We start from the raw sequence: 267,379 nt of genomic DNA on the forward strand, positions 1-267,379 counted from the left end.
ATCAAATAGAGTCCAGCTGTTGACTAATCTCAAGCTATATAATTCTGTCTCCTACCCTAAAAACAGCTCCATCAGTTGAAGGAGACAAGGCAGGGGTGAGGAATTGTTAAAGACAAACATTTCTGGCATTGTGATTGCATTGTCATTAAGCTGTTTGGAGCAATCAGGCCACACGGTACTTTAGTGACAGCTGGATTTCAATTCATACCTCTTCTCCCACATCTGTCAACTCTCGTGGAGCTGCTATGAAGGTCAAACACTGGAGAACTCTAAGGGCAGACTTGAGACTCCCAAATGTGACCACAGCCACAGAGAGCCCAGCCGGCCCATTGCAATGCCCTCCTATCCCTGAATGAGTAGGATGATTCTAAAGCTTCCTGTAGAGGGTTGAATGGAGCAGCCTGATGTATCAAAGCCTTGGAAGAACAGGGCAAGGAAGGCCTAGCCAGTCCTGTATGTCACTGATGGCAAGACTGATGGCAAGTGATCTGGTGCCACGTGCTCAGTAGGAGAATGATCTGCACAGCCTGGAGAAAGCAGCACAGATATGACAGCACGTCTGTTATCCACTGAACACTGGTGACAGAATGGAATGTAATCTGTGTGTTTATGTTCAGAGATTAAAGACAACAACTGGCTCCTACAGGACATGCTGTCCTGTGATGGAGAACAGAAAGGGATGCTTACGTAAAATGGCCTGGCAGCAGTGCATGGGAGGTACAAGTGGACTCATTTTCTTCTGCAGGCAGCACAGAAAGGGATTACTACTGGGGGAGGAGGGAGGCAGGAACAGGGAGAGAGCAATTAGGAGCCCAGATGTCTACGCTCAATATACAATTTCCAAGGGCTTTGGAAATGAAATAGGAAAAAAACATACTGTGCCACAAAGTCAGACATATATGCAAGGAGTCCACATTTATTCAGGACTGAGGTTGTGTTATGTCACCTTAAGCAAAACTATAATCAGGTGGATTGAGTGTCCTCAGTCTTCTGCAGCAGCTGTGAACTTGAGAGGCAGATTTTGCAGAGCTAAAACTCAGTCCCTCCCTTCCACTGGCATGCAGCTGTCTAAATGTCTTGGTCTCTCTTAAGAGATCTCAGAGTATGGGATGGGAGAACTATAAGGGGAGTGGGGGCTGGTGTGATCCCCTCATTCACGGCTTTGGCAACTACAGGCCATATAAACCTGCTGCAGAAGTCAGTGGCTGTGGAATAATTCAACCCATTCTGGAACCTAAGTGCAAAAAGGGACAAGCTTAGATTGGCCACACTATCGTCAGTCAGAATTTAAATAGTATTTTAAACAGTATTTAAGCTTAATTAGAGCTGAAAGAAGGAATGCCAAAATGCCAGAAGCTGCCTTACCTTATCCCTTGGAGGAATACAATTCCTGACACTAGCAGACTAGAAAAAAGAAATAGTTTAGAAGCCCTGATGCCTTCCAAACACCAGATGCAGTACTATCAATATCTTACCTAGACCACGATTGACTTTTAGCTCCTTTTTGTGTCTTTTAGCATGGGAGGTAACAGTCATCTCTGCTATGATGAAAAAAGAAAAGTGCTATCTGTGGGTGCCCAGAGGTTTATGAATTAAGAGTGTAAGAAACAAAACCAAGTGGCACTCTTCTTGCTGTGACTTCCCTTGTACCTTCTTGAAGCCACTTTCTGTATCTTTAAAGATGCTGGCCTACTGGTGGTAAGAAGTGAGGTGGGAGCCTGTCACAGGAAAATGTGTTAACGTTTCCTATTTTATTCACTGCCAGCTGACAGCAGGACAGAAAATCATCCCCAGCCAGTCAGCATAGGAAAGTTACTTTTTAAATGGTGTGCACTGCACAGTATATGGAGACTGAGATCAATGGAGGACAATAGAAATCTAAATTGACAGTACACTAATAATTGTTGGCATTAACTAATCAGATGGGACTTTAAAGTTCATACTGTGAACATTGATACTTTCTGTGTGATGGGAAGACAGTTTGAACTGATATTTTTTTTATTAATAAGTGTTTGAAAGGCTGTTAGAAGAAATTACTACTGTAGTAATCAGAACTCTCTGTGTGAAATCGCTTCATAGGCTTTGAATTTCATAAAGCAGGATATAGTCTGTATTGAAAATAGTATGAGCCTTTACCTGGCTATCTAATAACAACTTGAAAGTTATCTTTGCTTTAAATCATCCTTTAATTCATTCACCTATATGCTGTTTCCATGATAATCTTGGGAAGACAGGCAGAGCCACTGAAGAAATTGTGGGAGTTATCTGCAGAGGGATTTCTGCCATCCTTCACTGATGGACAATAACTCTGCCATACTGCCTAGTCTCTCCACAGATTTTACCAGGCAGTGATGGACTTCTCTGCCAGGATAGAGCCACCCATACAGACTATCCTGGGTCTCTGCTGAGGGGAACAGGAACAAAGGACGCCAGCCCGGTGTGTTTCTGATAAAACTGCTAGATGCCACGGGCTTATATCCTTGCAGCCCTGAGGGACCCTGCGTCAACACTGCAGTGGGTGCAGTTATATTTGTTTAAGCAAATGTTGTCATGTTCCTCTTCTCACTAACAAAAGTGAAACCATATCAGATTTAATGGCATCTTTAGACTACAGTGCACATTGGGTGAGACATTTCCCTGTGTTTGCACAGGTGTTCAATGCATCAACTAGGTTGTATGGAAAAGCCCTGCTGGTTCTTACAAATACAAACATGTTGTTTCATAAAGATGAGAATGTTCTTAGAATCACAGAATCATTTATGTTGGTAAAGACCCTTAAGATCATCAAGTCCAGCCATTAACCTAACAGTATCATGTCTGTTTTTTGAGCATATGTTGGTTGTGTGATTAGTGCACGTAATTTAGCATCAGGTGGCTATACACAAAGGTTTCTAGCTCTTGCTTGGACTGGGGAAAAATGTTATTTGCATTTCCCAGAGTGGAACTGAGACTAATACTATAGCTTGTACTGATGTTCAACAATGCTGTGTTAGCTACTGCATGTGAAATCCAAGCCAACCTTCTTTTTGCCAAAGAATTGTATTTATGACATAATGCAACTACAATACTATGCAGGAAGGAGTCTGGAAATGAGCGTTTGACACTCAGTCCATATCAGAATAGATCTTCAGCCAAAAACACCCCAGCTGTTAACACTTTCTGACACTCCTTCCCAGCAACCTGCTACAGGGGTGAACAGATTCACCCTCACTTCAAATCAAATCCTTCTGTTTTCTTCTTGTGTTCCACACTTTCCTTTCTGCTTTTACCTTATGATCAATACAGTCTAAGCTTAGGGAGTATTATCAGAGCCATGATTGCAACCCCCAACATTATAATCCATAGGGTTTCTGGGAGCATTAGAACATCCAGGATAAATTAATTCAGTGTAAGTAAAAGCTTTGAAGCTAGGAGCATCACCAGGCTTTTGAAGCTTAAGCCCTGTTTAGATTACTTGATTAAAGTAGGTCCAAAGCTTCACCAATCAATATATTTTGCTTAGGAGCAATGTTGATACAGAGGCATATTTAATTGGATCTGTAGTACCCCACCCAGAAGATGGTCCTTTAGAGTAAGACTAGATAACGTGCATGGCAGGGAGACAGGCAAAATCATTGCCATGTTTTTGTGTGTGCCTGTGGAGACTGCTTGCAGCAGTTGTACAGAATAGCCTATATAAAGGAAAAGGGAGCAAAGGGAGCAGGGGAATGACCAGAAAAGTTTAGGTTTGGAAAAGAAGTAACTGAATCGTCTATTAGTTTAAAATTGTAAAAAATGACCAAGTATAAATAGATGTACCTACAGATGTGCATTACTGAAGGGACAGTCCTGCTCTTCAGCCAATTTAAGTTTTGCCACCAGCTTTAGTGGAACCAGGACTGATGGTCTGGTTACCTGGATGGCACCACCTCTGACAAGATTACCAACATCGTACCGATGGGCCAATGTTGACAAAAAGACAATTACTTGTACTAAAATTAAGAAAACTTTAGCCTAACCATTAGATCATAGTTAAGAAATGCCAAAAATGCAATCAACTCATTTTTTTTCTCACCTGAAAATATGAATATGCAACAGGTACAACAGTTAATGAGGGAGAGCACAGGTTTAGTTTTGCTCCCCTTGTTTTCTGGCTTTACCTCCAGAGTTAGTTATACCTGTTTGGTTATTCACATATAAAATTTCCTTCAAGTGAGGGGCAGGGCAGGGCAAAGCCGAATCAAAGAACATCCACAAAAGTGCTTTGCTTTCTTCAGCAAAGGGAATAATTGTTTTATGTCAGTAGAGTACAGACAAAGTTAGTTGCACTGTTGGCAGAATTGTAGGCAGCCCTCTGGTTAGGGGCAGCTGAAACCTTGGTTACACAGGGGACAGTATGGGATCTTGCCCGCTCTCAGCTGCACAGCAGTTCTGCACCATGCAGACAGGAGGTGACCTCCAGCAGTGAGCTGTCCTGGTAAAAAAGAAGCTGTGAATGCATGAGGTACACCTTCAGGGCTGTGGGAAATGCAAAACCATGGCTTCGATACCAGCAGTGGTGATTAGAAACGATGCGGTTGTTTGTAGCCTAATGGAAAACATAATCCATTTAGACTTCTGATTGGACTTGATTAGACATTTTAGACAACTCTTTTGCAGTCCCAATTTAAATGAATTAGTTATATTTTCTAGCCTTTTGAACAGATTAGATGAACAAATTGTGTGCTAGCTTCATGGTCTGATAAGACTGGTAAACAGATGAAAGCAGTTTGATAAGACTCACTGGTAAGGAGGTGCAAACAAAACACCCTGGCCCAGATGAAAAAGTTGTCAGGGCAGGACCGTCCCAGCTGATTATCCCTCCCCTTGGCAGCCCCTTTGCCTCCCCACTTGCACAACAGCTCCAGGCTCTGTCCAGCTCTCCACTTAGGCATGGGCTGAGCCTTCACCCCAGAATCCCAGCCCTGGCTCCCATAAAAATTTTCTGTCTTGGCAACACACCACTCGCCTTTGGCAACCCCTTTGCAGCCTGAGTTGTACCAGGGCTCTAGGCTTTTCCCCCCTCCTAACCATAAACTTAACTTTTTAGGAGTGGACTAAGGCTCCTCTGACAAACTCTGGCCATGCTCCAGTGAAAAAACTTCTGAAGGGCTAATCCTTCTGGCAACCCACTCCCTCCTTTGCAAGCCACTTTCTAACTGCTCATTTTGTCTCAAAATCTGTATTTTACATTAACATGTCTTCTTTCTAAAATGAATATGTTTGTCTTTATTTTTATTTGCATCAGACAGTTGTCATCATAGCGAGCTCTCATGCATTTTAGTGGCATTTACAGTCTGCATGAATAAACAACTGGAGGCACTTGAAAGGATACAATCTTTGCCTGCCTTTGAGCAAATGATCTTTTCTTCCGCCCTTGAACACTGATACAGAAATTATTATAATTCTACCTTGCAAACACAGCCACGTACAAGTTTTTTGCTTGGCTGTTTCAAGACAAATTGCTAAAAAAATAAAAAAAAAAGATTCTCTCAACTCTTGGAAGTAATTAATCCATTATTTTGGCCCCTGTTACTTAAGCCTAAAACAGGCCACCCAATGTGGCTTTGAAGCCCAGCTACTCACTTGGCCGTGTCTAGTCCTTACTTCTTCAGCAGTGACTTGTCCTACAGACCAGGGTCTCTATCTGATCCCTCCAGTTGCTGTAATCACCAGTGTTGATGGAGCTGATATTACCAGTTTGATGGAGGTGGCTGATTTGCTTCCTGTTAGATACATTGTCATAAGCTATTAATTTTACTGCAGTCTCATTTGAAGGGAGTGGTAAAGCAGCAGGGCAAGCAAACACCTACTGTCTGCACTAAATGCCCAAGCAATTAGGCTTCTTGTTCACGGAATTTAAGAAGTGCCTTTTTTTTGACATTTGTTTACGCTCCAGCTTACTAAAGCAAATACAGTGCAGGTGTAAGGTAAGACCTGTGTAAGAGCTCAGACTCTGGGTTAAGTCAGAGAGCTGTCTTTGCAATTAGCTGTAAAAACAGAGGTAAGAAGAAATGGCGAAAGGTACTCAGTACCCGGATTTTGTGTTTGAGGCAGCCAGCTTGCCACCATCTAGGATATGGTTCAGTTGCCTGAAACGAAACAAAACAGGTCAGTGAGGAAGCAGAAAGGAGGATGGAGACGTGACTTCTCAGCAGAGAGATGTATCCTGATGAGGTACTGGGGAATCAGTTGATGATTCTCTTCCAAGTCATTCAACAAGTGAAATAATTTTAAGGTTCTCACTCACGTCAGCATTCAGCAGCCTCCACCCAGCCCACTGGAGGTAACAGTGTTCACCTAACTGAGGTTCAGGAAAGCCCTCCAGGCATTTTTTAATTATCATGTAACTTTGGTACCTGGGTGAGGAAGTCACACAGGGCAGCTGGGCCCCAGATAGCCAGGAGCAGCCACAGTGCTGGGGCAGTGACAGTGGCGGCTCAGAACAGGCAGCCACAATGCTTTGGAGCAGGCAAAATGCTTTAAAAAGTTGTGAGGATGATGTCCCTTTGAAACACAAGGGCTAGGAGAGACAGAGCCACATCGACTTCCTACGTCAGATGCTTAGCACTTGCTTCTGACAGGGCTTCTCTTGGATGCCTCAGGCAGCACCAGGATCCTCCCATGCTATCACCTTCTCCACCTTGGCAGCCAGTGGGACCTTCCCCTTCCCCCCTACCTTGCTTGCAAAGCTCAGCAGTTCAAAATGGCTGACAATGCTGTTTGCAGCCCTTTAGACACTATTCCCCAAATCCATTTTTCCTTTGCATGGTGGATCACCAGCTAGATCCTGCTGCAGGCACAGCTCCTCCCCACGGCTGTGCCAGGAGGAGAGCAGGCAGTGCCCACCAGGAACAGGAGTCAGGTCTTTCCTGGTGGATGATCTGCTTCTCACAATACTGTCACAGGCAAAGCTAGTTGCATTTGATTACACCCCAGGTAGCGTGGCTTCTGTAACTGAGATGGTGAATGAACTAGGTTGGAATAAGCAAGTGTATTAATTAGTATGCTGGTAGCAGAATAAAGCTATTTTTAAATCACTGAGCAGCACTACTCTTCACTATGATTGCAGAGATTATGTAAGATGATGATTAAAATCAGGTCCCTGCATCACAGACCAACCCGTGTTTTAGGGATGCAAAAACAAAGCTGCAAAGGAATGACCCTGTATTATTTTAAAGGCTGTTTGCCTGTCCTAATTAAGGGCAAAGCAGCCATGTCATCAACCTCTTTGTTGTCATTCTAACTCATCCCACTTTTTCTACTGTATTTTCCAATAAGCCATTTGTTTTTTAAGACTGGGTGTGTACATATGGAAATGTCGGCTCAGGAGGAATCTGCTGCGTCATCCCACAATGTGCAGCTGAGTTACAGAGTGTCCCTAACGAACAGCTTCTGACGCCAAAGGTGCATCTAGCAAGTGTTTCCTCCCTGTTTGTTGACGTACTAACATTCATTTTAAAAAGCAGGAGAAGAAAAATGTCGGGGCTATCTTTGTATTTTGTGTATTGCCTAATTGAAAACAGGTGAGGAGAAGTTGTGTCTCAGCAGCAGGAGGATACTGTATTTCAGGACTGAGCTACCAAAAAGGGCGCTGCTGTTTTCAATGACAGTTATTTGGGAAAAGCCTTTAGAAATTGACTGTCATTAAAGAGCTGGAGAGCACATCACTTATGATGATAAGCAGAGATTTTAAAATTTTGTGTTTACAGTCTCCTGCACTGTGATGCTCAGATTGCTATACGTACACAGTCATTATTTGATTTCTTACACCACGGTGAATAGCAGCACTGCTGATCAAATATAAAGTGGCAACCAATCCTAACACAAATAGAAATATAAACAAAACCTGCAGATTTATAGGCAATCAAAATTATGTCACGCAGTGTAAGATTAAAAGCAGGGGGTGTGTTTGTTATTAATTCTGACAGATGTTTGCTGCAGAGTGTTTTTCACAGAGTTTCTCACCATTGTTAGTCATCTGTATTTTACAATGAAGTTTAAAAACTCTTTAATTATCTTATTTACATTGAATGTGCCCAGTCAAAGCATCACACTGTGTTAAAGCTGAAGATTTATTCTTTTATAATATCTCTTCAAGAAGGAGACATCACAGAAACCATTGTTATTTCATTTCCTGGCATAATACAGGATCTGGAGTACATAGAACAAAGCCTTTTGTTGTTATTTACATTATCTTCTTTCTTTCTAGACAACTTCACGAGACAGCATGCACACAAGTGGAAGGGTCAGATGCAGCCGCTTTACAGGTGAGCCTGCAGTGACAGATGTTGCTGGGTAAAGAAAGGGATTTATTGTGGAGGCCTCACAGACTTGGGCGGTTTGTGCGTATCCATTTTGTGCAAGGTGCTCGTTAGGTGCCTGCCCCTGCAAGCAGGCTGGGTGAGCCCAGGCACCCATTTTCCCTTGAGGGCCAGACCAGGCAAGGTCTGTCTTGCTCACTTGTTTGGGTCCTGGAAGCGTGGCCCCTCCGGCCACACAGCGGCTGAGCCTCTGCAAGGAGACGCATGGCTGCCCGGCAGTCTCAGTGGGAAGCTCCCTGCCTGCACTGCCTGGGCTCTTTGGACTTTGGTAGCCAAAACTTGGAATGTAAAACCACATAGTCCTATACACGCCCCGTGTTACATGCTTACCCAACCATACACACAACCACTACATCTATTTCTACAGGGTGAGGAGGGGCAGGAGCCCTACTACCATGCTTTACCTGGGGACTAAGGGCAGGCTGCTGCTGTTCCCTGGCCCTGTGTGGCCCCGAAGGGCTCCATCCCGATGGAAGCCATGGCACCTGCCCCCGGTGTGCAGACCCTGAGCGGGCTGAACACCACTGCCACCGTGGCTGAGGCGCTGAGGGACTGGGGCTGCGGGGGGCAGGAGGGGCCAGGCTTTGGCATGGGGGCAGCTGTGCCATCTGTGTGGGAGCTGGCTAGGAGCCACCCTGAGCCGGTCACTGCTGGTTCCAGCCAACTGAGAGCTGAGGTCACCAACAGGGAAGAACCTGCTGGGTGCCACCACTGCAGGCAGGCAGAGGAACAGGGCGCACTCCTCTTCAGGTAAAGCTAATCAAGGAGCCAGCAAATGGAGGTAGGCTGGAGAGCCACTTGAGGTCAAAAGGGGTCTGCGCAGCCCTGAGGGACTACTGTAGCCCATGGGCCACCCACGCCAGGGCAGGAATGCCCTGAACCGACTGCAGCCTGTAGGCAACGCATGCTGGAGCAGGGACACCCCTGAGGAAAGAGCAGGAGAAGAACCAAGTATGCCCAAGGTGGCAGGACAACCAGCAAAAGCCAGAGCAGCAGGAAGAGCCGGTACATAAATCACTTCAACAGCTCTCTCACTTCAACAGCTCTTGCTGCCCGATGGCTTGCCAGAGGCTTTTTGACAAAGTGAGTATAACCCATGGTGGAAATAAGGCCAGTGAGGCTGCAGAGGAGGTAGGACAGGTGTTTATGTAAGTGGCTGATGGTGTCCTTTCTAAATATCCACACGAGCCACCAGAAGTCTTTCTAATGGGCAATGAAGTAAAACTTGCAACTTGAGACCATTTTGCCCATAACAGGAAAACTGCAAGGCTGCACAGAAAGCCTGTGGCACAACTGGAATTCACCATCTCTCAAACAGCATGGCTCATCTAAATGGTTTAAGGCCGTCATGTAATGCCCTATGCTGAAACAAGCCCAAGATCAGTGTCTTGGCAAGATTGCTGGCTTGCATATAAAGGCTAAAACATTTTCTGCAGAGGCGGTGGGTCTCCCTGGTCCTCTACACATCGCTACAGATCCATCCGCAGTCTGTGCTGTGTGATACTTGCTTAACCTGCAGCTGATGGGAGGGGGGATCCATTAGAGGAAGACGGTCCGGAGCACAGTTAAGTGTTTTTTCCTTCTCACCGGTGTCCTCTCCTTGGCCAAGTTTTTTTTCTGTCTCCTCTTTGTTCCCTTGCAGCGGCAGCCCTCGCTGAGGATAGGTTACAGGCTGAAACTTTTCCAAGCGACACATTGAAGCATTAATTGCCTGGTGAGATGTTGGGGCTGGGCATTTTTATGCTCTTTTGTGTGTATCTTGGACATTTGTTTCTTCTGCTCCCCGCCCCCCAGGACCTGTTTACATCCATCTTGCCCCTCAGATGCCTTCTGCAGTAGTCTCCAATACCAACCACTCAGGATGGCGTCAAAACAAGTGAGGGGGACACTTACAGCTCCAGGTCAGCTGGAGTTCCAGCTTCAGGAGCCACATTCTCATTACACAGCCAAGAAACTGTTCTCCCCTGCTTCAGCAGCATCTCAGACCAGCTGTGGGAAAGATTTTAGTTTGACAGAAGAACAGGGGGACTTTTTTTTCTTAATTCTTTTAAAAGTTTAACACAGGCCTGTTCATAGAACACTTTTAAACCACAGTGTTTGGGAAATGATTTTATGTACAAGATTTTACTATTTGGTTTAATTTTGATTGGAGAAAGCTGAAAGGCAACTACAATTTTTTTATACAATCTATTATTCACCCTCTGAAGAGATGAGTTTTGCACTGTTTTCTTCAACTCTAGACTTGGGTTGGACTGCTGCATTTACACAGAGAGGCACCAAACAGGCTGCCTTTAGCACCAGTGAACAAAGAGTATTACTGATTCCTGCAACAGCTGAAGATTGACCAGGGGAGGCTCTAAGTATCTGAAGAGCAGGACACCTTCTAGGTGGTTACAGATTGAGTCAGTCGAGGCAACTAGCTTTGAAGCTCAGCTCTACAGGATTTCCTCCTGCAAAACAGTCCCTTCATGCTGCCAGGCAAAGGAGTAATGTGGCTAAAGAATCAGAGTCCTGGTGCTGCAGAAACCAGACTAAAGCCTGGGGAGGGTTGATGTAAAGATTAGGAAGCAGTTTTTCAGGATGTTATATATATATATATTGTTAGACATGTCTTATTACTGAATCGTTCCTGATTGTTGCCAATTTTTAACAAAAGATGCAATTCCCAGTGAAATCACTGTTTCCAGACTGCAAAACAGAAGAGAAAGGAAGATTGGGCCCTACCTTAACACCAGTTTAGTATGCCTAGCTATTTGCACATGACAGCAAATTAACATGAGCTAGTATCTACTGCAGTGAAGATACAGGTAACATCCCACAGGGGCTAGAACTATTTAATAAAGAAGGAATTAATTTGTAAAAAAAAAGAAAAATCATTGTTCCTCCTTAACATCTGGGCGTATTTTGAAGCCAATATTCACACAACTACAATAGTTCAATTGATGCAACTCAGTAATTTTTATTGCAACTGGAAGACAATACATCACAGAAACTTTATGGTAGGTTTTGGGAAGGTGTTATTTACAATAATAATTGATGAAATAGTTTGTCTTTGGCAATATGATTACACATCAAGAAAATGTAAAATGCAAGTATGCCTCTAAATCAACATTTTCATATTTCCTAAAGATCAGCTGATTGCACTTGCCTTCGGACTGCTCATTTAGGTAAACACAAATACAACTTAACATCACTGTTCATTCCTCATCACAGTTCTTATTTTAATATTGATGAAATTGGCAGTTTCAGACGCCAAGTACAGGAAAAAAATTGGCTTATCACTGTACTAAATTAACTTATTGGCCAGTTAAGGTCCTGTGACCCTTAAGCATCGATACTAAATCTCTTGGTCTTTTGATTGCTTTATCACTTTTTTTCTGTAAAACAAAATATTTCAGAAATTACAGATCAGAGTATAAAAAAAATGTACAAGTCCATAATGCTTTTCATACACACAGAAATCATTCCCCCCAACATTTTACATCAATGGCAGTTTTAAGTAGTGAGTGTGAATGATGCAGGCATGGAACTGGTTATCAAATACAGGTATGACTTTCAATTATTGTCCCACACACATACTCAGGAAATGTACAATGCTCTAGTAACTTAAAAATGTACTCAAGTTCAATGTCATCTGAATGAGAAAACAAGAGTCTTGGGATTTCAGGCCAGAGTAAACAAATGAAAAAGATTCCCATTTCTAGACTATCAGCCATCCCAGAATCCAGCACATAATTTCAGCATCCAGTAAAATCCCTCCTAGCACTGAGGGCCAACACAACTTGCCATTTATCCCTTAGACCCTCAGATGATGAGTTCCTGTAACTGCTGGCCTGATCCAAAGCCCAGGGAAATCCCCTGAAAGAAAAGAAGTGAAACAAAACCCTCTTCCACTGACTGTGAAAGGATGTTATATCAGGTTGATTTCCCCCTCTTTGCAAAAGGAAATGTGATACAGTAGAAAAACCACTATATAGCTTCAGATAAATATACCTTGTTTCAACGCTAAAACAAAACAAAACCCAAACTCCCCAAACCAGGAAAGGCTACTTATTAGAACAACTCAAAAGTGACCTTTAAATCATTTCTGGTTTTAAATGTACACCTGCAAAATACAGCACCATAGACACATTAGGTTGAGACTTTTTTTTTTGGTCAGTGAAGCTAGTACTTGTTTGCTGAACTGTGGAAGAATTCTAAGTTCATGTACTTGATCAAAGATAAAGCAACCCAGCTGACAAGTCTCTGCTTAATTCAAGAATAACCAGTACTAAAAATAAAAATGCAAAAATAAGAACCCCTAATAAACCACCATCAATTAATACTTTCTAAATAAAAGGGGATTAACAGATGAATTCACAAATGTATGCAGATTTATACAGAACACTGAATGTTGTGTGTAAATCCTTCTAAACTCCAGCTCAAAACAGAAACACACAAAATGTATAGTTTGACTTACACATCCCATTTCAAAGGAGAAGAGACATCATTACAACTTGGTAACTGTGCTAATTGCAATATAAACCAAACAGAAATTCAAAGTTTGGCTGATAACTAAGAAGAGGGTTACCACTTAGGTTATATAGCAAAGTGTTGATGTATATTACATAGAGTAGTATAAATAATAAAAAAGTATTATTTAAATTAGATCACAGTGCTGCATTATGTGCATAACAGTGTTTGATATATTACTGGAGGGCTGTGAAGAACACTACTAAAACTTAACTGGTCAGACGGTCAACACTGATATTCTGTTACAATCAGGAGAATGTATGGTTCAAATGCTCTTTTGGTGGCAAAGTCAAGAAAACATTTCAAAATATTTCCCATAAAATATGCCAATGAGTTATTCAGGCAGTAGTGACATACCTGAAGGAGCTGGGCTTGCATTCTCCACCAGTGAAGTAAACTGCATTGCATCTGAAATTGGAAATGTATTCTCTCGATAGTTTTATTCTGATCCTGGAGCACGGTAATGTTTTCAAAAATGCCTAGGGCCAGATTCAAGGAAAAATGGTAATAGTGAAATAGTAAAGATTTCCATGAGCACTTGGGTGTCTGTAGCTCCACTGACTGCAAAGGAGATCAGACACCTTCAGATTCTAGAAAACCTCAGATTGTGCCTAGCTACATCTTTAGATGATTTTGGAGCCAAAATCTCAGTGAAAATCAATCACAGCTACCGAGAAACTGGGACAAAGCGTTGTTTTGGTGATTTTATCCCTGGTGCCATTTGGCGTACAATTAGGATTTTGTTCTCTGCTAAAGCAGTGAAGAATGCAGCCCCCAGCATTTCTCTGTAACTTTTCCAAAGGCAGACAGTAATTCAGCTGAACGCTGGGAGCCTATGAGCCTCCTTTGAGATTCCCTTCTCCCCTCTAAGAGAGGACCAGAATATGGACCTCGAGTGCCAGAGAGAAAAGAACACAGTCACAGGACAGCTCCCTAGTCCTCCACAGCACCCCTCCTCACTCCCACATCAGGCTCTTCAGCTGTGAAACCCTGTGAGCTTGGTAGAACTACTGCTGGTTTTGCCAGGAGAAGATCAGAATCAGACTGCTTTCGGAAACAGTTATGGAGTGATACTTTAAAGCTGTTCAAGACCTGTGTTTGAATTTTTAAATGCAGGCCTAATCTGCCTCAAAATGCAGCAGGACATCCAATTGCTCGCAGAATGCAAGCACAACCATCGGATTTCACCTCCCTGCAGATGCTGGTGAAATCTGCTTGTGGCATTAGTTAGAGCCTGCATGAGCTTCCCACTGCAAAAGGCATATTCCAAAGGAACCCAACATGAAGTCCAGCAACCCTCACAACTTACGCCTATATGAAACTCACCACTGCATGCTTGCTGACCTACAGGGATTCCCCTAGCCGCCACCAGTCTTGGAGAAACACTAATTTGGCAATACTGATAGAGTGAGGAAAGTGGAAAGTCAGAGATTTGACAACTTCTCACCCCAAAATGGCTTAGTAAGGAGAGCGAACAAGCAAAACCAAACTACCTCATGTCTGGCAAGTGAGAAAGCTTGTAATACAGTGCAATTACCACTCCATTTTGACATCACTCAGTCAAAGTAGAGACATCTGGATTGGAAAGCTGACATATTTTTTGGAAAACAGATCGGTCTGAATTCTTATTAAAAAAGACAACTTCTCATACAGAGTAGAACCAGTTCTGATAAAGCTGCCATTGTCAGCCAGGCACAAAAATGGCTTAAAAGGTGACTCCTAAATATTTTATACAAATCCAAATCATGTACTTCTCATCAATAGTCAGAGCAAGGGTCGATAAGGACAAGTTGTTTTTAAACTCCACAATCTGTTGATGGCATTAGCCTTCAGCCAAACTACTAGTTCCTGAATGTAACTTTGTGAACTCCCACTCAATAATACCACCTCAGCAGATCAGACTAGGAGCAACAAATTTTATATAAAAATAGATGCTTGCCAACATTTTAGGTTTACCAGCAAGTATATAAAGGAGTTGTTGAAGTCTTAGATTATATATGTATCTCTATATATCTGTGTGCATGTGTAAAAAGATAACCTGTCTAATTAGATATTTATGCAAAATGACTGTTTTCTAAGGTGAGTAATACTACTGGTAATTACATATTTAGCCACCAAGAGTCCACATTAATGAATGGTACTTGTTGAACAGATACCGATCTCATTTGCACTGACGCACTACAACCAGTGAAGCTGCTCTGGAATCAGCATTGCAATATGTGGACAGAACCTGGCCACCAGTACAACACTGCATCGCTTTCTCTGAAGGACAGAGTTGGCTGAGCCACACTTTCAGTGTATTTTCTGCCACTCATTTGATTTTCCACGTTGCCTTTTGATAAATATTAAACCGCTCCCGAGCTGGTACAACTACTCATTAATGAGCAAAGCTGTGGCATTTTGTAGCATTTTGTATTTCAAATTATGCTCCTCAAAGTCCAGAAAAAGATGAAAGGACCAAGTTTGCTTGTGAAGGGGTTGTGTGGTTCACTGTCTGTGGACTCTGGCTGTAGGGAGCGTGGACCTGGGAAGAAGCCAATTATCACAGTCCAGTGACACAAGGGAAAAGTATGGCTCATTCATCTCTGTGCTACCTGGCCAAGGGACTGGTCCTTCCTGTTTTCCCCATCTTTATCTTAAGGGCTACAGGAAGCCCACAGAAGTTAGTATCTATGTACTCCCAACTTAACTAATCTTGGGAAACAACCCTGCAGGCCCTCAGCAAAGCGAGGGGAGCACAGGGCTGTGCCTTGCTCTCTCCTTCCTTATCTGCATAGCTGGCAGTTGTGCTGGGCTCCAGCAGCTGTCAGGCAGCTCCTGGATCCCAGGACATGCTGGGTGAGATAGGAGGAGAGGCACCATTTTCCTGCGCTGCCTCTAGTGTGGCCCTGGTCTTCACATGACAAAAAGCTTGTGGAGCACAGGAACCAGGTCCAGACCAGCCCGCTCTTCAGTCCTTCCACTTCCTAACCAAACACTCACCAGGGGCATCTCCAAATGCGATTTTTAGTTCACTGAGCGGAAAGTAAAACCCTTCTCTAACTCACTCTTCATAAACTAGATCCGTCTTGGTGAAACTGCTGCCTGTAACAGTTGTAAATATGAAACTGTATTATTTTTAGAAACAGACCATTTTGTTCTGTTCAGTGGTTGGTTCCTGGGATTTTCTTCTTGTCTCTAGTACATTCTAAGTGTAGAATTTTTTATGCCAAATTCATGAATCCAAGTGAGAGAGACTGTCTTCATTTACTTCACAGCTTCCCTCTGCTGTAGGGATCTCCAATATAATAGTTGTCATTACCAGGAGAGTAGCACTATACCGGAATCACACTCTCTGTAACACTGGTTTTTCTCTGTATACCTCAGTAAGGCTCTTTACTAACTTAATTTTCTCATGGCAAATTAGCAAAGCTATTTTCTTGTCTACTTATTCCTGAATGAAATCAGAGAGTTTTCCTTAATTAACCTCCCATTATTCTCTTGATTCTGTCATACACACTCACTACTAAATTTGCCCTCAGATTATTGCGTCATGTTACACATGTACAGACGAAGAAAGGACACACTTTTACTTTTTTTTTTTTTTAACAGAAGTAGGGAGAGGGGGGCTGAATGTGCAGACAAGGCAGTATAATTCAACCATCCAAGCCCTACCAGAGCATGAAGATTTTATTTTTTAATATTGCAGAGTAAGTTCCCCAACAGTCAGTGTTTGTCCCTGAAGAAGGTTAAACCTTAAACACCTGCTTCAAAAAAACCCCAACAACAACAGAAAAAAGAATCAAAACAAAAACAAAACAAAAAAAATAAAACCCAAAAAAACAAACTCTAAGCCTAAGGGCTTAAAAATTAGAGGCATAGCCTTTTTCTCTATTTTCTATATTTATATGAAAATAATTCATGCTTCATGCTAAATACATTATTTACCTTACAAGAACTTTGTCATCTTTGAATAAAAAAAATTGTTTGCTTTTTGTATCCCCCCCCCCGCCCCTCCCAAAAGGAATCCATGCAATGTGGATCAAATTTCTTCTGCTGGCTACACTGGTTGAATCTGGAAATCTGTTGTCATTTTTGCACAGACGAATCCTGACTGACAGTAACTGCACACTCATTTCTGAGGGCAGTGTAGGAGCTCATTTGTTGAACTTCCGAATTTTACTGTTCACCAATATGCTTTCCTTTTATTTTTCAATACAGAGTACTACTAATGGCAGGTTTTGTAGCTTTGTTTCCCCATTTAGATCAAGGATTTGATCCACAGAAAAAGATTCTGATGTATTTCCTTCCTTAATATCTACTGTAATTTCTTAGACTTGATTGCTTTTCACTCAGGCAGTTTAGAAGACATAGCTTGTTTTTCCCTATTACTATTATTTTTTGCACGCAGTGCCAATCTTCAGGCTTATGGCTTTTTGAACATTCTTTTAATTTACTATAGAAGACAGAATTCAACGATTTACGATGTTACTAACAGTGACACCCCCGCCACCACCACATTTCTTCACATAATTTCACTGAAACCCATTGCATACATAGTTCAAATTTCCCCAAACTTAGTTACCAGTCTTCACATTTTGAGCCACATATAGTACGTGAAGCACTAAAAGTGCATTATGGTTTGCGCAGTTGCCACCAGTGGCTGTCCAAAGACTTCTATGGCACAACATATCGAAGTGCCACTAGATGGTTCTTGGTTTGGTGTTGAGAAGTGCGTGCCTCCTCTTTCCCCCAAATCTCTTTATTCACATTCACTTCTAACCCAACCATAAGGCCATTAAAAATTCTTAAGGGCCAGGCCTGAATGATTACTAAATTATGCACAGCTCTTCTAGTATAAGAGGGATTTCCAAGTGCCCAATTTTACTCCCATCACATTAATGTTGATGTCACTGCATATTCAACCATGCATTTTTGACAAGCCGGAGAAAGCAATGGCGATTTTGGCTTTTATTTTTGTTAACTTTTTGTCTTCAGGTATTGAAAAGCTTTTGTAAATTAGCTGAGTGTCAGTATGAGTTCTATGGCTTCAATCTCCTTTAAAAATAAAAATCTTAAGGGTCCAAAAAAAAAAAAAAAAAAAAGAAAAAAGAAAAACAAACAAACCAAAAACAAATAGAAAGAAAAACAAAAAAGGAAAAAAATTGCTGATATTGCCACAAATCATTAGAATTCACCTGACGTGCTGAAACAAAACTTTGTAAGTTCAAACAAATCATTGATTTGTTCTAATTTTTTGTGGTTTCCTTTTGCTCTTTCTGCCCCTTTGCCGTCCGATTGGTGATGTTGTTCAAACAGGATCGAATTCCTGCTAAATGCAGAAGTGATCCTGCTGCTTCTTTCATCTCCTCATCGTCACTCTCAGGGGGCTTTTCTGTACGTCTCTTTTTAAGAGGCAGTGTGTCACTTGGTACTTTTTTCGCCTTCATTAAATGTTGCCTTTTCTTGTGCTGGGATGCATACCCACTGTCAGCTAAAGAATCCTTGGTCTCCTTTCGATTTTGCTTTTTGTCCTCCTCTTCTGTTTCACTATGGCTCTCGTGGCTCTGGAAGCTAACTTCACTTCCTTCACTGCTGTCTTGGCTACCTTTAGTTGCAAATTCATACTGGTCATCAGCAGAGGAAGAGGAAACGGAGTCACTAGCAGGTGATGTGCTCCTGTGGTTGGAAGATTTGGCACTGCTGTAGTTGTGATCCTCCTTTGGGTCACCACTAACAACTGGAGAGCCACAGGACTGTTCACTTTCTGTCCGCATCCGGCAGTTTGTTATTCCATTCCTGTAAAAACAAATCGAAGCAGTCTTAGAAGCCACAGAGATGTGATCCTGCTTCAGCGCGAAAGATGATAAAACCAACTGACAGATAATCTAAAATCATGACTATCAAAGTAATGTCCATGCAAGCTGATTTCAAAGCCCGACTCAAATTGCTTGTGGATTGGACTCTACACATGAAACAAGCCAAAAGACACATTAACAGCACAAGAGGCAGGAGCAAGTAGGGGATGGTTACAAATAAATCATGTCTGAACAGTCCTGATTTGCATTTCAACTAATAGTTTACACTTGAAAAAAAAACAAACCCAAAACCAAACCACATTATTTTACCTACTGGATATTAAATAAACTCTGATGAGTTGCATAAATATCCTCTTTCCTTTTCCACATAAAACGACCAAAAACATGGGGAAGAGACACTAGCTTTCTGGAATACTACTTTGCCTCTTCTGAAAGACTCTTTTCCAGCTCTAGCAGTCCAAGGGCAGGAGGAGATGCCTCACCTGGAAGTAGCACAGCTTCCATTTAGGACTCTTGACAACAGAAGGAGCAGCCAAATATAAAACCTAGGTCCAGTCACATTTCTGATTGTGATCAGTTTATGACTAATCCTAAGAGCTATACAATCTTAAGCCACTAGCTGCCAACAAAACGTGTTTAAAAACGTGTTTAAAAACAAATAGTAGAAAAAAAATAATCTGTTTTTGTGCTAGAATTAATTTTTCCCTTTGGTTTTATGGCACTTGGTGCTGTGGAAACTACTGCAGCACAATATATTTAAAAACTAACAGTGCCCCTTTCTGCATTGAGAAGTGTTAGAGCATTGCCACTGACGTACAATACAGAATACAATGCCTGCAAGAAGAGGGGACTGAGCCTGTGCAGTGCCTAACTCCCGCTAAAAAAGAGAGGAGGATGATCATCCAGTAAAGGTATCATCACTGCCACACACCACTTCACCAGCCTCGAACCCCTCTATCAGTTAAAAGACCCAAACAACAAACAAGCAAGACTGTTTAAACTATCACATGACAAAATGCTGTAAAATCTACTCTTGCCGTCTTCATGCTATCACTAGAGTGTTTTTGCACACTCAGGGCAGTGCTGGATTAAAACCTCTTCTTAAATGCACACACTGAACATAGATATTTCTTAAGAGGAATGGCACAGTGGCAAGTCCACAGTATTACTGCTCTTCTACTTAAAAAATGAGAAAGTGCTTTAGGTTTTAGGGCATGGACCTCACATCTGGCATCTTTATAGAATAAACAGCTGAATATTATCCATTTCTGAAAAGTAAGGCTGAAAGGTGGAAAAAATAAAGGTGGTACATTAATTCCACAGTTCTTATTCATCTAAACGTTCTTGTCTGTAGAGCCTGCTGAAATAAGAAACAGGCTTTTGTGAACCAGGGACAGGGCAATGCTAAAAGGTAGCAAATTCACCAGTCATTCCAAATGTTCTTATTTACAGTATTTTCAAAAAATATATATATAATAAAAGGCCAGTTATTAGCAAAGAAAGCCTCTTGCCAACCTCTTTTGCTCAACAAAATTATTTTCCCCTAGATTTTTGAGTAGCTTTATGATCCATAAATTATATACAGAACCCAGAAGGAATACACAAAGCTTCTTCAATTATTAATAACTAAATGCAATGTCATTCATGATTGTGCAGCAAGCCAGCTGCATTTACTCTGTGATGGTTTACCACTGCAGGGGTTGTCATTATAGGATGCTAAATGCTTAAAAGAAGAAATCATCCATACTAAACTAGTTGTAAGGTGAATTTATAACCAACTCCTTAAGATCAGTCATTACAAGGAAGCATGTAATGCATTTTAAGTGACAGATTCTTCATTTTTAGGGTAAATTTACATTTAAAGATGTTAAAAATTATCATAAATTAGCATAAAATTAAAGTTACTTGATTTTACTGTGCAGCTAATAGTCAAAGCAATGTGGCTCAATAAAAATCACATGCTACTAATTTTCCATTAAAAATAGCAATAAGTTGTTGCTCCAAGGAAACAAATACAGGACAGAATAGGTGAGAACTCAAATGGAATTCCTGCTGACTAGGTTATTGGTGAACAAGGCTTCTAACAGATGGGATTTAAATCAAGATGCCCATTCTCATATGATTGGATCTACTCCTATTAGTTTGTACTGAGAGACTATCCGTAACAGGAAAGCTACAGTTCCACGGAGAAGAGCAACCATGTGTCAAAAAGACATCCCTGATCTGCCCTGCTCTTGAGTGTTTAGTGTTTGCTTTTACATAAAGGGGCTACAATTTGGATTCAAAAGCTCTGCCTGTGGGACTTACTCCAGATCCCAATCCTTTCAAAGCAGCATAAAAATAGAACAGGCCTGGGGATTACAGACACAATGTCCCATGGGAAGGTGTACTACTATGGGGTTAGCATCCCACAGGGAGTGACTGCAAAACAAAACTGAAGTCCACAGAAAAGTGCAAAAAAGAAATCACTTTAAAAAAATGGGAGGAAAGGGAATACCAAAACACTTCAGAAGAAAGGCATCTATGGTGGAACTGGTCAGGAAATGGATAGCATTTGCATCTCAGAAAAATCTTTGGTTTTCACTTACATTTTGAAAGATTTCCAACCAGTTCTGCTTGGGGAAATAAAGAAGGAAGAGAAAGAAGGTCAAGGAGAGAATTAGCAAAGGACATTTGCAGAAATGAAAAAGTTATACAAGCAGAGTGTTTAGGATATTCACAAAGTCAAATACCCTGAAAGTAAATTAATCTGGTATGTACCTTGATATGCAACAGCTCAAACATAAGATATGAAGAATTACTTATAATTGATATTAGTAGATTTTTAAGAATGGAATAAACAAATACCTAAACCATTCACGTTCCACACGCACTTCCGAGGCATTTTAAAGCTTTATATTGCTCTTATACAGTCACTCACTAAGAAACGAATCTGTGATCTACTTAGTTCACTCTAGATCATCAGCAGACCGAACTCCCCTGGGTTTCAGGGGACAGGTTTTGGCCAGCTGAAATCTATTTTTGCCTGTAGGTCTGGTTGTAACTCTAACTTTGTTACTGAAACAATAATAGATTTTTAAAACAAGCACTTGCTCTGATGTCTGGATTATTTTTAAATTACAGAGGGGAAGAAAAGCTATTTAAGAATTCTGTGCTTGCTATAACAATGAGCGGAAATTAACTTCAAGTAATACCTTATTTTTTCATTCAGAGCTTTATTTCAATATTTTCACATTTTAAAGCAGTGGTTTGCCCTTTCAGGTTAAGTCCATGGGACAGTCTCTAGACCTTTTCATCCTACTGACATGGACGATTTTATTTGCTTGAGGTATCTTAACCAGAGTTATACAGATAAAAGTACCACACAGAGATTCTTGTTAAAACATTTCAGCTGTAGCACCATGACACAACAACCCTCAAGTACTGCAGAGGTTAAGTCTGGACTTTTGAAAGCCCAACTCCATTCCCACTGTTAATGGATAGAGGTCTGCTACTCATGTTGTTAGGAGCCAGATAGGACTCACAGCAGCTGGATCTCAAATCAGTAAGGAAATGATGTCCTTTGCACAGTGTTAGCTCCTCTGCCTTTCACAGGGATCTTCCTCAGGATGAGAAAAAGTAAGTCTCAGTCATTTTACTAAAGGCAGAGATGATCTTCCTTAAATTTCTCTACTAGCTTTAAAAGAAGATAGTTAATCACATTTTGTTTGCAAAATGGCAAAAAGTTTTGCTGAAAAATACTTACTGTATTCTACACCAGACATGAATATATTCCTTTGATTAACAAAGCAAACCTATATGGAATTTAAATATCACCTTAATCTATCTCTGATCCTTCTGGATGACAGCTATTGTATACTCATACGTGACAGTTTTGGTATGTAATTGGAAACAGCCAGTTAAAAGATAGAAAGCAAGCAGTACAGGTAAGCTCGGTTTGTGGATTTTGACAGGTTCCAGGTTTGCTAAAAAAAAAAAACCAAACAAAAAACCAAAACCAAAACCAAAAAACCCCCCCACACTTTTTTACTATACAGGTAACATAATTTCAAAGGGAAATCCAGGACAGTCAGAACTTTTAGCTACAGGTAGTTGAACTGTTACTTAAAACCACTACATACCAGCAGACAGGAGGATGAGCAAGCAAATGAAAAGTGGTGCTCACTTGCTGTATGATGAGATTTTATCAGGGGTTATTGAGTTAAAAGGCAACAACAAGTTGGTCACACTATTGACAGAAGCTCTTACAAAGGTACTTCACAGCAGTAATTGTATGCAAAGGACCACAGTAAATGGGAGCCACAGACTGCCAGCAGAAAGAGCACTCTGTCAGTATCAACAGCAGGTCTGAAGTTAAGACAAACGCAGCCCTCTGCATTTTGCAAAAAACAATAATCAAGTCAGCCAGTATTTCTGTCCTTTAGTTACTAAAGGATTCCTTCAGCTCCCAAGGATAACTCATCCTGCCTGTTACAGGTGGGAAGGGGAATGCAATGCACAAAGGTGACTTGGGGGTTGTTAAGCTGATCATGCCAGTAATAAGCAAGAACGTTAAGAATATACAGTAAAGAATTTATAAAAGGAAAAACTATCAGTTCCTTTACCTAAGCAAAAATAATCATTCATAGATAACAATTTTACTTATGCTTTGGCATCTGTGCTTCACATGTTACTTATGTTTGGTTTATTTAATCACTGCTTGAATAGCTGCTTCAAGGGAGGTGAAAGTAAGCAAAAATAAAGCCAGCATAAGAAATAGCCACCACAATGAAATCTAGGCCTGAGAAATAATTTAGTAATTGCCCTATAAATTTATAGTGAAAATACTTATAAATAACAATCTTCCATCTTTAAATAAAGTTAGGCACAAAACTCATTCTTGTCACACCCCAAAGATCAGGAGCTGCACAAGGAACTGTAGCATTAATAGCAGAAAAGATATTTTAAAATTGGCTCATGATGAAGTAGGTGAGGTTTGTTAGTGTTGCTTTTTTGTTTTTTAAATGGTTTAATTTTTTTCCCCAAAAGAAAGAAGAGCAGTAGCTCTGCCAGTGCAGATGCACTTGCTTTCCCTAGGAAGAGGGAACATTTTTGCCTTGGAAACTTGAATGGAAATTTTTTTTACTTAGGAAATTCCTTGTGTTTGCAATTTACACATAACTGTGAAATTCCTTGAGAAGCTACAAATGTTTGCTGAGAAAGAAGAATTGGAAAAAAAACCCAGAGGGAAAAAAACAGAGTAATTTCCCATTAGTTTTTATTTTTAACCTGCAATAATTTAAAAACCCAACGTATTTCTAATAAACACTACCAAAAGTAATTTAACCTATTACCTAGGCATAAGTGGCATATAAAAAAGTTCTGCCAAAGTTTTCAATTAGCCTGAAACAATAGCTTGGATTAATCCTGGGGAAGTGTGAGCTAAAAAAGGCAGTTAAGCAATGAAGTCTGTGCTATCCTCCATCCTGACATTTCTGACGCATTGACAGGGAATGGCAAATCCAGCCAAAAAGCCTCTTTCCTGGGACTGGCTCCGTTTAGCTCTTCCCAAATCCTAAAGGTTTTACTCACTCCTTAAGGTTTCCCACCAAGGTGGCTGTGAACTCTCCTTCCCTCTTTTTCACCTTCATTTCATGTGCATTTGCTGGCTAGCATTATGGGATGGGCTTTTCATTTGGCCTTCCCATCAGAACAGACTACTGAACAGGCCATTAATCCCCGCTGGCCAGGACTAACAGCACCTTAAACTGGTCAAAAAAATAGGGAGGCATGGGCTGCACCGTACAAAACGCACTGAACACCAGAGCCTGGTAACCCCGGGATTCACTGGGAGCCCATCCAAACGCTGCTCAGCGGCCACTGTAGTGGTGAATATCTGAGGCAGAGGAAAATAAAAAAGGCCTTAATACATAAAAATTACCACAGGTATTTTGTAAAACATCTTTTGCAGAATAACCTGGACCAAATTACAAGGCCTATGTCACAGAGCTGGTGAGATTGTCTGTGCACTGAAATTCAGTCAGCCTCACCTCAGTGGATCTGCCTGTATCAGGCAGACAAGCCTTGGGCTCAGCAGGTCCGCTGCAGCGCGTGGTTCCTGGACATAGACAGAAACCACTCATACGCTATGGATAACAAGAAAATCACAGGCACCATGGAGGAGGTTGCCTACTAAATGTTCTGAAAGCATAGTTACAACAGCTCTAATATTATATCAGCTTCCAAGTCTGTGCTCTTCCAAAGGGTTGCTGTAACTACTAACAACTTACTCATGTGGAAGGTGATTATATACAGTAGAGCTTCTTGCACCTTGCCAAGATGCACATTCGCAGATGCACTGGCCGCTTTGATAAAGACTATGCCTACTAAAGTGGACACAGAAATCCTCCTAAGTAAACATTTAGAAGGTATTTTCCAATGAATGTACAAACAAGAGCTCACCTTCAAAGCACAACCAACTCCTTGCTGCATGCAAGGTACCACTGGCTTTGCTTGCTTTCATTTAATGCCTTTGTAAGTCAGTATTTTCTCTTCTACATATCCAGACTATCATGGCATTTGCTTTTGGATTCTCTCAGGGAACTGTATGGGGATATGGTCTGCCAAAAATATGTATGATGGATCTCATGTTAGAGACATGCTACACGCTGTGCAGCTTTGAAGCATTATTTTCCCCTGCTGTTTTCGGGTGGGTCTTAAGACTTGTCAGCCACAACATGGAAAATATGGATGGTAAACAAGCTAAAAGTGGTGTGAATAAAGTAAATAAAAAGCTACTGTCAAAACACATCCAATTATGCTCTGCTGTGGAGATTTAACACCAGAGGTTGACTTTCAAAGTAAAAATAGTGTGGGATGCCTTTTCCATTTGTAGATTAGTTTGAAATGAAAGGCCTATTTGTGCAATTTAAGCCAAATGCACTACAATACAATGATGTTCTCCTCAATTGCTATCCTTTATTCATGGAAAGTGGTGGATTCATCATGTTTGTTAAATACTTTTCAATAGGGTTTTTTAATTCAAACTACTTAATTCAATTGTACTTTATTTTACATATAAATAATATATGTAATTATGTAAGAACAGCAACACATTGATACCTTGTGCAGGAACAAAATACACTAATACATTCAGTCACACTGTTGAAGTATAGTACAGTAAACTTTCCAGCTGATGGGAGCTAACGCATCAGAAATCACAGATTTCAGCACCTTTGTCCAGTGCTATGGTTTTGGCCTCCTTTCTGAATAACAGATTAATTGAAACACTCCACCTAATTACAAGTGCAAATTTAACCCAAGATCAAACTTTTTGTTACTCTGTTTTGACACTAATGGCAGTCCACACAACAGGACTGCAAGTTATCCCCAAGCAGTCTGTGGGACCACAAAACCAGACTATTAATATACTGAGGATATAAACTTGAAATGAAATCCAAGAGCTTAGACAGCAAGGAAGCACCAACAGAAGACCAGCACCTTACAGAAGAACCTGTAACTCCTACATGTGGTAACTAAAGAAAACCCGTTAAGAAACGTTATTTATTATGCAAGGATCCACTACCAAGAAAATACTAGAAGTCAGTCCCCTACATGAATGATGAAACCCACCGTTTTTTGGTGGTTTTAGGCCTTTCTTTTAGAGCACCAAAGGAACTCTTCTCAAGAAAATACACATTTGAGTAAACACTTGTTGGAAAGCTGTCTGGCTTCTCAATATATAGGCAGAGGCACATAATTTCTGCATGTAACTGTACCACCTCCTGGGGCTGCCCAGCAGACCTCCCTACTGGTAAAAACTGCTAGGGGAACTCAACCTCCCTACACCTGAACAGGCCTAAAAACACCACCTGCCACCCTGACCGGAGCATCTCCCTCTATGCAGGAATGACAGCTCCCTGTGAGCAGTACTCCTACTCTTAACTGCAAAAGGTGGCGGCTGCATGGACGCTGTGGTAAATTCCCCCTACTACACATGGTAAGCAGAAGTTACTCTGATGAGATGCCATGAAAGGTCCACACCACAGGTCCTGTTTAGCCTTGTATATCTGAGTAGAGGGGTAAGAACTGAGAATCAAGAGCAGAATCTTTGACAGCCTTGAGAGGACCAGATGATGTTCTAAGAGGCATTGTGCACCCAGACCGACCTTCCTGAAGAAATTCTGAATCTTATTATCCCTGAAAGAAACAAGACAAAACTGCCTGCTGAACTTGCTGTTGCAGAGGCCCCTACCTTCCCAAAAGCTTTCAAAGCCCCTTCTCCGCCTCCTCCCCCTTTTCAAAAATTAGAAGAGGGGATATTACAGAAGCCCTTAAATATAAGCAGACATCATGCAGCCCAGGAATGTATTCATAGCAAGCTATTTCTAATACTGCCTAAGGCTGGAAAAGAGAACAAAAAGAATTAGAAATGTCTGCATTAACTAATTATAAATGCTTTTCTTTCAGACAGAGCAAAAAAGAACATAAGCAAGGGAGGTGTAAAATCCCCTAATTTCCCAAATCTACATTAGCAGGATGCTAGTAAAGATCCTGTTCTACCTGCTGGGAAAAAACATGAGAAGTAGTCCTCCAAAAACGCATAAAATTTAACTATATACAGCCTTACAGCACAGCAATTTGAGGATGCCTACACAGAAGGAAGTTTTCAAGTGGCCTGGAAGGAAAAACAGTTCTATCTCCTCCTTGAGATTATGAAACAGGGTCTAAGCCAGGAGATGCAGATAAACTCAAGAGAGAATATTCAGTCATCCATATAGCTTGGATACCTCATAAAAATTATATATAATTAATGAACCAGTAGTCCCACAGCTCTGCAATCCCCACTGGAGCAGAATACAAGTCATGGCTAAAGCCAGCGGCAAAGCTACTGAGGATGGCTGACCTCCACTGCTAGCAAGGCCAGGCTGTGGCAAAGTAAGATGGAGAGGAACTCTGCAGACTTCTGGAGGATGACCCTCAGGGTTTCATCCCTTCAGCAGAGCAAATGTGAAAAACAGCTGAAACAGCTGCCCATCAAAAAAACTACTAATTTTATTCCAATTAGTGTCTTTCCCCCTATGCATTTTAAGCATCAAGAGTATATGAAATGTCATAGGTTCTCTATTGGATGGAAATACTGTATCCGAAGGGCTAGGCACTGATTTTGAAAAGGGATAAAAAATCAAAAAGCAAATGGGAAAAAAATAACCAAGTAAATAGTAACAGAATAAGTAGCTATAAAGAGACTTTATTTCACTGCCTTACAGCCCAGAGGGTGTGATTAGAACAGCCCAGCAAAGCTCGGTCAGCACTAATTACTACACCCCACCCAGAATGCCCAACTGCCTGAGCTGAAGCTTTTGCAGATACTGAGAGTTCTGAAAGAGAAGGGCACTGACAGCACATTCGACCAAATTAATCTCTGTTGCGACTGACTGGAAAGAGCTACAGCTAAGGCAAACTATTCTTCCGCCAAAAAACCATCACTGCCTTAAACAGAGCAAACCATTGAACCACAGTTCTTACTGCCATCACTAGATGTCTCTTACTGCCCTGCCTTCTGAAAAAGTTGAGTATCTTCAAATAACATTTTACCCTTGAATGTTTTGGTTGAACCTTGAAATAGAAACTGTAGTGAAAGAAACTGCCTCACAAAGACCCAGGTTAATAACAAAATGACAACTATATTTTTAGCTATCTTTTAGAATTTGCTTTAATCTTATTGACAATCTTCTCACTAGTATTTTATCCAGGAAAAGGTCTTTATGAAGAGGGAGGGAGAGAAAAAAGCACTTGCACTTAGAAAAACAGGTCCCTGTAGGAGGTTCTCACGATACAGTGTCTCCAGTTTGCTAGTGAAAATAAAACCCCTGCTTTTTACAAACCAGTGTGCAACAGACAGCTATACCATGACTATCTTGCAATGAATGATAACCCAAGAATTTTAGGTAGCAGTTTTATTTCAGAATACTTCAGAAGTATAAGCAAGCAGCAAAGTATCTGTTGAGTCGAGCTTCCATACACTTTTACATTCTCTGCAAAACACTGATCTATTTCATAAAAGATCCCGCAATGAGCCACTCTTACCTTACTGCAACAGCCATGCTTCCTATAGGGCTGATTGGCAATGGCCTGGCTCCAGGAAATATCCCTCTACTCAGAACTCGAGCTCCATTTTGTATCACTCCCGGAGGAACTAAAAAAAACCAAACCCAAAACCAGAACATTTTTGGCTTTGAAAGGATAAGTTAGAAAAATGTAGGAGCAAAATGTGGAACATAAGCTTTTCAATTAATTGAGAAAATATTAGAGAAGCTTGTGTAGTACACTGCTTACCTTTAACATCTCAGCCTCAACCCTTGTGAATGCCATGCTATTTCCAATGCTATTTTCATGACAAAAAATTTCAGAGCAACCAACGACAACATGGCCTGTAGAAGCCACTGCCTGACCCAGTTACTGCAGATCATTCCTTGAACAACCACATGGCTTTTGTTTTGTCATTGATGTTCTGCTAGGAATGCATGTGCTTATTAGAGTTAAAACCAGCTATAAGCATAGATGTAAGTTTCATCTACAGTAAGAAAAAATGACCCTTTACAGATAAACAGAATATAAGCACTTCACTGGAAGAACACAGGTCATAGCTTCTTATCATCCCAGCTTACTTTCTGAGCAACAATCTCTTGGCCTCTGTCTCCTGCAAAATAAAATATTAACTACAAATGTGGGTTTACCAGGACGGGAAAGAGGCGAGGCTAAAAAGGCATTAGCTCCATACCACTAATTAGCCCCTCTCTCTTGCCATCAATGGCCTCTGTCACCCAGCCTGACAACAGTCACGTGCTCAAGCACACAGCTGGGTCATGGCCAAGCCCCCCCCCCCCCCCCCCCAACCAACACGCGGCGCATGGATGCCACTGACACCGAACTGCGTCAGCACCAGCCACTGCAGATGGGAGATTTCACTGGGGCCTTTTAAATTGGCTATGCATCAAGAACTACAGCTCTGGCCAACAAGATTTCAACCTACAACCAAGTACTTCTTTTTTCTCTAGGCATGTTTCTGTGCACTGCTCAGCCTATGGCAGCCACCCCCCAGCTGAAGGAATAGCAGAAGCAGCACTTCCAAGGCGCCACCAAAGGAAGTGTCTGTCCTTAGCAGATCCTCGGCATTTTCCTCCTCCACTGTGGGATGCAGGACTGCTGACCACAGCTCTTATCCTAGGCACTTACCAGTGACTTCTGTGTAATGCCATTTGTTTGCACAGGTTTTATGTCCCTTCAGGTTGGAACAGTTACCTCCAACAGCCTCAAGTGGACCTTGCTGCTTTAATGTCCACAGCTAGCCAGTTCGTTCGCTTTTTCTTGATTTTAAGTCATCATTCATACCATAACTTCCCCTGATGGGGAATGTCCACAAGGAGAATGATGATCATTACTCTGGATGTATTATTCTTAAACATACAGATGTTATGTAAATACGTATAAGATAAATGTAAACCATATCACCTTATGAACACCTACAGACTTTCATTTTTTAAACAAATTATGGGGAGCCTAGAAAAAACATTCAGCCTAAGAATCAACACATACACTTCACATGCCCAACTTCAAATGCTCACACCTAAAAATACTAGTGTATTCTGAGGCAGAGAAATATAGGCTCCAAAGTACATTATTACTAAGATGCTGAGGTACATTTCAACTTCCTGTCAAAACCAAGCCAGATCCACACCTCCCTCCCTGTTATCCTGATACTCACCTTGCTTCACTCCGGACCACGCAGATTAGTTCTGGGGAAATAATCTTCTTTCTCCTGCCAGTGAGAGCACATCCCCCCTGAATCAAATCCTGCCACTGCTTTATACCCACCCTTGCTTTTGAGCCCCTCTGAAGAATAGGTCATTTATATTTAGGTGCTTAAGTACAGCCTCAAATGGCTAAAATTACAGAACCTACTCTATAACAACTAGGGTCAGCTTTCAATGACCAAAATAATTTAAAAATTGCGTATTGCTATTTATACTTCCCTACTTTGTGCACTTTTTCCTCTAGTGCCAGCTTATGAGAAATCAATCAAATCTGCTTCACTCAGGGGACATTATCAGGCTTTCAATGCTCCAATGTTTGGGTTTGTAGATACTGCAGAGGAATGTTATCTTGCTATAAACTCCAAGATCTGAACTTCTTACTGTATTTGTCTCAAGAGCATGACCTTAAGATGGCCAAAATATCAGTGTCTTGAAAAGAAAAGCAGTCTGCTCAAGGATATTGTTAATCTAAAATGCACAGAACACAGGAAAATTTGAAGCAACAGCTAAGCCTGCTAAATAACAAAATATTGATAAAAATCCTTGATTTCCAATAGACGTGTTTTTTCCAACAGGCTTACAAGAGGGACAGATTTTGTACTGCACTGCACAGTACAGTACCTTTACATTTACAAAGTCCTGTTAAACGAAATGAACGAGTTTTGACCAAGGAAAATCCAGGAATTTTCACTTTAGTCTGATACAAACCCTAGCATTTTATATGGAAATATTTATGCATACACACAGAGCCACATGTCAGTTAGCTACGGATGTTGCCTAAATATATGCATATAAAACTTCAAAGCAAACACAATGAAAGTTCTACTGCAAAAAGAGAGCAACAGGCTCCCTGACATCCAAACTCTTCTTTCCATGGTTACCTAATTATCCTGGTCTGTTGGCAGAGTTAGCTGATGCTCATCTTACCCTTTCTCCTCTCCTCTCTTTCTGCCTTATTGACAACTCCCATTGCTGCTTTGAAAAATCCTGTTCGCTTCCCTGTAACTCTTCTAAAAATACTGTCTCACGTCTTTCCTCCTTTACCTTCTCCAAGCTTCCTTTTATCCTGCACTCCTGTATATAAAATACACTGCCAAGTCTCATAGCTTAGACTTTTTATACATTGACATTCCCACTTGAACCCACCCTTCATCTTCCTTGACTCTGCAGGTTCATAAGTCATGGTGTGCTACTCAGGGAACACTGTCTTCAAAAGCTTCACATTCCACCCCTCTCTCCCTGCCCCTGCTCTTCCCTTCAGGAATTAGTAACTGTTTAGAAAACAAAAACAACAGAAAAAGTGGAAGTTTGCTGCCTTCTGAAAATACCCTCTAAGAGAGAACTTGGTACCCACTCCTGCCTATGAAATTCGCTTCCATTATGTTTGGTCTGTTCAGCATGCCACCAGTCATTTCAAGGCTTCAATAGGAATATTCGTGCCAGAAGCTGCCTTAACTATGATTCTTGTGATTCTTACTTTTCTCTGAAGTTCATCACAACTCTGTATATTGAAATCACCACCCAGAATTCAATAACTATTCCAGCTTGCAACAGCACTGTTATTGCTGCTGATCTTTATTTTTGTTTCCCCAAACTCTCTGAATTATGATGCAGCATTACCGTGGCATCTCTAGTTAAGTTATGCAGACAGAAACCCAGAAAGGTTGTATTCAAGAGATCAACTGAAGGAGGACACTAGATGATTCTTTCCTTTCAGTGAACATCTGGAACCACAATGAAACACCCCCTGCCCCCCAACTTGCTGGTAAATTAGCTTCTGTAGCATTCTAAACCTAAAATAAAAAGCAGGATCAAATTAATTATTCAATGGTAGAAGGTATTAATTTCTAGTTATTCACTTAACTAGTGTGCCACTGTAAGACCGACCTCTATTGCTCATGCATCTCCAGAGCATTTAAAGCATCAATACCCATCCTTTCCAAAATGACAGTAATTGTTTTTAAAAAAATAATAATCTATGTATATAAACTGCTAACACATTGTCCCTGGTACCCCAGACACTTTCCCTGCCCTTCTGCAGGCTGTATGAAGATGGCTATTTATTATCCAAGGTATTACTTGCACATGTTGGTATTTTTGAAGGGTTGTGAATTATTTACCGGAAAATACGTGGTGCTTTTATTCCACAGATACTTTTATGCCTTACAAGCTTTAATTATGTTTCAAAACCATACTTTGAGGTGAGGTATTTATATTTTAGATTGAAGATTCAAGGTGTGGAGGTAAGATAATTTACTATAAGCCATATCATCGATCAGTGCCAGTCTCGACTAACACCTTACAGTCCAGACTCCTCTTTTGTAATACTTCTTTAACCAATGGTAGAGGCAGGTCACATGGTTCCCAATTCCTAGGCAGAAGTGTGAAATGTAATTTACACCTTTCCTGTGCAAGTGCCAAGCGATGTTTATGTCTGAGAGACTCTGCTCAAGAAAACAATGCAAAAAGATCTGTGCATCTCTTTGATACAGGTCTCCTCTTCCACAAAATGTTCCTAGTGAAACACAAAGAGTCTGAAACAACAAAAATCATCATTCACCTTTCAGCTTTCATCGCTGCATTCTGCTTGCGGGAAGCTTAAACCTAGGCAATAGTTCTACCAGAGTACAGTTAAACAGCGGACAGAGAATCTGCTCCTAATTTGCTGCAGGAACAAGCAAATGATTTTTGCCTGTTATGCTGCTCTGGTAGAATACCACAACCTGAGTAGGATCTGCTGGCATGTCAAGTCTTCACCAGCTAGCTGTGGAGAGAAGTGATGCATCCAATATAAAATATCAAAACTGCACCTCTCAAATTCTCCAAGGGGGAAAATAACCTGTCTCTTGTAGCCACTTTCACATTACAGTTTAACAGACAATGAAGTGAATGCCATGTAGAACATACCATAATCTGAATCCATCAAAACACTACATTCAGATAGTCTTAAAAAGATCCAGCAGAAGTCCTCGAAAATCCAGTTCTTTTGTAGCCCATACTCAGCCTCTGGAGGTGGAAAATTAAGTCGAAGGCTACATGATCACTCCACTGCCAGTGCACAGCTGTTTTAATTCAGAGCATTGTCTTGTGTGCACATCAGCCGAGTAGAATATCCCAAACTATGGACTTCATTCATCACTTCACTCGACAGATTGCATCCAGAATCTCTCACTTGCAAGTGTGTGTGCATGTGAAGCAAACCTCCCGCATCCAGCTGAGCTAACAACCTCTTCCCAAGACTTTCACAACAATTAAACCCATATTAGACTGGGTCCTTCCCTAAGGATTTGCCTAACACACAGTTTGGCAAAGCTGACATGGAAAAGGAGGAAATACTTAATGGGTAGTCAGACACACTGACACCCCAACAGTTCACTAAACAAGGAAACCAACTTCGTGGTTTAATGTTGGCATATAGAAGTTAAATGGAATTATCAGTGCTGAGAGTAATTTGTTGTAAGTCGAGGAAATTAAAAAGAAAGGGGTAACAAACATACATGTTCTTTATGTCATCTGGGAAACAAGCATATGCTTCATTAAGCTGTCTAGCTCAAGGTCCCCAATATTTAGACTAGTACAGAAGACTGAATAGTATTTATTCAAAATGAACTTTGAAAAAATTACAGTATGAAGGTATCCTGTAGGGACAGACTGGTTCTCTGCCTCTTGCATCTTTATGTGGCACATGCATTTATCCCAGGGTTCTCTTCCTCGACCTGTCCCTTGTAGCACAGAAGAAATCAATATAGACAAGAGGTACTGAATTTCTGCTAATATCTATCAGATTCAGCTTTTTTCTGCCAATCCCTCTTCCAGGATGGTGTTTAGCAGAACACTTCATCTCAGGCCACAAGAACTGAAAACAGGAAAATAATGTATAATTGATGGGACATCAGAAGTTGCCAAAAGCAAATGTTATCTGCCAAATCTGTAACTTTATTCACTCCAGCTCTCTTATCCCAGGCATAAATTTGATGCCATCTGCCTAACTTCTTCTGTTTTATTGCTCAAGGACAATTTTAGAGCTTTTAAGTTCCATAGTCTGTAGTGCTAGGAAACTGCAAATCAAAGCTGCATCCAACAAGCTGTTGACTCCTAACAAAAATCTGAGGTGGAGGGAGAGAACTATATCCTGATAATCCTATCGCACTCACACCTTGTCTAAGGACTTTTAATAAAAATAATTCAATCTTCCGAGATATTTTTTGTCGAAATAGGAAAACACAGCTAGAAATTCTTCATTTTGGTGATGCTGGAACTGCCCAACAGCAAACTAAGCCATGCTGCTAAATCAAAATACAAAACATTTTACTGTCAATGATTATAATTTTCTGATATAAAAAGTTAGGCTGGAGCTGTCTAATAAGTTACAGTAACTTGTCCACAAGAACATTACAGTTTTAAAGTTTCAACTACAATAAAAACATCCCAAGAAAACAGCATGTTCTATTTGATCCTATTTGGAGAATTTTTGTCTGTTATTAAGGCAATGTTATACAAATCTTTTGTCTTGATTCTGTAAATATCTTCCATGTGGAATGGAATCCACTTGCATTAGCTTAAAAAGAAAACTTGATCGGGCTACAATTTTAGAAGTATAGAGGTACAGTATTAGTAAGTCTCTTTAGGGAATTTACCTCTCCCACCAAATTTAAAATACATGTATCTATTCTGAGTTTTATATGCTTTGAGACAAAGTTTAATAAAATTTCCAAACCAGAGAGACACTGATGGCACCCTTGGAAAGCCTGCTTTTTAAGAAGCACCCAGCAAACCTCCATGCTCATATCTTCACAAACATCTTTATCACAGCGCTTCTGTCTCCTGCAAAGACCCACCCACAAAACCAGTGTTTCCAAGTCTCCTGAAGGCCACCACTTTCCATCTAACCCGGGTGAGTAGTGGTGAGCAGTACTGAAAACAGAAGATAGATGTTCAGAGCTGAGAGGATTCTCGGTTTCCTGGTTTCTACCCAAACCCCTTCTGCAAGCACTATTTATAGCTGTTTGCAGTATTATGCTTCAGCTTGAGCAATGTTCTTACATTTATCTGTGTGCAATTCCCATACTATATAGCAACGGGCAAAGGACTACTCATGAATTGGCAGCTATGTCCAATATCACTGAGTGAAGAGCTTCTTGAGTTAGATCAAGATTTCCAGTGTAATCTCTCTGACCACAGCACTGTTTCCCTGGCAGTAACAGCAACGCACTACGCACACTCGCTTCTTACTGGCCTTCCTGAAGAGCAAATGGTTCCGAGTTGGGAATGACCTCTCCAGTTAAGACGGTATTGCTACTGAAAATGCTTACAGCGACTTGAATGTCAGGAAGTCCAAAGACACTGCAAACCCACCAAAACCAACCTCCATTTTATTCACAGCAAAACACAATGGTTTGGCAAGGCTAAATGGCATGCCCAGGACACTGGAGTGACAGCTAGTAACAATTACTTTCAAGATATTGGAAAGAACTGAAGTACTGAAAATCTTAATGATTGTATGAAACTAACCCATGGGCTTCACTGAGATAATAGGAATGACTTGTAAATGGAGCTTTACCATTTGTTCACCGTCTCCTTTTCCTTTGTCCTCTCTGTGAATTAAGATTCCCATCAGGGAAAACAGGCCCAGAAATTTGATGCAACTTGCCCAAGATGGCCCAGCAAGTACCCTTTGAACCCTGCAGGTCAAAATACAGTTTTCAAGTAATGTATTTTGGAATTAATATTCATGTACTGGCTACTAATAAAATCCAAAGTATTTGTAACTTGTGATAGCTGCTACTGAAGAAAGCAGGGGTTTCAGTTGCTGTTTCTTTTTAAACATAATCAAATCATACAAAAATTGATGAAATACAAGGACTTTCATAAACTGAAGCAAATAAAGTATTGGAACTATATTCCTACACGCCCTTTCTTGGCATATCACAGTATCTTTCATGCTTTATTATTGGTGCCAGGTAGACTGTATGTTTCAGTAGTCTCACACCAAGCTGGCTACTTTGAAATTCTGCCTTTAGTTACAATCTAGAAATATCTGGTCTGTGAAAATACTACAAAGTGTTAATATTTTAGAAATTGATTTTGTATGTCAAAATCGCAACTATAATTGCATTATTTCCAACCTTTAGTGACACTGCGAGCAATCAATTTTGTATGCTTATGAAGTAAAAACCCCACAAACACAAAATAAACCTAATAACAGAGGTTTACTCTTTTTTTTTTTTTTTTTTTGTGTGTCATGAAAACTAAATCATGGTGTGATTAGGGTAAATAGTAAGCAATGTTTCTGCCAGCTCAGACACCATTTTAAGATTTCACATAAAAGCAAAAGCTGATTTTAGAATTCACGTGTGGTTGTTAGCAGTGTTTCACTCGTGTATGGAATTTTAAAGGGTCATTTAAAACCGTAAAGCTAATTAATTAATCTGTTACAAAGGAGGAATAGCTTACTCTGGATTTTTCTAACACCACTGAGATGGGATTCCTTTCTGAAAGACTATATTGAAAGAATAAATTTTAAGATGACTTTGAATGATGGCTGTATTTTAAAGATGCTTTTAGCACCCACATTGCCTAAACAAGCATGGATTTTTATCTTGCTCGAAAGGTAGCTTTTATTCCAAGACGATGCCTTCAAAGTCAAAAGCCAACACATGTAACCGTCCACACAAACATGAATCCAGACCGTCATATGAATCTACTTTGTAGGTACCCATGTTTCACAATGATGGTTAAATGTTTGTAGGACAGGCAAAGGCCTTAATGGACCGGGGTTTTAAACTTTCTGATTTGTCAAGTTGTTATACCGTGAAATGACACCTGGGTTCTGCCTCCATCGGACCATCTTTGTTGTGGAAGTAACTGGCACATTGGGAGTCAGACTCTCAGACCAAAAGGATGTTTTCACCCTTTAACACGCATTAACACCTGTGGCCAAACTGTATACTATGTCCCTCCCTCTTCAAATCTTGTCTTCAAAAGATGAGGAATTTTGCAGTCCTGATAGCTTGAGCACATGTATGACATCACAGTCTGATATGACAAACAGAACTCTAAATCTTCAAGGGGTCAAACAGTACCAGCATGCTCGCCGCCCTGATCATTCGCAGTCCACGACAGTCACTGACTGCCACAAACACAGAGAACAAACTGTAAGATTCTAGATGATGCTCAGCATTGCAATGAGATTTTTGCAGCCCAATTGCCTTTTATTTGAGAACTAATTTAAAATGTGAATTTTCATGCAAGTGTTTCTTAATGTGCAGCAGTAATTAATTTGCTCTAAGTTGTCTAAGACGTTGTTAATGCAGTATGTAAGTGAGACCCAACTGCAATTAAGAGGACAGGCTGATTTACTTCCTCAGGTATCCATTTACACACACACAAAAACATTTCTCCTTTGTAATTTAGAGGACCTCTGAAGTTACAATAAAAACTTCTGCCCTTTCCTCCTGGCACCAGCCAATTCTACCCAATGTTTGGAAGGATTCATGAACTTCTGAGCAGACCCTGCATTTCAGTTTAAAGGCACACTGGAAAGCCTCGTTACTTACAGACATCAAGGAGGGAGCCATGTGAGCGAGGAGCCATCTTTCTGCTTTCATCTCCTTCTCACTTATGACCTCCTGATGCAACAGCCCATTGGGAAAGTGACATGAGGGCAGAGATATGCCAAACACATAGAAAGCTAGAATTTTCTTCCTCAGAGCGACCTCTACAAACTAATACAGCTATGATCTCTATGAAATGATAGCGCCCAACTCCACTTCCGTGCAAACACCTGCAATGCTGACAAACACACACATGCGATGAAATTCTACAGTATGTTTAGTATATGCAGCTTACTATGGATCTCTTCCCTTTCTTGTCTGTAGTCTTCTCCTGCTCTCCCGTTCCTCCAGGAGTTCAGATTAATTCTGTTTTCCCTGTCCTCTTTTGTGCACATACTGCTTTATGTCTCCTCTCTCTCACATAGCCTTTTACCCCTTCATTCCCATCCTACCCCAACTTTTTTTTCCTCTTTTCTCTGCCCCACAAATCTGACTTCTTCACATTTCTGAACCTTTGAAAATCTCCCATTTTATTCTTCCCAGTAAGCCCAACATCACCTCCTCTCCTCAATAAAATCTTTCCCTTTTCCTACTTACACATAACAGGGATTGCTCACCATTTTACTGCGCACAGTCCATGAGGGCTGTTTAGGAGGACAAGGACCACCCTTCCCTCTTTCCAGAATGGACAGTGTCTCGGTACATCGCGCTCCTCCCCAAGAGGAGCTTCTCAAGAGGTATTTCTCTGGCAGGGTCACAAAGCAGGCTGACAATAGCTTTCCTCGGCTGCACAGGAAATGCTTTGATGTTAACTGAGTCTCTTCCCCAGGCAGAGTATCGAAGTGCAAATCAAGACTTCCCTTGGAATTTGGATTTGGTTGCCCAAGCTAGAACAATAGCAGTGATGCTAGACAGGCTGCATAATGGCTTCTATTTTAACTTCTGCTTTCATTTTTCAGAGCTGCCTGTCACTTGGCATTACTACCGTGCTTGCTGACCAGGGATATGTTTGTTTTCTTGTACTCCCTGCTTTTGTGCAGCTGTGTTCCTCTATGGATTCCTCTAATATCTTGACTGCAAGCTCTGTGGGGCAGGACGATTCCTGCACTGTTTGCACAACTTAGTACAGTGGGGGCCAGAGCCCCTTCAGTGGTCTGTTAATACACAGCATCACACCGCCAGGTCTGGTCACAGCACAAGGAGGACAGTACTGGCAGGAAATGAGACCTTTCCTTGCTCCCTGGGGCCGGCCCACTGCCTTGTATCAGACACAGCAAAAAAGCAAAGCAGGCAGGCTGTGTGCAAGGAAGGAGCTGAAACAGTGCCCAAGTGAATGAAAAGCATCCAGATGGCTGTGGTAACTCATACGATGGGAGTAAAATCAAAACAAAACGAAAACAAAACCATATGCCATGTACCCTTCGTTCTCTTGCTCTCCCTGCCTTTCTCCTGGCTGTTGCCCCAGGTCTTTCTATCAGTATGGATAATAGAAATTACTCATTTATGTTTATGTCATGAATAACAATAACCCCTCTTTCACATTAGAGATCACGGATTACTATTATTCATGTAACAAAGAATGTAATATGAACCACAAAATTATACTCATGTAAGGGTCAAGGAAGTGTAAGGGTCTACAAGGGAAGTTATATTTCTTCATTAAATCCTTCTTTTTATCTGGTACGCTGTATACTTATAAAAAAGAATATTATCTTTACATGTCTATGTTGCTATATGCTATAGAAATATCTACTCACAACCTGCTTGTATCTCAGGGGGAGTATTCAAAAGCATCATGGCAGTGGCAGCATCAATGTCAGGATCTGGAAAAATCAACCAATAAATACATTATTTACAACTGGGCTAATCTTCTTGCCCCCGTTGCTAAACTATAGGTTCAACCAAATCTCTGCAGTGAAAATGTTTAAGAGTTCATTATTCAGAGGGCTTGTTGATCACACATTGAATTTACCCCCAGACTTGCACATGGTCCCATTGCTACTATTAAGGAGAGTGCAATGATGAATGTCACTAAACCACAGTCATGTGTGCATGATACCTTTGCTGTTAGCCTCATGAATTTGCTGTTTAATTCTGTGGAGAGCATTTAGATTTCATTACAAAGGATCTGTGAAAGCAGGTGCAACATCACAATTTGGAAGCAACACACAGGGATGAGCTGACAGTAGAGTGCGAAAGCGTAAGGAACACCTACACCTGAGCAAGTACAGAAGATGACACTTGGTCATTTTGATTTGTCGATGAAGATTTCAGCAACGTTTGAGAAAGTGTTGGAAGCCAAACTGCTACAGTTAAGGGGGGGATGGGAAGAAACCAGCATTTCATTGAAGCACCAACTTATTTGCATCCTCACCCATTGTCACTTTAACATAAGCAAAAAATCATCGTCTGGCCGCTGTTATTAAATTGGTTTCTGAATCCATCATGAACAATCAGATGACAGATGGTAAGTTACAGAGACAGAACAAAATATGATCCTTTTATAACTATATTCACTTGCTTCACACAGCAGCTCGGCTGCTATGGAAATGTAGGTAGCTATGACAACAGTAAACAACCCCACAACGGACACTGAATAAGCTGAAAAGAACATCTGCCCCAGCAAAGCGTCCCAGCTGCCCTGGGGCACAACTTGCTAATCGTGCAGTGATGCTGTGTGACAGAGAAAGCCGCCTATGCCATGTCCAGATAAATGAAGTGTGCAATTGAAGCAGACATAAAAATGCACACCCTGGCCGACTGCTGCCTCTGCGCTGCTAAACTGAATGACTAATGAGTATGCATTTGTTGTTTGGGTTGGTTTTTTTTCAGCTTGTCAGTATTTATACTAAATTACATACCAAAAAATTCAATTTACTACTAATAGCTTCATGGCACTTTATTTTGGCTATTATGTCAGAAAATTACTTCTCACTGTTAACCGTACCTTTATACATTTCAAATCTATTTATAGTTATGTGACATGGTATAAAGCCCTGCAATTTATTAACAATGCAAATGATGTAGAGAGGATTTCACTATCTGCTCAGCAAAACAGAAATTCACTTGACCAGTTAAGGATAAAAAAGGGATTTTTATTAGTTTAAGTATGTACTACTTTTCTGTGAATAGCTGGAAACACACTTCTAATGGCTGCTCTATTATTTAATTGCTGAAACAGTAAGCAAAGCAACAGTGTAGTGGGTGTAAAGCTTAAGTTGAAGCAGCAGCACACTAAATTAGTATAAAAGGTGCCCACATACTAGAAAGCAGGTGCCTGTCTGTCTGCTGGACAGGTCAGCATATCCTTTTCCAAGAGCCACCAGAAGACTACTGAGAAAAGCAGCTTTACCAATTTATATTAATCTTCCAAGTCTGAAGATACATCAAAAGCAGTATTCCTGCTGCAAGCATCTATGCTGAAAGTGCCATTTCCAAACAGCTTCACTCCTGACCACGTGCTGTGTTGCAGGACTGGGTCCGCAGACCAGACAGCCCACACGGCAAGAGTTTCCCCTTAGTTAAACTCAAGAAGCATAATCTATCTAACATTAAAAAGCAAGACAAAAAGCAAAGAAGCCTGAGAAATAAAGCCAAACCAAATCAGAATTTGTCCATCTCCTTCATACCATAAAATCAGAAGATTGTTAGAACTTGAATTTACTGTGTAACTCATACAGCCAACTTCAGCATTTATCAGCTGTTCCTAAATTTTGTTTTCTTGTTTTACTTTAGATAGGTCCCACCATTGGGTAATATTGTAGCACAATGATAATTTTGCTGCAAGAATAAAAGGACACAACCATAAAAAACACTTTTCCTGCTGACTGCGGGTTTTGTTCGTGTAACAAACTTTGTGCTTCGAGATAAAATTGATGCAAGTAGTTTTACCTTGAAAGGTGCATTCTCAGCCTTTGGACCACTAATGGTACAACCATGTTTCTTTAATGACTTCACGACACAAACACGGGCTGCTTACAACACATGACTGCATCCACAGCAGCTGTTTTCCAAAGCACAACCATGATTCAAGCCCATCCACACCTGCTGTGGTGTCTAGCTTGGTTTCTGTTGGTATATTCTTGAAAAAAACAAGAGCGCTATTCCATAATGCCTTGGCAGAGGTAAGAGGACTTAGGGACACGCACCCAGGGTGGCGTCAGTAGGATCCAGGACAATGTGCTTTCAGTTGTTCTTCCGCAGAGAGAAAAGGAAAAGCAGGGACTGGTTGCAGAAGGAAGACAAGAGCCGAGGGCCAGAAGTCAGAGACCACGCAAAGAGGTCCAGAAGCAATGCCTGAGGCAAATTGAAAAGCCAGTTCATTCTTGCGCAGCATTCATGCTCACAATTTGGAGGTGTTCTCCTGAGAAAGATGTCAAGAAGAAGAGCTGGAAAGTAGTCATGAGGAAGAGCACTGAAGGCAGGTGAACGAATGGTGCCTTTGTTTGGACTGGCATTTCCTGCTTAGACCCTGGTACCCACCAGTGCCCCCACGCTGATGGCCCCTGCCCCACAGCTGGCATCCTTCTGAAGTCTCTTCCATGCGGATCCTCTCACTTGTAGCCGTAAGGGCTGGCCTTGCATGGCAGCCCCACCAGGCTGGTAACTGGATCCTCTCCCTTCAACCTGCCTGTCTGCATTTTTGAAGCTGTGGATTTCATAACTGAGATCTCTGCCCTACCTCAAGTGTGTGATGAACACAAAGACTCCTGAAGTTATTAACAGTAGGTGGTTAGTGAGTAATGATTGCAGGAACATCTTTCCCTAGGAAACACGGTTAAAAATAACTACATACAAAATTTCGGAATTTAGAAAATCAAGTATTTAAATGAATGCATTCAGATTTCTTTTTGCTAATTAAAGTGGTGAACTGACTGCATACACAAACTGTGTGTTCATTTTTCGCTAGCGGAAAGCAGAAGATGCCCAGCTTTCCCAGTGAAAGAGGAAAGTAAGGATCAACAAGGAAAAGGAAGGCTTGCGGGTGTTATACAAAGAAGGAAGAGTATATCAAAATCTGAAACGGGCAACATTGGAGAGTGACGAAAGCGATAAAAGTTTCCAGCAGCCACAGCTCTCCCTAACAAACAGCTGCTGTCTATACACTCAGTGCTTTACGCTACTCTGAAGTTTCAGCGCTTGGTCCCTCATCCTCCAAGTGTCCTTCATAGGGTATCAGAAAGGACCTGGAAGAAACCTCAAGCACCTACATGAATTCACCACGCAGTTCAAAGCCATCAAAGGGCAGGAACTCCACCACAGCTGCAGTACCTCCCCTTGCAGTGGGAGCCTACTGTTATTTTTGCCAGCACTGCTTTCGAAGTCAAAACTTCTTTTGACAAAGATAACACCAAGGAAGGGTAAGTCCCAAACCTCATGGCAGGCCTGTTTGCTGCACTTCAGATTCAAGCCCCTATTCAGCAAAGTGTTCAAAAGTGAACACCAAATCGGTAAACAGCAGCCAGTTCTTTCACTGAGGAACTAACCCACAATTTATCAGTTTGTGGAATTAGGATCTAGTGCATATTCTCAAGATGTGTTTAAGCTGAACTTCACTCTGCACATTACCCATATAGATCTGAATCTGTCCTGCGAAGTGGTGAAATAGCAGGCATGAAACATTTTGACATGAGATTACATACAAACATTCAGCAATGCAGAGGATAACCCCTGGGTAGCAGACTGTTAATTCTAGAATTGACAAAAAGTAATTAAAAACAAACCTGAGAAAGCTGTATGTGACAGCTGTCCTTTTATTATTTTGTGATCTCTGATCTGAGTTAATTTCATAAAAAAGGAAGTGTTTTACAATAGTTTGTATTATTTTGATATTTTTGTTTCTATTTTTGATCTGATTTCACTGAATGCTTCAAATCCATCCCCTTCCAACGAAATCGTAATCAAAATTTGGATAACACAGTCCCTCTGGATTTTGCTAGAGGGTATTTAATTTTACAGCCATACTATACAGTTTTAAAGAAAATGGCAGTTGAAGCAGTTCATAGCATCCATAGCCTGAATTTTCTAGCACAGATGCCTAGAGAGAGGCACCTAAGATGCATATTTAGGTACTACTAAAATGTTACTGCCAACTGATGTAAAAAATATAGTCAGTAAATAAACCGCACCATCTGTACACTACAACCATTGCCATGTTACCTCATCAGGAAGGAATTTATAAGATCTTCTTTTAATTTAAAGTTACTACATCTAAAACAGAACTATTTTTGTAAAGAATTTCACTTCATCATTCAGTATGCTAGTTTTCATCCCCTTCTACTTCTGCCTCAGCATCCTCCACTGCTTTTTTCCATTCAAATGCTCTGCTCTAGCTGGAATACGTAAAACACTGCCACAGTACTCAGAAGACAGAAGTCCAGTTTATTCCTTTTCCACAAGATCAGTCGTCTTATGCCCTGCCTCGATTCCTAGCACAGCCCACTCCTACACATCTTTTGTGAGTTGTTTCTTCAATATTTTCAGTTTTCAGCAGCAGGAAGATGTTGCAAAAGCAACAGTGTCTTCCGCCTTTTATCTTTGGGCTTACTAAACTGCAACAGAGCAAACAGCAGCTTGCCCCTATTTAACTTGTCTGTTAATAGATGTGCTTCTTCCCTTCCCACATCATGATGGTTAACCTTGGTATGAGTCAGGTTAGGTCAGATACAGAGCATAATTAATAGAGTGAAGGCTTTTCCACCCCCTTTTTTCCCCCCCTGTATTTAATTTATTTTGCCTGATGACAGAATAAGAACATAGCTGTTAAAATAAAACTGCAACGTGCAAGATAGAAAGAAATACCTGAAGAGAACTGTAAGTACTGTAACTCTGTCAAACTCCTTGGTGTAGGATGCCACTGAGTCCTCTTCTGAAATATTTAAATAAGGTTGAGAAGAGCTCTTAAAATAAACAGAATAGTTGTGGAAGCGTATGGTAAGCCAATAGGATTCAGAACCAAGATCTTGGGAAGAAACAAGAAATTGTATTCATACTTCAACAACAGTGCACGAAAGACCAAGAGTGAGAATTTTGGAAGCGACATAATAGAGGCCAGGAGGAAGCAATTTCACTAACAATACAAAACTGGTCTGGCAGTGACAGTGGTTCTCCCACTCCTTTGAAAGGATCTAATATGAGACACAGAAGAAGAAAGGTACGGGTCTAAATGAACCAATAGTTTTTCCTGTTTTGTAAATTCATTTCCAGCATTGCCAAGTAAGCTACGGCACAAATTATTCTGAGAGGTCTAATTTTAAAAAACATAGAACATTTGTAAAAGAAACCTTCTTCCTGCTCCTCTATTTTGTTAAATTTGTACCATCATGAAGCTACATACAATCTCCATTCTCTAATGATACCATTTTATCAGCTGAAAAACTGCATGAACAGTTATGAAATACATTCTTGTTAGAAGTATTAGCTTTAATAAAAAGAACAGTAGGAGAAAGAGTTACAGAAGGTCTTGCACATGCACAAACTGAAAGAGGTTCATCTATCATTTGGAAAGCTGTATGAAACCAAAACATGTCATCCTAACTTTTCATCTCAGTAGTAAAGATTAAGATCAATTAACTGTTGAAAGACTCACACCACCAATACATATTTTACCGGTGCAAGATAAAAATCTTCTAAGAGACAGCTGACTAAAGAGAGATGAGATATACGTCTTACATGTAAAAATGGCATATTATAATACACTCTCTCCCAAGAACAGGGCAGAGACCCTTGCTTTGGTTTTGTTCATGTTTGAAATATTTTTCATTCTGGTGTACATTACTGGCAAGCTCAATTTTCAGTGCTGAAGGATGTGAAAATAAAATTTACCCATCACACAAGTAACAGTAAAGTCTTTCTTGAGTCCATCCAGCCTGTGCAGCTTGTAATACTGAACAGAAAACAGCATCACCTGGAGAAAGCACTAGCCAGTGAGCCTAGCGCAGAAGAGAAACAATGTGCTGTTCCATCATGTACTTACCTAATCTGTGATCAGGAATTTCAACCATCTTCTTAACTGACTGCTGCAGCCTCAGCTTCTACAGTGGAAGATGGGATTATGAGGGCTGTAATTCCTTGCAGCCTTACACGTTGCACACACATTTTTTTGACCAAAGGATAAACACACACACAAACACACATGCTCTTTGTCCCCAGTTATGCAGATGTGTGTTATCTCTAACTGGAACATTAAGGTCATCATTGCTCAAGCCTTCATAATGTCCCTGCTGCTAACAATAGGTTTTTCTTCCAGCAAAGCAGGAGGATGGCTGGCAGGAGGAAGCCCTCTACAAAACTCTGACAATTTAAGACCAAATAAGCCATACCTCATTGTCCCACACGAGTGTTTGTTGTAAGTACTCATTTCCTTCTCATGCTATTTCAAAACACATTCATGTCCACCAGACCTTGAGAACCGAGTATATCTTTCAGTCCAGCAAGCACAAGACATGCCAACTGAAAAAGAACAGATGTATCTCGCATAGGCCAAGTGACCCTTGGGAAAACCCTCCATTCTCTCCACCACTGGTTCTGCAGGAAAAGGTGGCTCTTGGGTACTTTCACTGCAAGATGAGTCTTCAGGAGGGCTTCACCCAAACATCCCAGTTAGTGGAACCACCATGGCACAAGCCACAGCATGAACACCGCAAGGGAAGGCCAGGGGAGGCAAACATAAATTCCATAATGGTTTCAGGATCCAGAGAGCAAAAGGGAAAATGCCAGCTAAATATGAAAACACCACCGAGGAAGGTATTTCAGGGATTTGAAAGAAAAAATTGCTACTAATGGTGAAGAAAAGAGGTGAGGCATGTGACACCATCAGTGAAAAGACTGTATATCATCTAACTAGGGAGCCAGATGCAGTCTAAAACCAAAAACAAGAGCAGAAAAGGTGAACAAAAAACCCAGCAGCGAAAATAGCTGTGTGCTAATAACGCAGGCAGACTGACATAATAAAAGAGGCACTCAAGGCACTAGTGTTATTATAGGAAAAATCACAAACAGGGTGGAACAGCAATTATTATTGAAACAGGTGTCAAAAGGTCTGTGCTTTTTAAGGAAAAGAAATATGGGTTTTATATGGTAAGATGCTGTCATGCAATAATGGAACAGCAGACTCTGGAAATAGAAGAGAACAGAAAATGTTTGGAAATGTTACAGAAAGATGGTCAAAGACGACTTCTAAGAGGAAGACGCTGGGTCTGCTCTTGACTTCCTGCACCAGACAGGGATCGACATAGAGCTCTTCATCATTAAAGAAATGGGAATTACTTTAACGTGGGAGTCTAACTTCATAGTACAGACTGGAGAACAAATGCTATTAGCCATGGTAAGGCCAGGCAGTTATTCCTGGATGTGACAGCTAACAAGTTTTTTATCCACATTGCTGAATGAACAAGAATAGATTCTTTTCTGCTCTTTATCTTAAGTAATGAGGATTACTTTGGAAGAGAGGAGCACAAAGCGATTCAGTAGGAACGATAACAGCAAGTCTAATTTTGTTTAAGATCTATTATTTCCAAAGAGCAAGTTTTGATGAACTAAGTGGTTCCTGTGGAACCTCTGGGAAACAGACTGGGCTGAGGAGCTCTAGACCTCAGCCTGGAGGAGTCTGCAGTTTCTGCAAGTCACTGCACAAAGAGCCTGCTCCAACTTGTATCCTGAGAAAAGTAGGAACGACTCATTCTTTGAAAAAACCCCAAAAAAAGCTAAAAACCCAAGCTGGACAACCGAACCAACACAGAAACAGACTTTAAGAAAAATAGTAACGCCATCATTACAATGAGGTGACCACGGGGGAAAAGCAAGGAAGAACTATTAACTTTAAAAACAGTTTCAGTACAGCAACATCAGCTGGACAAGACTAGTAACCAGAACACTTCTAGGCAATGGAGAAATGGTATTTTGGGAAAACTCTGCTAACAGGAGCTGGAACCAAATAAAAAGTTTGAATGTGGAGTTTTTGTAAGTATTTACACATTGTTACTGCTCTCAGTGTGACCCAGAGAAAAGGACTCTCCAGAAGCTGCCTCCCAGACTGCTCCTCTAGGGCAGGTAAGCCCTCTGCAAAACTCTGTGACAGAGAGGGAAAGAGCACAAAAACAGTCATGAAGAAACTCTGCCAGTGGAAACTTATTTGCATGGAGGCTCACCTGCATAAACCTGCAGAAGCACCGGTCTGACACTCCAGGACCAGACCTCATACGACGTCATGACAAAACTGACCTGCAAAAAGCTTATAGTCAGTGCTATGGATGCGCAGGACCCATGCCTACCAGCTTCCTGTGGGTGATGTGCTCCGAGCAGGATGCCTGAAGCCCAGTGGCTGTCTGCACTTGGAGAAAAGCAGCACAGAGCCGGAGCCTCATATCTGACAGTCAGTGCAGTCCAGAGGGTTGATGTAAGCCCAGAGCTGTCATACACAGCCAGCCTGAGCTCTGTGGCAGCAGCCTTAAGCATAAGCAAGACTCCTGGTATAATGAAAAGGAGTTGGACAGAGGCCAATCCAGGAGCACCTGGCCCATGGCACTATGAAGGAAAGCCAGCGAGCAAGCCACATGAGACCTGGCTTGCAAGTGGTCTCACCTCTCCCACTGCACTCCCACGCCTGCATATAAACCTTCTGTTCAGACTCTTGCCTTCTCTCTTCTGCTCTTCTCTGCAGGACAGCAGAGCAGGTCCAGGCAGGAAGGTGCAGAAAGGTGCCAGCAGGCAGAGCCTCATATATGGGTGACTGGGAGAACCAGAGGGGAAGGATGGTGGCCCACAGCTTAGGGAGGTCTGCGCACAGGGTCTTCTCTGTGAACCTAAGGGGCTGTGACAACTGGCTGCGAGCCTAGCAGTTCCCACCCTGGTGTATGCTGTGCAGCCCTGGGTTCCAAGGCATGGATGCAGGCAGGACAGCTAGAATTGCCCCCAGAAGTAAGGTTAGAAAACCAGTGTAAGCATAGCCCGCTAGCAGGTACACAGGCAGGCGGGCAGGCATGCACTCTGCCAGGGTTACACTCCCTACCACACGGCCATGACTGCCAGCCCATGCTTGCCCTCCAGTTCTAGGTTACGTGTCTTTCCCCAGAGGGACAGTGGATAAACAAAAGTGTGTTATTGCTAATTCTTGAGTAAAGTCACACCTCAGAAAACAGAACACTTTTTGTTTGTAGAGTTAAGACCAACACATACACCAAGACAGGTGCATTATAAATGAAGAAAAGTCAAAGTCTGTACCATTTACTTCCCTTCTTCCTAAGACTGAGACCAACTTACAGTCACTAGTATGAATCAATCAATAAACAACTAAATCAAATTAATAGTTTTGAAAACCTATTATTAAACATATTGGGAAACCCTGCTGGGGCACCCGTTCCTCCCCTGCCAATCTTTTGCAACTGTATCCCCATTAAGGACAAACAGGACCTAGACACAAACTGACCCCAACAAATGGAAGCAGACTAAAGCCTGTTTTCCATCAGAGCACTGACAATTGTTATTTTGCATTGCTGCAAGCCAGCCCCAGCCTGTACATGGCGATGCTAAAGACTCGCCTGGGTCTGTGGATGACGGCTGAGCACTCTCCACAGGGAGTGATGTTCAACATGGCTGGAACAAGCTGTTCTCCTGCTTCTCAGAAGGAAATCAATGGAAGAAGACAGCCCCAGCAACACTGCCATCATCTGACAAAACCAGTTCCATTTTTCCTGCAATATTCTTTCTAAACTTCTTTAATTTTCAAATAAAGGAAATGACAAAGAGACAGGAATCTAGTGTTTAGAGCCTTTTAACTTCTTTTGCTGGAGAGCCTCCCAAGTGGGCTGAGAGATGAGATGCAGGCCAATGGTAAGGCAGTGTAAGAAGTAACATAATTTTTGAAGGATTATTGTAATGAAATATGAAAACAAAGATAGCCTTTGAAGATCTTGACAATCCCACTGCAGATGTCTACAGGATAACCAATGGAGTAACACAATTACTTTCTAATTAGAACAATGATATTCTGAGACCATATTGGCCTTTTTTAGTGAAAGCTCCTGCTGAAAGCAGCAGAGAACATAAGCTGCGTGAACACTGAAAAGTCTTTAAGAGTGAAATTAGTCAGCCTTAGGTTAGGTTGGGGCTTTAACTTAGCTTAAATAGCATACATAACAATAGGATTTATTTAAAACAATTGCAATACTGTTTAGACTAAACATTACATCCTAGTTATTGGGTGTGTGTGTTTCTTTCTTCAATACTTCATAAAAGAGATTTTGTAGAAAATATGTTGTAAACCTGGGGGGGGGGGGAAAACCTATCAAACTTGCTTTCACTTAAATTCTTCTTGAATTTGGTTGCATATGCATCTCAGATCTTCCAGTAAACACTGTGCTAATGCAAAGATTTAGTACTGTCTCTGCTATTATAGTAGCAAACATGTAAGTAAAATACTGGCTTCACTGGAATTTTTTACTTAAACATTTCAAAAACAGAGAAAGTATGAAATGCCATGAACTGAAATGTGGTGAAGGAATAATTCACTTGAGTCTTTAGAAAGTGAGTACTAAGGCAGGACTTTCCAGCTAAACTGTGTTTAAAGGCCCCTTGGATGCTTCTAATGCCAAACTGCCATCATGCAGCTCCTTTCTACCCAAAACAGTTGAAACAACCTTTTACTATTATCTGTTACATTTTAATTAAAAAAAAAAAAACCCAAGAATGGGAGACAGCATTCCACTTATGCCAAACTCTGATTCACTACAAATGACCCTGTAGCAAACTCCTTGGACTCTGAATCCCCACTAGTTGACAGGCAACATCAGAGGAGTAAGGAACGCGCAGAATACAACCAGAATTCCTTTGCAAACTCAGATCCTCAGCTGAAAGGCGTAAACTGCATTTACTTCACAAAACAGAGTGGATAAGCTAAGGGGCTGTTGCCCTGTTCTCTTTATGCAGTGAACAGGGACCCAAACTGACCACTTGCACAGGCTGTGCCTAAACGAAGTCATTGGACATTTAAAACAAGAAAAAAGAAATAAAGCTTTATCCAGATCGTAGTGAGAGCTGTGGCTGCAATCCAGGAAAGCACTTCCGTGTATACAAGCCAGAGAATGAGTAGTGCCTGTGGAAGAGGATCACAGACCAGCATCCTGCAGGGCTCAGCCCCAGACTGGAACAGCTGGACAGCTTAAATATAGCTCAGGACAGTTTTGTAAAAAATCAGTGCTTTCATTAACAAGACTCACAAGTGTGTTTTGCACCGTTCTTGTGGGCACACAGCAAGGCCAGAGGGGAAACCACATCTTCAATGGTGCTAGGTCTCATTTCCCCTGCAGCTCCCCAGCATTGCTCCCCACCCCAGGCAGCCTCGTCCCTGCCAGGGAGGAATGGCCATCGCTCCAGCCAAGCAGGTGCCAGGACAAAAGCTGCCACGAAGAAAGAGAGGGCTTACTTGTAGTATTGAGTCTTTTTGTCAAATTTGTGTTTAAAATCAAATAAGAAAAAACCTGCCCCACGTTTCTTTTTGTACTTCAAAATTTCAACAATGTCTAGTGAGAGCTGGTTTACTGATTTTAAGCACAAGTTTCTGTAACCCTTGTCAGTGCAGCACACAGACATCTTTCTGGCCTTTTAGAGAGTTCTGCTTCATGTACGTACAGCAAACAGCACATACTAACTCTGCCAGCGCAAATTCAATTTACTAGTATGATCTGTGCGTCAGATCTGCGTGTCTGTGAAAGCAAAGCACGGGCTGTCTGGGGAAACAAATCTTAATAATGTTTGGTAATCAGATCGATTACAGCAAAACAGAGAGAAGACATTTGTCTTGCCCCCCCCTCCCCCCCCCAACCCCAACCCCTCCCCATCTCTGCTCTCTGCGCACTGATCTGTAACGATTGCCTGCCCTCTCATGGGAGAGTCAAACGGACTGCACAGAGGCTCTCCCAGCCCATCTCGCCACCCCTTCAGGGCCAGAAAATGAAGAGTTTCTAAGCACCCCGGTGTCTGTTGAAGCTTCTTCTTGCCACTCTGAAGCTCCCTGCTTCTCCCTTTCTCCAGCAGGGGGTAGAAAAATCTCAAAGTATAAGGGTGCCGGACCTCCAGAAAAGCAACGTGAAAAAAGCTCCTACTTATTTTTCTTTTTAATGCCATCATTTATAGGCAAACAGCTGTCTTGCATGCAGTCAGGAATAAAACTGAAAACCTTATAGAGACCCCTTCCCCTCCCCTAACACATACCTGATGCCCCAATTTAGAAACAATTATCCATAAATCTGGTGCAACAAACATGCTAATAGCATGTATTATAGTCTTTGTAGAGCCTTTGTTATAAAAGCCACAAATGTGCTTCCACTGGGAAAACACCAATGAAAATATTTCTACTTTATGCAAAATTGTCAATAAAATTCCAGTAAAGTTGGAGACCTGGTAGTTACAGGACCCCTTAGTGCAGAAAACCAAGAGTTAGACTGTACAATGATAATACAGTTAGGGAAAACAGCGTAAAGCCTTGAAATGGCTAGAGGTATGTTGTATCACTTGTTTCAAGGAGACTAACAGTGGTAATTATGCCTGATTAAAAATCAATGTTGCTAGACTTGATGTTGGCTGGGAAGGGCCTGGAATTCATAAATCCCCACACTCTTAATGCTGGGAAAGCACTGAGCTACATCTTCCTTTATCAGGGATGAACGTAAGCAGCTCTCTTCCTTACAGTTTCAAGGCAAAGTATCTGCAAACATGTTTGAGGCTGGTTCTCATGTCACTACTGGGTATTTTAACAGAAGCGTGAGGACGTATTTGCAACGTTAGAGAGAGCTTATTTACAAAGTTAGTTTTAGAAGTGTGAAGACTTCCTTTCTATTCTGCATGTCAGCCAGCAACATTGAATCTGATCTGGCCCTCAATCATGATAATGCAGCACAGCTTGCTTAGGCTTTTTACTGATGGGACTGCTTTGAGATTGCTAGAAAGGATGCTGATGAGTATTAACTATGATGTCTGTCATTTTGTATCTCTGGGTAATCCTACAGCTCTATCATTATGATAGCAGAGTGCCTCTCAAGAATTTAAATACAGAAATTCTTTATTTTCTTTTAAAACTTTTAGATTAAATGGTTTGACTAAGGGTGTATGTGTACATCAAAGAAAGAGACATGCACATGCGTACAAAGCACTGGAGAAAAAGCACAAAAGGTAGAAAAATGAATTTTGTGGCAAAGCCTGTGATAACACTCTGAGTGTGTATCCTACATGAACTCCACCTTCCATGGTCCTCAAAGCTCAGGCTACATTGCAGTATCATTACTGAAGGAGGTCACAGCTTTTTCAGGGGGCAAAACTGGAGGAAACCTCTTAGAAAGCTTTGACTAATTGGACAATTTTGTCAGCTTTCCAACCTGGGAACTAAACAGCTACATTCATAAGAGCCTCTATAACACTTAGCAGAAAAACTTCTTTTAAATCAGCTGAAGGATTCTGTCAGAGTAGCAAATTCATTCTTACTGGGAAGTCATGTAAGGGTATATATCCCACCCAGACCAACAGAGAGGGTCTACGTCCACTGTTACAAATGGATGGAGAAGATACTTCCCGCTGGCCTAGGAAAACAGTCATCCAATAGCTCTGGAAAACTGAAAAGCCCCCAGAGCAGAGGCAGAAGCAAAAGTGTGCCACAGAAAGGACATTTTCTAGTGTTATCCCATCTTCTCCACCACCACACTTTTGTCATTTGCTTACAGGAATCTGGATTTGCTAAACAGACCAAAGCCCTGGCTGGAAAGAGCTGCAGGCTTGCCTCCCATGTTGGCTGATGCCATGTCTCCATAAGGTGAGATGCACAACTCTTACATCACCACAGTGCCACCAGCTGACCAAATCTAGAGAAAGCTTCTCACTGACCCCACACAGATGTTTAGTCTTCTCCAGATTTGCTTCTTGGCAAGTGTTCTTATCAAACCAACCCTTACCTCCCTTTCTGAATGCATCTAGGGAAGAGGAGCTGACTACAATCACCTCTGAGTTCCACATGCTGGCAAAAGAATTTTCCTTTCAGATAGCCTAAGCGTACCCACAGCTATTGCCATTAGTGGCTCACCCCTCTTTACCCCACAGAATGCAACTAAACCCACATTTCTAGTCAAAACCTTTTTTAAACATCACTTCCCTCCAGTTTTCCTTTCTTTCTATTTTCCCGTTCCTCTTTGGCATGTGTCAGTCCTTCCAGGAGGCTCTTCCCCTTTTTCCACATGGATAAGCACGTAGTACCGGCTGCTGTGGTTCCAGAGCTCCTCACTGCCAGACACAAACACGGACATGCCCTGCCCAAGACCCCAGTGAGGCCGGGCCAGGGCTGGGGCCCCGCGTTTCAGCAGGGTCAGAAACACAACCCCTCCGGGGCAGACAGCCCTAGCTGAACATGGAAATACAATGTGTTAATAAGTAGGTCAGACTGTTCCTATAAAAGCAACGGGTTTAACGCTGACCGTGCCTGCCAGCAGGAGAGCGACTGCAGTTTAGCCCTCTTTCCCACATTCAGCCTCTTCAAAGCCGCCCCCCCCCCGCCATCGCCCCCCCGGGCGCAGGGCAGGGCTGGTGGGGTGCCCGCAGCCCCGTACCTCGGCCCGCAGCACCTCCGCCTCCGCAGGGCTGCGGTCAGGAGCCACCGCTGAAACCCTGCACCAGAAAGCAAATTCCAAGAAAACAAACACTATCACTAGGCAATTGAAATGCAGTTGGTAGCAACAAACAAACCATCTGCAAGAAGGATCTAGGGCTCTGTTCTTGCCAACAGGTTCAACAGGTTTTGAATATGAAGTCACGAGGAGCTTTATTAGTTCCTGAAAGGAAAACACTGCAAAGATTTTGTCACCTGGGGTTTCACTGCTATCCCTACTTTAGTTCAGCTCCCCCACCCTTCCCTTTTGCAAGGAAGTATTTTGGCCCTCTTTAAAATAGCCAAGAAAAACATTTCTCTCCTTTCCAACCTTAAACGTCCATTTAAGCATCGCAGCATGCTGTGGGCACCAGGGGCAGGGCTGCATGCTGACACGGGTGGAAGGAGAGGCGGGGGCGCTGGGGACAGCGCCCTGCCTGCAGGGGAGCGGGAACACTTTTCACTTTGCTTGAGTTTTCAAAATGAAGCGGACGGTGGAGGGAAAGGTGGTGCCAAGGCAGCACGCTGGGCCTTCGCGCAGCAGCAGCACACCTGGGCTGCCAGCTCACCCGGCCCTCCACCAGCCACTGACACGGTCCTGCGTGACCCCACCATAAAAACCTGGGGGGCTGAACCTTACTCGCGTGGCTTCTTCACCTTCTCACAACCCATACAGAAAACTCTTCTTAACAGAAGGATCACTGCTTGCAAAGGACACCAGTATTTCAATAAAGGCTCCGAAATACTCGTCATTTTCTTCAGACGTAACAGCGGTCACTGGTGTTTACTAAATGCAGTGTAAAAGGCAAGACTTCATTCAAACATTTATTCTCTCAATGAAGCAGTTCACTACGGTGCCTCTGCAAATGGATCTCCATAAATCAGCCCAACACGGCACTGCGTGGACTGCAAGATCACATCACAACACAACGCCCAAGTACCATCTGCCCCTCCTACCAGCTGGTCTTGAAAACCTTTGGCTTTTGTAAACAACTGCTGGTCCATTTCATTTTGAGATGCTGCACAAGGTAGCAGAACACACTTACAAGCTGACTATAATCAAAAGCTTTATAGTCTGCTAAACTTGTTTTAAATAATGCATAAATACAAAAGAAGACACACAGTACTCTTCATCAATTTTCATGCAAACTCAGTTCTCTGTTGCATTTTCTGTTTATAGCTGCACGGCTTTAAACCACAGAATAAATAGTATTATTTTCCATTCCCTTTTAGCTCTAGTCCAGAAACACACACTACATTTAATTACTGTTTTGGTAGAGTCCACCTACGCAGATGGGCTGTGCTTGCGTGAATCAGCTGGTGTGTCTCTGGATTCAGAGCACAGAAGAGGTTAAAAAAACCGAGGGCACTTATGTCAGCCCCTCCTTCCTCTTCCCTGCATTTCATCACACTGAAAGGGTTTAGAAGTAAAAAATTCCTTCCACATCATATAATCCTGGCATCTGCTGCGCAGCAAATCAAGCTCACTCATTTTGCTGTGTTATTCCCAAAAGTAACTGTACAGATTTGGGTCTAGAACTCCATTTTCCACTCCTTGAAGTTTCCGAATACCTGTTTTTCCTATTTAGGCACATCAGAAAAAGCAGTAAACACAGCTAATAAATACAAAGCAATCTTCTCTGTCTAAGTGCAATTCTGATCGCATTACTTAAGAAATATAATTTCCTAGGGCTTTTTACTACCTTACTTTATGCTACACATGATATGGTATCAATCTACCAACTTCCTTCTGCTGCCCTTTTCTTCAGCAGCCCGCAGCTCACCCATGACATGATGTAGTTCAAATACGAAGCCATTACCAAGATTAAGCCACAGAAGGAATCCAGTGTAGAGACTGAGTAGGTCGCTGTGGTCATGTTTATTATTTAATAACAGTGGGAATAATTCATATCACAGCAACAGTTCTCTACCACTCCATTTATCAATTTCCAAGAAAAGTACATCAGACCTCCAAGGCAGTGACAGGAGACCAAAGGCTCAATCCATCTGGACTTTCTCTGTTAAGCCCTGGGCCCATATTCAATGACAGACTCTAGAGTAAGATATATGACAACAGTCCTTCTTCACCTATACCTGCCTGTGTCAGCAAAACCCTGGGAGCAGCACAGCCTCAAATTCACATCCTATTTCCATGCAGACACTGTGGTTTCAGGGAATCTGTTTAGAAGGATGAAACACATGAAGTCTAATTTTTCTCCTTTGCACGGGCTGCTGTATTCACTCTGCAAGCTTTTTGAGGCAAAGATGGTCTCTTACTACATGTGTCTCGGCTGACAATAATAATTGCTGTAGCTGTCCTGAAGTCTACAATTTCTCAGATATCTTTAATGTGATCTAATAAGAAACCTGATGTCCTCATTCACACCTTTCTCAGACACATCTTTGCAAAACAGAGCAGTGTCTCAGTCAATAAGCTTACATGATCACTGATTTTCTCCTTTAACATGCTTTCCTTCACATCCTTGCTATTTGTTAATGTGATTTTCAATACATATTGAATATGCAAGGGAACAGAAACCAGAAGAGTCATGATGAGATGACAGTAACACTTAAAAAACTTTATCCCAAGAATCCCCTCATTCCTACACATCTCACAGATGAGGCTTTTTACTTTCAGCTTGCTTTTTCCTACATGCCTTTATCCTGCAGCCTCAACAACTGATGAACTACTAACTGTGTTTCCAAATCCTTACAACAGGGCCAAGGTTTTTGCCTTTTTGTTTGGCTAATCTTTACACATCTATTTGCCTTGCTGTCATGACAACTAAACAGCACATAAGTGATTTGGGTTCATTCAATAGATTCCAAATTGGTAGCCTGCCTATTTTGTTTGCTTTAGGGCAAAAGGAGGAAGCAAACAGCAGCTTTGTAAGTGAAGTCGCCTATATTCTTCTCTCAATTATGGCTGTGAAAAGATATAGAAATGCAAAGTACTCTTTACAAACAGAGTCACTTCATGCTGATCCAACTTGTTTCAATTCACTTTAATTTGATTCTGCCTCTAGAAGTGGTTTCACTTTGGCACCTACTATGGTTTATGACGTTTATACAGATTGTTTTCAACTCAGCAGGACAAACTAATGTTAGTAAGTTCCATTTAGTTTTAAGTATTCGTTTAAATGTGGGATGGGAGCTCACAACCAACAAACCCTGAGGCTACAACCAGCTCTCTGGGTGCCCAATGCTGTCTTCTCATTTGTATCATCTGACCAATTCCCAGTGCTGACATTGTTTAATACTTTTAAGTCTTTTCCATTAACGTGGAAAAGAAAAAAGCTACTTTAAAAGGTCTAAAAAAATGCCACAAAAGCATTTTTTAATAATTGCTTGCCAAGGATGTACTGCTGCATAATAATTTTACAGAGTAGCTGCAGCCGGCAATCAGGTCTGGCATATGGTAGTTCAGCTGCAGTTTGAAGTAGGTGCTGCTTTGAAGCACAACTTTACTGCTCATGACTTTATGGCAGTAATTTGAAGAGTTCTTACCCAATGTTAAAAAAAAAAGAAAAAAAATAACAAAAAGAACTCACTGGAATCAATATATTCTTTAATAAATTAAATGAATTTTGAAACTTTTGAAGTCCATTCAGCTTCTTCCCAGCCCGTCCCTGGCAGCTAAACAAGTACAACACACATCACGGCAAGAGGCCAGAGTAATATCACAGCTACAAATCCCCTTTCTTTAAAAGTCTACCCAATTGCATGAATGAGATTCAGCATTTCTTACATGTGTTTTATAAACCAATCAATTCCTGCATCTTCACTGAAATGGAACTGTCTCTTCTAGAAAACTGCAAGGAGCAAAGTCCAAGAGCAAGGGACACAGAGAGGCTTGGCTCACTTGGCTCCTCCGGCAGAGTAGGGGGATCTCCCCTTCCAGCTGCTCCATAAGCACCGCAGGCATTGGCAGAGAACCGAATTTAGCAACATCCTACTGGGACGTAAAATCCCATAGCAACTAACACAGAACTACCACAAAGTCCCTAATGGTGCCTTACTACTCCAGTCCTTATTTAGTATGTGCTTGAAAACAGTCATGGCACCTATATAATTAAAAATTAAAAGTAATTTGGATCATTGTTGTGGGGGGGGGAGGAGGGAGGAATGGAAGAGAGGGAGACGAGGAACAACAGATTTCCTACCTGGTAACACCACCTGAAGATACATGAGAAAAGAACCAAAGAGATGCTGCCTCAGAGGCCCAAGAAATTCTGGGCAACTGGTCAGGCAAATACAAAAGCCTACAACCAATACAACACTCACGGACCTGCATGGCGGTGGAAGTTTGTTCCTTTAAGTTGAAGGCAGAAAGTCAACCAAAAAGACATGAACAGACCTCCACAAAGTTGACCCAACTCTAGTTTCTGGTGTTGATTACAGCCCTGTAGAGACACATGCATCCGCCACCCACCCCCTTCCCATGTGAAGATTGTCACATTACACAAACACTACAAATGATTAAAAATTACATGAAATTTTACAAAATTACATGGTATGCCTCTGCTTCTGTTGCCAACCCCGAAGTGTTTAGCACACTGTTATGCTATCAAGTTTTGTACTCTGTGCCAGTCACTCCCCAAGGTGTTTATGTGAAGCACTCAGGCAAAATGAACGGAACATCTGTATTCTATTTGCTAATGAGCAATCATCATTTCTACAATTCTCCAGCCAGGGATTTTGCTGTTTGGAATACTAATGCCATTTTAAAAAAATTAAAGGGGGGGTTGGGAAAAAAAAGAAAAAAAGACATTCTGCTCATTAGTACTACAGTTACTAAAATACTTTTGCACTATTTACAGTGCAACCAGGCTTCTATTTCCAACGCTTTCCAGTATTTTTACAAAATTAGAGCTTTCAGAAATAAAAACTTTGATGATATATACTTAATGTATTTTCAGAATTAGCATCAGTTGCAATGCAGCTCTTTAATTACATTTTACCCACACAGAAGCAAGGATTTAAAATAAACTATTATAAAAACTTCTCAAACACACCCTATTGAAGATTCCTTTCACTGCTTGCTTTTTTATATTGTAGCAGCACCCACAGCAGGCTAGATAAGGTAAAAAAAGAGTTATAAAAATACAGGCCATAGTCTAAAAACTTAATTATATGAAATTCCCATGTGTGCACAGAGAGTGAGGTAACAAAACAGCTCTGAAGCTCAGGTCGTGTTTTGTCTGTAGACAGAAACAGCTGTCAGTTTCCCTTCTAACCAATGGATATTTGCATCATGTGAGGACCAGGATTGTTCTCTGATGGGAACGCCACACCGTGGAAACAGCAGCATGCAAGGGAGTACTCTCGACTGCTTCACCTCACTGCAGCACACGGGCATTTCAGATCTGAACCTCCCTTATCATCCTGTGCATCAGAAATGATTCTGCTGAAGTCAGTGAAGAACAACAAATGAGATCAGAATGGGATATTAAAGTTGACAAACTCAATTAAAGTGACTTATGTAAGAATTGTCTTTATACTTGCTCATGGTGCACTGAAATGTAACTTGCCAAGCAAGAGAGAGATGACTAAATACAGGATGTGATTGATCTAGCTAAGTCAGTCCAATGTGGTACTCGTGCTCTCATGTTCGATCAGATGAGGGGAAAGCATCCCTGCTAGGCAGAAGGAACACAGTACACCAGAAATGTGTTTTTCTACATGACAGCAGAGATGCATTTCAATATGCAGTGATACCCTTTCAGTCTGAAAACAAACACCCTCATCCTTTGATCCATAATCAAATCAGATAGGGTCAGTGCATTTCAGTGACTGATGAGATACTCAGAGGTGGCTCCGCTCCCCAACAGGACAAGATGTCTCTGCTGCTTTAGGCATTTCCCAGCAAAGACATTGTGATGGAGCGTTTCAGTCCTTGGCTGGGGAGGCTTTCTATTGCCATGGCAACCTGCAGCCATCCACACACCAGGAAGGACCACATCCGTCACCCTGGCAGGACAGGAAACGCTGTGGCATACTTAAAAGCCACCTTCCTTAAAGACAAAACAACACAGAAGAGAGCAAGAGACCCTGCCTCTCACGGATGGCTGGATGAAATAATCTGCTCATCACAAACCTCTCCCTCACCCCACACGCTCAGCTGCAGACTGTGCTTTAAATCACTGAGGGAGGCGTTTCTGTTTGATTCAAATACCCAGCTGGCCTCATTTTGGGTAGCCAGACAGGAGGCAGCCTTTGGTTTTTCAGCGTTTACCTCTCCTTTTAAGCAGTCACCAACCAACTTGGTGAATACCGGTCTCTCCTCCTCCACACAGCAAAGCCAGACCCAGCCTGTGTGGAGGAGCTGTGCGCCTCAGAAAGCGGAAGGCTCCCAAAGCCCCCTCCATCTCAGCCAAGTATGAGACAGACCAAACCCAAGGCTAGATAATATGCAGGATCAAATAATTATTTCTTGTGCCGTGATAAGGTAACTTACACTCACGTCCTTTTGCCCTCAGAGTGCAGGTCGCTCTGCCCAAGCCAAGGGAAAACACACTACCTATTTGGTTAAAGCTTTCTACATCTGTTTAAGGAAACAACATAATCCTATTTTAATACATAGCTGACCACAAACGGTAATTCACTCTTGCTTCCCCAGAACTAATTATATACATGTCACCAAAGTGTCATACATCTCTCTGTTTCCACCTAGAGAACACATATTTCACTGCTGCAGTCTAACACATTATATACTGAACAGTAGTCTCCATGCAACAGTTTAGGGTGGGAAAAAACCCATAGTCCTTCAAGTGATGTGTGTACTTTTATAAACTTACCTAGAAATAACACTGAGCTATAGCGGTTATTATTTAACAACACATCCAGTGGGGAAAAATAAACCACACACCTTATACAAATATCGATAAACCCCTTTCTTCTTACTGTGTTAGCAGCAGCCTACATCCACACCAACAGCAAATATAAAGGAACACCGTGTACTTGCACTGGAACAGCCAGCGTGCCTTTACTGTGAAAGTAAAGCATGAAACCAGGTTTAAAGGCAAACAAAGTTAAAATGAGCCATGCTAAAACCAAAACTACAGTTCACTTGAAGGTACAGGATTTGTGACCTTGCAGTTTGAGCAAAGCTGCAAAATTAGTTATCTACAGAGGGACCGGAGATTCTTTTAAAGCAAAACACCAGAGTCAGCACCCGAAAGACCTTGAAAAAACTCAGAAACTATTGAAGGAAACTGTTAAACTCACCACATATAAATGCCTGCAATAAACAAAATAGCAGGGAAACACCCAACTGAAAGACCAAAAGAGAAAACACTTTATGCAAACACAGAGTGCCCTTCATTTGCACATCGGGATTCCCCTTCTCACTGTGAATAAAATGGATACTCAGAGGCAAAATTAGCTGTTTTCATCATGCTATGTCTACGTAATTTTGCTAGAATATACTAGCAAAGAAATAAGCCAATTCTGTTTCAAACTGCGTTTGAATCACAAACACAGTTGTGTTTCCTCAACTGCAAAACCAGAAAAAACAAAACCAGCACTGGAAGTTGAATGGCTCACACTTATTAAAAAGCAATGAATTAGAACTGAACAAAAAAGTCAAAACAAACATGAAAAACTACAGACAGGCCTTTGCTTCCTCTCAAATCTCCAAGTATTCTCTCCCACCCCAGTATGACAGCATGCTGTATTGGGCCATGTACTGAAGACACACTACAAACAGAACAGGCTGCAATGCTGAACCAACATCAAGAAACCACCTCTTAAAACTAAATTTTAAATAAAGCACTTTCATGAAAATTGAAAAATATAAGGACACCAAGAAAATCTGATGGAATTCAGTATGTCACAAATAAATCTGATAAAAATTTCAGTTTCTCTTTTTAAGTCAAAGAGCCAGATCTAGAGGATGTTCTCACAGTAAGTCCACTAATGAGGAAGTTTGATGTTTCGAGCATAAAAAAATAGTATATTCAAATTTTAAGTGTGGGAATAAAGTCACCTACCTTCAAAGTACTTGTGACCAGGAGAAGGCAAGGGAGTTGAATCTTACTTTCTTCTTACACATTAATGAAGTAATGGCCACTCTCATCATTAGCAAACCAGTTTAAGCAGTGCAAGATTGTAATTAGGAGAGAAAATTCATATGCTAGTTCCAAAAGGAGAGACATACAAAGAGCATCAAGCAGCAGGACGGCAGGAAACATCTGATAACCGAATATGTGCACACAACATAAAATGGAGACATTTGCTTATTGACAGTTGCAAAGTAGGCTGAACATTTTATTTACTGTTATCTCATTTTCAGTATTACACAGATCATTTGAAAGAGGGCAACAGGGATGTAAGTTTAACAAGCATGAAGCACATCCATGTGCATATGTTTATGCTAACAACCACAGGGAACTTCGGCTCTTTACCTTCTGCCTTTTCCCTGCGCGGGGCTACGACAGCAGAACAACTTCAGTGCGTGCCAAGCATGCAGCACACGATCTCTCCTCCCAGCGTCTTTAGGCAGCTGCTGAACCAGGCTGACTGCTGGCAGCCAGGGCCATTCCCTCTTTGGCAGCCATGCTGCCCACCCTAGGCAGAGTTCGCAGCTCTCTGGCTTCTTCCCTCCCCACCTTTTGAAGTGGAAGTTCAGCTCTTTTTCCCAGTCAAACCTTGGCTCCCAGTACAGAGAACTGGCAGAAAACACTTCAGGCAGCAGAAGACAGAGCCATGCACTCCGTGTTCTATGGTTAAACTTTTCTGATTGGGATAATGCACTGGTAGGACATCTACTGCCATGGATATAAAGGCTTGAAATAAGAAGTCCCCAAAATGTTCGGCCCTCCCACGCTGTCTGGATCCCTTTTAAGATGGAGCATTAATACGTTGTGTTTAAGTTCAAAACAGGGAAAGAAACGGATTTTAAATGATAAGGGCTGTGATAGAGACATACTGACAAAATCAGAAGGCCAAGTCAACACGAGTGCCGTGGAAGCGATGGAGCATCATCTCTTACCACTTCCTGTAAGACAGCACTGCATGACCGCCCAGACCCCAGGCAGACAGACACAGACACCCCAGCCCGCCCAGGCCGGCCTCTCCCCAGGCAGCTCTGCACCACGCAAGCCTCCTCCCTGAGTGCACGTGCAAGACAGCGTTGTTTCCAAATGGCTACTCACTGAAACGATTCTCACTCCACAATTAGTGCCCACGTGAGATGGAAAATCAGACTTACAGCTCTTGCCCAGTTCCAGCCTTTCTTTACTGAGTCCAGGACAACAATTTTATAACACACTGCAGTATACCATACAGCTGTGTCAAAATGGCTTAACACTGATCGCCTGTGACAGGAGGCATTTGTACTAAGAGATTTCTGAAAGCAGTACAGTATTTCTTTGTATGAAGTAGCTGAGAAATAATACTCTCAACCCCCCCAACGTTCTTTTCCTTTGTGCACTGCCAAGCAAAACGGCCCCAAAAACATGCTCTCTTTATTCTTTAACTGACGGAAATTACATTAGAGAGAAGCCCAGCACAAAGGAAGTTTTGGCAAGGAATGTGCCTTTTATGTTATGTTCCATTAAACACTCAAAGATGTATCAACTGATATTAACAAAAAGATGTTCTTCCTACATCTATACACAGTGGCTGCTGCAATGCTGACTTGATCTGCACTTCAAACTGGCAATATAAACCAACACATTTTTAAACATATTTGATACAAGCAATTTTTTAAGAAACAAAGACTTGAAAAAAGACCCACCAAGACCTATTCCTCTATGCCTGATTTTAAACCGATTATAGCAAAGAAATCCCAACTTACAATGTGTTTCTGAGTGTTACTGAAAATATAACTGGCCTACACTATAAGTAACCGCTTATATATGTATATGGAGTCTTTGCTCCTTAAGTAAAAACCACCATAACCAATGGCACAGGCAATTTTTGTAACGCCCTTTCTGCGCATTAAGAGTCAGATTTATTTCCTCTGCTCATCTGGTGCTTTGCCACTGGCAGCACTGATTTTCTGCTCTCCTCAGTGACCACTGGAACTTGAAATCCAGAAAGCCTTTTGATTTCAAAGTTGTGCTCCATCTCTTCAGCAATAGTGGTTTGGATTTTTATTGGGAGATGGCAAAGAGCCAACAATCCACACAAACACAGGCACGGTGTGCAGCACTGTGCCAGAAGAAACAGTCCTTCACGGTAAAAACCTTTCCATCACAGGTGCGATCTAATCTATAGCTACGGAGTTTTACTTATTACTGATATTATCACTGTGCTCTCAAATGCTCTAACAGGGGCAATTCTTCCCCAAAAGGCAAGTCTGATCTGCACAGCTACGAAGCTGATCAATAATAACACCACCAAGAAATTTTCCGGTTCTAGTAAGGATAAATAATATTCTAACACACTTGCCAATTCCAACTTTTTACTCGGGTATCATCGGCATATACTGGTGGGGTCCCCCCAGGGTGGTGCTCACCCACTGCTGCATGTCCCAGTGCAGCAGGATCCTGCCTCACCACCAGCTGGGGACATGTCTGTGTCACCTTCGGATGAAACCAAGGGCGAGCATAGCGTAGCATGGCCGGGGCATGATCCTTGGCATGCACTGTCTTGCACTCCTGAGGATCCGGATCACAACCAGGTCTCAGCAGGTACCCAGGCTCAGCAGGAGACTGCCGCTTCAGCGTAACACAGAGAGTCACCACGTGCCGATCTGTATTTGGTGGTGCCTCTGAAGATATACTCTAGTTAGTAAATGTGAATGTGCCAGCAAAATGCTTTTTGGTGGCACACAGTGTTCTTGCAAGGAGAATTTACCTGTAAAACCACATTAACAAACTCTCACCAGCAGAAAATTCACCCAAGCCTAGTACTTGGGAGGTACAGCCGCAGTTCTGCATTTCTTGTAGAAAAAAACCTAGCACAACCCATCAAGTAAGCAAAAGTTCTCCGAGTTATTTCCAAATAAGTACTTTTAAATAGAGTAATTGCAGTAATGCTTTAAAAAGTTACTTATTTTTCAAAATATTGCTGTTTTGCATATTACATCATTTCTACTGCACTTGCAAGAATTAGAAGCTTAAAGATCTGGAAAGTCTTTAAAGAAATTAAGTTTTCAAAGCAGCACAGAAACTTAATTTTCTTTATTTCTTTTGGCAAATTTAATCAGTAACTTAACTTATGCTCTCTAACTTTGGTAAATCACTCTTCTCTGAACACAGGACAGGATTAAAACTGGTCAACATTTGGGAAGAGTTTTAAGTTACAGACAAAACAAACATTTAATACAGAAAATGAAGTAATGACTCATCACCCATTGCATCTCCCTTCATTTACTTCACAAATTCTATTATTTCAGGTTCTGTCATTTCTGGAAGGAAGGGAAATGCTTGCTTGAAAGATCCAACTAAACAGAAGTCATGGGGGGCTGTTCTCCTTCTCCTATACGTGTTGCCCCCAGTAACATGACTGGTCAGACATACCCGCATGGATGACAGAACTGCATATAAAGACAGTATTTTAAGTTGATTAGTAGTCAAGAGGCCCCTTAGATAACATGATAGTACTGCTGCAAAGCTCTTCAGAGTTTTAGTCTGTTTACTTTCGAACACATGCCCCAGCTGTAAATCATACAACTACCACAGTGCTGCGTGAAGGTCCATGAGTCACCAGGAGGAAAAGCTAGAGGGACAGAAATCTCGCTTCTTTAATGTCTTCCAAACCCACAATAAAACTGGAACTTTTTATAATTAAAGTTACATTCAATAAATGATGTTTATGTAAATAAACATTTGACAATACTGTGGGCAAAGGAAAGCCACTGGGAAAGTCAAAGCTGCCAGCCAAAGGCTTGTGTACGTATGTTGTGTTGCCACAGCTTACCTTGTGCAAAAGCCCAGCAGAAATTCAGACGATGCATAAGTTGCTTCCCTACTGCATCTCTTGAACATTAAACTGTTACAGCAAGATCATTTCACTGTGAATTGCTTGCCTCCTCCCCCATTTATCACTCAGTACACCTCTTTAAGTTAATTGCTTTTTAAACATTGCTCTGCTCACACTTAAAATTCAGATTCAGCCTATACCATTTACTTCCCAATATAACTTGATGTTCAGAGTAAAACATGTAATTACTGTAGAAAAAGTTATACAAATATCATTAAAAATAAGGTGACCCCCCCCCTCCATTAGTTTTACAATATACATGCCCTAATTAACCTTCAAGTCACCAATTATGCTAATATTTTGAACAAGCTCTTTTTTTGCCTGTTCTGCCTACAGCTACATGAAAGGGACTTGTCTGCACTAACTTCCACAACAAATTCTCAGCCTTTATGGGAAAGTTTTCTTTAAATTTCCTTCACTGAGAAGATGCACAATCCAAAATCCTTTGGTGAAAGTTCCTGTAACTCAACAGACTTCCAGGGGCCGAAGAGCTGGTTCTTCCTGTGACATAGCTGAACATCACTGCTGGTGTTTCTGTCACCTGCAGATTAGCCCACCAGTGATCACACCACACTGCGTGTAGCGGACATGCAGGTTGGTACTAGGGGTCAACACGTGGGCAACAAAGAAGTGGCTTTAGTACTACTATTAATAAACTGTGTACATGAAAGCTTTTACTCTGCTCTATTAGCTGATATACCACTCCCTGATGCTCCCTTACAAAAGAAGAAAAACAATCAAAACCTGTATTTAGACAAGGCAACACTGGAACACTTTCTCTGCATCAGCACTAGTGAACATGCACAGTGCAATTCTTGTGCAAACTTTTTTTCTTTATTAATGTGTCTGTGTGAAATCAGGACTTCCCAAAATAATAACGAAATCAACCCTGTCAATAGAGGGGGCACGTTCAGGGGAAGATCTGATTTTCCACCTAAGAAGAAACAGTAGACGTTTTCCCAGGACAATTTGCTGTGAACACTGCCTTATACCACAGGCTCCAGGTAAGGGGAACCTGTTCACTTTTATTCCACTAATGGCCACAGGAGAAAATGAGTGCAAGAATCATCATCAAACCTGGAGCATCGTTATATTGAATCTGTGGCCCTCTCAGGAAACGCACATTTTTATTCATACCTCCGGAAAAGCAGCAGTTCAGTTCTTCACTGTAAAGATGGGGTTAATTATTCTTGGGAAATGAAAGATTTTCAGGAAGAACTGAAGTTGTGAGATGTTCTGGTTTTCGTTCAACAGGGTAATACTGACTTTCTTCCTTTTTAATTGACCTCCCAGTACTGCTTTGGGTCACTGATGATTTTTAAAGTCTTTATCTAGCAGCTCAGGTACTAACTCTTCCTTCTCTACACTTGTGTCTGTTTCCACAATCTCCCTTCTGGGACAGGACATCCATGCCTTAGAAAGCATAAACATGAAAAGCCTATTCTTCTTTCTTCATTTAGTCAGTGGCTGCTGCAGAAATGGAGGCAATTCCAAAGTTCAAACGTCTTGAGAGCACGAGCCTACTTCTGACTTCAGAGCAACAGCTTCAAAGTTGAAGTGGCTGCCACAGTAGATTCAGATTCAGATGCAGAATCGATAGGTAGTCCCAAACTTTAAGTAGTTGGCACTTTATTTGAAGCTTTTGATTGTAGGTCTTGCTAGCTACTAATGGATCCCTCCACCAGCGACGGCAGAGCTCCTGAGCAAATTCAATCATAAATAACCTACACAAGCATCTTTTTATAACGCTGGTACAATGACATGTGCCTTCCTCTACAATTACATGATTTAATTGGAAGTGGTAGAAGAGAAAGGGGAAAAAAAGGAAAAGCACATCTAGGAAACTAGGATCAAAACCAGCTAGAATGGATCAACAATTTGTTCCTGCTGCTTGTTCTGAGCAAACTGGTCAGTGTCTCATGGAATGGGCACATACCAGCACCCCAAAATAAACAATGAGGCTGCGCTATAACACTGACAATAATATGCATACAGTGTTAATGTAGCAAAATGCTCTGTCAGGGAAGAGAAACTTAGGCTTGCAACAGATGCTGCAATTAAAATGAAAAGAGCTGCAAAGCTACTCTTCATTTCACTCCAGAAGTAAACTGTTTAACTGTAATTAATGATCAGTTTATTAAATAAGCATCAGGCTTTTACATCATAATTCTCCTAAAATCCTCAGCTGTTATATAATGCGTAAGACTGAATTTACACAGACTACTATGATTCCGAAACATCAGTGCTCATCAGGGGCCCAGCAGGATAGAGTTCACCATTCCTTTTAAAGTCAAACACAATGTGATTTTACTTGCTCTTCAAGATTAGTTCAGTGTTTGCACTTTTCTGTGTCAGGCCAGTTTTAAAGACTCACTTTCAGAAGTCCCTGGAACGTACTGCATTTATCACAGCAACAAAGCCACAGGAAAGGTCTTTTTGTTGTTTTTGTTTTTTAAACCTGTTGCCTCCCCGCCCCCCGCCCCCCCTTTGTAAAAGTAGAGTACTTTCTGGCATTCTTTTCACTGTCATTTTTAACGGACCAACACTCCAACAAAGACAATCCATTTCATCGTGTTTACGGAGTCCTTATTGTGAGGAGCGACTGTAGATCTGTCAGTGAAATGCTGAAGTTACTATTATTTGCCAATAAAACTTGCTGTAATATGGTGCAATAGAAATAGTTAATCCTAACTAGTCTGTGAAACACGGTAAAAACAAGCATGTTCTTGGTGGCGACATCGTTATGCTTTCTAGGGTACTACCAGACATTTCAGCTTCAGTACTAACAGAGAAAAAAACCTCCGAGTTAACACTTCAAGCCCCCTAATCCACAGCGGAGCGAAGAAACACAGGTTTTACAGTTCTTTCCACAAACTCTGGAGAACACAAGCAAATACCAGATACCAAAATACCACCCTGTCAGCTTTGAGAGCACCGTTATGCTCTGCTACCCATCAATGCAGAGAATGATTAAATCTTGATTCCTGGTGCCAAAGACTTCCGATAAAGAAGTAAACGATTCGCTTCCAGCCATGATAGCACTTAGCAAAGGAAGCATGGGAACCAACAGTAAAGTTGCTTGGCTACTCAACTTTATTGTGAATTGCTTGGAAGTAAGATCTCTTTCTACGATGATGTCAAAAAATCCATTATGTGGAGGCACTAGCAGGTATTTATTTATCTGAGGTTAGTAGCATGGCTTTATAAAGAAGCAAGAAATACTTAGTTTGGATGACAAATCATTCCACACACATTATTAATCCTCCCAGCGGTAAATATTTCATGTTTCAAGAGCCAATTAGAAAGGTCAGCATTTATCTTTTTGTCTGTTTCTAGCCTTAATAACTTTTGCACTGTGCTTGTAGATTAATCATTGAAAGGAAAGATACAGAGGTTTGTAAATAGGAAAAATAACCTAGGCATAGTAACAGAGGGTTCAGACTGGACAAAAATTATCTCTACCTGTTCTGGTTTTGATGGACTATAGCCTACCTTAATCCAAAATCTAATTATTTGGATTAGATTAGGACAGTGGATTTTCCTGAAATGCCTAGGCAAACCACATGCAGTTTCTTATTTGGGGCACAGGGTTGCATTTCATTTCCAAATCCCTTTTAATTCCACATGGGCATTTATAACTTCTTTTCCCATGACAGGAAATATTTGTCCCCCTGCAAAAGTTTTTAAAAAACAAAATCCATGTCTCTAAACCCAGCAGTTTTGTTAAACTGTTACTTGGCTTTGATTATTATTAATTTGCTACACCTGAGGTCATTGCAAGTACTAAGAATCCAAGAAATTTTACATTTTTTCAAGTGAGAAATATTTTGTAGTGGGACTGGTTTGTTGTTTCTTTTTGAGGTGGTATGTGCCTATGTTCCGTAAAAAAGGCAAAGTAACAATTAACAGCAGTACCCACCCTCTGCCAGCGCATGAGATCATTCCACCCAAGATACGGAACGTGGGGTGTTACGCAAAGCAAGGATGCACACAAATCAGTCACGAATGTACAATGAAACAGCAAAGAAAGCAAAACTGGCAAGTAACAAAAAAGCATGTCTCACGTAAACATTTTCTGATTACTAAATGAGAACCTTGTTTCTATACTTACAAGAAACACACAATCAGACCCACCTATAACAGGTTTAACTCATCCAAACTGGTTCCTGAATAAATTTGTTCAAGTAGTCTTCATGAAAAAGAATCATTCAGAAATAAGTAAAACTTCTTAACTGCTGTCAATTTTCTTTTAAAACTGACGACTCCTCTCCGTATCCTTGAACCAGATGCCTCCATTCCACACTGTTAATCTCTACTGATTTGACAAAAGTGGTTTTATTACTTCCCTGACAGAATGAGGATACCAAAATACATTATTAAGAACAAAATAAAACAGTGCCCCCAAAACTATTAACATACACAAAACCCCACTACTTAAAGAGGGCACAGAATTTGGACTGTTTGGTTCAGTGCAGTTCTTAGAGGCTACGCTGAGCAGGCACATACAGCTCACAATTTACTTCCAAAACATCCCCTTAGGAAAAGGTCATCCAAAAGACTTCCTAAATGCTCATTTGTACACTATGTGTTTTAATTAATGTACAGAATAGGAATCACCATTCAGATAAGATAATGCTCCTCAGACACACCACCCTTGCATTCTGAAACTCCGCCAGGTTTCCCAGCCCCTCATCCGCTCACATTTCCAGCAATCCTCAAGCCCTGTTTAGAATTCATTCCGCCGCAGTTGGGAGAGTTTCTCCAAGGCAGTCTTTTCAATTCCAAAGTGCATGAACTGCTTAACTTGAGTGCTCTGCGATTTGAGTACTTTTAATAGCAAAAATACTGCAGGAAATGACAGACCTCATACTTGCTTATGTGACTGCTCCAGCAGCTGTACGGACACAGCGAGCTGCAGGCAGATGTGCCGCCCCAGCTGCCAGTACTGACACCTGAGCAGAGACATCTCAGAAATCCTAAGTCTCCCAGCCAAAATTTCAGACAGTTCACGCGTGAAAGTTCAGGAACCCGAAGCACAAGGTGTCACTGGGGTTTGTCATGTGGAAGCTAGCCCAGATCTTACACAGCAGCCATGCCTTCAGCGAAGAGTCGTACAGATTATTTGAGATAAAAAGATACTATCTCTGGTCGAGGAAGTACTAATGGGATTTACAACCACTTCACACAGATAATCTGTTATTCCCCAGTTACTTACCCCACTCCTTGGTCTTGATGTGCACTTTCTCACTTGGCCAAGTACAGAAGGCCTTTCATCCCCTCTACCACCTGCCTATTTCTGATTTTCTGTCAAGCAGTCTCACAGTAGATGTCCATCACCGACAAAGAAAACCTACGGCAAATTTCCCACCAAACTGAGAGACCACGCAATTATTCATTCAGGCCTCCAAAACTCTGTGTCCAAAACATACACACAGATACTTCACAATTCTAGACTATAATGGGAATCTCTCTCAAGGTGCATTTTAAAAAAGTATGTAGGAATCAAGGAAGGATCAGGGATCCTGTGGCTCCTGCCACACCTGATGGGCACAGGTTTGCCCTGGAGAAGTTGCTCAAACTCTCCATTTAAGCCAGGGGTACTGGTGCTCGCCCAAACACAGTAAAAAGGATGTTGTGTCATTTAATTAGATAATGCTTTGAAGTATTTTGCAGGTAAGAAGTACTGTGTGTGGCAACTGCTCAGTTATTATCACAATCCAAGTAATTTATCATTATTGAAAATACTTCATAATTTTTGAGGACAAAACCAATAATGTCTTTACACTTGTTACATTTAGACAGTGGATATCCCAGGGCAAAGGTCTGTAATTTTGATTTTCTGCAAAGTGCCATGCCACCTACAGAAAAGTACTGCCTGACTATACTTCTATTAGAGTGACCAGACTATGAAGTCCAAAAAAATGCAAATGGTTTTCCTTGATGACAGAAACTGACTCAGAGTTTCAATTTCAGTGAAGGGAATAATAAATAATGACACCAGCAAGGGAAACAAACTCCCAACTAAACAACTAAGTAACAGAATAATCTTTTTTGTTAAATGGATACCTCAGTCTCTATTTGAGTAGATTCAAACTTTGAGAATGGGTGCTCAAGGTTTCCTTTTTTATTGTTTTTTTGAGCACCTCAGATAATACAATAAACTCATACAGAACTGGCATGCAGCATGCAACATGCAAAAGCATGGCAGAACCGGTAGTCCAGACTTTCTTACATACATAAGTAACTAACTTAAATGAAAGTCATGAAGGTGGCAGAACCAAAAAAACCCAAACCCAACTCCACCCACCAAAAGGTGAAGACTTAAAAGCTAGGAAATGCTACATTTTGGTAGATTTGCAGTAGCTCCCCCAAATTTCAGTTTCCACAGTTAATGCACTGAATAAAGCAGGAGATTAATGGGGTGGGGGGTAGGGTGGGTGGGAAAGATTAAGCAATTACTTAATAAGAGGATCTGTATCCTTAAGTATACATAACAGGAGAGATGAATTAAAGCTGGATGGAAAGATATGCTTCCCCCCCCCCCGCCCCAGCCTATACACTGCTTGTAGTAGACGAATCACTACCAACAGCTAACTAACATAACTGACAGTCAGCTTTGTCAGTAGAATACATTATGGCAGAACAGTAGCCTGATGGGGTTCAGCAACTCTAGAAGAAATACGACTTGTGAAACCACCACCACAAAGCAGTGCAGCGAAAGCCAAGATGAATCTTTGTGTTGGTATAACAAGAACAGCATGTCAAAATCTTCCCAAACTTCAGCATTTGTCCTGAATTCGTAAGAATTAGCTAAATCATGAGTCATTTAGGAAACTTGGTACTTGCTGTAGAACTGTTCCTTGCCAGCTGAGGGAATCCAAGCAGAGAAAAACGTACATCTGAATTCTTAGATGGGTGAGTCAGATGCATCTTCAATACTAACCATTGTTTACTCTAATTAGTCCTCATCACCTGGTTTCTCCTTCCACATGTCTCAATGCTGCTTTTCAAATTAGTTGCTGCTCACATGAACTGTGGGATGAAACTGAGAGACTGCTTTCTTTTTTGGAGACCATCTTGTTCTGACCTTTGCGGGGGCCTCCTGGCACGGGCCGGATCACCACCTTCCCCAAGTAGGGCTGACTGCAGCTCCCCATAGCAGTCCATCTCCTGGCCAAAGGCAACCACCACTTTCCAACCAGTGAGGACAATGGGAAACTCTCATTTATTATTTTGGATGCAGTTTGCATACCTGGAGCTACTTATCAGTAGCTTTTTTTGCTTCTGAATGACCAAATGTGCCTGCAGGGCAGAACATCTAACAGGCTTCAGCTTGTTAGTTTCCTATGTAAATTCAAAGGCTTCAGCTTGTTAGCTTCCTATGTAAATTCAACAGCATTTCACTTCCTGATTTTTGGTTAATAATTACTGAAGAAACAACCTAAATGAAGAATCCAGGAAAGCTGAAGTGCCGAAGAAGATACCTGTAGTGAGACAATGCCTCAAGTGTGTTGGGTGCTGCACTTGAACAGCAGCACAGGTGGGCTGTTTCAACAAGCACAGACATACAAGCAGAGGCTCACAATGCTAATTACAGTTGCCATGCAGAGATCCACACAATTCATGTCCTTTGATACAAATATTCCAGTTTTCTTCAAATTATTTATGAAGTAATGTATGTAAAATAACCTGAAATGCGTGCAAAGCGTGGCAGAGGGCTTACGCATTTAAAGACATAGTTGCTTATATGAGTTGAGTTCAAAATGAAACCATGGCTAGTTGGTTTCAAATCAGAATTTTCCAAGGCAGCATGAACTGCTGAAGCTCGCAGCTCCTCTCCTCTCTTGGGACCCTTGGCGAGCCACTGCAACACTTGGGTGGGCCCCAAACTGCAGGTTACGGGCTGTGCCAAGAGCAGTTTTAAGATTCTTTGTTTATGTCTTGGGTCTACAAAGCTGTCCCTCCTCCTGTCAGGCTTACAGAGCACACTCCCCTAGGATGTTATCTGGAAAAGAATTTCAGCTTATAGAACAGGTTTACCAGCTGAATAAAACATCTAGAGGAACTGTAAACTTTAGGATCTGCTTTCACACAACAGATCTGTTCTAAGGTACATTTTTCCCTTATTATTATTTTAAACTAATCTTCAGTGGAAAAGAGTATTATTCCACTCAAAGTACCGCCCAATATCTCTATTTGTTCAGATAAACTCAAAAAAACCCAAGAGATGCTTTTAGTTAGACTGGTAGTTCACTATGATCGTCTTAAGCTATTTTACTCAGTCTGTGGATTGCTAAACAGCTGTTCAGTGATCCTGTGTACCAGGAAATCTCATTCTGGACCTTCACATTTCATTCTCTTGCTCTTGCAAAGTAAGTATTTAAGATTTGTTGTTGCAGTTAATCACAGAGAAAGTAAAATATCAGTGAAAAAATCAGCAATGTTTTATAATTTTTGTTCACTGTCCTCCCAAGACTGGAAACTAAGGGCTACCTTGAAGAGTTTAATGTGTCACTCCTGAAGAAAAATATCTACATGTAGACAGAGGGAGCATCTCTAAAGATAGCAGTCAAATCATGAAATGTTTACAAAATAAATCATGATGCCACTGACCTATATTTATGCATTTGCAAGTCTGGCAAGAGACTAACTGCTGATCCTAGCAACAAAATTTCAGAAGGATTCATTTCAGAATTTTTCCAGTAAATTTGGATCCTGTTCTTAAGAAGTAATCAGAGCTCTGCCAGCCCCATCGTGACTGAACAGAAAAGCCAGGGAGTCGTGACCTTGCAGTACTGTGTGTTTGCTAGGTTCTGTCCCCATCCAGTTCTGCCCTGTCTCATTTCTGCCTCCAAGCATTAAGCTGTCCGACAGATGGTATTGGGAAATTAAGGGTTTGCTGAGTATTTTGAGTATCAATTTGAGCAGACTGTACCAAGCTGCTTCTCTTGCCTTTCTGTATGAAACTGGACTCTTGAGCACTCATACTGTACACAGGTTGCTTCATCAGTGATTAACGCCATCCAAAGCACCAAGAACAAGCGTCAGTGCTGTACTCTTGTACTGGTTGTATCAAACCCTTACTCAGACACTAGTTTACATGTAGTTTCAGGCTTCATCTTCTTATAACTACTACATGGGCTTCATTTGGACAGGAAGGGTAGAAATAGCTGTATTTGTGCAAGATACCCATTGTGTGTAACCCATTTAAAGCAGCAGCCAAGTCACAGGAACAGTAAAAAGAACTATCTGGAAAAGCAAAGCCAAACAGAACATCTCAGAGACTTGACAACAACCCAATAAAATAAATAAATAAAATTTCTCTGATTTCTTAATCAATCATGCACCTTTGCCACAATTTGCCATTTTATGCTTTTAAGCCACTAACTCATTGATACAAGTTTGAAAATGTAGACTTAGTTATTCTTTTGGATTACCAGTGTGAGCAAGGCCCGTTGATGTATTATTAAAATAATAAAAAAAATCTCCTCTCTCACCAGCCACTATTAGCAAAATTAGCAAGAGACAGATCCAGAAGCATACCTTTACCTCTCTAGACATCATACAACAAATAAGGTGCCTTCTACCCAAGACACATATAGAAACGTGTCTTTGGTAATAGAGTGAGTTCTTATTGACAAATTAAACTGAAGAAAAAATCTCAACCAAACAACCAACACCCACCCACGCCCCCCAACTTTACAATACACCTTATCTTTTTTAAGATAGCTCGAAATTATCTTAAGCACTATCAATGTCAACTGCAGTGATCAAAACTGAAACTGCTTGAAGGGGAGAGGGGAGGAAAAAACATTACGGGAACAACTTCAGATTTGCTTCAAAGGACCAAAAGGGAAGACTGACAGAAACACAAAATACCAGAGAGAAGAAATACTGAGAAAACACTGGGGGGAAAGGGAGAGATATAACACACAGTGGTGGGAAGGACAGTATTTGTCACAAAAAAAATAGAAAACCAGTATTTTGCTGTATTGCTATCTCAAGCTTAGCATTTGGATGTCACAGAAAACATTTCCAACCGAGAATGAAAAGTATTGTACAAGTTTATCAGAAAACATTACAACATATTTACAAATAGTTCTTCCTCCATAGATATGTTTCAGAGTTTATGAGAACAGGGTGGATGCACCAAATCTCTAGCAAAAAAGGGACAGTCTTCTACTTAACTGTGTATTTCTTCATACGTGTTCAATATATGAGATAACCACAAGTATTTATATTTAAATGCATTTAATTAAACATACACATGGACACAGACGTATTTGTACACACACAGCTGATCAGATGACCTGACCTTAACTATTTTATTTTTTCATCTCCAGGAGAAACAACTTATTGTTCTTGTTTCTCAGAAGGAACAACTTAAACTAAGTGCTGAAACTCAACATGTGGATCATAAAAAGCTGCACATCCTACTTTATTATTTAAAAAACCCCAATGTATGTATTCACACAAAATATGTAAGCTACATTTAAAAGCTGCAAAGCAAGGATGTACTGTAGAAATATGAAAATGAAAGATCTGCACAAAGTGTTTGTAGTATCTTCATTCAAACTGTGCATATATGTAAAAATCAAGACTGCAGTTTCCCATCGCTGTATGAACAATTTTAATTTCAGTTTCACCTTGTCCTTCTAGTGTGTACTAGAGAGCAGTAATGACGGGCTAGACATAGAAATAAATATTGTCAGAGAGAAAGAGAATTTATTACCTTTATTGTATGCAATTGCAAGCACTGTGAGACTTTGACCTATGAAGAGAAAGAAAACTAAGAGAAAGAACACATAAGATGAAGCCAAGAATCTTATAATGGTATTTCCAAATCGACGGAATTTGTCCTAAAATAATTTAAAGCATAGTTGTGTTTTCTTTGCTAATTTGTGGTTGGTATTAAATGCATTAAAGAGAGGATAAATTCCTTTACCAGCCTAAGTGTCTTACAGACTTTCCCCAAAGATTACCTTTGTAAGAAAATGAGTGTTTATCCCATTCTGCTGATTAGAGAGAACTCTTGTAAAAGTTCATCACTCAGGATCCAGATGCAAATTATCTTTCCTTTACAAATGGGGAGGGATGCGAGGAAGAAACACTGTACTACAGTAGATTCATGTTCACTCTACTGCCTGGGCAGGTGTACTTCAATTAGCTTGAAACAAGTAGTGTAAAGTACTACTTACCCCAAAAGGAGCCCTAGCTTTGGTTTTGGGGTTTTTGAACACACTGTACTCCTACTGGTGAAGAAAAAATCCTCCCTCCTTCCCTTTTGAAGTCCCAATTCAGTTTCAAGTCTGTTATAAATTGCAGGAAATCAAGCGATGCGTACAGTTTTGTTTTAAGAACAAACTTGGCCATCCCACTGCATACTCTCAAATGTACAACTGAAGAATTTCTAGTGGTAAGATTTATTCCAATATCTGAAACAAATGGACTTTTTTTTCACATTTACCTTCAATAACACACAGCAGTGAAATCTGCAAGCCACTAACCACCACCCTTCGAATTTAAGATAGCCTCTACTTTTCTCAACTGTTCAAATACAATTAAGCTCTCTTAGTAATACGCCATTTCCATTAATTTGCTGTTTCTTCTAGATGCTTAAGAAATGCCTTTTATGTAACCAAGAACGCGCAGCACAGATGTCTGCTCTGACCAGTGGGGAGAAATTCTTAGCATGTTAGAGAGGAAAAATTATTGACAGTGTTAACCATGAACAACATCAACACAGAGAGCGAACAAATCCCACAAGACATCAACATTGCTTGGACTTGAACACCATTGGTGTTTTCCCCCAGGGACCCAAAAACAGGTAACTGCCCATCACATGAGCAAGCCATAGCAAAAGAGCATTTTAAGAATTCCCAGAGCTTCTGTTTTAATTCTTTCAGTATAGGTCTGCCTCAAGAAACCTGACGTAGTCAAGGAACAGCCCAACTTGACAACAGCTTTCCCTTGCTCATAGCGATCTGCATCCCCAAAACTGCTCATAGCAACACAACTGCAGTATTATTCTTATTTTAGTAACCTCCATGTAAAGCACATGTAAAGCACAGCCTCTGTCGTAGCTGTGTTCTCAAACAGACTTTAGAATTATGAAAGCCAAGATTACTTCTAATACCAGCCACCTTCACGTTTTAGGAATGCCAAACATTCACATGCTCTCAGCACGGAGCATATGCTCCAGCTCATCAGCCTGGAGACTTTGATGGCAATAATCACAAAAATTTCACAGTTACAGAAAATAAATCTTTGCATCCTGTACCATTTTCAAGTTACCATATAAATTTTACTGCTAGTTTCTAACCATGACTTGTTCAGAGAACTGCTGTTATAAAATGGGATCTAACTGGTGGTATGCTACATCGCTGTCATAAGCCAGCCTAGCCAGAGGTGGCCTGGCCCCAAATTCCACCTACGGAAGAGGTTTGACACTGACTGCTGCCAGACTTGTCTCTGTATCTGCCAGTGATCATGTCCAGGACTTCCCAGCTACGTGACAGCTCCTTACGAGATGCTCTCACCATGCCATCCAGGCATTCTCTGGGCACAGGCAAACAACCCCCATGCTCTGAGCAGACCATAGCTCTTGGTGGGGAAAGGAAAACATTGGTGGAATCCTGGATGTATGGCAGTCCTGGTAGAGGAGAAAGCTGCTGAACAAGAACTTGGCATTCCTCTTTCTGTATCTCATCTACACCTTGTTCACTCAACTGAAACCCAAGGGTGGCACAGTCAGTTTCCCATTTGTATGTCAGTCCCATATGTGTGTTTGTGGGGGAGGAGGGACATGTCTCTGGACAAAAGCACCTGTGCTGCTGCCTACAGAAAGGCCAGTCACAGAAAAAATGAGATCGACTGACAATTCGAAGGAAACAGATTCCAGTGTTCAAATTGCAAAGTCACAGCCACATCACCTGCAGATCAACATGAAAAGAAGCGAAGAATTTACTGGAAGCCATTTAGTATCATCATTTGTAGATTAACTCAGCACTGAACTCTGTTTGGGCAAGTACCATCGAACTCCTCACCTCCTCCATCCTTTGGGTAGCCTCCCTGTTCTTTTCCTACGCTACACTAGGTATTGAGGCAGCCAGGCCAGTGCTGCGGGACTTCTCTCTTCGGTGTGTATTGCAAAGTGCTGTTTTACTGCCACTGCTCACACAGCAGTCGACACTGAAGGTAAACCGGGCGAGTGCACACAGATCTACCCTCTCCTCTGCCCAAAGTTAGTGGTCAGACTTGCCTTGCAGCACCCACCCACACTTTCCAGTTGTCAAGGAAAGTAGACAAAGCCAGTAAACTTCCATCTTACTATACTACTTATTCAGAAGTAATAATTTCAAAAGTCACTATGCGGGACTGTTGCAAAATAAGCAAAGCTGTCTGTAAAGATAGCAAAGAGACCTATGCAGACCTAAAACATACATTACTGAGTTTAAACACAGTAGGAATTTAACTAATCTTCGTGTACTCTGCAACGTCACCTACCATCAGCGAGACCTGTCTGCCACGGTTTGGTCTTCTTCCTTCTCAACTTCAGAGGCCAAAGTAGCTCAGATGTTTTGGTCACAGGGAAGACAAAGAGCCAGTGGTCACATTTCCTTACTAAGGGCTCTAACATCAATGTTACAGGACCACGCTTCAGGCATTTAACAAATCACCACTTCTGCCATTCTCTTTACACACTCAACTACAAAAAGAGGAATAAAAAGACTAGATACATACTGAACAGCTAATCCATAGCACCCTATATACAAATGTCTGACACAGAACAAACAGCTTAAAATGTCACAGGAAAGTGACCGTGCCTGTATATATCACTGCAAAATGCTGTCTCTCACTGAGATTTTTTTTATTGAATGCATGGTGTTAAGGCCATTTAAAAACCCTCTCGCAAACACAAGACCTTACCAGCACCCTCAGGACCCTAGCAGCCCCACTAGGGCTTTACCCACTTTCCCAAACAAAGAAGAGCTTGGCTGTGCAAATGACTCCCTTAGGGACACACTGCACAACCCCTCTGACTTACTTTTACTTCTTCAATACTACTACTGTAAATACACTGAATGCTAGTAATAAATAAATTATTCAAATATTCGGTCTCTATGGAAGCACCACATGAATTATCTTCCTGAAAAGAAACTCATGAAGACATTGTCAGGTACCCTTCATGAGGGAATAAAAGAAGAAGAAGGAGGAGGAGGAAGAGCATAAGAAAAAGCTCACTTAGATAGTAACATCATGTGAATAAGAAGTGATTTATTGTAACAAGGAGAGATTGTAGATTTGCTGTTAAATTAACACATCGACCAACACCAAAGTCACCAGCAAACACAGAGCATGACTGTCAACACAGTTTCAAAGAGGGTAGAATGGGAACTCTGAGGAGCCAAATTTGAAGAGAAAACATGGTGAAATCTAAAGGTTTCATGACCTTCAGATGAAAGTAACTGAATTGGAACTAAACTGGACACTCAAAACACCAGATCTCCAAACAAAACAGTCATTTACAGAGTTAAACAGTTAATCTCCAAATGGATCTCAAAGTAAGGAGCTTAATTGAAGCTTCAATGGGAAAATAACACCCTGAAACAAAAACTGAAACACAATTCCCTGCAAAAGCTAACAAACAGTACTGTTGCTTATCAGTTAGGTTCCCCTTGTTTAGGGTTCTCCCATTAGTGGAGCATCAGAATACGATACAGAAACAGTAATTTGTAGATTGACAGCTCTGGGCAGCAAGAAGCACTATTATCCTCATTTCATTCAGCAGAAACCCAAGGAATTATAACCCTCAAAGAAAAAAAAAAGGTGTTTAGAGTCTTGGCCAACTTGAGACACCTCAATATGCATTAACAAACAAACACTCAGTTGGATTTGGGCATAAGGATCTTGCCCAAGGTTGTGCTATAGATCACAGCACCCAAGTCTACCAACCCTAAGGCTGGACTGTCTTGCATTCCTTTCGGCCTTTCTTCTTATGGTCATCATTGCATTTAAGTATTATTTAATATTAAATTATCTATAATACATATGGTACCTTGCTATGTTGGTTTTTCTTTGCACCTCTAGGTAGTAGAAGAAAACAGACATTTCTCTCCAAGTTTGGTCTTCTTTTGAGTTGTAAGACACGCAATTCTGAAAATTAAATGCATGTGGGATTTACTGAATCCTCTTGTCTTTCAGCTCTCCCCTGCTCCTCCTCTCCTCACCCCCGTTACCACCAGCAGGTACGAATACCTTGTGGTCCAGGATGGGCTGCACCTCTCACCCACATGCCCAGGGCTTGCACCTGTCCTGCTTGAGCAGTGGAAAGAGCAGGTGAATGGAATCTCCACCAGCAGAAAGCAGCCCACTGTGCCTGCAGCAGCCCTTAGGTATTTGTTGGCAGGTGCTGACAAACGCATCCCAATTTTTCACATTATTAGAGAGAAAATGTGTATGGATGCATGCACGCAGTTGTCTTCTCTTTGTGAATTTGTTGTCAACTTCCATCTTGAAGGTAACGATAACAATTCCTCCCAGAGCTCTCTAGAGAAAAGACCGAGTAGCTGGTATGGGCAATACTTGTCCAAATAAACCAGTCCCTGCCGTCGTTATATTTTTATCCTAATGTCACTACTAACATAAAAACAAAGGCTGGATGTCTTTATTTACAAAAGCAATTGATTGTAACTTAGCCTCTGCAAGGAAAACCATCAACAGTTGCCCACTTTCTGCTGTCTCTCCCCTGGCTTATTTCCACCTCAGCAAATGATTCTATTAATAGCTAACACTTGGAAACGCGAAGTCCCAAATCTGCTCTCTCATTTCTTAGAACTACTCAATGGACAATGGATTAAATGGCCTGTTTGGTAATTTCAAGGATTCTCAAGCTTATTAGAGAAGAAAAAGATCTCTGTACAAAAGTGTGCATGTGTTCATAAATGAGCTGGTTCCCCATCTTTTTATGGGCTTCTCAAGTCTGGTCTGTCCACATTTAGTACAAAATACACTTTCTGAATTAGGGATGCAGTTTTCTTGTTCCCTCAAATAAATCGCCATTCTCATCCAAGAGTAAAGTGATCCATGTGCTTTGCCCATTTCCTTAAAGTCTCATGTTATGGTCAGGTATCAGATGTCTGCATACTAAAACGTAACAGCCACCCCTTAGATTGAGGGCATCAAGGGTCAATGCAGCAGCAGTGCCCCGAGTATCCATTTGCACTCTGCAACAAACTGCGGAGTCACTGTCTCATGCTGGTTTTGGTGACAACTGACCCTGTGAAGACAGTGTCTTCCAACTCTTTCCTGCTAGAGCTCCTCACTAGTGGTGCCAGCTACAGCCATGACAGCTGGACCAAGGCAGATGGTCTTCCATGGGCTGCTGGAAGCATCAGTCGGAGATGAAAGTGTCTCATACAGTGCTTTCTCAGAGAAGAAGAGGCCAAGCCATCCCCATGTAAACATCCTATCACTTGCTGTGTTCTGGAGTATGAGGATGCCTGTTCCCTGCAGCCCAGTAGAGAGAGAACAAAGCAGCTTGTGCGGTACGTGGAAGACAGTCCCTCTTTTCTCAGGCTCCCTCAGCCAAGAGGGACTGGAGTCCACACGTTACTTCACTCTTCCCCTCCTGTGTTGTGCAAATGGGTAGAACGTTTTGCCAATCTTTTTTTCCATCCTAATTAAAAAAGAACCACAGCTTCAAAGTAAAACAAAGCCGTCTGAATTCAGTTCACCGACTGCTGCAATCCTGTTCACAGGTGTGAATCCAGGTCTGTAGGATCTCCAGCACATGATCTATCTTTGATTTAACTTTTACAGGCAGCAGATTTAAACTGTACTGATCATCAAAGGAGGAAGTTGAGGACCTTGCTCACACAAAAAAGCAGACAGCACAGCAAGGATCATGGCTGTACCTCCAGTTGGTCAGGAAGTGCTGGAAGCAGCAATCCAAGGCGGACCATCTAGTCACAGTGATGAGGGCTGTCTTTATTTTCAGCTCCAACAGCAATAGGGGCTGGATGACCCAGGCTCACTTTCCTTCCCTGGGTGATAAGCACTCACTGTGCTACCACAAGGGCCTGCTTCTGCCAGGCTTTGACCAGAAACTCAGGAAGCTTACCCAAGAACTGCGTTAAGCCTGGTAGATGTATACTTGCTGTAAACCAGAGGGGAGGCATTGCTTTATGTCAGCCGCTGCCCAGTCATGGGGCTCTTGCATCTTCTGGGGCAACTCTGGCAGCTCTTACTCTTGTTTCAATCCCCACCGCAGTAGTGACAGCAGATGCAGATCATGGTTTTCACGGCACAGCGACTGTTTCTGTGCCAGCTGTAATTATACCCACAAGCACCTTCTATGTACACCTCCTTGCAACTCAGGACAGACCAAATTTCATGTGAAAAGACATAGTAATATGTCGCATTTAGTTCATTAAAGTGTGAGGGCAAATAAGACAAAAGAGAGAGCGGTAAGTTCGGTATTCTTTCTTCCTTAAATGAGAGTTGTATCTTTTAGGAACAAACCAAATGCCTCCACAGTCCAGTTACATCTTACAGGTGGCACTCAGCAACTGGAATTTACATGACTGCTGCTAAAAGTTAATTTGGAGATCTATTTTTAGTTTATTCAGGGAGAATGTTAGATATATTGAGAGCAAAATAGTTTTAATATTACGATTGATCTGTGAGGAACTGCACCGTCAAGTCTGCAACATGAGCTTGATATCAAAGACCAGAGCAGAGGCAACGAAACTGACCTTACCTGAACATAATGTATTAGTTTCAACTTCTTCAAGTTAACATCATTATGTCCCCCACTTATCTCACCTAGCATGCGTTCCTGCAGAGTTCAGAATACATCTAGACCTTTGCAACTGTAAAGACTTTTCCCTGCCATACATCTTAGTAAATAAAAATGGATGTGTTAGGGCAGCTGAGAACAGAAAAAAACACGGGAACAAAGGCTCCCCATAGAGCTGGTTTAAAAAAATTAAGCTGCAACTGGAAACAAAAACACAGTATGTACAATAACAACCTGCAAAAACTGACAGTAGTAGTAGTAAAGCAGTAAGAGCAAAAACCTGTTTTATCTGGGAATCCTGAAAGCTAGAATGCAGCAATCTCCATAGACGTACAAGTAAGTTTTGAGAGAAAGCATCAGTCTGGTAAGGCTGAAGGTCCTACCTATATTAAGCTCTGCATGCGACTTCATGAGAAGACCAAAGAGCACAAGGGTATAAGGAGCAATCCTCAATGAGCAGACTGAGCTCAAAATTTCAAAAAGCACCTGAGCAGGTGACTTACCTAACACAAAAAATATGTATTTTTTTTTTTATCAGAGAGTTAATGCTAGGAACAGTAGCACCATGATCCTCAAAAAAGAAACTGAGGTAGCCATCTTGTACCTAATAAAATGATATGCAAAAAGAAAACAACATATATATTTATTTTTTGTTCAAAATTCTTCAACAAAGTACAGCCAGAAAGGAACAAAGAATTAATCCTGCTCATGTAAAAGACATTAAGGACACAGAACTAGCTAAAATGAGTTTTAGCTTCCTTTTCTCTTCCTTTGCTATTCTGAGGTACACAGACAACTGGTTTCTCAGTCGCTTTCTCTGGAGAGATATGTTAAATGCTTTATAACGGTTAAGATTACTTTGCCAAGCAGTTCAGGTACAAAACAAATGGAAATCAGGAGAGTCTACAAGTCTTTCTTGGCTAAAAGAAGTACTACTTACATTGCGGAATTTTTTTCTCTTCATTCTCCAGACCACAAAAAGCGCATTTTCCTTAATAACTCCAAAGAAATGAGGCATGACAAGTGCACATGAATAACACATTTACTAAAATTCCAGAATTATTCTGTATTATTGTCTATAACACACACTGAACATTCTTTTCAAATGAAGTACAACATTTATCAAGTAATAACAGTTTTAAATCTCTTTGTTACCTAAACTTTTGCCAATCAAAAGGCACTACTATAACTTGAAACCAATAATTGAGTCAATTTTTCATTCTCCTGTTTGCATTAAGCTGGATATAAGCACTGGAAAAAAAAAACAACTTTAGATGGTCATGTAAGGTAGGACTTGACAAGCCTCTCCCACCCCTCATCTCACACCTCCCTGCACCTGCTACCATTCCTCTACACAGGTCTTCTCAAAAAACACAGTCAGAAGCAGCAAAGAGGTGGATGCACTATTTCCACGCAAACTGCTGAAGCCTGTATGTGAAACAACTCATTGTAGGGAAAAATTAAGGAAGGCAAAGATGGCAGAAAGAAGACATAAAGGCCTGGCTGAGTTATTTTCTTGCTTAAAATTAAAACCAGGAAATGTTAAAAGATTACTTCAATGAGGTTTTTCTTCACACTTCTCACCCTTCCAACCTCAGTATCATGCATATTAAAGTTCAAATTTGCTGTGTTTTCCACTTTAAATGACAACACAGAATGGCAACTCAGTTAAAGGTCTGTTAGGCTTTGTAAGTTGCTTGAAAAGACAGTCACCTCTCTCTTTGTCTCTTATTTCTTTAATATGCTGAAATGTTTTGAACTTTTAAGTTTTCTCCTTCCAATTTTGAAGGGAGACCAGAGGGCAAAGGATAAAAGGGTGGCGAACACCATACTCTTCTTTATTGGAGAAGGCTTTAAGCAATAGTTCGTATTAATTCCTGGATATCTTGTATCCTAAGAAGAGGCAAAAAAATTGTGCCATACAGACTTGACAGAGTAGCTCACATTCTATGAACTCAAATTACAAAGACTGTATGTGCAGGCAGACATTTAAAACTGGGACTGTTGAACTGAAAACAAACCAAGCACATCCATTCACAATAGTTTCTTTTTTTTTTCAAAACCAAAAAACCCAACCAAACAAAAAAAAAATCTAGTTCTTTCCATTATGAAGGACTGCAAACATACCAGATCTATTAAGACGAAAGCCAAAAGCTGCCAAATTCCACAATTTATTTCTTAACACTAGGAGATGGTATAATCTGAATGCTTTAATGTATTTAAAATTTGAACAAATTTCAGCACAGATGTAACAGAAAGATCCAAATTCTTAGATATGTGCAAGGAATCAGTTGAAAAATATTCTGAGGTAAACTACAGATGTTGGATTAATTTGGTGTGTGGAAGGTAAGCAAAACTGACTGCCAATTATTAGCTTGTAAGCTTAGTTGTGAGTAAGGCTCCATCCTAGGTAATTTAGATAAATATTCTGGAGAACATTATACAGCATCTTCTGCCAGAAAGAAGGCCAGAAAACTCTTGGCACCATAAGAATGAACACAAAACAGAGACACTTCATGGACATATACCTGCAAAGACCACAAAACCATCCAAAATGGTGTAAGTTACTTTTGTACCATAAACAAATGCATGCAGTCTGGGGAAAGACCCTTCTGTGTTCCCAAGACGCTTCCATTACGAGTGATGATAGTTCTGCATACTCAATGGTAGAAATATAAACACTCTTAGCAGGGAGTAATGATTTTAAAGTCTGGTAAGATAGACTGAAAATCTTCACCTACCAAAACTGCAGTCATATAGCTTCTGTTTATATTGTCCACCCAATGGAAATAAGATATTTAGCATTCCTCTATGAATATAAGCATTACTAAACATGGTAGGTTTATTGAGACAAATGCTCTGCCGCTGTTTTCCCCACTACAGCACTGTACCTACCTTTGGGTACATTTTGCTATCAGCACAATTAGGGAGTAAAAGAAAGGATCTCTCTCAAGGAACAACTTTGTTTCATCCATAGAGCTAAAAGCACTGTTTCTGGAACATTTCTTTACGGGCATTCTTTAACCACACAAAGGGGGGTGGGGGAGGAGACGCCCTTTGCCATATTTTATAGTAATCAAATTAATATCTGAAGAAAGAAAAAACCCAGCAACTTTCGTAGACTACACTCACTGTATGTAGTAAATCATCATTTTCAAGGCACCAAATGCACAATAAAGGAGACAGGTTAAAGGAAACAAAAAACATTCGGTTACTTCCTGCCCAGTTAATATTACAAAAGCTGTGCAATTTGCAAGAGGTACTTGTTAAGTAGAACAGTTATTCCAAGGTGTGGTATCCATCACCTACCTTGTAGAAGGGCTCCATTTCTCTTGAAAAAGGTGCTTCCTGGCCAAATGGGTGGACCTGATGTGCTAAAGGTAATAAGAAATAAGCGTAAGAAAAATCCCATTTATATTAAACAATTATAAGTTACTATTTGCATGAATTCTGTTTTGCTTTCAACGCTGATGTAACATCACGGCATTTTTGCCTTCAAGCAAGGGTCTAAAATTTCACATTAGAAATTGGTTAATTTGAGTCAAGATTCATATTCTCTAAACAAGAAAAAACCTCCTCAGGAAAGCACACACCACGCTTTCTTAGAGGAAGAGAGGAAAAAAAAAAAGCAACCTGGAATGAATAATAAAAAACCCACCCAAATCAAACACATTTACTGAACTCTCAGTACGGCAAAATATACACCTTTTCCCAAAGCCATCTGCTAAAACCTCAAATTCTTTATGGCTTTTATTCAGCCATGACAATGTGCCACCCCAGCTAACGCATCCACCTGGAAAAGCCTTAGCCAGGCACGGAGCGGTGCCTGTGCCTCAGCCACCCTGCCCACCGAACCCCCTCGCACGCCGGTCGCCTCACTGTGTCTGAAAACACACAGCTCAGCGAGCTGCCCGCAAGCACCGGCATTAGCGAAGCTTGGCCTTTGCCATGCACGTGTGCTCGGTGACTGTAGCAGCTCCTGCGAGTCCCCCAGCGGGGTTGGTGGCCATGGCAGACCCTTGGGTGCCTGGCATGTGCGAGTGCCCACCTGAACTGGAGCCCTCTCCTGACCTCGGGCCACCGCCAGGCCCCGCTCTGTCTTTGCCTCCTGCTCCCATGGTGGCTGCCCGACAGTAATGGCCTCCAAGAGGCGTCTCCTCTGACTGGCACAGCTGAAGGTGGAGAACGGATTCAAACGCGGGAAAAGGGAAGAGGAACAAGAGGGAACATCGCTGTGATCCTCCAAACCTTGTTTCCTTTGTTGCCTCAGCACAGCCCCACGGTGCTGCAGGCAACAGGATGGCAGAGCACCCGCTCCAACAGCCAGAGCAGAGGGGAGGCTGTGAGGGAGCGCCTCATGGCTGCCCGTGCCCCTCCTCAGTGGAGCACCACTGCGCCGACACCCCTCCAGAACAGCTCTCCTTCCTACAGCAGCCACGCCTGTTAACAGAAGGACCAAACTTCTCAGAAATAAAAGGTAACCTGGCTCTTTTCTTAACAGTGCAGGTGACTGTTGGCCAGGTGTGCCCCGGCTGGGGGGGGGCATCCTCAGTGGGGCAGGTACCACCTGCAGGAGTTCACTGATGTCATCCCAGGGCTCAGGCACAGCAAGTATTCTAGAAGCACAGTACCTAGCAGAAATCACTATGCTATCGATATATAAATAATCGCTATGCCCAAATTTGAGCACAAATTAAAAATAAGAGACTAAATATCTTTCAGTAAGACTGTTGTAAGGCACTGCCTATTTAAGGTAACCCACCTTCCACTTCAGAGGCAAATTGTGAACTAAGCCCAACATGCCACTTCTGTTCAAAGTTACTTTTGTCTCCTCTTGAGTTGAGTACTGCTACACAAAATGCAATGAAATGGAAAACAGATGTTTGTCTATTACACTGACAACATAGGCAAAGTTCTGATAAAACGCCATATATAAAGAACACTGCTTTCACAATTATTCTGCAGACTCTTGTGCTAACATATAAAAACTTCACTGTGTTAAAATACAGACTGTAAAAGGATCCAAAGCAATTACATGAATAATAAAAGCCTTCAATACTCCTGAACAACAACAACCAAAAAAAAAAAAAAAAAGAGAGAGAGAAAAAAGGCGGGGGGGTGGGGAAGGAGCATGGAGACCTAGAGCAAAGCAACCAAAAAGAAGTTAAGTAGGTCTACATTCGTAAGTGTTGGAGTGCTCTGGGGCATGCACTCATCTGAATACAGATGCTCACTTCATGGGTTTGATGTAACCAATTGTTTGCATTCCTTATAGTAAGCGCCAGCTCTTCAAGTGTAGCTCCTCAACTCACATGAAGGTCAAGAGCTGTTGAGGGCATTCATGCTCCTGTAGGACAGGCTCACAGTTTTATACTGTATCAGAGTCCACGATAATCTCTGGGACGGGACCCATCACACCACAAGTAGAAAGCCATACCGTAGTCTTCATACTGTACAAATTTGCCACAGAAATCAGAAATCACAGTATGGTAACTATATGCCATTCAAAAGCCCAAGAAAAAGAAGGTGAAATTTTGCAATGAAGCCATAGAAAAACTTTACTCCCAGGCTACCGTATGCCTGTACATGGGTAGAAGAGGGTTAAAGAAAGGAGAGGGAAAAGTGTATATATTTGAATAGACAAAATGTCTCCAATAGAGAAACAAAGCCATACTGATTTATCTTATTTTCCAGCTTGAAAAAAAGCCCAAGGCCCTCATAAAAAAACTCCATCTGATTCAGCACAAACCCACATGAACTGAGAAAATTAACTGTGCCTTCCCAGGGAAGGAAGCTAAAGAATTCAAGCATGTAAATTATGTACCACAGTGACCGGTCAAGCCTTTCAAACAACAAACTTCTGTGTTTTCAGGGCTTTGCTGAAGTTAAGCTGTGCCTGATCTGTGTTGGATAAATTCTCTTTCTGTTCACAAACTTTGGCACGTGAAGTCTCAGAGGGTATTAATTATTAAAACATACTTCAAGTTGAGAAATGACAGAGTTAAACTCTCCCTTTAAAGTGTTCAAAAGCTGCTTCCTCCCTGTTCCAGATTAAGAAACCATTTGGAGAAGTTAATTCTTCTAAAGACAATCTACAACAAAAAAACAATTAGTCCATCCCAGGTGTTTTTTCCAACTAATTGTTTCTTCAGTGTAGTCCGTAAGCTACCAGAGAAAAGTGGCTGGTTCTCCTATAGAAGTACAGCATATTTTGTATTTAGAAAAAATAGAAACTCAAAACCTGGTTTTAGAATTTTCTTTTGTAATCAATACATGCTGTAAGATTACTATTTACGCAATTAGCATTATTGATGGAGCTTTCCCCAAAACTTATGAACTAAACACACTCACTAAAGTAATATTTGATTTCTAATAAATCCCCACACAGCTACTAGAAGAAAAGCAGTAACCAGTTTGAACTGTTACATCAGTGCGAAGAAACCTGTGGCCCAATACATTTGTAGTATGCACAGGTCTAGACTGACTTAACTTCCAGATGAGATGAGCACAGGGCACTTGGAGGGTGGGTGGGGGAGAGGCAGACTTGAATCGATTATAAAGATTTTAAACAAGTATCTTTAAAGAACATGAATTAGTATAGTTTATGGATAAGATGACAAGTGAAACGCCAACAGTTACCTGTCAAGGACTGTTGGTTTGATTTGCAGGAAACACTACCGTTTCAAACATACCTGCAGCCAAAAGGATATCCAGGCTGCAACAGGATTTGTAGCAAATGCATAAAACAGGATCCAGGAGCGTGAGTCCACATCCATCCAGTGCATCATCCACCTCTCTGTAGCACAGCCATTGTCACTACAGCATCTGTGCATCACCGCAGGGAACAAATGAAGTACTCGCATGCTTGCTGAAAACGAGTAGCTGAGATAACTAACAACTAGCAGTGTTGTAACCTGTGAGCATCTGCTTGTGTTGAAATGAGATACCTGGAACTAGGAGCTACCCCTGATCAAACCCAGCCTTTCCTGGGGATTCGCTATCAATTTTTAATGACAGGTGGGACTTGATTTCCGCTCAAGGCAAGGAATGAACTGTTTTTCCTCTGATGACACAACCAGTAGGAAACTTTGTTGTGTCGCAGGGCCCCAAGCATGGGATTTTTCTGAGGGAAGGCTTTTCCATAGGAAAATGTTGCTTTGCTGAAATCTGAACCATTCCATGGGAATGTGTTGATTTGGACACCATCAGGCCGACATGAAGGCTGGCTGGCCAGCCAGCAAGGGTTCGTGGCAGCCGGCCAGCCCGACCAGGAGCTCTCAGGGCGTACAGAAGCAATAACGTGTGCGAGCTCCCCCTGATTAATTATTTCTACCAAAATGTATGCCATGCATTTATAAAAATCTTTAAAAGGTGCACAGGCTTCAAGAGACTTAAAAAAGGAAATATAAATCCTTTGTCTTCTGGAATTCACATTAGAGCAAGATGACTGCGGTTCTTAAAGCCAAGCACTAAAAAAAGCCAGGGTATGAATTCTCTCTCTCAGTTGCAGTATTTCACAACTATGCCAAAAACTCTCACAGGCCTCTTTGTCAGAGAGGCCTGATTAATAGATTTAAAAAACCCAAACAACTAAAAATTCAAAACAAATTCAATTGTGTGGGACTACACGCCACAATTAAGGGATGATGAAAACACAGAAGAAAGGCAGTAAATACAGGCCAATGACTTGAGTTACCAAATCCATCTGGAGGGTGATGGTAAATCAGGAGGACAGAGGAAAGGGGGGAAAACAAACAAACAAGCCAACAACCCCTCCAAACGCACGCCTCTCAGGCTGAGAGCTATTAGGCTGAAGAAAGAAGGCTCAGCGGGGAGGCAAGGAATATGCTACGCAGACACCTTGGCCCACCATGGCTAAGAGGTGGCGGGCTCAGCTGCTGGGGCATAGCTAGTGCTAAAGCACACTCTAGCTCTGAGGAAAGGCTCGGAGAACAGGGCGGGACAGCTCAGTAGCGGGTAGAAGGGTGAACAGTATCAGCTGAGCCACACAATATACTCAATACAGAACCTGTAGGCAGCAAACAGCTGCCAGACCACAAACAGGCTGCAGTGACACAGTGGATCCCCTCTCCAGCCCTTACCAGTGGCAAAAATGATGGGCACAGATGATTGATTCAAGGGCCGCTACATCCAGCTCAGCCTATGGATTTTGTGAAAAGGTGTGGCAGGAAGAAATACAACTCCTCCTCTCCTGACAGGGGCAGTAAGTTCCCAGTAATGCAGAACAAGTGGATGGGAGAACACCCAATTCACTGCAATCATCACCCTCTTCCGCAGGGTTGACAGCAGTTACCAGGACAGCAATATAGCTGCAAAACTTCTGGGAGTGAAAGCTGCAGCTTGCCAGATGAAGGGAACGAAGGCATCGCTGTACCCGCACTGTAAGTACTCCATTACCAACCATCCACAGAGTAAAAGACTTCACTGCAAGTCTCACCTACACCTCTAACAAATAGTGAAGGAAATGTCAAGAAGGATACCAAACCTAGAAACAACAAACTATTTTGTCAAAAAGTAACCAACAGAGCACCTTGCTGGTATAGAAAACCCACCTCTGAAAGTTTCTGAAAAGCACTAAACCACAATTATTCTTATGTTCAATTTGTTCAGATAATAGCTGTAGGTGCCATTACCTGACTGCAGCCAATGAAACCCTGCATCTAGTGGCAGCAGGGAACAATGCTCTGGACAGGTATTTTCAGCTCCCAATGCAAGCTGGACTCAGACTGCTACCATAAGGTATAAAAATTGATGTCCAACTACGCTGGAAGACAGCAGTTTTTACCATTCCTTAAGAAGTAAATTTTGGATGGGGTTGTAACTGAGAAGAAAGCTTAAGAAGTATACTTTTGTGGTAATACAGCACCCCTTGATGCTGCAAGATGAATGGTACTTTGTCACAGCGGTCACCCTGTGTAAGGCATGAGAAATATTCATGACTACGGCAACAAACAGCCTTCTTGGCTCCCATGCTGCACAAACACGGTCTGCACCGTGGCTGTCAGATGGCATGAGAGGTCACTCAGTCCAAACCACACTGCCATGACCTTGCAGAGTGAACACAGGACAGACAGCATCTCATTCTCGTTGAGGACTCCTCTAATACTTGTCAGCTCTTCACTGCTTGTACCGGAGGGCTCAGATCCTTCTACTGCCCTATCAGCTCCGTTTTCTACACTCAACTTTAATGCCATTACTGGATGGGGCTAACAAGACTACTGCACGGCAAAGAGGGGTTAATGCTCTACACCTGGGTGCATAACCATAGATACATTAAAGAATATATCACTCCCATTATAAATTTTGAGCAATACAGCAGCATTTAGGTACTGCTGCACCTCTAATACACATGTTCTTTTAACAAGGAAAAAAGAATTTACAATCCCTGCCAGCAGCTTGCTGGCAGTTAATATCACAATTAGCAATCACCTAGCAACAGGCAAGCAAGCTTCCTCTCCAATCAAAGGGAAAAAACCTCTACTAACCTGGGCTAATGACAATACATTAAAAAAATAAAATAAATCTGGAAGGTACGTGTTAAGGTATTTCCTGATTTTAATGAAAATTGATTACTTTAGAGATTTAAAATATATGAACCCTTTACTCCATCTTCTCGAATTTTCTGTAACTGACAAAACATTATTCTTAAAGAGATCTATGAATTCACAATACTAATTTTTAATTTATGAAGCCTGATCTAATATTCTGGTAATGCTTCTCTTTCCTCTACAATTCCCTTTTTTATTGTCTCTCAGTATCTCTCACTTACTGTGACATGTGGAATCAAGACTTTAAGCTCCTAGATGGAGTCTTTCCTGGTTTCTCTAGGGTGCCTAACATTTTCGAGTGAACAATAAAATTTTGATCTCTTGCGCACTCTAAATGAGTTTTCTATATGACATGACTGCCAGAGGGATTACATCTAAATTTTTATTAAAGACAAAAGAAAAGTTGCTCGGGAAAGCTATTCATGAACTAAATGCCTGAAAATAAAATTTAATGCTACTTTTTGAAGGATGAAGTGGGAAGTTGGCCAAATCTTTACATTCTTCAAATAGCCAAAGCCATTCTCCTGCCAATACCTCCACTTAAAAAAGTAATTAAGCATGAAAACAGATAGCGGGAGGGAAAGAGAAAAAAATTATGATAAAAAAAGTTTGTTAAATTTCCGGAATGAGGGATAAAAAGGGTAATTCCTGATTTCAAGAAAAACATGGAGCCCATCAGTGACTGCTGCTGACGTGATATATGAAGCCTTCTTGTCCCCTTGGTAAGACTCTGCAGCCTTCAGCCAGAATTTTAGTCTTAGCCAAGACCTGAACATATATTTATGGACAACAACAGAGGATTTCTTCGTTAAATAAATCAAAACATGATTTCTAGAGAGTTGTGTTTTAAGAGAGATGGCTATTTAAGGTATGCCAATCATAGTACAAACTGCAATTTCTCAGCAACCCATGTTTAAATATTTTAACACATTTATTGTGAACACACTATAATTCCAGGCTAAATACTGTAACAGGAAAAAGTTCACATATATTTTAAAATTCCTGGTGAGACAACTGTCCCACATTACTTTTAATTAAAACAGATTTGTCTCCACTGGGAATTGGGATATGCCAGCTATCAGCCTCCAGTTCTAATACTGCCTCTACCACTGAATCACACAGTGACTTCAGGCAAGTCATTTCATTTTTTCTGTCTCAGTTTTCTTTTTCTTCTTTTGTGTTAAAAACAGGAGTAAGTTCTTACCGACACAGTCTTCATATCTCTGGGAGGAATAAAGAATTGTTAAGTAACAACACAATAGGTGAGAGAATACTGTTTTGAAGTGCATGTAGTTAAAGAAGGAACAACACAGCCCACTTCTAGAGTATGGGTTGTTATTTGTAGCTTTCCTAATTTTTAAGGAAGGAAAAACACTGCAGATTACTTCACATGCTGTAGTGCTGTGTTCCTCTATTTCACAACTGCAATTAAGTGGTTCCCAGATTATCTATCACTGGATGAAAAACTGGTGATCGTCAGGCTGGGGAAACTTCACAGTTACCTAAACTTGCTCATGTGCTACCGAGCATGTCTGTGCCAGCTCATGCAGGCACCACAGGTTAGTCCCCTGAAGCCCAGATGAATAGAAGATCCTGTTTACGGACAGCCACTGGCCCCTGAGACCACAGGGGACTATGGCCTCTTTTGCACTGCAGCAGCACTGAACGCTGACCTGGCCACTGGAGGAAAGTTTGATTCACTTCTATTCCACAAAATCAGAAATGGAGCACTTCAGTTTTCTGATAAAAGCCTTCATTTGCTGCAAAACAAGTGACAGAGAAGAAGAGCTTCACTTCTGTTTTGTTTTTTTCTTGATCAGAATTGCACTGGAAGGAAAAAAAGTCTTTAATCTCAGATTACAGAAAACAAATTAGTCCTACCAATTGCCTATATCTAGGCTCACCTTCATTTTCCACTTGATATAAAAAGATTGCTCTAATAGTTAATGCTACAGCACAGACAAAGCTCTAGATAACTTCCATGCCTACCACCTGAGGAACTGACCTGCAGTGAAACCATAGAGCTGCCACTCAGGCACAACACTGTAAAGCTCTACTAAATGAAGTATTTCTCTAAAATTGAAACATTAAATTTTTAAAAAGCCCAAGGTCACCTCACTGACTTCTGTTATTCTAGTCCTGAATTCTTGATTTATTATTTTTGCAGAACTTCAAACAGCTTTGCTGGTAGACCTGCCTGGATTTAACAAATACCTTCTACACGAGGCTCCCACTCACATTTCTAACCACAACTTAACCATAGCCTGTCAGTCAATTGGACTTGAGATTAGTGATACACACATCTCTGCTAGAACAGCTTGTCACCTATTAGTGAGAATATGCCACTTGTTAATTTTAAAGACACCAAAGTACCTTAAACATGCACAAAGTTACAAATGTGCAAACACAAAAGGGCATATCTGATCTCCAACAAAACAGACATAGTTGGTAAAAAGGAAGGAGAGGTTTTTAAGTCTCCCACAAATGCTTCATGTTGCTCGCTGAAATTCTTGTTTATCCGGTATGGTGCGATTCCTCCTTTTACCAATTTAAGCATTAAGGAAACTCAAAACTAAGCATGACCTGCAGGATGCTGCCAGTATTAACTCCTCCTCCACCACTCGCTCGAAGCCAAGGCAGCTGAAATTTTCCATACTTGGTCTCTCTCATTAATCTTGAATGAATGTAGTTCAGATGATTCAGAACTAATCTGGCTTCTGGAATTACAGCAGCAGAGGACAAAACGAATGTTTAACCTCTCCCTTGGAACATTTAACCTCTCCCAGATGCTGAGGATAGTTTTCCCTGGGAAGTATCATGTGCATACAGCCTCTGCAGCACTGCTGCAGAGGAGGGTGCAGAGATTTGCAGTCACTGGGCCATACACCAAAGTGTTTTATGTGTGTGTCAGAAAGTTACATAAAAGCAGAAAACATGACGATACTAGTAACAAAACAGAAGTAAGTACTCACAGATTTGGAAAGCTGCAATTACATTTTCCTATAATCTCAATTCTACCTCTTCATGCATATCTAGTAGACAAGTCCTACATTCAATGGTCATACATTTATCTCGCAAAAGATCAGTGCCTGAGGATCATACTGCACAGCACGCTAGGTGCTCAAAGACAAATGGTAGTTTGTGGGTGCTTCTATCACCAACACAGAAGTTTAATGCATAAATAACGTTTTTAGAAAAAAAAACTGCTAAGGCATAGAAAATTTAGTATTAAAATTTGTGAGTTTTCACTCATTCACATTCCTGCAATTACTCAGTCTGAAGCACTCATAGCTGTATTTTAGGGATGTGGGAGGAAGAGACCAACACACACATGAAACTACAGCACCTAACACTGGGCTGTTTCACCTTGCAGTCTGGGTCTAGAGATGTAACAAAGAGGGAAGAGAATACAGTATTTTTTGCATTCAAAGGCATTGTAGAGACATCACTTAGATCAATCCTCCCACCCACAGAGCTACAGAGATACCAATTCCATTCACAGAAAGGAAAACATACCGAGATAATAACACACCTCCAAAAGACCCAGCAAACCCTGGCAGACCAGGACCAGCCCCCAGATGCCCCACCTCTCAGCTCCAAGCCCCTGCTGACAACCCATACCATCATGTTAGGGCTCCTCATCACTAACATTATTTGCACCTACAATGGTTTAGTATCTCTCCTAAATGGATCCAAATCGGCTCAAGTTGGATACAGAGGAAATTAAAAGCAGAATTATAATATGCCCTCCACTGTTCAGAAAATTTAAAGCAAATGGTACAAGTTTGACTAAATTCTATCCTATCAGTTGGGAAAAGATGGGAATTTTCCATTTATTCGAGAAAAGTCTTCAAGTCAACAAAGCTTCAAATTCAAGGGGCTGAGCAGATGAGACTTCACAGATACTTACACTGCAGAAGTCTCTTCCTTCTTTATAGCCCCTGCCAAAATGAAGCAGCCCCACTGAACCATGGTTGGGAACTGTACATTATCTGTACTTCTCTCGTCATCCAGAACAAGACACTCCTAGTTATTCTCACAGTAGCGATATCCACAGCACCCAACTCCCAGTATCTGCTACTTAACATTTTCAAAGCAGAGCTATGAAATAATGAGTTTCACACATTCTGCAAATCTAACTGTAGACTAATACTCAGAGGACTTCATTTTGACTAATTTTAAAATTATCTTTAGCCACTTTCATCTTAGTAGAAAAATAAACCTCCCACCTGTAATGGGAAATAAAATTCAGTGTGCATCTTTATCCCTAATCCTTACCTCTCTGAACAGCTGCTCAGCCTGTTGAGAATACTAACATTGTACTTAATAACATTCTAATAATTCTCTCAAGTTACAGTATTACCTGCATGAATGAAGGAACTCATTAAAGCTGACCTTCGCATAATTTATAGCAAGAAGTCACCCTCCTACCTTTAAGCCAGTGACTCCTCCCATGTCTGTTGAAGTTGTAGCTCTACTAAGAAGGAGACTAGTCTTCCAGAAACTGTCTTACAGCATTGTTATTTCACAAATCTTGGCTTCCCTCTTGAAATTAATGATATGGTCTAACCTTCCTTCTGTTTGCTGCTTCCCCTCAGCTGTTTGTGCGAAAACTGGGATGCAACTCAGCAAGACAGGGCTTAAACACTCCACTCTTCCGTTTGGGATTGGCAGCAGAAAGCAGAGGTTTAGAAATAACAGCTGTATGAAGAAAGGTGAAGGTGGGCAGGCAATTGCTTTGTGATGAGACACTAGTCTCTACATCTCTGCTTTATCCACTGTGACTTCATGTGGGGATGGTTGAAAAAAATCATTATGCACATGAAAAGAGTCACAAAAACTTGCAAATATCCACATTTACTGTTTCCACGTGGTGTATCTGAACAGCAGTTTGGTAGCAACCTTGTGCCAAAACATAGAAGCCTAGGGAGAGCGTCTAGGCCATTCACTCTCTTGATGAAGTTCAAGAAAGTTAAAGAATAAAACCAAGTATGACAGTTCAGCAATCCCCTGTGCCCCTCACTGAACAACACTGGTTTAACAGCCTGTGTTAAGACCGCAAGCTCTCTCCTCAACAAACCAAGAAGTTCTGGGAGGTCCAACTGCTGGTGGGCAACCCCCAAAACTGAGGTATTTCACTACAAGGGGCACAAACTTTGCAGGCACCAAAAGGAACTACTAAGGATGGGCACGGTTATCTATCAGATACTGTGTAATTCTCCTTCCAGTTGAAATCGGTATCCGTCATGCGGTTGCAAAAAATTATCATTAACTAGCAAAAGTATGTTGATGAGTGTATGTGCAGTCTCTCTCTCTGTAATTAATCCCTGGAGTAAAGCTGTTCCTTGGATCACCTCAAATATAGAAAATCAATGACTTAGATTACAGGAAACAATTAATTATGGTTCACTGGTGTTTAGAAAGAGACACTGAACCCTGACACCCTCAGATTATCATTTGAGCCTCTAAAGCAGCAAATCACAGAAAGTAACAAACTATGCTTTTCAAATATCAGATGACCTCAAGCTTGCTCATTCTAATGAAATGATACTCATCAGTTATAAAATGAATGGGACATAACCTTTTAAACATTAAAGAGGCAATTAATTTATAGCGCATCCGTTTACTACAACCAATTAAGCAGAAATATTTTCTTCATGTGTTAATGTAACTTCTGACAAATCATGGGGGAAAAAATGGAACAAACGACTTTGCCAAACCTATTAATTCTCATGTTGGCAGTTTCATTGATAGTCAAGTCTCTTTTTTCCATGTCACAAACAGTGCATTACCAAATTTTTCCAGTCAACACACAAAGGACTGAAAGTAAATACACATAAACTGGAAAGCACCAAGCCCAGCCATTTGCAGCACTGAACCATCCAGATAGCTGCCTCTACTAGGTGCAGCAAATACCACCTGCACTTCTCAGTTGGACTGGAACATGCTCAACCAACAACTCCTTAGAAATCCCTGCACTCAAGTTTTAGATCATAGAGAAACATGACTTGAAGTAAAGAAGGACTTGGATGCCATCAGCAGAAACTGTTGTCATCTCATTGCACTCTACCCTTTCCAAACCATTTTTCTGTTGTCATTGCTAACCCCCTGCTTAAACTGTCTCCTCCTCCACATTAGCTCCTCTGCTGAATCCCTTCTGGAATTTATTATTGTCTTTATTCTATTTCAGAAAGTTTCTGGCTATTTTGTAGAACCTTTAGCATTTCAGCATGGGACAGCTTCACAACTAAAGGATGAAAGCATGTGTTTCTTCACCAATATGTGTGAAAACTGCTGATGGATTTGTCTCTCAGCCTCTCTTTCCCTCTTTTCTTAGAGGGATTCTAGAATTGGTTATGAAGGCTATAAAGCAGCAAGTCAGATTCACTAGATTATATATGTATGAGAGCAGTGTAACGGAATAAAAAACAAAAGGGACAAAAATTTAGCATTTAACGTGTGCCTTGGATGGGAATTAAAACACTTGTTTATGAACAAGTTCAAAGAGAACAACTCAACTTCAAGAACAGTATGCAAAATATCCTATTTTAATGGTTTTGTCTAGAGAAAAAGGGTTCCCTCCATTAAAAAAGAGGTTTTTCTCAAACAGTATATTCCCCATACAATCCAATCTTGCCCATTATTCAGGCTACACTAGCCTGAGTGGCAAGATGATGCCTGCTAACCTCGCAGTGCCACAACGGGAGACAGCTTTAAGCATTTGCCTATGAAAGCAGGTTTAATAAGGGCTAGTGTGAAATGCAGTTGCAAGGGAAATCAAGACTGTGGCAGAACTCACTACTCTATGCCAAGAAACTCCCCTAAACCTGTGGCCATAGTGAACTGAAAGCAAGTCTTTCAAGACTACCTACACAGGGTTTCACATTAAGAAATTTCACTGAAAAATAGAAGACAGACAGACAGACAGAAAAAGCTGGTAACAGATATATTCCCGATCCCTCCACAACTTTTGAGTCTAAGCCACCCCAAGAGAAACCATTTCCCTCTTGGGAAGGGCAGAAAAAGAGTCACCATTTCACGCAGCCTTGCATGAATAGACTAAAGCAAAACATTTCCTACTAAATCCACTATGTTTGTAATTCTCTTCAGTAATTCCCCGCTTGTAATTCTTCTTCTGAAAGGAGAAGAGGGTGAAGACCTCTATTTCTGCTGCCTCCAAGCAAGCTCCAGTGTTCAGCCCCTGACACACCTGTTACATGAGCGCACACTGTGGTCTATTCAATATGGCAGCAAGGCTTAGTGCCCGCTTCCCTCCCAGAGGAAAAGGACAACGTCCACCACTATGGCACTGATAGGAGATGGTGCTTTTAACTGAAGTAGGAACTGCCTGATTTGCATCTCTGAACAGGCCAACAAACAAAAACCAGCACTGAACCTCATCTGTAGGATGGGTGGTGAAAGGGTGACTCTGGTGCCAGTCTCGTAGTAACCACCAGGAAAAAAAGTTTCACCAAAGAAGAAAAGGGCGTTCAGTCTGCCTCCTTTCCTTGGCTCCCCTTTTAAAGAATACAAATAAGCTTCCTGACAAACAACAGGTCTTTTGATGAGGCAATAGCTTTCCTCTGTGTTTTTGTTTGTTTGATGAAAACACTTTGATTTCGCAGGAAGCACCAACAAATGCAACTGGGGATCAACTTAGTTAAAGAACCTTAAAAAGCAACAGGACACACATCTACTTCAGCCACTAAACTGGATTGTCTCACTGGCTTGAGCAAAACTGCTGAATTATTTCCCTAACAAAAGAAAGGCGCTTTTAGGTCCTATAATCTCATTTCAAATCCTTTTACCCACTCCCTACTCTTTTTGGCCTTGAAATTGCAATCCTCTTTCAGGACTAATCTCAGGACTAATTGGTGCCAGCACTCCAGTTTCTCTCCTAGTTTCTTCCCCCTCCCTCTCACATTGTTCAGTTGCTGAAAAGGATGGCAGGCCAGGGTTCAGTGCCCCTATAATGAGTCTGTTCCTACAGAGTAACTGTTAATAATTAGCAGGAAGCATTTTGTCTTTAAATTGCACAGCATGAGCAGCAAGATTTTGCAGAGGCAAAGAATTGAATCACTGTTCCTCAAGGAGCTCCACAAGTTTGTGGGCGATCCACAGGCCGGAGGGCAGGGTATGCAGGGCGCCGTGCCCGGGCCGAGCCCCGCCAGCCAGGCATGCAGGGCGGCACAGGCAGCGTTGGCGCTTCCCAAGCTCCAGCAGCAGCATGAAGGAGAAGGGAAGCGAGGGAGCACCCTGCACACCTCCGCTCCGGTGCTGCGGCAATGCCACCACTGAGGGACACGTCGACGTGACAGGACCGAGTTGGTGTGGTGAAAGGACAGCCTTTGTTTAAGAAACATTCAAGAATACGACTCCCTGAAGAATAAAGAGCAAAGAGGAGATTTAAGAAAGCCTGCTACTTTTCAGCTAATGACTGTATTCGCAGGTAGTGCCAAAAAGGAACAATGACTTCTCTTACCAAGGGACTATCAGTGTTGACCATTTCCCAGCCAGACTTGGAAGCAAAGTTAGCTTTTCTGTAATTGGAAACTTCTATCTAGCAAGTCCATTAAAACAAAACCACAAAAAAAGCTGTTTCCAATGGATGTTCATTTCCAGCAAACCTAAAGCTAACCTTGAGTTTTGATTCAGGCAAAATAAGCTGAAAGTTTTCAAAGCTGGTAAGACTGCATCACCAAGAGTCCACATAAAGTTTTGACACTTAGATACTGCACAGTGTCTTCTAATGTCTTGAAGCTGAAGGACAACAACACAAGAAACTCCATATAATGAGATATACATCGCTTCCGTTGTACTCCCAAGGAGCACTCTGGAGCTTAATACAACTGTGACTACATCCATACCCTCATTCGCTACTGCACACCTTCAGGCACCTGCCAGCCATTATGCTATGAAGAGTATGTCAGCATTAAAACAGGAAAAAGATAAAGCTTGCCTCACTCTCCTGACAGATCAGCTCTTCTTGTGGACCATCAATAAGAGATGGGCTGTCAGGTGCGAGGCTGCTGCAAAAGCCACCACACAAGACACAATATCTGACTACGTTTAAGGAATGTACTGCTAGCATGAAGAGGCAACACCAAAGGTTTCTGTGTAAAAAGACATACTCTCTGGCATGCTCAGCCAGCATCTGGCTGTCACTGGAGAAAAAAAGGCATGCTCTGTTAATTCCAGTACCCACCAGAAATGGTGTGGGTACACAACAGTCACATGGTAAAAACTTGTCATTTATCTCCAGTCACAGAAATCGATAGCAGGTTTGAACACAGAGCTGAGATTACTGATGATTTTTCTTTGTTTGCAACATAGCTTGAGATCAGATGGTGTCTTGGTGGCTTTTGAATTAAGATGTGTAATAAGTATGCTTAGCTCTGTGCCTATTACCACTCTCTGAATGTTAGGTTCCCCCACCATGCTGAAGCTACCCATAGCATGACACCTTACTGAGGAAACAGTGTTACAGAAGATCAGCTGAAACAAGTGCATTTAAATTCTCCATCTCTTGAAAATGCAGTTTGCAAACCTTGTGCTCAGGGATCCATCACTTATTTCTGTTTGCCTTTGCATCAGAAATTTCAGACAGAGGACTCTCCTCAGGTCATCCAATTCAGCTTTCTGCCAACAGAAAACTCTTTCCTACAGTCAATTTTCTAGGATTTTATTGAGTCTGCTTTTCAGCACTCTACCAGATGGATTTCAGACCATTTCCTTTAAGAGATTAATACAGTCTAATAAGTTCATTATTTGCACCTGGCCAGTGACCAAGGAAAGATAAGCCAGAGCCTGTGTACTTGTTTCCTCCTCACATGCTATTAAAATGGCAAGTTTTCCATCCAAATGTCAAAGCCTCTTCACAATAGCAATACAACAGAGCCAGAGAGACATCCTCGTGAAAATCAAGCACCTGCGTTCACAGAGGAATACTGTGAACTTGTTTATAGCATCAAAGCAACCTCCCTTTTCTACCTTGCAGTTTGAAATCAGAAGACAGCAAGTAAAGATCAGTTCGTGTTGCCAGTCCCGTCTCCCCAGGTCAGAGTCCCTGGATAGTGTTTGCCTACTTCAGTGTGATCCCAACTCCCGTACCGGCACAGGCTGCTCTACCACTACTGCATTACAGCATAAGCTGAGCGATGCACAGACTGCCGAACTGTGCCACGCGAATTACCCTCTCTCACCAAGCTTGTGAAGACTAAAATCATGAAGTTCAGGTGCAGCACCTCTTTCCCCAACAGCTGCTTTACCTGGCACAGGAAAACTTTCCTATATTGTGTAAGTGACTTGAGAATACAGGTGTGCAAGTCAAGAAACCTTTAAGGCAGGTTTGCAGCACTCACCTGTCAGAACACACCTGAGTCAACACTAAGCGTGATAATGCCTCCAGGCTCTTCTGTGCAGAAACTCAGCTTTGGGAGCCAGATGTAGCATAATTTTACCAGCAGAGCACTGTGCCATCTAACTAGCCTCAGTGAGATTACGGTTCAATGATGTGTTTTCTCTGGTAGGAATGCTTTAAGAAAGCCCTCATCCCTCCCTGACAAGCCCCAATCCCTTAAAAAAAATGAACAAATCACCAGGATCTCATTTACAGTGCAACTATACAGTGTCTTCACCAGCACAACTGAGAAGAAGTTTGCTATTGTACAAGGGCAGCAAGAACATCTTAAAATGACTTTGCGAAGGACAACCAAAGAAAATACACACACACAAAGATGCAACCCAAAAAATAAAACTAAACCAAACCCGCAAACCAACCCTCTGCTGAGCAATCAGAAGATCCTGCTTCCAAGGTCCTCAGGCAGCTGTTTGAGAACTAGTCTGGAGACTGCTGCATACCACTGTCACATGTGGCATGGTTAAAGCTCAAGTATGCTTTTGTTGTCTTAGACTAGCCAAAAGGCAAACTCAGTGGCAAATCCACACAGCCTGTGAAAAGCTTCCTCTGTTACTCTGTGGGGTTTTAACTGATCAGACAGCAACTGTTAGTGGGGTTTTTAACTGTACTGACTGAGTACCACCCAGGGAGTGCTAGCCACTCTTCCCAGGGGCATCTCATACCCACTGTAGTGAATTGAGGATGGCAAATGGGCAAAGAAATAGGCAAAAGAGAACCTGGGCAGGTTTTTTTTGATAGTGCCACTCAACATAAACTCTTAAAGATCTTGCTCTGTATCATTACAAAATACAGAGCTCATCAATACAGCCTTCCCTGTATTCAAAGCAGGATTTTGATGGTAATAACCCCAGGGAAACAGAAGGTGACCAGCTCTAGCACTTCCAGCACAAATTTCCATTCTCTTTTTCCATCAAATCTGAGTAAGTCTATTTCTACATCTGAAGGCAAAAGCAGCAAAATACACTTAATATCCAAAAGATCTACATCACTTCAGCAATATAGCTGATTACAGCTCTTAAACTATCATGGAATAAATGTGTTCGTACAAAATCTTCCTGTTACATTATGTTATACTTGCAAGTTGCAAAATAAAAGCTGGCTACTCCAGAAGCTTTGTTTGTTATTAATTCCCTTAAGTTTAGAAAATTATTTCATTCTAATTAATTGTTTTATTTATTTTTTAATCTCATGAGAAAAATTGTCGTCTTCATCTTTCATATGCAAAACAGCTAACGAGAGAACAGTTTTTAATATAGAGAAGGAGCTCCAATTAATAGAGTTCATATATACTTTAGGAGCTGTTACAAATTTTGTCATTGATCCGAAGCTGCCTGAAAGTAAGTCTTTTCAGGAAAGTTATATAATTAACAGTAAGTAGTTCTGATTTTGTTTACAAAATTCAGTTTTGTTTATATTTTTTTCTCCATCTGCTAATCTGGATTAAACAAAAATTAATGAAACCTAAATGATGCCAAACTTGCTAAATCTGCATCTCTTTTTCATATACTTTTACTGGAACCTGCATCCTGCACTGCCATCAGTTACGAATTCCCAACGCTGCATGGATATTTTAAAGCATCACTACATTTTTAGTAACGCAATCTTCAATATCTGCCTTACTATGCAAGTAATTTTTATTTTACATATTCTGTTTTAAAAAAATACCACTACCACCACACTCACACAAGATTAAACCCCAGAATTATATACACTGCTGAACACTGAAGTGAAAGTGTCAAAAAGAGAGTCTGTTCTGAGCATCTTAGTTTTTCAGAGTAACCTTAGGAAGTTTCCCATCAAGCCTGTAACCACTGTTTCAACAGAATTTCTTGTGGAAGGATATATCATGGAATCCTGATAAAAATAGTTACAGAGAAAAGCAGTGAGAGGCGTAGAGCTCTGCAATATTTATATTATCCAGACAGACAACATAGAGAACGCATCAGTGAGGTTAAAAACTACAGCACAGAGAACAACTGGCAACAGCAGTCAGGTATAAGGGGCCATAAGCAACAAATGCAAAAAAATGTCAGCTGTATGAAGCTGGACACCAACTACTACTGCTGAAAAGGGCAGAATAATAAACTACAGTTATTCCACTTTCACAAATAAAGTCCATGTAGTACTGATTCTAATACCAAAAATCTGTCATACAAGCTAATGAAAAGAAAATTTAACAAGTGCACACATGCTGCAGCAAGCCAAGAAAGCAATACATTTACATTTGTATTAGCAAGACTCATTGGCTGTGCAATCTTTGATGCTTTAAGATTTAAGAGCAATGAAAAATTACTGTACATAACTGAAGCATACACATGAGCCCACAGAGCGAGTTGTGGCAATTAACAGGAGGAGATTGCCAACAAAGCAGAAATGCGTCAGGATGAAAAGAAAGATCTTTTATGAAACTCTGATTCACACTCATATCTGAGCTGGCCAATCTCTTCAGTCATTCCCCTTTCACAAAGGGAAAAACTATCTTAAAACACAGAGATGGAAAATACGTTCCTTTGTAAACAGATGCATAGGTCTATGTGACAACCCAATCAACTTCACCCCGAGTGGCAGAGCCAGGCTGCACCTTACCAACACTCCTCTTCTGGTATCTGCAAGTTATTCATCAACAAAATGAACTTCTCTAATGTGTTTGTTAGTCAATCTGCTTACACAAACCCACTTCAGACTAGCTGTCTCAAGCAATTCTCCTATCACTGTTGCTGTATTTACTCTTGTAATGAAAACAGGTCACCTGCACTAAAACAGTACATTTTGTTTCTAGATGCAAAAGAGAGTAGCTTCTCTGGCAGCCATACTACCTTTTGACATAAAATGTACATGCATAGACATATACCTATGTGCTGAAACCCCCCAAAATTTGCACATTTATCACTAAAACCACATGAAGTCATAGGCAAAAAAGCCTCAGGCGCAAAACAGGGAATCTTATTGAAAGTATAACAACATGAAAGCCACCAAACTGGATGAAACCAGCAGCCTGTTTGGTCCAGGGTTTCCATGACCCATCTCTGGTATTGGAAGCTTCACAGAGAGTGGAGAAGCAGCTTAGCACAGTAAATCTGTGCAGTATTGGAGAGACCTATGTAAACCTAAAAATCCCACAAAGTCTAGTACCCTCTTCCAGGTATATCTGTATTGGCTCTGGTCATGATAGTTAAAACAACACTCCACCTTTTGGGGGACTACTGCTTAATTCTTAGCCTCAGCATTTTTCTGTGGTAGCAAGTTCCACTAATTTACACCCTACATAAGCCTCCCACCCCACTTTTTCTAACCAGGGCTGGGGGGAAGAGCAGCAAATGCTACATTTTACAAACAGTGTCAGTGTCATCCTTTAGAAACAGAACAAATGGCACTGCCAAGGACCCACACACACACACACTCCCTTTGGGACCACCTAGAACAGAAAAGATGCCCAAACAAGAGTCTCCTGAAATCTATCTAGTACACGGCCCCTTAATTCTCATTTATATTTAGATGTACCAAAATTGCTTGACAGTTTTTCTTTAAAGAATTGTGGGGTTCCCAAAATAAAGTTAAAACATCTGTGGAAAAAATACAGTATTACAGCTATTCAAATACAACCTTCAGAGTTTCAGTGTGGCTTTACTGAAAAAGAACAAGAAACGCAAGTGCTGAGCACTTCTGTTTCTCAAGGGGAAAGGGGAAGAACCATTTTAGCAGGCCACTGTAGCATAAAACACAGTGGACAAGCAAAGAGCTGTAGCTCTCGCCTCCTGTCTTTTTACTTTGGGACAAACAGGTAAATACGTAAGGAAGACAGCCTCTCTTCCCAACCATGCAGGACTTTGCTGAGGATGGAAACTTCTCTACTAAGGAGCCCCCCACCTCCTCCAAAAAACAGGCCTTATGTAAGTAGCTCATTCTGATGAAACAAGCAGCTTGATTTTCCAAGTCAAAATTCAGAACTCATGTAAAAAAGTTTCAGGATGAAAAAAGACTATGCTTTTTGTTCCAAAACTTCAGAATGAGGTATTTTAATACCATTTAAGCCCTTTCAGTTTTTATTCCTCTCAGTCATGGAAGTTCCTGTGAAAGGAAACAACTCTAGCCGAAGTTTTATTCATACAAAACCCAGTTCCATCCAAAAATAGGAGAAATATCACTTTTACATAGTCATATTATACAATCAGAGGACGGATTCACACACATTAAAAACTGTATACAACAGAAACCCAGGTATCATGGTGATGAAGGGAGTTATAAAAGCCAGAAAGAGCACGTTCAGTCATCATAACCTGCATGTGGCAACTCCAGCCCTGAGCTGAAGGTTTTATGACCTCTGAAGGGAAGTCGTAACTGCCAATGATAAGAGAAAAACTCATGATTTGAGCATTCAAATATTAACAAACAAATTGATACCAAAACTTACTTTCTTCAAACAAATTAAAATAGCCTGTCTTCTCCAGAAAGCATATCAAACTATATATATATATAGATAATATCAGCATACAGGACACTATATATACACATATCCATACACTGGGATACCATACATAACCATATAGAAAAAGTGTACTGGCTAATAAAGAATCAAAAAGACTAACCTGTTCGAATTTGTTTTGAGGTTTTTATCTGAGAATAAATATTTACCCTTTACTTCAAGATTTAGGGCCAGTGGCACTGCAGTATGGCAGTGGAAACGCTCTAAAAGTTTAGGGCACTTGTGCTTTTTTTAAAAAAAAGAAACAACATTTGCAGAAAGCATGATTGATACTTCAAGAAATACTGGTCACATACACAAGCAGGGATTACGCAGACACCTAACACAGGTATGAAATGCAACTGCACTTTTAACTGTATGTATAAAGTAACCGGAAACACTACTGTGACAAGCCTGGCTTAGCACACAGGTGCGTGCCCCCCTACGGCTGGGAGATAAGGAAATCAAGAGAGGATTTTGCTCAGGACAAAAAGACCAGCTGGTCTGTAAGGTCTGAAGCTCAACTGACCTTCCCTTGAAGCTCAACTGACCTTCCCTTGAAGCTCAAGATCTCCCAACCTGCTGCGCCAGCTGCCTCAGAACCCAGGCTGCAGGTCCACCATCTAGTTCAGTTTTTTACCTCTGATGGGTAACCCAAGGCCAGATAGGCCACCTTTATCACCTGGACCCCACATTGTTAGGATCTTCCATAGTCACACTGTGAGCAGCAATGAAATGGGACTCTCATGTTCTGCTTCTCCCTAACATTGTGCAGAGAAAGCAGAAATTAATTCACACTGCCCATGCTCAACTCCCAGGATGTTTCTATATGGACAACCAGTGGTTTTATGGTGCAGTTGTCACTTTCAGTTATGACCTGGGGAGAAGTCAAGTCACTTGCAGCCAGTTCCTCCAGCTCTTGGCTCAAGTGGACTGTCCCCAGATGATGAGGAGCTGCCAAACCAGTCTGCTTGGCCTCTTCCCTTAGCCAAGGCCACTGAACCTCTGTGCAGAACTGACATTCTTGGAAGGGCATTACATATGGAACAAACTGGTTACACAAATACTGGGAGTTTCACATAAACTGCAACAGCTCCCTCACACCTTAAACAAGTTCTCTATTCCCCAGTATACATTCAAACTTTACATAAAAGGATGAAAGGTCCATTTCTTTTTGTTTAAGACAGAACTGCAATTCTTGTAAATAGTCAATGTAACTTGGTTTGAGTGTAAACAAATATTAAATAAATAATGAAGAATTGAGCTGCAAAATGCCTTAAAATCATAAAAGCCATCCCCTCCCTAGTTTGAAAGATTCTGAAATTATCGTAACTTTCTCACAGAAACTTTATTAATATAACATTAGAAACTGTGTTAAGGATGTCAGTCTTACAACAGAACTGCAAATAAGGTGACTTTCCCTGTAAATCTTTCTTACTACAGGCACCAAAGGAAAGAAGTTCTGTAACTAATAGAACAGTGAAGAAAATATAAAATAAAAAAAATAATAAAAAAGAATAATTAAAATTCAATTTAAAAATTTAACTTGAGTTCTGGAAATGAAAAAAAACTTTTCTGAGTCCAACAGCAGTAAGATGTAACACATTATCATACTATTTGTGGCTTCTCGCGCTTCATGAGTCTGTTTTCAAATGCAAAGTCAGATGATCTCCACTGCTGTAATACTGTATGATCAACAAACATGATGCTCATGTGCCACTGTTGATCACACAAGCACTTGTTCCCAAGTCCTAATTTTCAACTACTAAAATTTTGGTGAACTGTTACTGAATTGCATTGTGCAGGCTTCCCCACCCATGTAACTGCTGCAGTTGTAATCATGATGCAATGGCTATCAATGGGATGAAGGGCGAGAGATGGACTGAACACTGGAGGTTCCAACTGATGGAGATGGACTGAACACTGAGGGAGATGAGAGGTGGACTGAATACTGGTAACCAAAGTAAAGGTGCATCCCATGCTCTCTGCTTTCTGCTCATACACTGCACAGCACACACCCTAACTGCACAAGAACACACTTGGGGACAGCAGAGAAGAGGGATGGGGAGCTGCAAAAAACAATCTCAGAAGCACAGCACCCACATGCTTTCAAGTTTCTGCAGTCAGCAATTCACAGCTCTGTCAATGAGGCCACTAACAGTTTTCATAGGGAAATACCTTGGTCTACAGATGGATTTACAAACTAACAAAAATTTCAAAACTCATCCCCTAGACTTTCCTTTTCCCATGAACTGAAATGGAAATATTTATGGTACCATTCCAAGCTATCTTTGGAAGAAGGCTATATTTATCTACAGAAGGCACAGGGCGGGGGAGCTAAAAAGTCAAGCAACTGGGAAAACTGTTCAACGAACAGGACTATGAATAATAACCACGCAAAGCAAGGAGCTGGTGTTTTCCTGGAATCTAGAGAAACACAACAGGCTAAGGAAGCTGCTTTACCAGAAGTCTGCAAACACACAGCCAACACAAAAACTCAACCTAATCTTTACGTATTTGGCAAATAGGAAACGAGACATTTCTACTGTTTTGGGGGTATGGATGAAAAAGAACTGAAAACATCTAAGCTGAGAAGGCTCAGAAGCATTTATCTAAATTTGAGCAGAATGAAGACATGATTAAAGGGTTATTTGTATTTCCACAAGCCGTTCCTACTGAGCAAAATAGCACTGCAGAAAGGATGCATGAAACTGTTGCATGGAAGAGGGTGGACTTGGACTTTCTGTCCAGGATCTGCTGCCACCTTTCCCAATTTATCTCACTCCCCTCTGTCTCCCTCATATGGTAACACACAAGAAAATTCCTTTTAAAAGGTAAGAGCTGATATGTTTTGTTTTCTGAAACTATGTTTAATGGGATACTTCCCACATCACAGAAATCTACTGGCTAGAGAGCAGACACAGATGTTAGAAAACAAGTCTTGGACTCGCAAATCCTCAAATATTTATGCACTGATAGCATTACAGATATCCACTCAAGCAGAAGTTCTTTATTCTTTGCTATTCCTACCTGGCATCAAGTGGAACCGATGTTCTCCAACTTGCCAGAAACAAAAACTAAGCAGCATAATCCCACAGTATAGATACCCTTCAAATCAAAACATATTATGGCGTCAGAGAGCAGGCACAATTTGGAAGAACTTGTGTTCTCTGTGATCCCTGAGCTACAAAAACAATGAAACAAAATTCCCCAAAGAGAAGAAAACTCATTCTGTCTCTATCCAGGAAGCAAACTATCTAGATCGATCTTGATAAAGGGGTTGTAACATGCACAGAAATTAGAATGCTCTGTGGCCAGCTTCATTTCCTATTGAAAGCAAAACCATAATAATGAATTAAATCTGTGTTTCCAGACTGCAAAGGACAACCAATTAATTTCTTTTCTAAGTCCCTTCTTGCAAGGACATACCCTGCAGTGTCTTTCAGTGCTTTGAAGTTTTCAGTGAATGGGAAAAGGTTGTTTCACCAAATGGCCACAGAAGATGTTTTCTAATTGCAAGTTATAAAGTATACGGATAAAAGACATGCTTATACATTGTCCAAAACGATAACTGACAACATACCGACTTTGATGCAGGTTTAGCTTCAATAAACAACTGCAAAAGAGTGAAGCTTGTGACAGGAAAGCCCAAACCCGCAAATATTTGAAGCAGTTTTTCCAGTAATAGCAGTTTCCTAAGCAGCTGATCTACAACAGCCATCCTCAGCAGGGAATGCTTGTCTGTTTCACATCCATGTAACAGCTTCAAAGTTCCCCATCCTGAGCGGACTATACGCAAACTGCCTCCTAACAGTGCAGGGCAGCAGCTGCCCATGGGGTTTTAGCTGCAGCAGGAGGTGGGGGTGCAGCGAGGCCCCACACAGGGAGCTCCTGCCCCACGGCTGCCCCTCGCCCTCCCCACCGCACGGTGGGAGGACTTGTACTGGGGAAATGCAAGCAGGAAGCAAGGACTAGGAGTGGCAAGACTACATTTTCAGTCTTAAAATAGGTAAATGCATTATTTTTCCTTGAAATCCAAATCTAAGTGTGCCCAGGCCACCTCTCCTGCCATCTACTACAGGGCTTGCAGTGATGGATGGTCCTGGCAGCAAAAGCTTTTCCCCCCTGAAAACCAAGTTTCATGAATTTTTCGTTGTGTCTGTATTAATAAATTTCAAAAGTTAGATGGGGATCATAATCATGAAGTCCCCTTTTCGAATCCTACCTCGGGATAAAGAATAAGGAAAACTAGTTTTATCAGAAACAGGTATAAAAAGACAAGATCCTGGAGAAGTGATGAACGTTTAAGGAGTTTGTAGCATTTTTACGGAAGCCAGCAGCAGGAAATGTTAAGAGACACTAAATTTGATGAAACAGAAGCCACTCCAAATTTTTCAAATCCCAGGCTGGCAAAGTTTCATAAAACATTTGGTTAGTCACGTGCCTGCAGTCCCTCTGTGATCCACTGGCCTTCCTCTGTACCACTCGCTTCAACAAGGAAAGGAAAACCAGATCATGAAGCCAACACACATTTAAATGAAACACTGTTCTGGAAAGTGACTCTACAGAAGATGTAGAGGGCTTTTTTTTGCTGACTTCTTGCAGGGCCACCTTCATGCAGCAGCCTCTGAGGCTGCAGCATCAGCCGGGAGCCTGGCAGCGCAGCGGGGCAGCTCTGCAGCACCCACTCTGCCAACACCACCACGTACACCGGCTGCAGATTGACTCCTCTCACCAACAACCAAAATCATGGGGCAGTTAGTTTTTGCTACACATTTTCCTGTCCATTTCAGCCCAGCAAGGCTCAAGCCTTCTCTGCAGAGGGCAGCCTGGCTGAAACAGTGACACCCATCAGAGGAGGCATTTTTCTGATAAAAGTGCTCTGGTGTGCACAGGTGGAATCTGTCTAAAGCCAAGCACAAATCCAGCTCAGGACTAACTGGGGTCTCAATCCTTCCTGAAGCAGAACATACCAACCAAACTCACCCGAGGAGCTATGGAAAGGAGCAAACCAACAACGAACCCAACAAAGCCTTTATGAACAGGCAGGCTGGGGCAATGCAAGAAGGAAACCACTCTTCAGTTTCTATCTTGGGCACATTTGCAGTTTCGTTATTTATATGGCAACTTCAGACATGTGTCAACACTCACCACTGGTTTAACAAATTACAATTAGCAAAAGACACTGGGAAAATGAAAAGCAGTGCACTAATGCTCCGCAAGTCAAGGGATCTAGCCGATACTCCTAGGTGGTGACCCAAATCTTCAAATATTTTTTTAGCCATCTCTGAAACTAATAATTTCTGTTCTTTTAGATTACATTTAGATTACATTACAATTTAGATTACATAATCTTCAGCAGTAGGAGGAGAAATACAGTTGAGAACTAGTCCCATATAATACAGAGAAAAGAAAAAAAAACATTTCAAGATCTCCTCGAAGTGCTACTACAGTACAGTTCAGTTAAGAGTCAGAAAACTGGAAATAAAACATATAGATGAAATATCAGGGCACAGACTTACACAGTTACTTCACCAAGTTTGTGTCTATCAATATATTTCAATGTTGCTATTGCCAACTTAATTGTAAATATTTTAAAATAAACATATTAGCCTAAAGCACCTATTTTTCCACACCAAGTTTTTTTCTTTGTAACACTGTGTATCAGTGTTAGTTTACCCTTGAAATTCAATCAGAAAAATCAGATAATAATCCAAGGGTGGGTTTTTTTGTTTGGCATAAATATTGTTTTTAAAAAATACATATCCAATCCAATTAAAATTAAATGGTTCACATTGCTATATTGCTGCTCTTCTTAGAGCTTACACATAATCTTCACCCTGAATTGCAATAGCAATTCGGACAACTGTAGTCTGAAGTTCCTTCTCCTATGCAAACACTGCAAGATTGCTTCTCTCCCCTGAAACTATGGTCTTTATACATAGAGCCCAACGTAATCCACACTTCCTTGAGTCATACATCTGATCTCAAATGATACTGGTGTAATGGGGTCAGCCATCCAATTGTGTGGGTTCACATCATAAAAATCCTTCATAAAGGTCTTCCCTGTTATGTTCATGCAGGATGTTCTAGTGTAGTTGTAAAACTAAATAATCTCATGTAATTAACTCTGCTCAGAAAATGACAATTTGTCTGTTCAGTGATCATCTTGCTTGGGATATTTTTACCATACTTTCCTCCACTCTGTGCTCAATTCACCCCTAAGCTGCTTATGCAGATACCAAACAGAACATGTGATTCATATGTGTATCCTGGTTCTTTTAAAACATCTGATAAAGACAAGCAATAGGTCAACTTGCCCCTGTGGAATCACACCAACTGATCCTTATAAACCTTGTAATTCCTCCAATTAATCCTGTTCCTAGAGGCAGGAGTAATATTGGTGAATTATCTGGTTCCAGACCTATTTCCTTAATATCAGGTGACACAGTTTCTCTTAGTTGTGAGCTTCAGTTATGTAAGACGGATGGACAGCAAAACCTCTGCCACCCAAGGATTTTTTCTAAACGTATTATCTTCACCACCAGAAAAATTTCCCTTGGAATTTGTTACTATGACGATGTATTGCTTTGGAGATCCGAGGATGGTGGAGTGGATTTATGTTTTCTACCCGTTACTGAATGCTTTATCATGTGTACAAGGACATTGCTTACATATGGGATTATTGTTTTTCAATGTTCACCTCCTTGTGAATATATCAGAAATATACTTGAAAAACTTATTTTGCCATGTAACTGCCAATACACAATTAAATTAATTCAACAGTCACTGATGGCCTAGACCAGTCTCATGTTGATGTCTCACCACTCATTAGTATATGAATAAATAAATATTTCAGAAGGCTATGGGAAGATTAAATTTTATTTGACAGTGGGACCACTGAAAGATAATCAGCTAAATATAACAGTGAGACCACAATTTCTTCATACAAAACCAGCCTCCTTTGGGCCTCTATTTACCAGGCATTTGCTCCTGCAGCCAGCCAAACTCTTTCTTTTATGATGCCATTATTACAAGGAAGACTCGAAAGCGCTTGGCAGCACAAGCAATATAGAAGCAGCTCTGACATCCCACTGTTTCCAAGGAGAGGAAGTTTCCCTTTCAGTTTTGGGACTCATTTGCGCATGTTTCAGTAGCATCCCTCCCTCTTCCTCGCTCAGAAGACAGCTTTGCCATTTGCCCAGCTACATCTGGGCACCAGTGAAAGCAGGGAGTCTTTCAAAATGCTTTCTTAAATCCCATGCTGTTTGGCATGCACCACTATACCTCTCCTCTCCCACATGCAAAACCAAGCCGTAAGGTTCTGACCACCCACCCCATGAGAAGAGGGCAGCACAACTTCTGCCCATCTGTGGCTCTGCAGGCATCCTCTGCCACATGCAGCGAGGACAGGAGAGCAGTGGGCATATGGCTGTGCAGGATATACAGCAGCTGCCCTGGGGCAGGCTCCCCGACACCCAGGCACCCAGCTGGGGCATCTCTACGGGCTTGTCCCTGCAAGGACCACTTGTGCCGGTGCTGCTGCATTGCCTCCTTCAGCCTAACCTGGAAAAGCTATCTGTGAGCTCCTGCTGGCAACATCTGCCAGCAAAGTGCACAGCAGTTCTGGCAGACCTGACCCATTAAGACAACAGTCACTTCGAGCATCAAAAAACCCCCGAACATCAGAGATCCTCCTGCTTTCAACTGTGTGTGTTTGCTGTATTTTTTTGCTTGCAAGGATTAGAAGGGATCAAAGTCCCTCCATTACCACGTCGGATGTGCATTACACTGTTACCTGATACGAGAATCTCTGAATAAATCTGTATGGGCATAATTAAAATATTCTTAAAAAGGCAACAGATATTATATATAAAGCAAGGCTCTGGAAACAAGCCTTGTTCAAACACACAAATTACAATTTTAATACCATTATTCTATTTATCTGTCCTTCTGCAAAGCACAGTAGTGGTAGGATCGCTGAGAGCAGGGGAAGAGTGAAGGTGAAAAAATCCCTTCTAAAGGTGGTACTATGAAAAATATCTTTCTGGACTCCACACGAAACACAAGCCAGAGGGGCCCTCGCTGCTGGTGCTGCGCTCCTCCGGGAAATCCCAAACTGCTGCCACCTCCCACCGCCGGCCCGACCCAAGAGCCAGCCAGCCGCTCATTTCAAACCAGGGGAACAAAAAAGCCCCAACCCAACGCCTGCACCTCTCCCGATCCCCGCGGGACACAAAACCCGGTACAGGATCCCCGTTTTCAAAAAAGTTTCGGAGCGGCTGCCCGCGGAGGATTACCCGTTACCACGGCAACGGCGCGGCTGAGCCCCAGGGCCGGTCCTCTCGCCAGGCAGCGCCGCAGCCCCGTGATGCGGCGGCACCTGCCTGGGCTACGCGTTGCCAGGGAGACGCCCGCGTTGCTATGGCGACCATCACACGCTCATCGGGCGGCATGGGCGGGCAGCGGCTTCCCCCGCGCCAGCCCCCTTCCCCGTACCCCGGCCCCTCCCGGCGCCGCGCCCCGCAGCAGCCCTCCCCACTAATGTTGAAACGGCTACGGGAAAAGAACAATCAAACCAACCCAAACCCAAACCCCGTGCGAGCCACCACAGTCACTTTCTTAAGTCCTGGTGATGCTGCCGACCGCTGCTGCGGCTGGTTCAAGACACCGTCCTGATCTTTTGGGGTGAGGTGGTACAGAGCTGGCCACGACCAGCACTTCTGACCCAGCCCATTTGGAAGAACTGATGAAAACAATCTCCAAATTAGCAGCAAAGAGAAAGCAGTTTTGTCAAAACCCAGTGATCTCTTCCCCAGTTGACAGATGGCAGTCGTAGATTATCTCTCTTCCTTCACTAACCTTAGTCATAAGCAACGGCCAGATCAAAACCAAATGCAAAACAAATGAAAAAAACCCCACCACATGCTTATTTCACTGAAGCATGACCGAAAAATGGCTCTTGCCCTCTCCCAAACCCCTCCGGGATAACTTCAAGTGCAGGCACTCGCAAAGGGAGGTGTAACTACAACAAGGGCTGTTTAAGTCACCTGGGCACAGGGCTGCTGTGGAAACCTGAGGGTTGCACAGACAACACAGGCCCCATAGCTTGCCTGGGGGAAAAAAACCCAAGCCCATCTCCTCTGAGCAAGGGTACTGTGCTTTCACCTATTGCAAAGGGTGATAAGCGGGCACTTCAGAGCTCTCCATTTGCTTATATGCATCTTAATTTCAGGCATTTTTTTGCCAAAGGCACTGTGGCTCACATGGGAGGACTGCGAGCTCCTCTCGGGGGACTTGCTGCAGCCGCGCAGGGGGACAGACAGGTAAGGCATCCCGGACAACTGCTGCGCAATGCCAGGCTGCCGCCAGCACTCCCGGGCTTTCTTGACTAGCACACTTCCAAACTGCATCACTTAATTACATTTAACGTCTTACCCAAGATTCATATGCAACACCAGATGAAAACATTTAGAGTTGTAAAATGCATCTAGTTCTTACCTTTGATATGCCTGAGGAGATGTGGGAGGTGTATTGAACACATGCGAATATGGGTGATAGGGTGTCTTTTTCAAAGCCTGAATAAGATTTTGTCTATATTCTGGGTCTATACACCACAAGGACCCCTTTCCAATACTCTGCAAAGAAAAAAGAATTAAAAAAAAATCAAATATTTGTTCTAATGGCATAGCCTTATTTATTTAGCAGTATTTGTCAGGAAAAGCAGTGGGTCTGGGTTTTTTGTCTGACAGAAGTGAATATAGTTTGCTTGCCAAAGATTATTGCTCCATTAATAACATATTGCCACTGTACGATTTGAATCACACTTCTGGGGGGGTGGGTGTGTGTGGAGTAAGAATGAGTGTTTGGTTGCTCCCTTCCCCCTGCCCCCTCTTTTTTCTAGTTAATATGATTTAATAATATCTGGCAATTTCCCCATCACCCCCTATTGGAAAAATAAGAAGTTACAATTACTGTTAAATGGAAACTTTTTTTCAAAGTAGATGCTTTTTGAAAGTGATTTTCTTTTCCTTTTGCTGTTTTACTGACAAGAAACAGGGCTAGGAAGGAGGGGTTTAAACACCCTAGCAACTGTTTTAAAAATAAAAGGACTTCATCCTTCAACTCATATGACATCAGTTCCATTATACTACAAGAGGAAATTAATCATCTTTTCTCCCCTAAAGAGAAAAAAAAATACCCCCAAATCAAACAAAAAAAAATCTACAGTATAATCAGAATTTAAACTGTTTAAGGGTGTTGTGAAATTGTGATCAGTTAAAACAACAGTTACTGTAATTACCCTTTCTGGACACATGGAGCAACTTAATCTGTAATGTGAAGACTACACTGAAACTCAGTATTTATTCTGCAGTTACAAACAGTGCAATTTCAATTCTTGCCTCAATCCCATCAGAGGTCAGGATGCAGATATTTTAAATTGTTTCGTGCGAGTTCTCAAACAAACAGAAAAACAACTTTCCCTCGGCTCTACTATGAAAGCATATGAAATGGTAACTTGGGAGCAGCCTTGGTCTTGAGCATACATAAAAACAAATACCAATCCTGACTGTTGACTGAACTCCACTAGCAGGCTTTCAAGGCATTAAGGTTAAGACTTTTGGCAAATGTTGATACTCCATGGAGCAGGCGGGGAAGGCTGTGCTACTGCCTCTAGCTGCTTTTCAACCCAGGACCATCCCTCTTCTCAACTTCAACTTCTGTCAGCGAAGCAAGGCTCTCTGTTTCGCGTGTTGAAGAACACACACAGACACGCAAAAAATCACACCAGAAGTGGGATCTTATTTTCTAAAGACACAAGGAAGACCATAATCAGATGTTGTTTCCTTTCAAAATCTTATCATCTTTGTGGAGCCCAACCAACTCCTAAGTGCTTCTCTACCTCGTGGACGACTTTAGGATACACGGTGCAATGTGCAACGTGCTTACAGACCTTCCTTCCAAGCTTACAGACAGCATATCTGCACTAAATTATTCCCTCAAGAAAACAGAAAAATGAAAAAGAAAAATCTCCTCCAATGTCACTGAATGGCTGTGCGGGAGCATGTAGCAAGTTCACAGCACTGCATGAGACCTGGCTTGAAAGAAAAGGAGAGGGGTTGGCACAACCCACAGTAGCCACAACTGCTTTCTTTCAGAAACAAGCACATCTGCAGGAGGGGATGAAGAAGCAACCATCTTCTGCATGCTGCTCTGGTGGAACCAGGAACATGGGGTCAAGCTTCTTCTACAAGATAGCAGGGTTCAAGCCCATCTCTCCCCTTGCTTCCCCAAAGGCACCCTAGCAGAAAGGCCACTTAACAGCCTAAGGAAAGACATCTTCCAGCTCTCAAGGTGAAGTAAGGCCTTTGCGTGGCCAAAAAGCTCAAGATTAATGGGGCTAGAGAGAGAGAGAGAGAGAGAGAGCAAGCAAGACTCTTGGCTTTCATCTCAGCAAAGCACGACAGCAGATGACCGAAAGATGTACCACTGGTGCCAGTGGCAGAAGCTGTGCGCCACACACCTCAAAACAGTTTGCAAAAAAGAGGTTGTTATGTTTAGCCCTCTCTTAAATATGGGACAACGAGCCAGAGACTTCACATGTTAAGCCTAGTAAGTAACTTTTTAGGCAAAGGACAGAATTGAACACAGAATCCAAACCTCTCAAATTCCACTTTCATGCTCCACTCAAGAGCCAGAGCAAGAAGAACATGAAGCTTCATTTTAAGCAAGCAACATGCAAAACTAGGAATGTTTTTAGGAGAAAACTTTTGCTGGATTCCTTACTCCTTACAGCACAGGATAAGAGTAAAATAAAAAAGCTACACTTAAATACCATCTACCGTATTTGTACCTACTGGAACAGAATATATTGTTTCCAAACTTCTCTGCTTTTTCATTTACTTCCAAAACAGACTTTTTATCTACATGGAAGAGATTACTCCCCCAAAACCCATCAGAATTAGTTCAAGTTAAGGGCCTTACAAGATGAAGTCACTACTGACGAGTAACTTCAAAAATCTTCATTACTGTTAAGCTAAATTTATTTGGCTTGTCCATATTCTTGCAAAAGCCAAAAATAATCTCACTGAAAACCAGAAACTCTCACACAAGAAGTATTGAGAATTATACTCCTTGTTAAAAGAAACACTAGGAAGGCAGATTTGCTGTATTTTCAGTCCAACTCAGCTGACTTCTAATTTAGCAGCAAACCCCCCCCTGCAATTTAAGGCAAAGCTCTCTAAAGTTCCTTTTTTTAAGATAGTTACTTTTGTTTTTCCACAATCACACAAGAGAGCAGAAATAAAAAGAAAACTGAATGTCATCTGGTTCAAAGTCCTTCTTGACTGTCAGAGGTGTGAAAAGCTTTGTTAACTGTCTATTTAGGTGTGTCATTAGTCTTCCCATATACAGAGCAATCACAGGAAAGGAAATCACTGGAACTCTGACCCATCAGTTAGTAATTAAGTTCCATCTTATGACACTTGGCATGCTGCTTGCTAACTCCTCCAAGTCAAAAGTCAATAGTGGCTCCAATCAAAAAAAAGCAAGGAAGGGGGGAAAAAATGCCTGGATTGCATTTGACTCCCAGGCAACAAGTGACCGAGGAGTGGGTAACAGCCCCCTGATCATCTCAGCATTGCAGTGCTTTCAGACCCCCAAATATGCCACCTGCTCCCAAGGCCAGGCACAGCCACCTCCTCCTCTCTCGTCAATTACAGGTTACTTACTAATTAATTCTGCAGTCACATTTAAGGTTATTAAAAACAAGAAGAGTTACTATGAGTCTCCTTCACCTTGTCCAAGAGTAAATGATAGTTGTAGGTAAGCTGTTCTCTCTGATGGGGAGAGAAAGCAACACATAGAAGTTACCATGTAAAAGTTTATGACTGAATATTTTCCTGTTAAAAAACCTGCTGATTATCTTTTCTATTATTAAATTGTTATGCCCTTTTCCGTCAACATTGTATGTAGATTGTATCAGGTTATTGTGTACTAAATCCCAACTTATTAATTCATTTGCTCTTTCTCATGTCTCATACAAAATTGACTCCCCCCCAACAATTAAAACCAGTGCATTGCCATGAAAGGTACATAATACACTCTGTGTCCAATTGATTTTTCTCTCAATGGAATGCACATGAAGTTTTAAAATCCTACTTTACACAACCTGTTAGGATCCAAACAAAACCGTTTGGTCATCTTTTAGTAGAATTGAACAAAAGTTTCAAATTTAAAAATAATTAAAATGCTGCTAGTCAGCTTTTTCAGTTGTTATCGTTGCATTTCCACTATTAAAACTCCTCATTATAAAGATTTTGTTTCCATGTACCTCACAACTAACTGCCTGGCCTTACATATCACCTACCATCTGCTCAAAGCTCAATAAAAAAAATTGCGTGTTGAGCTCTTTCCAAGACCAATGCCCGTGAAAAAACACATGCCCTGTCTATATAAAAATTCCAGAAAATGTTTATTTGAGGAATTTTGTTCCTTGTTTATTTTAGCACAGACTTGAAATGTGTCAGGAACGCAGCTTTTTTCCAGGGTTGTTCTTTTCATTGCCATACAGTCTTCCCAAAATAAAGTGTTGCAAAAAGAGCCAACACAGGAACCACAAAACATACGGGCTCAGAGGGATGCTGGCAATTTCAAATTGTACCTTCTGAAGCTTCAGTCACACGTTCACTTTGAATCTGCATTGGACTGCACTGAAACCAGGAGAGGCAGCTTCAGGCACCCACATCTCTTATAGCAGCACCACCACCAAGAGGGTCCCAAAGGGAACAGATCCCTAAGGGAACATCCCCCAAAAGGGATGTAGTGGATGGAGGGGTGTGAGCTGCTGCTTCCCTGGTCTTCGCTGCACTGTTCTCCTCCCTGCCCTCCTGCATGTACCCGGCCCTTCTTCCACAAGCCCATTTCAGTCCTTTTCCTTGAAGAAAACTATTTTGCCGGTACAATTTTATGTCATTTGAACTCATCAAGCTGGTTCACGTGGTCTGATGAGCACCCACTGCTGCTGTAAAGCGGGGAATGGATGCAGGGAGCCAGGGAGGGGAATGGGAGCTCTCTCCTTCCGCAGCAGGGGACTCTGGCTGCACACAAAGCAGCTCGAAAGAGGAATGGGAAAACCACTGTGACACAGAGCAGGGGTACATGGAAGAGCTGGGGTGAGCAGCACCGAGGCTGGCAGCCACGACCCCAAAGGAAAGACCAGGAGAGCCAGGCACCAGAGACACCGAGATGCTGGGTACCGACACAGGGGTAGGCTCTGAGGCTGGGAGGAGAGGAAACAAAAGAAGAGAACCCTGAGTGTGTGAGTGACCCCACAGCTCTGTACAGCCACCCAGGCTACACCAGCGAGCTGAGAATCGTTAAACTCTTTAAGGACCTTGCTATGTCAAACAAAAAAACCCAAATCAAAACCAAGCCAGCAGCTCCCCACTGAGTAGATCTGTTCTTTTTCTTCTCGACTACCAAACCAGGAAGGGATGAGTGGTCATGGCTAGACTCTCCTGAAGCAATATGCATTAGGTATATAGCAACTACCCAGGCTGAAGTGGTGTAGATGTACACCAACTGAGAAATATGCCGCGCTGATTACAGAGGTTTTCAGGAACTGTAAAAGCAAACAGAAAAAGCAGAAATGTCCTATTACTTGAAAAAAGGGCATTTCCAACTATCATCTACAGACCCAACCTATCAAATCTTCAAATCACACCACTGAGACTTATCAGTCCCTGCCTAGCTCAGTGTAAGTTGTTGCAGTCGAATACCACTAAGGACACCTTCTACAGTGATGAGGAACTTTTCGGTGTCAAGTATCCACCATTACTGATCTAAGCATTTGCTCTCATGGATGAAACCTACTACTGTTACAGCAACTGACCTCTTTACAAGTAATAGTGGAGAGATTACTGAGTATCAAAGGTTGTTACTCTAAAGAAGTATTTATCCTGAACTCACTGTGCCAGTTACCCTGCAACAGCGGGCTTGAGGCAAACCCTTCACACCGATTTGCCACCAAGCTTCTACAGGTGTCCAAGTATGCCATGTAAGCACAGAATTGTTTCTACAGGATCAAGAATTGGATGATACAGATACCCATGATGTCACCACAAAACTTAAAACAACCATTTGAGTAAGTACAGCCAGAACAGAATCTGAAAAAGTAATTGTATTAGACCAGAAATAGATTTCTGCATATAAAGTACAAGAACGAACAACATTTCTCAATTTCTATGCCTGCACCACATCTAATGTGGCAGCACAATGTCATCAGCCTCCTCTTCACAGACGCTGTGTTTCTGGAACCATTGCTGACTGCTGACACCTGCACCTGAAACCTCTGGGGGTTGCGAGAGCGTGCCCAGGGCTGTCAAGCAGCAAGGACCCATACAAGCTCCCAAGAGTACAGGCACAATGGAAATGTCTACCCACGCAAAGAGCACGCTATTTCACACACCACCCGCCACCGCAATCACCCAAAATGCAGAGCGATTCTGGAAATCTTGACTCCTGGTTGGTTCCCAGGGACAGCGAACTAACAACAAGAATTCTTCCTAAACACAAATTCCCCTCTTCTCCCCATATGAAAAAAAAAAAATCTGTTTCATAAGTGAGGCATTACTGTGAGTAGATGGACAGGCAGGACAAAGGGAAGTAAAATACTTTCCGAGTGGCACCTCGCGACACCCTGCCTTCAGCTCTGAAACGCACCAAGAGGACCGCAATTATCACTCCAAAATCCACCTTGAGACAATTACTTGCTTAAATAACTTTTCTGCACTATGCAGAGACACCTGCCAGGTCACTTAAAAAACATCCCAAAATACAGCATAGTTCACACATCCCTCTACCAAATATGCCATTACTCTTGGAGGTTTGCAAATGCTGTGCAGGCGCTATGGGAAACCAGGGGTTCACAATTACAAAACTCACTGAGACTAAAAAAATGCAAGTCTACTGCGATCAGTGATGCAACCAGCACTGCAACAGCACGGGCAGAAAGGTTTTTCAATATCTGAAGAGAACGTGTGCAACCAGGAACACTACTCAAAGGCATGTTCTGTGCTCTTCACTTGCAGACAGTGATGCCAGAAAGTGTGTTTTACTTTTTCAGTTGAGCCACCCATCCCTCACCTTAGTACTGAGTTCCTCTAGGTGAGGGGTTGGATTAAATGACCTCCAGAGGTCCCTCCCAACCCTGACCATGCTGTGAAAGGCATCACTGCTAAAACAGGACCAACTCAGAGCTGTAATTTACATGACACAGAATTAGCATCTTAGTATCAAAACTGGGGAAAGATACTACATAACAATTTTTAAACTATTCAGCTGGCAAACACTGTGGAAGTTTTAAGATTAAGATGCCAAAGTTTGTCTGTTGGTTTGTTTAAAACTGTTGGTTATCTTTACTCATCAGTATTTCAGTTTATCAAGACAGACATAATGTTGCTTGCTCTGCTCACCTACATTGGTTCTCCAGTTCTGAAATAGTTTTTATGAGTGGTCACAGATAATAGGAAAGCCTTATCCTGTTTAACAGCCATGTACCTTGCATGCAGATGAGGCTGGTGGGTTCTCTAGTTACTCTTCTTAAGGGAATGAAGTAATTCACAGAAAGACACAAACAAACCATTTGAATGATCTAAGGTCAGCTGGTTTAAAAAAAAATAAAAGAAAGAAATACAACTACTAAGGAATTCTTAAAGAAAGAAAAACAAAGCCACTGCCAATGGCTGCTATTATTACAAAACACATTCCTTAGATCTACTGTAATCTCACAAAAAAATTACAAATAACTATTCATGCAGTTTAAGGGTAGATTTCCTTTATTCTCTTCCAATGTTTCTAGCACAGACCAGGGAAATTCTATATGGCCAGTTCTAAAGAACTGCACTATAGACCTTAACAGCAATTTTAATGACAGTAACAACTGTATGGTGAGCTTTATGTTTCAGAAACCTTCACACAAAATCCCCCTTACCAATGAACTCAAAAGAGTGAGGAACTTCCCCTGCACTTCCAAGGAAAATTTGGCAATGTTATGTGACAGCTTAACACCAAGAGAAAACTAAAGTAGCATTTGCACGCAGCATAACAAAACCTCACACCCACTTCTCCCGCATGTTTTCAACTCTTTTTTCCAGTAAACTAGCAGTCACAGCTCTGCTCAAGCACAAAGCTGAAAAAGAGCTCTGACTAGCTAAAACACAGTTACATGGCCATAAATATACGCTCATTTAATGCATGAAATTAATGATTTGCTGGGAAGGTTTGCTGGAGTATAATGTTCAATGCACGTAAACCAGTTGCATCAAGAAATCACTGGCTTTTCTCAAGGAAACAAAAGGTTGGGGCTTTTTAAGTCTTATTTTGCTCCAAGTAAAAACATCCATTAGTTCAAATCTCACAAGTCCAAGCCTCTGCTTTCATGCACATCTCTCAGTATTTTAGCTCACTTCTTCAATGAGCTACCCCAGACACCAACACAGCCATCAACCTTTTAAACCCCTGGCTTGCCTTTAGAAAAGTGGCCTTGATTCTGCCCCAAGTGGTGCAGGGGCATTAACCATCTCCAATGCTTCTTACGCCCTTCCAGTTACAAAATGGGCACTGCCTTTCTGACTGGAGAGGTTGGGTAGGTAAGCAACTTCACCGAGAACGAGAAGCATGATTATAGTGGAAAAGGACAACTTAGCCTCAAAATGAAATAAACAATAAACAAAAACAAACAAAACAAAAAACCCACAAACCAAGTGAGAAGCCAAGCATGCAAATAAACAATGCTACAGGAATAAAAAGGCCAGACCAGCACCGTGAACTAACAGCTGGATAAAAGGAAAGGCTGTGGTATTCCATAGTCAAAAATCCCAACAAAACAATCCTACAAAACTACTTCACAGGCAAGATGCAGTGCAAGATTCTGCAACACAAGAAAGGGCTACCAAAATGCACACTGTCCAGTGGCCTTCCAGTGTTAAAGGTGTTCACGTCTCACCAATACAAGACACATTACTGTAAGTTTTCTTTTTACCTTTGGACTTGTATGTGCTATCAGAGCGAAGGGCCCCGCTCCCTTCAACGGTGCCTTTAGTGGCTGGCCCACACACAAACCTCCACAGAGTGCCCTACAAGTAGAGCCACAGGCACAGGTCCTATGGCCTTGTCCACCTGCCACAAGTACCACAAAGAAACAGCGGGTAACATCCCACAGCAATGGCTGCGAGACAGGACTAGGAGTAGCTACATTCAGGTTTTAAGACAAATGAAGGCATTTGTGGGCTTTTAAGCAAATTTTTACCCCAGTACTCCCCCTCACGAGTACAGAGAAGTCAGAAATGTCTTCCTAGTGCATGACTTAGACATTCAACAAGTCTGAGATGCTGCCAAAGACTACCAACCCAAGGCATGTCTCCAGAGTGCAGGCTCCTGATCCCACAATGGGCACTTCAACACCACGTCTAGAACAACTCTCTGTCATTGGTTCCACCATAGTGACCCACTGCCAGATAACACCACAGGCACTGCTGGTCTACGGCTCCTCCAGCACACCAGCACCAGTGTGTCCATTAGAACAGGTAAGCTCACACAACATTCCTGCCAACAGCGGGCAGTGGATCTGTCGCACCACATTAGCTTCCCACTGATTCTATAAAATGATTCCTCCAACAGGCTCAGGAGGTGTTGCATTATGACACCCAATTCCAAGAATCATATTTAGCCTGTAAAATATCTCCTTGAGTTTATATGCAAACCACCCTATAAAGCTATTAGGCTGCCACATGGAAATCCTGCAAGCAACTGAAGAAAGCTGTGTCATTAAACAGTAAACATTAAACAATGCCTGGCTCCTATATAAAGTAGTAGTATGTTATGTCATGCTAGCACCTAGCAACGCCAGACACTCCCCAAAGCCTCCCCAGGCTAGGCAAAGTCCAGGCACTGAAGAAGACAGGCTGTGACACTGTTAGAGATGAACAAGTACAAGATCAAACAGACACAGGGAGACTAGGCTGTGGGAAGACAGGACAGCCCAGAAGACAAGCCTGTCAGCATGACGGGCTGTCACATGGCATACTTGAGGGAGATCAGGTAGCAAGTAGCATTAATTATGCTGTTTCAGTCTACAGAATTTCTGTATATACATGGAAAGTGTAATTACCCCTACTCTGTTGAAAAGAAAATTGGGGAGACACAGAAACAAAAGAATAAAAAAAGAAGTTAAGTGTTCAAGGTCACCTATAAAATCAAAGGCAAAAGAAAAAAGGAAAAAAAAAAAATCCCTCAGACTCCAGACCAACTGCCCATTCAGTGGCACTTGCTAATTTCACGTCAGAGCAACACTCATTTAAATACCTGCTGGTCATCTGATACTCCTCACATTACCTAGATTATACAACTGGAATGCCTTTTCTTACAAATACATAGTTATGTTGTATATGAAAACCTAGCAACAATTTTAAACCACAACCCTTCACACAGCAGGTATTAAAAAAAACATTCAACACCTGCATCTGTGCTAAAGGTTTGCAGGCCATTTTTTGTCTAACAGTACATTAATGATGAAATAAGCCAGTGAGTGAATTTCCAGGAGAAGGGGTTAACAGCTAGTAGAGACAGGTGGGAGGGAGCAGTTTGCACTAAATCCATTAGCAGTGACAAATAAAAATAGAAATAAGGAAGACCTGACAAAAGCTAATGGATTTGCACCATTTACCCCATAACTGTTTACTTAATGTAGGGTTTTTCCTTGCTTAGTATTTAATATCAGTTTGCACAATGAATTCAGAGGGAAAAACAGGCACTTTGATAAATGGTTTGAGAGGGTGGCTGGATGTGGGGTTTCCAAGCGTCCCTGAGCTTCTAGGGAAACAAAGCTGTGCTCCATCCTGAGCCCTGCTCAGCAGCCTCAACAGATCCCTGTCACCTGCAGCAAGCATGCGCTGAAGAAAAAACTATTGTCCTGCAAGAGGCCTCAGTGTTACTGCACATCTATCAACACACAAATTACTTCTGCCACTTACATACACACTCTGCTTGCATCCCGTTTCTACACTAAGTTCAGAATACTCATTTTTTTACTACCATTTCTCCTTCCCTCTCCTCTTTCCCACAGCTGAATGAAATCCCAGAAAGCAAAGCAAAACAAAACGCCCCCGCCCTGCTGCAAACACGCTCTAAAATGAGGCAACTTCTTGACTGCATTTGAAGCCTTCACCTCGCTCACACGCCTCAAATAAACACAAACCCGCCAGGGCAGAGCCTGGTTTCAGGAGCCTGAACAGCCCAAATGTCACAAGCCCAAAACTCAGGACTGTGAAAAGCCTGGGACTTCCCCACGACTTGGCACTTTTGCAGGCTGCCTACACCAACCCTACTTCCTCCCAAACACCAGATACTGTCACAAGACTCAATGCCTCTTAAATTAGTCAGTAAGATCAATGGCTCTACAATGAAGGTGAACCAGGGTAAGACCAGTTTAGCTCCAGTAGCACACCACCCTCCTGCAGGGAGGTCAAAACCCAGCTGCTCCGGTAAGCATGCTCCCTCTTAGACACTGGGCATCCTGGTGGGACTAAAACAGCAGTGTCTGAAGGACACAGCTTTCCTCACCTGGTGCGATCTGACATCTTGTTTTTACTGTAATACAAAACATGCAAGAAATCCCACCTGATAGCCACACCAGGGACCTACACAGACCCAAACACGGAGCAGCAAGCCCCCGCCAGGCCTAGATGCAGAGAAGGACCACCACCACCTTCGATACTAACCTCTTCCCATGTCTTCTGGACAGTCAGCCACAAAAGCCTTCCCAGGAGAGGCAGAAACACCCCTCAGTTGCACCAAAGCCTTCCAGAGTGGGGAGGCTCTAATCTCAAGAGTGCAAGGGGATTGCATACCCAGGCAGAGTCAGGGAGCAGGCTGCTAAGCCACCTGCCTGCCTCCACCGACTACCACATTGCAGGTCTCTAAAAAGCACCCTCTCCCAAACCTAGCTGTAACTTCGGTCTGCTCTGGCAGCTGCCCTGCAGCCCTCCTGCGCAGAAGTACACAAAGGCTCTTCCTGCTCCAGCCAGTCAGATGGCCCAGACCACCAGCAGCAGGAGACAGCCAGGGCTATGATGCCACTACAAGCACAAACAGGAGACACTGTCGCACGTGGGTTGAGCACAGCATGTCCTTCCACCCTGGCCACACAGGCAGAAAGTGCAGTCCCCCTTGCCCCCTCTGTGCAGGTGTATGGCACCAGTCCCCACTGTGCTGGGGAGCCTGGACCCAGCCCCAGGGGATGAGCATTCTACCACAAAAATTGCGGAGGGAGAAGTAGGTGAGGAATTGTCCTTCTCTGCAGAAGGATGCAGTGGAAGAAGGGGGAAAAAGCAAGAGATGTTGCCAGGTCTCATCCAAGTCATCCTCAAGGTGGAGTAAGTTAAAACAATACGGGACCTTTTCACTATGGGAACAATTAATTCAGATGTGCTTGCATTTCCTCCTATTTTTACTTTCTGCTATAGAAACAGAGGTTTGTAAAAGAAGATGAACTTGCTTAGCCTTCAGACTTATTCACAGTAAGATTCATTAAAACTGCAAGAAGACTTCCTTCGCTACTTTTCTCCACACAGCAACTCAAAAATAGATTTGACAATTACAAGGTTTTGTTGCCTTGGGTTTTTTAGGTGTCTGTACTTACAAGCATGGCTGCACGGGCTGCAACTGGCAAAACACTAAAAGCAGCAGATACAACAAAGCTTGGCATGAGGAACTTCTGCAGCATGAGCCACTCAAGTATATTTTAGAGTGGATCATTAATACTGCATTTCAGCTTCCCTGAGCACCTTCACCAGTAAAACAGATTTGAAAGTGTGCAGATAGTTTATTAAACATGGCAAAGTGATTACATTAGAGAAAAAAAACCACACTCACTGGTGTACATGGATTTACAGAAAATGAATATTCAAATCTTGATTTTTTCCAAGGAAGCTAGCAAGTCCCTGATCAAAACCTACAGCTTGGCAAGAATAGGATTTACAGGTTTATTCATGTTGTTTCCCAGGCAGACTAGTTCTGCATTAGCAGAGCATTAATCAAAGTCTAAATACTTAAGGATTCTGACTCAATACAGATTCTTCCTCTGTTTAAAAGTCCACCTCATTTTTCCAGATGTGATTCCAAATCCCACAGTGATTTTGCTATTTCATACAAAAAGAAAAGGAAAAGCAGGTTTCCTCAAATTCACAGAAGAGAATCAAAAGGCACGTGACAGAGGCAGCAGCAGAGCGCCAGCCTGCAAGCTCACCGAAACAAACCCCACAGAAATAGAAATGTCACTCTTCAGGGTGCTCTTTCAGCTAAGCTGGTAGCAAACAGGATGTGAGCATCAGTCGCTGTGTGTGGAGAGGACGTTATTCAGAATAGCAAGTTCAGGCACAGACCGGGTCTTTCACTCGGTAAGGAAAGAGTGGGAGGAAGCAGGGGGGAAGCCTTCAACCCACACACTGCAGCCCTGCCTACTTGGGTTTTCCCCGGCTTCTTTTTAACTGAATTATCTCACAAGCAGTCATTTTCAAGTGCGAAGTTCACAGGCAGCCCCCATGAAACAGGGCTGCACGGGAAGCCTGCTCATGCTTCGAGTGTGCTGGGAGGAGGAGGAATGACAGGCTCCTTGGGAAAACGAGACCACAGACACCCTCAGTGAGATCATGGACAATCTCAGCAGTGCCAGCACCCTTGAGAATAGGGACAGGGACACTTGTAGAAAGACAAACTGTCCACAGAAAGGAAGGATTACGGCTTGGCTTAAACATGAGAACACAAAGAAAAACAGTTTGGAGCAGGTGAGCGGAAAAGAGAAGACAACACCGTCTGATGGAGTTTAGAAACCTCTGGAAATTAGAAAAGCTATATCAACTTCTACACTGGGCTAACTCACCATCTTCACCCTCCCACTCCTCAGTATTTACTAGCAAGCTATTACTCATTCTGATTATCATATACAAAAAGGCTGGTGATCAATATTGCACAAGGGTGATTAGTACTCAGTGATTAAACATCAGTGTATGAATTTGTCTGACTTAGCATGCCTGAAGTGGAAGGAAATGGAGAAACAGTTTCTGAGCAGACCACAGCAATGAAAACAGACAACTTGCTCAACATCAGAGGTTGATGTTGTGAAGAGTTCAGAAGTAACAAGAAGGAAATTAATGATATTTTCAGAAGGACAGAAAATTGTTTTCTTCCAAATTATTCATGATCAAATATGCCTTTGAACAGATCTACCATCTAAAGGAAAGAAAATCTCATTTAAGGATGCCAAAGTAAGGCTATTTTGATGGCACAGGTGTCATGCAAACAGGCCTGCTGGGACCTGAGTCACTGCTCCAGGTCTCCTGTGATCTTTTTCTCTATCGGTTTCACACAGGAAGCCTTCGTATTTGGCAGATGGTTTATAAATGAAAATCTTGCTTCAAAAAGTTGCTATTTTTTTCTTTTCCAAAATGCAAATGCACTTTCAGCACAGTGCAATAATATTTTAAAGCACTTGCCCCTGCCACATGTTGCTCTGACATGTTTAGGAACGATTCCATTTCTAGATGATACAAATAGGAAGATAACTAAGAGGAGAAAACCAACAAAAACAGCAGTCAGAAATGAACACCTGAATGTGAAAAGCAACCAAAAATAACATACAAACTCCCTTACAGAAAAAAAAAATGTGTAGCTAGAAAATGAGGTCCAAAGTGCTGAAGGCCCTACTCAAAGGCTGAGCAAAAAGGGAAGGGCACCTTATAATTGACTCCATTCATCCTACTGATGACAAAAAACTTTTGACAGCAGAGCTGTATAATGCAGAACCCTGCTGAAAAACAGTAATCAGCCCTTGAGCGTGCTGGTGGTGTGAAAATCCACCACTGCTTGCCCCACAAAAGGAAGCCAGATATACCAGCTCCAAAGTACCAGCCCGTGGAAAAGGGCTGGCCTTCTCCAAAGGGTCCTTTTTCTATTCATAGTCACACCCAGTGACCACAAATGCTGACATCTGCACTGTACAGAAGAGGATTTCTGTAACCGCTGTGTATTCCTTGCAAAAGACTCTCAGGGGCAATACTAAACACACCACCACCAAAAGATGTTACAACTTCCAGCTTTATCTTAAGTTCCAGAATCTGGCCTTAAAATTGCCAATTCATAGCATTTTTAGCATGTTGGGATTCTAGGCGTTTCTATTAGAAAGTCATGAGATGGTGCAAAACCACGACGTGGGGCAGGGGGGCAACACAAACCAAAACGTTTCCAGCTGTCTTCACTTCTGTAAAAGAGCCTGGAAAAGTTCTTAAAGGCTCTAAAATAAGGCACACACACCCCCCTCCCCCATTAATTTAAATGACAACATGATTTTTAAGCCACCTTCATAACTTCTAAGGCCCAAATCTCTGTATAGCCCCCCCCCCCCCCAACATCCTCATCACATCTATTCATATTATTACACACCCTCCACATGCTAACATTACTTGGTCTAACTTAAAAGCCACACAGCACAAACACAGAGAATTTATTTGGGCAGTTATCTCTCCCTTTCCAAACAAAAGCAAGTCTCTGTACACAGTGCAAGAAGGCAGAGGCTACACATGGCATGGATTGAAAAGCCATTTAAACCAGCTCTGGAACCATTTTATTGTTTAACCTGATGCCAAACAACAGGAATCGACAGATAGTCAAAACAAGAAAAAAAAACCCAAAAGCTTACCGATGAAGTAAATTCTTCCCCTTTTAATGCCTGTCTAAATTAAAGATTCAGAGTGCAAATCCAACAAGTTTGTGAACCCTGTTTTATAAATTGCAAGGGAAATAAATCAAAGTTGATGTGGCACACAAGTGGATAATTCTGCCATAATTAAGACACGGACTCTTGTCCCGTCAGCTCAAGCCTAGCCAAATGCATTTTTGGCACACTAGACACTGGAGGGTGAGTGGGACTTGAGTACTGGTGAAGGAGCAGATGGTAATTAGCAAAAGTGGTTAGATCATAAGCATGTTTACTTTGAAACTAAAATAATGCAAGTATTTTAGCTGGGGGGAAGGAGGGGGATGGGGAAATTTTCCTATTTTTTTCCTAGTCAGCAGAAAAACAGGATGAGAAAGAGCAAGATCTTTCCTACAATTTCAATGCTACAAATTAAAATCAAAGCTTTCTAAATGAATATTTTGTATTTATTCTCAAACAAGATTGACAGAAAAGCTTGCCTCTTAATGGAAAGGGTCGTAATTACATTTCTGCTTTTCCAAATTCAAAATTATTCAGCTCTAAAAGCCAATAGCAAATGACACATCAAAGCGGACTTGCTAAGCCAAGAACAAGGAACTTCATTCTGCTGAACAAAAGCAGAGTTGCCCAAAAGGCAGTTAAGTCATACTTACAGGTGTTTTAGCAAAACACAAAAGAACAAAAAAATTAGTCAAAGTCAAGGTGTTTTATTAAATTTCAAGTGCTGGTTTGTTCTGGAAAAAGCAAGAGAGACTGTTCAGGTTAGTTAGACTCTTAATTTGGAGTGATTGTTTAGACTAATTGGTAACCAGCTGTGGCAACAGAACATGTCTGTCTCAAGGAAATCTTGCAGAGATGGACCACTGTGACAGCATCATGTTTCCCTAGTACAGAGATGCAAGTAGATAGAAAGCTCTGTTTGACGACCCAAATCCATACTATCCTTTCCTCCCATTTCACCTTAAAAGTGTTTGGATGATCTGAAAAACAATATGATTATGTAAGACTTTTTATATATATAAAATATATTTGTATATACACACATATCTACAGATAGATAGAAAAATAAATGAATTTAAGCAGAAAGGGAGGTACAGCCTTAACAATAAAATCCCATTTGTCTCAACAGCTGGAAGCTAGCACTGTACTGAGTCTTCTGTGCAATTTGTCTCTATGACAGCTTCTTTCCTCATTCTCTGCCATGCAGCCAGAAGTCTAGAAAGTATCAGAACTTGATATAAAATTGTAAAAAACAAATCTGCCCTCTCTTACAACAGCAAGGTTTGCATACTTAACCCTGAGCACTGAGGGGGGAAAACATTCACCTGCAGAGCAGGAGAGCAAAACAGAGAAAACCCAAGTAAATTAGTGCAACAAGGCAATTATGGAACAATAAATGCGTTACATTAACTGCCAAAACAGGAAAAAACATACTGCACAAGTTCAGCTGACTGCTTCAAAACAAACCATGCAACACTGAAAACGCCACCATTTGTCTGAGTCTGTCATCTTGGCCACATCCTGACTCTCCAGCTTCCCATCTTCTAACTGAAGACTGGAAACCTTTACTTCCCATGCACACCATGCATTGCTTCCTACCTTAGCTATGTGGACAAACCAGTGTCTTACTTACACTATTCATCTACAGCTCCTTAGTCCTAAAGTACTTCAGGAAGGGTGGAATTATGTAAGAATCATATCATTACTTCCAGTTAAATTTACAAATAATCTCTGAAGGGGATTCCTGCAGAACTAAATGCCTTTTGACCCAGGAGCTCTGTACCATTTTCTCTCAAAGTCTAAGTGTAATTGTAGCTCCATTGAGCTGGCAGCATGCAGTTCTTAAAGCCATCAAACATTCCTCTCCAAAATCCTTTGAAGTGCTCCCAGGAGCAGTGAGGATCTCTGGAAGTGCAGTGCTTCTGTGTCATCCTAAGGCTAGAAGAGGCTGCACACAGACAGCAACTGCAAGACAGTGGTACTGAGGAGAATCTTGCAAATACAGCTTTTTCTACATGGCTAGGACTTTATTCCTAAAGATAAACTATGCAAGAACTATTTAGTTCTCCCCAGCAATTTGAAGAAAACAGATCTAACTGCAAAACCACTATATTTATTACGGTCTGTACCACTTAACAGCGATGTTTACCCCCTTCCCCCAAATCTAAAATCAGAACACCTCATGAACGATTTCCCTATTTTTACCAGAACACACATAACCTAAGGAGAGGTGTGTTCCCACTCTCCACCCTACGGGGTGAGGAAAGGAGATAAAAGTATGTAAATGAAAGAGATAAGCTATCCCAGTACCTAACCTTGACCTTGTATTAACCCAGGCAGCCCCTGCAACTTGCACTGTAGGCATCCTTTTTTCCAACTGTAAACTCAAGAAAAACATTTACAATAGTTGCTTCATCTCAGTGAGTACCCTCCTACAGCAGGCAGCCATGGGATCTCATAAGTACAGCTCTGGAACAGAGCCTAATTTTCTGCTCGTAGCTTGAATGAGTGTGAATTCAGCATTCAACTAGATTCTCTTATGCAAAATCCCATCAGTAAGTTTCTGCTCCGCGTACTGACATCGACACTTTTCCATGCCATCGAAACTTCCCCAATACAGGAGCCCATTCATTCCTCTGCTTACCAACAGTCATCTTTCAGCAAGTTACACCGGCATTTCAAAATCCTGATAGTACTCTGCTAGAGAAAATTGCTACCGTTCACTGCTGCAATGAAATACAGCAATTCAGCATGCCATAGATAGTGTTTTGGTATCTTAAGTCACCGGCTAAAGGCAGCAATTTGGTTTCTTCTCTACTGTAGCAAGGAAAACCCCTCACATTTAAGATCTTCAGAACGAGTCCTCCCACAAATTCCTACGTTAGTTCCCAACACAAATTTCCATAACACCCAGAATGGAATTTGGAAAACATAACTAACGAATTGAAATGTACTGTCTCCAAAATTACTACTATGGATAACTGAGTAAGGTCCAGACGCATCATTTATGGCCACAGCTGGTACTTTCCACAGCCCTCAGTCCCAATTCTGCTGCTGTTTACTCAGGAGTAAACCAAAAGCAGCTCCTCTGAAGTCAAGAGTCCAAACTGGTGGGAGAACAGAAGAAAACAAGTAACATTCCAGTTACAGAAGGGCCAATAGTGACCTACCAAAACATCAGGAGGAAAAAAAAATAATTATGCCAAAGTAGCAAGGTCACTCCCCTTGTTCTTCCCTACTGTTGCTTATCTTACATGACCTTTAGCACTGATGAGTCTGACACCACTTAAAGCTACAAGAAATTTAGGACTTTTTAGAAGCCAGTTGAGTTACCAGCAAGTAGGTAAATCTTGTCAGCATCCAGACTGTTATAAGTGTGCTTAATCTCCAGAAAAGATAACCACAGTTTTATTGCCACTGCAATAATCCGCACTAAATGACCAGACACAGCAGCAATGATGAGCATGGTGTGGGTGCAGTGTCTCAACTACTGGGTATTTCAGCAGCTCCAGCTGCTTCACCAGTTAAGATCTGAAGGCAGGCTAAGAGGAATCACAGACTCGACGGCACAGCAGAGCTGAAGCATTCTGCACTGGCTTGTGTAATTAAAGGTGAGAATTGCTGTGAACTTCAGTCCCAGACACTAATTACGCTCAAAGGGAAAACACTTCAGGAAGCTCTTGCTAAAAGTAGCACAGCTGAGGAGAGTGCTCCTTGCCCTCATCTATGAGGCTGGCTAGTCCCAGGCCAGCCAGACTCTACTGAATGGCAAGTGTCCCAGCAGCCATCCACAGGGCCACTGTCCAACAGCAATATCTCTGCTCCTTCAAAAGAGCTGCCCTTGCCTCCATTAAAGAAACACACATTATTAGTTCTGTGTCTGAATTCTTCCAAACCGGAGAAAACACACATAGGAATTAAGCCATAAAAACTAAGATACAAGACTGTTAAGAGCATTCAAGCAGATGTACAGAATCCGTTTTGCCTTTAAAGACATCAGAGTGCAAGCTGAAGACAGGGACTCATAAGTGCACCTGAACCAACTGCCTGCATTTCTCTGCTGCTTGTCAATTAAGCACTTCCAGACAATTAATTTTGGCACCTCCTCTCTTCCTCAGACCACCAGTAATAATTTTCTGGCTCTGGAGCTGAGCGGGTACCCTGCTTTTGGCCAGCTCTAAAAGACACCAGAGCAGGTGGAGGATGGTTGGGAGAGGGACTGAAATTAACCAGGAATTAGATCAAATGACAGACATTAGGAAGCAAAATTAAACATTTTTGCCTTAAGACCAAATCTTACATACTGACTCATAACAAACCAGTTGCTACTACTGAAGACACCAAAACCTCATTGTTTCTAAACTACTTAATAAGACTTAAACCAAGAGTACCAGAAAACCAACAAGATTCATACCCATCCCATTAAACTTTCTTCAGTATCTTCCTTTACCTAGAAGACAGGAGACTTGACTTATACTGGTTCAAACAACCAGATTATTAATCAAAAGATAACAGCAAATACTTAGAGACAAATCTTTACTAGCTTAAAAAATACATAAGCATGCAACACAGTCTTTCTCCCTAGATGCACAGTGAGCAAAACTTAAGCAGACGTAGCCACATGGCAATTTTTTTAAGCAATTCTGTGTTCGCAAGGCTAACTGCATCATAACGTATTGCTTTGTTATAGCTACACAGGGTGCTTGCACCACCACCTCATCTAGCAATGATCTTCTGTTCAGTCTTGAAATGACAGAAGTCAGTTACTTCTATACACTAAGCCACCACGGACCAACATAGAAATACCAACAAACAAAATTAAAAAAGGTCACACTGAGTCCCTTTTTCATAAGGATTCCAGCTTGTGTTACCCCAGGCCATTCATTTGTTTTGACTAGATTTATGATGAAGGTAACAGCAATTAGCTGAAAATAACACAGAAGGCACAGGTATGAGCAGCCTGGAGACTGCTTCTCAGACCCCACCAGGCCAGCCAGCCGAATGACTTTACCAGAAACACAGAACTGCTGTAGGAATGAGCCAAAGTTTCAGTGAGGGGAATGCAGCACCTGCCTGAAACCAGAGCAAGTAAAGGAAGCCTCTCCAGCAACTCAAAGGCTACTTCAGGCTGCTGGAAGAGTATTTTCAACTCCTCAATTATTTTCAACTGCTCCATTACAATCAGGTCTTTTAATGCTTTTTCATGAGGTCTTCACCTAGGAAAAGAAGCCACACAGCACAATTTGCTGTGCTCTTTCAGCCAACGTAAAACACTTCCCTTTCCTTTCAGGAAAGGAAGGAGGAAGTCTAAGGGACATGTATTTTGTATTTAAAAGTAATTCTTTGATGTTTTGCTGAAGAACTGAAGTGCAAGAGAGAAAAGCACACACTCAGCCAGACCAGCAAGCCCAGTTTATTGCTGACGTTCAGCTACAATTAGCGGTAGTGCAGCCACCATCGCGGGCCTGGTGCTCAGGGGCACGTCCTGCCTACCGCCACAGGAGTTTCACAGCGATCCCTCATGAGCCAGAGTTTGTTGATGGACATGTGAAGCGCTCCTGTGCATATACGTACGCCAGCCCTGTCATCAGCAAGACCTCCTGTGCTCAAACCAGAGCACAGCCCCAGGATCTGTGCTTCCTTTGCTGGCAGTGACAACAGTAGTTCATTAACTCTGACAATTAGGATAAAACCTAGGTGGTGATGAGGATGTAAAGACAGCAGCATCAAAAAGCCTGACAATTGATTTTATGGACAACCTTCCCTCTTCCATAATAGCTTTTCAGAGGATCCACAGCACAGTTCCACTCACGGCCACCTCTGCCAATATTAAGACTTTTAGGCAACAGAAAGAAACAAACCTTGAGAAAATGAGAAAACATACACACCCATGTGCAGTTTTCTTAGGACCATTTCACTCGTGTTGTATGGGCCCAATCCAGCACCAAACGTGTATCTGACTGAACATACAATCAGCCCCAGTGATTTAAGCACAGTCTGTGCTCTCAAAGTCAAGAGCATTCCCTGCCTCAACCCTTCCTCATCTTCTCCTGCTGACGCTGGGTCAGCTCTGAGATGCCTGAAAGCCATGGGCATGGTTTCATGCAAGATTAAATGGAGTTGAGCCCGCAGCCTGTGCCGACACTAGTGGTTCTCTGACCACAGTAACCATGAGTTAAGCAGGGAGATGAAAATGAATCCAACTAAATTAGCCCACTGAAAAATAACCCAAATTAAAATTAACACAAATAGTTCTCAGCCCACTCACTGCACGGTGACACACATGCCAGTATGAGCTAAAGAGGGGCTGGCAGTACAGCTCCAGATCAGTTCAATCCCCCAGGAAAGGAACAGGCAGCCAGGTTGGGCAGGGACTATGCCCAGTGATGGCAGCTCAGATTTTGATCATTTTAAATCAGCTGTAAAACACCACGAAGAGCCACTAACACAGGCCACTGGAACAACAAATAGCACAGTCCTGCTCCTAGGGGAAAACTGAAAGAAACATCTCCAGCAGAAGAAAGCCTGCCATTGTATTTAATTTTTTTTTCTCATTTCACCCTAGCCTTTAACTTGTGGTAGGGACCACATCCATTACCACACCAAGCCATCATGTACCACCTCTCCCTGCAGCTGCCAGCCTCTATCAGGCCTTTCTCCTGTCAGGAATGACTTGCCTCCTTACAATCCCAACCAGAGATATTCCCCAGCCTCCCCATGATCTACTCCCTGTGTGTCAGTACAACTGTTTGTTGGACTACACTGTGACCTGAATCAGGGAATTAAGCTGAAGAGCAACTCAAGAATTTAAAAAAAAAAAAAAAAAAAGAGAGAGAAAAATCCAGCCAGATCAGATCTCCAAACAGATCCATGGTTTGTCACAGAAACACAAAAAATTCTCACACCAAGATGGTGCTGGAGCAAACATCCAGGAGCAACAGTTCTGAGTTCTGATCACAGCTGAAAAACAGACTCATCAACCCTACCAGAGCCCAAGCCCAATGAAAGAGCAGCTCACTCCTGACTTTCCTGTCTGGGTTATTCAATGCTGCTTAATGCAGTACCATCTTTGCTGTGGGTTAGCACAGACACCCAACAGTTATCCATTTTATTTAACCAACCCCCTCTGATAAGTCACCACAGCTACCCAGCAGGCCACCTGCCCACGGGCTACCTTAACCAAGAGCAAGATAATGTAAATACCTTCAACATATAAGGTTATTGTCAGATATTGCCAGCTCTTCCTCATTACTTGAAAAAGAACTGATTAATGCTTTGGACAGCTCAAAACCTGTTAATACAGGCAGACTCCACTGCAAAGAGTAAGCTCTAATGTAAAGTCACCAGCTACAAGCCAGGGGAATGGAAGCGTGTTATTTCCATGCTCAGCTTTACAAAATCTATTATTTTAATATTCTGTATAATTTCTTGGGTTTTCACTTCAAAAGTAAAACTAAAACGGTTCAAGAAAACCTTTCCATAAATTGTCTGGTACGTGGAAACCACATTTTACAGTATGGTTCTAAAGACTTTTATGATTGCTCTGGAATGAGATGACCCTCATTCCTCTACATACCGATTTGATGAGAAGATTTCTGATACTACAGAGCTCTAGTATGACAGACTGGAGTACAAGAAAATGGATTTCAAGCTAAACTACATGAATTCCAGCTTAAAAACACATCTCCTTTTAATAATTTGGCAAATTAAGTTGGACCAGCTTATTTAAGACATTAGTGCACTAATGGAGTCAACATCATCTGAAGTCTTTAACATGAATCTGAGGAGTTTTGGGATTTTTTATTATTATTATTATTATTTTACACTTTAGCTCCACCAGATGTTATGAACACAGTGAAATTCTGATGCTTGTGTTATTTGGGTCAGTCTAGGTGATAACATCAAAACCAGAGTGGGTAATTTCTATCCCCAGGCTGCCACTGACCTTTCCCGGGAGGTCTTCTTGAATAGCACCATTAAAAGAGGGAGGACAGGGCCCCTGGTCCCTTGTTTTTGTGTATAGATGCAGACTGGATTTGGAGATTCTAAGCAAGAACAAGCAGGCTCCTTTTCCTCTCACTCCAACTAGTACTTATCTTTCTGCAGGGTTTTACCTGTCAAATGCCCAGACATTATCACATCAGAGGAAAGACGTTGGCAGGAGGGAGTCCTGAAAACTCTCCTGTGCCCAAAGGGTCCCCCCATGGCTCTTATCAGGTGCCCTGGCAGAGCGTTACCAGAGGCAGTGTGTTGGACTAGGACTAGTTGGACGTCAGCTCTCACAGAACCCAAGGACCACTCAGGAGTCCTCAGATCTCGGAGCCTGCTCCAGACAGAGGAGGAGCCTGGCTGGCTCTCCATGACCCAGTTATGGACCATGTACTTCTAAGAATAACTTCCACATCAAGGGAGGAGAATTTTCTTCTCCCATCACCATAAACATATCCTTTACCCTCATTACATTTTTATTAAGACGTCTCTTAGCACAAGTGCCAAACAAATGTTTGAGACACATGAGTTTCTTCAGCATGCACACAGCCAGGAGCATGTGTGTGTCTCCCCATCTCAGACAACGCAGAGCAGACACAAAGAGGAATCCTCTTGATATGATGGATGCCCAAAGAAGCACAGACCGGGGAAAAGACAGCAGAGCAGCAGAAAGGAGCATGGGACAAGAGCCCCAGCTTCTATAACCGTGGGCTGCCCACTGAGAGAAAAAAAATTGCAGAGAAGTCCATGATGTCAAACATCCTTTCCCCTCATCCACTCATTTGATAATAATGATCGAGAAAGTTTGCATTCCTAAAAGGCACAGGCATATCATGTATCTTACCAACCTCTGTTCAAAGCAGGAATCCCTACACAACTGAAACAAATCTTCAAGGGGGAAAAAAATTGGGGCTTGTCACAAAAATTTTCAACAGACCCTTAGCTAGAGCAGCACTAGTGGGCGCAGCTATAATTACAGCAAACCTACATAATGGGTCTGAACTAGCTTAGCCCTTTCCCTGCAAGCAGAGAAGCTGCCACATCAGTAACTCCGTTGCTAGGGCAACTGCTTACTTTCCATATCAACTGCAAACTCGTTGCTATGGAGACACATATACAAGAAAAATTCCTCTCTATAGCCAAGGACCAGATGGTAGGGAAGTCAGGGAAGTCATGGGCTAACTGGCTGTACTAAATGGGACACACACTAGAGGACATTTAGATCTGTACATTCACAATAGGATTAATGTGGATGACTGAATTCACAGGTCTGGCAGTATAAACAAAGGCAGGGAACTCCTCATCTACTCCTCATCACGTGACACTTCATACTCTAACCAACTATTATTAAACTGCTGAGCTCAATGCAAAGAGGTTTGTACAATCAAGGGCTCAGCGTTTTCCCTCTTCAGCCTGGCTCTCTGTCTCAATCCAGGGTCTCAGCCTGGCTCTCTGTCTCAATCCCGGGTCTCAGCCCCATCGCAAAGTTACATGAACAGTCACTGTCAGATTGCCAGGTAAGCCTGATGGCACTGCAGCTGAAGTGGAATAGCAGCAGTGCATAAACAAATCTGAGGAGAAAAATGTATTTTCCTGGCGTTCCACAACAGACCTAAAAGCACCAGGACAGGGCAAGTCAGAAACTAAAGACACACAGCCCTTTAAGTCTTTTTTTTTTTTTTTTTTTTTTTCCTTCTTTTCCCCCTTCTGTTACAAGGATCTCACATCAGGAAATGCAAGCGTTCATATGCAGGCAGAAAAAGCTACATACTATTAAATACATATTTAACCCCAGAATATAAATTAGTGGAACCCAAGATTGAGAAAATTACTATGCAGAGGGAATTCTGAAAAGAATCAAGTGTTCAGCAGAACTTTTTTTAGAAAAACGGTAACTGAAAGGCTACAAAAACACTGGAAAGCACAACTATGAGAGAAAAAGCTTCTAGCTTTTCACGTGTCAATGCACATCAACGGCAAATGCCTGCAATTCCCAGCACTGATCAACTCCTTCCCCCCCATACTGTACATGTTTCAGAACCTATCTTGTTAGCATTTTATAACATGCCATTTGCTAAATGCTACTATTTTTTTTTTCCACTTAAGAACAGCAAGACAGGCAGACCCCAAACCTGCAATTTGCAGAATCTGGCTGCAAGGGGGAAGAAGTGGCATGAAATGATTCCTTACAGAGCAAAGTCCTCCAGACAGAAAACCCTTCAGATGGCCACATTCCTTATGAACAGCAGAGATGCTAGCTGCTAGGTACTCGAGTCAACCCCAAGTGTGTGTGTGCACACACATGAAGGTATTTTCAAAGCCAGCAGTTGACATTTACAGCTTTCCAAGTCTACAATTAGCTGTCAAGCACCTGATTCAGCAACTCTGGCCAAGCGCCAATTCTGCACTCGGGACTCTGTCTGCCACGTCCTTTGGCCAGGACACGAGAAAAACCCAGCAGGGGATTTAAATGGCCTGCCTTGGTGCATTTTACGTTTGATATTCTCATCTCATTCACCTTAATGCTGGCTACCTGCAGTTACTAGAATTTCTTCCATCTCCTGGAGAGGCTTTCTCATAACCTGAGATTTTCCAGGAATGAATAAAACCCCACCTCGTTATTCATACAGGCAAGGCCTCCCACAACACCTTGCTGTCTAGCTATGTAACCATGGCTCTAATCACGAATTCAAGACGTAGGTGACTAGTCATGCATTGTGCTCCGCCACTTCCCTGTGGAGAAGCAGCACGTCGTGGTATTGTTCATACGAGCTCAGCAGACTGCCGGATATTTGACAGATAGACATGAAGACAAGGTCCTCACAGGAAGGAAACTGTAATCTAAATAGTCAACATGTAAACAGAGGAAGAGGGATAGAACTAAACACAAATGGCAATGCTGAACACATGCCTTGCTGGTTACAGTATTTTGGGTTTCTTTAAGTGTTTTGTGTGAAGGTTTCTTATGGTCTGGGAGAGTATCATGAAGTCTGATGTGCCATTTGTTGCTATAGTCTCACTTCCAAACAAGAATTGAAGACTCTGGTTTACACAAAACAAGATCCAGCTCAGGAACGGGTTTTTTAATCTCACACACAATCTTCCACAGTAATTAACGTATAAAAATACCAACATACCGTTTGATCAGCTATATGTGGACAGTGGATTCTAGGGAATAACATTTGGGGGGAAAAAGCAAGAAAAGAGAAAAGAAAAAGAAAAAAAAAAAAGATAAAAGGCATCAGTCATTTGAAAAAGGAAAGCTCCAGACTAAAGAAAGTTAAGCAATCTAAAATGAAAAGTTGCTAGTTTAGGGTCATGTATGACTACCTCTAGAGTTACTTGAGCTCCTACTCCACGGTATTTAAAGTTAAATCACACACAAAATAGGGAGAACAGCACCACCAACAGAAGTCTAGTTTCAGGGTAACCAGTTACAAGACAACCACAGGATTTACTTCACTGAAATACAGAAGTGTGTGCATCTATTGTTTCTGCCAGGAGAAAATGTCTGCTTCCTGATCTCTGGCCAATTTTAGAGACTGGCACTCGGTGATGTGATTTTACCCACTATTTATTTCACTAACCTGTGAGAAGGCCTGTGAAATTAAACTGCAAGTTGATATTTTTATCAGTAGACTCGTACTTAGCCAAAGATTCATCCAGCCCACCGCTTCTTGAGACTGTCTCCTTTGGAAACTGATACCCACTCCCAGGCAGATTGACATAGTAGAAGGCTATGCAAAGGAGTGCCTCCACCACTCAGCTCGCTTCCCCATTCCCTTGCACACAGCCCCTTCCTGCAGAAGCTGTTGAGAATTCAGCAATGAAACCAGGCGACAACGACAGAGATCCAAAAGCAAGAACGTGCTCCCCAGGCTTCTGCCACCACACCAGTCACAGAAGCTATATGAGCCAAGGGAGCGAACGACTGAAATTTCATTGAATGGCGATGCCAGACCTATCTCCTCTCTTTGAAGAGATTCTCTAGCAATGAAGCTTCATCACCAGAAGTCAGAACTACTTCTGTTTGTTTAAGAGAAAAAAAGGTTTTTTTCAGATTACAACACAGACCAGAGAAAAAGCATTGGACTGTTACATAAGGCATACCCTTTCACTATACATTTGTATAAGCCAAGAACAGCAAGCAGCCTATTTATAACATGATTACATTCATCTAGTATAGCTGGAAACCATTACCACAGCATGATAACTAAAAACAATATTTAACCACTATGTATGAAGACACCAGCTGGGGGGAAAAGAAAAAACACACACACACCCCGAGTACTTTCTTACAGATGTCTAGACAATGAATTTAATAAAATCAGAATGAACCATGCTGAAGAAATGTTGGCTCTCTGAATTTAATGAGCTACATTAGCAGAGACAGCATTGCATATTCTGCATTTCACTGTTCACAGACATGTTTTGGGCTTAGCAAGTGAGTATTTTCAGAGCCAGATAGGTTTCCATAGTTCCAAACTTACCTGACTTCTGTCTTTGTCCACTTTCTTAAAACACTTATTCAAGGATAGATTATGTCTCACAGAATTTTTCCATCCAGTGGGCGCGTTTGCAAAATATGGAAAGTGTTCCAAGATCCAGTTGTATATATCCTTTACAGGCAGTCTTTTGGTTGGCGAGTCCTCAATGGCCATAAATATGAGGCAGCTAAAGGAATAAGGAGGTTTGCAGTTGGGGTTCTGCTTGGCATCGTAGGGCATGTCAGAGTGGGCAGGAGATGGCGGCGTGTCATCACCAATGTCCTGAACAGGGCTCACGCTCCTTAACACCGAGTCCCCAAAGCTTTTCAGCAAGTTCTTGCTCTCGTGTAACCAGTTCAAATTAGTTAATTCTTCATCTTCCATGGCCCCTTTATCTAATCTGATGGCAGGCAAAGAGAAATCTAGGTCCTCGTCATCATGAAGCGCCTTTGATAGATCGCTGTCTTGGTAACGTTGGCTCAATCCGCTGGGAACGCTAATTCCTGAGCCCTCTGGCTTCTTACTGGGAGGCATGACTGGACCCATTTAGACAGCAGCTCCTAGGAGAATGAATCCAAAGGAATGGGAGAAAGAAACAGAGAGAAAAGTTAACTCATAGAAAGATGCTGCATAACATTTTGTCAGCTTTTCCCTAACTGGTCACTTGGCCTTTTGCCATCTGTATTAAAAATGACAGACTCACATAAACACTTATCCACAACTGTTGAGTAAAATAATCTAAAGTCAGGACAAGGGAAGAAATTTCAGTCAATGGAATATGATAATCCCAACACACCTCAGTTCTGCATGTACATGAAGCCACGCACAGGAAATCCTAAAGATATATCCCTTCAGCGATGAATACATGTATATAATCATTGAATACTCCGACTGTATCACTTTAGTAAGCATGTAAAAAAAAAAAAACAACAACCCACATTTAAAAAATAAAATATAAAATAGAGGGGCTTAAGGCCAGTTGCTTCAGATTAAGTTCAGCTGTTTCACTTTTAAGGACAATACAACAGCACCGTGATTAAAATTACTCTGGCTAAAGGCTGAGTCAGGCAAGCACCCAATCTGACTACAGTCCCAGTTGCAACAGAACTCAGAAATGATAGCAGAACTTCAAAACCAGCAAGGGTGAGAGAAGGGAGGAGGGAAAGCAACGCATGGTAGTTTTGGGACCTGGGCCAAGACACAGAGAAACAAGCACCAGAGAAATGAAGCACTTTGTACCTAAACAGAGATTTTAACATAAACTGAACTGTATTTCACACATGGTAGAAAAGAGTCAGAAAGAGTGCTGTGATGCTTGGCAGTGGCCCGGGCGAACTGGGACAAGCTGTCAAGGGTACCAAGGGTACCACACCAGCAAGCAAGCCCCCAGGATTACACCTGCAAGTGGTAATATTCATGAGGACCTGAGCCCTTCAGAAGCTGGGTGAACTTGGGTGCCTGCCCAACTCAAAAGAAGCAAAGAGAAGCCCAATTCTACTTCAGAAGCAGGAGGCATGCTCCCTTAGCTTCTCCATACAGTAAACCTGCCAGAATTTAGGTCTGGAGATGTGAACAGCAGTGAAATAAAAACTGGAAGGAGTTAATAACAGGTTTAAAAATGACAAAACTTTTGGCACAAACGCTGGACCAGAATAAAATGATTCCCCGTATCTAAAACAAACTCAACAGCTCCCTTAAGTCATGCAGTCACACAGTCAATACTGTCAAAGAACAGCAAAAAAACTACAGGCAACAACAGAATGACCCAGCTATTTACAGGAAGAAAAAAAAAAAAAAAGAGCAAGACAGCCATTCTGGTAAAGAGAAACGATGGACTTCATTTTAGTTGTTACAAAAGGGCAAAAAAGAAAAAGGAAAGTTCCTCGGGTCTTTCCACAAACACTTAACACCAAAGCAGCCATTACTAAAAAATAACACACAGAACTTTTATGCAGAAGCCCATTAACGCACATCATCACCCAACAAGCTCAGCAAACACGTGTGGCTTTGCACAAGTATCTGGAAGAGGAAAAAATACCGAGGCAGATATAAACACTGGGAGGCCAAACTTACGTAGGTCTCACTTCCTAGCTTTCAAAACAGTGTCCAGCACAGCCAGAAGGTAAACATGAGTACTGCCAGGATCCAGGGGCACCGGCATCGCCTACCTATGCCGCAAGCTCAACTTTGACTTCAAATGGAAGTTACGTCCCATGAGCTTCTAAACAGGAAAATTATATGATGGCTGACAGTAAAGTAATTTAATTGCACTGTCGCTATGACAACATGCTGCTCTCTTTCTGTTTAATTTGCTTATTTGCCAGTACCCTCCCAAAGGGCAGTATCATACCACCCCTTTTTCCTTTTGCCTTCCCCCCCCCCCCCCCCCCTTATTTCTTTTTTTCCCCTCCCCTGGCAGGGGCCCTCGCGGCTGCCGGTGGTGACTGCGCGGCCGCGGCCTCAGGGAGCCCCCTCGGGCCGGCGGCCGGTGCCTGCAAGAAGAGCCGGCGGCGCCCGCCCGCAGCGCGGTCCCAGCAGGGCCGCCGCGGGCGGGAGGGGCACCCGGGGCCGTGGGCCTGGGCGGCGGGGCCCGGCGCGACTGCGGGCGGTGGGCGTGCGCGGGGGCTGTGAGGGAGGCCCGTGGCGGCTGCCGCGGCGCCCCGCCGCCAGACAAAGGAGTGCCGGTCACATGAGAGCCCGCAGTTGGGAGAACATTTTTAATCCGCTGCCAACTGCGAGCGCCCCGCCACATATGTACGCTGCAGCCCGCCCGCCTCACCCGCGGCCCGGCGGGGGCGAGCGAGCCCGGTGGGGGCGGCCCGGTGCGCCCCCCCCCGCAGCGTTCCCACCGTACTTGTCGCACGGAGGGGGGGGAGGCGGGAAGGGGAGGTAGAGGCAGACGCCCATTGGCCGCCGCCGCAGCCAATCAATGGCGTTGCTAGGAGACCGGGACTGCTCCGGCTGGGCGGGCGAGGGCGGCCGGCGGCGCGCATACCTCCAATGCCGGCCAGATGTCACCGGCCCTCGCCGGCCCCGCCGCGCCGGGAAAGCAACTTCTGCCCGCGCCCGCCCCGCCGCTCGCGGCCCGCCGCGCGCCCAGCGGCGCCCCATGAAGCCTCTTTCTCATCCGTACGTGCGTGTGCGTGCCTATTCCAAAGTCCTTACCCGAGCAGCTCCCGGAAGCCCCGGCGGGACCACCTCGGCCCGCAGGCGGCCCCGCGGCTCGGCCCCGCGGCGCGGCCGGCCGGGCTCGGCGGGGACGCGGCGGCGCGCACGCCGCGGCCACGCACCAACTCCTGGCCAAGTTGTGGCGCGGAGCGGCCGCGGGGCCGGGCCGGGCGGGACCGCACCGCCCCCCGGGCGGGCGCGCCAGCGCCTTGCGCAATCCCCGCGAACAACAACAACTTACCTGGCGGGGGGGAGGGGGGCGGCGGTGGTTTCACCGCGGTCCCTTCATGGCTCTGGCGCAAACTTTCATCTGATGGAGCCGGGCATCGCGCGCCCCCCGCCTCAGCCCGAGCCCCGAGGGTGCCGCGGGGGTCCCGGCGCCGGGGGCACCGCCGCCAGCATGGGGCCCGGCCGCCGCCCGCCCCCCGCCCGCCCCGCGCTCTCGACGGGCAGCGGTCCGCGTCGGTGCGAGCCGAAGAGCGAGAAATTGTTTCCACTGCAAACAAAAAAGGCGACACATGACCAGGGAGGGAGGGGAGAGAGGGAAAACGTGGGCTGGGCCAGCCGAGACGGGAGAAGCCGCGGAAGGGAGGGCCGCCGGCGGTGGGGGAGGGCGCGGCGCGGGCGGCACGCCTCACGGCAGGCCGCGGGGACCCCGGCCCGCCGCCACCGCCGCGACCGCGGCCGCCGCCAGCCGCTCGGATGTGCCTCCTGCCGCGGGCGCGCCCGCCCCGGCCCCCCCCGCCCGGCGACACGGCGCGGAGCGGCCTCGGAGGCGGGAGGGCGCCGCGGGCCTAGCGGCGTCGGGGTCGCGCCGGGCCGACGGCGTTTGTCGGCGGCGGGCGGGCGTTCGAGGGAGGCGGGGAGCGCCCGGGGAACAGCCTCCGGTGTGGAGCGAAGTGACAGCGCTGCCGGCCCTCGCCGGCGGCAGCGGCGCTCCCACTTGTACGAGTCTCTCCCCCGACCCGTGGCGTGACGGCCGCTGGTGACAGGAGGCCCGGCCACACCGGCCCCGGCTACACTGCAATAAACTACGCGGTCGCCACGGAAGGCACCGCCGAGCCCCAGAAGTCCACTGACAGACACACCGGAGCCTGCCTGCTCCCTCCCTCCCCGCTCCAGAGGAGCAGGGAGACATCTTCCAGCGCAGAAACGCCATGCTCCGTCCTGCACGTCTCCCAGCAGACGGCTAGCTCCTGCCGAGGAGAGAAGACCTGCAAGCCCACCGAGGGCACACGACCCGAGCGGTACTAACGGAGCCCGCCAGGCGGTTTCGCACACGCCCGCACGTCCTGCTGCCATGTCCCTGCGGGGCGGGGGGCGCCTGCGGCCAGCAGCAGCCGGGGGTGATGGCGGGGGTCCCTGCTGCTGCCTCCGTGGGTCATGGAGCTGTGGCCTCTGCCGAGGGGCTGTCTCCACGTCGTGCAGTAAAGAACCGTGTTGCAGAAATCTGCAATAACTACCGAGGAAATAAACCAGTTTCTTTCTTTTGTCAAAGAAAATTTGCTTTAAGAAAGGAGGAAGAATGGTGCGTTCTCTTCTCTGCTACCATACCTTGACATAACTAGTATTAACTTGAGTAAAAAACCCCTTACCATCAGTTAAATTAATTGGAGGGGACTAACTTGATTTTTTAAAAAAAGTTGCCCAGTCTAGACAGCACTAAGTAAACGTACAGTCTCCCATATGCAACATGCTTAATCTCAAGCAGCTTCAGCAATACATAGCACACAATTACGGTATGGCTGTCCACCTGCAAAACAAGTACATGAAATTGATTTGTAGCTGATCCATAAGAACCTAGGTTTCTCCACTCCAGGTAAACAAGGGTTGCAGATTTAGCATATTTCAAAAGTAATTTTCCTTTCCATATAGAAAAGGTCTACTGCAGAAATGTATAAACAACATAAAATGAGTTAAAAATACAGGTATATTGGTAGATCCTTTCCAATGAAGCTCTGGACACTAATTATCCCTAAGTCAAGAAGAAAAGCGTTTTAGTGTTTTATTTAGAAAAGTTCTGACAACTGTCTCAAGACCTTGCAGGAATTCTGTGCTGGCCCACACAGTCGATATTATCCCACTTAACCAGTATCACCACTGTATCCTCCTGCATGTCTGTGTCTGTACTTGGTCATTTCCAAAAGAACTGGTTACCTTTCTTAATCTCTCTTGACACTTGTGAAATTCACATTTTTAGACAAGAGTGGCAACTACCTCATTCTCAAAGTGCAGAGCTGAAAAGCATTTCGTTGATTCTCTCAAACTAGAAATTCCTGTCATAACTCGCTAAGACCTTCTTTTGCCGATAGCTTCCCCTCCCCTACCCAGTGAACTGCTGTTTCACATTCTTGCATATTTCCAAGAAGCCAGCAGCTGGACTGGAGAATGGGAAGAATACCTATCATGAAGCTGAGTACCATCCTTACCCACTGGTAACCCTGCCCTGTGACTCCACCAGCCCTAACACTCCAACAGTCAGCAGACCATTAGTTTACACAGTTCTTATCTCATGGCCGTTTGGTTTCAAACCCAAACTAAATTACCAAGTCATAACTCCACCCACCCCCATTTACTCCAAATGCTTCAGACGTTTTTCTGAGTGAATCAACATGTCTCTTTATCGGCAAGCAAGGAGATTTATTGCATTTATCATCACTTGTAAAAGTCAAGTGTCTTAGAACAGACTACCAAGAATTCAGCTAATGAGAAGTATTTCTGAAGTGAGAAGGGGGAAGCCTCATGAGAGGCAGGGTAGTACGCAAAGAATACTACACATTGAATACATTATGTACATATCCTATTCAGGTACACAGCTCAGTTCTGTTCAAAACTAGTGGCAAAATTCTTCATCAATATTTGTGGAGTAATATCAGTTCCAGAGTTTTATACCTTTTCTGTGGTGGGCAGGTTTCCCCAGAGTGCACAGTAAGGATTACAGTGATTTGCTATGTAGACAGAAAAGCCAGCATGATCGAGTGCAGGGGCAGCAGCAGGTGATGCCAAAGCCTAGGAGAGTGGGGGGACAGACTGCGTGCCGGCTCAGCTCAGAGGACTGGCACAGGGCTCCCCACTGAGGTGCCCTGTGAGAGGCAGCAGTGCAGGGCAGCCTCTTGCTGGTTCCCCCTCATTCCTGAGCTCCGCAGCAACTGGAGCTGCTGACTTGCAGAGCAGTAAAACACACGCAGCAAGGTAAACACTGATATGTTGCCTCTTGGGAAGACTGTTCCCCAGCTTCTTCTGACCCTTTACTGGAATACTTAATATGGCTACTTTAAGAAAGGAGAATATAGCCTCACACAGCACCCCTGAAAGATCATTAACTGCTGGCTTAGAGACTATAGCGGCATCAGAACATCTAACATATGGCCATCAAGTAACAACTCACTGTAATCTTCGGCAAGCCACCAAATTTCTTTGGGTGTTGATTTCCCCATTTCTAGGACAGGAATAGTACTAACTCATTTAGCAAAAGATTTGCAACACTGACAGATGAAAACTGTTTGTACATCAAGACCAAAGTATTTGCTGTACTGAAGGCCGATTACAAGTACCAACAGTGCACTTTAGCCTTGTGGGCTAATATACAACAGTCTAATCTTTCCACTCAGATTTCAGAATAGCAACTGCAGATGTTGCAGTATCTTATTTAATGAGGACTCCCAGCCATCTCCCCATACTCCTTTATCTCTTATCCTCCTCTAGATTGGAATCCCTGATAACCTCCCAAAAGCCACCCAGCACACAGCACAGCAAGGGTCATGGGCTCTTACCAACCCTCCAGAGCTCTTCTTTCCCCCTTCATCTCTGCTGGGAACATATTTCTTTGCTAGTAGTATGACCATGCCACATAACCTTGCTAAATATTTCTGTGTTCTGCCCTCTGACCTCACCAGTCTCACCATTCAACAGACCTGCACTTCTTACCCTCACCTTTAAGACCCATTCCTAACCTGATCTCCAATTACAATGTCCTCATTGACTGGCATCCTTGTCAATGTTTATTCTCTTTACATTGGAGTCAAATTTCTTCCCTGAAGTCTGCTGCTAGTTTGCCAACTAAGCTTGCTCATTACGATTTATAATTTGACATGCAGCTGTACCCAAAAACCTCCCCAATTCTGAAAGGGTCCTGATGTGCTAAGTACCTTTCAGACTGAAGTGGACAGGGCTGCTGCCCCTTGTGATCAGTGATCAGACCCTCACATGGGGACATATCTCAGGCTCTAACACCATTTACTGTCCATTTTGTTTTGTTCCCAGTCTTCCTCCAACGCAGAATGACTGGCATCTCCCATCAGTCTTGCTATTTCTAAACTTATGTTTCCTCTGAGGCAATGGATTTAATCTTGTACAGAGCAGAAGCACATCGAACACCTTCATCAAACTAAATCATGAATACAATCTGTGTTTGCCCGTTTCCTCTTTCACAACGCCTGTTCCCAACATTCTTCTCCAGTCCCTCATAAAGAACCTGCAGTATCAACACTTTTTTTATTTTTAACCACAGCCTGGTTTTGTTACTTGCACTATGGCCACTTTTGGGGCAGAGAAACAGCTGTATCTGAATTCCCACCTGAACAGCCAGAGTCTCTGCCTCACCCAGAGGTAACACCTAACAGGCTGACTAACAGCACCTCGCTCCCATGAAAAAGAGCAGCTCCTGCCTCACAGCAGCTCTGAGTGCCATCACACCCTGCCGTCCTGCCCCACGCCTCTTACAAGCATGTGCTCCCCTTTCTTCTCCCACCCCAAGCACTAGCTGAAGATAGAAGCTGCACATGCAGTGAAGGCCCAGATTACTCCAGCTTACTGATAGGAGATCTATCTTTTGATTATTCACTTGAGACCATGGAATCAGATTTACAGAGCATTTTCTCAACCTTTCATTTAATTACTCCTCAGTTTCTCATTTGCCTCACCTGGCAAAACCCAACAGAAACAGACATTGAGAAAAAGAGCACTGATACAGAGCTTTATCAGAAGTGTGAGCAAACAAAAGTGTCTACAGCATTTCAGTTTCACAGGCTAAAATGTAATGAATTTCTCACAACAAACCCCAGCGTTTTTATGAAATAGTTCCTTTATAAAATAATGTATGCACATTCACAATGTTATTGTAGTAACGCTTGCAGCTTCTAAGAAAATGAGTATACTTAGTGCTAAAATTATATACAGCTGACAAGCTACCAGCAAGTGTGTTTCTGTACATGAGTGCCGTGGGAGGACAGTACCATGCATGTTAGTTCGTCCTACATACATTTGTTAAAACAGGTCCATATGAGAGATGCTTATGGTGATAATCACACCAACTTATGAGCACCACAAGCACAAACCTAGCTTATACTGGTAAAGGGAAGCTTCTGCCAGTGCATCTTACTTCAGTAGTGCAGCACACGGAAAGCAAAACGTTGCTGGGATAAACGTATCTTTACTGGAGTCTTCTGCTATAAAGGCTGTATTGGTTTGAAATCACACCTAACTTAACACTGCTGGTACATCAGTTGCAATACAAGCCAGTATTTCTGGTATTGTTGCAGTATCTGAGAAGGCTGAAAAAAGAACTGGGATGTGGTGCAGACCCGGCTATCTATTGTACAGGTGTAATGCCACAAAATGTGGCCTGGAGTTATCTCAACATTAGTATTCACTATTTGGCAGCTGAAGTCAAACTTTGCAGTAATCAGCAGAACCAGAAATCAACGGTATTTTTGTTCCTAAAAGCAAGGTGGAGGAAAAGCAGCAGCCAACACTGCACAGAAGTAAAGATCACAAGTTTTGGGAAAAACTATAATGGAGAAGCAAGGGTTTTTAATAAAGTTCCAAAACTGTATTGCCAAATTGAATTTCTAAAACTAAGACAAAATTCTTTCTGGACAACTCAAGTCCCACCTCAGCTTTCCTGAATACAAGCTGTTCATTTCATCAAAGACTTCAGGAGTTTATAATTTATTTGTGTCTCTATGCATGCAAAATTAAGTTGCAACAGGACCTCACAGGTTGTGAAGTTTTGTGTTCACATCTCATCAACTGAGGATCTCGGGGAGTGACACTTAAATACCATTTGCTAATTATTCTCCTCAGACCATTTGCTTGCGCCAGGTGGATTTCCTAGCCACAACTGTACTGTGTCCCAGCTTGATTTCCAGCTCTTTGAAGCACAGGATATTCCTGGGTGCTTTCCTCTACTCACCACTCAGCACTACTCTTCCTGTATATTTCTTGAACACTGTTCCCAAAGGAAATCCTGTGAGATGTGGGTCCAGATTCCCAGACTGTGGCAACACAGAGACAGCTACAAGAACCTGTATGAGGTGATGCAGTGATGAAGCACAAGCACAGCTGATTTACAGTGTGCTGGCAAAGGGATGCCAAGAGGATGCAGGTTTTGGGAAACACGCAAAATGTCATATAATGATTAAGCAGACTTCTACCTTTGCTGTGTTTTTAGTACTACATACCAGCCTACCAAATGCATGAGGGAGCAAGGAATGGAAAGCAATCAAAAATTGCAAGTGGAAGGACTAAAATGAGTCAGTAGCACCTGCAGAAAGCTTCTGCACTGTCCTATGCTCCCCTACACAGCCACAGGCAAGGCAGGCTCCGCAGCTGAACCAGAGAGCAGCTGCTGGGAAGAGCAGGGAAGTGAGATTTGGGAAGGAAGGAGGAAAGCTGGCACAGAAAAAAAAGCACACCTAAATTACCTGCATCCTAGCAGCAACTTCTGTTGCCAGCTACAGCCAGAGAACTACCCCCCCCCAGCTGCCACATTCATGTCCCGTGAGGTGGGTTTCCCTGCGAGCAGCTTTTGGCTTCTGTGTGGTGACAAAAGTTCATTATGATTATGGGCTGAGTTATCCACTGAGGCATTAATTTATGCTGGGTCTTTTGGCACTTCTCCAGTCTTTTTGGCAACAGGTAACTTCAGTGATCTGGGAGGTACAGTGCATCTGACACCTCTCAGATTTTTTGCAGGCAAATTTCTCATTCCACTGGTTTCTCACAAGGATACCGCAAGGATGGAGTGGGCCTCAGTAGCCAAAGCACTATGAAATAATCTTGGGAATTTTTTTTTCTTTAAATCTGCAGTTCTGTAAATATTGATATATGTCTTCTTCTAAGGTTCAGCTAGTTCCAGCACTGCTTAGCACTTCCATAAGCACTTCAAGGACAAAAAAATGCTATGGCTACAACAAAATTATAAAGCACATTTGAGGAGAGAAGTCACTTGTATTTATTGCTTGTATGCAGGTAGAGAGTTTTACTTATTCCACATCACTTGTCACATAATCTTCAGTATTTTCTTCTGTAATGTACAAAGGAAATACAACTTGAAAACAACACAATATCAAACCAAATGTCACACACACACAAAAAAAAACAAAAAACCAACCAAACAAACAACAGCTATCACTGGAAAAATGCCTGCAGGTTACTGGACCAGCACTGGGCAGCAGAGTGGGGGTTTCAGTAGAATACAAAGGCCAGTCAAGGCTGGAAGGAGATGGGCTGTCCTGTCACAAACCAGGCAGCCGCCAAGCCATCCTTTTGCCATGCCGTTGAACAGAAGGCCCATGTAATAACAACCACAAAACTCATTTAAGCTCTGAAAAGGTGACTAATGAGCTCATTCATGCTGCCTATAAATTATTCAGTACAACACTGACCCCACTCAAGACAAATGGCAAAGTAAACTTTAAATACAGGGATCTGGAGCCTCCTGTGTTGTCGGCTTCTGCCTGTAAAACTTTTTGTGATCAGCAGACACTTCACTTGCTTCTACCCCCTCATTAAACTGGCTCAGATGATGTTTAGGCCTTCTTTTTTACTACCTCTACCAGAGTTAAAGCAGCTGCAGCTGCTACATTATTTATTTCTATGTTGCCGAGTCTTTTTCATTAGTAGTTGCAGGTAATCATGAAGTGCCATGAATAGCTTTAAACTACATTCTTCAAAAATTAGAAGTCTGACCTCAAAATGAAGGCCAGGCCTAAAGAAGTAAGACGACAACGGCACGTGCATGCTTAATGAGAAGCAGCCCATCTCCAGAGCCTGTGCTTACTGGTATTTCTGTGAACATCTCTGATGTGTGCCAAAATGAAAATAGAGGACTTTAAAAAACACTTTCACTTTTTTAGGTGCTGGACCAAACAAGCTTTTGATATGTTTAGAAATAACCCATTTCTAAGACTAATTTTGTTATCCCATTTAGTATAAAGTAAGAGACAGGTTATAGTTCAATGTTAGCAGCACGAGCGGTGGTGTTTGCTGCTGGGGTAGCTGGAACAGGCACTGGCTCTCTTCAAACCATACTTTTCTTTGGAAGATAAATTGCTCACTATATTCACAACTTTAGTAACTCTTTGCATGTTGAAGTAGCAACTACAAAGTAACATTAAAGACAGTGTTTTATATGACATGTGGCTGATGTTCAGTGGAAAAATGTTACTCGCACCTCTGGTTACACAATCCAATTCCAAAGGTCGGAAACAACTAGATAAAAGGGAAAGCCAGGAATTATATTGCTAAAGTCCAGTCACTGTGTAAGGTATAAAAGAAGGTAAAGTGTAGGAGACATAAGGCAGCATCATACCGATATCTAAACACATGGAAGAAAAGGGGCTAGGAAAGGAAGTTTACAAATGAAATAATCATTGCAATTTTCACTAATCACTTGCTTTCTCCCAAGCTGGAAATGCTGTAAGCAAGCCGAGTAGGAACTTCTGCACTACTTGAAGAAAAGGACTTTACCACCTACCAACAACCATGTGATTAGTCTTCATTTATTTATATCCATGATTCTGAATTTATGAGACACACAGAAACCCTGTTGCCCTGTTAGTACTGTGTCGTGGTTTAACCCCAGCCAGCAACTAAGTACCACACAGCCACTTGCTCACTCCCCTCACACTCCCCCAGTGGGACCGGGAGGAGAATCAGGAAAAGGTAAAACCCATGGATCGAGATAAGAACAGTTTAATAACTGAAATAAAGTATTGAAGTTGAAGAGTAATAATAAAAACAACAACAAGGGAGACAACAAAAAGAGAGAGAGAAATAAAATCCAAAAGAAAAAAGGGGTGCATAATTACAATTGCTTACCCCACACTGACAGATGCCCAGCCAGCGTGCCCCCCCCCCGCCCCCCCCCCCCCCCCCCCCCCAGTTTATACACTGAGCATGATGTTCTATGGTATGGAACACCCTTTTGGCTAGTTTGGGTCAGTTGTCCTGGCTGTGCTCCCTCCCAGCTTCTTGTGCACCTCCTCACTGGCAGAGCATGGGAAACTGAAAAGCGCTTTACTTAGGGTGAGCACTACTTAGCAACAACTAAAACCTCAGTGTGCTATCAACATTGTTCTCATACTAAAAACAAAACACAGCAGTACCAGCTACTAGGAAGAAAATTAACTCTATCCCAGCTGAAACCATGACATACTGTTCTTTAAAATGGTGATTAAAAAAACCCACCTAAATCCCCCGACAAACACAAGACAGCAACGGAGCAGCCTACACCACATAGTATGCAAGTCTTAACTTATCAAAAACTCTCCACCTGACAAGATTCCTGAGCCTCTCATAGCTAAAGGGTGTTGGCAAAAGGCTGCTTTGAAACCCTGTCACATGCTGGACCCCACTAACCTGCCTGGCAAGTGGAGTTCACCTCCCAGTTCAGTGGTGGGAAACAGAAGCACTTCCTGTAGCTGACTGCCCACACCCTGCTCCTCATTTCCCTAACGAGGCCCAGCAGTGATGTCAGTTTTGCTCCAAGGCATGATTTGGTCCAAATAAAAACAATCTACAGTTGGCTACAAAAACAGAGGAATGCCAGATCTGGGGGAGGATGAGCAAACAAACTGACACACAGCTTTTAACTGCGTGCAACACAGCCAACACTTGGCTACAACTGCAAATGAATCTCTTGACTGGTCAATGCCACTACTCTTGTTGAGGGTGCCCTGGATGGCTTTGGCCTAAAAGGTCACCTGGGGGCCCTGAGACAGGGTCTCAGCAAATTCATGTGAGACTCCCATGACATGGGTAGAGCGCACAGCCAGCACTGGCCAGCCAGGTAATCCTCACCACCACTCTGGGGCTAGCTGATGTCACTGAGGTGAAGGCAGCTAGATCATGTTGGTACCAGGGAAAACAGCCCAGTCCAAAGCCATGTGCAACTGTTACTTGTATTGAAAAACTGCTCCTGCAACTCCTCCTTCCTCTTGGCTCTCCAAACTAATCTCATGGCTCTCAGGACCTCAGTGTGTGTCCACCTGTCAGGAAGGTTGGACTCCTCTGTGATATGGTCATACTGTTACAAGAAAGTATAGGTATTTCTTACCAGAAATCAGCAAATTGAGACGTTCGTAAAGCAAAAATTCACATATTCGACTCAAAGGAAAAGTTGTGGCCCCTTTGAATTGCATAATGCTTACCTCCCTATATATGAAATTGCCTCTTTGCTCATCCATAACCACACACAGGTCCTAATCCAAAGGAAGCTAACATTTATACACTCCAGTGAATACACAGTAGTCAGTGGGAAAACCCAGCTTTGCAGAGTGAGAAAGTCCCTAAGCGCTGGCCAGATGAGGCCAGAGAATACATGTATCACCCTTACTTTTAGACAATACATGTATCACCCTTACTTTTATTTATTTCTGGCTACTGTCACAACTTCTGCAATAGTGAAGAGGGCAAAACAAATGGTCTGGAACAAGCACTGCCATCAGTAACTTATTACTTGCTCTTCTGCTACAGCGCTGGTATTGCACACTCATACAGCCGTGGTTGACTCTGGATTCTCATGCACACCCATTAGATTTAGGAATCCAGAGACATACTGCACTCACGCATGAAGCACAGGACTACAATTGGGCCTAATGACACTGTCTGGAGACTCCCCACAAACCCAGTACAGGGAGGGGTCCCTGGCACATGAGCTGCTCTGGGAAAGTAATCCTGGTATGTGCTCCACAGCTGTGGACCAAGAAAGATCCTGTGGTGTAAGGTACTGAGCAAGCAAAGGAAGAGCAACTGTCTCTGCATCAACATGCTTATCAGCCAAGTTCAAGAGACAACAGGGAAACGAGGACAATAAGGCAAATTTCGCCACTTAAGTGCACACCACTGGATTTGGAGATGGACTAAGTACTTTTACTGGATTTTGTTGATGGCTCTCCTAACACACCTGTACACACTGACCTGGCATCTGGAAACCCCTCTGGACTTGCAGAATGGCCCCTTTCAAGCAGCTGATCTCCATGAGTGAGCAAGCACATGTGTGCAGGGAGGCATGTGTGGGCATGCATGCCATGGCACGTATGTGCTGAAGTCTCTTCAAGACTGGGATGTTAGTTGTCAGGTATCTGAAGGGGCTCCTTACTGAAGTTAACAGGTTCCACTTGAGCAGAGTTTCTTCTTTCATAGGTCAGACAAATGGAATAAGATCTTGAAAGTGTCCAGATGGAAATTTACACCTGTACTTGCCTTATTTAGTGGGAAGTGTGATACCACTGCCTGCAGAGTCCTTAGGGAAGTGGGCTGAAGCTGCTCTCATGCACTGTTTGATTATACCTTTGGACTTACCAGTTCTAACTAAATCAGCATCCAACCCTCTACCTTTATTTATCCCGTTATGTCCCTATCACATCTCTATTTAGCCTTTACTGCAGGATTGAAGAAGCCAGTCAGACCAAAGCTCCTCTTGCTCACATCCTGGTTCCAGCCACATCCTAAGGAAGAGCAGCGCAAATGCACAGTGGTACTCTGCAGCATTCTCCTGTACTTCCAGAGACCTGCTGCTTAAAAGCTTCAGCTAAAGATGTGTCCAGATGCTGTGGTGTGCTATAAACCCAAAGATACTTTTTCTTCAACCAGCCTTAAAAAGGTTCATGTAAGCTTCAGCATCAACAACAGCCTGTAGCAAGGAGTTCCACGTTTTAACTACTGACTGTGTGAAAAAAGTTCTTCCTTTGCTTTAAACCTGCCATCTGATAGCTTTACTTGAAACCCCTGTTTCTTGCGTTATGATAATTACTGCATATCTAGGACATGTGACTCATGTCTATGCAGACTTCTCTTGACTTTATAGTGCCTTTTTACTGTTCAGACAGTACTACTAATACATTTAATTCTGTATTTCATTCTTTGAAGTAACTACAGGTATACATAGACAATAAAATGTAATACACAAACATACCTATCAATAACCATCTACTCATACAGTCATAATTATCAATATTGTGTCTACCCAGACAAGAGAAAAGGGTATTCTTTTTCAATAAAATGGTCCTAACAACATGCTTTTCTTGCCGTCTCATTCTGTAGCTTTCCCTTTATAGTCTCACTTGAAGTACCTGGAGATTTTCCAAGCACTTAATATGTCCACAGAAAATGTGGAAGCAGATCATTCCAGCTGACGATATCTTTATCCACTGAGAGAACAGCAGCTGGAAGATGCTACCTCACAAGACACAAGCTGTAACAGATCAGGCCCTATGCAAGTTCAGTCCTTTCAAAAAGCTGCAGCTTCAGAGTTACAAACTTCTTGGGGTGCTCCAGTGCAAGCTGCAGCCTCTGGTTTACACCTGGCACCTGCCTAAGACAGCAGGAGCATGACCAAGGTGGAGATGGTCTGGGAGATGATGAAGGACCATGGAGCATGGTGAGAAGGGCTATGGGGAGGGGGTAGAGAGTGCACTTTGAAAGAGTGGCGTGGGGCTAGGTTGAGTCCAGGGTGGTGATATGGGAAGCGATGGCCTTGCATCATCTTCTATTCAAGTTTCAGCTCTGTCCCCATGTGAAAAGGGCAAGCCCACCTCCAACAAACTGCATTCATCTCTATACATTACCTCCTTGTGCTTGGATTGATGCAATAATAATAACTAATATGGGTGAACATAAATGCAGGAACTTAAATTTCCGCTCAAAGTGCCCTGATTTCTTCACCTGCACTTTAAGCTTCTGTGAGAACTTCCTAACCACTGTGCACAGTGCGAGGCATAAGACCTGTCCATTTTGAGGCAAAGACAAGCTGTGTTTTGTGGCTCAGCTGGCAGGATGTTTTTGAAAGCAGCTCAGTTCAGTCAACAATCTCCCCCTAGAGTCCAAGTACATCACCTCAAAAATATGTCTCAGCTCTTCTGGCGTGGGGCCTGGGAACCCAAATTTGTTTCTGATCCAGGTCCTCCAGCTGGCAGCATAACAAATTACTGTCCTGCCACCAGGATGGATAAAGTCATTTTTCACTCATAATGTGAGTGAAAAATAGAGCAGGAGCTTTATTTAAAACAGGAAAGCAATACACTGTGCTTTAGGAAATTAACAGGGGAAAAAAAGCTCTTTTGCCTTATAAACCACAAGGACAAGAAACTGAGTTAGAACAGTATCAGTTAGTATCCCAAGGAGCCTGACCAGAAAAAACATACTCTGGTTACAAATTCTACTGTTGCCCATCTTGTGGCTAAGCCTAACGTTGCATCCACATCAGGCAGCCTGGTTTTTCCTGCGGATCACTAATATTTTTCCCTGCAGTCTACAGAATTGCTTCAGGCAAAACAGTACAGATCCATATCAACAGCTGGATGGGATAAGCTACTGATGTTTTCCTCCATAAGCGTGGGATATAGGTGAAGCATACTGCTGTTGGTGATACCTCTGCTGTTCTGATTGCACCCTCCTTGGATGTGAGGAATCACTTTCTTTCCCAGGGCACAACCCTGCAGCTGCTCTCACCATGAGAGGCAGCCCAGAGAAGGAGTAACCTAAGCAAGAACCCTGCTTATCTGACAAAGCGCGAGGACTCTGCTGGACTTGTGTCAAAGGCTTGCAACAGCAGTCACAGCAGCCCCTTTAAATTCAAGTTGTTACTTAACAGGCAGATACAGCAGAACAGGCAGGTGTATCTTGTGTCACCTGAGGGTAACATGGCTAAGGCTGACTCATTCACAAGCTCCCAAGGAGACCCTGCTCTCCCCTAAGCAATTCTCCCTTGGACTCTCCCTTGCAACAGTGATGCAGGACTGGCCACGCAAGCTGCTCATACCGACTTGCTGGCCTTTGCCTGCAGGATCTTTCCATCCTTGCACTGCCTGTCACCAACCTGAACCACACTCCTGTAAAAGTGATTTGTCATCAGCTTTTATTACTGACCAGGTTATTTTTCCTATTAACCTAAATCAATATACTCATACAGTAAACATCCCAAAACTCAAGTCAATACGGAGAATTCAGAAGGTACTACAGAATTACAGATATTTGCAGTTTTGGTTAGAGATTCTCAGATGAATGGTGCAATGGAGGCATAGCCAATATATTAGATTTTCAAGGACTGATGGTAACTTATAAGAAAAGCAGGGAAAGATCTAAGAGCCTAAATCTCACTGACTTTCAATTGACTTTCAGTGAAGTTAGTATTGCTACAGCCTTCAGGTACTTCCAAAACTGTCATCTTAAAGCCCTGCCTAAAGGTTTGCCTGCCGCTCCCTGCTGACACAGCACACGCTTATAGTGGGATCTTACAAGAACCCTAGATCTTACAAGATACTTGTTTTGCCTAGGGGCAATGTCCTGCACAGAAATGAGCATGATCCTGGGTATATTTGGGCCTCAGTCATTACCAGTATGGCCAAACTGCCTGTGGCTGCTGTTAGTCCTGCACCCATCCTGCTCCACAGCTGGTAGGAGACGGCAAAGCAGACAACCAAATGTAGTGCCTCTCTCTCCTCTGATAGCTCTGTTTTTAATTTCTAACTCAGGTGGACGAGATGGTAACGCACCCTAATATACAGTTTATTCTGTGAATTATTTCAGGACCGTGCATTGCAAGTACTGGTTTAGGTCCTACTCCTAGAGGTACCGATCCCCAAAAGGGATGCACCCAGCTCTGTGAGACTAAGAGAGCACACACAGCACAATGGAGGCCTGAGCCAGTCCAGAGGATGAAACCACTGTCAAATCACACCTCTGCAGAGTCCATTTCCTGTATGCTTAGATTGTCTCCTCTCTGTAACTATTCATTATGGCTGGACTCAATGATCTTAAAGGTCTTTTCCAACCTAAATGATTCTATGATTCTATTAGCAAGCATCCACTCTTGGGAGCATCTATGAGCAATCACCTAGATTTGGAAGCTAGTTGAAACAAAGGGGAATCACAACGTCCTCTCATGTGGTAATCTCTAAGGACCTATCTGCTACCCTCTGCACAGCATCATCTAGAGACAGCCAAACTACGACACATCCTGTAAGCAGTGTCCCCACGCTAGCACACAGATAAACTCACCATCCAGGTGGCTGAACCTTGAGAGAGCTCCTCTCGAGTTTACTGGGATACCCTTCAGACAGAACTAGGGTACCTTTACAGAGCACTACACACATGTGGAGACAACAGATTGTTTGGGTTTCATTGTTTAAAAAAACTGCTTTTAACAAGCAAAAGTCACATTCAAAGTATTATTTTTTATTTAAATAAAGACAAGTGTACTAATAAATGAAAACTTATCTTTTTGTCCTGGGCTTCTACACCATAGAATAGGGATTCTCTGCCCAGAAACTTCTCTATTTCTTCTATTTAAATAGGTCACCTGACAGGGAAAAATGTCTACGCAAAATTCCAGTGGAGCCAACAGATTTCTGATCAAGACTGGCATCTGGCAATAGCTATACATTTCCACAGATTCATTCCTCCCAGCACAGAAGTCATATGTCTGATGCTAACTCAGATGTTTATGGAAAATCCTTGCATACATTAATATAACATATAGTAACTTCCTTCCATGCTTTTAGATCATCCTCTAGAAAAACAAAATAGCACATCCCTTTTAAGAGTACTGAAAGTGGATCAAAAACTCTATATAAGGAGAGATTTCTGTATTTAGCTCCAATTAGTTTGACTTCAGTACAGATATGCTGGAGCCAAAAATAGACCCTAGACTGTTTCACTCTCATTTTCTGTTCTAGCCACTACACGACACTTTGACAATGATAGGTACTTTACATAAACGTTGGTTTCTCTCAGTATTACATATTTTCAGTCGTCCTTTCAAATCCACTCCAAGTGGGTTGCCACATATACATGTTCTTTAAATCAAAGAGTTCAGTTTGACACTTCATGGAACTACCTCCTTACAATACAACCTTTGTGATCTATCAGCTAATTATTAGGAACTAAATATATAGGTTTTATCAGAGTACACCTGTCAGAGTTTATTACTGTGCTGACTGCTGCCAGCTGAGCATAGTATCAGGTACAGGCACAGCATCTAGAAACAACTGCCTCAAAGCACAGAAATAGGAATGGGACTTCAGCAAGAGGTAAGGTCAGGACAAACATCTGTAACAGAAACATCCCAGTATTGCTGCCACCAGTCCCATGCAGGCCAGGTCTCACCATTAAGCGTGTCAATTTAAAGACTTTGAAAAAGAAACACAAAAAATTTATTTGGATGCCAGTCTGAGGGCCCAGAAAGAGCAAGTCTTTCCAAACTGGCATGAAATCCTGCACTCTTTATTCTTGGAAAGGCTTTATTTACCTTATTGCAATTCCGGGTAAGGATTGCAAGACAGAACTCTGAGATCAGACCTCTAATCCCGCCTCTCTGTTTACTGCATTGATTGTGCTCTTTTAGACTCTGATCTTGCCATTCCTGCTTAGTGCAGGCTCCCCTCTGTTGGGGATGGGGAATTAAAATGGGATTCAACCGAAAAGCTGAGGCAGAGCAGAGAATGACGAAAACACATCATTTGCCATGAGCAGTCCTAACCATGGTTAAATTTAGAATGCAGGCTCCTCAAGCAGAGAGCTGATCCTCTTTCCCTGTGGGGCGCCAGTCACACAGTGCTACATAAATATTAAAATAATAATTGATGATTAATTAATAATGGCTTCCTTTTCCTCATGACCATCTCTCAGCTGCCATAAGAAATATTAATTTCCTTTCTTCTAGATGCAGATACAAACAATCATTCAAAAACTTATTTCCTCAGAGAAAATTCACTTTCCCACTCCTTTTCACTAAAATATTATTTTCTGCAGCCTTGGACGTGAGATTCTGGACCATTCACAGCCACGCTGTTTAAGAAATAAACACTAATTAAAAAAGCCTCAGAAGCCACAATAACCAAAATAAACATCAAGAACGCAAAGCTGAGGTACAGAAAAAAGAAAGCAAATCATTCATTCCCTCTTGCTCTATAACTATGTCCTCTATAAAGACATAAGTCTTTCAACAAAAAACATTTTATATGCTGTGAGAATTATCTAGGGGTAGCTATGTTCCTTTGGTGTCCGTAGAGACAGACATCAGACTCTGATCTTACAACTGCCTTGCATCCATGTATTGTTCTTGCTTTTGATCTGCACCAAATCTGGTTTCTGTAAAGTGAGAAAGCCTCCAGAAATTCATCAGCCACTGATCCATCTCCTCCTAAGCCAGGGTAGCCTTACTGCGCCTGCATCTACCAGCCTCACTCCTGCCACCAGTGAGTCCTCTTGCCATTTATTGAGCTATCACACTGTCTTGTAGTAGATCTTCTAGCTACTTGTAACCCTCCTAGTTAAAAAAAAGAATCAATAAAAACCCCTCCCACAGAAATCATTTGTTCATTTGTGATATTCTCCCAGCATTCAGCCCTCAAGCTCCAAAGTTGGTTTCTGCTCCCCAAGTTCACATCTCTCCAACTTAGTCTGCTTCCTAAATGTCAGATCCTACCAAAGCCTTTCCTTACCAATTACACTACTACTCCTCTTTCTCCTTACCCTTTTTTTCGGTTGTTTTGTTTGTTTCTTCCCCCAAATAACCAGCCTTAGCCTTCCTCAGCTCTGCAGGTGTCAACCACCTAGGAATACTGACCAAGCTTAAAACACAGACTAAGCCTTAAAATCCAATTTTAATAAAGATAATTGTTAATATATACTTTTTACATAAAATTCTGTTTCCCTGTAGAAAAAATTAACATCATCCAGAACATCAACATTTGTCTAGGAAATTTCTTCATGGTATTTTTAGTGATTACAAATACCATCTCTTAATAATCCCCCAGGTTCTCTTTAGAGACAATTATTATGAAAACAGATCTTCCTAATGAAGATAAAGTTACTGAGTCCAGAAGTTTTAAATCACTAATCAGGATGGCTGTGAGACTCCATGCAGCAATTAGTTTTAAACAGTTTTAAGATGAAGTTGGATTGCCTTCTGAAAGGGATGTAACAGCCCGCAGAACAGTGAACCCCAAGGGGCCCTGTGTGCCTATAGCTGCACAGCAGCAACTTATGGGGGACCTATTAGGTCATATGCAGCATGTGCACTAGCACATATGTGTTAAATAAGCATAAAAGGACTAAATGCACATGAGAAGATTGTAGGACAAATTAAACCAACCCAGGACCTATGTGCAGGAAGCAGCACAGGGGGACACATCAGGGAGCCCCACAGCCCAGCTCCAGTGAGTCTAACAGAGGCATGCACGAGCAGCGTGCACTGCGAAGCACTCAGCACAAACCTATGTGACGGTAAATGTGAGACATTGGGCTCCATCTGCTTGTCCTGTACATGCTGAACAGCAGCCTGGATTACAAGAAACTCCCTCTGTAAAGGTTTCACCCCATGAAAGAGTTTCTCCACATTTTTAAAGCCCATAGCAGAACGATGGCACCTGCCTCCAGGAACATCATCTCACCACAATGGATGCCGTACACCACTACCCTAAAAACATGTTTTAAAAATTCTTGGGCGAACAAATGAGGGCCCAGTACTTCACCCCAGATCCTGCAGCTCCCACAGCCCTCTGTTCAGGCAGAAGGCTCCTGTCTTCTTACAGGAGGAGGGACTCAAGAAATGATTGCAATTAAAGCATAGATAATGCAGCTGAACATGTGCATTCCTCATTTGTTTAACAAGCATAATTTAGCTTCAATTATTTATGATAACACTTCAGAATAAACTGGTAAACATGGTGCAGTAGACTCTATAAAAGAAAGAAAGCCTTTGCTGTGGGAGACTGCTCTGTGGCCTCCTGATCCGAAACCTCCGCTGGGAGAGGGACTCACACCTCACTTAGCAAAGCAGTTACGAGGTACAAGGATTAGGATAAATGAGGAATGTGAGGCTGTATTTGACTCAAAAAAACCCACCAAACCCACCAAAATTTAGCATGGAAAACAGTGAGCAATATTATAAATAAAACTCCATTAACATGAACAGTGTTATTCTGAGCTGTCAGTGTTGAAATCCTCTCACCTCACCTACATGTGCAGGATGGTAAGTAGGTGCAAGTGACTCAAGGAATCTTTAGACCTGCTCCTACTCACTCTCCCACCAGGAAAATCGGGAGCTGGTGCAAATCAGTGTATTTACTATACAAGTAGCTAAGGGGATGGGGAGGCCTTGGTCCATCCAAGCCAGGCAATGTGGGATCAGACACTGCCCCCAGAAAGCCCCCAGCCTGCATTGGTGCCGAGTTCAGCAGCACCCTGCATGAGCAGACTGCCAGTCTGCAAATGTCAGGTTGGTGCCAACAATTGCTTTAACACAGCTGGGGACGAGCTTTTTTGGGGAGGACAAAAGCAGGGAAGGAGCCCATAAAAGGAAAAGGCAGGGAGGCCTGGACATGGAAAAAGAGAAAGGGAAGAAGCTATGAGAAGAGGGGTAGGAGCACACAGCCTGCCACCCCAGGAGCACCCATCCAGCATCGCCTCCGAGCCAAGGCGGTACGACAGCATGGTGCATCTCTGGCCACCCCACCCCATAGCACCTGCTGCAGCAGTGCTGGGTGTTTGTTCCCACTGCCCTGCTGCAGGCAAGGGGACTCCCAGGACATACCTCCGATACACCTCTCTGGGCTTCTGCCATCCTTCCAAATCCAGCTACCCGAGGAAGAAACAGAGCTTTTCTGGCTGTCTCTCCCTCCTTGTTAGTAAAGCCTCTGTCCCTGTCGTGCATGGCTTGCTGTTACTGCTTTTGGAGACAGTTGGAAATTTCAGTGGAGAACGAAAGGACATTGCAACAGGAGCGAGACGGTGACAATACTGAGGGCCCACTGGCAGTTGCACTGCTGCCTGTCAGTTGCCACAAAACATGCTGCTGTCTCTTAGCCTGGATTAGTGCTCCCGAAGGTGTAAAACAGAATGGCTTAAGGCTGAAAATACTCCAAAGTCAGAGTGCTATTCCTTGCCTTCCTGAGACAACTGCAGTGCATGAAGAATCTCTGTTGTCTACTGAAATCCAGAAGTACCTACTAATAAAGACCATCACATAGAGCACTGCCAGGCAATTTCAGGTCACTTGAACTGTTAGTATGTTCAGTTGGTTTACATGGATCTTTGGTGAGCAGATGAATAGTGTATCTGCAGGAACTGACATCCAACTCAAAACCATCCTGACGTGCAGACGTACAGAAAGACCATGCAGCCCCTTCCAGACAGCTGTGTGTGAAAGCAGACGTGTCCAACTCTCAGGCCAACCTGGGACTGTTATTCACCAGGGAAACCTGAAACGAAGTTTAGCACTTACCTGGAATCAATTCTTTCGCCCTCACTCTATAAACGTCAGGCCTCTTTCTTAGTGAAAAAGGTGCTATGCACTCTAGCTTTGCCTTTTCTGTATTTTGACTTAAGGTATCGCTGGCTGCGTTTAATAGTTTCGCTCCTGCAGAGCAACCTTCTGAAAAGGTCAAAACAAAACACTAGGAACGAAATTCATCGCTGATACAACTCCATTGACTTAGCAGCATTACACCTGGGATAGATCTAGCTGTAACTGTTTCCATTAAGGTAAGTGGAAAAGAAGTGTACTTGCTGTCTTAACTTTACTTTTCAATTGATCTGTTCTGTTCTACTCTGTGTGTTTCATTGCAATCAATAGGAATATATCTATTAGAGAAAGTTACAGCACAAAACATCTAAATAGCTTTTAAAAAACTTGGCTTCTCGGTTTATAATGAACGTCAGGGAGATGAGAAGGTAGGAGGCATTCAGTGTGCACTCAAGTGCTTTATCTTTCAGAAGAGGATAGATGTAAGCAGCTTCCATAAATATTTTTATGTATAAGCTACATCATAGGCAACAGAGATCTTCCTTAAAGATCTACTCTTGATAGCAGACATGAGCGGCCAGCCCTGAACAACAATGTCAAATATAGCTCAGATATTACAGGGATGGGCACTGTAAACACTTACAAGCAGTTAGATTAGGGGGAAATAAACTTTTAAGTTCTCTGGGACTGTGTTTACATTCATCATGATCTGCTCTGTACCATGTCAGCTATGTTGACAGACTCCTTCCTCTAGGCATTGGTAAGATCATGGGAATCTTTTTTGGTAAGATTATGGGAATTTGTATTTCAAGTGCTTGTTTTCCTTTCCAACCTTTCAATGCTTCTTGCTTCAACTCTTCTTTATATGCCATGGTGGTACTCTACCACTATACCAGTGCCCATTGCTCTGGCTGAAACACCACCCAAAGCACCACAGAGACATTTTTAGTAAGTGATCCTGGAAAAATACAACAAATAAATCTTCTGGATCAGCTCTAGTTATTGAAGATGTCACAAAATGAGATGACATTACCAGACTAGACAGCTCCTAGCATTAAATTGTAGTCATGTGGCTCTTCTAATCTGACATTTAGAATTTCACTTAAATGTTTGCCTCAGAACTATAGAAATATCTATTAACGCTTGCCATTATTCCGGATTTTTATTGCATTTCAGTGTTGTGCATCATTGCACTGGAAGCTTCAGAAAGATGTTGCAGACTGAGCTAGCAGTATGCAGCACCTCCCAAACTGGGACATGAGACAGGTGATGGGACTGAAGAAGCAAAACTAAATTGCAGTTGCATCACTCCAGTGCACATATGCTATATACTGTTTTTAGATGTGGGTTTTGTATTTTTAGACAGTTTACTGAGGGAGAGGCTCATCTGTTGCTAGAATGCTACTATGCTCACCTACAGCCACAGCGCACTCTCCTCCTCTTATGCTTATGTCTATAAAACCTGTCTAAGGTGGTCTTAGTGCCCTGAAGGACCAGGCACTAGAGTATATCCATGTGCTACTTCTTCCACAAGTTAAAGACCCTTTATCCTGTACTGATGACTTACCTGTGGTCTCACTGACTCCCTGTTTGAAGGCTCTGTTGTGAAATTCAGAAGGATTGTACCAACTATCGCACAGATCCTTCGCAATCTATCTCATGTCAGCCCAGTCAGCACCAGTTGACCAGGTCTCAGGTACTAATGGCCACCATTTAAAGGTTGCTTTTAATGCGCAACCAGTCAAGGAAAAAGCAATCATTTTAAGGAATACTACTGTATTGATTTAGTTTGCATCACTGGGATGTCTTAGAATAATGGATAAGGTAATCATAGCCACTGCAACATGCTATCTATTCCCTGCAAAAACATTCTTAAGATGTAAATCATGAGGCAAGAAGGATTTGGAAAAGAGGCTTTTTCTGTTCTTCATATTTGCTTACTCTTCTTTTAAACTGAGTATCATTCACTTTAACATACATACTCTGAATAGCTATGCAACTGAGAGTAATTCAGTTTTCCCACCACAATCAACAAAATGTTCCTCCCTTGATCACTCCAGTTCGTACATTACTTTGTGGCCACTTCAGTGTTGAATGTGGTCTTCCCTGCAATACCCAAATGCTTCTAACACAATTTACAGCCTACTTGGAGAGTACCTCCTTGGAAATAATGTTAATCAGGATAATTTCTCCTCTTACTTTAAAGAGCTCTTGATTGGGTGCTTTCAATCAGCCTTTAGCCAGTTACCTCAGGATTTCTCAAGTTCTTACAGTGAAATGGGACAATGCCATTTAGCAGTCAGAGAGCATGTTTAATGGATCACGCTAATCTCAAGGAGGGCCTATGAAACTCTAATTTGTCAGGTTTCATTACATTCAATAATGACTGTAATTTTCCTGAAGCGTTCTGCTCACTAGAAAATTATGTACCATAGTTTTGCACCCCATTTTGTCTAACTCTGTGGTCAGAAAAATTGAAGGCATCTCATTCTCCATGGCTACTACCCAGAAGGGGCCTGCGAAAGAGGGGTTAAGAGTTCACTGTCAGATGTATTTATCTCAGAAGCAGGTATAATTCTTTTGCAAACAGCTAAGTGTCAGTGCAAAGCGAAGCTGATTCAGGGTAATAAAAGCACTTCTGAAAAGCTTTTAGGTGACACTATATCCCTCACAAGCTTTCTCCACCCCTGCATCTACTTTATCATCCAATACCATCATTACCTTGACCAATCTGCACATTATTTCCTTTCCAAATGGATCGATTTCAAAACAGCTCATCTGCTAATGCTAAGCACAGGTTTGGGTGATTCTCCTATTCTTTCAATTATTTCTTTGAGGAAAATTCGATCCTGTTAAGCAAACAAAGCTTTTATCTCAGCTGAAGACGCCTGAACTACGATTGCCACCAACAGATCAAGAGCTTCTTCTGAAAGCCTTCTTGCAGCTGTAGCACCCTCAAGTGACAGAGATGTCCCAGTTTAGTTCATTACACGTAACAGATGGTGTAAGGTATAACCCAGCATATTAAATAGGTGAGCTATTAAAATTAACCAAGTCCTGCAGATTTCTGAAGGCAGATGCACAGTCTCAAAAATCTGGCGATCTCCCTGGTTTTGATCTGCTGTGGCAAAGGAATGGCTTCCCAAAGAGCAAAATGAAAGGTGCATAGCATATGGCTTCACCCCAATTTCCAGGGGCTACTGTCTGTGCAGCTAATTCTGATTTGGAGGGCAAATCAGCATTGATCAAGATTCAAAAGTGAACCTGTCAGACTTTCTCAAATGTCTTTGGAGATCTGGCCTGGCAGTCCATAAGTAATGCAGAGTGTGCAGAGGCAAAAGCCCCAGGCAGAAGAGAGTGGTCACAAAGGAATAAGCAGAGCAAAGTAGATGATCTTCCAGTTGCTGCTTGTGTGGTGACTCCACTGTGCCTTTACACCTCTACTCTGGGATAACAGTCCCTATGCACTTTATAAGCAGAGACTGTAGTGGCTCTGTCCACAGCCATTCAAAACCCTCTTTATAAGGCACTGTATACTGAATGGGCACAAAGTAATTTGATTATAATGTCCGCGGTTAAATTTAAAACTCTACAATCATCTCCCAGGATCATTTTATGTAAAATTTTAACAGCTATGTTAAGGAGCGGTGTTTACCAAGATCTGCCTTTCATACAGTCCAGTATAGCATCTCTGGAAATGAACATCAGTTTGGTCAGAGATTCTCACTTGCAGGTTTGTCTGTGCCGGCATTTATATGATTTTCCTAGCCTGACTCTGACACACATGAAAAGCCTAAAACAACAGCCTATAGGCATGAAACCAAAGACAGATACTTCATGTTCATCATTGCCTTTAATAGGCCAGTCTTGTGCTGGACATACCAGTGTGTTGTCACCAGTGAAGTCCTGAGCAGCAGCCATAGCTATCCTACACTGGGCACTTAGTGCTAGTCCAGAATAAATGGAGAACAACTCTGTAAAAATGTCACCTGAACCCTAATCAGATGACAGAGCACTATTTTACTTGAATCCCTGTAAGATTCCTATGTGCACAATTTTGCACCCACAGACTTCTCAGCTCTTGTACGATAGCCAGATGTGCGTATCTTCATATGGTGGTCACCTGAATTTACTTTACAAGTGCCATATGTCCTGAAGAGAGTGGCTGCTGGGGACTAGGAAATCAGCCCTGTTCAAAGCAAGGGATTCAAATGCCTCTTAAAAGTTGTAAATGGCTGGAGCTGAATGCAAAGCTTGTGGCTCAGACCATCACCAGGTACCTAGAAATGCCTTGGTACACCAAAGCAAATACAGTAAATAACCCTATTATTTTTACATGGCATTCTCATTCCTGATTTGAAAAAAGCTTTTCAAGTGAAACATGCTTTGCATTACCTGAATGCAGGAACAGCTCTCTGTCCTGCAGAGTTTTGTTAAAATGCTTCAAATGGCCTTTGGTTTTCCATGCCTAGGGCTGATGCATGCTTATTTACACCAGCAACTCCGAGGCTTAAGCCCTCACTGACAAAAAAGCCTATTTGTTGTCACTGCTTTAACATCAACTTAGCAAGAAACAGAACATTTCTGAAATATCCCCCTTGATCATGTCTGTGACTTGGGCACTTGGGAAATTCAAGCCACTTTGAATGATGTCCTTATTGGGAGAACATAAGAAGTAGCAGAATGTCTTATATTGACATATTGGTTCCACTTTGCTAGACATACGGGATCAAAGTCATCCCTGGCGGAACTCCATAACCTTCAACAGACAGAATAAATTTGGCCCCATATGCCCATAGCAGCTGGGGACTACAATTGTTTTCCTCTTTTCATCCATATTTTGAGGATACAGAGCCTGATTTTCTGCTTGTAAAGCAAGTTGAAATTTTTGCATGTGTGTGATGCGAGGCAAAAAAATTGTATTATCATACATGGCCCTGGCATGATTGTTACGGTCATCTGTGGCACGTATCTAAATTTGAAATTAAACTTGTGCTATAAATAGCCTAGCAAGAATCAAGCTGGAAATTATTTTATCAAACACTCAGCAATCTGTTCAACTGGCTTTCCTGCTTACTAAACGTGGCATCAGAGTCCATTTTGAATGTACAGTTGTTTTCTTTATGTAGTATCTCCTATCATCTATTGTATTCATATATAGAGAAGGGCTCGTAAATACCATTTCACATTCCAGACAATTTGCTATAGGCAACTACATCATTGCTTTGTTCAAATAAATTTACATAAATCATTATTAGAATGTTTTCTCTTAGCAACTTTATTTTGCTCCCAGAGCACAAATTAAATGTGTGCTTAAAGCAGAATATTTTAGAGGGAGTTATTCCTGAACTGTTTATGAGACAGGAATAAACATTTCCATCTAAATCTTCATTTTTCATATAATTTCTTTAGTTTTCTCTGTACATGTAAAATCTGCACATCTAATTTGCAGGGGTTTCCCTGGAACTGCACAGTAGAATAGATGGCTGTGCTGCAATCTGTTCATCCATCAGCCGGTGGTTCCTTTGACTCACTCCACATTCTGCTGCAAACACTTTGTGAGAAAGGCCAAGAACGACAGTAAGTCCCACTTGCTGCTTGACATGATTATATTACAAGCAAACTGTTGTTGTTAACCAAAATTTGCAAATAAAGTCATTGGAAGATAAATCTATTTCTAGTAAACATTTCTGTGTTTGGATTAATTGAACAGAGCTAGTCCTTGCTAGCTCAGATTTACAGCCCAGCATCCACCCATGCATCTCATAACGAAACGCCTTGTTCTCATTAGTATTATTCAATTAGGAATGCATACATCCTAACTGTGCTTAACTCACGGACCATGATGAGTGACTTGGAGAAGAGAACCAGAGGGCATAGTCACGCAGTAACTGTCCCTCAAGTCCAGCTCTTCCACCTTGCCAAGCCTGATGACACTGTGGGGCCGCCCCACAGCTGTCCGCGCCCTGTGACTTGCTGGTGTTCAGTCACCAGTGCCACCAGTGGAAGCTGAATGACAACCAGTGCTTGGCAGCTCCCAGCTCCGCAAGCATCCCCCCCTGTGTTACCTCCACTCAGTGCCCCAGAATCAGCCTGTAGCCTCAGATCCCAGCAGAACTCCCTGCAAAGGGACCGATTTCAAGAGACCTGGCAGGCCCATGGAGGGCCAGGGATGTCACATGGAGACACCAGCTCTCCAGGCCAGGCTGCAGACTCCCTAATAAAGTCTGGCTGCAGCTTTTTCAGCAATGCTGCCCCTGCTCCCACAGCTTGCCGGAGTGCCGCAGAATCTGGCCCCTCTGTACCATGACTGTTAGGTGCTGCAGACTTGCCCTAGGAAAAGCCAAGCCACTCTTTCAATATGCTCTCAAACTAAAATTCAAGCTTTTAAACACAAGGCATGTTCAGCAAAACTCAATCTTGGATTTGTGTCCAACACTGCTCCTACCTACCCCCTCCAAGACTTCTTTGTGACCATTCACAGAGTTGCTTTATTCCCTCAACTCCTTTCTAGGGAAAAGCGACCCCAGAGCAAATCCTAAGAACCCAAGTAAAGATCTCACGAAATAAGGAAACCAGAACAAGAAATTTTGTTACTCTGCAGTGCTATCACAAATCAGCTTTGTGTAGGTAAGAAACCTCTCCTGGCCTAGCCAGTACAGCTACCATTTTTTTATACCATTTCTGCAGCTGTCCTAGTTTCTTTTGAAATGAAATCCAAGTATGTGGATGGGGAAAAAAATTATAGCCCAGGTGATCCACAGAGAGCTCCCAACAAGCGCTGTGGACACAACCATGATCTTGCTAAGTATTATAGTGCAGAACCCTTGACGAGAAATTCTGCATGACCCTTTCTTCCTCCAGAAAGGCAACACACTACCTGTCTGCGATTACACTTACTCCACTTGCACATTCTGTTGTAGGCATCACCAGTATGTCCCAGCTGCCAGCCCATCACCTACGCATCAGTTTAAACAGACACGAAAAATGCAGCAGAAGCAGAGACACGGCTGAGAAGCCTGTATCAGGATTCAATGCAAATACCACCTCTGTGGTATTTCATCTCAGTCTTGATCTCAGAGATAAACTGGAGTTGTGCAATCTGGAACTACATCTTGGTCAAGCTGAGGGTGTGAGAGAGGCTGGGGCCATGGGATGCTCACTTCCAGGCCCTCACAACTTCATGCTAGCATAAATAACTGCTGTCTGGAATAAAGGGTGGGGGATGACTGCAGACAGTGGAAAAACCTCTTGCAGCTCCTTGCCTTTCCCCTTTCCAAGCATTCCTGCCCTCAGAAACCAGCAGAATTTCATGCAGAGCAGAAGGACCGAATCAAATCTCTTCACTTAAACTTAATCTAAGTATACTACATATCCTTATAAGTCTGGCCAGATCTGTTCTCAAACTAGCGTATCATAGAAAATTGCTTCAAATATAGAGGCTTTCCAATCCACAGCCACCATGTGAATAGCAACTAACTGAGTATTGGGAACCCAGTGAAGCTTCAGTAATACAGCCATGGAAGACGGCAATAATTTATCATCTCTGCAGTAGTTTAATCCCAGATGCACCATTTGCTAATTTATTTCCATATGTACCTGGCAGACAGATTAATCAGCCATCTCTCTCTGAAACCTAGATTGCACTTTATCCCTTTAGTAAGCAAGGGAAAACAAATGTACACAGCAAAATAAGAGTCCCTTACAGAGAAGCTTCGTCAACCTTTACAGCTTGTGGTTTCCTTTTTTAGCTTAACAATGGATTTTCAAAAACCTAACACCCACATCTCCTTTCACATCAGTGCATTTCTGCATCTACTGAAGCCTCTTTGCTAACACTTGTGAAAACGAAGGCAGAGATGCAGAGGGGACATCCCTTCTACTTCTGAAGTCAGCTGGAGAGAGCAATGTGGTCCAACCAGAGGGGCAACAGACCTGCACCTAGGGCCAGGGCCATCCCCACCTCCGGCAGCCACTCCTCAGAGATGAGGAGGCTGTTCCTCTGTGTCAGGGTTTGTGGAGTTGAAAAATTGGGATAATAATATTTTACAAAACATTTCAAGCTCTACTGAACTAATTACTATTATCAGCAATAATGCGCTTCCGATGCACTTAGCCCTTCTTCTGGAAAACTCTGCAAAGGGGCTGCAATTGCTGGAGCCGAGCAGCTGTTACCACTTCAGCTATGTTATTGGTAATAAATACGGTGACAATTCTGTGCCTGGTGCCCTTTAAGGATCTGTTTGCAATCCACTCTATTTTGATTATAAGACATTATCTACATTAAACATAATTAGTCATATTATATCATTTGCCAATCTAAGTGTAGTCACTTGACAAGGCGGGAAGGAGTTCAATGAAAGCACAGCACAGTTTGAAGCCCAAGGAGATGAAATGAGTGAGAGCTGGCACAGACCCAGAGGGGACACAGACATGGGCTCAGGCAACCCAGCCACAGGCTTTTTGTCTGAAGAGTGTCACTTGCAGAGCCACACTGTGACTCTGTTCCCTGTGTCAGAACCTGAACAGGCACACGTAAAATGTCATTATCAAACCAGGAAAGGGTAATAAAATGATTGCTGAAAATGAAATTATTTATGAACTTCAGCATCCTCGTAACAGTTAAAATAATCAAAATACATAAATATTTGGATATGCTACTGACAGATGGCATATACTGGAATAATCATACAGAATATGTCAGTTTTCAGAATCAGCTTATTCCAGAGTTGGCATGTTTCAGGGCTTTCTACTACTAAAATAAGCACCTGGTATTTGATCCTCCAAAAATGTATTTTCACAAACACACGGGTGTCTTTTGATAGAAAAGCTACCAGGCTTGTCACCATCCACATATGCTACCCAAATAACAGTGTGCTGTTTCTTTGCTTTGCCTGCGTGTTGGCTGGAAAGGCAGTAGCGACCCATCTCATTAGAGCTGGGGGTGTCACAACGGAGTGACAGTGCCTTGCCGAAGTGTATCTATGCTTTGGGTTTGATACATGTTGCCTGCAAGACAAACTATTTCATTTGCAACCACAGGAAAAACAACCTGACTTCTTTTAGCTATGCTCCTCTGTTGGCAAGTCTGAAAAAATCAGGGCTTTTGGAAAGCTCTGGCTAGAAATAATTAATGTTCATTAATAATAATTAAAACAATTACAGCGCACAAATAAGCTTATTTGTGTTGGGCATCAACAATGTGGTAGCCTGGGCCCTGGACTAAGAAATCCACGTGGAGAAGACAGAGTGAGATGAAGGGAAGGAGGAGAGCAAAGGACATGTCCCCAGCAAGCTGCACCTCCGTCCCTGCACCTCCCAGGACGGGGGGCCGGAGGATGAGACTGGCATGCATGCAGGAATGGGAAAACCGTACCTGCACACCCCCAGGGTTATTACCAAACACCAGCCCCCTTCCTCCCGCAGAGGAGAGGACAGCCTGGAGTGGACCCTGCCTCAGGTGGGTGTCTCTGCCATTGCTGGCCCCAGGACTTGTCCAGGCCACATCCTTCCCTTAGTGAGCTCAAAACATATTTGCCACAGCCCTCCCAGGTAGTAATTCCTCTCCATGAATACCAGGATTTCTGAAAGTTGTTTACAGCACCCCATAAGAAGCCATTTTAGCAGATAGTAGTTGGTGGTAAACAGACAAATTTAGAAGATTAACAGGCGTTCATTTATTATGTTACACTCTTTTCAATTTTCCCAGACAATCAAATTGGTAAATTAGAGCCATAATTTTCCACCAATTAATACCAGATGTGACACATTTTGACATTAAAAGAGTAAAAATAAAAGAACTATCAAATACTTCATATCTCTAATATAATACTGTCTGAATGGAAAACCTAAAATCCTCATGCCTCAGATCTGTTCCGAAACAGAAAGGATGTTGATGTTTCCAGTAGACTGCATGTTCACATGCTGCATGCTGACCCCTCAACAGTTGCTAAACCTTTCCCAAATGCATGTTGACTAAAAAGTCCAAACCCCAAAGCAATATTTAAACCTTTAATCCAGTATAAAACATACTGTTATAACATAAAGGGAGATGCCAATAAAAAGCATGAAGACAAAGCAGGGTCATTGCATGTTTTCAGTGCAGTACAGGAAAATTATATTTACCAAAGCTTTTAGAAAAGAAAACAGAATCCAAAAGTCTTGATTTGGTTACATGTATGATCAGTTGACCTCGTGCTTCTCATTCGCAAGTTTCTACACTAGGACATCACAACATCAGTTACAGGATGCTCTGCAGCATGCTACAATCTTGGGGTCAGCTAGACTCTGTGTTACTACAGTTGACCAGTGCGACCAAGTCAAGTAGACCTGCTTAGCACAAGGGGACAGGGACACAGACCTGCTCTCTGCAGCTCCCCCATGAGTCCAGTCCTGGCTCCCCCATGAGTGCCAGACCCTGCTGTGGTGGACTCAGTGGTGCTGCCGGCACTGCTCTGTTACCCAGAGAGGAGACACATGGAGCTCTGTGAACAACTGAGGCGCATCTGCTTTTAACTCTACATCACCTACAGTTTTGGGGAGGAGAGAACATACCATACAGCAGCTCTCTTTTGCTTCAATTATAGCCATAACCCCTTTTCTCCATATAGTTCCAGACAGTATGGATTTTTTGATACAGGCTGAAGATTACTTTGTAAAGGAGGAAATACCCTTCACAAACCCCTGCCCAGGCACTCAAGCAAATGTCCCTATGAATTTTCCCCATTTGTGCCGCAGAGCTGAACTTGGATCACACAGTCCACCACTGGTATCATAGCCCTCACTCTGTCAGTTGTCTGCTGCAACCTCCAGTATTGCTTCCCAAACTCACAGGCGGCAACTGCACAGACTTCAGGTTTCACCACAATATACAATGAAAGGGAGCAAATCCAGGAGGATGCCTGGAAAATGAGAGGCTTTTTTCCATCAGTGATTGCTTTGCAACCCAGGGCAGCAGGCAAAGCTGCACCATAACACCCTGCTGGCAAAGTCATTGAAGTAAAATGCATTTGGGTGGAAATCACTCTCCCTCTTGTGTCTCACCATGCTCACAGTGCTTCCTGTGCACAACTGTATGTCACCTTTTGCCAGTACAGACAGGTATCTGACACATCTCCTGGTGGCCAGGCTTAACTGGCCGAATCTGGTACTCAACTGACTTCAGCAGAAGTTTTTTTCCTGATTAGAAGTCAAGGGCTTTGCATGCCTTTTGACCGAAATTAATTGGTTCCATCAGGCTCCAAAATCTGCAGGCACACTGAGCCACAAGAAGAAAAAGGCTAGCCTGGAATGGGGCTCAGCCACATTTGCAGCAATGTTACCAGGAATCTGCAGAATGGTCCCCACAGGGTTCTGGATCCAAAGCAGACAGTATAAACTGTCACAGGGGAAGCCCATCCCTACTGGCCCTACAACATCTGTGATGGAATGAAATATAGTCTGAGGCTCCAGAGCAACTACAAAGCCTGCCCCAGCCTCTATCCAGACACTTTCCTGGAAAGATATGAGAATAAAGCTTCAAGCAGAATTGGAGCCCAGGCAGAAATCTCCCCCTTTCAGTCTTTTCCCATAAACGGGCAGTGGGGGGCAGAGGGGAATGGACTTTAAATGGCTTTGCAGGAGGAACCCAGATGAAAGCAAATCAGCTACAACTGAGAAAATCCAATCTACTTAACTGTCCTGCACAGAACTAATTTTGCCCAGTACAGCTGTGACCTTCACGAACATCAGGTCAGCAGCAGCCTTACTATCTCCAAATGAAGGTGGAAGATAGTCGTCCCTTAGCAGGCCACCACAATGTCAGAGAGAAAAGAGCTCTTTCATAAAGCACGGTCTCTGGATCAAGAGGAATGTTACTGGAAGATTACACTGCAAATCTAATCCCCTATCCCTAATGCTCAACAATCTGATCCATAAACCTGCCTTTCATCAAAGAAGCTGGCAATTGCAGTATTAGGCAATTTGAGCAATGGGTAGGGAATCAGGTTGCTAGCTGTATCAGCCAGCTCAGGCGCAGGTGGATGGACCAGCTCCCCTCAGTGAGGAGTCCTTATACACGTATTCAACCAGGTACCTGCTGCAGCACATCTGAGCAATGAGTTTTAAAAAGGGTCTTAACTTTTTCCACAATGCTGGTACAAATGGTCTCCTGATCATCTTGTTTCTGGGTATTTGCAGAATGCCTGTCAAAGTGGTATCTGATTGCTTCCAGTCCTTAACGTCCAAACTGACTTTCAGCAATCTCGTTCACTCCTCCCAGAAAGGGGGACATAGCACCGGCCAGCTACAGAAAGTCTCATATGCATTAACCCTGCCTACCCAGAAGCCAGGCACATACAAGAGGTAGTTGCCCAGGTCCCACCTGCACAAGGCAGTAAAGGTCAAAGGAGCCAAGTGACTTGTGCCAGAGTACATTGGCCAGTTAGTGCAACTCAGCTGGTGATGTGTTGCTAGAGAATGTTACTGGTGTCACCCGTCATCTTCCAATAAGCACCACGCTGGGGTGGGCATGGGAGGCTATAAGGTTTGTATTTCTAAGCTCAAAGCTGGGAAAAAAAGGATCTTCCTTTCATAGTCCTAAATCAGGAACAAACTTACCACAAGCCAATACAGAAACATTACTCATAAATCAGAATCAGGCTCATAAGCTACAAGTTGCTTAAAAGTACTCAGAGCGCATAGCTTAAAAAAGTGTCCTATGTCTTCCCTGCAGCAGTGATCTCAGAGTGCACAGAACCTACCTGTGTCACAGACTAACGGTTTTTAACCAGTGAAAATATTGTTACATACTGTGAACCACATTTAAGGTATCTGCAATAATAATGCAGTAATAGGAGGAGTAAACCTTTTTTTAAGGGGGTGTACCTTTGCTATACAAGGAACCCACATCACCAGTAAAAATGTGGTCCACAGTGGAAAGAGGTGTAAAAGCACTGCTGGAAATGTCTCTGTAACTGCCTAAGGGACAGAGATTGCCACCTATCTCTGCAGCTGAAATCCATTTGGATGATGTTGAATAAATAGTTTGGTCAAAGGGAGAGACATGCCAAACAAGTTTCATTTTAATTTTATTTATTCAGTTCCTGTCACTTCAACAGAAAGAAATAGCAGAGTCAGGTACAAGCACCATGTGTGCATGGCACTTGTAAGCACACTGCGTAACAGTACTCGCCACCAGCAGTGCTACAATAGCTTAAATTTTAGCTATAACGGGTTTTGTTATCACAGCTCATTCTTATCACATGATTTTTACCATATGCTCTATTTGCGGGAGCCTGCACTCCTGCCCCCTGAAGATGAGTCCCAGGCTGTCACCTTGAAAGAGCCAGGTACCTTCAAAACTCCTTCCTTTGCAGAGAGATGTTGATGGCTGGAGGTGAAAACTAAGCTGATTAAAACTAGCGCTAATTTACCAATGGAACAAACTACTAAGGGAAGCAGTGATCTCTATATTGTCCAACATGTCAGGACATGAATGCAAACAGTATTTTATAAAAGACCAACTATTGGGTGCACTGCTCATCTGCATTATAAAGGGTGTGATGCTATCAAGCATATTGAGATCTTCTCCACTTAAAATCTGGGACTCTTAAGACTCCCTGTCCACAGAGTGACTGTTGTGCTCATTTTATGATATATGAGAGATGTGAACCATTCTGGGTTTTTTCCAAATCAGCAAACATTTTTTTTTTTTCCTGTAGCAATCTCCAATCTGGACTTCCTCTGGTTTTGTCGGAGGAGTTCTTGGTGACTCACATGTGGATTGGAAGCTTTCTCAGCCCACAGCTGAAGGCAAGGGTGTTAAATATTTAATAAAGAGACAGCTTTTCTCCCAAATGTTTTGGATAAATAGCTGCTAAGAGAAACCAAAATACAAAAGGGTTTTAGCTGCTGGAATAAAAATATCTTTTTCCCTTTCAAACAGCCTGGCTGCCCTCGCTTGGGTTCCCTTCCTGGTGCTCACAGCTGTCCCCAGCTGCCACCACTGACCCATGCCTGCACTTGGGAGGAAACCACACTTCAACCAGGCTCCTGCAGCCATACCCATCCCACAGCTGGACTCAGCTTCTGTCAGTTTAATTAGCATGGTAGTCTAAAAGCTGTTCTGGCCTTAGGAGACCGGTGCTCCTGGCTGGGCCTGGCTGATGCTAAGTTATCAAGCAGCAGATATCGTAACAGTGGTAGGGTGTTCTGGGAATTCTTTGTAAAATACCTGGTAACTGTTGCCACATAGCAGGGCAGGGAAGACATGCACCCTCATGAGGTCTCATCCTTGTCTGATTGGTTTTTAACAGGAAAGCAGTGAACTTACAAGAATTTATACTTTTTAATGTCCATTAAAATAACTGTATTAAGCAAGTAGCTGGACCTTCCTAGGTCTGTGTTTTCCAATACCACCTTATCTGCTAACTTTATTCTGTGCAACTATGATGTGATTGTTCTTTATTTTCTTAAAGTAATTTCTATGCAGTTACATTAGTGCAAGTTGGAATGCAAAAGAAGTGAAAGAAAGGATCAAATCCTTGGACAGTGAACTATAAACTCTGGTATCTGCCTACAGACATAGCAGCACAAAATCCTTATCTAAGCACCGAACAGGAGGGTTTTTTTAGGTATTCTGTTATGTCTCTGGAAGTACTAAAACAGCACATACCATTGTAATGCCAAACTCTCCTATCAGAGTACCTGTCCCCACAGGGGTGCTAAGGTGTATAGACACTAGGCCAGGATTTGGCCACTGCTCAGGTGAAAGACAGAAATGTACTTTTTCTGTGGCTGTCTTCTAGTTCCACACTCTGCTTTCGACTTGGAATATACCCTGAGGGTACACACCACCATCCCTGGTGTTACATCTAGCAGCTGATGATATCCAAGACCCTGGACTTTACCAGAAGCTCCTGAAGATCTACACCAAGCCATCCACAGCACTAACTTCTACCTCACCAGTTTATTTATTGGGAATGTGAAAACTGATGAAATTCAACTTGTGCAGCCATCAGCAACGACCTTCTCAGTGGGGAACCCTGGGCTTTGGGGTGAACCGCCACCTGCAATGTGCTGTTATAAAGGTTAGCTTTGGCATTTATGATCTGCAGGGCAAGAGGCAAGACCCATCTGCTTTGGTCTTTGCTGGGACACAATCAGCGTGTCCTGCGTTGTTCCAAAGCTGTCGACATCTGTCAGGAATAGTAAATTTTACTTTCTCTCATTTAAGTGAAATGGGCTTCCATAAAAAAAATATGTAAATAATGCCAAGAATAATAAAGAAAATTAGTTGAAACAGCATGGCAGCAATTAGCCAAAGGTCTTATGGGGACTGGGCAAGCATTGCAGCAACACACTGCTAACAGATGCAGCCCAAGCCCCACCGTCCACAGGAGGAAGGTGAATTTGAGACAAAGGCTGCATGGTCATACTTGGTACAATGCAGGACAGGACCTGTGCCTAAAATAATGCTTGCTGCTGGAACCCAGATTTTAAGATTCAAACTTCATGCCAACTTTAAAAAAAAAAAATCCAAAATTTGATGAAACCAACTTGAAAGCTTGGTACTGATACAAACCGAACAGAGGAATAGTGACTAACTCAGAAACATCAAGCAGAGGTCAATGTCTGCCTCTCTCTGTACCTCATATAAATACACAGTCCTTTCTACCCACTTCAATGGCCACTTCAAAAGAAGTAAGCTCTTTGAGATATTTCACTAGACTGAAATCACAAATTCTGATTTTGCCTATGCCTTTCTTCTGCAGCCTGCAGTCTCCCCATCCCATTTTATTACACAATGTAACTGCAGACAGAATGGGACCAACCTTTCCTGTCCCATGGTGAGCAACAGACAGGACCAAAGCCCTGGGACTGAGTGGGTCAGCAGAGATGGCCAGCAGCATGTAAAAACAGAGCTGGGCTGTTGCCCATCAGTAACCAGCAGAGAATAGCTAAGCATCTGAAGTTATAATCATGGGAACAGTTAACATGTCACATGTATAAGAAATTCCTTATTTTTGAGTATCTGTAAGTATGAATGGTTCACCTTCCTATAACCTCTCAGAAAACTAAAATAACAGATTTCCCCACTTCCCCCCCCTCCCCCCCAAAAAAATATCACTAGGGTTTGTCCACTTGATTCAGAGAAGGCAACTTTGCTTGTACCATCTTCAGATACTAATAGTGAATTGCCAAGGCACATTTCTTACTGTGATGCACCTGTATAGCTCTGAGTAATTCCCACTGGTATTAATGAGAATCGCTTATATAAATCTCCTTGCAGCAGGTTAAGAACCTCCTTCCATAATCACAACTGTGGCTTTAAAGAGGGTGATATGCAATTTCTGTCTCCTCACATTACAGGCCAGTTCCTATGTTCCAAGATCTTTGTACATCCCCAGTGCAGTCAAGTTACACCAGTCAAACATCAAGGTGGGGTATTGTCCCAGGTCTCTATCTCTCGTGGAGCCAAATGGCATTTGCTTTCCTAAGGAAAGTATTGTCCTTGCCAGGACACAACATGCTGCCTGCATCATTGGTGGTCCTGCTTTGGGATCTTAAATTCTTGCTGGAAGGAAGAGCACAGAATCCTTATTTTCATTTGCTGTAATGTCCCATTATAGCAGTTCCCATTACTATCGTTTCATGCCCCTTTTTCCCTGCCAGAAGAGCTTAGAGGACTTTTAGGGTGAAGGAAAGCCTGCAATCTCACATCAATAACCTTCATTCATAGTGCTCATCTGATCTCAGGAGCTTGGGAGCTGGCACCTTCCCTACCTGGAGACCTTTAATCTGCCCTGGGAAGCCTCTTTAAGGGCAAGGTTTCCCTGGTGCCACTCAGATGCTGCAGCTTGGTCTGCCGAGCAACACCACCTGTCTTAATTCTGAAACAACTCTATTCTCGCACCGCAACAACGCCAGCTCATCTGAGTCCAATTAAACCCTCAAAGAATGATTCATAGCAAGCTGAACCATATTTACTTTCAGTTCATTATCACACTGACAACTTGTAATTTTGGAAATCTTATATTCCAAGTGTGGCAGCAGGCTACAGGCTGCACACCTCCTGCTATTGTATTGAGACATGCCTGAGAGAGATGTCTTTCTCTTTTCTTTCCCCTCAGCCCCCTCCTTAGAGGGGAATTAAAGCAGCAGAGAACCTTAAAAGCTTTGATCTATTCACGGTATCCACAATACAAAATCCTAGGTAACACATGAACCAGAGGAAACTCCATCTTTAACCTGCTGGACCAGTCCCAGGACAAAGGTTTGCTCTGGGCAAGGACAAGACAAGTAGGTTCTGTAGTATTTTTTGTTTAATATCCTTTTAATAGGAGCCTAGACTGCACAAATAAGCACAACTGCTCAAATGAGCCACACTTCTTTTTTAGGGCCTTGTTCTGGCAAAACTCCCACTGAACTCAGCAGGGGCTTGGCAAACTGGGAACAGAGGAGCAGCCCAGGACTCAGAGCTGTGGGGTGGGTATGTGAGCACTGGGCAACGTTTAATTAAATACATCCAGGTTCTACAACCTGTGAATATCTGTAATCTTCACAAATGGCAAAACAATACAATTAAAACCAGAATGCTCAGCTCAGAGACAAGACAAAACTGGTGCCGAGATGCCAGATTGCATCATTATCAATTCTTAAAGCTCATGGTACCTTAAGAGCATTTAAAGGATCATAACTATTACAGCCCAATTACCACTGGAACCCCAGAACAGGTGCACTCATCTAAACAGAAACCTCAGAGAAAGCAATTCAAATTAAAATTGCTACAGGATTTTCTAAGTGTGAAACAGACTTGTTGTGAGTAATTAAAGGCTCCAGAATGCAAAATAAAAAGGACATATTCTATCCAGACACATGGTAAAGAAAGTACCATCTCCAGGTATGCAAATTGACAGCAGGAGGTAAGCTCCCCAGCAGCTGAGCGGACACCCACAGCGTCCCAGGGCAGGCTGGTGGAGTAAGCAGGGGAATCTGTCTGCGTGAACCCTGCTTGATACAGTGTAGTTACCATGAAGCGATTAGCCCTACAATGACTAAGGAGCACACCCATCTCCAGACCAAGGTGGTATCCACCATGGGCTGGCATGGTTGAGCAAAGACCTCTTCAGGCAAAGGAGTGGGGTGTCTTACAGGAAGATCGAAGCCAGGGACTTAGGGTGTCACACTTTGGTGGTATCAGCTGGAAGCACCAGGAGGTTTCTGAGATGCAGTGACCAGCAGCAGAACAAAACATGCAGCAGTGCTGTGTCACACACTAGGCTGTAGCAGCCAAAAAACCCCACACTCCCCACACACAGATAGAAAACAGAATACACCAAAGAAACTACAGGCAGTAGAAAGGAAGAGATTTTCCAGGACAGACTGCAGGTGCAGGTGGGATCCAAACAACCCTGAGCTCAACCCAGGAAATGCTCCCAATGGCAGATGAAGATGAGAAATGCAGGGCCTGTTGCTGTCTGGATTATGATACTTTTCTTCTGTCAAAAAAGTACTGCTGTGGGGTAGCCTGAGGCTCTAGTTACCTCTGAAGGCAAAAGCCCAAACATATAAGTCAGAAGACTCACAGCTCCAAGGTTACTCTGAGAAGACTGTGCTCAAACTCCAGAGCGCAGCACACAGGGAAGGGCTGCCAGGAGCAGAGGAGCAGCAATGTGGGACCAGTCAGGACCCTGAGGCATTGCACACCAAATGTGCCTCTGCTTTGGCTCACACCACAAGGACTAGGGCTTCAGTCCCCTCTCCTGACCTGGGAGCTGCAGCTAGGAAAGCAAGCCAAGGAAAATGCAGGAGAAACCAGTATCTCCCACATTTTCCTTCTTTTCAAGAGCCTGGGACACTCCAGCTTGGGGATTTTCACAGTCCACGAGGATGCCTGGGCACTCCAGCTTAATCCTAAAAGTTAAAAAGAAACTTAAACATTGGAATAAACAGACAGATGGTATGGAGAGAGTAGGGCTATGTACAGAAGAGTGGAGTGAGGAGCTGCATGTGAATTTTTGACTTCGACGTTTTCACCCACTGAAATACTACCTCCCTTTGTGGAGGAGAAAATAAAATAAAAAAAAATCTCACAAAAAAAACCCCACCTTGCACCTTCCATTTGTAGTAGTAACATGGGGCTAGAAAAGTGCTGTCACTGAAGAGCATGAGCCTGAGCTTTGCTACAGACCCATAAATAACACCTTTCAGAGGAGGTGGTATAGCTGTAGCTTGTTTCCTGCTGTCCAAACCCACACAAAAGCCCCTGTTGTGTTTTGGTGCTCCAGCAGCCCCTCGCGGTGCCATACGCCTGGGCAGAGCACCAAGGCCCAAGCCATTAAGCAGGAGGGCGCAGCGACCAGTATCATGTCTTTCTTCTATGGCTTGGCTTAGTTTATATGCCACTTGACTAGGACAATACACAGAAGCGAGGAAAAGTTTGGGCACATGACTAGATCTCTGACTACCATAAATTTAGAATTTTATTGCAGTAATATATCTGTCATGAGTGATTTGCCTGCAGCTATTCCACCTTGTGCCATGATCCCATCAGATCTTAAAGCCCAAAGGGGGTGGCACAGGGCAAAAGCAGGAGGCTGCCAGATGTGTGTCCTGCTGCCAGCACTCACCACCCCCGCATTGGCCCCAATCCTGTGCCCCAAAACCGAGGGGGGGGGGGGGGGGGGGGTGGCGCAGCATGCCTCAGGATTCACTGCCTGGGTGATGCTCTTCACCCGAGTCAGCTGCTGTATGCACCACCTTGCGTGCTCCGCACCCCGACCACCATCACCAGGGGTCCTGGTCCTCCTGCGGCAGTGCTTTTGCCTGGTCTCCCCTTACCCTGCAGCCCCCCAGCCCTGAGAAGACAAGGCCATTGCTCGTGCCAGCCTAGGAACAGTGGGGAGTCGAAACTGAGTTTTGCCCACGCTGCTGAAATAACCGGATTCATCTCTGGGCATATGGTGGAATCTTCAGGGAGAGAGGAAGCCGCTGCTGCCTCCTTGCCAAATTCCTAGTATTTATGGAGTATTTACATGTTGTGCATCTCGAGTTTCTCTTCACTCTCCGGCTGCTCGCTGTGGCAGGATGACGCAGCCCGGCTGGCGGGGGCTGAGGATATCCTGCCCACAATCCCCGCCACACTAACTACAGACAGGCAATTTTAGCTATCTCAACCTACTACAGTTTTCTTCCAGATTTAAGCGGAATAGCCTACAAAAAAAATGAGCTTCTTTTAAATGCATCCATAAAACACCACAGCCTCCTCCTCAAGACCACAGTCCAGGGAGAGCTTAGGAGGGGATGGGACTTGCCTGAGCTCACCACAGAGGTGGTTTCCTCATCCCTGTTCAGAGGTTGCTCTGGAGGGCGAGGAAGGACACAAAAGCACAGCTACGTCATTTTAACATGGAAAAGATGTTTTCCAAGAGGTGCCAGCTTCGCTTTTTAAACGAGCAGGGAAAACCAGAAAAGGGAGAAAAGCTATCAGCCAATGACCTCCAGTGCTGGAGAGCCTCCAGCCCTGGAGGACTTGTGCAGGAAGAACAACAAAGATGAGAATCTCAGCTTCCACTAAAAAATGTACCACCCTTGCTCTCAGAAATGAACTGAAAAAGTTAAAAACCAAAACTGAGTGGACAAAGCAGCTGATTGCCTGAGCCCACAGGCAGGGGAACCAATGGAGATTTCTTACAGATCCTTACTTTGATTTGGGTTTCACAAGAAAAAGGCTTCACCCAGCTGCCCCACACAGTGGCCCACATCCCAGCCGAAATGGGCTACACAGGCAGAAGGGCAGCCTGCACGAGCTGAGGCTGTTGCTGACCAGGAGAGGGATTCAGCTTTACCATCACAACCCTTGACTTCCTTCAAAACGATGTACACATACATAAGTTGGTTATATTGTAAAATGATGCTTCCCTCTCAACTTACAGCCCTGTGTTTAAACACAAACACTGAAAATGGCACGTGTCTTGAAATGTTCAAAACCTCAAGCAAGGTGCAAGCAGCTTGTGGCATCGTCAAAGAAGAAACACAACCACAGGTCATTGCACGGGAAGATAAAGAGATGCAACAAGCACATGGTGCTTGGAGGCGCCTCCTTGACCTGATGCTTGCTTTAGGAGCCACCATCAGCCACAGGCTCCACCTGCCCACCAGTCCATCCCCAGGACCCAAACCCTGGGGTTTTAAAACCAGAGCCAGTTTTAGACACGAAGACATTACAGCTTACGTACCTTCTAGACAAAATGAACACTGCTGTGTTGATGTAACCATTGGCAAGCACAACTACATTACTTTGAACTGGGAGAAAAAAAAAATAATCATTTGCATGCCCAACTGAAGCCAAGAACAATTTTGCCGCTATATCCAGAAAAAGCATAGTCTTATGTTTCCCAAATATTTCCAGAAGATATTATAGAAGGGTTGGATATCCACTGAAGTGTGACAATAGCATAAAAATATATCACAATTATAAAAGAAAAAAAATGTATGTATCTTCTCAATAGTACGCTTTTGAAAGGAAGCCAGCTGGCATACAAACAGGTGATTTATTGAACAGGTTACAAACAAATACATGTTCTAACAAAAATGTTTGCAACTTTTTCCACTGAACATTTAAAAGATATTCACAGCAATAATTACAATGTTCTCTGAATACTTAACAGATGGCTGCATTTCAAAAAATCCACTTTTGAAAGACTACATGTAATTCTGTGTGCCAGTAAGCTACAGCAGAGCAACAACTACATACTTTTTCATATATACTCCTAATAAATATATATTGATTTATATTCATAAACATGTATACTCTATACACATATATTATATATACACACGAAACACATATATAGAGAAACAAGTCTTGTTTAAAGTAAAGAAGTAGAATTTTATGATGTCAGAAATAAAACAAATTGCAGATTAAATTCAAGAATGATGACTCAGCCTGACATAAGGATGGGAAAAACATTTCTGCTCCAGGTTTTTCTTTCGCATTAATCTGCACATGCTCTGTGGTACCAGTTTGGTTAAAATTTTTACTTATTTTTTCACAATTTGCATTTCACACTTGCTATCACAATCTGAAAATGAATGTTTAGGACTGGCTGACAAAGGCAATGAGAAGTTACTAAGGAAAAAACTCTCCCAAGGTCCTTTCAGCAGGGTGGCAACTGGGATTTACAAACCCTTGGTAAAGACAGACCATGGAGCCTCAACATTCACAGGGTAACTTGGTGAAGTTCAGTATATAAAATTCTTTATGTATTTCCTTTAGTTTCACAGTCCAGAGGACCGTGCCTTTTCCAACACAAAATCTTCTAAACCATCACAGGGAATTCCAGCAAAACAACTTTTAATTTTTTTTCCAGGCATGATTTTTCCTCATTTACACTTTACAGTAATCCCTAGATTCCCAAAGGGAATCAAACGTTATTCCTAGGTGTCTTCATGAACTGACCACCCTTTCCAAGCCATTAGAGACACTTGCCCAGGTCTCCCCTGCCCCTCACTCCTCTGCAGGCTTACTCAAGAAAGAGAGTGAGATAGAGCAGCTTTAGCCTCCAGCCAGCCTCAGCATCAAGTAGCCATCACCCATGCAGATATAACCTGCTCCCATCTAGATCACAGCACAGCTACCCTGCTCCCACCCCTGTTAACTTCTGCTACCCAATCAGTATGGTGGAGATTTCAGACCTGCACTGACTAACAAAGATCAACGGCTACCACAGGAGACTTGGGTGAAATGCAAAACTTTCCCCCACCTGGGTTTCATTCCAACTTCTGCAACAGCCTTTAGACAACAGAAATAGCCTGCTAAATTTTAACGGGGGTATGACAGACTTCTCCTGGAGCAGGGAAAATGAATTAAGGTGTCCCTCTTTCTCTTCCTTGCAGCAGCTCTCTGCGGATGTTCATGAAAATTTGCAAATGATTCAGACAGTAGAACTCACCAGTAAGATCAGCTCTGCCAATTATTTCTACACCTATCTATTAAATTTAAGAAAGCCCTGAGAGGCTGAGCCTGTCACAGACTCAGAGCTGAATTTAATGCACCAAGCAAGAAAAGTTTTTAGGGAACTCTTGCCACAGAGTGCTGGCTTGGACACTCATTTGAGAGGGGCTGTGGACTCCACCAGCAAAAGTGAAATACTAGCTGTGTATTTTCCTCAGTGGAGCATGGCACAATTAGCAGCATTAATGGATAGACTACTCATTCAATTCCATTTTTTGTTCCACAAATAAAGTCTTCTGTCTGCTTTTTATTTGGTTTTATAAATTAACCTCTTTCTTTTTTCATTAAGTAAACAATGAATGAAGGATTACTCTGTGGGAAAGATGCAAGTGCAAAGGGCAGACGTTTTATACTGCTGCAGCCATTTCCTTTCAGGCTTCCAAATAACTCTGCTCTAGAAGGCAGAAAATCATTGATGTCTAATCATTTATTTAGTAAGATACACTGTTTTCTTTTAGCTTAGGGAAACTTGTGGCTGGAAAGCTACACCAAAAGTTGGTCTGATTATGAATGGCCCCCAGTCCTTCAAACAGTGACAGAGAAACTGCATGCATCAGACCTTAAGCAGCAGTGCAGTACAGGGAAGGAAGGACCATGCCTGATGCACTTTTGTTATTTGGACCTGAAGTTTCCATCAGTCTCATCACAGGCACTTCTGTCTTCACTGTACCTCCAGTGCAAGGTAGTTACGCAGCTGAGGATCCCAGAGGCCTGGCTGAGAGGTGGACCTCTCCAAGGGACACTTCACTGCTGGTTTGTTTGCCCCAAGCTTCATCTTGTTCTGGCCTCACTGAACCCCACTTTCCCTCTATGTATTTTAAAATAGCCACATGTCAGGATCCTGCTGGGAAAAGCTAAACTTTACAACAAAAAAGACAAACTTTTTCTTTCATTTCTCCCCTCTTAAAGCGTAACAGCAGGTTGACAGAAATGACCATTCGCCTCTGACCAGCATCTGTGAGACAACCTTAGAGCACTGCATGCAGACACTGACATACTGGAGCAAGTCCTGTGGAGGGCCACAAAGAAGGTCAGGGGGGTAAGGACAAAACATGGAGAGGCTGAGGGAGCAGGGCTTCTTCAGCCTACATAAGACAAGGCTCTAGGGAGAGCTTATTACTGTATGCAACAGCCTAATGGGAAGGCAGAGGCTGAGATGGATTTCCCTTGGAGGTCTACAGGAACAAGGCAAGAAATAACAGACACAAGCTGAACATAGAAAAGTTCCAGTTGGATCATGAACAAAAAGACCCACCAAACTACAATTAGGGTAGTCAGGTGTTCGAGCAGACCACCCAGAAAGGCTGTGAAATCTCCACCTGGAAGCAACTGGCTCTTGTCAGCCCTGAGCAGGCAGTTTGACCAAACGATGGCCAAAGCCCCTTCCAGTCTAAATTATGCCTCTGTAATTCTGTGATGCTATGTTCAGGTTTTGAAAATAAAGAAGGTCCCAGCACTACACACATAAGCGGATCCATCTCAGTCAAAGTGAAAGGCAGTAGCAGAAGAGTTGTTACATCCTCTGCCTTTTCAAAAACTTTACTGTAAACAAACTGAAGACACTTCCAGAATCTTATTGCTGATGCATTTATCCCTAGCCACTGCTGAAGGCCCTTGGCACTGAGATGCCCTTCTTCATAATGTGATACCTTATACCGCTGTTGCCAATGAGGTGTACTACATGGCACCTGGGTACACAACTTCTCTCTTGGTGCCACCAGCAGGAAAAGCTTTGGCATGCCATAGAGCACACACATGTGCACCTGTGGTGTGCAAGTAACCATGGATGCAAGGAGCTTTTGCACTTAGGAGGTGCCTCTGTAACACACTAAGCCACTAACATTAATATAGCCATGACATGAGTATGCAATACCTCTGTGTTTTCATTTCACTGCTGCATGCTCTTTGCTGCTGTAGCCTAGTTTAAGTTTGGAGGTGCTAACAAAGAATTACAAGCCAGTCATACCAGGATGGACACTGCTCCATATTCAGACTAAACTCTACTGCTAAGTCTGGTTCCTGCGTTTCTGTGACACAGATGTAGGCACATCTTCAAATACCTCCAATGGACAAAGGTTAATGAGAAAATACACTCAGGATCTCACAGACATACAACTGAACACAGAAATTTAACCAGTCCCAAATCTCTATTTTTCCGAGGCTTTCCACAGCACTGCAGATGAAGAGTTGTTTTGTATCAGCAGCCTCCTCAGGGAGGAGCAGCACTGCCGAACCATGGACCACCACTGCTGTCACATGGAGGCTGAGGGATCCTGCAGGCAAACAGCCTCTGCCCTAGGGAAGCTCCATTTCTCCAGAGAGGCCAGCAGGCTGAAAGGGTTCTCATAAACCTTCTGCTTTCCAAGTTGGGCAACAGCTCTGTGCTGCACTCCCCTCCAGATGCACAACTTACTTATTTAATTAGATTTAAAGGAATTTTGTTTCATTAGGGACAATTAACCAAGTGAGCGAGAGCACTGTATCCTACTGTACTCTTTCTCACTTCATCAATCTTTGTGTCAGTCACAAATTTTATGAGAAATAATTTTATATTTACTTCCAGATAACTGCCAAAAATGATGAATAGCATGGGGGCTCTGACTGATCCCTGCACAGTTACATTAAATATGTTCCCATTCAGTGAAGATTCCCTATTGACAACTACTTTTTGAGCTCTGTCAGTTACCCAGTTCTTAATACATTTAACACGTGCTTCAGTGGAAGTATAGAGTACTAATATTTTAAACATAATGTCATGTGGAATAAAATCAAACGCCTTACAGAAGTTTAAGTATATTATATCAACACAGTTATCCCCCAAACTTGCAATCTCATCAGATAAATCAGGTTTGTTTGACAAGACATATTCTCCAAAAAAGAATGTTGAATGGCATTAATTATATTCCCTACCTTTAATTCTCTAAATCCTCTATCAGCTCTTCTATTCTTTTGCCCAGGATTGATGCCATGCTAAGCTGTCTGCAGTTACCCAGGATCTTCCTCTTGTGCACATTCACTCATTAATTTTCAAGAGGTGAAGAAGTTAACAGAAGCAGACCAAAGAACTTCCGCATCAACTTCTTTCAGGATTTTTGACTGCAAGTTATCTGGCCATCAGAAAATGTTTATACACTACCTCACTTTACCATATTGTACAGACTGAACTGCTGATGCTGTGAATACGACACGTAGCCCTACCTAGCCTTCACCACATGCAGCAGGATTGGTCCACGGATAAAGACCAACCAGCCAAAGATCTGAGAAGGCAGAGATGAGGTTGGTGGGAAAAGGACAGCACTCTGAGGAGTCTGCTCACACTAAGCAGGTCCTTCAATTCAGGAATGTTCTCCCTTGTTCCCTATACCATCCCCATCAGTCAATCCAGCCTGTGACCAGGCTTATGTCCATTTCACACTGAGACTAAACTATCCTGCAGCAATCTTTATGAGCAACAAAATACTTTCTATTAACTTTGGGTAGGAATCTCCACCCTGTTCCAGTAGATTATGACCTTGCTGCAACTTTTTGTGTTTTACCACCTCCTAATTCACAATAGTCATGCAATCTATCCAGGCATGAAGCCTTCAGTGCTATGGAGAGCACTGCTACTTATACAAAATGCCTCAGTGCACCTCTTCAGCAACACAAGACATGGCTGTCCTATAAGCTTTTTACCACCCAAGTCTATCAAATCCAGACCAACATCTTCTGTTCACCAAGTCCCCCACAAAACAGGTCCAAGCTATCTACAGTATCTCCAACAGTGCCCAGCTGAGGGCTGTGGTCTGCAGTTTGGGTCTTCAAGCACAGTAGAGCTTTCTACTGCACTGGGAAAGCATGCAGGAAACAGCACTTTCCAGGGAGCTGATCTGAGTCTGAGGCCAACCTCCCAGGAATTAAAGGAAACTTCTCTAATAATACACAAAATTGACCTACCACAAAAGACCAAAAAAGTATTGCATCCCAAAAAGGTACCCAATAGATCAACACATTTCACTGAAATGCCCTCCTCTGCCTAGGGATAATTCATCTGATGGTAGGAGGTGGTGCTCCAGATAGCTAGGACACATATCAGACAGGGAAATTCATAAATACCATCAACCTGATGTGCACCCAGAAGGGAATACAGAGCCAGTGTGTTTGCTCCAGTCAGTGCTGTTAAAATGGAAGAAAATTACGCATTTAAATAAAACTCTTCTAGCATGAGGTACAGCAGCAGTTCAGTGAGAAGCATTAAACATGCTTATTCCACTTCACCCATTAACTATTTTTAATTTTTAAGCAAGTTATTACAGCTACTATAATATTATAAATATTATATTACTCATTCAAAAAGATTAAATGGTCTTAAATAAGAGAAGATATTCTTATTGCTGCTTTAGTAGCTCTTTGCGATCAGCTACCTGGCTTCTCTATCCTTCCTCCATGCTTCTCTAGGACACCATCCTGGATGGCACTGGGTGACCTCAATTCCTCCTCATCCTAAGGGAAAGTAGAAACATCCTGCACCAAGGAGAATCAAGCTCTGAACACATCCCAGTTAAGCGAAACCACACTGCGGGCCTGTTTTGGCATTACATCTGTGATCCGTATCACATACTCTAGGATGCTGCAGAGTGCGGACCTTGGCCTACAGCTGCACTGGTCACTTGGGCTCCAGAAGAGAGGCAGAGCAACATTCATGGAGGCAATCGCCTAGTCAGAAGCACTCCTTTGGCTGAGCTGCTCTGCACCCCGAGTGCCCATTTCTCTCTGCAAACTATGGAGGAGTGCCGACAGTGTGAAGCACACAGGGCATCCACACCGCAGCAGCCAGGTGAGTCCCATCGCATAGGACAAATGGCAGGGCTGAAACACTTTCTCTACCTGTAATAGAGGCTCTAATCTAACAGTTTACCTGTGTGTACTACAAGGCAGTTTCTTATAATGTAAACCCTTTAAGGTGGGAAATGGTCCTTTTTGGTTTGTATTTATATGTTTATATGGGACTGAGCAATGGCAGGAGCATAGGTCAGAATCAGGCTCATCAAGAGTCTTTACAATGCAAGTTAATGTACTCATCAGGACCGGTCTTGCTCACTGGCAATGGTGAGCAGGCTCACCCACATAGATCCCAGCTGACACTCTTTTCAGTATGAGGCCCACAGCACACTCCCATCTGACTCCTCAATGGGGGATGGGGGATGGGGGATGGGGGGTGGGGAGGAGGTCGATCTAACCATAGGAACAAAAGTCTTTCTTTGACCTTTCCCTGAAATGGGAAGCCATGGGCAGCAAGCCACTATTTCTGGCAAAAGGAGCAGAACCCATCCCTGCTGGATGTGGCTGAAGAGAGGACCAGACACCAATCTCTCATAATTAAGAATGAATATGGCAAGAGTTGGGCTCAAACAGGGATGAGAGCAAGACCACTTGTTCCTTGATCACACTTTCTATTGTAATAAATGTTTCTCACCAACAACCAGTGATTCATTCAATTACAACCTTAATTATGTAGCCTTTTGCTGTTTTCCAGGCTCCCATCTGGTAAACATGATGTTAGTTTTTCCTTGTCCTTATTTGTTTCCCAATGAATGAGCCCACCAGCTTTCTGAAAACATTCCTTTTGAATTTCAGGCATCTGATACTCTGTTTTCAGGTACTTCACTCTGCCACGCTGTGTACAGCCATTTTAGAAACAGCACAGACAAAAACAATGGCGTTGTCATTTAACAAAGCTCCACTCTTCAGGTGATGGAAGTTACCAATCTAGAGTTGAAGGACTTTAACAAAACAAACAGGAAAAGATCCATGTAATGTAGAATAACAAGGAGACAGAACAGCAGCTTTTCAATCAGGAGCCATACACCACATGCTGTAGGAAATAATCAGTTCAATAGTCAGTTGATAAATAGCTTGCCACCAGAAAGTGCATTCAAAATGGCATGTAATTGCCACATACATAGGCACAGGGTAAGCAAGGGCCATGCTGAAGCATTCCACGTGTAGCTCGCTGATGTTGCATGTTTTCCCCACCTACTAACACAACCAACCATCTCTCAGAGGCAGTTCCTGCTCCCCTAAGGTCACAAGCATATGGACAGAGTTACCCCAGGAAAGGATGTGAGGAAGAGCCCCAGAACAGCTGCATGTGCACAAGTGTGGGGCAATGGAGAGAGGAATACAGATGAAACTGGAGCAATGTTTCTTGGGCTGGGGCAGATTTATCTCCATTTAAGGGGCTTCATCACGTGGCTGCAAATATTTTTCCCCTAGGACAACTGATGCTTTCCCTGATACCCCTTTTGTGTTTCTACACCCTAATTTGCAGTGGTCAAATAACCTGATCCAACAGCACCCAAGCCAACATAGCCCTTACTGTCTCTCCCCGGCTCCCAGTGCTCTCTCACTGCTCACACAGGCCCAGATCAGTAAAGCACACATTCAGGTTTAAACCTGTCAAGAGGTTCATTAGCTTCAACAGGACTATTAAAAGATCTAAAGTCAAGTACATTCGTAACTGCTTTCTTGAATCAAACCCTACATAAAGAGCTTGTCAACATAAATAAAGGCACCACAGCCAGACCATGAAAGGTATCTGTGACTACACAGGTAGGATTTTGTGTGAGCTTTTCAGCATGATTCAGCTCCAACCACTGTAAATGTGCAAGAATTTTAAATTCATCCTAGAGTGCAAGATTGGCTCATCTAAAGAAATCCAAATAGTAAATAAATGCATCTTATAATAATTAAATATGCCATAAAAATTAAAGAGACAATTATCAGGTCCTATTTGGCTTCAAAACATAGGCATTACAAAAAACTCTCCAACAGAAAGAGCCCTTTGATTTCTTCAGAGGCTTCTCAGACTGCATCTTGACAGTGCCTGTCCCACTGCATGCATGGCCAGGAGTCCTAACGCTGGGCACCATGGGACAAGGAAGCACTGCCAAAGTGTAGGTCAGACTCAGCCCTGCCCCAGATGAGCCCAATTCAGGAACTAAAGAAACTATCAAAGAGCAAGAGGTCAGTGACACATACAGCATGCACTGAGCTCCTACAGCCCGCAGTTTTGTTATTACAGATAAGGGCCTTTCTAAAAAGGAGGGAGAAATTAATGTTGGCAATGTGGCTCTTAAGAGCCCAAGGGATGGAAAGAGCAACACCAGCAATGTAAACGAGCTCACAGCACCTGCTCCCAGACTGCCATGATGTAGTCAACTGAATTAACAGTTTTAACGAGGATGGCATGAAACGCATTTTATCTGGTCCTGGCACCAGAGCCAACTATTGAGAGACTCGACATCCCCCTCCAGCTGAGCCGGCATGCCCATTCCCTGTGTGCTCAGAGGATGCGGTACTGGGAATATATTGTGGCTCAGCTAAAAGCAGAGCGGGTGGCAGGACATCCATCTTCCTCCGGGAAGGTTGCTGGGCAACTGGCAAGCTTTTGGCTGGGCGCTGACGTCTGTGCGTACATGTGCGCCTCCTCCACCACTCACAACTAACTTGATTTTGATGGATTAACATAAGATGAAAATCTACTGCGCTTCTCTCTCTCTCTCCCCATCCCGACACACAGGGATCATTAAGATACAAAGGAAAATACGATAAAGCGTCAATTTATAATGCGTGCAGAAGACCATGCAAAGGAAAACGCAGGCACTAATGAGATTAATGCTCTGAAGTGATCCCTTATGCTATGGTAGAAAAAAATATTCAGTTGGAAAAATCTTACAATAATAACAACAACAACAACAAAGCAAAATGCAGATACATGCCCAAACTGTGATTCTCTTGCATCCTTGACTCTTTCGCATCCTTCAGAAACGCCATCTATTTTTTCACTGCTCCTTGTCAGATGACATTTTAAGACTACTTCCATTCACCTGCTGGAGATGCACCACTGGGACACAGAAGTTCCCTCTAATCCCATCCAGCCAGGCATTTATACCACTCCTATTAGCTTGGTATCCAAGTACCCTACTGAGCTGCATTATCATTAATTGTTTCTCAAGTGTCAGCTACAGGCTCAGCTTTACACAGTACAAAGCAAAGATACGATCCCTGCCCCGAGGAGTTTTACATGCTAAACAGATGGTTAAAGACAGCAGCGTAATGACAGCCTTAGGACTGGCAGGGGATAACATTTATGGAACGGGGAATAAATTAACTGGGTTACATGACAAACTGCACTTACTTTTCCTGAAGAGCTCTGAAAGGCTGGTGGGGACTGTTTTTCATGATACCCTGGAAATGTGTATTGGGCTTGTAATCCAAAAAACAGAACCTGTTTTTTTGCAAAGATTTATTCTAACTGAATTTTTTTACTGAAAAACTGACCAACCTTCTTCCACCAAACACACAGAGGGTGTTTTGTCAGAAAGGGGGAGAATTTTAACTAAACCAAAGATATTTAATGTAAAAAAATAAAATAGTTTTAGTTACTCTTGAGTTTGAAAAAGTTCTTTAAAAGAAGTAGATGATAAGCCAAAATGGAAAATTACCTAAGAGCTGAATGGGAATCTGAGATCAAGGTGGCTGGCTGTGCCAGCAGGTGAATGCCATGCCGAGGATATAGCAACACACAAGGCTTTGGGCAGGTACAAATAAGGAGCCAGGCAGAACCTGGTAACTTCAGAGACAAGCAACTCAGACCTGCAAGGCAGGCGAAGGAAGCTGATGAGGCTAACCACACTGCACATGCATTATTTATTTCTCCAAGACCAGCATCAGGTGCAGTGCAGAGTGGCCTCAGGCAGCAGCAGGGACATTACTGCTGGGACTGAGCTGGAGGGGACCATGAACACTCACCACCAGGGCTGGGGCCACCAGCAGGGACAAGGATGCAGGTGCCGCATGGCATCTCCCACTGCCCAGCTGACAGCAGTACACTGGGCTCAACAAACTAATTTTAATTGATTGGGGGCTTCCCATGCTCTTAATATCTGGTTGTGGCAGGGCTCAAAACAGCGTTTCTGTACTCCTCACCAACACCCATTATTTGTTTCAATATACATCCAAGAGCACGATTGGCTCTCCTTAGCTAAGAGACCACAAATCTGTGGAGCCCGACTTCGGAAGTACCCCATGCACAGCTGATGCACATGGGTGGGACAAGCAAGGTCAGAGACAATTTGAATTCTTCTAATGCAACAGATTTTAGCCTGTTGTGTTTTATTGCTATTGATACTGGTGTTGGTATCTTCAGTTCCAGGAAGCTGCTCATAATTTGGGTAACCCACAGCATTAAGTACAGGGTATTTCTGCATAATCTCTAGAAATCAATTCTTGATTCTGCAATACAATCATGTAAAAATATATTTTCTACTCTGTTTTGCAGTGCAATGTACAGAATGGTTGATTTTTTTTCTCTGTCTTATTGTGACCTTCTGGTATTGGGCAGGCTGCGCTGGAGAGCTCTTCCCCACACAACAGTCCTTTCCTGCATTCTAGAAACTTATTTCCAGTTTCTTACTCAATAATGACTCACTCTGAATTCCCTTGTGGACTTCACAGATCTTTAGATAAGACACTGAAGCAGGAACTGTGAGTACAGAAAGGTTTCTCTTGGATGGTGAAAGCTGTAGGTCCAATGACCTTTCAGTTATGTTGCCCCAGTTATAGCCCTCCAAGTAACATTTTCAAAAGCTGTTAAAAGGCAAGGTCTGTTTTCCATTCCAACTCAAGTATTTAAGATCTTATAGCTCATTGAAAGCCACTGAAACTCAGTCATTCGTGCCATTTCTAACAGACCTGTATCATTATTATTATTTCTATGTGGGCAGCTAAAAGTTTGCATATGCAAGGCAGGTCAGATACCTGCAAAAAACTGTGTCACAGAAAACAAAAAAAATCCTCAGCAATTACATCAAGACCAAAAAAAGGTATAACCACTGATCACTTAAATAAGGAGACAACAGAACATTCTCCCCATTTAGATAAAAAACTTTACCCCTCCCAGTAACTTCAATGTAAATTCAATTTAGAACAGCTCTGAGATGATCTAAAAATGAATTTGTGAACAGAATAATTGATAAGACTCTTGGGTCCTTATTTCTGTGTGCTCACATAATGGCAATTAAAGCTAAGCACCTTTGAACAGCCTCTAAACAAGCACATGCAAATCTGGGAGAACCTCTGAGTGGGGATTATGCATTAACCTAATGTTCATAATCATACTCAGAAAGTTTGCTCTTTCAGAGCTTGAAACAGAAATGTTAATATTCTCAGGCAAATAAAAAACCTTAAGCTATTGCAAAAGGCAACTTTTGAATCAAGTATATAATAGGTAATAAAACTTCAAAGGATTCATTGCACACTGCAATTAAAATGCCCAACACTGATTCTTGAATAGCCTTCTCATTTCTAAGGAAACTTCTTTTTCCTCTAAGTAAATAGCTAAACTCGGGTGAGCATCAGATTATTATTTATTTTAGGAATAGACATACACTTTCAGCCATGTTGCAGTGAAAAGAGCACAGCATCATAGACAAAAGTGCCAACCAAAGCCAGTTCCACCTCATCTAATCTTGTTCAGGGGTTCACAGTATCAATCATCTTCTTAGAAATCTTCAAGTATGAACAGTTAACGCAAAACAATGACTAGCTGTACACAAGAGAGTAACAAGACCACCACAGGGAAAAAAACAACCCCCTCCCCAATTTCCAGGCAATTAACTGGAAATCTTCCGTATTATGGAAGAGGAGAGCATGACTGTCCACAGCACGATGATCGATATGAGCCACAGATAAGAACACACTCCAACAACTTCTGCTCAGCTTCCCTAGGATAGGCCGGGGGAGGCAGGGGGGGTGGGAAAGGAACATCCCTATGGAAAGTGAAACTTGTAGCTACAATGAATTGCCAAACAAAAACCCAGCAGCGGGGAACTCACTGTTAGGTTTGACAAAACACCTAGAACTCTCATTACCAGAGCTGCTGATTACACAGTTCCCAGCAGTGTAACCGAAGTCAGTGCACCGCCATGAACCCAGCCAGGTGAAATCACCTTGTTTGATTGTGTGGTGAAAATCTATTAAATTGATTACTGCTTAAGAAAAAGTCTTTAATTAGGGATCACTTAACATGGACAGTGAGCTTAGGGAGCTCAAGGACAACTTTAATGAGCAGGTGGTGTTTGTCTTAAGCCCCGTGAACAATCAAGATATGAGCAGGAACATCCAGACCAGGGATCCTCAAACTTTTTAACCAGGGGGCCAGCGCGCGGATGAAGTGGCAGGCAGTCATCTGCGGCTGCTTGGTTCCCCCCCCAGCCCCCGGCGGGTGGGGTGGGGGGGTTCTGTAAATACCGGGGGCCAGATTGAGGACCCTGGGGGGCCGTATCCAGCCCGCGGGCCGTAGTTTGAGGACCCCTGATCCAGACAATAAATATTGCATGCAGCTATGTCATGACGGTAACTCCACCATGCTAAGGCATCCGGCCAACATCCCTGGCATGCGTGAACCTTACGAATTATGAGATAGTGCACACCTGCACTTAGCCTAAACTTAAAAGTTTGCATACAGTAGGTATGTAAACTATTTTTGGTTTTCACTGAGTATAAAGGCAGGCAAGCTCCGGGACTGGGCCAGAAGACTCACCTATGGGTGGACACACCGTGTAGGAATTTTCCCAGTTACTGAGAGACTCCTGGTGCTGGCTGCAATGGGGCTTCCCAGCTGAAGCATGGGCCTGGATGAAGTTAAGGTGGTAATTGATAATGTATCCTTTTCTTAGTTTCTGTAATGATTTGCAGTAATGACTGGATGCTTCATGCCTGTTGCTCTTTTATCATATTGTGCATAATAACTAGTACTGTTTCTTTTTATCATATTGCATACTATTTTCTGTTATTACAATGTAATATAAGAAACTGCATTTATTCTTATATTTGATTTGGAACTCATTTTTACCTGGTATCCAGTCAATCAGCAAAACAGACTGCAGGCCACAAGTCGCAGTAGCAGAGGACAGATCCTTGGGATGGAAATCCTCTGATTGCCTTACCCTAACAGTGGGAACAACTGTGGCATGAGGGCAGGTCTTGAGCACCAAGGTGGTTTTGTATCAGCCTGCAAAAACCCTGAGACGGATGTTCCTTTAAACAATACACAAAGAAATCATAGTAGAGCAGATGAATGAACAGAAATTTTGTAATGAAATTAAACCACATAAAATGGAAACTGCATGGTATTTACGGCAGGAAGTCACCTACATCAGCCTAAAGGACTTAAGTGGTCCTAGTAAGTGCTGAACTAGCTTTAAGTCTTAGACCCAAACAACACAATTTAGGCACCCCTTATTTCTATTTGCACTTAATAAACTCTCAGTTATCATAGTATCCATTTATCCTCAGACAAGTTCAGCTTCAGCCTTGCAGCCTGCCCAAAAATATAACAAAATCAAGATGCTCTTGTTTTTTAAAGACCAAAATCTGTGACTCTTTCCTTTTCTTCATTAGCAGAAGAATTCATGCATGGGACATAGGATGAACAGGACATCAGGAGCATTCAGGAGGACAAAAATTAAAGAACTAAGTTTCTGTGGCCTGTCAAAATCTCTTTCAGAGTTTCTAACAGAGGTGATGAGGTCATCCTGCTACAGATGATCTCAGGATCCCAAAAAGTCATTGAGATCCTTCATTCACTTTTCATTTCATCAAAAGAAACATCTTTTCTGCAGATGGCCTGAATAGAGGTTGAAGTTGCTACTCTATCTCCTCGAATTTTGTTTTTCAGCTAGGACAAAATCCCACAAACAAAACCTGAAAGCAAAGCCTCCAATGGTCAGGCACAGGAGCCCCAACAGTTCCCAGATGTTCTCCATTCTGTTTCTGCTAAGGACAGTGACAGTTTGCAAGTGATCTCAGCCACTTCCCTGAAAACACAGATTTTCAATGGATTTGTGGTCCAGCTTTACCTACGCACTTCTGGAAATCCCTGCTTTGCCCCAGATCTGAAGCAGCACCAGCTGCAAAGCCAGAGCGTGCTGTGTGCCTCCCCAGTGTGGACCTGCCTCCAGCTGTAGGCTGCTTCCTGAGAGAAGGGTAAGCCTTGCAGTGACAACACTTCACAGATACCCAGCACATCTGGGTTTTGCTCCAGGTATGCTACAGACTGCTAGGTGATATCCAGCTACCTGGAGCATCATGGTCCCCATCTGCTGAATAAGGGCAATTGCTTCATGGGACATAAGAAATCCTATAGACACCAGGATAAAAAGAAACTTCTTAATATTTTTCTTTTCCTATTAGTAATTATGCCAACATTCTTCTCATGAAAACAAAAAAAAAATCTGAAGCCCCCATGTTGCAGCTTTGTTAAAGGACCACATTTAAAACTTGAGGAGTCTGCTAAGTTTAAAGACGCACAGCAAAAACATCAGGTGTAAACACAGAAAGCACATTATGTCAGTAGATATACTATGTCAACAGACACACACCAGCTGAGGAACTGTTATAAGCATATGTTTAAATCTCAGAAGAGAGAGACCTACACCAAAACAGAACAGGAGGAGAAGCTGTTCCCTCTCTGAAATGGCACTGTGTAGGAAGAAAATGCTTTTTGCTGTGTTAAAACATCTCCACATTCTTCTTTTCCTCATACTTTCAAAACAAGACTTCCACACAGAATGGTGCGAGCAGAACTTAATGTATTAAAACATAAACAGTTTTCACCTCCAGAGCAGCCGCAGATCAACATGCATATGGTGGCACTGAGCTTGCAAAATCCGCTCATACTCCCGACTATGGGTAGCAGCAATTTGCCAGAGAAAGGCTATTGAAGCCTTTTATAGCAATTCAAGCTACAAAAGGACACCCCTCTATACACAATCATCACAGCCTGGCATATCAAAGCACTCCGTAAGTCTTGGTGCTCGGCATCATTATTTTTTAGCAATTATTGTTCTGATGAGTAACCCTTGGGCAGCATCCAAGAATAAAGGGAATTTCTGCCATGGGATGCCTGGAGCATTTCTGCTCTGCAAAGTGAGGCAATAAAATCAGTGTGTGAACGTGCTGAACTAACGCAACCCATCTCCATCCCAATTGTGCCCAAAGGGGTCACAGGGTGAAAAACCAGACCAGCTAGTTGAGAGCTCTCTGGGAGCTGCCTCTCAGGTATCTCTGGCTACACGGTGCACTACGTAGAAGGCCTAAAAGCAGGCAGCCCCTATTTCAGGTACCTGAGCAGCAACTGGCTTTCACTGAACCAGTCACCCAACCACAGGAAAAGGGGTTGGTTCTGAAAACACTTTTAGTGAATAAACAAATGCTAAGCCCTGGCTTTGGTGCAGCAACTGATGAAATTCAAGGGCATCTGTCCACATGGTTGCAAACACTACTAACAAGATTCTAACTTGGCACTAACTAGGAGCTAAAAAAATCCCACCATGGTCTACACTGACAATTAAACTGCTGTTTGGCCCTGGATTAATGAATGTAATACCTGACAAGAGTAACTGGAGATTAATGGCCTGTAACTGCTTGGCTACCTTGCAGTCTATAGGGTCAAGTACATTAATGTCAGCAGAGAAACAGTTTGTCTCAACCCTGTGCTAGTACTACAAGGACGCAATGAACTTGGAGATGAAGGCCAGGCTCTCGGAGTCATTTCTGTCACTAAGGTTTAGTGGTGGCAAATTCTCATGAGGAAGGGTCCCCATGCAGAGGGACTTTATCTCCCCTACAGCACATTGTGGAGGGACAATTCCGGCCAAAACACATTGCACGTGCCACCCTGCAGGACTGTGACTGAGGCAGAAGCTTCAGGGCAGGAAAGGCAGCAGACTAAGCGTGAGCAGGTCACTCTGTCTCCAACCAGGGCCAGGATGGAGGCAGACCGGGACTCAGACAACCGCAGGCAGCCCCGTGACCCCATCTGTTCTTTGCTTGGCACATCTTCGTACAGGAGAGAGACACAGGCCAAAATTTGCTCTTGGTCACTGCATTTAATTGCAAAAAATTCACTGCTCTACATTTGCAGAAATATGCTTATTGCTTTGCTTTCCAAATCTGGGGCGTTTCCAGGGGACTCGGGACCTGACCCCTGAGTAGCAGCCAGGCTCACTGGAGCACCTGCACTCACCTCAAAATTGATGAGCTCAGGCTACTACAGCTGAAACACTGCAACTTAAAGCAGTACTCCTCAAACCTGGATCCCTATACATATGCCCATACATAGTCCCGAGCTCTGCCTGAATTAAGCCTGATTATTCAGCCGCTTTATCTTGGGGGAAAAAGAAACAATAGATAATCCAGAGATTAAACTGGAACTACTCTTCCTGAGAAATCACCTTCTGGAATGCATAGTGAAGAAAAAAAACCACATATGTAACTTAATACAACTCCCAGAGGAAAAATGAATATTCCAGTTGACCTTAAGAGAGTCCAGTAAAAGTGCTGAGTAAACCTGGAAGCACATGATGTGAGCCTCCTTCGAACCCCTGCAGATGAACCTTTTCCCTATATCTTTCAGATAGCAGAAATTAAGTTTGTGAGACCACTGTTTATACGCAACTTCTGGGTGGAGACAGGAGTTTATAAATATAAAAAATGTTTGTATTACCCTACACTACAACAATAGTTTGAATAGCATGAAATAATTTACAAAACCTCCCTCAACCCCTCTACTCCTCAGTTTCTCAAATGTAAGTTTGGAAGGAAGGGCCAGAAGAAGGGGAGAGGGAAGGTCAACCCTGTGGTGCCTTGCAGGGCTAGCACCGTAATACACACACCACAGACCACGAGTTGCTCTGATACAATGGGAGCAGGAGCTACAGCAACCAGGACATCTTTCCACACTCAGGACATGCTTGGGAAGTATGTTTTGGCCACAGAGGTCATACAGCTTTCAGAGATACTCAGCACTCAGAGAGGGGATGCTCAGCAGCCCACCAACCCCTCTCAAGCTCCAGGGCTTCCCACAGGGCCAGCAGCAGCCACAGCTCTCCTGCAGTGGCACAAGTCCCCACCAGCACCAGATTCTCCCCCCAGCAACTAGCTCCAGCAACATCCCTTAAAAGAGGACCCAGAAAGAGCTCCAGACATATGTGTCCTGAAGGTATCAGCCCCTAAAACATTGCTACAGAACACACTGGAGCAAATATATGGTAAAGTGCATCAAAGGAGAAAACAGGTGGTAAGACGTGCCAGCCTATGAATGCACCTTTTGACAATTTTTACTTTGCAGTCTCTTAAGCCAACAGTGCTTTTATGAAATATAGTCAAGAGAGCCAGCTTCAGTCTGCCTCTGAGAGCAGTGGACCTCTGACCACAAATGGGTATGGGGAAAACAGGGGTTTCTGTTCCCAACATCGCCCCCTCTCCCTCATCCACGTCCTCACCCGATTTCACGTATCTCCCCATTGCAGCAAGCTCTTTGGGACAGAAACACTTCTACCTGTATGTCTGCAGGATGTGCACTGCAGCCAGCCTCTGAGTCTTGTAGTGCTTCAATATCATTAATGCTACAGCAAGGTCCACCATGGCCGTTCAACTCTCAAGTATAAAATCAGCTCTGTCTAGCCAGGGAAGCGGAAAAAAAGACCAAAACAAAACCCCGAGCACATTAGTCACTGTTAACTGTTCTTTCCAGAAGCATAATATTGAAAGGATTTTACATATTTCCTGGCATGGAGATTTCGTGGTGGCTTTTAAAAATGGATGATTAGTAAGATATAAATCCCCAGAACTAGAGATCAGCAAGAAATCCTTTCAAACACACATATATACACATTACAACTTGAGTATTTTACCTTTCCCCAAAAAAGCAATTGCTGCTGTCAAGTACACCCTTCTACTACAGCCACATGCTCTTTTTAAGAATAGCTAATCATACAGAGGTATTTAATCAGTTATTTTTTTTCTTTAATGACCTAATGTTTTGGTTTGCAACTGCTGCCAACTCACACTGGGTGGAAATTTAGTACTGTCAGCATCTAATTATTATTTTAACACAGATTTCTCTACCTTCCTACAGTGAAGAAATAGCTAGAAAAAAATGCAGCAATGAGGAGCTTTTTAAGCCATTAGACACCACCCCTGTTATTTAGCTGCATTGGAAATTACCATTTAATGACACACAGAAGCTTGTTCTGCCATGCCCTGTTAGGGCAGATGCTCCCCAGTTTGCACCTCTGCAGCCAACTGAAGGGACAGCAAACACCTTGCCCTGGAATCTTGCCAGGCTGTGACACAGCTCATTAAAACATGTGCCAAAGAACAGAAATGCAGAGCACTTGGTTTGTGTTGTATGCTGGGCCATAAACAAACCAGACAGGTTTTAAACTGACAAAAAGAACCAGTCTTCCTAATTTTTCCCCTCGCCCTCTGAAATAAACTCAATTCTGCAACCTATTAACAGGTTACAGGGAAAATACGTGTGTTGATCTGTTGCAGACTGTAAGATAGGTTTATTCGATTCACACAGTGGGGAAAAAAAAAAAACCAAAAACCAGGCTGTATGATTTCAGAAGAAATCCAGAACTGTGCTGCCCACAGTAAACTCCCAGCACCATGCAAGTGTTGTACTTCATGGTGTTCTGGAGCAAGGACAGGTGCATGGAGAGGGCTCTCCCCACACTCCTAGCAAGTCTGGTGACGGTCTGCTCCCTGCTTTCTCCAAAAAAGCAATATTTAGGCTTTAGGCTTCAGCCCTCACAAAAACCAATGGAGAAATGAGACTGCTGCAAAGCAACAGCATCTGTTAAATGGCACGAAGCAGGAAGGGCTGTGAGGACACACGTGGATAACTATCTTCCAGAGCGGATGGAGTAGTCAGCCACACACTTATTAAAACAAGTATTAGTCTGTGATAGCAATCTAAGATAACACTAAGAGGTCTGTCACCCAAAGAAAAAAAAAAAAAAGAAAAAAAAAGGGGGGGGGGGGGGCAAGAAAAAAGATGCTATTGCTGGACCTGTGTCCATAGAAACCACATTTAACCTTAACAGAGGATCCCACTACACAGGTGACTACTTACTTGAGAAACACAAGCACCCTATTTGATATGTGCAGACCTTTGCATGCAGTCACACTCATATTTAAAAGAGAAACATACATATATAAATGAAAACAGACAATAATTGAGATTAGGAACAGGAAGATGACAAATTTTATTTCTCTGACAGTAAGGTAGTGCTCTCTTGCCAGTTGGCAGGAATGAAGCATTGCTCTCCTCTACCTGAAAAAAAGAGGTCATGGATGTGGGGTTTAATATCCAGATGGTCACTATAAACAGAACCTACCTGTGACAAACAGAGAGGCAGCTATTTCATCTACTTAATATTAACTCTTCTCACAACGCACCTTACAAGTTGCATTCCTGGAGCAAAGGGCATGGTTTAAGAAGCCACATACAATTCCAGTTTTATGGTGTAAAAAAAGAGGGCAACAGCCTTGGTCACTGAGTGTATTTGAATGTCACTTTGTTAGGCTGTGCATTGCATTTGACAGAGCTAGCAAAGGAAATGAGAAGTGATAACTGATAGTGCTGTGATTAGATCAGCCACCTTGGGAAAGGTGCTGAAGCCGAGATATTTCACTAAAATAAGGAGAATCCTGGGAATAGATTTCTGGCAAGTGATCGCAAAGGAGATATGGCTAGAATTAGAAATGGATTTTGCAGGCAGATAAAACGTAATAGATAGAAGGCAGCTCAAAATGATATATCATGAGGGCCTACAGAGTGACTATAAAGTTTGTTCGCAGTTATTTAACATACAGAGATCCTAGAAAGACTTAACTTCAAAATACACTTGCTGTGTTATTAACTTTAATGTGCAGAAATAAAACAATGCTGCATTAAAGCTCTCTAGTCAAAAAAGGACGCTGCCTTCTCCCCAGCTATCCACCTCTGACTTCAGTTGAGTTGCATTACTTTATACCACAAAATAGAAGTGGAATAGAAATCACTTCTTGGGCTTCTGACTGACAAAGATACAAGAAAATGTATGTTTTGTTACTTTATCTTGAAGGAAGTTGCTTTAGTAATGAAGGATAACTACTGGCAGTGGTAAGTTACAGATTGTAATAAATTCATTACACGCATTTCTGTAACCTAACTATGTTTTTTCTTCTGCAGCTCACAGACAAAGCAGTTCTTTAGGCTGCTACTTAGGCATTTTAGGCAAAGAGGGTTAGCTTTACTGGATATTAAATAAGGCTTCAATCATCCTGCTGTCCACGTCTGTCTGTCCATCTCCTTCTTAACAAAGGTGGCCAATTAAATTTAAACATAAAGACAACTAGCTTCTTGTGGTTCTGTAAAGCACAGTGGCCAAGACAGAGATCTAATGAGTAGGCTAACTCATGCAAAGGCTGCTACCTGAGTTCATTAGACATCCGTTTATCACCACAAGAAAAAAGCATTGACACCCCATCTTCACTTGCTCTCGTAGTCACCAGACCAGTCTATGGGCTTACCGGTCTACAGGTCAGAAAAGGCCAATACACTGCACCTAGAGTGCTGAGTCTGGCCCTCTGCTCCTCACTTCACTGCCTGGTAAAGCACTGAATTTTGCGCATCTAAGTAATGTATTGCATGTTGGATAATAAGATATAGATTACACAGTTACAGCAATATAAATCTATGTTGAAGCATATCTGTGTATAAAAAAAGTCTTCTCATCTGTTGGCTCCAAAGAGCCATATGTGCATCACTTACACTGCCAGAGTGGGAATACTCGCATAGATCACCTTTGGTATCAATGGAGAACACACCTGAGAGAGTGAGGATGCTGGGGAAGAGTCAAATATTGACACTGTTTACCTTATCACTGGAATACAAGTTAATAATAACCATTATCACCATCACTGTATCAATGACAGCAACGGAGCACCAAATTCTGCATCCATAAAATCAGAGGCAGCCACCACTGTGCCCAACGGCAGCTCCCCACGCATACATGAAGGTGGAATTTAAACATCAACAACCTATATGATCAAATGCCAAGCTATTTGCTTGGGCAAAATCTTCATTGAAATCAGCTAAGACAATCGGAGTCGACAGATTTGGGCATGAAAAGGGACAAGCTTAAATTTTTGCAAGCTTTCAGGCCCTCATTGGCACCAGAAGGAACAACTGGCTAGATTCTCCAAAGTGCCATGTTGCTTGCTCTAACACTTGTAGAAGTCAAGGTGCTTCCTCACCTACAGATGCTGCACCTGGGCTGAAACTCCTGTCCCTTGAGTTCAGAAAGAAAAGTTTAATTCCCAGCACTAGTACCTTGAGAGTCTCCATCAAAACAAAACTCTGCTTTTGAAGTAAAACAAGCTTTTCCCAACCACCCATGAACTGAGTCCTGCTGCCTGACTTTGTCAGCATTGTTTTGAATGAGCAAGAGGTGGGACGTTTCTGTCTATATTAATTGATACTTACCTGGTTTCCTGCCCATTCATTCGTGTGCTGAAAGTGGTTTTAACAGTAAGAAACCTGCTGAATGTAAGCAGGCCATTAGCAGCTGCTCGAGAAATGCCCATAACACTGTGCATACCCTCCAAATTTCCCCAGTGTTCATATATTATTAGCAGGTGACAGGAACTTATATAAAGCATGCGAAATATGAAAGCAGGACAAATAATTATAATGGTGTAGAGACTTCTATATCACAGAAATTTTTGCTCCAAATCCCTTATTTAGGCTGTAGGATTTTGGAGTCAGAAAGCAAATCTTTTTTCCACACTATGTCTATGACAGAGCTGTGTCCTTTCAATCCCTGCTGCTCTGTGGCCCCATCTCTTACCCCCCCACACAATTAGCAGTAGCTAATAGCAGCAAGACTGAACACAAACTCAGAATGAAAATTACTATGAGGGAAAAAAAAAAATCCTACTCCAGATTTCAAAGCAATTCCTGAACTGCACACGTCACACCATGAACAAGCATCCTCATTTGAGCAGATAGCACTTTGCACAAAAAGCAAGAAGGAAGGAAGCCTGGCCTAAATAAACCAAGCGCAGCCCCCATGCAGAGTGGGCAGAGTCCACCATCTTGGGACATAACCCCCTCACAGAGAAAGGGCAAGTGGGCAAGACTGATACTATTCTTATCAGCATAGCAAAGGCCATTTTGTGCAGCCCCTTGACAAAAGATAACGCAGCTTTTCTGGTAAAAAAGCCTTTGCTACTAGCACAGCAAAATGATCCCCTCAATAAGGGGCTCAAGGCCTATGTACTTGTGCCTGCCCCTTCCCTCATCTGTTGCATCTCTTCAACACTTCTGTACAACTCTCCAACCTGACTATACAGGTGCAAACCACTAGGAAGCCTGATACTACAGCCAGCATCTTTAATCAGTGTGGGTGATTTCTGAGCATGCACAGCCTTGTTGCGAGCCCATAAGGAATGAAAGCAAGGCCACTGCCTAAGCTCACGCCAACCCTCAACATCCCAGGGGCTGTGTGGGACCAGCAGCAGGCAAGTGCCCCTTGGCTCTACAACTGCTGATGGCCATTGCCAGAGGGTAACTACTGCCTTCTGGTCACCTGAGTGACCTGTGGTGAAAGGCATCACATCCTATCACTGCGCCTCTGAGCCCTCCACACCCCTCCTTGCTTTCCCCAGGTGTCACCGCTCAACTATTTTCACTTCAAAATGCTCAGTTCTTTTCTCAAACTGCTGAGATGACAGCAACATGTGCTTTCGATATAACTAGGAAAGAAATAAATCATTCCACTTGAGAAGCCAAAATGTTTTCTGTTTCTAAAGACACTGACTTTCCAACCCAGGCTGGTGGCCTCTGAGGTGCTGGGCAGGGAGATCTCCAGAGTCATGAGCAGGAAACGGGAATACCCCTACCTATTAGAAATGGCACCCTGGCTTACAAAAAAAACCAAAGCCATTTTTAAAATACACTTTACTTTTCACTTTTGATACGTTTGTGGGGCTTTTTAAAATTTTTCTTGTCTTGGTACCATTAGCCAGTCTCATTTCCAGTCATTGCAGCAGGCCCCAGGGCCTGCAAACGGGTTCCGTTGCTCCAGTAATGAGACCTGCTTGTAAATAAGGGTGATCATCCTAACACACATGCCTAATTTCTATATTCTAGCTCATTTTTCCCTACATTTTACCTCATTTTTTCCAGTCCATGTTTTCTTCCTCCTTGCACAGAGTTACTCCATGGTGAAGTATGTCCAAAGCAAGACCTGCTCTGTCACAGCACAGACTGAAGCTGCGGTATTTTCCTCAGACCTTCTCCATCACGCCTCAGCCTTGCTCCCGCCAGACGCGGAGACCAGAGGGGAGCTCAGCTTGCTGCCCCTCCACACAAAGCCTAATAACCAGGGTACAGCAACCACAGCTACAGCGCTGCCGTATTTGATCAAAACCCTGTGACTTCCCGGCACCTGTTAGACTTTCCTGAGCAATAACCTGACTGCAGTGCCTCCCCTGACACTCCGGCTGCAGTGGGCACAGCACCGAGCTGGAGGTCCCCGGGGAAGCTGGGGCACCTGGCCCCTTCACCCCCGGCACGGCGAGGCGCACAGCTGGGCATGGGCGGCCACAGCAGCACCGTGGCCATTAGCGACGCTGCCACAACCACCCCCGGGACATTAAGGTCTGCTGCACCATGACAGGAGGGTGTTTTGCAGCAACAGAAGACAGGGGGGCGGGTAATCAGACACACCAGTTAAAGAGGTAGTTTATTTATAGCTCAGCTTTTCAAAGTTTACTAATTGTAGTAGGATTATTCACAGCTCGCGTCTCTAAATAAGTCAATGTCACTCCCTTTCTCTTCTTAACCCTAAATAATATTTGGTAAGCTTTTTCTATTCCTTGTTCCAGACTGAAGGACTTCTGTCCTGCCTTGGCTTCACGAGACACTGTCTTCCGGCCCACCTCATCCTCGTCCAGCAACTGCTCTGTACCTCCACAGTCGTCTCCTCCAGCTCCTGCTGTGGCTCAGCCTCCTCCCCGGCCCCACTCCTCACCCTGTGTGTGATCTTATTCACCCACACACCAATCACTACCATGCCAATGAGAAACCTACCTTTTGTCACCAGCTCTCCTCTCCAGCCAAGCCCATCACTCAGCCTGCCTTGCTGACATCTCTTGGCTGGGCATCTCATCATCAAAGCAAACCCAGCACTAGCTGCAATGGACCTTATGATCTTTCTTCACTTGCCCAGCCTCTCTCACTTTTGAACAAACTCCCACCCTCCCTGTTGTTCAGGTCTATAGCCTCTTGAGTTCCCCCATCCTTCACATCTTAACTCTTCTTTCAATACCACCAGACAGACCATCAGCTGGTGTAAGTCAGTGTAATTCCACTAACTCCAATGGCGTTATATCAATTTACAAGAGATGAGTTTCTGTCCTGGTGCCTCTAAAAGCAAATATATTCTATTTGACAAGTAAAAACCTCCAGCCCGGTCCCTCAACATCTCCTGTATTTATTACTGTGATCTCTTGTCTTCTGGTCGCCCAACAGCCACACACATTCCTCCAGAAATTCTTACCTGGCCTTAAGTTTTCTGCCGCTCACAACCCAGAAATTTTCCTTCCACTCTCAAGCCTTTTGTACCTACCCACATTCCACTCCTCAGCCATGCTTGGCTTCTTATGTCTTCTGAATAGGCCTAAAGTAATTTGGTGTGCTAATAGCAGTTAATTAGCAGTAACAAATCATGCACTGATTCAGAAGTTTATTTTATGCTAAAAAAAAGGGAAGGAGAGTCCCCATGAAAGTTCAACACCCATTTCAGATTAGAACACAATTAAAAAACACCTGTTCAACACAATGCAGGCACTTACTTGCAAATTTATGTACTTAATCACCCAGATTACATGAAGTGTTACATGTTATTTGTGCCATCCTCATACCAAGCACCATGCTATCCCAGGTAAGGCACCTGAAAGTTTCATAACCATTTTAACACCAGTCTAAATCCCTGCTTAAACCAAACATGCCACAGTATAAAACGATGCAAATGATACCACAATAACACCCTGTGCCTTCATGCTCTCTAGACCACACAGTTAAGTTTTGTAATGGCGGGAGGCTTGGTGCTTAAGTGGCTCCAACCCACACATTGCTGCTATCTTTGTATAAATGTTTCCATTTTGTAAATTAATAATAATAATTTAAAAAAAAAAAAAACCAACAAACCCTCCAACCTTGCACATTTTTTTCAGTTTACTATCTATTGGAAAAAGAGAAAAACTCTGTCCAAAAAGCAGAATGGCACCTGCATCCTACATTTAGGGTTTTCCACACCTAGAGAAATGTTGAGAGTATGGGGGCAAGATCAGGCCCCTTAATGAGACTACTAAGCAGTTCACCATATGCACAATGCCAGAATGATAAAATGTTAATGAAGTGAAAGTATATTAGTGAATTATTAAAATTTCGCTTCTCTCTGCAAAGCACAGAGTGAGAAAAACTCAGTGAAGATAATGATAAAAATAGGATCAAAACATTTGCATCCCTTCTCCACCTCGAACAAAAAAGCTTTACAAAATCTGGTGTTAAAATTAACATATTAATTGGGTAGCTTCTACAAATGATCTACTGTAAAACCCAGATCAAAACACGTTGGAGTTGGGGGTAAAATGAGATTTAATCCAGTTAAATCTGGATGGGTCAGACCTTCAGCTTCCTCCCATCTCTAATAACCTCTTGTAACCCCTCTAATGCCTCTGCTCCTTTCCGCAGCAAGCCCAGCCAGCAATTAAATTGGCAATGAGAAAATCTTACTGAGGGGAGTAAAGCTGAGCATAACTCTGCAAGGATGGGTCAGGCTGGGGAGTTTGCATCCGCATGGTGTGCCAGAAGCCAACTTTATCCAGGGAAAAAGTTAGCCTCTCTACAAAGCCCAAGAGAAAAAACAAAAAGCAGCACTGTACTGGGGAGCCGCAGAGCTGCCAGGGGTTGGAGACAGGAGCCTGCGAGCCTGAGACAGAAGGCAGGGTCACAGGAGATGCGAGGCCACTGCTCGGGTGCAGGTCTCGCAAAGAACTACACTAAAAAGAGCAACAGCTTTGCCATACTGTATTAAAAAGCAAGTTTCAATAAAGCTGCCATCCTGTGGAATGCTTTCCAGAATCTAGCTTAGATTGCCTCATACGTAAGGCCCTGTCTCTTAGGAAGATTGGTGTATTTTCCTTGCAACAAAAATAAGCACGCCAAGACATCGTGAGTGGGCTGTATCTGCAAACAGGTGCCAGGTAAGGAGTTTGCAATTAGGCTCCCACCAGGGAACCTCGCGCTCAGCCTGAGCAAACAGAGCTCACATACAGGGACCCACCACAACCCAGCATGTGGGAGGTGGGTAAAGGAAGGCAGATTTGTGGGCCAAAACCATCCTGGTCCTTAAATAATACCTATCTTTATTTGGTTTTAACCTATATTCAGTGAAAGGTAAAAACATCCAGGGTTGGAAATTTCATCGTATCAACTAGCATTGATGTAAATTCCTGCTAATGTTGGAAAAAGCAACAGCGTTAAACAGCTAGGCAGATCTTTCCATCCAGTGGCACCTACCAACTCTGACCACAGGTCATAGCCTTGCTGGCTGGCTAGCCGTCCTGCAGCCAGCGCCGACACAGAGCAACACCACCGCCAGCAAAGACATTCTTAGACTACAGGCAGAGAAATACAAAGGAAAGCACAACAAAATACTGTCCAGCATAATAAGCACAAGTTTCGCCGCCAGCATACTTAGCCCAATCCAATTTTTGCAGACATTACAGAATAGATGAGCTTTATGGAGAGTTTTGAAAGAGCATAATGTGCCACTTCTGTTCCTCCCCGAGAGAGGTGGGGAAAAACTGACCCCCGGTGAGCAGACGTGCACCAGTGCCTGGGCTAACACAAGGCTGGTCCTACACAACTTTAACCACCTGAAAGTCATGTGTCCAGCCATGGCCCCTCTCACCAGCCACCTCCAGAGCAGAGCTATCCCACCACTTTGTGCCCATCCTCAAGGAGGACAACCAGGGTGCAGGGAGACTCACTCCTTCATGGGCTATGCAGGCAGGCAAGGTGCAAACTTTAGCTAGACAACCAGCTTCAGCCCAGATCAATTAAAAGTCCCAAGACCGCTAAACGGTTATAGTGCAGTTAAGGAGGGTTTGAGCTGCCCTGATGCTTGGCAGCTCAACTTCAAGCACCTTAAATGGAGTAGTATTTCCAAAGCTTAGAAGAGTAATTTCCCAAGTACCGTCTTGCCTTCCAGAGCTTCAGGGCAGTTTCCCAGAATCAGCTGATTGCTTCTAAAAAAAATACAGGGCCCTAACTTTTAGGTTTAAATGAAATTTTCTTGGAGTCTTTCCCCCGCCACCTCCCAGCCCTTCATTATTTTGTTACAGTTTTACTTGGGCTTGGCCATGAGACCAGGTAGCAAGCCAAACATGGTTTCATTAGAAACATTTCAAAATTGTGGCCAAAGTCATGCTGCACTCTGTTATGTCTGAAGTCATGAACTGGCAAACCAGCATCAGCCAGGATGGTCCCGTTCCAGCCCAGCTTAGGCTTCTGGACAGCCCTGGCAGCCTCTTCTGCCAGGAACATCTCCTAACACCAAGACAGCTCCTATGCCAAAAATCACTACTTAAAGCCACAGAGGATGCCAGGCAGCTTCTTACAAGTTTATGTAACTTTTCCACATTTACCTCTCAAAACCCTCTGTGAAAGTTCAGGGTAACACCATAAATACTCTGTTGCAAGCCAACATTGGAGAAATAATGTTTATTTCCCTGAACCTCCCTGCTTACTAGAACACAAAGACCTGAATCCCAGCTCTTGCCTTTAGTCTGGACCTTCGTTCAAAGCTGTGTCTAATCGTACAAGCCTCCAACCTGGCATCCCCGCCATGCCAGGCTGGACAAGGACCAGTAAATGACTGGTATTTTCTGGAACCACTGCTTATATTCTCACCCCCAACCCCACAACCCAAATATATACACACTGCATTGGCGCATTAGCACAGGTGCACTCGGGAAAGGTAGACACATTTTCAAAGTTTTAATCCGTAAGCAATTGCTAATTAAAGGGCAATTAATTTGACTATAAGCTCTGCTCCTAATTTGCCTTGCAATTTTGTGCAGTCCATGTGAAATGCTACGTTTTGGCTTCCTACACTCATACAACTTCTCTGGATATTAAAAAATTAATTTCTGTTAAGTGATTTATGATCCACGATGAAAGGCAGTTCAGAAGTGTAAGGGCTGCTCCTATTAGTAAAGTAACTGGTGCATTTTTTGATCTTTCATTCGGGGGGGGGGGGGGGGGGGGGGAAGCCTATCTGAGTATCATTAAAGAGGCTCAATAAGTATAAATTGCAAACTGGACACTTTTGAAAATGTGGCCCAGGGAGGTTGGTGGGGTGGGTTTTTATCACGGCAAAAAACGGCAAGGCAACACAAGCATTTAACTTCTTGCATTTCCCTCAGGAATCACTGACATCATAAAACTTTCACAAACTAAAACCATTAGAGATAAATAGAGTAGCACAAACACAGAGGACAGTGAAGGGTAAATCTAGAAAGTACCTAATCCAGCTCATTTCCTTCACTGTGTAAAAACAAGTAACTGACACACTTCCTGCCGGCAAACCTTCCTGCAGATAAGGCTGCTCCCGACAACAGGAAATTCGCTTCTAGAAGCAAGCACACTTTCGCTACCAAGCCAAACTTTCTCCATTTGAACTCCACAACAATTAAAAGCAGCACCTGGCTAATCAGACACGAGCGGGATTAAAGACGCAGCTACCCAGCTCCCTATGCCCTTCCCCAACACAAGGTGGGGGGTCCCAGCTCCTGCACCCCCAGCTCCATGGGACTCCTCGAGAAGAAGCGGGCGCTGCTCTCTCCAGCTCTACCATCCCTTTAGGCTGCTCTCCCCGCAACCAAATTTTTAAGCCAGGCCTTGGGTTTTTTGGACAGCAAGATGCAAGGGTGTGGGTAGAGAGGATGCCAAGCACCTCTGCCTCAGCGCCCTGCAGAATTTACCTCATGATCCATAAGACCTGCTCACCATTCTCTGGTTTTCTTAAGAAATAATAATGCAAGAAGTGAAATGCAAGCAAAGGGGCAAGAGAGGTCAAACTGGTCATTAAAGGTTTCAAAGTGATGATTTATACAGTGGATAAAGCACTCAAGTGCTTTTTCTCAGCTTGGTCACTGCAAAATGAAGATTAAAGGGAGCAACAAAATGAAATGTTTCAGAGAAAATGCAGTGAATGCTCAAAGACATCTCTCCATCACAAACTAAAATCAACAGCTGCTGCCCAAGAACATAAGTAAAAGCATTAAAACCTTCATTGTGAGTTTGCTGTGAAATACTTCTCTCCTGCTCCAAAAGCAAAATAGCGCTCTCCCTTCACACACAATAAACTTTCAATAGTCCAGCAAAGTAAAACTTCAATTTACCACAATAACAGTCTGATTTTCTCATGCTGCATTCATCAGTAATGAAATATATTTTACTCTTGTATCTCTGCTTTTGTCCTTAAGTAGCATGCTATAACTGAATGGTTATTTTCTTTATTATTATTAAAAGCAATTGCACAGGGCTTCCCATAGCCATTTGCCACCTTTTTTTTTTCCCCAGGTGAGGCAGAGTTGTGAAACACCCTTAATATTCAAGTCCCAATCATTACATTTTAATATACCTTTGTAATGCAGAGGAACAGAGGGAGATGTAACCAATTCCAGCTTTCTTTCCCAGTCCACAGGTTCCCACAAGGTGGCCTGGTCATTTGATTAAATGAAAAAGTCATCCCTGGCTACTTTTGGGAATTAATCCCCGTGGTCCTCCCACTGCAGGCCCGGCTGGGGCAGGACAGCCACCACAGGGAGGGCAGCCGGTGGGTACGGGGCAGGGGGTCTGCACCCCCCAGGCTCCTCCTTGGGTGGAAAGTGCGGGTTAGGGATAATGTCCAGAGAGGGAAGAGGGGAGGCGGCGGCGCGGGGTTTTATTGTAAAATGACCTTGATTTGACAGGCACGTTCTCGAGTTTCAACAGATGCTGTGGGAAAGGCAACTGCAGGCAAGGCGGTCTGCAGGCATTTCTGATGATATGCAGACTTTTTTTCTTTTGCCCTTTTTTTTTTTTCTCTTAAATACACGGGGGGGGGGGGGTAGTCTTCTCAGTTTCCATGACAACAGTGTCTCCACTTGTCTGTTATTAGATACCATCCGCTTCCTGTGTCTAAATTTTTAAACCAATCAGAAAAGTGTTTATAGATTGCACAGCTCCTGGGACAGTCCCTCTCCTCCACGGGGGCCACTTTGCTGACGGTAACGCTGGGGCGGCCGGGGCTGCAGGGCCCGGTGCTCGGGGCTGCAGCGGCCGCCGTGCCAGTGGCCGGCCGAGGGGCGGGCTGCGCCGCGGGAGCCGGGGCCCCGCCGCCCGACCTACCGCGCCCGCCACAGCCGTTACTGCCTTGGGGTTCTCAAGCCCACACAAACCCACCGCCATTGTTCGCTCATGGCGGTTCCCGGTTCACCCCGCGGAACAGCAGGAGCCCTCCCCACGCGAGAACCGCCCGCCTCGGCGGCGCCGTTATCCCACCGGGGTAACGGGCCGCTCTGACGCAAACGGCTCGCGGCGCAGCGGCGCCTCGCTGCAATTAAAGTTTCGGTAAACTGGGTTGGCGAGCCGCCGCGCGGTACCGCGCACGCCGGCCGTGTCCACAGGCACCTCTTGGAGGATGTCGGTAACCGCTGGCCGCGGCACAGCCGGCGGGTCACCGAGGAAACCCTCCTCCCGAGTGCAGGGACACACGCACGCAGTGTGAGGAAATTAATTCACAGTAAGTCCAGGTAAGTTCAGCGCCAGCTTAAGGGCAGGCAAAGGGCAGCCGGTGCGAGCGCAGGGAAACCCCTTCGCTGGCGGCCCCGGCCGGCCCCCGCCGAGGATGCCCTTCAGGCGTGTGGGCAAACACGGACGGAGCCCGTTAAGTACCGAGCGACTCCCTGCCGGGCGCGGATCCAGCAGCCGGCGGCACGCCGGAACAAAAGGGAAGCGGCGGGGTGGCTGCCCGCCGCCGGCTGCGCCGCTGCCCCGCCAGCGCCCGCCGGGGCCCGGCTGGGGCCGCCGCCGCGTCGCTCCCGCCCAGCGCGCCCGCCGCGGCCACGTCCGGGCGCCCGCGCCGAGCCGGGGCCGGCGCTGCCGGGGCACAGCCCGCCCGGGATGCGGCCCGGCGGCCGCCCCGCAGCCGTCCCCCGCTCGCCCCGGGGCGCCCTTCCCGCCGCCCGCCGCCCTCCGCGTCGCCGGCGGCGGGACGGGTGCGGGCAGCGCGGGGCAGCCCCGACGAACTCCCCGCCGCGGCCTCCGGGCGGCGGCCGCCAGCCCCAAAAGTTTGGCCGTGGCTCCCCGCCCCGGGAGGGACGGGGCGCGGCGGCTGCCGCGGGGACCGGCCGGCTGGCACCCACCCGCCCGCACGCGCTCCCAATGACACCGCGAAACGCTTCGCTGCGGCCGTTACCTCGTCGCCGCGGCCCGTGGCTCCCGAAGCCGCCGCGGGGGTAAGCTGCTCCCCGCGGCCGGCCCCGCTCCGCGCCCCGCGGCGGCAGGCAGCCGCAGCCCGCGCCGCCGCCTGCCGGCCCCCCCCCAGCCCCGGCGGCGGCGGCGGCGCGCCCCGCCGGGCCCTAGCGCCGCCCGCCCGCCCCGCCCTGCCCCGCCCCGCCGGGCCGCCCCCCGGAGCTGGCGGCGGGTGCCCGGGCCGGGCCTCCCCGAAGGAAACTTCGGGAGAGGGGTCAGCGTGGGAGCGGGCGGGCGGCGGGGCGGGCCGGGAGCGCCGCTCCCCGCGGGTGCGTGGGCACGCGGCCGCCCGAGGGCGGGAGGCGGCGGATGGCCGGCCCCGCGCTGCCTTCGCCTTTCCCCGCAGGGGGAAGCCCCCGGGGGGCCGCTGTCCCGCGTGTGCCCGCCCTGTCCCCCTGGCACACCGCCGGGGCACGGCCCCCGGGGTAGCCCCGCGCCACCACTCTCTGAGCGACCTCCGTGCCCTGGAGCCGGACTTCTGCTGTCTGGAGCCGGAGACACGCCGAACTAAAGCTGTCAGTTATTTTCCTTATCATTTTACCGGCTGGGAGCTCCGGCCGGGGCCTGGCACCTCACCATCGTGTGTGCTTTACAGCTGAAAACAGAGACAATCCCCTGCACCAGGAGAGCTCCTGCCCCTTCCTCCTCGCTCTTCTACCCCTCCGCAGCTCCCATCCCAGCTTGCTCCGGCTGCCTCCTGCCTGGCTCCCATGGAGCAGGGAGAGGGAGCTTTGGACCGAACTGGGGCCCGTCAGGGGCTGGGAAGGAGCTGGTGCCGTCAGCGCTGCCACGTGCCCGGGGAACTATCAAGCCTGTAAAGGCCATGTAATTATTCACTGTAAATTTACCTTTCTCAAAACAGCCCCACAGAGTGATAACTCAAGGTACGTGCGAATGCTGCAGCGATTATAGGAAAAGCCTAGCTTTATCCCTTTCAATTTATTGTGCCGTAATGTGGGAATGACTGGTTTGGGACGCAATGGGATTTATTTTTCCCTGAAGGATACATCCTTTCCTTGACACTGAGTCTGGACAGAGGGCAGGACGAGAGCTGTGTCCTGCCAACACTTTTTCCTGCCTACCCAAATTCCGCTACTCAATTATATGGGGCTCCCAGCCCCAACACGCTTTGGTGTGGGAATGTCACAAAGAAACCCAGATTCTGCACCAGCATGACCTTCGGAGGTCAACAATACACAAAAACTAGCAACTCTGAATTTTGATGATACAATTTGAAACAAAAAAGGAATGTTCTTCTGTACCTGTATGGAATACAGCTTTATTGGTAGAAGGGAATGGAAACATCATTTCTCTGCCCTTTTTTCTTGCTGTCTCAGGATGGATTTTGATTAAGCCTGCGTAGGTTGAAGTAGCAGTGCATTTCTTTCATTCGTAAAAATTGCTGGCATGAAATGTCTCCCCGCTCCCACCTTGGTCCTAGCTGTATCCCTGTGCACTGCTCGTCTGTGCAGATGGCCATAACCTCCTGTTGATTCCCTGATGCTAGCATCTTCAGTGGGTGGATGGGCTCAGTGTATTCCAAAGTGTGTATAAAGCCCTGGGGTTTCCTGAACAAAGTTACACTTTTCCTTTTATAGGTGGTTTTGGTGACATGGAGACGGAGGCTTTGCCATCCCACAGGATTCCTGCTTAAGACATGCAAGTCCCTCATTCTGTTTGGCTGGAAGATTTCTACTGACTGCTCTGCAACATCCATAAGACTGCAGCAGGAGAGATCAGCCCTGCTCACTGAATGCCTAATGGTGCCCTTACAACAAAGCACTGACAAGAAATTGCAAGGTATGGAATAAACTTAATCCCAGGATCCTTTTCCAGGCTTGTTTTCCTTGTTCAGATGGGTAGCCATTGGTGTGGTAGCCACTGGAGCTGCTCTTGAAGTAGAAAAATCTAATTTAATTTTAGTGAAAACACCTCACGAGTAGCTGAGCATTTGGGCTCAGCTGACGATGCAGCTAGAGCTGGGGACCCTGGGCACCATGTTAATAACAAGATATCTATTAACTGTTTTTAAAATTACAGATATCTGTTTGCAACATCACCACATAAGGAAATCCCACAGATGCCAACAGGAGTCTCCATGAAAGGCAAAATCCTGGCCCCATTGAAGGAATCCCCAAATCACGTAATCATCATAGACACTATGGGTGCTGATTACTTTTTGCAGGGCTCCTCCACATCAACGTTACGAAGAAGTCATTTTTCCCTGTGCTTGCCCATTAACTCTAAGCCAGGTAATTTTCCTAATGAAATCGGTAATACCATTTCTTTGTCCTTTGATCAGGTTGTCTGAATTAATTTGTGCCTGTATCTATGCTAACCACAACAGTTTTAAACCTCAGCCTAAGTTCCTGCAAAATTTAGCCACAAATACATGCATTTCCCTTCTGTTGTTTGCTCCCAGTGATGCAAGCTTCATTATTCTTTCCTTTCTTCCTCCTTCCTCCCACTCATGTATTTGAGGCTTTCTTACATGCTTTGTAGCTCTGCTTCTCACCTCCTCCTCATTTAGATCCTTCCTAAAGAAAAGAGTGTCTTAGAAGACCCACGTTTGCAAAGGAAAAATATTAATAGTGGAGACTTTCTCAGAGGTGCAGTTTTCCTATGTCTTCAAGTGCATCTTGTCTCCCTGTATCAATCTTAGCAATGTTAACTCTCCCATGTAGAGGACTGCTTTGTTATCTGTATCTGTCGGATAAAATATAAAATTCTTGCCTCTCTCCAAATGGGGAAAAAATTTACAATCTACACTGTAGAATGTTTTCTCATGTCCATGTCAGTCCATTTTCTCTAATTTTCCTTGAAGTTTTTCATTAAGCCTTGTTTTCTTGGAGAGCCTGTAAATCCAGGCTTTCCAGCTGGCAGCGCCTGGATGATTTCTGGCCTTTCGCCCGAATTTACAGCCCCGAGAGCAGCCCCAAGGCACAGGTGACTCCCCTCCTATCTCAAGAAGAAATGCCCCTGCCGCCTCTTCTCTGCTGCCAGCACAGCACCGTGCTTCCTCCAGGGACAGACAGATGAGAGGCACTTTGCCACAGGGATCCCTCTTGGGAACAAATCCAGTCCCGCGGGGGATGCAGCTCAAAAGGAGTTTGGCTGCATCTACAAAGTAGCTGTAGGTCCTGCTATAAACCTCCTCATATCTCTTCAAGGACTTGCTGTAGCACCATGTGATTATTTACCAAGGATCAGAGTTAGGAGGCGTTGCAGGAGATGTGCACAGTGCTTCCATGCGTGCCCTGCTCCACAACTCCATTGTGTTGTGTTGTTACCATTCAATTTTTTGCTTCCAAATTTGTTTATCATGACTGAGATGGCTGGGGGGCTCCCAGGCCAGGTATTGTGATTAATGGGGGCAACATGAAAGTGAACATAACTGTGGTTGGAAATTGGTCACCATACAACTGCTCATTGTTTCCAAAACGTCATTCTATAGATGTACTCTTTACCCTTCTAATTTCTTGAACTTGTTTGGTCTCCTCATTTGAACACAAAGATGAAAATGCCAATGCTTTAAGCCAGATCACCCATTTTCAAAGGCAGAAAGATGTCAGTGACTTTTTCTCCACTTACCCATTTGCCATTTGTATCTCACAGTGCAAAACCAGAAGGCAAATAAAAAAATATTCATCTAAATTTTCAGATATTCCTAATATACCTAGTGCCTCAGTTTTTTGCATGCCTGACTTGAGTTATACTTAAGATTTTCATAGGACAAGTATTCATGCAGTTCCAGGTCAATTTACTGTTGCCTCTCAGATGTACAGGGCATATGGCCCAGACTCTGCACCGAAACACTCCTGTTTCTGGTGCTGCCTGCCCGAGCACTCTACCACGTAAGGCTGAGCCCTGGACAAAGTAGTGAAACACAGGGGCATTACAGTAATGACATTCCCTCTTCCGTGCTCATGAATCAAGTCCCACTCGCATTCCCCATGGACAGCCAGGCAGACCTTTTATGGTCACATAGGGGTACTTAATTATGCACATATATGTGTTCTTCTACTACTTTAATAACAGCGTAAGAGTCACTTGAGCAATAGATTTGATTTTATGAACCAAAAGGATAAAACTCAGGTTCTCTGGTGGACAATGAAAGTGGATTTTTTCCACTCTTCCTTATTTTATTTTTGTTAATATCACCCTTAAACTTTGAATTATCCTGCAAGCATTAGGGCTCATTAACTTTGTTTCAGCTTGTACTTTGTGTTAATGGGACATTTTTTTTGTAACAAATATGAATCACTTGAATGCTAAGGCTTAAATGTTTAATACAAGTCATTAGTAGAATTACGTGTGAGGACTTATAAGAAAGATGATGGTGTTGTTATGGTTACTGCTGTATCTCTGGCTGTCAGTGGTCTTTCTAACTTACCCTCTGCTTATGTCAGGCCTTGAGCTTTTAGCCTTCCATGGATGGGATAATCTGATTCTCACATACTTACAGCAAGCTCCGGCCTACATACCCCATACTTTCTCCAGGCTCACGTGAGAACAGAGACCTTCAGCCTTCCTGTGTGACCCAAACAATGTTTTCAAAACAGAAGAGCCATTTAACCTTTGAAATAAAGCATGTTGGTTAAAAACTGTTTCACATTCACTTTATCTTGTAGTCTTGCCAATGTCTACTAAAGTAAACATCTACAGATCTGAGCACTTTCGACCCCTTTTGGAGTCTTACTCTCAAAAACCTCTGTTTAAATGGTCCTCTGTAAATTCTCTGGGGTCTTTCATGTCTTGCTTTCCTGGAGCCCACATTCCTCCCAGGGAAACCTCTCCAGCAAGCCTAGCAGGGCCCCAGCCAAAACAGTGAAGAGTGCTTGCTTTGTTTCCCAAGTGTTTCCTCAAAAATGTATGCCTGAATCCATCTTCTCTCTCCTGGGTACACATCTTGACAATCCAGCTATTGAAGTAGCTCAATGTATGCACACAGTAAACATGTCAACACATCACATTCATAAATTATTACAGGCAATGCCAAATCTGCCACAAAGATTTTTTGACTTGAAGATGCAGAAGAGGATCTTCAATGGCAGAAGTGCTGAAAGACTGAAAGCAAAAAATAAGAAGGTTATCTGTTAACCTCATACAACTAAGATCCAAGATAGCATATGCTTTATGGACAGTGGAAAAAAGACTGATGACTATTCAGAGGCAGAGTTTAGAATAATATAAAACCACCAGAAAACATTGACGAAGCTGTTCTGGTACTGCCAAACTTAGTCCTACCTGCCTATGTGAGGGTATTCTTGGGAAGCATTGTAGTTTGTGATGTTTTGTAAAACTAGTTTTCCTTTTCTTCTCAATTCTTTGATCAATCATCTCGGAATTTACAGAGTAAAGTTAAAGGTGTTACTTTAGTTGCAACCACTAAGATTTAGTTTTTCTAGCTATTCTAGGTCTAGCATGAGCCAAAGGGATGCTCACTCTGCCTCCTCATTCACAACAGCATCTGCTCCCCAGGCCTTTTCCTCCTCTCCCTTATTCTCCCACTTCTTCCAGTCCTTCTCAGGCTGACACCCTCTGCGCTGCCCTCCTGCCATGCTGCTGAACACAGGCAGATGCACTTTCCTGCATCTAACCTGGGGGGGTTTAAGGCTTTTGCTCCCTGGTGTAGTTCTGCTCCCCCTCTGAAGTGACACTGCTGAGCCACCATCATGCCCTGTGTGACAGCACCAGTCCCCTTCTGCAAAAGGTAACCCGCTTCAGCCCAGACCACTTTCTCAGGCAGTTCAAGAAAATCTACTTTTTTTAGCATAGAAATGGATTAAAAATGTAGAGCATCCCAGTTCGCTGCAGCTGAGGAGCAGTCAGAAAGTGCTATGAAGATGCTGTAAGTGGCTTCTGTAGCTGCCCCAACAGACCTCCTGGAGCTCTTTGCCAGCTCAGCAAATCCAGCCGCCCCCATTCCCAAATCCACCACAGAGGCTTTGGGCTGCCACGATGCCTCAGACCTGGATAAAGCAGCACATGTGTGAAGTCAAGACAGTGAAAATCAGACCATTAATCTCTTAATCTCCATTACTTTGGGATTTGTCAAAATTTGGGACTGCATCTGGTGTGACGGCTATGCCTGGCAGCTTCCTGAGATTCAGTGTGGGCAGGTGATGACAATTTTAGATCTACTGGTGCCCAGGGCTGTGGGGGAGCAGCTTTGGGTCTGCTCTGGTGGTGTGCTAACTTGCTGTGTGCCACTGAAACTAAGCGTTCATCCAGCAAGCCTGCATTTTGAAATTCCTGTGCAACTTCATCAAGCTTTGTGTTTCCCAGTTATGTACAACTGGCTTCTTCCAGCAATGTTTTTAGCAAGGCTCCCAGCAGATTATACCCTGGCATTCACTGGATCTCTCCTCAATCAGCCATTTTAATTATGGCACTTTTTTTTTTCCCAGCATCTTAGTCATTTCATGGGCTTTCAAGTTTCGAGATGAATGCCATCTGATTCTTTGGGTCTCTGTTTTTTCCTCTGCTTTTGATACTGTCTTGTCTTTCATGTACGTAAAGAGTAAAGGAACAGGAGAGAGATTTTTACTACCATCCTATTAGTCCAATATGCCAGCTACACATTCGATACTTTTCAGGCATTAAAAAAAAAACTGATACCGGCATCAAAATGAAGGAAGTGCAGGTAAACAACATGGTGGCAACAATAACATACAGTGTAAGGCTTGGGGGTTTATCATTTTTGCGTTCAAGTTTGATTCAGGTTAAATCCTCACTCTCATTGCCTGTAACAACTCCTGTCCCACTCACATCCCAGAGTCCGCGGGCTATCTCAGCCCCGCTATGCTGAAGACTGCTGTTTGGCTATGTGTCTTCACTTTGTTTTTTCTAAAGAGGGAAAACTCACAGGTATTAGCCCTCATACCTGGTACAAGCAGTAGGACTGGAGTGCTGTATGGCAAGAAGACAAGAGCCTTCTGGCTGTTCTACCTTGAGAAGAATGGAGAAAACTGGTGACAGATTTCCTCATAACCTCCCTCTTTCTCACTTGCTAAGGTTTATGCTCTGTGCTATTAATCTCACCTGGGCTGACGTTAGTAACATGGCTTTGCTGGATCATGTTTAATTGTTTGTATATTTGGATTAATGTAACATGAGCTTTACTGAGTCTCCTTCTGCAGCCTGAGAGCTTTCTGTTTCTAATAAGCACAACCACTGTATTACGCTATGGTCACCTCCTTGTCCCTGGCAAAAAAAACCCTGTATATTTCATTGGGATAAATCAAAGGTAGTGATCAAGTTATCTTGTAACCTGCTTTATGTGCATCTCATTAAAAAAATTAAGTCATAATAATGCAGTTAATCGGAAAACAGAACTTTTTCTGCCTATTTTTTGCTTTTATTGCTTAAATGTTTTTGCTGCAAGGGTAGCTCATCTGGTTTAGATTGTAGGATGGAAATCACAAAGACCTACCCCCCATCCCCTGACTTGTAATTCTGGAAAAGACTGGAAGTAGTTTGGCAACATAACACGTTTCCCTGTCTCCTGTAGAAATAAATCTCCAGCTTCAGAGTAGATTAAAACAGACTACAGGGCAGTCTCAAGACAGACCCAAGCTACAAAATGGGCAGCCAAATCCAGATTCAGATTTCTAGTAAATCAGTGGTTGGAGTTCACAATGAGGTTTGGGCTATTATAAATAAATTAGGGAATAGCCGTGCAATCTACATTCAAATCCAAGTTTGGACACCACACCCCATGAAGTTCCATTTAGATGTCTGGTCTGAGTCTCCAGGCATTTCCCCCTAGAACAGAGGTGTTAATAGCCTGGTTCCTTCAGTAGTTTGCAGAATACAAATGCAAATGAATGCTGTCTGTGGCTCTTGCAGAATTATCTGTTTCAGGTATTTGCATGGTGATGGTCTGAGTACCATTAACGTATGACCTCTCAACATTTATGCAGAGAAACATTATTGTCTCCATTTTACAGGTGAGGCATGAAGGCGCAAAAAGACTCGACCACACATGGAGTCTTAATACATTTGGGAGTTGAGTCCTCAACGAGTGCTGCAGCAACAGAGCCAGCTGTTCCCCAGCTGAATTTGTTGTGACATGCTGCTACAGATAGCTGGTACCTAAATAGCACTCTCCTTGCAGAGTTCCCAAAGCCCTTTAAAAGGGTGGCTGCATAGCCTTCTTCCCGAATTACAGGTGAAAAATGGAAAACACAAGCAAATCCCTATGAAGGGGTCCTACCCACTGTGAGGAATACCTGAGTCAAGAGAAGGACCAGGCTCGTGAAATGCTCGGAGATAGCTGGGTGGGACATTTACCAAATTTAAGGCATGATTAAATACAGTTGCTGTTTCTACATAAACTGTTACAGGGTGCTGTGTCTAATCACAGTAGAAACTCAGAAATCCCTGTGTGTCCTTGCTCAGCTGGCAGCAGGATGGGTAGGATGTGCCGGGATGACAAAGCACTGTATGCTGGCCCGTTTCAGCCACTCTGGATATATCCAGCCGCGTGGAACCAGTAAGGGCTTTGAAGCTATCTGGCTGATTTGTATAGGGCGTGGAGCAAGTTGTCATTTAGCCTCCTTCAGATAACTGATGTGGCCACTGGTTTTCATTACTAAGTGACCATCATGATAAAGAGAGATTTATTGCTTTTAAGGCAATGAGGCAAGTGACACATTCTTCACATGCTGAAGCAGACACGGATAGTACTTTCACTAACACCTGGGTTTTTATAAAGGGACAGGACTGAATTGGAGCCAGAGATCTGAACCGCTGCCTGCTTTAAGAGACAGCAGGAACATTGCAGCTTGGATCTTTCTTTACAGTGGGGCAGCTTGGAAGATGGGGTCCAGTTTTTCCTCTCTTATTCCATGAATATGTATCTGGAATGATACCACCAAGGCCAGACAGCTCCTTCACACTACAGAGACAGCTGTGTCCATGTGCTAGGGAAGGAGCACAGCCCCAGCATGACTGGGAAAAAACTGTGCGGGTGGTGGTGGCTCTCACGCTGTGTGGCTGCACACAGAGACTGTTACCGAAATCTCGGAGTGAAGAACTTATCAACACCAATGTGATGTAGATAAGCAGACACTTCTTTATTGACAGCCGGGTGCATGAGTGAGTCCTCTCACAAACAACGCACACCAAGTTTCAAAATCATACACCATATATAGAACTTATTCATGCATATTCATTAAGTATTCATGCATAGTCATAGTATTTGCCGAAAATCAGTAACATACTCTCCTCCCATATCCGATTCTGCGCAGTAAAGGTTAGAAAGGTCCAGAAATGGGTCTGGGGTACGATTTGGGTAGGTGGTATATGAGTCGGTGGTCGCGATCTCCCCCTGCCGGAATTACCTTTTACTAAAGTTCACGGTTTCTTGGCAGGTAACTACAAGTTGTTCCAGTCGACTCTCCCCAGTTCCCATTAATTCTATATTCTGACATTTCAGTACACTTTCTACATACAGAAGACTAGTCAAATACAAAGAAATCTGTAAAATCCCAATTTTTTTACCTAAGTTTTAAACAATGATTCTAGCCCATTCTTCTGGCCTTGGTACAGGGCTGTACAAAGGATTTCATAGCAGCTTTTGCTGTGCAACTACAAGTTTCATTAACATATATTTCTTATTCCAAATGATTTTATAAAATCAAATAAAGTCAATTAATTCTAACTTATTAGCAGATCTGTAACATTTCCCTCCTTTGAAAGTGTTGAAAATTACTATTTCAATACTTTCACATTATTTACATAACATTTGTTTCAGCATATTTTGGTGGTGGACTATATCTTGGTGGAATAGTTGGTACTTCTCTCATGATCATGCGATTGACTGCAATTCTATTGGTAAACTGTTTCTTCAAACAAGCATATACTAGCATGAGCATCAGAAAGACAATCAGTAACAGAAACAAAGTTTTGATTATGGACTGTATCCAAGAGCTTAGATTCCATCCTAATTTGCTAAAAATTTTTCCCAGCCATTCTTCTGACATATTTTCTTGAATTGATTCTGTTTCCTTTTCAGTTTTACCCAGTAACTCCAGATCATGTTCCACATCTTGAGTGACATTTGGAATATGAATGCAACAGTGGTCTAATCTATCCTTGAGATATCCACATACCGCATGCTTTTTAAATGGAAGCATATCTAATGCCATTCTGTTTTGTAAGGTCATCCTGGAAGTTGCCTGTAACTGTATATTCAATTCCTTAAACCCTTTCTTGGTGATGTTTGCTAACTTTTCTCCTTGACCTGTTAACTGATAAAGCCATTCTCTATTTCTATATGATGCTATAGGATTCAAAAGTGATGCAAGAGCCCAGGCAATTTTTACTCCGGTTGATGGTTCGTTCCAAGTATCATCATCTGTTTCAGACCTCTTGGTTCATTTTAATTTCAAACTTTCCAAGGGTCCTTTAAATGGTGATTTTTTTCCAAATTGGACACAATGTTGACATACCTAAAGTAATTTGTTTCACCTTACTATCTAATGGTAAATGAGTTGTCCAGGTTCCATCACTTAATGCCCAAACTATATGTCCTGGTTTTTTAATAGTAGATTTTCTGCAACTAAACAGAGTTCCTTTCCTAGGTGTAAAGGTGCTGGTTAAATTGAGAGTATTCTTAAGACCTCGGCAAAACCAACCATATTTTAAAGCAGCTGCCAAAGGAGGAATTCTTTGAATTATTAAATCTGCATTGCTGCAATCATACACCTTTTCACATTTCCACCATGGCACTATTTTGTTCTCCTTCTCTCTCAGTGAAGTTGCTTTATCATTGACTGAGGGTAAAACTGCAAAAGCTTTTCCATCCCAAAGAAAACACCAAGGAGTTCTGGCCATGTACTGGAATTGGGGAAAGTATGGACATGGACCATATAGAGTCCCATTGTTCTACTAATTGTGTACCTGGGCCAGTTTTGTTACACTTCCATTCCATGATACTTTTGCTCACATTGGTTTTAAGTTGTTCATCATAAGAACACCATCCTAACTGGGGATTTGGACCCCCAGGAAGAAGAACTCGAGCTATGGCACTAGGTCAGGATCCTGTTATAAAATCATAATTCAGTAGTTTTTTACAATCTGTTTCTTTACCTGGTGACTTCCACTGTTTTCTGATAACCTTTACGTGTTCATACCATTGAGTTACTGGCCTTTGTTCACAATAAGTGGTTTCATTTTCATGTTCCAGATTAGTCAGATTCATAGTTAAAATTCCCCATGGAATAGATTCACCTACTGCCTTCGGTATTGGTAAACAAACAGTAATCTGCATAACATTTTGCAAAATGGCAAATCCTTTAATCAATCCTAACATCAAATTTTGTTTGGGAATGTTAATCACTTGTTCTGTTTCTAATTGTCTTTTGTTCCTGTCCACCAAGTCAGTCCATGATCCTACCAACACTACCGACCAAAATAAAATCCAAAGAACCATCAAAACCTGATATAAAAAAAATAGACATGTTTCAAAGTCAATTTTAAAGTCTCTGAGTCATGGTTAACAATCTTCCATGGAGTAGGTGCTTTCTTCACCCGAGTATAATGTATCCAAGCACCTGATTCTGCAATCTTGATAGCTGTAAAAGCGGTTAACAGTATCTGAAAAAGGTCCTCTCCAACGTTCCTGCAAAGGTTTGGAGGTCCAGGTCTTCACATAGACATAGTCTCCTGGTTGGAAATCATGCACTGAATTCTCCAGGGATAAAGGTCTATTCCAAATTACTGCACTCCAAATTGCAGCCAAAGTTTTCCCTAGAGAAAGCAAATAGTTATACACATCCTGTTTTCCTTTTACATGTATGTTTGGATTTGGTTCTGGAGACTCATACGGTTTTTCATATAATGATTCATAAGGACTGACTGAGGTTCCATTCTTTGGCTGTACCCTGATTCGTAGTAATGCCAATGGAAGCGCCTGAGGCCACTTTAGATTAGTTTCTTGGCAAATTTTACTTATTTGTCTTTTTTAAGTCTGATTCATCCTTGCTACCTTCCCACTAGATTGTGGCCTCCAGGACGCATGTAAATCCAAAATAATACCCAATACTTTGCTAATACTTTGAACTACTTCTGCAACAAAGTGTGGACCTCTGTCAGAAGAAATTCCAACAGGAACTCCAAATCTTGGAATTATTTCTTGTAGTAACCACTTCACTACTTCTTTTGCTTGTGTGGTGCGACAGGGAAGGGCTTCTGGCCATCCTGTAAAAGTATCAACCCCCACCAGGATGTACCAGTACCCATTTTGTCTAGGTAACTCTGAAAAATCTACTTGCTGATAATCTCCAGGTTCTGTACCAGATTTCAATCTACCCATTTAAACTTTTTTCTTAATCGCTGGATTACTTTTCAAACATACTTCACATTTTGCAGTTATCATTTTAGCTATTCCCAACATTTTAACTGATGATTCTTGTTTCCGTAAAGAAGTTACTAAGGCTTCCGCTCCCCAGTGACATTCCTGATGTCTTGTTTGAATTACCTCTCTCATCAAAAGAGGTATAACCACTATTTGTCCATTAGGGGTTACCCACCATCCAGCTAGGTTTTTCTTAGCATTTAATAACTGACCTAATTTGTCATCTTCTTCTGAATATCTTGGTTTCTCCCTGGGAAGGGTTACTGTTTTAGAAGGAATTACTGCCATTTGTAATGCTTGTTTCTTTGCTACCTTTCTTGCCATTTTGTCAGCCAAATTATTTTTGTGTTCCCAATTTGATGTGCCTTACAGTGCATGATTGCTACTTGATCTGGTTTCTGAACTGCTTGCAATAATCCTTTTGATGCTTAATGTTTGATCCTTGAGAGGACAATAGCCCTCTTTCTTTCCACAAAGCCCCATGGACGTGCACCACCCCAAAGGCATATTTTGAATCTGTCCACATATTTACTTTCTTGTCTTTACTTAATTCTAGGGCTCAAATCAAAGCAATAAGTTCCGCTTTCTGGGCTGATGTGGTTGTCGCCAGTGCTCCTGCTTCTGTAACTGTAGTCGCTGTTGTTACCGCATATCCTGCATATCGGACTCCTTGCTCCATAAAGCTGCTTCCATCAATATACAATTCCTAGTCTGGTCACTCCAGTGGTACATCCTTCAGATATTCACGACTGGAATAAACGTACTTGATAGTAGCCAAGCAGTCATGTTCCAGTTGTCCTTCTTCCTGTATGGAACTTAAAAACACTGCAGGGTTTACCAGGTTAGTTGTCTTTAGATTCACATCATCCTGTTGAGTCAGTACCACCTGGTACTTCATCATTCGGCTCGGAGACAGCCAATGTCCCCCCTTTTGTTCTAAAACAGTTATCACCATGTGTGGGACATAGACTGTTATTGTTCTTCCCAAGGTCAATTTCCGAGCTTCTTGTATGAGCATTACTGTTGCCCCCCACTGCTTGAAGGCAGTTTGGCCACCCTCTACTCACCGTGTCCAGTTGTTTGGAGAAGTATCCGACTGGTCGTTTCCAGTTTCCTATCTTCTGAGTTAACACACCCAGTGCAAGGCGTTGTCTTTCATGAACAAACAACTGAAAATCTTTGGTTACATCCAGAAGTCCGAAAGCAGGTGCAGACATTAAGGCACATTTTTAACTCTACAAAAGCCTTTTGCTGTTGTGGGCACCATACAAAGGGAGAATTCTTTTGGGCCCTCATACAACGGTTTAGCTATTAGCCCATAGTTCATAATCCAAAGGCAACACCACCCTGTCATTCCCAAAAACACTCTGAGTTAATGAATATTTTTTGGCTCAGGTATACTGCAAATGGTTTCTTTGTAATCTTTTCTAATTGTCGCTGCCCTTTTGAAATTTCAAAACCCAGATATATCACAGTCTGGCAGGCTATTTGGGCTTTCTTCCTGGACACCTTGTACCCATTTAGTCCAAGAAAATTCAAGAGGTCAATAGTCAACTGTATACAAGTAAACCTTTCTTCTGGTATGTCATCCACATATTGTAAAAGTAAACGTCCAGGCCTTGATTTGTCCTGTTTCCAGATTTCAAGCTCCTTTGCCAGCTGATTTCCAAAAATTGTTGGGCTGTTTTTAAATCCTTGGGGTAATCTTGTCCATGTTAACTGCATTTTTCGCCCAGTTTGTGGATTTTCCCATTCAAAAGCAAACAGTGTTCTGCTTTCCCTTTCCAAAGGTATACAAAAGAAAGCATCTTTCAAATCAAGCACTGTAAACCACTGGTAAGTCTCCTTTAACGCTGTTAACAGCGTATAAGGATTTGCTACTACAGGACAAATATCCTTAACTATTTGATTCACTGCTCTCAAATCTTGCACCAGCCTATATTCACCCAAAGGTTTTCTGACTGGTAAAATAGGATTATTATACTCAGGTTCACATCCTTCCAAAATTTTATACTCAAAAAAATTATCAATCAATTTCTTTAGTTCCTGTCTAACTTCTGGTTTGATTGGATATTGCTTAATTTTTACTGTCCCTGCTCCTTTAAGTCTATTTTGACAGGCTCTGCTAGTTTCGATTTTCCGGGAATATCTGCTTCCCATACTGTAGGGATCACTGCCAAATTCACCTTCAGTGGAATTTCTTGCTCCTTTAATTTTTCTTGTATCATCAGGATTTCTCTCGTTTTTGACTCTGGTATTTTCAGGAAAAATTCTCCTTCCTCAAAAACAATTTGTGCATTTAATTTGGATAACAAATCCCTTCCTAACAAGGGTATCGGACATTCTGGTACATGCAAGAATTCATATATAATTATCTTATTTCCAAATTTCAAATCCAGGGGTTGCAGGAATGGCCTGTTTTCTTCTTTCCCTGTTGCTCTTATTACATTGGCTGGTTTTGTTCCAATTTTTCCTTTACAGGTATTTAATACCAAAAATGTTGCTCCTGTATCCACTAAAAACTTAACTTCTTTTTCTCCCAGCTTAATTACAACCAGAGGCTCAACTGGGTTCCCCTCCGGTCCCCTTCAATCATCTAAAAACATTACTTTGGCTATCTCCTGCTGAACATTTCCATTCCATCAAATCCATAACTGAAAAAGGCACTTTCACATACACTGGCCCATCGTTACCAACTCCCTGTCGCAGGGGAGCTATTGTTTGTGTCTGCTGTCAAGTTCTCTGGGAAACAGGGTATGAATTACAATCTCGGACGGTCCCTCCTCCACATCCTCTATTCCACTACTGTCCGGTTCCTCCACCTGTTCCTGTTCCCTAAATTCTCAACCCCAATTCCTTTCTCTCCTAGGAGGGGATATATCTAATTCTGGTCCTTCATCAATTTCAGAGGCAATTCTCTTCTTCAAACAGTCCTTCCCAATCTCACAGGTTGAGCAACATTTTTTTTTTCACTTTCTTATTATCAGAGATTATAGCCATTACCAAATTATCTCTAATAGTTAGCTTACATTCATCCTGCCAATCTTTTCTTTGTCTTAAGGAAAAAAACAAATCCACATATGGCATTTCACTCCATTTCCCCTCTCTTTTACAGTACAGCATTAACTGCAGAATTGTGTTATAATTTAGTGTCCCATTCATGGGCCATTTTTCCTGATTATCCAATGTATACAGAGGCCACCAATTATTACAATACTCAATCATCTGTTTCTTTCGCAAATCATCATGTAAATCTCCCCAATGTACCAATAAACATCCCAACGGAGAATTTTTTCAGGATTTTGTCATTTGCAGCAAGATTACCCATACTTTTACTTTTAAACAACTGAGTTAACTTAGATGCCATGGTATAGTCACTTTACAGTACAATGCACAATCACTCAAATCTGTCACTCCGATCCGTGGATCCGAACTCCACACTCGCTTTCGTGCTCAATTGCACGTCTTACCCTTACAGCCACACTCACACTTTTCCATAATTGTTACTTTAAACAAAGGTATGTAACACAATATTATACACTTCTGAATTTTCTTCTCAATACACAACCAAAGTAAACAATTCGGTAACACAAAAAAACCTTCTAACTTCTTGTTAGAGGCGCTACCTTAGAGAACACTATAGCATATAGGTTCTCTTGTCTATACTACTGTCCAACCCTGCAATAGCTTTCGCTTATGTCTTACGGGCAGACGCCTAGGCTTCCACTTCCACAAGGATCCTTTTAGTCCAACCCTGCAATAGCTTTCGCTTATGTCTTACAGGCAGACAATTTCCACTTACACTAGAATTCCTTTAGTCCTACCCTGCGCAGCTTTTGCTGCATCTGTCAGGTAGACTAATACAATGGGACTCTAACCCACTTCCTACAGTGCACTTGGGACTCTAACCCACTTACTACAATTACAAAAAAAAAGAAGTGTCTTACCAAAATCCAGGGAACGTCGTGAAGAGCCTTACGGATCGGGGATTGATGGGTATCCCCGAGAAACCCTCGGTGCTGGCTGGAACCCATCAGGTCCCCAACTCCTCCGGTCTCCTTCAGCGAGGTCCCATCTGGGTAGCCAAAAACTGTTGCTGAAATCTCAGAATGAACAATTTATCAACACCAATGTGATGTAGATAAGCAGACACTTCTTTATTAACAGCCGGGTGCATGAGTGAGTCCTCTCACAATCAACGCACACCAAGTTTCAAAATCATACACCATATATAGAACTTATTCATGCATATTCATTAAGTATTCATGCATAGTCATAGTATTTGCCGAAAATCAGTAACATACTCTCCTCCCATATCCGATTCTGCGCAGTAAAGGTTAGAAAGGTCCAGAAATGGGTCTAGGGTACGATTTGGGTAGGTGGTATATGAGTCGGTGGTCGCGATCTCCCCCTGCCGGAATTACCTTTTACTAAAGTTCACGGTTTCTTGGCAGGTAACTACAAGTTGTTCCAGTCGACTCTCCCCAGTTCCCATTAATTCTATATTCTGACATTTCAGTACACTTTCTACATACAGAAGACTAGTCAAATACAAAGAAATCTGTAAAATCCCAATTTTTTTACCTAAGTTTTAAACAATGATTCTAGCCCATTCTTCTGGCCTTGGTACAGGGCTGTACAAAGGATTTCATAGCAGCTCTTGCTGTGCAACTACAAGTTTCATTAACATATATTTCTTATTCCAAATGATTTTATAAAATCAAATAAAGTCAATTAATTCTAACTTATTAGCAGATCTGTAACAAGAGCACAGGCTGGGGTGGCAGAGGGATGGACTGTGGTGCATCCACCCCTCTGTGTCTGGGGCCAAACACTGGGAATGATAACATTTGTCAACATTTTCCCTCACAAAGTACAACTTCCAAGAGGGGACTGTTGTTTAGAGCAGACAAGATAATACTATGATACAATATTTGAAGTAACAGAAATAGCAGAGGAAAATACAATTGCTGTTGGAGATGGGAGGTGACAGCCTGTGGATTCCATCCATCAGGTGCTGGCACACCCTGAAATTTTGGTTCTGTATCCTATTCAGTCACTACTGGAAAATGAGGTTATGACCCTCAGACTTGGGAGGCCTGGACTGTGCTGCAGAGTCTCAGAGACCTTAGAGTTGGTGTTTGGTTTCTTGCTGGTTCAGTCCCTCCCTGTGAAAAGGGGATAACAGCTTGTCCCTACTTCACAGAGCCACTGCACAGATAAACACATTAACAAGTGTGAAGCCCTCAGCTACCAAAGCAATGAAGGCCACTTAAGTGTGGTAAATAGAGCAGAAGATACAGCATTGTGTGATGATTGCTTCGGAGTGGATGTTGCTCATCAGCTTTGACATACAGTGTGAGTCACCACCTTCTTCAATAGAATCATGGAATTATTGTAGCCTCAGGTCACCAGAAACTCCACAGCTACCCCAGAATATCCAATGCCCGGCATCAGCCGCCAAAAGGTTTTACCTCCAAGCCCCTCCTTCAGCTGTGCTCAAGTTTTGCAGGGGCAGGTGTGGAGGCTGCAGGCAGCACCTCCCAACTGCTGTACAGTGGGCCCCTTGCATGCTCACCTAGAAACACTTGTGGAGGTAACTTCAGAGTTTTAATTTACAGTATTCATTCAGAATACCTGGTTTTATAGTTTTTGTGAGTCCTACAACTAGGGATTTCCCAACTTTGGTGCAGACAAAAATCTCTGTGCAGGGTAACACGGTCCAGCTGGGAGCAGGGCAGGGCTGTGGAGATGGTGCTAGCATTGGGCATGGTCATGGGGAACTGCTGTGTGTCTGCCAAAGCTGGAATTGGACTTAGATGATCTTTCAACAAAGATGCACGTAGTATTTTGCCCAGCAAACATGTTTTGCAGTCCTCCACCACCAGGCATTGCTTCCCCTCTTGCTCCTGCTGTGGGAACACCATGTCTCAGGGGCTCATCCTTGCCGGGACAATGCAAGGTCTTTAGCTCGTGATCACAACCAAAGATGGAAGAAGCACCACTGGGCCAAAACATCCAACTGTATTTTCCTGGAAATGTCTACTTCTGGAAAATGCAGTGCACTGAATAACGGTGCAGCTCTGTTACCAAAATATGAGGGACTCGGCCTAAAAATCCTTCTGAAAAGTGCCTGTTAGCTATTGTAGGCTGGGTTGCTTCAGGTACAAATCAGAAAAGCAGCAAAAATCTCATTCATCAGAAAGATGTTTTCTGAGCCCTAGGGCTAGGTCATTTCTAGGGGGGCTAGTTCGGGAGCATGCAGGCAGTCAGACTGAGGGAGAGTGCCCCAGCCACCCAGCTCTGAACGGGCTGCTCATGCCATGGTGAGTGATGGCTCTTCACCATGTGTGTACTGCACTTCCCTAACAAAGATGGGACATCATTGGGACGAATATATCTCCTGCACTGTATATACATGTGACAGGTACACATGGTGCTGGGGATTTAATTAACTTACTGCGCATCAAAATATCTGAGCACTGCTATGGATATACTGGCATTGCGCTTGCCAGGGGGAGAAACTGAATAAATCACTCAAGGGTGCACAGGGACGGGAAGGAGCAAAGAGTTTGGCTCTCTGCAACTTCTCACTGAACTTTCTTCTCTGGACAGTGTTATGGCTCAACAAACACATCTCCTCAGGCCTCCCCACGGGAGAAGTGTCCCCTGTGCAACTTGTTTCCATCAGTCAGCTGTTTAAAATATTCAGATAGCCTTCCACCTATTTTTGCTTTCCCTCTGATCCTAGAAATACAGATAATATCCCTCAGTGGCCAGGCTTATCAGCCAGGAGTGCTTTGGTGAGCTGTGAAAAGCAGCACATTCACTAGTTGTTAGAAAAATCTCCTAATGTTTGCATAGCATTGTTCCGAGGTGTGTAAAGACACAGCACATATGTTATGGCTCATTAGGAGAAACTTACCAAAAAGAGCAGTTACATACAGACACTGCATTTAAAGACATTTGCTGCAGGATTGTCAAGCAAAAATTGAGGGCGATTTACTCATGGAGAGCAGGGCTTTGCTTTGAAAACAGGCTTGCTGACCTCAGTCTGAACAGTTTGGGATCAAGGTCTTATTTCACTGCAGGAGGGACCTCAGGCTCTTGCTCTAAGAGATACACGGATTACAGAAGGGCAACGCAGCAGAAGGAAGCAACATGCCAATGCCACCCACTGCCAGTGACCCACCAACTGTTTCAACAGCCCAGCAGAGCCTGTTGCCACCCTGACCCCAGCCCAGCTTGTGGGTCTGAGCTGGGCATTTTGGGGCCTGTCCCCAGGTTGGTCCCTGCCTGAGTCTCTGATGGGCAAAATGCTCAGGCTTTGCTCTGGCAGCAAGGGTGGCCCGGGTCACCTGGCTGCTGTACCATGTCCCCAAGACCTGGAAAGGGGAGGTGACATCAGGAAAAGATGGTGGCACAGGCAGAGGAGCAGGAAAACAGCTGGTACCTGGGGATGTGATGTCAATCACATTTCCTCCCTGCTCCAAGTCCTGCCCAGGTAATGAAATGAAGAGGACACAGGGACATCAAAGAAATCTGAATGATGCCACCCGCAACCTCCCAGAGATACTAAAAGCAATCTGGAAGGAAAAAAAAGTTATCTGCTGAGAGTTAAATCAGCAAGCCATTACTAAAATGATAAAGGGAGACAACTTTACTCAGGAAGCAGCAAGCACAGGATCCTCAGAGGGATCAAGCAACCAAAAATACTCTTTCGCCTTTGTTTCTTCAAGTCAGGAATGAACCAGATGCATATGAAATATTTTTCAAAAAACAAACCCTTGCATTACTTAGTATGCTGCGTTACTGCACAGTGAAAAAACAGTATTGAAACTAATTATATGGTTTAATGAGAAATGGGGCCATCTCTCCTCACCCCCTTTCCCTCCAGAAGAAATTGGTGTGCTCAGATCTGGGTTTATTCCCTTGATTGTACACTAGCATTTGCTCTTACAATTGCAGTGGTGCCTTTTGTGGCTTTTCCTCCCTTGCTCTCTCTGAAACTGAAATTCCGGGAAGCTGAAAGAAGGTCCATGTTGCAGCTACATGAAGATGTGGCTTCAGTGCTTCAAATGAAAATTGTGAAAAAGATTAATTTATCCCTTCTTTGAAGAATCTTAAAATGATAAGCAATGAATCTGGCCTCCTTTCTGCACATGTTTTGTTCTGAAAGACTTAAAAGTGTAGTTTGGAGGTCATCAGGCTGGATAGCATCCTCCCCAGAAACCACATTTCAAGGCCTTTTGCTCAGGCAGTGAGTCAAGGTTGTCTGTTTTCTCAGTCTTCCTAAACAAATGGGAGTGTTTCCCACTGAGGCTGTTCTGCCTTCCACTCAGGAAGGATGGGACAAGTGGGTAGGAGAAGCAAGGGGCTGCTGGAGTCAGGCTGGGAGCTTCATGTACTGCAGATACACGCACAAAAATATCCAAGAAGCAACAACCTTGAACTTCAGAATTTCAAACTGAAGGCTGCTTACTTACAAAGCAAAATAAAATATTTTGAATTTCCAATACCACCCGCTGTGATAACAACCTATATCGAAGTGTCTGTGGTATTTCTGGAATGCAGGATGGCTGCATATTTGCAAATCAATGGGTGAAAGGCTCTACATTCCTAATGATACCAGAGATCACAGGAGCCCTGATGGAATCACTCTGACCAGTATCTGTTCTGTCACTCATCTTCTAGCAATAATAAATTATGGGTCTAATTCAACAACATTCACATCTAGCTTTTATCTATATAGAAGTCTCAAAAAGTAATCTTCCATTGCCCCGCAATGAAACTGGCTATATTTTTTGATGAACTGCGCTCTAAAAATGTGTCTGTACTTGTTATCACCATGCCTTGGTTATGAAAGCCTAATGCCAAAAAAATGAACTTGCTTACTACATTATCAGGACATGCTGCGTTTTTTTCTGCTTTCACCATCTGCTTGCTTTCATATGCTTTCCATTACTGAGACAGCGTATTACACTGCTAGCAGAATTAGGAGGAATAATTTAGCTCCCAAAACAAACATGATAGTAAATACAATGGGCAACATTCTACTCTCTCTTCAGTCTGTGCAATCCACTGAAGTCTGTTCTGTGACACCTAACTGGGTCAAATGATTTTCTTATTTCTAAAGGTGCAGCTCCAATTGACTTCAGTGAGGAAATCTGGGTGTAGATGAAGGAGGAATGCAGCTCACATTATGCCTAACAGGTAATTTAATGGAATAAGGAGCTGTGGCATGCTACACTTTTGAGCTACTTACTGAAGTAGGTGCAATCTATTTAAGGCTTATCTAACACATACCATGCATGGAAATTGCAAGGAAAGGTCTCACTGGGCTGGTGTGCCTGCCGGGTGAGGACAGCCAGCAATGCCAGCTTCACAGAGCAGCAGAGAGCAAGAGGCCTTTTGAAGAGCCAGTTGTAAAGGGGTGGCTGAGGAGGGACAGCCCTCTGCATGTGGGCTGGTGGGAAGAGAGGCACTCCAGCACAGGGTCACCAGCTATCGGGAACTGCAGCTGCTTCACCCTCTTATGAAGAGGACCCGGACCCAAGAGGCTCTGCTGAGCGGCATGCCTTGGGAACCCCTGTCTGGTGCTGGACAGGTGGCTGCACTTGGGGTTGGCTTGTGAAGGAGGACAGTAGCTAGACTGAAAGCCTGTTGGTGTTGTGTGGGCGCAGATTTTTTGTGCTGATCCTGTGAGGAGGTGGCTCTGTGGAGCAGCCCGAGGAAAGGGAGAGCCAGCCACACCTGGTGGTACACGAGAGACCAGAAGCAGAGAAGGAGGCTATATACAGCATTACCACACCACTCTACAGCACATGCTAGGGAAGTGCCAGCTACGTTGTTTCAGGAGCACAACCCAGCCACAAAGGCAGCACAGGCAGCCGGTACAGGGTGGTAACAGCATCACCCACTCACACTCAGCCCACTTCCATGAGAAGTACTGGCCTCTAGGGTTATACTTTCAGGGAGGGGAGAGCTGGTGCCAGAAGAGAGCTACCTGTTGGAGCTACCGTTCCACCAATGGGGTTGTTACTCATCTCATAAATTGATACAAATGCTTTTGAGAGCATAACCTTATAAAACAAAAAGCGGGGAACACCTTTATTATATGCTATAATGTGAAAAATACAAGCATACTAGCGATCTGTAATGACTTGGCCATTCCTGTTTTTCTTATGGTTCTACTGTGTGTTCTTCTCTCATTCTGTTGGGGAGTCATGCACTCAGCTTCCATGAATGCTCTTCAGTGTCAAGATGATGCTATACCCCTTAGTCTCAATCACTTCCACTAGAATCTCCTCAAGGATACGATTAGTCTGAATAAAAAGAAAGTGGCAAAGTAAAGAGGTTCACTCCATTGCATAGGAAGAGCAATGCAGGAGAAGGACTTAGAGGCAAAGCTGAACATCTTCTCTTTATTGCATAATTACAGAGCACAGAGAAGCACCACTTGTCACTGGCTTATGCACTCTCCATCCTGCCACATTTACTAAAGCTTGTTTTCAGGTTTCACTATAAAAGAAAATGAATGGAACCAGGTTTATCTCTGAAATGAATTGAGCACATGGCTGCTGATTCTTTTCACCCACACAGCACCATTTTGAATGCTCTGAATTAAAACACTGCTTAACAAAATAAACCATAGTATACAAACATTAATTAATATTCATAGTAAGTGAACTTCCTCCCAGATTTACTTCTGGTGAATAGATCTTGGCTCTAGTCCTTGAAAACCAACACTGAAAGAGCAGAGCTGAAGCTGTTATAAATTATCGTTTGTGATGGCAGTGTTATAGGCTAGAAGTCTATCAATGTGAATCATCGTAAATCAGGAAGGAACTTACACAAAATGTGCTGCTGCAATAAACAACAGGCTTCTGCAACTGAAAAGCACGATGGGTATCAAGTTCTTGATTCAATAAAACATTACTTTCTTCATGACATACAAGCTTTCCTTTCGCAATATGGCCCTGCACTGTTTTGCATTAGGATGTTAGAAACTTTACTTCCTTGAGCTGTTCAACCTGCTCTCCCCCCAGCTTGAAAAGCTGCAGGCAATTGGAACTCAATAGGAAATTTAGGATATTGATATACAGTGTTACTGTTTTAGCAGGTTTACTTTGACTTCATAACACCAGGAAAACAATTTATCTGGAATATATATGGCTAATAGCTCTAGGAAACTTGGTTATCTAATGTAGTATCTAGCTTACTTGCAGAACCTGTAATGGATTCTACTCTGTGACGTGGTAAATCATAAAGATTGTGTGAATAGGTAGATCTGAAGATAAGAATCACTTGAGGATCTACCTGGCAACAGACACCTACTGGAAATCAAATGACCATTTCAACTGCCAACATGGTATAAATCTTTTGTTATTGGGTTGCTTGTTTGTGGTTATTTGCAAATGAATTTGATTATTAGAAAAGGGAAGATAATAACCAGGAAATATTTGAGCTCAGCAAGTTGTATATGCTTCCCTGTCGACTTCAAAATGTGTCTAAACACATACAAATCAAAACAAGTTAGTGGCATCAGTGCCTTCATTATTCAATCCACTTCAGTTCATCTTATGAACAGCAAATTAGTTCTTCACATATTTGTCATGATTAGGTTAGGTTTATGAGTGATTCATAATAGATACATAGTGGAGTGCACAATATAGGATGAGGAAAAACCAGGGAAGCTGGTGTCTCTGGCATGCCTCAGGCAGGAATGATGTGGTAAAAGTGCTAGGAGCTCTCCTTTCCTTCAGAGGGGCAGTGAACATTGGCATAGTATTTGTACAGCTCAGATATTTCCAGTAAAGACCCTGAAATATCCGTTCCTCAAGCAAGGCAAACAAGTTTCCAAGGGAAGACTTTACTGCCTGGTTGTATTTTTTTTTTAAATCTGAAAACTAAGCTTTAAAAAAGTGAGAAAGAGGAAAAAAATAGTTAGCATTATTATATTTGTTGGAATCTCACAGTAAACTTCACTGCAAGAAGAAAAAGGGTGTAACTGAAGCTCTGCATGATTCAGCACACAAACAAAAGTGTGTTTCTATTTCCTGTTGGCCTAAGGCAGAAGATAAGGTTAAGAAAAGTTAGAGAAAGGGCTACTTAGACTTTACTAGTGCAGATTAAAGGCCTAAGGAAAATGTTATCCTAAAAATGATGCTATTTGCTTGTGTTTCACAAAACCTTGGAAGGTACATGCTGTTCAGGAAAGATGGAACTAGAGATTATCATGGCAGATTATGAACAACCACTTCATGGCACTACCATTTTAAAGGAAAAAGAAAAGGCAGCATGGATGGGAGGCAATCTGTTCAGGCTAAGTGAGTCTGAGGAAGGACATGAAAAGTTGGTTCTACTACACCTCTAACACCTCCCAGGAACAGCATCAGGAAAAGTTATTGTTCTCCATAATGCTCTCACAGAAATATTATGTCCCATACCTTGGTTGCAGAACAAACACTGCCAGCAATATTATGGCCTAATATTGGATCAGGAGACTCAGATTTCTTCATCAAAGAGCACTGAACCAATACACAGAGTGGCAGTTAAGACCTGGTTTTGGTGAGCAGGGAAAGGATCACAAGAGCTAATCATAGACAAGAATTTTGCAGTGAGCAGGCATGGGCTGGCTCAGTTAAAATTAAATCAAAGAACAAACAAAAATAGGTCTGTTACTATTTATTGAACTAACTACCAGGAAATAACTAGTGAAAATAAATTGACCAAATAACTCAGGGTCTTCAGTTTAGGAAGGGCTTGAAATTTAGATCAAAGAAACCTTCAAATAAGTTGTGGGGAAAAACAACAGCTTCTAGTGAAAGGCTTCAGATCTAGCAGGGTGAATAAACACTTCAAAATGGCTGTTATTCATAGGGAGATCAGAACTCCCAGATTGCCAGAGCCATCCTGAAATATAGCAGTTGTCCTACATATATATCCTGGCAAAAATCTGAGACATTATGGAACTCTGGATTTTCCCTGTCTCCCCCCTAGGCAGTGAGAAAGACCCCTTCCCCAATAGCACCATGACAGAAAGACAGGGACAACTTCAGCCCCCTGCCAGGTCACACACCCCAACATGAGGGACATGCCTCTCGCCACAAGACCCTATGCCCCTTTTATAACAAAACAAAGTTAATAACTCAAAGTCTAAGTAATCAAAGCGCTTACAAGAAATGGAAAAAGAGACAGATCAGCAATGCAAACTGACTTGGAGGTCAGTGTAGAGATACAGTGGAAACTGTTGAAAGTGAAGCAAAGGAAATTAAAATAACAAATGTCTCCTCAGCTATATAAATAAAAGGAGAACAAGGAAAAAATGGAGCTGCTCTGAAATGGGAATGATGTGAAGATTAAAGGTAATTCAAGTACGGTTCCAAATCTAAACGAGTACTTCATTTTTCTGTAATGACAGCAATACTGAATTTAATGGCAGAAAGCTGGATGGGCAATAGGAAAGAAGGTCCTTACCTGGAAGTCTGAGGTAGTGTGTTCAGGCAGGGAAGGAGGGAGCGAGAGGAGGTGATGTCCCTCCCCAATTCTGAGCAATGCAGCACAGTAACCACGACAAGAAATGACACTGTCAAGGGGCACTGCCTCCCTGGATAACAGCACTAGCAGCACCTACAGAAAGAAAAAAAAAAGTAATCTGGACAATTACATGTCCTTTTGCCTGAGATAGTTCTGTGCAATTTGTTAGGACAATTTCTGAATAAAATAAGTTGAGAACATTAAAGTAAATGGAATAAAATGTAACCTGAGCTTACCAGATAACACATTTTTGAGAAAGAAAAGTAAAAAATTATATCTGGACTTCGGCAAAGCATTTGCAGTAGTGTTATGTGGAAAATTACCATTCAAATCACCCTGTGCGATGCACAGCACAACCATGCAGCAGGCAGTGACGTGGCCAGTGCAGCAGGACCACAGGCTTTACTGAAGAAGGAAGGACCGTGCTGAGAGAGGTTTCTGCACAGGGAAGCAATGAAAGTAATGCCCATGGGCTGCTCTTGTGCAGTAACTTCATCAGAGGCATTTACCAAAAAGGAAGTTATATTACAATATAATATTTAAATATATATTTCTTTTAATAAAATGTTCTGATGTCACAAATTTAGGAAGTATTGCCAGTGCAGGAAAGGGTCAGAATATCATGCAGAAAGGCCTAGACTTTGAAAAACAGAAATAGCTTGAATTTACCTGGAAAAGCAAAGGCTGGTAACAACACTGTTGTGGTAAGGTGGAAAGCTGAAAATTAAAGACAACAAAATTACAGGGTACTCGGCTGCAGGGTGAGTACTTCTAAAAGATGATTGTATATGGTCCTAGACTGTGGTAAATGAACTCAGAGGTGTTATTTCACATCCTTGGAGAAGTGTCTGTGCCATTGCAGCCACTGAGAAGAGTCCCCTGTGGATCTCTGTACTGTTTGGGTAGCAGGTGACATACAAAGAGGAATTCAGACCTGAACAGATGGGGAAGGACTTCTGCCAGGCTCCAAGGTCTGCCTGTCCTGCACAGGGAGTCTGGAGGAGCGGAGGCTGCTCTGCTCAAAGAAAGGCAAGGCTGGGAGGAGTGAACACAGTAAGGAGGTGAAATATGAAGGAGCGAGAACAACTTGTTATATCAAAGTAAATCAGTTGCGCACAGGGCAATACTGGAGGTGAAGCCATCCAGACTCATAGGGCTGTGTGACTAGGAACAAGGAGATGTCCTTCAGAACAGGGCTTGCTGCCACCTGTCTCACCAAGCCCAAGCAGACCTCCTGTCCCACAGGGTGGGCGCACAGGGCCATCGCAGGGTAGCAGCCCCCTCCATTGCACATGCAACAACACTGGGAGGTGGCGTGCGGCACAAAGGCAGCGATGCCTGAGCCAGAGCTTGCAAGCCCCACAGAGCCTACACTGGATTCCTGCAAAGAGACAGAAATGCCTCTGCAGCAGCCTGCCCTGCTGTGGATCCAGGCCAGTCTGGACACTGCCTCAAATCTCTCCTTTCCCTCTCCACTACCCCAGATATCGAAGTTTGGCATATTTATGATTTATTTCACTTGTTGTGCATACTCCTAGGTATACACTGTCCTGCAGCTTGAAGAACATACTGGCAGCTGAACAAGGCACTTAGTTTCTGTTGACTGAGGGTAACATCTTCAGGTATGCCAAACCAGAAAAGCTACAGATCTAGCCAAAAATATCTATCAGAGGAGAGAAAATACATGAAAACCCCACAGATATTAGACAGGGCTTTGTGTAGCTAGCTTTGTGTTATAGCTTCTACCACACACACTCCCCAAAGGCTCTGGTTTACTGAGGGGTCCTGGCGCAGAGAAGGGAGGAAGCACTTGCCAAAGGAAATGCTTTTTGCAGTGTTAGCTTCCTTTCTGCTTCATGGTGCTGCAAGGCTCATAACCCCAAATTTTCACAACTGCCCCAGGAAATGGCTGCACAAAGCATAGGTGAGTTCCTCTAACATTGCCAAGCATATCTGAACACGTGAGCTGAAGCCAGCTATGCAGGTGAAACAATCCTCGCTTCTGTTTTTGCGCTACTTCAGTGGGAACTGGAACCCATTTTAAGGGGTCTATAAATCTAGCTGTGCACACATACACATGCATTCATTTAATTTCACTGTTATGAGTAGCTATATAAAACTCCACGAAAATAATTTGCCAGATTCCTCCCTGCTCTTTAGCCAGGTTATAACAGCTGGTGTATGGATTTATATTTTTGATGTAATACAATAATTGCAACTTTAATAGTGTGCTATCTTTTTTCTCCTGATGGACTTGGCTAAGAGTGTCACCCTAAGACTAACTGTATAGGTGTACAGAGATGGATGCTTAAGCTACCAGCCACATAATTTCTGTTCTTTAAAAAAAGCTCGGTGTAGAATGGCTAGTGCAACTCTAATAAAGTGATTGTAAAATGTATTTTTTTCAAAGGCTGCAATTTATGAAGTTTTACTACCATATCCTTAACACGAGAAGCCTGCAAGTCAGAAGGAAACACACAAAGTAGCCTGGGTCACAGGAAGAGAAGAGAGGGACAGCTGTTCACCTGCCCATCTAGGGGGATTTCTCAGCACTGAGGAGGGGAAAGCTGTGGCCCCAGGAAAGACCCAGCTCCTGTCTTGGGGTCAGGTGGGATGGCAAGGAGGCAAATCTGGTAGGCTAGGAAATGGTGAAACATCTTAGGAGGATCTTAACTGATAACACAGAACTCCATTTTTCTCTTACAGCTCTTTGGTAACAGCTTTCACTGTTGCCAGCCTACATGTTTGGCCCTTGCTTTTCCTAAATAAAATAAACATATGCCTTTCTTGCCTAATCTTAACCAGTTATAGGACCAACAGCAAGTGCTGAGGCAGCAGTGATCTCCCTTCTTGTCAGAGCACTATCAAAACTAGCCAGCTGCAGCAAGGCTTTCACCATCACATACCAGGTTAACTTCAATAAGTAGTTCTAGTGCCTTGTCTCAGCACCACCATCAGTCCCCCACAAGGGTTCAAGAATTCATCTACTGTCTGGGCTGTGTCTTCATCCTCCAGAGACCAGTCCACACTGCTCCTTACTTCTGCTGTGTCCAGGTTTTTCCTTTTCCTGAATACTCTTCCAGCCAGCCTCTCCTCACCCAGGCCCTCTCCCTTCTCTCTGTTTCTTTCAGGTCTCTCTTCATCCAGTCCATCTCTTCCATACCCCTTAGAGCTATTTAACTACTTAGCAGGAACCAGCCACAGCTGCATCTTATCCACATCAGCCAACCCACTGCCCCTGAAGCCAGCCCACAGCTGTATATTATCAATGTTAACTAACCCAGCTTCATTCCTCTATAATTCCTCTACACCTCCTCACTGGAATGTGAGGTGTGTTTGGGCTGTATCAAGCTGTTTTTTCCATCTGGCAGCCTCTCCTGGGTTAGGAGTTTCTGGGAGTCTGGAGACATTTCTCAAGTTGCAAGGTCCTGGCTGCAGACTATCAACTATGTGGACGTTTGTGATGAATATATTAAGATTAATCTAGCTGACATATGAATGGAAGTGCCTGTGTCAAAGCACCACAAGAAGTGAGAGCAAGGTTTAAAAGAATATCCCATGTTGATTACCAAGGATGCAACTAGCAGAAATTGAGATAAATGCTGGGGAGTGCGTACCCATGAAGACCGGTTGGCTACTCTGTAATAAGGGCCCATCAGAGATGGTTCAACCAGTAGAAGGCTTTGGTAACAGTAAGATGGGAGGACATAACACAACTCTTTTGCCATTGTCCTCCTCTTGTCTCAACAGGTAAGAGGATTATAATCTTAAAATGGGAAGCAAAGACAAAGGGGAGCAACCTTGTTTTACATCCTTGGAGCAAGGACTGAGCAAGATTTGAGGCCAGTGTATTACACCACAGTAACTTCTCAACTCCTAGAGAGTGTAAAAGGAGTATGCAAAAGGGAGTTTGTCATTGCCAGAAAAGAGGAAGCCAAGAGACCTGGTGAGGGCTCAAGGCATCCCTTGTCCCTGCCTTCTCAGGCACAGATGGAAGAAAGCTCTTGAGTGTGTGTGAAGACATGTGAGAAATGCATGTGTGCCTACATGAGCAATCTGAGAGAATGAACATGGGAGACTGGAAATACATTTGTTTAACATAAAATCACCCTCCCTTTCCATAAAGACTTACTGCAACATGTAGAGACAAATGTAGGGAGGAGTGTTTGTCAGCCTCTTTGGCAAGCACTGGGGAGGTGGAAGAGGTACCTGAAACATAGAGATCACTCCCCTGTTGTTGAGAACCCCTCTACTTTTTCCAAAGCGCCAAATTTTCTGGTCACCAAACACCACTTTGCTTTTGATGAAACACCATCCCCTATCTCTTACAGTGATGTTTATTTTCCCCTTTTGACATTTCCCAGTCAAAATGTGCCTTTGATTTCACTTGGAAATCAATATTGGTCAAGTTGCAGCAACTCACCAATGTAACACCCCTTGGCCATGTTCAGAATATTGGTAACAATTGATATGTTTCTGCATACTTGTGTCTCTCTGTTTGGTTTGGCTTGTCTTCCTCCAAAACGATACTGGCATTTTACTTTCAATTAACTTACAATTAGAATGACATTATTTACTTTCTGAAGGAGCAAAAGTTAAGATGTTATAACATAATTATTCTCATAGTGACCTCTGCATCTTTCTCATGTGACCTTTGGTCTTTCTGCTAAATATCTTGAACTCCCTTTTTTCTAGTTTGTCATGACTCACCCATTACAATAAGCTTGCTTCACTTTGTGGAGTCTTGAGTTATGTTAGTTTCGGAATGGATTTTCCACCACATCTGTGATATCATCACTAGTGCTGCTGTGTTTCAGCAATCCTAAATTCAAAAGATACAAAAGAAGAGACTTAACAGAGGTAAGTTTCCTTTGCTACTACACTTGGTCTAATAAAAAAGGGAATAACTGAAAATAGGATGATAAATATATCAGTGATCTGTTTTCTGGACCACTGGGAAATGCTGTCCCTCCTTGGCACGTGGGTCCGTGCCCATCCTGGGCCCCCAGTAAACACTGACCTGCTCAAAAGGCAGAGATCTCTCGCTGGGTAACCTTAAAAACGTATGAGGGAATTCTTGCTTGTTGGTTCCGCACTGGTGAGTTCACATCTCCAGTTTGTCCCAAGGAGGACCTGGAACTATCAGGGATATACCAGATGGGAGGATCAAAAGAGTTTAGCTGTCTAGAAATCACAATCTGCAAGTATGGGCTGAATGAACTGGATTTGTTTAAACCAAAGGGAAGTCCAAGCTGGGTCAGAAGAGCATCCTTTAAGCACAACCAGGCTGTTGCACAGAGAAAGGAAATACAGTAATTTCCATGCCCATGATGGATCGGACAGGAAGTAATTGCAGAGAAGTAACAGACAAGAATATAATTGCAACAATGACAAAAAAAAAGATTTAGGTTAGATATTAGGAAAACCCTAAACAGTATAGGAATGCACTAGAAGAGATTCACTGAGGTGACAGTGGAATCACTATTAAAGAAGGTCTTTAGCAACAGGCTAAACCAAACATCATTCAGGGTACATAGTTTTCTGCTTGACTGGAAGTCAGACTGATGCCTTGCAGCCACATCTAGCTCTGTTCCATGAGCCATGTCTACTACAGCAGTTTCCACACAAGTGCCCACAATCCCAGTGCTCTCAGTCCTGGTAACTACAGATAAAACAGTTCTCCACGTGTAACACCCTCTAAAGGTGGGCAGCATGGGGGTCATTGACTGACAGATGTAGCAACATAGATGTCAAACCTCCTGGTACACTATGCAGAGACCTGTGATGTCCAAGCATCAACTGGCTTGTATCAGCATGTATACTGTTACATGTGCCCTCCCTGAACCATATTATTTATATGAACCACTGCATCCTACTTCAATTTATGCAAGTGGGGGGAACTACAAAACACAGCGAGTTCAAAAGGAGCACTGCCATGAGCTCAAACAGCACAAGATGTTAAAGAAAGTGCAGTCTTTATTATCCTGGGAGGCTCCTAAACATTATCTCACTTCAGCCATGCACAGATGGCCCTTATCTATGCTAAGGAGGAGCACATTTTCTTTCTATCACAGCAGCAAGATGCTCCAAGGCTGTTGCTTTACCCCTGGTATCATGGCTCTAGAAACAGCAGCAAGAGAGGCAGGACAAATCTACAGTTTCTGTAGAGCTACCACAATGCTGCTCAGTTTCTCTGTGTGCCTCTACTATGGATATACTTGTGCATTTCCCTGAGGTGTGAAGATGAAACTTCAGTGCTGTATCTTTAGCTCCAGCACTGTAAGAGCAGGCATGGGCTTTCTGGGATTTTGACTGTGCAACACCCCTGGAGGCTCCATGCCCCAGTTCCCCAGGCTGTTGCTCACAGCCCGCTGGATAAAAGACATTAGCTGTGACTGGCTGTATTACACTGTGATGGATAGAAGTAGCCCAGCTTAATTCTGAATCCCAGTTTCTACATCACTGTGGAGACTCATTTAACTGCCACCTGTTGAGGGAGGAAAGACGAGTGCCTTTTAGTAAGATCTTCATTTCTGTCCTGGCTGATGGCAGTGGTAGCCACAGCATGAAGCATGTTGGTCCATGGTTTGTAGCAATACATACGTAACTCCCTCAGGCTTTGTGAGCTCTGAAGATAAAAAGCGCTCCGTAAGTGTTAAAGAATTGCTGTCCTGATGTGTCATCAGGATATCAAGGAGTTACTTCTTGCTTTGCAAGGTACATTTACTTCAGGTGATCCTACACAGCAAGCTGTTTTTCCCCCACTTGTGCTAAACATAAAACTTGATTGGGGAATTATTTCAGTGAACGATGAAGAGTTTTCTTTTCATCCTAGATTCCCCTCACTTACATGGGCCATGTCCCCACTGCCCCAAGACTGTGTCATGAGCCGTGCTCCTGAAAGGTTTATTTAAGCTTTCCAACACACTTTACTGCAGGAGAAATCACACTGTCGGGATGCCAAGAAGAGCAGATGTAGCACACCTATCCCTGCCTTCCTCTTCTGCAGCGACAACATGCTGTATTGGTCCAAACAGACACCTCCGTGGAGCAGCTTCTGGGGAATCGGGATGCAATTGGAACAGCTTTGAAGCTCAGTTTGTAGTTGACTGCTCGGTTCCAGCCATACACAACACACCAGTAATTTGCTTTCAGTTGTGCCTACTATCTCTTCCTCAACAAGTGACGGAAAACAAGAGAGACTGTCAGGTTTGGCAACCAATTCACCTATAAAGACAAATTTTAGAGAAGGATAAGGGTACCTATCTGTAGTACCCCTTCCTAGATACATATAATATTTGTACCATATAAGCTGCAGCTCACATGCCAGTGGTCTGTCATACCGGGGCTGGACACAATTATCACCCTGTTCAACTCTGAGCTGAAATTCTTCTAAATTGATCCTTATTCAACCCTGGATGCTTATAGTTGGTTGTAACTCCAAAACAACTGTCAGTTCCAAAGCATATTAGAAACTGGAAACAACGTTTGATGATAGAAAAAGGAAAAAGAAAACTTTCCTAAGCTTTCTGGGAGAAGAAACCCAGTTTGTGGACTGGCAGTGCAATGGAGGAATTTCAAGTACTATTCTCAGTCTTAACACTCAGGGGGGCAGATTTTACAAAGCTAAGCAGGATCTGGAAAATACCATTAGGTAGTGCATTTGGTGGTATCTCTTGGTACCCAATTTCTATCAATGTCATTGTAAATCAGAAAATTACAGGCAAACCTTGACTTAAATCCCTTTAGTTTTCCTCAGTTACTCTGAACCAAAATTGATTATTAGATTTAAAAATGGCATAAAATGAAACATATGGAACATTTTTTTCTAAAATACCCTCTGCTTTAGTTGGATGAGCCAGTATTTTCTAAGGGAGAAGCTGGTTCATTAGGGTATAACAATCCTTCCAGTTGGACATGGTTGGAGAACCTTAGAAAAGCTGTACAGCTCCTATCCTCCAGAAAGAAGGATGGGGCTTTGCAAAATTCAGGATAATTAATTCTTTCTCAGCCTCCCTGGGTATAAGATTTAATATGACATAGGCAAATGCATTTCATCATTCAAGCAGAAGTCCACAGAAATTGAGGCAAAGATATGCAGTGATGTTACAAACATAAATTATAAGTCACAAAATTTTGTGTCACTTGGACCTAAAACAAAGACGGAAGTTCTGCAAGTTTCCTGGTTTGTGTCTTTATCACCCCAAGTCTGCTGTTTTATGGAAAGCCAGATGCTAGTCTCAACACATTGCATGACCAAAGCCAGAGGTGGCAGCATCACCTCAAATGACTGCTGGAAAGAGTGTTTCCTACACCACATGCATATACTCATGCTGGGGGACTTCTAAGGCTTGTGAAGCATAACTGTTTAAAAATTGGATGAGGCTGCTTTCTGATTTTTCAGCTGATTTTCTCGCTTAGCCTAGAGAAGAGATATATCTGTTTTTTTAAGGGATCTCTTCTGAGTAGTTGCTGAATTGGGACTTCAGGCAAAAAGTTCTCCAGCCTTCTCTGGAGAGAAAGCTAATGCATAAGCATAAGGTTTCATAATTTTATCCAGATAAAAGTCTCTTGACCTTCTAGTTCTAGACAAACAAGCTATGCTGCAGTGATACTAATTGAAAACTGGATTCTCCAGTATTTTTAATAAAACTTCAAAAAAATTAAAAGCTTCCTGCTATTAATAATCAGCTATGCAAACATCTTCACAAAAAAAGGGAATAGCAGTAGCTACAGAAAGAGTTAGACAGATGACCACTCACTCTGGCTTATTGTTTATTTCACAAAGGCACTACCATGTGCTCTCTCAGCCAAAATGACCCAGATAAGGCAAATCTGCATTTTGTAACCATAACTGACTGAGACGCAAAGCTAGAAATCCCAGCAGGGCTGTTACAGCTACAGCAGCATTCCTCTTGCAGTTTCTGTTTTTTATCCCTATGCCATTCACATCTTTTCAGCTCCAAAATGCTCCCTATTTTTAGTACACAATTTGAATTAAAAATTAAACAAAATGGGAAATAGCAGACTGGAAATCACTGTCCCAAAGCACTGTATGCTAATTGCAGACACACTATGTTTTGGCCCCATTCTCTTTCCACCAAGTGGAATGCACGTTTAACAGATCTTTCCTCCTCACTCCTGTATTTGTCTGTTGTCCTTGTTTTGCTCAGTGTATACTTGATTCCTTCCTTTGCTTTTATCTTCTCTTGTTTTTTTATTATTTCCTTTCTCATAACACACTTGCTCTTGGGCTAATTCCTAATGTGCTTGCACCCACAAAGCTCCTATTGACTAAAACACTAAGGAGCAGCTAGGGGCAAGAGAGGACTGGGAAGGAGTGGAGAGGGAGAATGATTTTATATAGATGAAAAATTTAAGTGGCACAAATAAAAAGTAAATCTGAAGCATAAAGCTTTTACCCATACAGAACTGCTTAGAACTTAATAGAAAATAAAGTCCTTGTAAGAGGGCATAAGGATACAATCACTGTCTGTTACTCGCTCTTATTTATAAAGCACAGTTGTGTTGCCTGGTGATACACAGGTAAATAAAAGGGGAAGAGTTCAAATTATGGAAATGCAGAGTATCTTCCTGGAGCAAGCAGTTATTCCATCAGTATAAACGCTTTCAAAATTGGGTCCCTATTCTAAGAGATTAATAGTATTACAGTCTGCTCCAGAGACCTCTGAAATCAGCCGAGATCTTTTGGTCTATTTTATCTGGCTTTTGATTAGCCTCTTAGCATAGACTAAAAACATGACAATATACAATACAGCTGAGAAACAAGGAACAGGGAGGGAAAGGTTTGCCAGAATATTACAGACAACCCTCATTAATTCAAGAGAATTATGATGTTAAGTCCCAAATAGCTGCAAAATGTTTGAACTAATATGTTCTTTCTAATCCATACTTTATTTTTAAAGTGGAATCATTATGCAAGCATCACCTGGAAGATCTTCACTACTTAAATTTGCTACATTAGCCCTAAAGTGACTGCATTACTAGAATTCAAGATTACCAAGGTTAATCTGCAAATAGCTCTGCCCAGAAACACCAAAGGTTACATCTCTCCTGGCTATAAAAATCATCAAAGTTCAGACTCGGGTTCATTGGGCCATGGGGCCCAAGACCATTGTGGTCAGGCACTCTGGCAGCTGCTATGTGCAGTATTTTGGCAGGCTGGCTCCCATCGCCTGTACTTCTTGTCTCTGCATGCAGGGACCTTTGAGGACATGCAGGCAGCATGTGTCATGCTCTGCATCTCCAGCAAGGCCTCTTACAAGTGTCCTGTCCACTTTGGCCTCTCAGTGCACAGATGGCCCCTTCCATACGAGCAGGTACCATTACACAGAGATACCTAACTGAAAGGTCATCTCGGAGCAATTTTTCTCAATAAGGTTCAGAGTAAAAGCCATTTCTGTATATCAGGACTCTACTGTTGCCCTAGACAACGCAGCTACCCTCAACTTGACAAAACCCAGCACGGAGAGAAGCAGCCCATTGCAATTTCAAAAGATGCATTTGAAAGCCTGGGACGCACCATTTCATCCAGTGTTTGCAATTGCCAAACACTTAGTGCTTTCACTTAATATGGCTTTGGAAACTACATAAGAAGCAGCATACACATATCAGTGACCTGTAGCAGTCTGCCCAGAGGAACCTAGTACTATGTGTATACAAAAAATAAAATATACTGCTTTGCCCCACTTCAAAGGGCCTGGGGAACATCCAGGCCACTTTACACACTCTGATACAACCAAGACATTGTGCAGCAGTATCTTCTGGCTTGTTTGCCACAAGCCAGCATCTATGCTTGCTGCAAGTAGCATCATGAAGATTAAGAGTACCAGACTGCCCAGGTTTTCACACCAGAGGAGCTCACAGTCACCTTAACTAGAGCTCAGTCCTGAGTGCTCTATTAAAGAGGCAGCATATTAGCAGGAACCTTACACATTCACACCTTGCAAATAGGGCAAGTGTTTCTAGTTGCCTCTGAAGGCACATTTGAAGGTGTGGATGAGCTGGATCTAGCTAGCCAGGTGCTGCTGGCACTTGTATCACTCTTATGACTGGGACTTGTGGACTAGCCAGCTTCTGCACACCAGCTCAGGTTTAGCTGCTTGCAAACATACTGCAATATACAACCAAATATGCAGAAATGACAAATGCAGGTGGGCTGTGGGGAAAAGGTTGGCTCAACTCCAAGCTGATAAGAAAGTGTAAAGGTAGTCAGAGAGACTGTTCATCTGCTTAGCTTTTTCAAGACAAAGCATTTGGTCCATAAATTACTGCTGGGTTTGGTAAACATGTATGAATACCTTTTTTACTGCAGTTAGCATGTACACATCACTGCATACATAAAGTGTATAGAATGACCTACTTTGCATGCTCAGTGGTTAGTTCCCAAACCTGCCTATCTTGGTCATATGAAAAAGTCAAGTTGTAACTACCTGTCTGGGCCATGTGCCGAGGCCATAGCCCTAGCCTGTCAAGCCTGCCACAAGCGAACGTCTCTGTAAACCCAGGGCTAGGTTCTGTACTTGAAGAAGTAGCATAGAAGAACATTGCACACAAATAACTCTGCTAATTTTGACAAAGAAATTAAACTGGGATGAGGGTTAGAGGGTGCTCAACGAGGGGAATGACCAGAGGTCCTCCCCTAGACACGGGGAGTTGTTGCCAAGTTCCCTTAGTGCAAGTGTTATTGCACAAAGTGCAGTTATGGTGTGAGAAGCTTACTATTTATATAGAAACTACGCAAAAACCTCTCTTTCTAAATATTGGCTCTTAAGGACACTTCAGTGCCAAGGCAGCCTCTATGCTATGGGCATGAGTACTTTGCAGTGAGTCTTGCTGTCTGGCCCCTGGGCTACTGGGGTGGTTCTCCACAACCCTCTCTGGCCTCCTACACATCCAGTTTTCTTTGTATGGAAAGAAATAATGCAAGGGAGGATGACATGTTGGATCTTCAGCTTGTACCTGCAAGTGGAGCTCACATGGTCCTCAGAGCAGACACAGACATAGTTCAGCAGGCCAGCCTTAGGAGCGTGGGGTACATGAGATGCTGGCACCTTGACTCAGGCTAATTCTAGAGCTACAGAAACACCATAAAGAGTTGAATAGAAATGGTTTAATGCACGATTGCATAGACTGGCATTTCATATGCAAAACTTGATCTATGTACCTTAACAGACGTGTTCCACAGTTACCCTAAAACAGCTCCTTACAAAATCACCTATGCATGAAGCACTTCAGAAACACTAGCACAGTGTCTGGGGAAGGGAGGTATTGCTGGGCCTATTTCACAGAGCAGCATGTGGAGGTATGCAAAGGTGAATGATCCTGTCACAGCAGGGAGTTCAGGCTTGTGTTTACAGATATATATAATATTTTGGACCACAAAAGAACAGAAAAGTGTCATGGTTTGCCCAGGGAACTTAATAAAGAAGAAAGCTGCTTTACAGGTGATTAATGGAGAGACAGGAGTATGCTTTACCATCGCCCATCGAGGGCCAGTGCGTGAGTACAAGGCAGGGCTCCACAGCTGTTTCAGTCTGTCTGGTCCTGAAAGCATGGGCACAGATTCTGCAGGGCATCCAGGTCATGCTTCACATGCTCAGCATCACTGCCATCACTGTCAGGCTGAGCCTTGGGGTATCTCTTCCCTGTACCTTTCACTACAGTGCACATCCACAAGTGGGATTAGAAAGAGGAGCTCACAGCAAGCTTTTGTAGGGCAAGGAGAAGGACATTTCCTGGAGTGCTGAGGACCTTTCCTGGGGCTCCCAGGCTATGCAGTATGTTCTGCAGCTCAGTCCCTCCGTGGTTACCTCCAGCATCGCTTCCCACCCCGCTCCCAGAGCAGTGAGCCGCAGACACGGGCATGTGACACATGGGTGCTGCTGGCCAAAGAATGACATGTGCTCAATGCACCAAATTTCAGCCTTGCCTCCAAGGCAAAGACAGGCATAAGAACAAGGGAAAGCCAAAGCACAGGACGCTAAAGCCTTAATTAGTGCTGCTCCCACATGGCACCTTCTGGGGTGCTGGCTAAACTTTACTCCTGAGCTTTCAAAGGTGTATAAGTAGCACATCAGCTCCTGGGTATTTTGGTTAAACTGGTCTGGTCTGATTTTCATAAGTGAATAATTTCTGGGATTCCCACTGCAAAGTCCACACATGGGACCATTTTAAAAGGATAGATTCTGTGTTTCTGTGCTTTACAAGATATTCACTCACTCTTCACCTTTTGTTTTATGCTTGAGATGTCATTTGAATATTATCAGCTGTTTCCCTACTCTTTAATGTATTTTGAATGGTATTATTTCCTGTTCTCATAAAAGCAATGTTAAAGGCACAAATCTAGTGTGCAATTGAGATAAAAGATGTTTCACATAACCAGAGATCAACAGGCATGTTTTTAAGGGCTTTCTTTTTAATTCTTTCCACTGAATGTATTTAAACACAAGTAAGTATGCCCTGACAATATTTTCTAATAGAATACAGAATATATTATTGTATTGAAACATCAAAACCTAGAAGTAACATTGACAGGAAACAGATAGAAACAGAAGTGCAATGTTGCTAAATGTGAAAATGTAAAAAGTAAACAAACTGGCTAAGTAAAAAGGAATTAAGACCTCATCTCAGTTTTCTAAGCTGCAGTGTCACAAGAAAAAGAGAATAGAAAGTCTAAAATGTGTTGCTCTATATGACTATTTCTCATAGCACAGCAATACAGAGAAGCCTCTGTTTTCAAAATCATTACATTGGAATTCAGCTCTCCAGCTCTCTGCTCCACAGTAGCAACCTTTTTTTCTTTTTTTTACTCATTTTTGGTTTAGTACCAATGTTATTTCTTTTATGATTATTTGAATTGCATAATCTTTAGGGAATTGTGTCTTTTAATGTGTTTTATGCCAAAATGTTGGGGATTTCTTTCAATCACATTTTAGTGCCTCTGAAGAAATATTACCTGCATGAGCAATGGCCACATGTCAGGAGTGTGTAGTCTCATTAGTCTGATTGGGGGCATAGTCAGAAATCACTCAGATGAGTTCATTGTCCATACTCAGTTTATCCACAGAATCATTGTTTGAGATGCTTTGGCCAAGAAATGTAAAGGCCTTCCTGACAATGTCAGAACAATATCCAGGAGAAATAATGTAGCAGATATAAGTAGTTTGCCTACACCAAGTAAATATTCATCTTCATGTCCGCAGGTGAAATTACCCACATGGCTTTTAAGGAGGGTAGTGGGAATCACGTCTATTCACTAGCTTGCATTCAATTGAGAAATAAGAAGCATGCCTGCTGGGCTCTCCTAACACACCTTAGCAGAGGTATAATAAAGTGTTATGTGAGCAGATGTTGTTACTGACTGACCTGGAGCGCAAGTATTCGTGAGTTTTAAGGGAAGCTGAGCTTGTAGGTGCTGGAGGAACTTTTGAAACTCCCACCTATATTTTCTCAGTTGTGCCTAAATCTTATAATTTGCCCCTGGAACTGAATCAAACCACAGAGAGCAATTTGAGCTCATTGTGGTAATGGACAAATTGACATTGCCTGAGGACAGCAAACGCTCCAACTGCTCAGAAATTTAGGCAGCATCTCACACTTGCTGTGAGAAGCCAGAGTGTGGATTTTTAAGCTGTAGAGCTTGGCAAACTGTGAAGAGGCTAGAAAATTAGATTGATTGAGCATCATACACAAGACCATTATTCTTATAAAGCTCTTTCACTGTTCCCAATAAAAAGATTGTTGTAAGCACAGAAATGTAAAGTGCTTTGACAAGAAAAAGCAACAGCAAGAAGTAGACATTGGCTGACTTCTGTAAACCTGAAAAGAATTAATCTTCTGAAAATAAGAGTCAGATTCTCAGCTGTGGGATAAAAAAGGCTCAATTCCACTGTCTTCAACATAATTGTGCTGTCAGAGCCATCTACCACTGTGTCATAGTCACAAGACACTCTTGTACTATTACCACAGATTCCTCCTTTTTCTAGCATGGACAAGGAGACTGCAGGGCTGGATCTGGTGGGAAGTACAAAATGGGGAGGGGAGAAAAAACTCTATAGGGAAAGAGAAATGCAACGAAAAACCTCAGCAGCTGCAGTGTTAGCCGCTGCCTAGATGTAATTGCCTTGAGTGCACAGAGTTATCATGAATTTTAGAAGAGTCACACTGCATACTGAAATGTCTACCCTCAGGCCAGCTTCTTTCAAGGCAAGGGAAGTAGGAAGCCAGTCTTCCCAGAAACTCATTTAACACCCCAGTGTCAGAGTACACAGACAGGAGCCAGATAAACAGAAGACACATTCTCAATCTAGAGGGGACAGGAGTTTACAAGGAAGAGAGAGATGGATGCAGCATTGCTCATTTCATGAGTATTAGAAGGAAAACCAGGCTTAGTTCATACAACAAGTTACATTTCAGGAATGAACTAGAGGAAAAGAGATGGCCCTGTGGGGTTCAGCACCTCTCTGCATGCAGGGCTAAAGCAGGGATGTGGCACCAGGAAGAAGGGCACAGAAGGGACCCAGCTGGAGCCTGGCCCCAGGCTTGGCTCTGGGACCCCAGCAGGCTTGTGGGGCAGTTGGGACAGCAGCAGAGGGAACCAGGAGTGGCTGCAGCCACCATGGCAGAGGCCTTCCCTGCAGTCAGATGTCCTCCACCCTGAATGGACCTTCTTCCCCCATCTTTGCTGCCCTTGTCTCCAGCTGATCCCCTCCCTGTCACCAGCTGCCATATTCAAAGCCTCACCACAGTGCCCACATTCCCCTCATACCCCCTAATTCTACAGCGCTCTGATTTTCCCTTTGCTGCCCCTTCTCCCATGGCTTTTCCTTTTCAGCCACCCTTGCCTAACTACATATGTTAAGGGGGAGATGCTGGTGGGCTAGCAGCCTCTTCAGTGCCTGGGGCACCTGCATTGACCATGCCATGAGCCTGCCCTGCCAGTTTTGACCACAGACTTAGGAGCAGGCACTATCATCAGCTGGAGTCCCAGGACAACAGCCTAACAACCTATGTTTTGTATAGAGGGTCAGCACCTGGAAGCTGAGTTGTGGATGCAAGGGGGAGAGGCTTTTTCAAGACTCTGTGTGGAAGGAGGAAGAGGAAGCCATGAGGCTTGCTACAAGCATGAAATGGGCAGCAGAGGATTTGTTTGAGAGGGAGTGCAACGTGCCTGTTGTTGTCAGCCCAAGGAAGCTGAGGGAGCTGTGGTTCAGAGCAAATCAGTTCTCTCACTGACTGCTGAGGATCCATTAGATGACCCAGTGTGGTTTTCAGCCAAGGAGGACCGGGGGCTGCAGCTTGTCGGCCATCTGTGCCTGCCAGGCTCCAGCCAAAACAGCTCCCCACAGGAACCCACACGGATGCTTGCTCTCATTTTGGCAGGCAAGGAGGGGGAGATGAAGGAGGAGTGATACAAAGCTCTGTTTTAAGGAGGATTATTAGTGTCAACAAATTTCTGTTTTCCTGTAAGAGCTGTGGCTGATTGCACCAAACTCCTCTTGCAGACAAAATCTGAAGAGCTGAAGAGTACAATATAAAAGATGCATGTGTTATGCAGAGCCATACTTGCCTTATCATTCTCCTACCTGCGGCACATCCTGTGTGCCACTGACTTAATTTAAGCTATATTAGAATGAGGATTTATTTTAAAGAAACCCCCACTATCTAACTGAGAAACATCATTTCATATGGATACTTACACTCAAGCATCAAATATTGAACCCCTTGTCTCCTGAATTCAGCGCCTGAGCAGAGGCAAATTTGGATCTGAATAAAAGCCTCTTGCATATTTATCTGGGTCTCCATGAAATATTAATGTGCTTGTCTAACTATCTACTTGCACATTAACACTTCACACTAGCTTTCCTAACACATATGGCTGGACTTTAGGAGCAGCAACTTGTGAGTAGTTCTCAGTGCAGCAAGACATCAAGTGCCTGTGAGCGTTTTTACCCCTTGAGTGTAATACCTTACACTTCTCCCAGCCTACGTATGGTTGTTTACTTACTCCCTTCTCCCTGCCTGAGACAAAAACAAATGTGGAGAAAGGGGACTGGGTGAAGAGTATCCAACATCCATCTGGCTCTCAGCTGTGAAACACTGCATGTGCTGTGGGTTGTACTTTTGACAAGCCTTCAGATACAAGGGATTTCTCCTGGCACATCCTCATGCTGTAAGAAGCATAGTCTGATCACAGGCACTTCACTTCCCCCATTCAGGGAAACCTCCTGGCCACTTCAGTGGGATTTTGAGGAAATGCCTCAGGCTTCCCCAGCTGCAGACTGCAGTGCCATAGCCACGTGAAATTGCTCATAGCCATATTTGCCACGTCTGAGTCAGACCAGACGATATAGTCAGAAGACCATTTTGTATTTGTAGATAATTTTAAAATGAAATTGCATTGAATGAAGCATTAACTCCATCAAAAAGCCAAATTATGCTGGAGTTACCAAACATCACTCAGCTATGAATAAAACTCTGGTGTTCCTTCTCTGTGCTCATTTGCTCTTTTCATGTCCTCTGCATTAATTTCCCTTGGGTTTCCTACCCCTAAGTACTGTCTGATGAGGAAAGTCTTGCATTTGGCCCCTGTTACACAATCCTCCAACTGCTCGGTGACAACAGACATAATTAGCCAGAATGGGAGGGAATAGCAAAAGATAATCCTCTGAAACAGCTGCAAACATCCCGTTTGATAGTCTTCAACGTGTGCTAATGACTGTTTTCAACACATGCCAATGAAACAGGGTGCAAACATGACTGTGTAGTGGACATAGATGATGGCTGAAGAAAGTAATGCAGAATCTTCTACCGAATGATAAATGGGGAAAGAATCATTATAGATAATTCCTTGCTGACATATACGAGCAGAGAGATCTTGGTCCATTTCTGCCCTCAATTACATGGTGCAGTGGCCAGGCAATTTAAGGGGGATGGCACCTGTGATGGCACCCTGGATCCTCTGTATATTATAATTACAGGAGGCAGGTCGAGTTTTCAAACATGCCTAAGCACAGCTTACACTTAGTTCTGTGAATGAAGTATATTAAGCATGCTGATATTTCTATATTGTTCTAGTTTTATATCTAATAATTATACCTAATAGAATCAATCTAATAATTATACCATTATTACTAACTAAGCAAAGACAAAGCACATAGCATTTTGTCACAGAAACGTATAATTTTTTTGAGTTCCACGTTCCTTGGAGCACTTACCCTAGTCTACTGAATCATGT

The 267,379-nt window shown here is 43.0% G+C and overlaps 1 protein-coding gene and 1 long non-coding RNA gene across 12 annotated transcripts; both read right to left on the minus strand.

Annotated features, from left to right (window-relative positions):
• Positions 1–11,276: 11,276 nt before the first annotated feature.
• On the minus strand, positions 11,277–223,295 carry FOXN3 (forkhead box N3). 10 transcript variants are annotated; one of them, XM_056346822.1, is made up of 9 exons: positions 149,464–149,675; positions 148,128–148,275; positions 146,058–146,614; positions 118,308–118,444; positions 87,665–87,729; positions 77,288–77,326; positions 39,758–39,823; positions 28,721–28,829; positions 11,277–18,632 (listed from the first exon to the last, which is right to left on the minus strand). In XM_056346822.1, exons 3-9 carry the CDS (start codon positions 146,598–146,600, stop codon positions 18,083–18,085), a joined length of 1,509 nt encoding a protein of 502 aa, XP_056202797.1. In that variant the 5' UTR covers positions 146,601–146,614; positions 148,128–148,275; positions 149,464–149,675; the 3' UTR covers positions 11,277–18,082. The 10 variants fall into 10 exon arrangements, with proteins under 10 accessions (XP_056202797.1, XP_056202798.1, XP_056202795.1 ...); XM_056346823.1 differs by lacking the exon at positions 149,464–149,675 and adding an exon at positions 149,220–149,355; XM_056346820.1 differs by lacking the exons at positions 148,128–148,275; positions 149,464–149,675 and adding an exon at positions 223,162–223,295.
• On the minus strand, positions 58,176–62,515 carry LOC130152773 (uncharacterized). 2 transcript variants are annotated; one of them, XR_008823102.1, is made up of 2 exons: positions 61,082–62,515; positions 58,176–60,028 (listed from the first exon to the last, which is right to left on the minus strand). It is a non-coding gene; the product is annotated as an uncharacterized LOC130152773 (long non-coding RNA). The 2 variants fall into 2 exon arrangements; XR_008823103.1 differs by having other exon boundaries at positions 58,176–60,031.
• Positions 223,296–267,379: the final 44,084 nt, after the last annotated feature.

This window comes from Falco biarmicus, chromosome 7 (assembly GCF_023638135.1).
Source record: "Falco biarmicus isolate bFalBia1 chromosome 7, bFalBia1.pri, whole genome shotgun sequence".
Taxonomy (NCBI): Eukaryota; Metazoa; Chordata; class Aves; order Falconiformes; family Falconidae; genus Falco; species Falco biarmicus.

Excerpts from the sequence above, each read along its gene's own strand:
- FOXN3 (XM_056346820.1), bottom strand. The coding sequence starts at position 146,600 with ATGGGTCCAGTCATGCCTCCCAGTAAGAAGCCAGAGGGCTCAGGAATT. Across the intron at positions 87,730-118,307 it reads TCTCCTCAGGCATATCAAAG|CACATCAGGTCCACCCATTT; the intron begins GTAAGAACTAGA and ends TATTACCTTTAG. Across the intron at positions 77,327-87,664 it reads AAATGGAGCCCTTCTACAAG|GTCAAAGTCTCACAGTGCTT; the intron begins GTAGGTGATGGA and ends TTCTCTTCATAG.